Source organism: Neoarius graeffei, chromosome 9 (assembly GCF_027579695.1).
Source record: "Neoarius graeffei isolate fNeoGra1 chromosome 9, fNeoGra1.pri, whole genome shotgun sequence".
NCBI classification, from domain to species: Eukaryota; Metazoa; Chordata; class Actinopteri; order Siluriformes; family Ariidae; genus Neoarius; species Neoarius graeffei.
In genome coordinates, this window is record NC_083577.1 from 39,184,698 (window position 1) to 39,432,197 (window position 247,500).

General features: G+C 42.6%; 5 protein-coding genes across 9 annotated transcripts in view; all 5 read right to left on the minus strand.

The window, feature by feature from the left end:
- The window catches only part of LOC132891657 (MORC family CW-type zinc finger protein 3-like), a 92,885-nt gene extending 29,252 nt beyond the window's left edge, over positions 1-63,633 (minus strand). Inside the window, exons 1-9 of one of the 2 annotated variants that reach the window (XM_060929448.1) lie at positions 63,526-63,633; positions 51,625-51,697; positions 42,834-42,966; positions 42,489-42,712; positions 41,976-42,129; positions 35,276-35,423; positions 31,561-31,689; positions 31,296-31,415; positions 4,262-4,359 (exon numbers count right to left, since the gene is read on the minus strand). In XM_060929448.1, the coding sequence (XP_060785431.1) occupies positions 4,262-4,359; positions 31,296-31,415; positions 31,561-31,689; positions 35,276-35,423; positions 41,976-42,129; positions 42,489-42,712; positions 42,834-42,966; positions 51,625-51,697; positions 63,526-63,564 (1,118 nt within the window). In that variant the 5' untranslated portion in view covers positions 63,565-63,633. The remainder of the gene's footprint in view (positions 1-4,261; positions 4,360-31,295; positions 31,416-31,560; positions 31,690-35,275; positions 35,424-41,975; positions 42,130-42,488; positions 42,713-42,833; positions 42,967-51,624; positions 51,698-63,525) is intronic. The other variant, XM_060929449.1, reaches the window with a different exon arrangement.
- Positions 63,634-101,514: 37,881 nt separating this feature from the next.
- Positions 101,515-206,737, minus strand: LOC132891662 (uncharacterized). Of its 3 annotated transcripts, XM_060929460.1 has the most exons (23): positions 206,628-206,737; positions 182,618-182,690; positions 180,627-180,759; positions 180,243-180,466; positions 169,264-169,417; positions 168,856-169,003; positions 153,920-154,048; positions 153,677-153,796; positions 140,726-140,823; positions 140,435-140,521; positions 137,732-137,780; positions 136,882-136,946; positions 136,458-136,797; positions 136,028-136,281; positions 127,477-127,655; positions 116,723-116,781; positions 112,245-112,312; positions 111,887-112,104; positions 104,848-105,122; positions 104,517-104,627; positions 104,290-104,434; positions 104,135-104,173; positions 101,515-104,020 (listed from the first exon to the last, which is right to left on the minus strand). In XM_060929460.1, exons 1-23 carry the CDS (start codon positions 206,664-206,666, stop codon positions 103,749-103,751), a joined length of 3,279 nt encoding a protein of 1,092 aa, XP_060785443.1. In that variant the 5' UTR covers positions 206,667-206,737; the 3' UTR covers positions 101,515-103,748. The 3 variants fall into 3 exon arrangements, with proteins under 3 accessions (XP_060785443.1, XP_060785445.1, XP_060785444.1); XM_060929462.1 differs by lacking the exons at positions 168,856-169,003; positions 169,264-169,417; positions 180,243-180,466; ... (1 more) ...; positions 182,618-182,690; positions 206,628-206,737 and adding exons at positions 159,974-160,272; positions 160,438-160,962; XM_060929461.1 differs by lacking the exons at positions 168,856-169,003; positions 169,264-169,417; positions 180,243-180,466; ... (1 more) ...; positions 182,618-182,690; positions 206,628-206,737 and adding an exon at positions 159,974-160,962.
- On the minus strand, positions 160,976-168,848 carry LOC132891665 (uncharacterized). Its single transcript, XM_060929465.1, has 2 exons — positions 164,291-168,848; positions 160,976-161,487 (listed from the first exon to the last, which is right to left on the minus strand). Exons 1-2 carry the CDS (start codon positions 165,335-165,337, stop codon positions 161,104-161,106), a joined length of 1,431 nt encoding a protein of 476 aa, XP_060785448.1. The 5' UTR covers positions 165,338-168,848; the 3' UTR covers positions 160,976-161,103.
- Positions 192,624-202,631, minus strand: LOC132891667 (E3 SUMO-protein ligase ZBED1-like). 2 transcript variants are annotated; one of them, XM_060929469.1, is made up of 3 exons: positions 200,972-202,631; positions 194,254-195,632; positions 192,624-194,155 (listed from the first exon to the last, which is right to left on the minus strand). In XM_060929469.1, exons 1-2 carry the CDS (start codon positions 201,816-201,818, stop codon positions 195,421-195,423), a joined length of 1,059 nt encoding a protein of 352 aa, XP_060785452.1. In that variant the 5' UTR covers positions 201,819-202,631; the 3' UTR covers positions 192,624-194,155; positions 194,254-195,420. The 2 variants fall into 2 exon arrangements, with proteins under 2 accessions (XP_060785452.1, XP_060785451.1); XM_060929468.1 differs by having other exon boundaries at positions 192,624-194,158.
- Positions 206,738-237,961: 31,224 nt separating the features above from the next.
- The window catches only part of LOC132891663 (MORC family CW-type zinc finger protein 3-like), a 75,472-nt gene continuing 65,933 nt past the window's right edge, over positions 237,962-247,500 (minus strand). The window contains exons 12-19 of the mRNA XM_060929463.1: positions 246,948-247,022; positions 246,783-246,825; positions 245,914-246,027; positions 244,467-244,524; positions 244,299-244,365; positions 243,069-244,197; positions 242,590-242,858; positions 237,962-242,394 (exon numbers count right to left, since the gene is read on the minus strand). Of these exons, the coding sequence (XP_060785446.1) occupies positions 242,241-242,394; positions 242,590-242,858; positions 243,069-244,197; positions 244,299-244,365; positions 244,467-244,524; positions 245,914-246,027; positions 246,783-246,825; positions 246,948-247,022 (1,909 nt within the window). The 3' untranslated portion in view covers positions 237,962-242,240. The remainder of the gene's footprint in view (positions 242,395-242,589; positions 242,859-243,068; positions 244,198-244,298; positions 244,366-244,466; positions 244,525-245,913; positions 246,028-246,782; positions 246,826-246,947; positions 247,023-247,500) is intronic.

The window sequence follows — 247,500 nt, forward strand, 5'->3', positions numbered from 1 at the left end:
ACTCAGACCACTACCTATATGAATCACTTTAAAGGTCCCATGGCATGGTGGTTTGTTGATGCTTTAAACGGGCTCGTGGAGGCTTCCGGATGTTATATCTGCAGCCTTTCTCGAAATGAACCCTCGGCACGTAAATATAGCCTCCTGGGAGAAAGCCCCATTTCAGCGCTTTTCCCAGTGCGTCGTTTTGCTAATGAGAAGCAGGAGGCGGGGAAGGGTAGAGGGTGGGGGCAGGCAATGGGGGGAGGGGGAGGGGCTTGACCAAGCTGCGCACACACATACTCGCTGCTATCAGCACCTGTAGCCACGCTGCTAAGACAAAACTCCGTTCTCCCTCGGACTCCTTTCGTAAACTCAACGTGACACAGAGAACAGAGAGTGAGAGTGTTCGGAGTGGTAGTTTACGAACGTATAATACCCTAGGCTTGAACATGCACTCCATAACCAAAGAGGATAGAAGCAGCAACTACAGCAACATATCGCTTATCCAACAGAAGACATGCATTGCGGAGCAATAGTCAAACATAAGCTCATAAGTTACAGTCAATTTCCAGACTAAACTCAGTTTAACAGAGCATGCTGCATGCTCTTTAGTTTTGTAGCGCAGATTACCTGGCTAACTGCACAGCTAATGTAGCCATTGCTAGGCTAACGCACCGATTTTAAAACACGGCAAAACGACCAGTTATACACTTACTTGTTTGGTGTTTGTTGCTGATGCGGCAGGGATGCTTGGTACGGACCCAGGCTTCAGTGACAGTTGATGTGCAAAACCTGCCCTGTACTGTCCCAAGTTGTGGAAACATTCCTCAGGAAAATGCTTCCGACAAACATACACCGTCTTAGGTAGACTCGACGGCGTATTATTGAAGTAAATAAAATTAAGCCACTGCGTCTTCAGGGGCTCTCCCGTCGGCAGTAAAAACAGACTCTTTTCTGTGTTGTCACATCCATGTACAGCGCAATTTCCATGTTTCGCTCGCTTAGGTGATGCCATGTTGTTGTGTCCTCTATGGTCTCCTCACTACAACTGGGCGGGCAATCCATACAGTGGGTGGGAATCCAGAGGGGGGGCATGGGGATCATCTCCCTTGCTGACGTAGTAAAGGGAAGAGCTTATCAACGCGCCGTTTTGACGCGCCATTCTCAAATGTTGGGTATAGTTTGGTTTACACATTATGAAATTTCTAGCCACTGGGGTGACTTAAGAAGGTCAGAGGAACTCATTTTAACGTTAAAAAACCTCAGAAAGTGAAAATTTCATGCTATGGGACCTTTAATCATAAAAATTACTATATTAGATTTATTGTTAATGCTTAAAACTATTCCTGTGCCATTCTTGAGGTCTCAAGGCATTTATAAACGAAAGTGAGGCCATGGCTCTGCGTATCTGCTTTAACCTTCCTCTGGTGTTAGCTTTCTGTTACTATCTCTTATGTTAACGGGTCGGTTTTGACCCGTGTCTTAAATCAGCCATAAAATACCCTAAAAACAATTATTTATTATCCAATTTGTTTCTTACTTCTTGGTTACCTTGTTAGGCTCCCTTATCCATGAAAAGATTGGTTTTAATATTTTTGTTGTGGCCCCCTGGGCCTTTCTTTTAACAGAATACCCCTCGTTTTCAATATAAAAAAGTGGTCAAATGAACCTCAAGAGAATAATGTAAACAAATAAAAGGTTGTTCTGTTACCTGACTATTACTGATGGGTATTAGATCACATCTCTTAAATGTTCAAAAAAAAAAAGATTTTAATTTTAATATTATCAACTTTCGTAACATCTATGGTGTTTCGGGTCAATTTCAACCCATATATATTTACTTCAAGAAAAGGGCAAAAAACAAGTTTTTTTTTTTTTTCTGTTGACTATCAGTGGCCTCATTGCTGGATCTGTACACTCCAGTAAGGAGAAGAACACCTATGTAGGCATCCAGGCATGCCCAGATTTTTATGCCATATTTGCCTGGCTTACTGGGCATGTATTGCTGGAACAGGCATTTTCCACGGAAAGGGAGAAAACGTTCATCTATTGTCACCTCTGGCCCTGGGCTGAACATCAGTGGAAGGAGTTGCACCCATCTCTCCCAGACATCCCTGATGGGAGCAAGCTTGTCAGATTTTGCTCTGGTGTCTCTGTCAAATCTGAGGACTCTTGATATCATTCAAAAGGTCTGAAGTGACATTGTTGCCCAGAAAATATTCCTGCCTGTCGATGCGTTCCAGAGACTATCAGTGGCCTCATTGCTGGATCTGTACACTCCAGCAAGGAGAAGAACACCAATGTAGGCATCCAGGCATTCCTCATCAATGTCATTCCACATGTTGCCATGGACTTTTTTTCCTTCAAGGTTTGTCATAGCAATTATGACTTTTTTTAGTGACAATGGCATAAACAGATCAAAACATGACTTGATGTCACTTACTCTCGTCACAGCAAACCTTGTGATCCCCAGGGGTCATTTTGATGACATTTGCAGCAGCTGTCCTGCCATGTACGTCAGGAGGTACTGAGCTCCAACAGATGTTACCACTTTTGGATCTGAATGTTTCAGCAGGAGCAGCTTCAGCACCGGTGACCTCCTCATCAGACTGATCAGATGTGTCTGTGTCTTCCGGTTGAAACGCCACATCATCTTCCTCCTCAGAGACCTGCTCACCTCCATCGCTATACTGCTCTGTGTCCTCTGCCTCATTATCAGCAAAGATATGATCCAGAGCTTGGCTTACATTCAGTCCTCTTTTCATTGTTGCATGCTGTAAATTGGAGATGTGTACTCTGCAAGTCACCAACTCTAAACTCAATTGGCCTTACATGCCTGGACATGTCTGTCTTTGTTTGTTCTGTCAAACAGGCAAAGAGAAAAGCCCCTGACTCAAGTGGTTGGAGGAAGAGCTGGCTGTAGGCTGATTGTGTGTTTATGATTTCAGTTTTGGCATTTATTATTGTTTTATAATCTTATACTTTAACTGGGTCGAAATTGACCCTAACAACACAAAGGTCACAATTTTCACCAGAGCATTTTATAATTTAGCAAAATTATTTTTTTGGATTTTATTTTGTTTAAATAGAAGTTCTTGACAAAGTCAAAAAGTCCTGATGCAATAAACAAATTTATGTAGTACTTTTATGCATGCTAAACCTAAAAATGGGTCGGTGCCGACCCTAACACTAGAGGAAGGTTGTTAGATTAGATCTAGTCTAACACGTTAATGTTAACGTCAACAACTAGATTTTCTGTAGGTCTATCTTGAGAGTCCAGATCTATCGGTGCTAATTTCTGATTGAATTTGTTTAGTCCTCAACTTCTAGATCTACTTACATTCTGGCAGAGATGCTAGGTTCTGTGAGCCCCCTCCTGCTTTTACCAATTCTTTTTTCTTTTGCATGTTTGTACAGTAGGCATCACTGTTTTTCAAATGAACCTTGTTGCACTGACTCGTTATTGTAATAAGACAAAATAGTCAACAGAGCATGACTGTCACCCTGCACTAATAATGTGTTGTGATTGGTCAAGATGTATTACTTTCATTGCAAGTCAGCAACACTCGTTAGGGCACACTTTCAGTGATAGAATGTATGTGCCGGGTGCTTGGAAAGTTCTAGAAAATTATGAGTAGGGTGCATATAAATTTGGGCATGGTGCTGGTATTTGAAGGAAGGCTGCACATTCTGGAGGGAAGGATGTGGCACCTTGGTAAAATAAACTAGCTGGAACACTGCTGTACACATACATGTAAATAATTATATTATATAATACATAATGGATTTGGGCGGCACGGTGGTGTAGTGGTTAGCGCTGTCGCCTCACAGCAAGAAGGTCCTGGGTTCGAGCCCCGGGGCCGGCAAGGGCCTTTCTGTGTGGAGTTTGCATGTTCTCCCCGTGTCCGCGTGGGTTTCCTCCGGGTGCTCCGGTTTCCCCCACAGTCCAAAGACATGCAGGTTAGGTTAACTGGTGACTCTAAATTGACCGTAGGTGTGAATGTGAGTGTGAATGGTTGTCTGTGTCTATGTGTCAGCCCTGTGATGACCTGGCGACTTGTCCAGGGTGTACCCTGCCTTTCGCCCGTAGTCAGCTGGGATAGGCTCCAGCTTGCCTGCGACCCTGTAGAAGGATAAAGCGGCTAGAGATAATGAGAATGAGATAATGGATTTGTACTCCAGTATCTCTCTAGTCTTGAGATACTGTATTTACTGCACTATACTTTACTCAAACATGTTTAGGAGATGCATCATTTCTGAACTGGAATTATAAACACACCTGTATTCTTCTGTATTGTCAAAGTCCTGCTTGTTGTGAGTTGGTGTGAGGTAGTTACACTCTATGACCCCGATAACACCCACTCCTGTGCTGTTGGCCTGGTAGCAAAACACAAAAACACTGTAAACATCACACGATGATATAATCTGGACAAAAGAAGATGAAAGAGATGAAAAATATATTTTTTTTAGTCTTATATTACTTTTTATATGGTTTTTCACCATGTAAATGATACCTCAACATTGTTGCATAATTTACCATTCAAATATTTTACCTTATGTTAGTTTATGTCACATATTGGTTTGCATTGTTCTACTTTTTTGAAAATTTGAGTGAACCCAATACACCCAAATACCCACAAAATGAACCAATACACAATGAACACAATGAACCCAATACCCACAAAATTATTTTGTGTGAGTGCTGGAAAGAAGCGTGGCACGATGGCACAGTGGTTAGCACGGTCACCTCACGACAAGCAGGTTCAGATTTGAACCTGCCGGTCAAATGGGGCCTTTCTGGGCAGAGTTTGCATGTTTTCTTTCTGCCTATGTGGGTTTCCTCTGGGTGCTCCAGGTTCCTCCCACAGTCACAGTGAAGGTAAGTCTGAATGGCTTTCTGTCTCTGTGTTATCCCTGCTATAGACTGGCGACCTGTCTAGGGTGCACACAGTCTCTTACCCAAAGTCATCTAGGATTGGCTCCAGGTCACCCACAACCCATAATGGATATGAGGAAGAATGAATCAATGAATGCTGTAAAGAAAGAGATGAATGAAATGTAGTGTGGAGGAGAGATAGTTAAAATCAATGTCGAGATGAAACTGGAACCAAGTTATTTTTTTTCTTTAAAGTTGCATTATTGGAATTCTTAAAAAATCATACCAAGACAAATTCACAGAGTGTTCATAAGGAAGTATACACTTGCGTGATGTGAAAACTGAAGTCCATGTATTGAACTGGGCGGCATGGTGGTGTAATGGTTAGCACCAGTGCCTCACAGCAAGAAGGTTCTGGGTTCGATCCCAGTGGCCAACAGGGGCCTTTCTGTGTGGAGTTTGCACGTTCTCCCCGTGTCTGTGTGGGTTTCCTCCGGGTGCTCTGGTTTCCCCCACAGTACAAAGACATGCAGGTTAGGCTATTGGTGGCTCCAAATTGACCATAGGTGTGAATGAGAGTATGAATGGTTGTTTGTCTCTGTGTCAGCCCTGCAATGACCTGGCGACTTGTCCAGGGTGTACCCCGCCTCTGGCCCATAGTCAGCTGGGATAGGCTCCAGCTTGCCTGCGACCCTGCACAAGATAAGCAGTTACAGATAATGGATGGATGGATGAATGGATGTATTGAACTAAAGTACACTTCCTATGTTTCTACTTTCTATATGGTCTGTGGAAATGCTGGGGTCAAACTGAATCAGCAACGTGGTCAGCCATTGGTTAGTTAAAGGGCATTCTAAGAACGGAGCTAAGAAATTGGCCCAAAATTCAGCCTAAGGATGTTTGCTTTATTCGTTTTGCTGTTGTTTTAAATATTGCTCTATGAAACTACTCCTATTGAGAGCATGATAATTGACTCTGAAAAATAAAATAAAAAACCAAAACATTTCATCTGCTCTTGTGAGACTTCTTTTACTGACATACAAATTTAGCCTGCTCATCAGTGCAGTCAAATAATCTCAGCAGAAGTGCTATTTGTCACTAGATTATGTGATCACATCACACAATATGTAACTACATCTAATTTTCATACATCATGTACAGTGTTGCCAAAAATTTATTTGATTTTTGCTGTTGCTTGTGTGGCGGTCGGGGGTATTGCCGCCACCTTGTAGGGGTTACCAAATACTTAAGTCTGGGGTGGACTGAGCAGGACAGGATCCAAGTCCTCCTCGCTCAATGCCTTTAGCCTCAGTGTTCAAAAATATGAGCAGGTTGTCTCCTGTTCAGCAGCCTGGCCCTGGCACTGACTTACTTAGACAGGGTAAAGTGGGCTTCAGGATATGTAGAGTGTCCGGTGGCTGCCTGAAGTGTGTGTAGTGTGTAAAAGGTGAGTACTAAATCGACTCGGCACCACTCCCTACTTTCCCAATCCAGCTGAACAGGTGAGGCACCCCTACCCCCAGATAAGTAGCCCAAGACGCTAAAGTAATAAACAATAGTAACATTTATTACCGGGATGATTAAAGAAAATGATTACAGGATCTATAGCCCCTTTGTAGCAGAGCTTTGTTTTAGAAAGATAATAAAAAAAAATTTAAAAAAACAAAAATAAAGATCAATGTTTCTTTTAACAAAGGAGTACTTCCACTGTTGACTATATTACCGCCAACTGTCAGTAAACCAAACCTTTCTTTCATTTACTATACCATAACACATATAACACAGGTCATTTTTAACCATACACTTATGGGAGGTGGTACTTTAAACTAGTTTCAAAATAAACTTCACTGAATGAATTCTCTTCACATACAACATTCAACTCAAATGACATTCACTTATATCAATGAACCATATCAATGGAACAAAAGGCATCCCCTTGATGTCTCTCTCAAGACAAGGTAGTATTCAAAATAATCATCCAGTTTACAAAAAAAAACATTTGTTTTCTCAAAACAATATCAATTTCCAGACATTAGGCTATATCCTTCTTTTCACAAACATTCAAAAGGGCAATAAACAGTGTCAGTATGAGTGAGAATGTCCTGTGAGAGCTCTGTTGCAGTATGCTGAGGCGGGCACGGTTTGGGTCTGCGCGGAGAGTGCAGCTAAAGGTAGTCCCGGCTCTCTCCAAGCGCGAGTGGCATGTGTGCTTGTAGGTGTACGAGCGCAGCTTCAGTTCAGGCCGTGCAAGTACGCATGTATTAGTCAGTAGAAATGGGGACGTGCAATGTACCGATATTACCCTCAAACAGCAGAGATCACGTCGTGGATGTCTGGAGGATGGCAGGGAAAACCTTCTCGTAGCTATAACTGCAGGCTCACGAAACAAATGCAGACTCTACTTGCAGGAGAAAGGAAGCTGAGCTTGAAAATGGCGGCGCCTCGTGGTAGTACAGCAGGGTGGCGGGATTCCACTGTTAGCTCTCCTCTGGGTAGCACTCACTTAACCAAACGAAACTATGATGAAATAAAACTTTTCTATTACTTCAAGCGACCTGGACGATAAACAATTGCACTAGACTCACACCTTTACGCTCTTCCAGGCGTCTTCACCCGTGTAGCCTATCCGTGCATCTCCACGCCACTTTGTAAAGCTAATGGGAAAAGTTAACTTAAAGGCAGCCCACTTCGGTGCTCGCACTATCAAAGAAAACGCAAACATAAGAGTAACTGTGGTACCAACTTCAAACGTATGTACTCACTTATGCAGTTCTCTAAACTTTACTTTATTTAATCTTTAGCACAGTGTAGCTCTCGCCTAGCTACCGCGCAGACCAGAGCGCTCAATCCCACTTTTTTCTATCTCTCCCGCTGCTCGTGCACACCCAAGCGCGTTCATGAAACTCTCATCTCTTAAAGGCACAGTGCCTATTTGCACTCGGTACATTCCCCCCTGCGAAACCCTGCCATGACATCCAACATCCAACCGACGACGTGATCTCTGAAAGACAGCAAAGCACAATATGTCAACACATTAACAATGCAGTATCAGTCACACAATCACTTAACACTGTGGTACATGAGGATGCCCCAGAACACTGTTCAGTAGTCAAACTAGTAAAAATCATAACTCACTGCTTGCAAGAATACCCAAATACATGTATATGCATAAAGGCAAGTTTATAACACTTTCCATGGACACACATTACTTCAAAACATAATCCCTCATAAACCTACAGGGAAGTGCACCCTTGTTCTGTCTAGTAGACCGTCTAGGTTCATACACACTTTCACTTTCACTCTCTGCATCTGACCCACCCACAGTTCCCATCTCTTCAGGTATAGGCCCCTCGTCATCTAAAGCCTCACCCTGGCCCTGATCCCCATCGCCCGGTTGCTCCTGCACTAATTCTCTATTCCTCATGTCCATGTTTGTGTTGGGCATGTGCATGGTGACAGGGATGCAAATGATATCGGGACAGTCTGTGTCAGTGTCAGAGTCTTTCGTAGGCTGGCGAGCACTGGTGTGGTGTGGTGGTGGTGACTGGAAAGTACAATGTCTGAGTTGGTCACTGTGGACAACTTTGGAAGGGCCTCCTCCTTCAGGGCAGATAGTGTACACGGGAATGTCATTATGGTTCTGTTTCAGCACAATGTAAGGAAAAGGTTCCCACTTGTCTCCTATTTTATTTCTGCCCCGGTGTGAGTGGCTGCGTAAAAGAACATGGTCTTCAGCCCTCAGGAGAGCTCCCGCAGACCTGCGGTCATATGCTCTTTTCCTTTTCCTGGACGCATCCTGTGCTGCAGCGTTAGCTACTTCCACAGCCGTTTTGAACTTGTCATGATGAGCCCTAACCCAGTCATCAAGGTTATCCACTTCCTCGTCATACAGGTCCTTTCCCCCTAGGACGTCCATTGGCAGCCTAGGATCTCTTGCAAACATCAGGTAAAAAGGCGAGTAGCCCGTAGAAGAATGGATGCGACTGTTGTAGGCCATGACTAGTTCAGGCAGGTATTCATCCCACCTCCTCTTCTTTTCGACCGGCAGAGTTCTCAACATCTCGTGCATGGTTCAATTGAACCTTTCACATTGGGCATTGCCCTGTGGGTGATAAGGGCTGGTGCGGCTTTTCCCTATTCTGTAAATCTTACAAAGTTCTTTTCACACATTCGCCTCGAAGCACCGCCCTTGATCTGAATGCAGTCATGCTGGGCACCCATAATGGACAAACCAATTCTTCACAAGGTGCTTGGCGGTTGTGTAGGCAGTTTGGTTCTTGGTCGGGACAGCCACTGTAAACCGAGTGAACATGTCTGTAAGATCAAGCACGTTCTCATACCCCCCATTTGACCTCTCCAGTAGGGTATAATCCATTGCCACAACTTCGAGGGGTGCCGTGATGTTGGTGCAGGTCATGGGAGCTTTAATTTTTGGGAAGACATCTTTAGCCAAACTGCAACGCTTGCATTCTCTTATCCAGTTTTGCACATCCTTGGTCATCATTGGCCAATAATAGCACCGTCTCATTAGCCCCAAGGTGCTCTGTTCCGCAAAATGACCACCATGTTCGTGCTGGCTTTCATACACGACGCTGCAAGCTCTCTGGAACAACTAACTGTCTGATTTCTTCCCCATCTCTCGGGTTATAGATTGATCGGAAAAGGACTCCCCTTTGAAGAGTCAGCCGCTCAAACTGTTTGGCGAGCCGCTTCAGCTTAGGGTCCATGCATCTTAACTCGGCCAGGGTGGGCTTTTGTTTGTTCCACACAGCCGAGTGGACAGGCTGGACACTGGGATCTCGCTTTTGCTCTTGCTCAATCTCAGCCCAGCTGAAGCCACTCACGGTCCCTCTTACTGCATTCTGTGTGGCCCCTTCTGGATCGGGTGCACACGTTTTCTCCTCTGGCCCTGGCCAAAGACATGCACGCACTTCCTCCGTTCCTATACATACGAAGTCTTTGCCCATGTCGTCTTCATCTGGTTCTGTGGTCACTGGAATTCTTGATAAGACATCAGCATTAGTGTTCTGACACCCGGGTTTGTAGCAAACTTCGAAGTGATAGTCCGCAAGCTGAGCGACCCAGCGTTGCTCCACTGCTCCAAGGTTTGCGGAGGCCAGATAGCGTAACGGGTTGTGGTCGGATAAAACTGTGAACTTTGAGTACATAAGATACTCTTTAAACTTCTCTGTTATTGCCCATTTAAGAGCTAGCAGCTCTAATTTGAATGCACTGTAGTTCCTGTCGTTCTTTTCTGCACCACGTAGGCCCCGGCTAGCGAAGGCAATGACATGTTCAACTCCCCCCTGCTTTTGGCTCAATACAGCCCCCAAGCCCTGTCGACTCCCATCAGTGGTGAGTATGAAGGGTAGGCTGAAATCAGGGTAGGCTAGGACAGGCGGATGCATCAGACTGTGCTTTAGCTCCTCAAAAGCCAGCTGACACTCGTCACTCCATTTGAACGGTTCAGTAGGCCCCCCTTTACTGCCCTTGCCGACAAGAGCATGGAGGGGTCGAGCTAAATGGGCAAATCTGGGGACAAATTTTCTGTAATAACTCATGAACCCCAGGACTTGTCTCACTTCTCTCACCGACTTAGGAGGTGGCCATGTTTCCAAGACCCGGACCTTTTCGTGATCTACCTGGATACCCTGGGCAGAGATTATGTGACCAAGGAATTTCACTTCGTCTGTCAAGAGATGGCACTTGCTTGGTTTCAACTTTAAGCCGTGCTGTCTCAGTCGGTTGAAGACAAGCTCCAATCTCTCACAGTGTGTCTCAAAATCTTTAGAAAAGACTATATCATCCAAATAGACGAGCAGTATTTCAAATGTCAGATCACCCAGCACCACGCCCATTAACCGTTGAAAAGTGGCTGGGGCGTTGCATAGTCCAAAAGGCATTCGGGACCACTCAAACAGTCCAAATGGTGTGGTGACTGCTGTCTTTGCTCTATCTGCATCATCCATGGCTACCTGGAAATAGCCGGAGGTCAGATCAAGTGTTGAGAACAGCTGCGCTTTCCCTAATGCGTCCAGCGATTCATCCACACGCGGCAGTGGGTAGGCGTCTTTGCATGTCACTTGATTTAGCTTCCGGTAGTCACAGCAAAATCTAACACTGCCATCTTTTTTGAGAACTATTACAGCAGGCGAGGCCCAAGGGCTACAGCTCTCCTTGAGAACTCCCTGAGAGACCAGATCTTGAATACGTTTCTTAAACTGTTGGAAAACTTGAGGCGGTACCCACCGATGGCGCTGCTTAATCGGAGGGGCGTCTCCCGTCAGTACATTATGAGTAACTGCAGTGGTGTATCCAAAATCTGAGTCGTTCTTCGAGAAGACATCTTGGTGCCTAGCTAACAGGTCTCGGATTCTATCACGCTGGGCTGAGGTGAGCCCTTCCAGCTTGACTTGGACTGGAACTGGTAGCTGCTCTGTGTTGCTCTTGCCAGCAGGAATCGGGTCGTGTTCAATGACTTTCACATGCAGCGTGCCGTCTCTCTCTTCAAACTCCACAAGCTCTTTCGACAGCACCTCTTGCAGCCTATACACTACTGCAACTCGGGACCGTGGCTTCAGTCTCACAGGCTTCTGGCTGGAATTTAGCACTCGGACAGGCACACGACCTCCTGATGTCTTCGCAAGTACATTAGCGACAAGGAGACTCTTGGGCAGGCTTACTTCAGAGGTAGCCTCCAGTAACACCTGACGGCCTGTCTTCAAAGGCACACCACAACGGCCTTCAAGGATACGTTCACTGAGAGGAGGGATAGTTACAGCTTCTCATCCAGCCACCTTTACGTAACCTATTCGGTCGCTCTGTCCAAGGGCCCCTGCCTCTTTCTTGATATTTGCTAGCACTCTGTGAACTTTGGCCTTAGGCCCACGGTACTTGCTCATCTTCTTCACCCCATCTGCCACTACAAATAGATCTGTCAACTCACTCAGCACATTCATCCCCAGGATTCCAGGAAGGCCCTTCATGTCATCCACACCTGGACTCTTGTCCTTAAGCACAAAGACACCTTTTGCCAACATTCTTTCCCATACATTCTACTTCTGCCTCCAAGCACCCTAAGAGGGGAATCTCCAGGCCATTTGCTGCAGTGAGCTGGACCCAGTTAGCTGAAGATAAGGCCAACTCTCCAAAATGTTTCTTAAAATAGCACTCACGGATCGTGGTCACCTCTGACCCAGTGTCCAGGAGGCACTTTGTTGCAACGCCTGCGATTTTAACGTCCACTGCCATGCAGTCTCCAAAGGCACTTTCGTTTGAGCCGCCGGACACATCAGTGGACTGCCTCGCCAGGTGACTTGTGACTATGGAAATGCCTGGACTCTGCTGCCCTGTCCCCGCAACCCCTGATGGCTCGTCTGTGGTGGGTAGAGGAGGCGCTGGGCTAATGGGCACTCTTTTCTGGGGACAGCACCAACTCGTGTGCACAGGCTCGTTACACGTGTAGCAAATGAACTTGCCTTCCTCATCCTTCAGAGGTGGGCCTCTCACTGTGCTGTCTCTCCCTTGTGGCATGCCCCTGCTGTTTATCATCTGGAAGAGTTCATCTTGGCGTGTAGCTATCTTCTGTATCGCTTCATGCAACATTTCCATAGTAAGCTGCGATGTAGACTCTCCTGCTGCTGCCGTGACATTAACAACCCCTTTTGAACGGGAACCGCTTCTCATGCCATCCAAAGCCCTAGCCTCCTCTTCTTCAGACCATGAGATGGCATCTTGCATTAGCTCGGAGAAGGTAAGACCCTCACTTTCTTTAAGTCTTTTCTTTATCTCTCTCCTCAGGATGTTGTCCTGGAGCCCAAGTGCAAGTTGTTCTTTAAGCATTAGGTCTGCATCTGGAATGCGCTTTGAGTCTCTCCGCTGAATCCGCATAAGCTTCTCTTGGAGGTCATAGGCGTAAGAGCGGATAGTTTCTCCAGGCACCTGCCTTCGGTCATAGAATTCTTTAAGCCATGTTCCTAAGGGGACCTTGTCACCATGAGTCTCACGCAGTGCACCAAATATCTCCATCACACTCTGATCGGCATCTTTCACCATATACTTCACAGTAAGTTTAGCCTCATCTTTAAGGTGTTGCTTAACAAACTCTGCCTGATCTTCAGCAGGAATTTTCATAATCTGCAGAGCAGATTTCATTGACGAAATCCATTCCTCAACACTTGCTTCCCCTTGTTTACCGCTGAAGTCAGAGCACTTGCGGTCTCTTGGGATGTACACGGTAGCAGTGGGTGGCTTATCTTTCTGCTGGTCTATAACAGCTTTAGCTAAAGCCAGAGCCTCTCTTCGCTCAGTTCTGGCTTGTACCAAGGCATCAGCTTGGTCATTGAACTTTGCCTGTATCTCATCAAACTGTTTTCTGAGCTCTTCTAATTCAGCCATGTTGTATGTAATAGGCTATCTCAGGTAAAATTGCAGTATATTTGATCCTGTTTGTGACGCCACTTGTGGCGGTCGGGGGTATTGCCGCCGCCTTGTAGGGGTTACCAAATACTTAAGTCTGGGGTGGACTGAGCAGGACAGGATCCAAGTCCTCCTCGCTCAATGCCTTTAGCCTCAGTGTTCAAAAATATGAGCAGGTTGTCTCCTGTTCAGCAGCCTGGTCCTGGCACTGACTTACTTAGATAGGGTAAAGTGGGCTTCAGGATAGGTAGAGTGTCCGGTGGCTGCCTGAAGTGTGTGTAGTGTGTAAAAGGTGAGTACTAAATCGACTCGGCACCACTCCCTACTTTCCCAATCCAGCTGAACAGGTGAGGCACCCCTACCCCCAGATAAGTAGCCCAAGACGCTAAAGTAATAAACAATAGTAACATTTATTACCGGGATGATTAAAGAAAATGATTACAGGGTCTATAGCCCCTTTGTAGCAGAGCTTTGTTTTAGAAAGATAATAAAAAAAATTTAAAAAAACAAAAATAAAGATCAATGTTTCTTTTAACAAAGGAGTACTTCCACTGTTGACTATATTACCGCCAACTGTCAGTAAACCAAACCTTTCTTTCATTTACTATACCATAACACATATAACACAGGTCATTTTTAACCATACACTTATGGGAGGTGGTACTTTAAACTAGTTTCAAAATAAACTTCACTGAATGAATTCTCTTCACATACAACATTCAACTCAAATGACATTCACTTATATCAATGAACCATATCAATGGAACAAAAGGCATCCCCTTGATGTCTCTCTCAAGACAAGGTAGCATTCAAAATAATCATCCAGTTTACAAAAAAAAACATTTGTTTTCTCAAAACAATATCAATTTCCAGACATTAGGCTATATCCTTCTTTTCACAAACATTCAAAAGGGCAATAAACAGTGTCAGTATGAGTGAGAATGTCCTGTGTGAGCTCTGTTGCAGTATGCTGAGGCGGGCACGGTTTGAGTCTGCACGGAGAGTGCAGCTAAAGGTAGTCCCGGCTCTCTCCAAGCACGAGTGCCATGTGTGCTTGTAGGTGTACGAGCGCAGCTTCAGTTCAGGCCGCGCAAGTACGCATGTATTAGTCAGTAGAAATGGGGACGTGCAATGTACCGATATTACCCTCAAACAGCAGAGATCACATCGTGGATGTCTGGAGGATGGCAGGGAAAACCTTCTCGTAGCTATAACTGCAGGCTCACGAAACAAATGCAGGCTCTACTTGCAGGAGAAAGGAAGCTGAGCTTGAAAATGGCGGCGCCTCGTGGTCAGGGGTGTAGTGGGTGTGGTACGTGGGGGTACGCCGTCCACCCACTTCTCCCGAGGTGAGATTAAAAAAAAAAAACTGTCATTCAATGGCCTGAGTTTATACGCTCTTGACAGCCAACGTCAAATGTAAGTTATACGGATTTTATTTTTTCACTTTCGAGGCAGCATGATCTGTCGGTTTAATGCTTTATGATCTTTGAAATTCTAATGCGATTTTTGCTCAGTATAGGCCTATGATTTTGAATAGCCTAATAATAACAGTAGGGTCTCTCTCTCTCTCTCTCTCTCTCTCTCTCTCTGTGTGCGCGCGCGCGCGTGTGTGTGTGTGATTTCCGGGTGTTCATGGTAGCAGCACCGAGAGGGCAACAGAACTGATATAATCGCCTGCCTGGTCATCCTTACGCGGATAATTTCACCACATACTGTATTATATATATGATTTGAAATTCATAATCTTTGTGGCCTTCCTGTTGAGTGTTTTGTTGTACATCCAAAAATGTGAAATGACAATAAATTTAAAGAAATACTCAAGTCTTTAAGAAGGAGTGCATGGTAGGGCTTAACCCAATGGCTGCATGTCATGTATTTTGTATACGCAGGTGCCTCAATCGCGCCAGACTAAATGCTTGATTTATTCGATTGGTGCCTTTTATAATAAATTTCAGCCCATTGCTGGTTTGTATGCGATGTGAGTGATGTGACTTTTTTGAACTTCTGGACACATGCTGTAGCTGTTGCCACGGCAGTAAGTAGGCTAGTAAAAATATCGAATTCCGAATGCAGCTCGGCTCAAATGAACATGAATCGAACATGAACAAAGGTGTTTGTGTATAATTTCCAATATTTTGGCTTCACGCCTGATAGTCCATGTTAAACCTATGCAAGGTTTATGTTGAGTTCCAGCAGCAGAGTGGTGCTGTCTACGACGATGCATTCGGAAGGAGAAGGCGAATTTGTTCCTCTTTAGCCATTTCGGCATATTTATTGGAGACAAAATAAACCGCGGCTTTTCGCCATAACAGTTGGGCTGTACTGACAAACACGAATGAAAATTGCACACATAAAAACGTCTGAAAAAAAGTGTCTTCTTGTGCCCTCTTGTGTTGTTAAAAGAACGTAACATTTATACAAATCATTCATACCAAATATAGGTGACCAAACAAAGGCTACCGCTTCTGACATGATATCAAATCGATGACATCACGAATCGCGTACCCCCACTTTAAAAATCTCCACAACACTGCTCATGGTAGTACAGCAGGGTGGCGGGATTCCACTGTTAGCTCTCCTCTGGGTAGCACTCACTTAACCAAACGAAACTATGACAAAATAAAACTTTTCTATTACTTCAAGCGACCTGGATGATAAACAATTGCACTAGACTCACACCTTTACGCTCTTCCAGGCGTCTTCACCCGTGTAGCCTATCCGTGCATCTCCACGCCACTTTGTAAAGCTAATGGGAAAAGTTAACTTAAAGGCAGCCCACTTCGGTGCTCGCACTATCAAAGAAAATGCAAACATAAGAGTAACTGTGGTACCAACTTCAAACGTATGGACTCACTTATGCATCATCTTCTTCTTCTTTCCGATTTATTGGCGGTTGGCATCCACTATGGTGCATTACCGCCACCATCTGTATTATTGCGACATTGCAATGAGGTGTGGAAATTCAATGGAGGAGTGACAAAAAAAAAAGATAAATAGAATTAACTAAATCCTGTCAAAAATGCCAGTATTCTTCAGGAACATAAGAACAAATCTCCAAGCTGATGGTACTGAAAAGGCAAATAATCTCTCAAGAGTGAGACTGGTCTCCCCTAGTTCTCGAACCTCTTCTAGTAGAACGCTTCTCTGTCTACTGTATGCTTGGCATTCTAACAAAACATGTCTAACAGTCTCCATTTCGCTGCAGAGCAATTCCAGCGTTATGGACGTGACACTTGAACTCAAAATGGCAACAAATGACCCAGTGCATGTTTTATTGTCTCCCAGTATTTAAACAGGTGTTGCATATTTTAAAGCTGTACCATACTGGAGAAGTGATAGAACAAGAACAATTCCCATAGTACATCTAGGACATGCCAGAAAATGCCAATAAAAGATGCGTTATGGATGTGACAGAAAAAGTATCACTTTTCTTGGGTGACTGTACATTTTTATCAAACTCTGTGAAATTGTAAACCTAATGTCGAAATGGAGATATCCATTTGATAGAGGGGTCCAAGGTGAATATTAAAAAATTTGTTTAAAATATTTTGTATTTCATGCAGAGTTTCGGAAGGAAAAGTCAGCGTTATGGATGTGACGAAATTCCGTTATGGATGTGACGCGTCTGAAATAGACATGGCATATGTTTAGAAAATCAGCAATTTAACCACCATAACCCTTTGAAAAACTCTCTAAATATCAGCTAAAACTATCAAAGTTCTTAAATAATATTTAGGATGGCTATTGTTTTGCTGTTTTGTGGATTTTAGCATACATTTCTGTGGCTTGTGGCAATAATATAGAATTGTACATGATCAAAGTTGATTTTAGCTTGGGTTTTACATTATAAGAAAGAAAGACTGACATATTAAGGCGAAGGGAACAATTCTTGTGACAAATTGGTTCAACTTATTCACATCTGTAAAATACAGGCCTAGGCGATATCTCCCAGAGTGGTTTTGATGTATTACATGTTGCTTTATTTTTGCATGGTGAGGTTGACATTTACATGGAATTGCCCTGCAGTTAACACAGTGACCTGTGGCATGCTTGCCACTGATGTAGAGGTTATGATTTAGTCTAGTGTGTCCTATCCTAAGTCTTGTTATAACTTGCTCTTCTTTCCGACTCCAAGTATCCTGTCTTCTAGTGGGAACCTTTTTTTGTTCAGTGCGCAGAAAGCTGCCCTTACTCTCCCTGTCCCACTGCCCCTGCCATAGTCCTAGCATTTTAGTGACTATGATGGTCTTAACTTCTGCTTTACTCAGTGGGATATTAAACTGTGCCTCAAATTTTAAAGCATTTTTGGCAAGCTGGTCTGCAACCTCATTCCCTTCAATACCTGAGTGAGATGGAACCCATAAGAAATTAACCAGAATATCTTGCTGATGCAGTCTGAAGAGACTTTGAAGGACATCGTACAGTAGGTCAGGTCTACACACTGACTTGCCATGTAGAATACTGGTCAGTGCTGACATAGAGTCAGAACATATAACATTATATCTAGTTTTAACCTCTTCAATCCATTCCAGTGCAAGACAGATTGCAAATAATTCTACTGAGTAAACTGCTAAGTGGTCAGACACCCTTTTTGATATTTCTTTGTTATATTTTGGGATAAAGACTGCAGCCGCAGTCTTCCCTGTTTCAGGGTCTTTAGAGCCATCTGTAAAAATCTGAACCCCTTCAGGATATTTGTTTTGTATGTGCACATTAATCAAATAATTCACATCACTGTCCTCCCCAGCATCCTTACACGTTTTAACTAAGTCAAGATCCACCATAGGCATAATAAACAGCCAAGGTGGAATAACCGGTAGAGGTACCATAGAACTGTGGGTCAACTCAGTTAGGCCAAGTTCCTCAGCCTGACCATTCCCGACCCACCCAAAACTATTAAAATCTGCCTTACCATGTTCCCAACATTGATTTAAAATGTACTTGGTAGGATGAGCCTCTTTATGACCCTGTAAGTTGGTCCAGTACACCATAGCCAGCTGCTGACGTCTTAAGGACAAAGGCAATTCCCCTGCTTCTACCTGAAGAGCTGGAACTGATGAGGTCTTAAATGCCCCACTGCACACTCGTAATGCCTGTGCTTGAATTGCATCAAGCTTCAGTAAATGTGTCTTTGCTGCTGATCTATATGCTATACATACATAATCTAATGTAGACCTGATAAGTGCAATATATACCTGTTTAAGTGACATCATAGTGGCACCCCAATCACTTCCCACTAGACACCTAAGTATATTTACTACCTTTTTACACTTAATAACTATTCTCTGAATGTGATCCTTGAAAGTCAGTTTGCAATCCATCCAAACCCCTAAAAACCTTACTACCTCCACTTGTTTGAGTGGCTGCCTATAGACCCTTTTCAGTCACGTGACCTTCGTAAACGCGACCACCATTTTGGACATGTAGCGGACTTCGGCTCGAATTGGTTTGAATGCGAGGAAGGCGACAAACGGAGAACATACAAGAAAAAGGAGCGAGATGCAGAAAATACCTTCGCTATCCAGCGACGTAGGGCATTTACAGGGCGAGCAGAGGGAGAAATAACAACAGTAACGACACATTAGCAACGGCATACAGAAATAACGGTTTATGGCACAGACCCTTTCGGTTCTCGCTCATCTAGCTGCTACAATGACTGCTTAGACTGCAACGATAATACCTAACACACATTTAAGTATCTGTCGTAAAGCCGTGAAACTCGTCGAGTGATGAGTGTGTTCATTGATAAGCTAACACAATCTAAAAGTAGACATACCATCACACTGCCCTGGCGCTGTGTACAGTTTCCCTTCTATGGTTTGTGCACTCACTATTTGCCATTACTTTCTCCAACCGCTGTTAGAGATTACAGGGAACGGCCTGGATTTAAGAGACAAATACATGTTCCTCTTGTTTTGAACACTTAGCCCATGTTTACATTAGACCGTATCAGCGGATCATCAGATTAACGTTTTTAAAAGCGATTAGTGTGCACACAGCAACACCAATACGCGATTCGTCTGCACACAGCAACACCAATACACGGATACGCTCGGCTCCGCAGGCATCCTGCGCTCCAAATCACTCCGCCCTGAACAGCGAGTGCCCTCTGGAGGGTGCGCACTCCGGCCCTGCGCAGCTCACACAGCGCGCGAGTGAAGTGCACGAGCCACGATTCGGGACTGAGCCGCTGTGTGTGTGTGATCCCAGCGCAGATCACTTACCACTCGCAAGTGGAAGGATGGCAAGCCTAAAGACAATCGTTTTTTTTTTTTTGTTACATAGTCAAGAGAGGTGTCGGATCACTGGATCCAGTGTAAATAGCTGCCGGAGCCAACGCCCGAGGTTCCGGAGCGCGCTCCGGCTTGCTCCCCCTCAAATTAAGCGCTGTTTGTAGAACACTGCCTCTGATCTGTCCTACAGTCTACCAACAGCAAAGGAACACAACGCTAGCTAATGTCGTTAGCTAATAGCTACTACAGAAGAACAAAGAGGTTACAATGGGTTATTTTAGCCTATTTGGTTACACACTCGCCGCCACAGAATGTTAACAGCAATGTAATGCCTTTTCTGGCTAATTTTATTCGTCTTACCTCCAACAAAGTGGTCACTGCACAAGCGCTGGTATGCCGAGGGCTGCCAATCTGTTAATGGCCGCTATCCATCTTCTCCATCGGGATCCGATAAAATGATAACCCTTGCCTTGTTTGCTGATGGTTACTACATCCAGGTGCACAACAATATAGTGGCATGATGGAAGTCTTGCTGAAAATAAACACTTTCTTTGCTGCCGTTCCTCAATGCTGGCTGTGCTAAACTACTGGTAGTACATGTCCAAAATGGCGGCCGCGTTTGTCGTGACGTCACGTGAAAAGGGTCCATACAGGGTAATTTGTACAGGAGGAATGTTTCTTCTCTTGGTAAAGCATATAACCTGTGTCTTCTCTACTGAAAAACGAAAGCCCCATTTAGTGCCCCAATTCTCCACAAGACTGACTGCTGCCTGAATTCATGTACTAATGTATTCATGAACTAATGTAAGCTGAATTTCTGCCCTTGACCCACAGTGCTCCATCATCTGCATACAAAGATTTTCCAATATTAACGTCTATGTCTAAAAATATGTCATTAATCATTATACTAAACAACAGAGGGCTGCATACACTGCCCTGAGGAACTCCATTATCCACAGGATATGTGTTAGAATGTGACTGTCCGACTCACTTATGCAGTTCTCTAAACTTTACTTTATTTAATCTTTAGCACAGTGTAGCTCTCGCCTAGCTACCACGCAGACCAGAGCGCTCAATCCAGCTTTTTTTCTATCTCTCCCGCTGCTCTTGCACACCCAAGCGCGTTCATGAAACTCTCATCTCTTAAAGGCGCAGTGCCTATTTGCACTCGCTACACTTGCAAAGGTGAATAGAGGTTGCCAATGTTGTGAGAAGTCACAATATTTGTCGCTAGTCACTAGGGAAGGTCAAAAGGTCGCTAAATCTAGTGACAAAGTCATTAAACTGTAAACACTGCTGCTCAAGGGCGCAGATGGCACTGGGGACGGGGGGACATGTCCCCCCCAGATTTATAGTGACCCCTATCTGTCCCCCCCACCCACCCTCCCTACGTAAGGCGCCAAACATAGGTAGAAAAAGTGAGGATTAATGTTCCGTTAGTTAGACTAACTTACATTGCAGCACAAAGTTGAAATGGCAGCAGCAGTAGCCTCGTCAGTGATCAATCCACATTACACCGATTCAAGAAGGGGAAAGGCTGGAGCAGATCCTTGCAGAGTTGTGAAAGCAAGGTGTTCAGTTTTCCACGTAATTCTCGGTTAATAACACTGCACAGCTCATCCATTTGATCACAATGGTGTTTCTGCTATGACTAATGGTGCATTCAGTTGTACTCGTAAGTTCGAAGTTTGAAGTCGGAAAAGCATTGAAATCTAGCATCTACCAGCATAAACGTTGGGGTTTTCGTTTCATTTCATTAACTGTCCATTTTTTTCGAATTCCATGTTCCATGATGTCCCAGTTTTTAAACTGGGAAGCGGTGGATAGATGTTTTTGGGACCTATTGAGTCTGCTTCGAGACGGTAAATTTGTTTGGCTGAAGAGGGAAAAAATTTTTTTCGATCAGTTTTGTTTATTGGAAAAAATACTTTTTATTTTTATTTGTGTGAATCTGTTGTTCAAGTGTTTATACTTCTGTTTTCATACACATTTTATGTTTCTAATCATTTACATGAAGGCACGAGTGTGAATCATTTCAATTTGATTTTGTTATTAATTTTTGGACATTCCCTTTTTGTTGGAAGTTACAGTTAAAGTTTCTGTGATGAGATTCTTCATCCTGCTGAGATCAGCAAATGTTTAAATAAAACATGCAGAAGACATGAAGTTTTGTAGCGTGATTAACATACCAGACAAATAACAATTTGATCATGTATGGCTAGTGTTGACCAGGTAGGCCTTTGTCTACCAATGTTCATTCAGTTAGAAAACTCACAATTCTAATGTATATTGAAGCTTCAGTGTGTGGGTGTATATATGCATTTACACAAAATGGAATCATTTGCTGACAGCTCAGTCCCCCCCCCCCCCCAGTTCAAAAATCCTATCTGCGCCCCTGCTGCTGCTTGCAGGTGGATATCGGAGACCTGGACTGACCTGGAGAAAGGAGTGGATTTTGAACTGGCTGGATATGAATTTAATTATATAAACAGGAAAAATAAAGGTGGAGGAGGAGTGGCGGTGTATGTGGACTGTAATTTGAATGATAAGTTAATAGATGGTATGACAACGGTGATTGATAACTTATTAGAATGTTTAACTATCGAAATTAATATTGAAAAAAGTAGAAATATATAGAGCGCCAGAAACTAGTATAGAGGCGTTTAAGGACTGGGTAGAAAAGACATTTACAGTAGATAATAAAGTTATCTTCATTTGTGGGGATACTAATATTTATCTGTTGAACCCTAATAAGCACAGTATGACTGAGGAATTTATGAATACCATGTACAGTATGATTCTCCACCCAAAAATTACCAGACCCACCAAAATTACTGACCATAGTGCTACCTTAATAGATAATATATTTACCAATGATATAGATAATAACATTATAAGTGGAATATTAATCAATGATATTAGTGATCATCTACCAGTTTTTACAATATATGACTGTAATCATAAGAGAAATGTGACAGACCATAAACTTAAGTATAGAAGAGTTAGGACTGAGGAAGCCATGTTGGCATTAAATAATGATTTATTAATACAAGACTGGGAATCAGTTTATATAGAGAATAGCATTGATGGAGCATATGATAACTTTTTAAGTATATTCAAATTATTAAATGATAAAAATTGCCCACTGAAGTAATATAGTACTAAACAAAACTATAATGACCAACCTTGGATTACTAAGGGATTACAAAATGCCTGTAAGAAGAAAAACACTCTATATAGAGAATTTATTAAATTAAGAACCAAAGAGGCAGAAAATAAATATAAAAAAATATAAAAACAAGTTAATGAGTATCATAAGGAGATGTAGGAAGGATTATTATGGTAAATTAATATATAATAATAAAAATAATATTAAAGGAATATGGAATATATTAAATAGTATTATTAAAGATGGCTCTGGACAAATACATTACCCTAAATACTTTAATGACAATGGTATTGAAAATTATAACATGGATGTAGTTGCTAATTCATTCATTATCTCTAGCCGCTTTATCCTTCTACAGGGTCGCAGGCAAGCTGGAGCCTATCCCAGCTGACTACGGGCGAAAGGCGGGGTACACCCTGGACAAGTCACCAGGTCATCACAGGGCTGACACATAGACACAGACAACCATTCACACTCACATTCACACCTACGGTCAATTTAGAGTCACCAGTTAACCTAACCTGCATGTCTTTGGACTGTGGGGGAAACCGGAGCACCTGGAGGAAACCCACGCGGACACGGGGAGAACATGCAAACTCCACACAGAAAGGCCCTCGCCGGCCCCGGGGCTCAAACCCAGGACCTTCTTGCTGTGAGGCGACAGCGCTAACCACTACACCACCGTGCCGCCCTAGTTGCTAATAGTTTTAATAATTTTTTTGTTAAGGTTGGACCAAGATTAGCTCTAAATATCTCTGATCCAGTAACAAATTATGATTGTATAGATAATATTATAAAGAGGAATTCTTGTTCTATGTTTCTTACACCAGTCGATGAGAAAGAAATTATTGATATAGTTAATAAATGTAGTAATAAAATATCCACAGATTGTAATGATATTGATATGAAACTAGTGAAAACTATTATTGGGGGGATTTCTAAACCATTAACATACATCTGTAACTTGTCATTTCAAACCGGTACATTTCCAAGCAATATGAAAACAGCAAAAGTAATTCCATTGTATAAATCTGGGGACAAACACAACTTCACAAATTACAGACCTGTTTCCTTACTTCCTCAATTCTCCAAAATTCTTGAAAAACTATTCAATAACAGATTAGATAAATTAATTGAAAAATACAAACTACTCAGTGATAGTCAATATGGATTTAGAGCAAATAGATCAACAGAGCTGGCACTAATGGAATCAATTGAAGAAATCAGTAACTCTATAGATGATAAGAAATATGTCACTGGGATATTTATTGATCTTCAAAAAGCTTTTGATACTATTAATCATTATATATTAATTAATAAGATGGAACAATATGGGATAAGGGGAGTTGTATTAAATTGGATAAAAAGTTATTTGAGCAACAGGACACAATTTGTGAAGTTGGGTGACTCTGTCTCAACTCGTTTGAATATTGATTGTGGGGTCGCTCAGGGGTCAGTATTGGGTCCTAAACTGTTTATTCTTTATATAAATGATATGTGCAATGTATCAAAGATATTTAAGATGGTATTATTTGTAGATGACACAAATATGTTTTGTTCTGGAACAAATTTACATGAGTTAGAAAACATAATCTCTTCAGAATTGTGCAGGTTAAAAAGTTGGTTTGATTGAAATAAATTATCATTAAATCTGTCTAAAACAAAAATCATGTTATTTAATAATTATAAAATAAATAGGGCAATAAATGTACAGGTAGATGGTGTTGATATTGAAAGAGTTTCTAATAATACATTTCTTGGGGTAATAATAGATGATAGAATTAATTGGAAATCACATATAAAATACATACTAATGAAACTATCAAGAAGCATATCTGTGTTGAGTAAAGCTAAGCACGTCCTGGACTATAATTCACTCCGCATTCTTTACTTCAAAAAAGAGCTATAAGAATAATTCATAGTGCTGGTTACCGAAATCATACTAATTCACTATTCTTAAATTCAAAATGTTTAAAATTCAGGGATATTATAGAATATAAAACTGCCTTAGTAATGTACAAAGTAAGGAATTATAAAGTACCAAGGAATATCCAAATAATGTTCTTGGATAGAGAGGGGGGCTATAATTTTAGGGGGAAATTGAAATTTAAAATTCGCAGTGCTAGGACAACGTTAAAAATGTTCAGTATCTCTATTTGTGGAGTAAAGCTATGGAACAGTTTGAATGTGGAGCTCATGAAATGTACAACTATAAACCAGTTCAAAAAAAGGTATAAGGAACAGATCTTTATGAGGTATAGGGAGGAGGAATTACAATAACATGCTATTGATAAGTGTATATATGTGGGTATGGGTACATACTGATATATAAAAAGTGAGTATTTTTGTATATATGCATAATTGTATATAATATATAAGCATAATATGCATAATTATGATATGGGTGTCTGTGTACATATGGATGTGTATAGTTATAGGTATGTGTATATGTATGTACTGTATATATGTATTGTATGCATAACATAAGTATTTGTACATATGATTTGATTTGGTCGATATTATACCATGTTGGTATGTTTTTTGTTGTTGTTGTTGATTTTGCTTTCTTTTGTGTATATATAGTTTATTATGGTGGAAAGTGACATTTGATTAATGGTGGTATAGAGGGATAGGATTTGATAAGTTATTTACTTCTTCTTAATCCTTTACAAACATTATTATGTTATTGCCTTGTGGCTACACTATTCTGTTTGTTTATGACAATGTTTTGATGATTGCATTTTTATTTTTATTTTTTGTTGTTTTTTTGTTTGTTTTTATATCTTCTTTACTGTTCAGAATCAATCAATCAATCAATCAATCAAATGAATTTGCCTTGTTCAAATATGAAACTGTGCACATGCTGCTCATGTGGCAATTCTTTTTTATGTTTAAAAAGTGTATGTGCACTGAATTTAATCCTGCTTGCTCTCAAATTAATTTATTTCTCTCACTCTTATGCTCAGTGTTCTTCAGCTCGCACTCAGATTTTGAGTGTAATAACGCCATCAAAGTACTTAACCAATCAGAATTCGCTACGGACTTTGGCCAATGAAGCTGTCCCTACTTCCATGTTTTTTTTTTTCGTTTCCGTTTCCGGTTGAGAGTACGTCGTGCGTGTTCTGGCTGCCGCTTCTCACCGAAGCTTTTTTATTTTGTTTTATTTTATTTATTTTTCTATTTTTTTGTGTGTGTTTGTGTAGTTTGATGTTTGTTTGAGTGTTTTCTCCGCCAGTTGTGGTGTAGCTCCGGACCTAGTTCTGGGCGTTGGTTCCCTCCAGGCCTTGGTTCGCCGTGGGCGATGCCTGTGCTCCCAGCTGTGGACTGCAGTGAGCTCGCTGCTCATTTTACATCGTGGTTGTCCAGCGCTCTGCACTTTAACGCTTGGCGTGATGTTCTGAGCGATGTTGCTCGGTGGTGTGGCGGTGGCTGTGCAGGCGGTTTGGGACACACCAGCGCTCTGCGTGGCAGAGCTTCTCTGCTCGCTGTGCGGATCCACGGTGTGGTGTTCGAGCGATGTCGCTGCCGGCGGCGGTGCTGGAGATGTGGGACTTGTTTTCTTGTGCCTTTTGGTGGGACTGTGGCTGCTACACCACGGGAATTACATCCTGACCCCTACTTGGTGGACTTATTATTAGGGCCCGAGCCCTATGGGCGAAGGCCCTATTGTTCTTGTAAGAGTTCACTATTATTATTCTTCCGTCTTCTTCTTCTTCTTCTTCTTCCGGCTTCTTCTTCTTCTTCTTTATTTTTCTCCGCTGTTGGGCCATTTTCGGGGCGCTTGCCATGGGCGAAAACGCACGAAATTTGGCACCAGTTCCGAGAATTGCCACCGCTACTCAGAACCAGAAGCCCAAACTTGGCCGGGGCTCAGGGCCTCCATAGCGCCCCCTAAGTCGTTGTGATTTTGGCCTCCCGCATTAAGGTGCCTGGTTGCCATATAGTTTGTAGTAGTGGCATGCAATTTGGTACGCATATGTATCGCACTAAGCCGGACAAAAAGGTAATGCCAATGCATTAGCCACGCCCAACAGGAAGTGAGGTAATTTCACTTTTGTGCGAAATGCATGGCCACGAAGACGGCGCAACTCCTCCTAGACCGTTCATAGGAATGTCACCAAAATTGATACACATCATCTACAGACATGGCTGACAAAAGTTGCTAAATACGTTTCACGTAGGATTAACCGTTCAGAAGTTATACGTCAATCAATTTTCGATGCAAAATTTTACATGCTTAAAAATTCATAACAAATCTTCTGATTGCTCAAAACTGCTCATACTTCACAGGCAAATCACTCATTGGGCTCCTGACATGTTACCCAATTTCTGTGATATTTCGCCACTGGGGGCGCTATTTTTGGGCAAAAATTCCAATCTTTCCTCAATTTTGGTCAAACTTCACGGCCACCCTCTTACTACCTCCCATGTCATGTATACCACGTTTTGGAAATTTTCGTCCATGGGGGGCGCTGTTTGTGGCCGATGCAATTGCTCCAAAACGGGTTTTTGGTAAATAATTCCATAATGCTTTTCCTTCACACCACTTCCTTGTGATTGTACGTTGCTGTTGTAGACATTTATTTTTCCAACTCATAATCGCTCATGTACAGCATAGCGCCACCTACTGACATGGAAAAAACCAAAAAATTTATTCTTCAAAAATCTATATCTCATCTTCTATTTACTCAATTGTCATCAAACTTCATACGCAAACTCTTCATAGCTCACCTGACGTCTACGCCAAATTTTGTGCACTTTCGCCCCTGGGGGTGCTGGTTATGGCAAAAATGATATTGCAGCTTCTGATTTGTCAAACTTGCCAAGCAAACTCTTTACAAGACCCTTATTGGGGTGCTTGCCATGGTCGACAACGCACGAAATTTGGCTCCTTTTTCTTAGACTGCCACCGCTACTGAGAACCAGAAGCCCAGATCCAGGCGGGCCTCAGGGCCTCTATAGCGCCCCCTAACTCGTTGTGATTTTGGCCTCCCGCATTAAGGTGCCTGGTTGCCATGTAGTTTGTAGTAGTGGCATGCCATTTGGTACGCATATGTATCTCACTAAGCCGGACAAAAATGTAATGCCAATGCATTAGCCACGCCCAACAGGAAGTGAGGTAATTTCACTTTTGTGCGAAATGCATGGCCACGAGGACGGCGCAACTCCTCCTAGACCGTTCATAGGAATGTCACCAAAATTGATACACATCATCTACAGACATGGCTGACAAAAGTTATTAAATAGGTTTCACGTAGCATAAACCATTCAGAAGTTATACATCAATCAATTTTCAATGCAACATTTTACATGCTTAAAAATTCATAACAAATCTTCTACTTGCTCAAAACTGCTCATACTTCACACGCAGATCACACATTGGGCTTCTGACATGTTACCCCCTTTCTGTGATATTTCGCCACTGGGGGCGCTATTTTTGGGCAAAAATTCCAGTCTTTCCTCAAATTTGGTCAAACTTCACGGCCACCCTCTTCCTACCTCCCATGTCATGTACACCACATTTTGGGAATTTTCGTCCATGGGGGGCGCTGTTTTTGGCCGACGCAATTGCTCCAAAACGGGTTTTTGGTTAATAGTTCCATAATGCTTTTCCTTCACACCACTACCTTGTGATAGTGCGTTGCTGTTGTAGACACTTATTTTTCCAACTCATAATCGCTCATGTACAGCATAGCGCCACCTACTGACATGGGAAAAACCAAAAATTTTATTCTTCAAAAATCTATATCTCATCTTCTATTTACTCAATTGTCATCAAACTTCATACGCAAACTCTTCATAGCTCACCTGACATGTACGCCTAATTTTGTGCACTTTCGCCCCTGGGGGTGCTGGTTATGGCAAAAATGATATTGCAGCTTCTGATTTGTCAAACTTGGCAAGCAAACTCTTTACAAGACCCTTATTAGGGCGCTATTATTATTAGGGCCCGAGCACCGTACAGTGCGAGACCCTATCGTTGCCATGTGTCCAATTCTGTTCTTTGTCGCCATTGCGGGAGTAATGTCTCTTGCCGAAGAAGCTGTGGAAGGTTTTTCGCGGGGACGCATGCCCCCGCCCCCCTTGGCCGCTGGCGCGAGGGCCCGTCGAGGCCGCTTGCGGCTTTAATTATTTATTTATTATTTTTTATTTATTTTAGTTTTTTTTTGTCTATAATTGTAAAGCGTCCTTGGGTTTTTTGAAAGGCGCTATATAAATTTAACTTATTATTATTATTATTATTATTATTATTATTATTATTATTATTATTTTATTATTATGCATACTCATCGGTTGAGGAAAATCCACAATAGTCAAGCATTAAATGTTCATGGGTCCTTGGGCCAGTACTGTTTACAAAATTTTGCAACCCTTGACTCCTTGTGTTTATATTTTTTTGTGAAGTTGAATAAAGCTTAATACATGCACTGAAGCTCGTAGCTTCACAAGTCACAGGACGATCACCACAAAGGAGACACCCTGGTCTTCCATCTTGCTGAAAGGGTGTAGTTGTCAAAGTGGGAAATTTGTCTTTGCCTGCCTAGTCAAAGTCCCAGATTCACTGGTCCATTACAATTTTTTTAATTAACCCAGTAACCTATTGGTTACAGATGCCTAGTCAACTTAAAATCTCATTTTCTTTTGATGTCTTTCTGTTTAGACTAGTAGATCTTGGACTCTTGGTGAAGACAGCATGTCCTGACAATCCACCATCCCCCTTCACATTGTTAGGACACCTTATGGTGGTGGAGAGGCCACCTTTAATACTTGGTGGACTAGAGGGTGATACGGCCCAGAGGCTTGTTTTTATTTGTTATAGATCAAATAATCATATCTGCTGCATTTAGTTAGCATTTGGATGAAATGGAGTATGTTATTCATTAATTTATGAGCACAAAAATGCACAGTGTGCAAGGAGAGGAACTTCTCAGGCACCAAACCAAAACAGCAACTGGCCAACATATATTTACATAATGACTGCGTAACAATTTCCCCAGGAGTCAGATGCAAATGCAGACGTACTTTTATTTTAAGCTGAAAGACAAAACAAAGACAAAGCAAGGCAAAGCAAGGTGAGGCAAAGCAAGCTTAACAGAAACACACTATTCATGGAAACATAATCACAATGCTCAGCAACAAACAGGAAGAAGTGCAAAGATTATATAGGGTACTACTCAGGAGAAAACACATAACATGTGCAGCAAAACAGGAAGTAAGTCATAATGGAGAAGAAGAGATTTAAATACTGAATCAAGTTGTCCTTTGGTGGTCTGAAGGGAAATTGTCCATGGCAGGCATGAAAATATGAGACCTTTATGAGATTTACTGTGTAGCTGTACTGCTAAGTCATAATTTCAAGAAACTCTCACATTATTTTGACATCCTTCATCTTCATTTTAAGATTAAATTAAATTACTTTACATTTTTAACATTGCTGTGTGTCACATCAGCACTTGTGCAGGACACTGAAGCCCGGAGTTCGTGGCAGTCTTCAATTACGGCCGCTGCAAACTACAACCACCAACAATCACCGCACACTATTTAACAACAGTCCCTCAGTTTGCCCACTGCAGAGTATCACTCGGTGTGCCTTACCTGACCTCTGTGCTGACTCTCCTTGACTTTGACTTAGCTTGTCCATGTTTTCCAGACTCTGATTTCTGCCTTGCCTTTGACATTCTGATTGCTCCTCGCTTGACCCTTAACTGTATTTGTGGATCTTGATTTGGATTTGTTTGCCAGTTTGCTTCACGCACACTCTTCCTCGCAATTGCATCCATCAGCTGCCTGCAAAAACCTGACACTATGTTTTGGATTTTTTTTTCCGAAGTGGCAAAAAAAAAAAAAAGCTTCCACAAATGTGCCATTTGGCCATATTATTTTGCAAAAGGAGCCACCATTTTCAATTACTTTCAAGCTTAGTAAACCACACTGGGTGCCAAGTTAATATTTTTTGCATAGGCAGAAACACCCTCAAATTGCATAGTAACCCTAACTTCCAAGCCCCTTTACTAAGTCTAGAATTACATTTCCCTCATAACTACATTCACCTTTTATTCATATCATTGTAGTTATTCAGTAATAATAGAGTAACACTTCAGGCTACAGTGGGAACAGATTGACCAAACTGGTCAGATGAATATTTGAAGAAACTAACAAATTAAAAAAAAAAATCAGGTGATGTTTTTCCAATCTGCAGCTTCGAAGTTTAGATGAGCCTTTACCCACTGTAGCCTCAGATTTGTGTTCTTGTCTGACAAGTGTGGAGCTGTGGTCTTCTGTTGTTATAACACATCTAGCTCAAGATTTGATGTGCTGTGCATTCTGAGATGCTTTTCTGCCCTGTATGGTGGTAATGATTGCTTGTTTGAGATACTGTATCTGCATGATTTTATGCATTGTGCCACATGATTGGCTGACTGACTTACATGAATGAGCAGGTGGACAGGTGTCCCTAATAAAGGGGACAGTGAGTGTACAGATTTTCATTTATATCTCTCTGTGTTCATCCGCCTATTCTCTACCACCATTCCATTCCTATATGCAGCCAATTGATTATGTAGAAAAATCATCAGACACATTAAGGATTCAACAAACTGTTAAACAAACTCACCTTGCGCTGACAGGGGACACGCTCATAGGCTTTGATGAGGCGATTTTTGTGATACATCATGATGCCGTAGTGCTCCTTTGTCTTTGTGTTGTAGCCAAAGGTGACTGTTATTTTCTTTTTCTGAGGCAAAGAACTTAAGGATCATAGTATTCAAAATGTAATTATTTAAATTTATTAAATTATTTTAATTATTTCATATGTAGTACTTGTTTATCACTAGCTTTTTTCATGCTCTACTTCTCTAATATATTTATCACAAGGATACAAGACAGGCAGGTTTGTATGTGTCCTTTAAGACATTTGCTAGACGTTTAGTGACAAACTGAGTTTCCACCTTCTGCCCTCGAATGATGATCTGCATTCTTGGTTTCAGGTACAGGATACTGCAGTACGCCTGACACAAGAGTAAAATAAACATACGAACTTGTCTACATACTGACTCAGGGTCCTTTACAGAAAGAAAGGTTAAATGTTTGCAGGCTGCTTCGAGCTGGCACTCTCAACATTGTTACTGACAGCTGGCAGTAATCAAGACTGGGTGTGTCCACTCTAATTGAATAAAATTATCAATTAAATTTGGTTAATTGAGTAATTAATGGGAGCAATACATTTTTCACACAGAGATAGGTGGTGTTGGATAACTTTTTTTCTTTCAGTAAATAAAATTTGTAGGAATTCAACAAATTTCCTCTGTTCATATACCACTATTAAACTCGCATTGTGTCTTAAAGTGCTAACTTATGCACATTTTAAACTGTTCATTAGTACTACCAGAGTCTTGAGAACACTAACCGATTTTCCAATTACAGTTAAGATGGTCATTTTTTTCTTGTAAAACATGGTGTAAATGCAAACCTGGCAAAGTGTCTTTCTCAGAGGACTGAACCACTTACTTGAAAAGCAGGTAAATCTGAGATATGAGAGCAGATAAAATGGCTGTGGAGTTCAGCTACACTAAACAACTAGCTCTGCTTCTGGAGCAGCTCTTGTGTTGCGATTACCCAATCATATATACAGTGGTGCTTGAAAGTTTGTGAACCCTTTAGAATTTTCTATATTTCTGCATAAATATGACCTAAAACATCATCAGATTTTCACACAAGTCCTGAAGGTAGATAAAGAGAACCCAGTTAAACAAATGAGACAAAAATATAATACTTGGTCATTTATTTATTGAGGAAAATGATCCAATATTACATATCTGTGAGTGGCAAAAGTATGTGAACCTCTAGGATTAGCAGTTAATTTGAAGGTGAAATTAGAGTCAGGTGTTTTCAATCAATGGGATGACAATCAGGTGTGAGTGGGCACCCTGTTTTATTTCAAGAACAAGGATCTATCAAAGTCTGATCTTCACAACACATGTTTGTGGAAGTGTATCATGGCACGAACAAAGGAGATTTCTGAGGACCTCAGAAAAAGTGTTGCTGATGCTCATCAGGCTGGAAAACATTACAAAACCATCTCTAAAGAGTTTGGACTCCACCAATCCACAGACAGACAGACTGTGTACAAATGGAGGAAACTCAAGACCATTGTTACCATCCCCAGGAGTGGGCAACCAACAAAGATCACTCCAAGAGCAAGGCGTGTAATAGTCGGCGAGGTCACAAAGGACCCCAGGGTAACTTCTAAGCAACTGAAGGCCTCTCTCACATTGGCTAATGTTAATGTTCATGAGTCCACCATCAGGAAAACACTGAACAACAATGGTGTGCATGGCAGGGCTGCAAGGAGAAAGCCACTGCTCTCCAAAAAGAACATTTCTGCTTGTCTACAGTCTGTTAAAGATCATGTGGACAAGCCAGAAGGCTATTGGACAAATGTTTTGTGGACGGATGAGACCAAAATAGAATTTTTGATTTAAATGAGAAGCGTTATGTTTGGAGAAAGGAAAACACTGCATTCCAGCATAAGAACCTTATCCCATCTGTGAAACATGGTGGTGGTAGTATCATGGTTTGGGCCTGTTTTGCTGCATCTGGGCCAGGATAGCTTGCCATCATTGATGGAACAATGAATTCTGAATTATACCAGTGAATTCTAAAGGAAAATGTCAGGACATCTGTCCATGAACTGAATCTCAAGAGAAGGTGGGTCATGCAGCAAGACAACGGCCCTAAGCACACAAGTCGTTCTACCAAAGAATGGTTAAAGAAGAATAAAGTTAATGTTTTGGAATGGCCAAGTCAAAGTCCTGACTTTAATCCAATCAAAATGTTGTGGAAGGACCTGAAGCGAGCAGTTCATGTGAGGAAACCCACCAACATCCCAGAGTTGAAGCTGTTCTGTATGTTGGAATGGGCTAAAATTCCTCCAAGCCGGTGTGCAGGACTGATCAACAGTTACCGGAAACGTTTAGTTGCAGTTATCGCTGCACAAGGGGGTCACACCAGATACTGAAAGCAAAGGTTCACATACTTTTGCCACTCACAAATATGTAATATTGGATCATTTTCTTCAATAAATAAACAAGTAAGTATAATATTTCTGTCTCATTTGTTTAACTGGGTTCTCTTTCTCTACTTTTAGGACTTGTGTGAAAATCCGATGATGTTTTAGGTCATATTTATGCAGAAATATAGAAAATTCTAAAGGGTTCACAAACTTTCAAGCACCACTGTATGTGCAGTGAAATGCTAAATCTTACTACTGCGTGGGTTTCCTGCCTGGGTTTCCTCCGGGTGCTCCGGTTTCCCCCACAGTTCAAAGACATGCAGTTAGGTTAACATGGGGTGGCCTTGGGCTGAAATGCCCTTGAGCAAGGTACCTAACCCCTAATTGCTCCCCGGGCGCTGTAGTATGGCTGCCCACTGCTCTGGGTGTGTGTGCGCATGTGTTCACTGCTTCAGATGGGTTAAATCCAGAGGATGGATCTCACTGTGCTTGAAGTGTGCATGTGCCAAATAAAGGTTTCTTCTTCTTCCTCTTCTTCTTCTTCATGTAACACATTTCAATATTTAAATTATCATGGTGATTAAATTAATATGCAAATTAGTCTGAGATTTTATTTGGTGAATTTTAGTGACATTAAAATTGCATTAACTACGTTCCTGGGACAAGAGTTGGCAACACTGCAACGGACTCAGAATCTCGCTGCAGAGCTGGAGACTGAAAGGGGAGTGTGTGCTGATTTCCACAGATTTTTAAATTTTATTTATACTCCCTGTTTTTCAAGAAAAGTCAACCATGAAAACTCGATATCTAAAAGATGAATGGCCAGAGAAGTGTTTATTTATTCACCATGCTTCACATTCAGAACAGATATCTCATCTTTTCAGAGTCCATGCTGCTAGTTAAAAGAGTTAATGTGAAGCCCCCATTAAAAATAAAAAAAATAAACCTCCAGTATTTTTCTGACAGTATTTATAGTCAGAAATTAAGCCTTAATAGTTAAGCATTAAAAAGGTAACTACAGTTGTCCTTCATTCATGTTAGTTGCTTATCCAGAAATTTGTAAGCACACCATTTTATGTTACTGGACCTTGTAAAATTTAGATAAATAGCCCTGCTCTATTTTAATAAGACATGACATTTTGGAAACTAATCAATCATATGATTAGATTCACTGCTGCTGCACTCAAAAAAATAACTTGCTCAGTGAACGTAATAAAATTATGGAAAGTATTTCCACCCAAGTAAAATGTGTTAACTTAGCCAGAAACAATTTTGTTGAGTGACCTAAATGTCAACCGTTACATGTTAGACTTAGGTTCATGTAACAGACACCCATGTTGTTTTTTTTTAGTGTGGCATGCTTTAATTAACTCTACTTAATCTTGCATTCCAGAATAGTATCAGACCATACATTTGAATGAGAAATGAAAACAGATCTGAATTTCATCTTTAACCAAAAAATTATGAAAGGCAAGCTCTGGTTAATTCTGAAATCTCGCTTTTTGAAAAAGACACCTGTTATCTCAGCAAGTTTGTGAACTACAACAAACTCAATAATCAGTATTTGCTCATTAAATTCTCACCCGCAGTGAATATTCACTCTCAGGCACTTCCATGCAACCCTCCAGCTGTTGCTTGTTTGGCTCTCTGGTGCTCTTGTACACGTCAACAGGGATCCGGATGTCATAGCGGTCCTGTGTGAAGTCAAATTCTAATTCTTCTGAAGGGGTTCTGCAGCAGAATAATTGGAGGACACAAAGGACAAACTTATGGTGCCAAACCACATTATTGCTCTTTGCCCTCAAAACAAGATAGAAGTTTATCTCTGATTTTCACTTTCAATAATTGTTTCAATAATAGTAGGCTACCCTATTTAGAAATTTTTGTAAAAAATAAATAAATAAATAAATAAATAAATAAAATTGTGTTCACATCTATATATTTTTTTAGATCTCATTATCTATACTGTTAGAGCATATTATTATTATTATTATTATTATTATTATTATTATTATTATAGACAAGATTAGTCAAGACTGGAGCTCTAGCAAGTAAGTCAGTAAAGTTCAACAACACTGGAACATTTTTTTTACACTTTGAACTCAACTCCAAATATTCCCTCCTTTGTACACAAAACATGCTACCACATCTATGGTGGCCAGCAGAGTTCAATTAGAGTTAGCTTTTCTGAAGATAGTCATGGCATCACATTCAAGTGATGAGGTAGGCTGATTATTAAGGGCACTGCATTACTTTCTTATTTAGATATTGATGATGCAAGTACCTAATATTGGTTGTACCACATTAGGGGAAATACAATTACATCACAAGTTGTAATGCTTGAAACGAGACCCAACTAATTGACATAGCCTACATCTAATTAATGGAGATGACATCTGTGCTCCTCTCCTATAGCTAAAACGACAATTCTACAAGTTGTTAACAACAGTGAATCACATAGCTGGAGAATAGACCAGAATAAGCATGGCTGTGCTTAATTTCAGGAACCTAGGTAGAAGATAAACATCAACAGAGAGGTACAGTTCTGCACCCCATACTGTTCTGTCATACCAGTACATTTCCCTTATTTGTGGGTGGTAAAAGAGAGCAACTGGACTTGCTTGAAGATTCTTGAAGACATTTCACCTCTCATCCGAAAGGCTTCTTCAGTTCTGTCTGACTGGTAGGGAGTATCAGGTATTTATCCTCTCGTGGATGAAAAGCTCATCTAAGGTGTCGTTGAGTCATCCTGTTGGTGTGGGTCACTGGGGGCTGAATGTGAATGGCCTCGAGAGTCGTTAGGGTGATCAATGGATTGCCCGTTAAGGTGATCAATGGAATGCTGATTCTCTCTGTCCTCCTGTGAGTCACTGAAAACAGCTGGGTTTTGGTGTGCATTCAGTTGTCTGGGAAGTGTGCCAAGGACTGCATTGTAGGTGGCTGATAAATTATGTCTTATGCCGCTTTTCCACTACCAACACGGCTGAGTTGGGCTGAGCCATGCCGTGCTGAGTTGGGCTGAGTCGAGCTGAGCGGGGCTGTTGGAGTTGCATTTCGACTACAACCGCGCTGAACCGTGCTGGCTGGAAGTGGGTGGACACATTGGGTGGAGTTAGCGAAAGTGGGTGGACATCACGTGATGTCGTTAGGCAGCGCAAACAGTGACATCAGTGACCTTTTAAGCGGTAGTCTCACGACCCGGAGAGTAAACAATAAACATGGAGGACATGGAGTCGTTAGTGTTGCTGGTCTTGGTGCTGTGGCTTGTTGTCACCGACAACGCCAACAGATACTGGCAAGAGCGTATAGATGAGGCGAGGTGCATAAGGCTTCAGAAATTCTCGTAATTCATAATTCTTTTTCTTCCAGGTTTACGGTGTTTACAGATCCCAGCGTGCTCGCGGGGCGTGTGTGGGCATGTGAGGACACTCCTCCTCACCAATCAGTGCACGGGGAGTGTCTCCTCACGCCCCTAGCCCCACTCAGCTCGGTTTGGCTCGCTTCAGCCCCACTCCAAAACCGTGCGAGTTTTGGGTGCTGAGCAGGGCTGAAGCGAGCTGAGTCGTGCTGTTCTTAGATAGTCGAAACGCGAGCCGTGTCGGGCTGAAGTGAGCTGAAGCGAGCTGAAGTGAGCTGAAAAAGGGTAGTGGAAAAAGGCCATTAGACCCCCACCTCTGTTCAGTGATGGCCATTCCAGGTTGACAAAAATGGCTTCTTTAACTCCTCGCTCATACCAACGATCCTCTCTGGCTAAAATGCGTATGTTGCAATCCTGAAATGAGTGTCCTTTGTTGTTAAGATGAAGGTAGACAGCAGAGTCCTGGCCTGAGGAACTGGCTCTCCTGTGTTGAGCCATACGCCTGTGAAGCGGTTGTTTGGTTTCACCAATATACGAGTCCGTGCATTGCTCACTGCACTGAATTGCATACACCACGTTGTCCTGTTTGTGTCTGGGTATTCTGTCCTTAGGGTGGACCAATTTCTGCTTCAGGGTGTTACTGGGTCTGAAACGTACCGGAATGTTGTGTTTGTAGAAGATTCTCCTGAGTTTCTCAGATAGACCAGAAATGTAGGGAATGACAATGTTCTTGCGTTTGTTTCTGTTATCCTCCTTGTCCGTTATGTTCCTTTTTCTGCTCTTGAAGAAAGACCAGTTGGGATACCCACAGTTCTGAAGTGCTTTCCTGATGTGATTCTGCTCCTTCTCTTTTCCCTCTACCGTTGTAGGGATGTTCTGAGCCCTGTGTTGCAAGGTCCTAATGACCCCCAATTTGTGTTCTAGTGGGTGGTGAGAGTCGAAGAGTAGGTACTGGTCCGTATGTGTGGGTTTCCGGTAGACCTCGATGCTAAGGCTTCTGTCTTGTCTAATGTGTACATCACAATCCAAGAAGGCTAGATTATTCCCACTTATGTCCTCCCGAGTGAAATTGATGTTGATATCCACTGCATTGATGTGTTTAGAGAAGGCTTCCACTTCATGGGCTTTGATTTTAACCCAGGTGTCATCCACATATCTGAACCAGTGGCTGGGAGCAACTCCTGAAAAAGTGGTCAAAGCTTTATGTTCCACTTCTTCCATGTAAAGATTGGCCACAATCTTTATTTAGAGTTATCTGTCACTAACCTACCCCAACAAGAAATCTTGGATCAATAAAGCAGACACACTCAAAACACACCAATGCCGACAACACAAAGCTCAAAACAGGAGCTACAATCCAGTATTAAAAAGTGTACCATGGCCTGAGGAGAACAGTGAAATGGGTTAAAGAAGGCTCCAAGGCCAAACCAGAATCTTATTTCCTACAGAATGACACCAGAAGTATGTTCAAAGGACTGAGAATAATAGCAGGCTACAAAAAAAAAAAAAACAATCACACAGGGTGCATATTGATGTTGCTCTAGAAATAAACCTAAACTCCTTTAGCAATGTCACAAGCATTAACCACAAGCTAGTGCAATAGAAGAGGACCTGCTGGGGAAGTCCAACAGAGCCACACATGATGCCATAAGGTACAATCTCCATACTACTTTGTTACACCTAGGCATGAGGCAAGAAAACTATGAAAGTTTGTTATTCACTAAATTTAGCTCAGCTTTTAAAACAATAGACCCCTCCAAACTGTTCACTAAACTCAGAGACCTTGGTCTGAGCATCTTCCTGGGTAAATGGATCTTTGGCTTTCTAACAGGCAGATCGCAGGTGATGCAAAAGTATACCTCATCTTCTCAAATCCTCAAAACAGGACCACCCAAAGGATGCATCCTGAGCCCTATAGGACTATACAGAGTTTTTTCAAAGTTTTTCAGTGTTTTCAGAGTCCTTCTAAGTGTGCATGGTGATTGTGCTCTAATCCAGAACAAGTGCATGGTAATTAGTCCTTGCATTAGTCCTTGTGGCATGTGCTGCGCGTAATAGTCTTCAGCATGCACTGCACACTCAGAGCACAAATGTGTATGGACGTGACAGTGTTCAAGGTTAAAGTGTTCAAGTGGTATGGTATGAAAAAACTGTAGAAAATAGTGTTGAAAACATTTTTCTGCATTGTGTACTACACTATATACAAAAGATGATAAGATGGTCAAGGGGAGCTCAGCCAAATTTACTACCATTTTCAGGGCTATGTGGTCCTGTTTGGTATGCTACTAAACAATGATGGCACCTATCAGGACATACTGTACTGTGCTTTGCTAAAAGTGTGCATGGATACTGGGTGGCCTTCCCAAGCCTGATAGTCTGTTTTGTTACTCTGGTTCTTGACTGTTGTCCTTTTTCTCGACCCTGCTTTGCATTACCTCTGATATTCTGTTTGCACCTCGTATGACCCTTTCCTGTTTCATAACCCTGCCTTTGCCTGACGTTTTTGATCTGTTTGCCTGCCTGTTTGTAAATAAACTCTTCCTGTATTTACATCTGTCCATCTGCTTCAGTGCTCTTCACCCTTTCAGTGGATGTAGAGCAAGAAGGAGTAGGCATGCTGCGCAATGCCATGCCAGAGTCATGGTGCTTAAACCAGGATTGGTATGGTTCTGCCAGAGGTTAGGGCTACAATACCAGCACCATAAGACAGCATGGAGTATCCACCTAATAGATTTCTGCTGCAGTGTAGGCTCCTCTATGAGGACCTAGTGGAGCCCAAACCTGCAGAGAGTGTCTGGGTAGGCTGCATAATTCACTGGCTCACCCCTGCTCACTATAGAGCATGCATACCTCTAGGGCACCAAGGCCTTTGGCAGCATGCTAAAATCCCTGTACCAAATCCTATGGAAGGAGGATCCCTGAGAAATTTCTTTTGGGAGGACTGATACCCGTGAAACCAACACAGCAACAAAAAGGTTGGCCTCCATGCCAGAGCTCGGGCCAGAGGCCAACAGGGTAGCCTCCTCTCTAAAACTCGCTCCAGAGGCTGACAGGGCGACCTTCTTCCCAGAGCTCTCTCCAGAGGCTGACAGAGCAGGCTTCTTCTCAGAGCTCTCTCCAGAGGCTGACAGAGCAGGCTTCTTCCCAGAGCTCTCTCCAGAGGCTCACAGAGCAGCCTTCTTCCCAGAGCTCTCTCCAGAGGCTGATAGGGCAACCTTCTTCTCAGAGCTCACTCCAGAGGCCAACAGGGCGGTCCCTTCTCCAGAGCTCACACCAGAGAGTGACAGGGTGGTCTCCTCTCCAGAGCCCATACCCATGCCAAAGCCTATGCCTGAGCCCATGACCATGCCTGAATCCAAGTTCATGCCCATGCTAATGCCAGAGTCCATGCCAAGATCAGAGTCCAAGCCCATGTTCATGCCTGAGTCTATGTCAAGGCCAGAGCCTAAGCCAGAGTTCAAGCCCATATCCATGCCAAGGTCAGAGTCTAAGCCAGAGTACGAGCCCATACTCAAGCCCATGTCGACACCAGAATCCATACCCATGTTCAAGTCCATGCCCATGCTGATGCCAGGGTCCATGCCCATGCTCAAGCCCACATCCAGATCTGAGCCCATGTCTGAGTCTATGCCTAAGCCCATGTCTGTGCCCATGGTCAGGCCCATTTCTATGCCTGAGTCCACACCCATGTCTATGCCTGAGCCCATGACCATGCTCAAGCCAATGTCTATGTCCAAGTCCAAACCTGAACCAAAGCCTTCACCTGCATCCATACCCCCATTCAAAGCCTGACCGGAACCCAAATCTTCGACTAAGCACATTTTCTGATGCAAATGTCCTTCCTAAGCCAGAACGGCGCTCCAAAGGGACTTCATCCATCTCCAGGTCCTTATCTCGGGGCAGACCATGGATGATTTTAGCTTTTGGTGGTGGTGGTGTGTGTATGTGTGGGGGGGGGTGCATCCTGTCGTTTTCACACTCATTTGTGCTCTGACCGTGCAGCGTGTACCGAATACTACTATGCACAGCACATGCTGCAAGGACTAATTACCATGCACCTGTTCCAGATTAGAGCGCAATGACAACGTATGCTTACAAGGACTCTGAAAACACTTAGACCTTGCAAGTATATGTGCAGTACCTAGTGTCTCACATTACCAAGCCTGATAGTCTGTTTTGTTACTCTGGTTCTTGATTCTGTTTTCTCAACCCTGCTTTGCATCACGTCTGATATTCTATTTGCGCCTCGTATGACTGTTTCACGACCATGCCTTTGCCTGACATTTTTTATCTGTTTGCCCTCCGGTTTGCAAATATACTCTTCCTGCATTTACATCCATCCATCTGCTTCCTGACATGAAAACACCTGTTTTGTGAATCCTACTTTATGCCCATTACTTTCATTCATTTATGCACGACTATTGCATTGTGTTCTACTATGTCTATTTTGTAATATGCTGTACAGACAAGAAACCTGATAACAAAAAATTCAGCATGAAGAGATTTTATGCTGTATAACTTGAACTTATCATCTAATCATGATACCCATGTACTCCTCTTGTTATAGTGATATTTTTTGCAAAAGCAGGCACTAAACTCCTGTGTCTCCTGCATGCAGGGTAGCTGAGGTTTTCCCCCACAATGCCATTCAACTGCTCTATCGAGAAGTTATAACCCTATAAAAACATTAAATTTTCTCCTGATCTTTTTTCTTTTTAATGAACTCCTATTAGTTAATTTTATCATGTGCTACATATTTTCCAGGTAATTTGTTTAAAAAAATCCACCAGTGTACCATTAAGATTATTATTTTTGGGTTCCCTATCATGGTAAAATGTCATAAGCATTCCATCACATCCTTAATCTAAACAGAGCTCTCATATATATAACTATATTAGTGCAAATCAAATTCTCTGCATGTTCACCTGCGTAGGTTCCAGATGATGATGCGGGTTCCACTTGAGTTAGCGCACAACGTGTCAATAACACTGAACTCAGACAGCAGTTCTTCCTTGGTGTTAAAGAGAGAATGTTTCAGGATATCATGAAGACATTCTGCATGCTCCGGTGCAGCACTGAGTGAACAGTGAAGTTAAGGTCCAAACCACACAGAGGAACCTTTAAACCCTCAGGAAACATTTACCGTATTTACCTCTCTACCTTGATCCCATTGGCAGTTCCAGTATTTCCACCACATTCCTCACCCTCATCATTTCATATAATTCCTTTTCGTTTTACTGTTGTTACAAAATAATATGATTAAAGATTAATAAATGAGGAATAATATGGCAGTTTAAGTGGTTATGTACCTCTATGTAAGCTTGGTTAAACAGAGTGTTTGCTATTTTCTTCTTTCCTACTGCAATAAATGCTCCTTTAATACAAATTTCCAGTCCTGTTTATGTCAAATATAGCTTCTGTTTCTCGGTAAAGGATATGAGGCTGTCCCATGTTTGTGAACTTGACAATGGGCACTAAAACATCCTGTGCTCCTATCTCTTTCAGGTAAGTCTGTGACAGGAGACCCACACACATGATGTTGGCTTTCTTTGAGAACACGATGGCATCCTTCCCCAAGCGCATGGAACCTGACTTAAAACCGTTACCATAAAGACCCACTGGAACATGGCCTTTTACTGTCTGCTTCTCACTGAAGCCAAAACTGAGAGAGAGGAGAGAAAGAGAGAGTGAGTGAGTGAGTGAGTGAGTGAGTGAGTGAGTGAGATGATCTAATTCCCCTCTGAAGGATGATGCAGGCTCTGCATCAATCAACACACTCCTACCTGAGCATTTTGCGCATCTTATCATAATCTATGCCGTATCCATTATCCATGAAGATAAGGCAGTGCTGGTCTTTGATCTCTGTTTTATCAATCCAGAATTGTTTTGCATTGACATCTGGATCATAACCATTATCTGTGAATAGGAAAATACACGAAAAGATCTTATACTATCCAGTGTGAGGGACACTTTACATTTGCCTGTTTCATGGGCTCTCAGTGTTTACATTCTTAGTCAGCTCTGTAAAGCAAGCAAGTAAACTATTCATTCATTTGTCTTCACCACTTTATTTTGGTCAAAACAGATCTGGAGCCTGGTTGGCACAGTGTTGTAGTCGTTAGCACTGTCGCCTCACGGCAAGAAGGTTCTGGGTTCGAGCCCAGTGGCCAGCAGGGGCTTTTCTGTGTGGAGTTTGCATGTTCTCCCCATGTCTGCATGGGTTTCCTCCAGGTACTCTGGTTTCCCCCACAGTCCAAAGACATGCAGGTTAGGTTAATTGGTGGATCTAACTCGACTGTGAGTATGAATGGTTGTTTGTCTCTATGTATCAGCCCTGCAATGACTTGGATGGATGGAGATCTGCAGCCTATCCTGGAAATGCAGAGTGAGAATACACCCTGTATGGGACACCAGTGTATTGCAGGGTGTCATATTTGCACCTTGGACAATGGAGTTAATATAGATATTTAGGCACTGCCAAAAAGCGGTGCTCCCAATGAGTGTATGAGCAAAATATTTACAAGGGCACAAAATTAACCTGAATAGAATAATAATAACATATGAAACATCAAATTGTGTTGTGTAGTGTATTTTGCATCAGTAAATTGCTGCATTGTCTTGTGACAGGGATATCAGTAATGAGATACGCATCACAGTTATGAATACATATTTATTCCTTTCTTTGACACTGCATGCCATGTGTCAGTAACACCACCACGACATTTATTATGGTGTGACTCTGCTGGGTGCCTGGTGGACAACAGTGAACCAGCACTTTCACTTTACATCATTACTTCTGAATATCAAACTTGATATGTCAAACACTTGTTTGGTTACATCTTTCACATCCATGTGTGTTTGGGGCTCAGAGTTAGAGGAAAATTTCATTTTTAGACAATTCTTATGACTTTAGTGATCTTCAGAAAGGTAAGCTTCAGAGACACTGTGTAGGGGGAAAATATATTTTTTAGAGAATCTGTGCCTCTCAGATCCTTAGAAAAGAAGGTCATTCACTGTGTCTCATGTTTATATAAGATGAAGTTTTTGGGTTTTTTTGTGTCACACTGTTTGATTTTCTAGGTTACTGTAAACATGTATACGTGTCAAGATAGTGAGGTCGTGATAGAGAGGGTGCCAAGGCTGAACACCCTGAGATTAAGAAGATATTTGATATGCAAGTTATGTTATTGTTATTTTGGCAAGTACAAATATATAACAGTGGGTGTGAAAATAGAGAATGCTTCTCTGGGTGAAACACTGTGATTCTTTTCATTTGGAGAAGTCCTCTTGCAAGATGTATAAACTCATTTCTGTCTGCTTTCTTCCTGACAGCCTCAAGTCTTATTACAATTTTCCACCACAATTCCTGGTGACGAGGATGGGAGGTCACAAGTAGTGGGGACTTTTCCAGATCCAAGTTTGGGGAAATTATTGCCCAGCAAGTCTGATGAGCTCTCCGGAGACAGACTGATTCTTTAGAGGACGGGATCCCCCACTGCTGCTGATATCCAACGAACTTGTGGTGAGGAAAAGTCTTTTTTCTTCTATTCTCATAAATTGATAAATGATTGGGTGTTGCAGAGAGCTGTAGTAAGATGCGGTGTGTAGATGGGCGGCTCCATCAGTGCGTGTATTTTTGAGAGAGTGAATACGTACCAGGTTGAGAGAAAAACCCTTTCGGCTCTTTTCAAGTAAGGTTTTGGGTGGACTAGAAACCTACCTGTCTGCTGACAAATAGCAGTAAGTAATTGTGATCATGACACGTTTTGGGGTATACGTGAGAGTAAAATATGGTCTTTGTAGTTCCTCTGCAACATTCAATATGGGGCTGACAGAAACAAAGCGGGAAGAAATTGAAAGAACTCCTGAAACCCATCCCTCTTATCCAAAAGTAACATATAGTTGTGGTCAGAAGTTTACATACAGGTGACATGAATGTCATCTTGGATATGAATGTCATGGCAATATTTGGGCTTTCAGTAATTTCTTTGAACTGTTCTTATTCTGTGGCAGAATGTACAGCATACATCTTTAATTAAAAAAAAACACTAGAATTTGGTGCACAAGTTTTAATTTTCTTTGGGTTTTCTGAAATCAACACAGGGTCAAAAAGAATACATATTGGGTCAAAAACTTACATACAGCACACCTAATATTTGGGTAAAATGTCTCTTCGCAAGATTCACCTAGACTAAACATTTTTGTTTACCATGAACAAGCTTCTGGCAGAATTCTGGTTGGATATTTCACGACTCTTCATGGTAGAATTGGTAGCATTCAATTTTTTTTTTCTTGGCATGGACTCGACTTATAAGCACGGTCCAGATATTTTCAAAAGGGTTTAAGTCAAGACTTGTTTTAAGCTTAATGTTAGCCTGCTTGATCCTCCACAACCTGCTCTGATGCGTGTTTTGGTTCATTGTCCTGTTGCAACTCCCAAGTCCCAAGTCGCATTCAAGTTTCTGATGGTTTATGCTGAAGAATTCTGAGGTAGTCCTCCTTCTTCATTATTCCATCCATTTTGTGCAATGAACCAGTTCCACTGGCAGCAAAACAGCTCCAGAGCATCCCATCACCACCACAAGCTGGTACAATGTCCCTCTGTACTTGGTGGTCATTGTGGCCAAACAACTCAATCTTTGTCTCATCTGACATACAGCTATCCTCCAGAAGGCTTTTTTTTCTTTGTCTGTGTGGTCAGCTTCAAACTTTAGTTAAGCTTGAAGATGTCAATTTTGGAGCAAGGGGTTATTTCTTGGATAGCAGCCTCTTAGTCCATGGTGATCTGAATGGTAGACAGTGATCAATCAGCTTCCAGTTCATGGCAGGGCTGTGCCATGGTGGTTCCCAGGTTGTTCCTGACCATTCAAATCAATTTCCTTTCAGCTCAGGGTGACAGTTTGGGTTTTCTTGAAGCAAAGTGGCTTGGCAAAGTGACTACACCTCACAATAACTTGGATACAATTGTTTGAACTGATCTTGAAATTTGCAGTTGTTTAGAAATGGCTCCAAGAGATATTCCAGAGTTGTGTATATCTGCGATCCTCTTTCTCAGATCTGCACTGAGCTCCTTGGACTTTCCCATTTTACTGTGTGCTGGTCAAGCCAATGAGTGCTGTAAACAAGCCCTTTTTATGAAGGCACAGAGAAGCTACCAACTGTAGTCAATCATGATCAAAACAGGAAGTTAAGAGACCTCGGCCTTGGCAAGATAAAAGACATTTTGGAAGTTTCAGCACCTCTGAATTAATAATCTAAGTGAGTGTATGTAAATTTTTGACCCAGTATGTATAATTTTGACCCTGTGTTGATTTCAGAAAATCCAATGAAAATTAAAACTTGTGCACCAAATTCTAGTGCTTTTTTTAATTAAAGATGTATGCTGTACAATCATTCTGCTACAGAAAAAGAACAGTTCAAAGAAACTACTGAAAGCCCAAATATTGCCATGACATTCATATCCAATATGACATGTCACTGTATGTAAACTTCTGGCCACAACTGTATGTTAACTAAGTATGGACTGGACTCATGTAAGCAACTTGGGATGTGGATAGAACAATGCGGATTTCCAAAAGGAGGTAGTTTAAGCGTATGACAGATACTGAATCTTGAGGGCAGGTTGAAATGAGTAGAGAAAGATGGGAAAAGGAAGAAGAAAGATAGAATACAGGTTGATTGGGGTGCATTTAAAATGTGGCATGGAAGCTGTGGTAAGAGATAAATGGGCAAATTCACATACACATCAGGGTCAGGTAGAACGGCAGGGAACTAATCAGAATTCTAGTGCTTCTACAGCTTTAGCTTTGCTTTCTTATGCATCTGGAACTATGCAGAGGAGTGCTGGCATTCATCCAAAACTCAACCCAATGCAGGATTCATTTCCTCCCCCTCCGTCTTCTTCTTGGCCTCCAGAAACTGTGTCAATATCACCTTATGCTGGTCAACAAATGCAGGACCATAATCAACCCATAGAGAAACCTGAACAAGTTGAAATCTCCACACAGGTAATGACATCTACTCCAGTGTCATCACACACAAGGTCCCACACAATAAAGAAAGGAACTGAAGGCTCTCGAGTGTGTGCTGATAAAGATGGGAAGGTTTGCACAGTCATCCATACGCCAGTGGTCGCTGTAGCTGGCCCAGAAGGCCCAACTATGGTCTTTCGTGCTTGGAGCCCAGAGGAGATTATGCAGACTGCTGCTAAAATAAAGGACCATAGACAGCATGGGGGTCCAAAGTGTGCTGAGGAGCTGCTTCATTTCTGCAAGACTTATTTCCCCACTAGTCATGAAATGTGCCGAGTCTTTGCAAAGAAACTAGGTTTGGACTTCAGCAAGATCCAGAACAAGTTGCCTGAAGAAGAGGAGCATGCAAATCACCTAGATTGGATGCAAGCCAGTTATGGGGCCTTCCAGGAGTTCGTTACTGGATTGCAGGATGCTGTCAGAATGAGGTTTCCAGTCCAAATGGATGTCACACAAATAACAACCTATAAGCAGCTGCCTCCAAGGGTTCCCCATTTGTGCTTGCATTAACCCTAACTGTGTCTCAGAATCCTCTTTTCAGGTTTGCTACACTAGAACAGATTCAGTCACCAGCTACATCACAGGAGATAGCACGCTGAAAAAAATAAGCCAGTTGTGTCAAACGTAATGGAGAGTGGTATGGTCCTGATACTAGCCCAGGTTATGTGGGAATGCCCTGCCACCCTAGTTATTTCCCCATGTTTGCTAAGTTAATACATGGGTGGGACCAAGTATTAAAAAGGGGGATGATGAGCTATATGGCTAAGTATTGGTTCACAAAGGGGTTTTTAATTTTCTTTTCTTAATTTAAAAAAAAAAGTTTTGAAGAAAAATAAGACACCACTGTGCTTATCTATGGTGCAGTAGAATGAGAGAATGGAACAGTGAAGAACAAATTGGCCAAATACTGTGAAGATATGGGCCTGAATTGAGTAAAGGTCCTCCCTATTGTGCTGTTTTATCAGAATGCATGTGAGGAAAAAAAAGAACACAACCGCAGCCCCTTTGAAATTCTGGCTGGCACCCAATACTCCAATACTGGCATGGGCTTAGGGCCTAAAACCACAAACCCTGACTGTGTTGTGTGAAGATGAAATGTGTTATTGTATGGATCTCTTTTCTGCTCTTGCTATCACTCACAATCAGGTGAAGGACACACGTCCAGACCGCTTCATGATTTGAAGCCTGGTGATTGGATTGCAGTGAAGGACCTGAGGAGGAAGAGCTGGAGACAGCCATGGTGGTTGGGACCATATTAGGTGCTGCTGATGAAGCAAACAGCTGTTAAGGGTGGGGAAAGAACTAGATTCACTCCTCACACTGCAAGCACATACGATTGCCAGGGGGAACAGAGGAGGATGAAGAGGTATCATCAGAGATGAAGGAGAAAGAGAACAGTGAATAAGTGAGGCTAGCAGGGTGTCTCAGAGTTTTGGTGAGGTAGGAAGAGTGTGAAAGGGCATACGTGCACTCGGACCACCAAAATACATCAAGAGTAGTGAAGCGTCACCCCCTAACAGCACCTATCAGTGTTTTCCTATCTGATGCTGTGATATCAATCACCAGTCACCTGGCTGTAGAGACTGCAAAGAATTTATCAATTAGTGACTCATGCTGGATATGCCACTCATTGCATTCAAACTGGGCCAATGTGCCACTAGATAATGAGACGGCTGGAGAGCTCAACAAGGATAGAACTAAGTGCTGGGTGGGTGAAAGTATGCCATTAGTCTTCTTTATAGGACAACTACTTCGCACTACAAATATGTCTAAGGGTATACATCAAGCAGCAGATGGCCTAATCTCCAACTGTTCTAGACCCCCTGAATCTGTACAACACATGGTTTTGTGTCTAGTTCTATGTGCCCAAGGAGACACATGTGTATGTTCTGATGGCTCAACACTTCTTAGGATGTCCAAATGGAAAGCATATATGCAATGCTCCTAGAATGACACAAGGTGCCGCATCAGTTCTGCTAATTCCAGCGTCAGTATAAACAAGGCAAAGTTGAGCATGACTTCCTACCCACTGATTATGTGGGTTTGCGATTCACATACATATTCAAGAATTCCAACAGACTGGAACTGGAAGGGTGTTGTTACCCATCCATGGTGTTCCCTGGCCTCATGATTGCTCAAGATAATCCGTTTCAGAAGAAAGTTCACCATATGATGAGAAGATCAACATCCACTAGATATAATGGGTACGGTATGTCCTTGCTGACCCCTGGACATCATCCAGAGCAAATGTGGGGTGGTCGCTGTTGCTGGGAGGAGGAACAGCAGCAGCATTAAACAAGATCAATGGACTGGCATGGCAGCTGCTAAGACAATTATCAGAACATCTCCATCATTGCTCATTATGCGAGAAGCAGTGACAGCCCCACAGCCCACCAACGATTCCTGGTACTCATGGATTCTCCAATGGGGAAATAGATGGGGACATTGGTTATTGACCATACTCATGCCAGTAATGTGTGTACTGTTCCTGATATGTCTGATTGTACCATGTGTTCTACGATGCTTGAGAGATATGATGATGAAAATGGTGTATGCTATCATGAAAGGTTACCAGATGGTGAAGATGTATCCAGAGGAGCTCATCAACTGGCCTCCGAGGCCATATGAGAGTTATAGTCCCCTTTTCTTGAATGTGGATGATTATGAACTATACATTTTTTTTGTTTATTGCTGGCTGAAGAAATAACATGATAGTTATGTTTGATTTATATAATGTGAATCTGCATATTTTCTGATCTGTTCATTTGCCATTTGCGTAGAGATGCCTATGGCTCACAAAAACAGCAGTGTAATTGTTTCAATTTCCCTGTTAATGTAGCGTCTGTTGAAAGCCTGTATAGGAGGGACAGGAAACAGAAAAACTGTATTATGGAAAGTATTTTGCTTTATTCTAGTTATCAAATAATTGATAAAAGGGGGAATTCAATAAAATTGTTTCTGCACTTATCTCCATCTACTGCCCTTTTATACAAAACAGTCATGAATATTTTCTATAAAATGTGCTAGTAAATAATCCCACATTTTTTAAAAAGGGAGACTACAAATAAGTGCTAAATAAAACATCTATCTATCTTATGTAAATAAAGACACAAATTTTGTTGTCTGGTTGTCAAAAGTTTGAGATATCACCTTGCATTTATGATCGGGTTCCCTGTGGTGGTACAAGTTTGTCATACATACAGACGTCATACATTCAAGATATCAAAAATCAGGTAGATGCATTTATTTTAAGTATGGGGCTCTGCTCTGTGGGTGCTTTGCATGCACAAGGAGCTCTGCTATGAGAAAGCAGCTTTACCCACTGTGCCACAAAAGAAACAGTTCTGGTAATGATGAAAATGTATCCAACATCCTGGAAACAGACATTGAGTGAGTGATTCCCTGGTGATTCCCTGTTTGGTCAAACTTAAAGGGGTCAAAAAGTACTATAACAGCTATTACATTCCAAGCATTTAGCAGATGCTCTTATCCAGGGTGATGTACAACATACCCAGAGCAGCCTGGGGAGCAGTTGGTGGTTAGGTGCCTTGCTCAAGGGCACTTCAGCTATTCTTGCTGGTCCAGGGAATCAAATCGCTGACCTTTTGATCCCAAAGCTGCTTCTCAAACCTTTTGGCCATGGCTTCACACCATCCATCCATCCATCCATTATCTGTAGCCGCTTATCCTGCACAGGGTCACAGGCAAGCTGGAGCCCATCCCAGCTGACTATGGGTGAGAGGCGGGGTACACCCTGGACAAGTCGCCAGGTCATCACAGGGCTGACACATAGAGACAAACAACCATTCACACTCACATTCACACCTACGGTCAATTTAGAGTCTCCAATTAGCATAATCTGCATGTCTTTGGACTATGGGTGAAAACAGAGCATCCAGAGGAAACCCATGCAGAAAGGCCCTTGTGGACCTTCTTGCTGTGAGGCAACAGTGCTAACCACCACACCACTGTGCTGTCCGGCTTCACACCAACAATGAAAATTCATTTTAAAAGATTCCTTTTAAATTTCAAAATATAGTTGAGGGTCAGAAGCTACGCCATTATTATTTGCGATTTGTTCACCTTAGTGACTTACTCAAAAAAAAACAATCATTTGCTCATTTATATTGCTCATTATATATTTTTTATCTTCAAATATCCCTTACAAAGATTACTTTTATTGGATGCTCATTGTTTTAATTAACAGTTTGAGAGAAATTACCCTTGTGGTGATTTTGTTTTGGTGAACAACAATGAAAAGAAATTTGATATACTGTACAAGCGCGCGCGCACACACACACACACACACACACACACACACACACACACCTTTTGCATTCAGATGCATCAATATTTAATCATAGTTAACACATTGTACATTCTCTCTCAGCGTTCATCTTTAGAATTGGTCTTACTAAGCAGTTAGAACATTGTGGTTCAGAATGTGAAAGATAGGCATGGGATGTCAACTCTTTGCTGAAAATCATCCAGTTATCAGTTGGGAAAAGGAAAGTAATAAAGAAAAAAAGCAGTTTTGACTCACCAATTAATTCTGCTATAGCACTGAATGGCCACGTGTGGCTAGTGGAGTTTGTGTGCAGATACCGTGGACTAATCTTTAGGAGGAAAACATATTATAATCAAGTATCTTGACAAATAAATCTGCTATAAAGATGAATACATGTTGCAATATTTGCCAAGCATCCAGATTTACAATACCATGAAAGATTAATTAAGAAGAAGCCACCTTTATTTGTCACACAAAGTGTCTTGCAAATCATCCCCCTTTGTGTTTGTCCTTAAAGCAGATACGCAGAGCCATGGCTTCACTTTCGTTTATAAATGCCTTGAGACCTCAAGAATGGCACAAGAATAGTTTTAAGCGTGAACAATAAATCTAATATAGTAATTTTTACGATTAAAGTGATTCATATTAGTAGCGGTCTGAGTGAATGACCTTGACGTCCGCAATGTCACAGCAGGAAGTCTATCGGTCTCATCATTTCCGCTATACTAAAACACAGAACTAACTGCAACTCCAATCCTCAATTTTAAGGTAATTTATCGCCATGCCACATAGATGTGTTGTTGGTCGGTGCAGCAACATGACAGAAGGTGGATTTATGTTGCATTCATGGCCCAAGAATGTTCAAACTGCAAAGATTTGGACGCATTTGGCGAGAAATTCACAGGCACATTAAGCGTCTACGAAGTGGTCTCTCCTCTGCTCTGCACATTTTACTGAAGACTCATATCAGACCTCTGATCTGTTGAGTAGCGTTGGCTATAAACCCGTATTGAAAGAGGGTGCAGTACCGACAATTAAATAAAACTACAAGAAAAGGAAATTATTTATTTATTTATTTATTTATTTATTTATTTATTAAAAGGGAATTCAGTTCAATTGCACCAGTTCTCCTAAAGAATGAGCTGAGGGTTGTTGGTAAAACTTGGGACAGAACGGGACATGACATATCGCTCGGGCAGTGACCTCCCTGCGGTTGTTGCTAAAACCAATGACGTCCCGTTCCGTCCCGGGTTTTAGTAATTGCCTGAGCCAAGCAGTAATGGCGGAGTACCCAGTATGGAGAACATGGAGAATGAGTGGAGCAGCCATCTGATTTCTCCGCTGGATATTGCTGCCATCTCGCCCTTACATGGAAGAAGCGAATGAACGGAGAACTGAATGAACAACTGAAAGTCAGATTGTTTCAAAACAATCGGCCACAAGATTGGCCTTCAAGAAGCAAGAACACAGACAGGTAAGCTCAGACTCTCATTTGGATACAAAACACATTGTTTACCTGCATTTAGATTAATACATGTAACTTGGGGGGCGGCATGGTGGTGTAGTGGTTAGCGCTGTCACCTCACAGCAAGAAGGTCCTGGGTTCGAGCCCCGTGGCCGGCGAGGGCCTTTCTGTGCTGAGTTTGCATGTTCTCCCCGTGTCCGTGTGGGTTTCCTCCGGGTGCTCTGGTTTCCCCCACAGTCCAAAGACATGCAGGTTAGGTTAACTGGTGACTCTAAATTGACCGTAGGTGTGAATGTGAGTGTGAATGGTTGTCTGTGTCTATGTGTCAGCCCTGTGATGACCTGGCGACTTGTCCAGGGTGTACCCTGCCTTTCGCCTGTAGTCAGCTGGGATAGGCTCCAGCTTGCCTGCGACCCTGTAGAAGGATAAAGCGGCTAGAGATAATGAGATGAGACATGTAACTTGGATTGTGTGTTTAAGTTACCAGTATAAGATTATTTAATTTGCTTCAGGATGTGATGTTCTCAGTTCATCTGATTTTTTTTTTTTTTTGCAATCCAGTTTCCATCAAATTGTGCGCTCTGATTGGCTCACAAATGGTCCAGAATCCTACGGTCCGGACCTTTGGCGACTTGCTCGTTCACAACAAACATAGTAGCAATTTTGTGTCAACATTTTTGTCACCTGGATCAGGGAAGTGATCTAGATCAAGTCTTCTTTTCGGAAAATTCCAAGCTGACGTAGCTTGTCAAACAGGTTTTTGACGAGCTTGTAGCAGATTTGTTACCTCCGCCAAGGAGGTTATGTTTTCGGTAGCGTTGGTTTGTTTGTTTGTTGGTTGGTTTGTCTGTTAGCAACATTACGGAAAAAGTTATGAACGGATTGCTCTGAAATTTTTTCCAGAGGTGTGACTGGGCACAAGTAACAAGCCATTAAATTTTGGCGGTGATCCAGATCACCTTCTGGATCCTGGATTTTTTAAAAGGATTCTTGGCGGAGGTCTGCACTCTCCGAGTGCTTTTCTAGTTCTAAATATGGTTTCCCTTTGGGGCGCTCTCAGTATTTTCAAGACCTCCGTCACAGTATTTCACAATATGGACCTCCCAGCTGGTAAATAATATATATTTAATTAGCCTTTTATGTTTTATCAGTGAAAATGCATGCATGTATATGTATGTTGCATAAGTTATAACACCTATCCTGTTTTAATGAGAGTCAACCCACAATCAGTGAAGTCAAATCAGTCTTAGTTGAGCATGTCGGTAACGGTATTTCTTACTTTCACCATAAATTTTTATTTATACGACTTTGGTCTATAGCTGTCAAAGGCCTCAGCCTTAGAACCAGTTACCACTGTTATGTCACGCACTCAGGGCTGACTGGCTCAGCGGGGCAGCTCAAATGCCAACTTTGCAGTCGATTTTAACTCTCAAAAATATATATTTTTTTATTCCCATTTATGCAGCATACAAGAGTCAAGGGTGGAGATACTATCCACTCAAATTTATTTAAAAATAAAGGTTCTGCGTATCTACTTTAAATGGAAAGGCACACTCATGTTTTTGCATACATACTACTTCTAGACTTTAAAAGCTCACCACACAGCTACTGCTGGTTGTTCCTACCTGAACAACAATCACACTGCCTGAGTATAGTAATGAAGAAATAAAAATGAAAGTTATCTAACCAAACAAGGTAGAAAATTTCTGAGAAATGAAACCCAACAGGTATGCTTCAGTTGTAAAATTCAAAACAATTTTACTTCATAAAATTCATTTATTTATGATTAATTAGCTCAATTATTTATCTTGATAACAGAGTGCTGAAGTCCTCACATCTCATGCAAATACTGTGATTTTGTATATAAGCCTTTTCAAAAAAACAAACAAAAAAATGACAATGCCTGAGTACAGTAATGATGAAATTAAACTGAAAGCTTCCTTCCAAAAAAGAAGCAATGATTTTCAGAGAAATGAAACTGTCATTCAAGAGCTCTGCTTCAGCTTTTGTCCAATAGGACATTCCAAGCAATTTTATTTCATTGATTTATCATTAATTAACTCAATTATTTATCCTAATTAGGAGCAGTGATGCCACAGTGCTGAAGTTCTCACCACTTAAATTAAAATGTAGGAAGGAAAGCTTTAAACTTGCAGGAAAGAGGATTAAAAATGCAGCCTTTTTATGTTAGTCATTAAAAGAACACAATTGTGACTATAATTTCATATAAATTATTTCCAACATTTATTACTACAGTGTCCATGATCACATACCTGTACAAGTTTAATTAACAAGTTCTTAGTAGGGCACAAAATAACTTATTTCAAAAGGGCACAGGCAATACAATTTTCTTTCATATATGATCAAGGATTGTACATATATTCAATCCAGGTGTAATTTTACACACAAACTTATTACAAAATTGAGTTAACTGACACTAGTGGTCGTGGCATCTCTGTTTGGAAGAAGAAGGAGGAAAAAAAAAGCCAGGCAATGAATTCTACCCTCTGCAATCTGTTAAATTCAGACTCTATACTGGCAAAACTAGGTGCATATTAAATTATACATGTTGCAGATGGTGAAAAGTGAGAAAACAGAAGATGCAGTGAGGATCAGTGTACACACCTCCAGGTCAAATGCAAGGAAGCAGTTACATCCATGAAACTTATACTGGTTACATTGACATTTGTTATTGTAAAAGCACAACAAACATGTACAAAACATAATGAGTATTGGAAACTGCTTTACAACCAACATTAGGAGGTGATTTGGAAAATTTGCAGAGGCTCCAACTCTCCCGCTGTGGGCGGGAGATCTCCCGCTTTAGGGAACATTTAGAAAATCCTCCCGACCTCCCGCTGACAACATAAAAATCTCCCGCCCGCCCTGACTACTCATGATTAGTTAAAAAAATATATATAACTTGATCATGGCCGTAGCCAGCTCTGAGGCCCCCGCGGTCCAGACCTAGGTCATTTTTAAGAGCTGAAAATACATTTGTACGCTAAATATTCAACTGGATAAAAAAATAAAGAATAACATTAAAACATCTCCATAAAAAGTGCATTGTTAAACGTTGATTCTGTCTTCTGTGTCTGTTTCGTGCGCATGGCTCTGAGACCAAGAACACAAAACCAAATGACTCGGGGGAGGAATGCAGTGCAGGAGACACATTTTTTTCATGGTAACCATCAACGCACTTTCATGAAGCTGTTAAATTTACATTTTCGAAGCAGTGCAGTTTTGTCCTCATTGCTTGGGCCAGATCAAACCATTAAAACAAGCTTAAATTATTCTTACTCTTGCCACATACAGTGGTGCTTGAAAGTTTGTGAACCCTTTAGAATTTTCTATATTTATGCATAAATATGACCTAAAACATCATCAGATTTTCACACAAGTCCTAAAAGTACATAAAGAGAACCCAGTTAAAAAAATTAGACAAAAATATTATACTCTGTCATTTATTTATTGAGGAAAATGATCCAATATTACATATCTTACATTTTTATATTACAATATTATACATTTACATTATACATATTATAAATAATACATTTTATATCCAATATTACAATATTACATTTTATTTAAAGAACAGGGATCTATGAAATTCTGATCTTCACAACACATGTTTTTGGAAGTGTATCATGGCATGAACAAAGGAGATTTCTGAGGACCTCAGAAAAAGCGTTGTTGATGCTCATCGGGCTGGAAAAGGTTACAAAACCATCTATAAAGAGTTTGGACTCCACCAATCCACAGTCAGACAGATTGTGTACAAATGGAGGAAATTCAAGATCACTGTTACCCTCCCCAGGAGTGGTCAACCAACAAAGATCACTCCAAGATAGAGCTGTGCAATATATCGTATTTTTATCGCGATATCGATATTGGTGTCAAACGATATCAAAATTCATAATATCGATATGAAACGATTTTTTGTCATTTGTCGAAAGGGACGTGCACAATATTTCTACAATGGCAATAAAACAACAATAACATTGACGTGACAGTAAGGTAAAACGAACCCTTCTGTCCCCTAAGGCGCACCGTAGCCTTGCATACGTCATCCATTCTACTCCCGCGATATCTCCGCAACAGTAAAAAATCAGTTCTTCTGTTTTCATACGTGTCGGGTGATTTGATATATTGATTTGTTAATATGTTGTTTGATTTGCTTGCTAATAGTTATAATAATACAATTAACATATATTTACGTCATATTTTTGGATGTGGGACTGGGTAATGTAAAAATGGCATCTACGGAAGAAAACAAGCACAACAATATTAGCACATATCCAGCTTGCTAGCTGTGTTAGATGTGTTAAACCGTGTGGATTTAAGTGGAATAATTGCGAGTCGCCCTGTGGTCAAGGCAGCGTTTTAAGGTAAGGCAATTTGGTTATTAATGTTGCCCGCCGCGGCATGTTGGGTTCATTTGATTTTGACTTGTGCATCTGCAGCTAGCATCATGCTTTGAAGTAGGTTCTGCTAAGGACGGGTTTATTGCGCGATGTAGACGGACTCAGATGTAATTACATTGTTTTTAAAATTCCGTGCGCTTAAAACGGTGTCCCCCTGCTAATCATGTAGCCCTAATCATGTGTTGCTTTTACTTTTCGAGTGAAATATCTCTGCAAATGGTATTTCAATGCTGACATGCCAAAAAGATAGCGGAGTCCACATTTGGAAGATGAAGGAAGAGAAGCCTGATGCTTGAAAATAGATCGCTTAATCCACAACGCATATCTGTATTTGAGACATAACCTGCAACTAGTGGGGATGTTTTGGAATGACTGTGCATAGGGTGTTTTTGGCCACAGAACACTAACCCACAGTAGTAGGAGGACTACTGGGTTCGTGGATTTTGTCTGTTGACTGAGCGACGCATGGTGTTTGCCTTGTGCCATTTCACGTAGCATCTAGCCGCAGTGCCACCTACACTTTCAGGGAATGTTTACATGCCGCTGAGCTATTTTCATGCATGTTAATTCTTAAGGACTTGTCTCTATATTGTGCGTGTTCACACACGGACTGGCCATCGGGAGTAGCGGGAGTTTTCCCGGTGGTTCAGTGTGGGCCGGCGGAGAAAAAAACAAAACAGTTGCGCGCTGGCCTTTAATATGATAAGCAATGTTAACAGTTTCTTTAAGAAACTGTTAACATTGTTTATTACAGTTGCGCGCTGGCCTTTAATATGATAAGCAATGTTAACAGTTTCTTAAAGAAACTGTTAACATTGCTTATCATATTAAAGGCCAGCGCGCAACTTTTTTTTTTTTTTTTCTCCGCCGGCCCACAAACTCCCGCTACTCCCAATGGCCAGTCCGTGTGTGTGCGTGTTTAATGTTGGTGTCTTAACAACACACAAGCTTACGTTGTAGTGTGTGTGTGTGAGAGAGAGAGAGAGATTTTATCCTTGGCTGGCTACGAGCCGGTGTGGACGTTACGCAGTAATCACTGGTAATACCAGCGCTGGCTCCAAACTCTGTGATCGGAAATGTTGAGTGAGGAGAACCTTGTGCAGGTTATAGGACCTATGCAAAGTACGCGCTTGCACAGTAAATAGTTTAAGTAAAAGGCGTTTCAGGGTACAACGGGAAGGGTTGACAGGTAGCCTATGAGGCCTGTACTATAAAAATGTGGCCCGGTGCCTCAGGTGTTGATGATCAGGGCTTTAAAAAAAAGGTGTATAAATATCGTTTTAAAAATCGCGATATCGATATTTACTGAAAAAATCGTGATATTGATTTTTTCCAATATCGATCAGCCCTACTCCAAGAGCAAGGTGTGTAATAGTCAGTGAGGTCACAAAGGACCCCAGGGTAACTTCTAAGCAACTGAAGGCCTCTCTCACATTGGCTAATGTTAATATTTATGAGCCCACCATCAGGAGAACACCGAACAACAATGATGTGCATGGCAGGGTTGCAAGGAGAAAGCCACTGCTCTCCAAAAAGAACATTGCTGCTCATCTGCAGTTTGCTAAAGATCACGTGGACAAGCCAGAAGGCTATTGCAAAAAAGTTTTGTGAACGGATTAGACCAAAATCAAACTTTTTGGTTTAAATGAGAAGCATTATGTTTGGAGAAAGGAAAACACTGCATTCCAGCATAAGAACCTTATCCCATCTGTGAAACATGATGGTGGTAGTATCATGGTTTGGGCCTGTTTTGCTAAATCTGGGCCAGGACGGCTTGCCATCATTGATGGAACAATGAATTCTGAATTATACCAGCGAATTCTAAAGGAAAATGTCAGGACATCTGTCCATGAACTGAATCTCAAGAGAAGATGGGTCATGCAGCAAGACAACGACCCTAAGCACACAAGTCATTCTACCAAAGAATGGTTAAAGAAGAATAAAGTTAATGTTTTGGAATGGCCAAGTCAAAGTCCTGACCTTAATCCAATCAAAAAGTTGAAGAAGGACCTGAAGCGAGCAGCTCATGTGAGGAAACCCACCAACATCCCAGAGTTGACGCTGTTCTGTACGGAGGAATGGGCTAAAATTCCTCCAAGCCAGTTTGCAGGACTGAGCAACAGTTACCGGAAACGTTTAGTTGCAGTTATTGCTTCACAAGGGGGTCACACCAGATACTGAAAGCAAAGGTTCACATACTTTTGCCACTCACAGATATGTAATATTGGATCATTTTCCTCAATAAATAAATGACCAAGTATAATATTTTTGTCTCATTTGTTTAACTGGGTTCTCTTTATCTACTTTTAGGACTTGTGTGAAAATCTGATAATGTTTTAGGTCATATTTATGCAGAAATACAGAAAATTCTAAAGGGTTCACAAACTTTCAAGCACCACTGTACATGATTTTTTTCCCCAAAACTGATGATATTCAGTGGCGGCACAGTGGTGTAGTGGTTAGCGCTGTCGCCTCACAGCAAGAAGGTCCGGGTTCGAGCCCCGTGGCCGGCGAGGGCCTTTCTGTGCATAGTTTGCATGTTCTCTCCGTGTCCGCGTGGGTTTCCCCCACAGTCCAAAGACATGCAGGTTAGGTTAACTGGTGACTCTAAATTGACCGTAGGTGTGAATGTGAGTGTGAATGGTTGTCTGTGTCTATGTGTCAGCCCTGTGATGACCTGGTGACTTGTCCAGGGTGTACCCTGCCTTTCGCCCATAGTCAGCTGGGATAGGCTCCAGCTTGCCTGCGACCCTGTAGAACAGGATAAAGTGGCTAGAGATAATGAGATGAGATGGGAATTCGGTCCCCGCCGTGGGGTCACACTGAGCCACCCAATGTCTTAGCAGTTACCGATAAAGCCTACAGATGGCGCTATTAATGATACGCTCGAGAGAACGAGAAAACCCGCGACACTCAACCATTTTATATCTCATCTCATCTCATTATCTGTAGCCGCTTTATCCTGTCCTACAGGGTCGCAGGCAAGCTGGAGCCCATCCCAGCTGACTACGGGCGAAAGGCGGGGTACACCCTGGACAAGTCGCCAGGTCATCACAGGGCTGACACATAGACACAGACAACCATTCACACTCACATTCACACCTACGCTCAATTTAGAGTCACCAGTTAACCTAACCTGCATGTCTTTGGACTGTGGGGGAAACCGGAGCACCCGGAGGAAACCCACGTGGACACCATGCAAACTCCGCACAGAAAGGCCCTTGCCGGCCACGGGGCTCAAACCCGGACCTTCTTGCTGTGAGGCAACAGCGCTAACCACTACACCACCGTGCCGCCCACCATTTTATATATGTAGTGAAAATTCATTATGTCTGATTATTATAGCTATTCTTTAAGTTCGTTTCTTAAGACACGTATTTTTTAGTATGTTATCTCGTTTGTTGACAGTTTCGGCGAACACTTCCGCCTTCTTCAAAACAGTCACCAGATGTCGAGTGGTGACGTGCCTTATCAGCTGATGTACTCTATGGAGGCGTGAACGTCCCGCCCAATTTGACAGGTAGTCCACGCCTCCTGCTGTCAGGTTGCTGCCCCAGGATGGCGCTCCAGGTGTGTGACAGCGCGTATGCTCCCTCATCCCGGTTCATCGTCCTCTGCGCCCGCTTGTGTATCTCCACTGCCTCCAAAATCCAACGCTGGTATCTATTCTCTTCAGCGCGACATGGTATGTCGGTATGTGGAGGCAGTGGAGATACGCAAGCGGGCGCAGAGGACGATGAACCGGGATGAGGGAGCATACGCGCTGTCACACACCTGGAGCGCCGTCCTGGGGCAGCGACCTGACAGCAGGAGGCGTGGACTACCTGTCAAATTGGGCGGGATGTTCACGCCTCCATAGAGTACATCAGCTGATAAGGCACGTCACCACTCGACATCTGGTGACTGTTTTGAAGAAGGCGGAAGTGTTCTCCGAAACTGTCAACAAACGAGGTAACATACTAAAAAATACGTGTCTTAAGAAACGAACTTAAAGAATACTCAACCATTTTGTTTGTTTTTTTGCATCTGCATTTCTCGCCTGCTCGTCTTTAACTTTATGTTCTCTTGAATGAGATAATGAAACAAAGTTCCATTGGTGGAAATGGCGAAAGCCAAACTACGAAGTAAAAATATCAGAAAATCACTAAGATAAAGTTCGGATCACCCTTCGCGATGGTTGCCAGGGACGAATGGAGGACTATTTTGGATGGCAGCAAGATGACCCTATATTTGACAGGGTCAGATCACCAGACCAGACGTTAGATTCTAACCAACTCGTCTGACTTTTTTTGTCTGACTTTTACTAACTTAGACTTAGAAATACACTGTGTGCACAATTATTAGGCAAGTGAGTACTCTGACCCTACCATTATTTCTATGCATGTTTTCCAACCGCAAGCTAGATACACTTGAATGCTAATTGGATTTAAGCATTCTCAGGTTGTATTTATTTGTGTAATGAGGGAGGGTGTGACCTAAAGTCATTAATACCCTATATTAAGGTGTGCATAATTATTAGGCAGCTTCTTTATCTCAGGCAAAATGGGCCAAAAAAGAGATTTAACAGACACTGAAAAGACAAAAATTGTAAAATGCCTATCAGAGGGATGCAGCACTCTTGAAATAGCTAAGCTATAGAAATGTGAGCACAGAACAATCAAACGTTTTGTTGCAAATAGTCAACAGGGTCACAAAAAATGTGTGGAGAAGAAAAGACACAAATTAACCGCAAAAGACTTGAGAAGGATTAAACATGAAGCTACCAGGAACCCATTATCCTCCAGTGCCACAATATTCTAGAACTGCAACCGACCTGGAGTGTCCAGAAGGACAAGGTGTTCGGTGCTCAGAGACATGGCCAAGGTAAGGAAGGCTGAAACACGACCAGCACTAAACAAGACTCACAAGTTGAAATGTCAAGATTGGGCCAAGAAATATCTGAAGACAGATTTTCCAAAGGTTTTATGGACGGATGAAATGAGAGTGACTCTGGATAGACCAGATGGATGGGCCCATAGCTGGATAACTAATGGACACAGGGCACTTTGACTCAGACACCAGCAAGGTGGTGGAGGGGTAATGGCATGGGCTGCTATTATTAAGGATGAGCTAGTTTGACCATTTCAGGTTGAAGATGGACTTAACATCAACTTCCAAACCTACTGCCAGTTTCTAAAAGATACATTCTTCAAGCAGTGGTATGGGAAGAAGTCTGCATCATTCAAGAAGGCCATGATTGTTATGCAGAACAATGCACCATCACATGCACCCAAGTACTCCACTGCTTGGCGAGCCCACAAAGGCCTTAAAGATGACAAAGTAATGACATGGCCCTCTTCCTCACCTGACTTAAACCCTATTGAGTACTTGTGGCCCCTTCTTAAGCATGAGATTTACAGCGAGGGAAGACAATACACCACTCTGAATAGCATTTGGGAGGCCATGGCTGCTCCTGCACAAAAAGTTGATCGTCAACAAATCAAAAAACTAACAGACTGGATGGAAGGCTCATGGCAGTTATTGAAAAGAAGGGTGGCTATATTGGTCACTGAATATTTTTGAAATGCTAGAAGTGTTTATTTGTTAATTCTGAGTTGTTTATTTGTTACACTGAAAATTAATATAAACAAGTGAGATGGGAAACTTTAAGCTTTTCATTTAGTTGCATAATAATTCTGCACACTAAATGTTGCCTAATAATTCTGCACACTTATATATTCCCCTGAGAAGGCCTAAACTCCCCTTTCCTTTGTTAATCATTCTGGTTTTAGGTTTATTAACAATTTGGATTGACTGAGAGCACTGTATTTGTTCAACGATAAAATTAATCATCAGGAATACAACTTGCCTAATAATTGTGCACACAGTGTAGAATATTATTAGAAGAACATTATCATCAGAGGGTCTATCATTGGCAATTTATAATAGTCATTACTGACATTAACATTGACTTTAGGCATATTAAAGTTTGGTCTATAGTCACTGGATTTATCTAGATCTGTTACTATTAATAAGATTTAATTTACACGAAATGTGGTGAATCATTCATATATTTGTGTATATAATATTTTGCGCAAAGTTTAAGTTAATAGCAAACTCTCAATTTTTATTGACTTTGTCAATAAAACAATTTTATTTCAATTACTTATCATTAATTAACCTAATTATGTATCCTGGGTAGCTACAGTACACACAAACACAGGTGGTTAGAGTTAAGTCTAATCATAGTTATGTAATGTGTATATACCGTAGTTAAGTACTTACTGAGCTTAAAGGTATTCCTCTATTTGTTCGTGAGTCCATTTTTATTAAAACTGCTCTCTTTAGATTCAAAATTAGCTTCGTCTGAAGGAGCAGGAAATTCTTCTACAGGTTTGATGACGCAGTGACTTTTATACTGACTCCTCCTACACAAACTCCTCCCTTTGGGGATCGCCACAGAACAAGCATGCTAAAAGGGTATTCAGTGATTGGTTAGTTTTCATATTTTTGAATGCGTACAGATTTAGGCTCCAGTCTATGAAGTTTTCTGCACAGTAGATGGCAGCCTTCAGTCATATCTACACTTTCTGTGTTTCATTTCTGAAAATAGTTCCTAACTATTACTGTATAGAGACACTGCACACTTCACGTCCAGCCCTAATCCACTGCATCTGATGAAATTATTCTTTAAAACTTTAAACATCTGGATTGGGTAAATTCATTCAATCTTAAAATAACAGTTTTCAGGGAACAGAACCAGACAACACCACTCTCTTCCAAGGATGATGAAATCTAAAGTTGAAAAGAAACAAACCACATTCATGTGCCTCACTACATGAATTCGACCAGAGTGAAAAGAAGAGCAGAAGGAAAACTTGTTCTATGAGGTACTTTGATTGTTTATGCCTTTTGGGCCTCTTCAAGCATGTACATGCAGTAGTGAGCAAACATATACCAATTTACTTTCAAAATCTTACCAAGTATCCATCATCATGTCCAAAGTTTAAGTACATTTTCTTAGTAGGGCACAAAATAAATTATTTGCAAAAGGTACAGAGAAGGGTGGCACGGTGGTGTAGTGGTTAGCGCTGTCGCCTCACAGCAAGAAGGTCCTGGGTTCGAGCCCCGGGGCCGGCGAGGGCCTTTCTGTGTGGAGTTTGCATGTTCTCCCCGTGTCCGCGTGGGTTTCCTCCGGGTGCTCCGGTTTCCCCCACAGTCCAAAGACATGCAGGTTAGGTTAACTGGTGACTCTAAATTGACCGTAGGTGTGAATGTGAGTGTGAATGGTTGTCTGTGTCTATGTGTCAGCCCTGTGATGACCTGGCGACTTGTCCAGGGTGTACCCCGCCTTTCGCCCATAGTCAGCTGGGATAGGCTCCAGCTTGCCTGCAACCCTGTAGAAGGATAAAGCGGCTAGAGATAATGAGATGAGATGAGGTACAGAGAATAAAATATTCATATACAGGGTGTTTCAAAAAAATTTTGATATAATTTCACAATCTAATAACTTTGCCAATTCTCATTCAATTGATCTCGTATTTTAACAGCATGTGTGGAAACAGGTCAAAATTTTATGTTTAATGTTTTTTGTTTTTATCTTTTTAGGTATAAAAATGCCATTCACTGGAAAAGAAAAGGGGTTTTGTGTGTTAGAGTACGCTCAAACACAGTCGAACAACACTGTGCAGTGTGCATTTATGAGAGAATTCTCTAAAAATGCACTGTTACCACAAAAGACTGTTACCAAAGATATGCTGCAGCGTGGTTGGCAGGAGCTGGACTACCAACTTGACGTGTGCCATGTCTCAGGCGGCGTGCACATTGAAAATTTGTGAAATCGTTCACGTAATCCACAGACCTTTGAATTTCTCATTTAGATTTTGAGGAATAAATCTTATATTGCTCAACAACATGAAGCCTGTTCAGTTTCATTTGCTGAGACTATGTAGTTTCTGGGATATTTACATCTCAAATAATATCAATTTTTTTTTTTGAAACACCCTGTATTATCAGGGGTTGTGTATATATTCAATCCAGGCTTAATTTTACACACAAACACGCATCTGTTACAAAATTGAGTTAACTGACACACTAGTGGCAGTGGCATCTATGTTTGGGGGGAAAAAATGCCAGGCAATGAATTCTACCCTCTGCAATCTATTGAAAATTCAGACTCTACATGGGCAAAACTAGGTGCATATTAAATTATTCATGTTACCAACACCTTCACTTTCATCCTAACAGACAAGAAAAAAGATGCTGAAGATGAGAAAACACAAGATGCAGTAGGATCAGTATACACACCTCAAGGCTAAATACAAGGAAACTGTTACATCCATCAAACTTACACCAGTTACATTGACATTTGTTTTTGTAAAAGCATGACAATCATCAGTGGCGGCGGCAGGGGGAAACCCCCCCCCCCCCCCCCAAAGTTATGATGAGAGTCCTTTGACTATTTACAAGGAAGAAAAGGAGAGAGTAGTGTGAATAAACAGCCCGCTGCACGCCTTTGTTTTCCCTTATTAAATCCCACTGTGTCCCTTCATCCCGGCGGCATCCCTTTGTACTGTAGGTTGTGGTATCACCCATTCGCGCCAGAACCGATGCAAATTAGCCTGGCCCTGATGTCACTGATTGCCTCCGCTTTCTGGGATTTTCCTTATTTGACTTACGCAGAACTGCAAAACCCATCACTTTTAGTAGATAAGCTGATTTATGAATATTCTGTGGACTAATTAACCCGTTGCTGTGGCAACTGTCTAGACATGTCTGGTCTCCTTGGGTACTCACGATAAAGCGGGGACCCTGTGACAGCAAGGCTATGACAGTATCACTACATTTGTATCTGACTGATAACTCGTGTCCTGTCCAGATGGCTCGATAATGTTCACGAGGCATACAAGCAGTTTTGGGCACCCAAAAACTTGATGCTGCTCTAGATCTACATGAATTCACTTGCTGCCCTGACCACTCACTGAAAATCAGTATGAAGAGGAGTTTCAGACAAATATCCATTGCAAACTTTTTGGGCTCGACAAAGGCACCCAAGTTGCTTGATGATAATGAGGTAAGTTTTCAGTATACATTTTTTTTAACGTCCCAAGTCAAATTTCACAAAACAAGAAATGAATGACTGTTTACTCGCACTGAAGACTAAAGGAAAGACAGTTATTTGTGCTCTTGCTTTATACCATGTAGCTGAGCAGGTATATAAATCTATTAGCTCTTTAATTCAACAAGGAAATTGAGGTCAAATTTTCTTGCATTTTGTTTTTGTGTTTGTATGTGTGTGTGTGGGGGGGGGGAATCGATGAGAAAACTAAGGGAATGTAGTTTTTCCAATTTACCGATACAGCCCCATATGTCAGTCATACATGCTTCAATGCACCAATATCATGCAGTTTTGATTTGAAAAATATGCAACAATAGTAGGTTCTGTTTCATATAGAAAAAAACATACATGGATGAAATCTACTCTAATAGAGACATTAAATTTGGCTTTAATCCACCAAAATTTGCCTTTCAAAATGCGTGAAATAGCGTTTTAAAGGGTTAAAAATTCCAAACATTCATGCCCCTGGATCCCCCTAAATTTGGCATGCCTTTGGTGCACAACATGTCACCCCTCCATCCAAAACTTCCTGCTGCCACCTCTGAACATGGACACAACATAATAATAATAATAATAATAATAATAATAATAATAATAATAATAATAAAGCTGCTTTTGTTTCTTTTTTTTGTACGGAAGTATCGGATTGGAAACTGCTTTACAACAAATATTAGGAGGTGATTTGGAAAATTTCCCTTCATTTATCTCATAATTTGCACATAGTTGAATGAATTCACCAGCAAACTCTCAAGCCTTATTGACTTTATTGCTCACTGACATAGTAGATCATATGTTGCATATAATAAGACAAATCCAGACAAATCCTTGCAAAACAACCTTAGAAGTTTACATTTGTAGAACCCCAATTCCAAAAAAGTTGGGACATTGTGTTAAACATAAATAAAAACAGAATGCAATAATTTGCAAATCATGGAAACCCTATATGTCACTGAAAATAATACAAAGACAACATATCAGTTGAAATTGAGAAATTTTAGGGTTTAGCATCCATCGGGGAGAGCATCCATCCATTATCTGTAGCCGCTTATCCTTTTCTACAGGGTCGCAGGCAAGCTGGAGCCTATCCCAGCTGACTATGGGCGAGAGGCAGGGTACACCCTGGACAAGTCGCCAGGTCATTGCAGGGCTGACACAGACAACCATTCACACCTTGCCCACACAGTCTTTCATAGAGCGATGAACCCCTCCTCATCTTTAATTCTGACAGACTCAGCCTCTCTGGGATTGAATATGTACCGTATATATATATATATATATATATATATATATATATATATATATATATATATATATATATACACACACACACGGTACATATTCAATATGAATATACTGACGACATATTCAAAATTAGTATATATATGATAATTTTGAATATGTCGTCAGCAAAACGTTTCAGAAACGTTGGGACAAGACCAACAAAAGACTGAAAAAGTTGTGTAAAGCTAAAAAAAAAAAGAAAAACCTAATTTGGTTAATTGGCAACAGGTCAGTAACATGGTTGGGTAAAAAAAAAAGAGCATCCCAGAGAGGCTGAGTCTGTCAGAATTAAAGATGAGGAGGGGTTCATCGCTCTATGAAAGACTGTGTGGGCAAACAGTGCAACAATTTAAGTATAACATCCCTCAATGTAAAATTGTAAAGAATTTGGGGATCACATAATCTATGTTACAGAATATCATTAAAAGATTCAGAGGATCTGGGGAAATCTCTGTATGCAAGAGATAAGGCTGAAAACTGACACTGGATGCGTGTGATCTTCAGGCCCTCAGGTGACAATGCATTAAAAGCAGACATGTGTCTGGAGTGGAAATCACTGTATGGGCTCAGGAACACTTCAGAATACCATCATCTGTGAAAACAGTTAATTACTGCATCCACAAATGCAAGTTAAAACCAGATTTAAACAATATCCAGAAACACCGCCACCTTCTCTGGGCCTGAGCTCTTTTATGATGGAGTGAAGCAAAGTGGAAAATTGTCCCAAGGTCTGACGAATCAAAAGTAGAAATTCTTTTTAGAAATCATGGACACCATGTCATCCAGGCTAAAGAGGAGAGGGACCATCTGGCTTGTTATTAGTGCATAGTTCAAAAGCCAGCATCTGTGATGGTATGAGGTTTCATTCGTGCACATGATATGGGTAGCTTGTACATCTGGGAAGGCATCATTAATGCTGAATGATATATACACATTTCAAAGCAATATGCTGCCATCCAGACAAAATCTTTTTCAGGGAAGGCCTTCCTTCTTTCAAGCAAGACAATGCCAAACTGCTTTCTGCACATATTAAAACTGCATGGTTCCATAGTAAAAGAGTCTGAGTGCTAAACTGGCCTGCCTGCAGTCCAGACCTGTCTCCCATTTAAAACATTTCGTGCATTATGAAGCGCAAAATACAACAAAGGAAACCCTGAACTGTTGCGCAACTAAAATTGTATATGAGGCAAGAATGGGACAACATTTCTCTTTCAAAACTACAGCAGTTGGGCTCCTCAGTTCCCAAATGTTTATAGAGTGGTGTTAAAAGTAGAGGTGATGCCACACAGTAGTAAACATGCCCCATCCCAAATTTTCTGAAATGTGTTGCTGACATCAAATTCAAAATGAGCATATATTTTTCAAAAAACAATAAAATTTCTCATGTAAAAGATATGCACAAGAGAGTTATCCCTAATGTTATAGAATATACACATCAATGACATTTATAAATACAGTCCCTAACCTACGTTTTATGTATATATATAAAATCACACACCACCCATTTCCTTGGAAATATTTATAGATTGTAAATTAAAATATTACAGAGATGATCATCAACAAAATGCCTAAATTTGTATTTCATTTGGTTCTCTTGATTGTCTCAATATCTAGTACATGTACATATCAGTTAAGAGTTCATAAATGCACTCATATGTTTTGTTTTGTTTTTTTAAGTACAAAATACAAATCACCAAGTCAAGGGAAGGGTTTATAAAAATATTTGGATAGTTGATTTTGATATAACATAGGCTATGCCTTTGTCTAACTTCATTATCTAAAATATTGATTAAAAATATGCAAAGAAATATGTGCTTGTATTCTGCAGAATTCTATAAATGTTTATGCAGGAAATTAGTATGTGCTTGTACTAACCACTACTGGGATCTTAACTTTGATTCACATTTCAGTGTAAAAGTCTCCTTTGAGGATCATCGATGCATTATTTGATCTAAACTCCAGGTCATTAACTACAAAAGGCTGCTTTTCCTTTCGAACTTTGTAGAACTCTGCTTTCATTTACATTCCTCCTGAATTGAGAAATCTGTACAATTTCCTCATTTTCTCCTGTGGTGTTGGTGCCTTATTGATTTGATATCACTGAATATTTCATGACTGATGATTTTCTTTATTCATAAAGTATCTGCCATTTCCATCACTGATGAAACTCTCTATATGAGCATGTCTCTGTGTTAATCTACAAATTCAGCACCTAAAATAGATATAAACATGAAATTATAACAACATGTACTGCATGACTCTTTCAACAGAATTCATCAAAGGTTCATCATAAATACATTTAATTTGATGAATCAGAAGACTTTAAAATCTATATTTTTAATACAAATGCCAGTGAAACCTTAACTGGAAATTATTTATATTTTTCAAAATATTTTTTTTCAAAATATTTAAACATGTAATTAAAAATATACAATGCATAAGAAGGTTGCAGGGTCAGAACTTATTTCATGTTTTTCTTTTTAGTAAATAGTGGTCAATGAATAGAAAAATAAATTGAATGTTGCAATACACACTTTGCTCTATTGGGAAAGAGTTTATGAAGCTGAAAAATACATGATGCTAATTTCAGTCAGAAAGTCTTACCTTGATCTATTCTGACTGGAACTGCTTCTCCATCAGCTGAAGTAATACAGAAAACAAGATTCAGTGCTACAATACTATAATGTAACCTTAAATAATATGATATTAATGTCAACCTCGAACTATCAGAATACAAAATTGAAATCATAGCTACCTGTAAGAAAGACCTGATGAGGCTCCCACACCTTCTGGCCAATTTCATCCAAAATACTCAATGTGAGGTCTTCAGCTTCGGGATCAAGGATCACTTCAAATCTGGGGTGATAGTTGGGGCCAAAATCACAGCTAAATGTCTGCACCTAAGAAAACCAAAGATTGCTGAATACACTATTTCAATGTGTCAAAAAATCTTATTTCTTCACAAATAAATGTGGAGTTTACCTTTGGATGGGATTCATAAGGCTCACAGAGCGGTCTGTATTTTTCACCAGGGGTCAGTTGACATATGGAGCTGCACTTAATGAATGTGTCACCCTCATGTTGATTCTGCACCTTCATGGACAGAAAAAATATTTAATTGAATGGAATTTTTAAAATGAACGAAAATTTAAATTGAACCCATAAAAGCAAATATCACTGATAGTTTGGTGGAATTTATGTTCATCACAAAGACATTTTCTGAAAATCCAAAAATTATAAAATTTAAATGATAAATATACAAATTGAAGCAGAATACCTCTTTAAGTGGCACATTTCCTGGCAACAGGTAAATGTGTAGTTTTCTCCCAATTTCCATTTTTTGGTAGAAGAGAAGGACTTGGGCACTGATGGGAATTTCCTGGAAGATCCATTTTTTGAGCAGGCCAAAGAGGGACAGATTTTGGACTTCTATGATCACATGCATATTTGTCACTTTCAGGGGCTGAATGATCTCCACATTACCCTCACTGAAATGTGCCACAGCCAGTTCAGTCTGATTTTTATCTGGAACATATGCAGTGCTGCAAGGAGCTGAAAGGGAAAATCCAAAAGTACTGTAGGTAAACATAATCATACATCTTTATGTAAGTTAATTTTCCAATTATTATGAAACATAGTGTCATACAGCAATGAGCAACAACATTCTGACCACTGACAGACAAAATGAATCATGTTGATTAGCTCATAATAACTGCACAAGATCTGGGATATATGAGACAATAACCAAACTGTCTGTCCTCATGGTCGACATGTTGAATATGAGAGAAATGGTAAGGTGTAAAGACTTGAGCAACTTTGATAGTGGTCACATCATTATGGCCAGATCACTAGGTCAGACCCTCTCCAAAATGACAAGGTTTGTGGGGTACATCTAGTCAGCAAGTAAATATCTATTGACAGTGGTCTGAGTAGGAACAAGGCATGAACCAACAAAAGAAGGTCATCCCATTTTCTCTGACATCATGTGGATGGCATGGGAGTGTGTGAGCTGTTTCCTTGGGGAAGTGACGGCACGAGGATGCACTGTGTGTAAAAGACAAGCTGGTGTTGGTGTGATGCTCTGGGCAATGTTCTACCAGGAAAACCTGGGCCCAGGCATTCATGTGGATGTCAAGTTGAGAAATGCCACTTATGGCGTATTCACACCTACGTTGTTTGGTCCGGACCAAACGACCAAACGAACCAAATTTCCCTTGGTCCGGACCTTTTGGGTTGGTCTGAATACAAACCACCGAACTCTGGTCCGGACCAAACAAGCGGACCGAGACCGAGCTGCAAGGTCGGACTCGGTCCGGACCAAAGGAGCCCTGGTGCGGATCTTTTGGAGGTGTGAAAGCAGACCGGACCTAATCCGACAGTTTTGCTTTTTTGTACCTCGGGAGCTTCTGTCGTTTGTCGAGCATTATGGGAAACAGAGTCTTGACACTCCACCGCAAAGTGCAAACACTGTTTCAGTTGTCAAGGGAACCTTACAACAGTCGTTCAGTCATTCAGACCAGTGGGAGGCTAGACTATAGAGTACAAAAAATGAGTAGGGGGCAAACATGGGCCGAGGGAGAAACGCGTACCCTTGTGGATATATGGGCAGATGTCCACATATCTGAGCTTTTGGAGAGAACACACAAAAATGCCGACGTGTTTGCTGTATTCAGTGAGAAAATGAAGGAGAAGGGGTTCACGCGCTCCCCAGAACAATGTCGGCTAAAAGTGAAGAAACTCCATCAGACCTACATTAAAATCAGGGACATTCTTTCAAAAAGTGGCAGTACTAGCGACGCAAAAAAGAAATTAATCTATTGCGTGAAGAGCCAGAACTGTCACAACATGATGTGCGCTCATCAGCGCTATCCTCCGTAGCCGCCTTGCCCTTTGTCGTCGTCGTTGATAAATTACTTGTATAACAGCATAGTAATCTCACAATTGTGAAAACAGTAAAAACTGGAAAAAACATATAGCTTTGATGACATTAAAAAGAATAACAGCACGGAAAGCCTCCATGACTACTTTTGAACTTAACGCTTTGTGCGCGTGTCATCTCTGACGAATAGCTGAACGACCTCAGGGCGCGTGGCTTTGTTGACAGATTTTGGTCCGCTTACTAAAATGTACAGTGTGAAAGCGAACCGCACCAAAATGAAAAAATAAAAAAAACCATTTGGTTCAGACCAAAGCAAGTGAACTATCGAACTATCCTGGTCTGAATACACCCTTAACTAAACATTGTTCTGGAACAGGTAAAGTACAACACTTCGTGGCAATGGTATTTTGCGGATGACAGTGGCCTCTTTCGGCAGGATAACGCACATTGCACACATTGCTCAGGAATAGTTTGAGTACCATGCCAGAGAGTTCAAGGTGTTGCCCTGTCCATCAAATTCCCAAGACCTTGAGCCGATTCAGCATCAATGGGAAATGCTGGAATACCAAGTCTGATCTGCAGCAGCTCCAACATGCAGAGGACGAACAGCATATTAAGCATATTAGTGGTCATCATGTTTTGTTTCCTCTCTCTCATATATATACACACTCACTCTCAGTGGCCACTTTATTAGGGACACCCACACTGTGCAAAAGTCTTAGGTACCTGATTTTTTTTTTCATGCAAACTTTGTTATAAATTTCTATTTTAGGATTTCTACATTATCGAATCAGTACAAAAACATTTTAGAGTTCCAAACATTCATTTCCCAGCACAAATTTAAAAGTCACATAAAAAATTTTTGTACCTGAGCAGCATATTACACACGAGACCACTTTTCAGATGAAAAAAGAAAACACAATGAAGGCGATTGGGTTTTGCTGCCAAATGAAGAAGCGAGTGTGACAGTCAAAGTGTCCTAAAAAACCTCTGGTTGGTTCTGCAAGATGCTCAGTAAAACCTACAGCTCATTTCCTTATCAAACTGCACTCACTGTACTTGAGACTACTTTTTTTTAAAGCAAAGGGTCATCTCACACCATACTGACTTTGTTTAATTTATAATGGCTTACTACTGTTTATAGTAATTTTTAAATATCCAAACACCATGATAATACAGGGACAGACAAACAGACTAACATGATGAGACATGACAAGACCAAGTAGATAAACAGACTAAGAAACAGATGTCATAGGAAGACATGATGAGACATGAAGAGAATCAACCATACAGACTGATAAACATGACAGGATCAAGCATTGCTTATAATGGGTTGTAAGAAAGTTAAAGGAGATGTATATGTGTTGATGTAGGAGGTATGATAGAGAATAAAATGAAGAAAAGAAGGTTTTGGAGAGGGTTTATAATTTGTGTGTGTGTGTGAGAGAGAGAGAGAGAGAGAGAGAGAGAGTGAGGGATTAGTTAACAGGCAAGTCTAATGAGATGATAAAGATATCCCAAATGTTTGCAAAGTGTGAGGGTGCTGGAATGTAATGTCATTGTTTCATTGATATGTATTCTTTGAGGAGGTTTCACCATTGTGTGATGTATAATGTATTTCTAGTTTCGGAGCAGAGGTGGAAAGTAACGAATTACATTACTCACGTTACTGTACTTGAGTAGCTTTTTTGTGTACTTATACTTTTTCAAGTAATTTTTAAAGAGTGTACTTTTACTTTTACTTAAGTATGTTTTCTTTTAAGTAGTGTACTTCGGTACATTTTACCTCACAACCGTTACTGAGTAAAAAAATAAAATAAATAAAAAATAAAAAAAAGGCTAAAACGGAGAAGGGGAAATGCGTTCTGGAAATGAATCACGGGAAGGACAGTTGTCGCGCGCGATTCTCACACAGACGATGGCGGACATGCACCGGCACTTTAAGGGGGGGCTCAAGCCCCTGGGCCACAGCCAATCAGGGGCCTTGTAATATTAGTAAAATAATAAACTGTCGGAATCGTGGGCCTACATTAATGTACGGATAGAAATAAGGTTAGAAATAAATGAGCGCACAGTAGCCTGCTGTAAGAGACATGGTGGATGTGGTTCGCGAAACGAACACCCACAACTGGACCAGAATAAAATGGAACAAAATGTAACGTCACGCACGAAAGCGTGCCAAAGACTGCAGACTACAGAGATACAAATTTAGAGGCTTTGAAAGATGAAGCGTTCACATGTTAGCGGGGCGCATAAAAGGAAAAAAAGAGAGAGATGCAGGTAATGATAGAATCGTTGCCTAAAGTCACAGACTTTTTTAAGGTAAAGATCACCAATCTGTTCAGAATATCAGCTACTTATCAGTTATCAGCCTACCAGCAGCTAGGCTATGTGCAGCTAGGCTAGATATGCTACGATCTGTCCAACAGTAAAATAAATCAGTTGTGATTTGAATACGTGTCGTGTGATTTGAGTTATAATCCTGTTAGTATAATAGCATATTTCGATGGGGATAATAAAATGTCTAAAACGGCATCCACTGAAGAAATTGATGAAAAGATTGTAGCCTATAATTGTCACAGTTCGGGCAGCAGACAGAGTAAGCATACTGAGGGGAATAGCAATACAAAGCTAGCGCAGATCCACATTTCTCGCTAGCTGTGTTGGGTGTGTTGTTAACCCGTGTGGATTTAAGTGAAATACTTGAGAAGTTCTGTGGTCAAGACGTTTTAAGGTACCGGTAAGGACACTTGAGTATTAATGTTTGCCCGCCGTGGCTTGTTGTTGACGAAAGGCCCACATGATTTTGACTTATGCAGCTACTGCTAGCATCATGCTTTGAACTAGGTTAAGCTCATTTGCACTAAAGGATGGGTTTATTGAAGGACTTTGATGTAGCTAGTTTCTTTTTAAAAAATCGTATGCTCAAAACAGTATGCCCGTGTTCATCATGCTTAACTTTTTTCTTGATGGAGTGCGTGAAATATTGTTGCAAGTGGTATTTCATGTCAAAAAGGCAGTTGAATGCACGGTCTTATTCAAGGAGAAGGAAGACTTGCATGATGCTTGAACATAGATCGGTAAAATAGACCCTAGTAGGACTTGGTTTCGTGTATTTTGGTCTGTAGACTTAGGAGTTTGGCCGCTGTCCATGGTGTTTAGGTTTCATGTGGCCGCCGAGCCAAGTACCTTGACTTGCAGTGAATGTTTGTCTTCATGCCGCCGAGCTCATCTCATCTCATCTCATTATCTCTAGCCGCTTTATCCTTCTACAGGGTTGCAGGCAAGCTGGAGCCTATCCCAGCTGACTATGGGCGAAAGGCGGGGTACACCCTGGACAAGTCGCCAGGTCATCACAGGGCTGACACATAGACACAGACAACCATTCACACTCACATTCACACCCACGGTCAATCCAGAGTCACCAGTTAACCTAACCTGCATGTCTTTGGACTGTGGGGGAAACCGGAGCACCCGGAGGAAACCCACGCGGACACGGGGAGAACATGCAAACTCCACACAGAAAGGCCCTTGCCGGCCCCGAGGCTCGAACCCAGGACCTTCTTGCTGTGAGGCGACAGCGCTAACCACTACACCACCGTGCCGCCGCCGCCGAGCTATTTTTATGTATTTTATTTTTTAAAAGGACTTGTCTGTAGGTGTGTGTGTTTTATGTTTACAACACATAGGTCTACATTATAGCGCACGCGCGCTTGTGTGGTTATCTCTGGCCATGCCCCTGTGTGAAAGTTACGCAGTATCACTGTCCTGTCCGTGGTAATAATCACAACCGGCTCTGTAGTGATAATGCGCGCGTTCTTCTCTTCCTCTGTGGTCAGATGTGTTGAGCGATGTGAGCATGGGCCTTGCGCAGCTACGCTGAGCCAAACGTAACCTATCGTAGGCTTCTAGGCTAATTACGCGCTTACACTGTAAATGCTTGACACGTATTGCAAATAAAATAAGAGTGTTTTCCTGGCCAACGGTAAGGGTAGGGTTGACAGGTAGCCTATGAGGGGCCTAGCCCCTGGGCCACGGGTGTTGATAAAGCGCCCCTGCGGACATGGAGAAGACCGAGGAACCTGTGGTGGACGACCCTGCAGAAAACGCAATTGCTTCCAGTAATGAAGTGCACCCCTGGCCCTACATACGTGATCACTTCAGCTTCGTAGAGAAAAGGGGTGACAGTTTAATTATGCAATGCAGATTATGTGCGCCCAAGAAGACAACCATTGCGGCATACAAAAATTCGACGTCTAATCTGCGCAAGCATGTTGAGGTAAGTATTGTCATTGGCATCATAATCACGGGCGCAGATAGAGGGTGGGACGGGTGGGATTCGTCCCACCCAGATTTAAATTCACCTTGTTCGGTCCCCCCCACTTATAGGGAGGAAAAAACGTCTATGCTGTCTTTCTTTGCATAAGGCAAACCTCACGGAAAAATCAAAAGACTAATTACCACTAAATACCATAAATGCCACTTATGGCGTATTCACACCTACGTTGTTTGGTCCGGACCAAACGACCAAACGAACCAAATTTCCCTTGGTCCGGACCTTTTGGGTTGGTCTGAATACAAACCACCGAACTCTGGTCCGGACCAAACAAGCGGACCGAGACCGAGCTGCAAGGTCGTACTCGGTCCGGACCAAAGGAGCCCTGGTGCGGATCTTTTGGAGGTGTGAAAGCAGACCGGACCTAATCCGACAGTTTTGCTTTTTTGTACCTCGGGAGCTTCTGTCGTTTGTCGAGCATTATGGGAAACAGAGTCTTGACACTCCACCGCAAAGTGCAAACACTGTTTCAGTTGTCAAGGGAACCTTACAACAGTCGTTCAGTCATTCAGACCAGTGGTAGGCTAGACTATAGAGTACAAAAAATGAGTAGGAGCAAACATGGGCCGAGGGAGAAACGCGTACCCTTGTGGATATATGGGCAGATGTCCACATATCTGAGCTTTTGGAGAGAACACACAAAAATGCCGCCGTGTTTGCTGTATTCAGTGAGAAAATGAAGGAGAAGGGGTTCACGCGCTCCCCAAAACAATGTCGGCTAAAAGTGAAGAAACTCCGTCAGACCTACATTAAAATCAGGGACATTCTTTCAAAAAGTGGCAGTACTAGCGACGCAAAAAAGAAATTCATCTATTGCGTGAAGAGCCAGAACTGTCACAACATGATGTGCGCTCATCAGCGCTATCCTCCGTAGCCGCCTTGCCCTTTGTCGTCGTCGTTGATAAATTACTTGTATAACAGCATAGTAATCGCACAATTGTGAAAACAGTAAAAACTGGAAAAAACATATAGCTTTGATGACATTAAAAAGAATAACAGCACGGAAAGCCTCCATGACTACTTTTGAACTTAACGCTTTGTGCGCGTGTCGTCTCTGACGAATAGCTGAACGACCTCAGGGCACGTGGCTTTGTTGACAGATTTTGGTCCGCTTACTAAAATGTACAGTGTGAAAGCGAACCGCACCAAAATGAAAAAATAAAAAAAAACATTTGGTTCGGACCAAAGCAAGTGAACTATCGAACTATCCTGGTCTGAATACACCCTTAACTAAACATTGTTCTGGAACAGGTAAAGTACAACACTTCGTGGCAATGGTATTTTGCGGATGACAGTGGCCTCTTTCGGCAGGATAACGCACATTGCACACATTGCTCAGGAATAGTTTGAGTACCATGCCAGAGAGTTCAAGGTGTTGCCCTGTCCATCAAATTCCCAAGACCTTGAGCCGATTCAGCATCAATGGGAAATGCTGGAATACCAAGTCTGATCTGCAGCAGCTCCAACATGCAGAGGACGAACAGCATATTAAGCATATTAGTGGTCATCATGTTTTGTTTCCTCTCTCTCATATATATACACACTCACTCTCAGTGGCCACTTTATTAGGGACACCCACACTGTGCAAAAGTCTTAGGTACCTGATTTTTTTTTTTCATGCAAACTTTGTTATAAATTTCTATTTTAGGATTTCTACATTATCGAATCAGTACAAAAACATTTTAGAGTTCCAAACATTCATTTCCCAGCACAAATTTAAAAGTCACATAAAAAATGTTTGTACCTGAGCAGCATATTACACACGAGACCACTTTTCAGATGAAAAAAGAAAACACAATGAAGGCGATTGGGTTTTGCTGCCAAATGAAGAAGCGAGTGTGACAGTCAAAGTGTCCTAAAAAACCTCTGGTTGGTTCTGCAAGATGCTCAGTAAAACCTACAGCTCATTTCCTTATCAAACTGCACTCACTGTACTTGAGACTACTTTTTTTAAAGCAAAGGGTCATCTCACACCATACTGACTTTGTTTAATTTATAATGGCTTACTACTGTTTATAGTAATTTTTAAATATCCAAACACCATGATAATACAGGGACAGACAAACAGACTAACATGATGAGACATGACAAGACCAAGTAGATAAACAGACTAAGAAACAGATGACATAAGAAGACATGATGAGACATGAAGAGAATCAACCATACAGACTGATAAACATACATACAGACAGATCAACATGACAGGATCAAGCATTGCTTATAATGGGTTGTAAGAAAGTTAAAGGAGATGTATATGTGTTGATGTAGGAGGTATGATAGAGAATAAAATGAAGAAAAGAAGGTTTTGGAGAGGGTTTATAATTTGTGTGTGTGTGTGTGTGTGTGTGTGTGTGTGTGTGTGTGTGTGTGTGTGTGAGAGAGAGAGAGAGAGAGAGAGAGAGAGAGAGAGAGAGAGAGTGAGGGATTGGTTAACAGGCAAGTCTAATGAGATGATAAAGATATCCCAAATGTTTGCAAAGTGTGAGGGTGCTGGAATGTAATGTCATTGTTTCATTGATATGTATTCTTTGAGGAGGTTTCACCATTGTGTGATGTATAATGTATTTCTAGTTTCGGAGCAGAGGTGGAAAGTAACGAATTACATTACTCACGTTACTGTACTTGAGTAGCTTTTTTGTGTACTTATACTTTTTCAAGTAATTTTTAAAGAGTGTACTTTTACTTTTACTTAAGTATGTTTTCTTTTAAGTAGTGTACTTCGGTACATTTTACCTTACAACCGTTACTGAGTAAAAAAATAAAATAAATAAAAAATAAAAAAAGGCTAAAACGGAGAAGGGGAAATGCGTTCTGGAAATGAATCACGGGAAGGACAGTTGTCGCGCGCGATTCTCACACAGACGATGGCAGACATGCACCGGCGCTTTAAGGGGGGGGGTTGGGGCTCAAGCCCCAGGGCCACAGCCAATCAGGGGCCTTGTAATATTAATAAAATAATAAACTGTCGGAATCGTGGGCCTACATTAATGTACGGATAGAAATAAGGTTAGAAATAAATGAGCGCACAGTAGCCTGCTGTAAGAGACATGGTGGATGTGGTTCGCGAAACGAACACCCACAACTGGACCAGAATAAAATGGAACAAAATGTAACGTCACGCACGAAAGCGTGCCAAAGACTGCAGACTACAGAGATACAAATTTAGAGGCTTTGAAAGATGAAGCGTTCACATGTTAGCGGGGCGCATAAAAGGAAAAAAAGAGAGAGATGCAGGTAATGATAGAATCGTTGCCTAAAGTCACAGACTTTTTTAAGGTAAGGATCACCAATCTGTTCAGAATATCAGCTACTTATCAGTTATCAGCCGTACCAGCAGCTAGGCTATGTGCAGCTAGGCTAGATATGCTATGATCTGTCCAACAGTAAAATAAATCAGTTGTGATTTGAATACGTGTCGTGTGATTTGAGTTATAATCCTGTTAGTATAATAGCATATTTCGATGGGGATAATAAAATGTCTAAAACGGCATCCACTGAAGAAATTGATGAAAAGATTGTAGCCTATAATTGTCACAGTTCGGGCAGCAGACAGAGTAAGCATACTGAGGGGAATAGCAATACAAAGCTAGCGCAGATCCACATTTCTCGCTAGCTGTGTTGGGTGTGTTGTTAACCCGTGTGGATTTAAGTGAAATACTTGAGAAGTTCTGTGGTCAAGACGTTTTAAGGTACCGGTAAGGACACTTGAGTATTAATGTTTGCCCGCCGTGGCTTGTTGTTGACGAAAGGCCCACATGATTTTGACTTATGCAGCTACTGCTAGCATCATGCTTTGAACTAGGTTAAGCTCAGCTCATTTGCACTAAAGGATGGGTTTATTGAAGGACTTTGATGTAGCTAGTTTCTTTTTAAAAAATCGTATGCTCAAAACAGTATGCCCGTGTTCATCATGCTTAACTTTTTTCTTGATGGAGTGCGTGAAATATTGTTGCAAGTGGTATTTCATGTCAAAAAGGCAGTTGAATGCACGGTCTTATTCAAGGAGAAGGAAGACTTGCATGATGCTTGAACATAGATCGGTAAAATAGACCCTAGTAGGACTTGGTTTCGTGTATTTCGGTCTGTAGACTTAGAAGTTTGGCCGCTGTCCATGGTGTTTACGTTTCATGTGGCCGCCGAGCCAAGTACCTTGACTTGCAGTGAATGTTTGTCTTCATGCCGCCGAGCTCATCTCATCTCATTATCTCTAGCCGCTTTATCCTTCTACAGGGTTGCAGGCAAGCTGGAGCCTATCCCAGCTGACTATGGGCGAAAGGCGGGGTACACCCTGGACAAGTCGCCAGGTCATCACAGGGCTGACACATAGACACAGACAACCATTCACACTCACATTCACACCCACGGTCAATCCAGAGTCACCAGTTAACCTAACCTGCATGTCTTTGGACCGCGGGGGAAACCGGAGCACCCGGAGGAAACCCACGCGGACACGGGGAGAACATGCAAACTCCACACAGAAAGGCCCTTGCCGGCCCCGGGGCTCGAACCCAGGACCTTCTTGCTGTGAGGCGACAGCGCTAACCACTACACCACCGTGCCGCCGCCGCCGAGCTATTTTTATGTATTTTATTTTTTAAAAGGACTTGTCTGTAGGTGTGTGTGTTTTATGTTTACAACACATAGGTCTACATTATAGCGCACGCGCGCTTGTGTGGTTATCTCTGGCCATGCCCCTGTGTGAAAGTTACGCAGTATCACTGTCCTGTCCGTGGTAATAATCACAACCGGCTCTGTAGTGATAATGCGCGCGTTCTTCTCTTCCTCTGTGGTCAGATGTGTTGAGCGATGTGAGCATGGGCCTTGCGCAGCTACGCTGAGCCAAACGTAACCTATCGTAGGCTTCTAGGCTAATTACGCGCTTACACTGTAAATGCTTGACACGTATTGCAAATAAAATAAGAGTGTTTTCCTGGCCAACGGTAAGGGTAGGGTTGACAGGTAGCCTATGAGGGGCCTAGCCCCTGGGCCACGGGTGTTGATAAAGCACCCCTGCGGACATGGAGAAGACCAAGGAACCTGTGGTGGACGACCCTGCAGAAAACGCAATTGCTTCCAGTAATGAAGTGCACCCCTGGCCCTACATACGTGATCACTTCAGCTTCGTAGAGAAAAGGGGTGACAGTTTAATTATGCAATGCAGATTATGTGCGCCCAAGAAGACAACCATTGCGGCATACAAAAATTCGACGTCTAATCTGCGCAAGCATGTTGAGGTAAGTATTGTCATTGGCATCATAATCACGGGCGCAGATAGAGGGTGGGATGGGTGGGATTCGTCCCACCCAGATTTAAATTCACCTTGTTCGGTCCCCCCCACTTATAGGGAGGAAAAAACGTCTATACTGTCTTTCTTTGCATAAGGCAAACCTCACGGAAAAATCAAAAGACTAATTACCATTCGGTTTATTGAGGTGCACAGCAGTGTATACATAGTTGCAACAACTCACATAAAATAAAACAAAGACTGATATTCGGTTGGTTGAGCTGCGCAGACTGCACAGGTTGCGAGCTCGAGCTTGGTTGCTATGGTTACCCACAACAAGTTTGACAGGCATATCGGGGTTGGGGTTGGTTTGCTGGCAGCTTTGTCCCCCCCAGTTTTTTGTCCCCCACAGTTCAAAAAACGTATCTGCGCCCCTGATCATAATGTTTCCTTTCCATAGTAAAACCGACAATAGGCTGGTTATATTCCAAAAATAGTGGATGGCATTGCTAATGTTGAAGTAGCAACCTGTTGGTACTGTAACATAACGGTAACTAGTCTGTTATTTGGTTGGCTAATCATGCAAGCAAGTTAGCTCGCCAACCTGACGTGATCAGTCCTCCTACCATTCTACATCCAACAGGCCAGAAAGGAATACTAAGCAAAACAAATAATGTTTGAATTGAATTGTTCAATAACACACAGTGCACACAGGCAAGCTACGAGATTTCGGTGCAACATTTCAGTTTCATATTTCGTGTACAATGCTTTGTGTGTGGTCAGGGCGATGTAAACGACATGACTGTGTGTATTGACCTTTTTTTTTTGTCTCAGTTTTAATGCAGCATTATCCTAAGCATTCAATTTGATACACTTCCTTTAAATAAAACATCTGGGTTGAGATGTACATATATCCTTGTTTCCTCTTCTTAATTTTTGCACAACACAATGGAGGCAGAAAACACCCATTGTTAAAAGTAACGTTTTACTTTTACTCAAAGTACATTTTAAATGACCTACTTTTTACTTTTACTTGAGTAGATTTTTTGTCTGGTAACTTTACTTGTACTTAAGTAAAATTTCATCAGAGTAACAGTACTTGTACTTGAGTATAATATTTTAGTACTCTTTCCACCTCTGTTTCGGAGCATGGTTTTCTTGCTGATTGTTAAGGCGAGAAATATAGGTTTTGAATTTTGGATTGGTGGATTTTTTTTATGGTGAGATGTCCAAGAATATAGAGGGGTGAAGATATTGGAATGCTGCAGCTGATAATAAAGACATTCTGTTAATTACTTCTTGACAGAAATATTGAGTGGGTGGGCAGACCCAGGTGAAGTGGAGATAATTATCTGGGGTGTTTAATATACAGTGTGAGCATGTCTCAGAGTCTATGAGTCCCATCATACACATCTTGTGGTGGGTGATATGTGCTCTGTGGATTACCTTGTACTGTATGAGGTGAAGGATAGTATTGTTAGTCATTGTGATGGTGTTCCTGCAGATTTGAGTCCAGAATTCAGTATTGGGAGTAAATGATACGTCTTTTTCTTGAGCTTTGATTGGTATGGAAATTGTTGAGTCTACTGTGGATATTATTTTCTAAAATTTTTAAATAAATTTCTTTTGGAGGATGGGAAGGAGCAGTAGCCTAGCCTAACAATAAGCAATACCGGACAATGTGCAATATAATGTGCAATATAAAGTGCAATTATATTGCTCCTGCTGCCGCCCCCCTTCCCCCCCCTTCCCCATATGTTATTCTTTTTATATTTGTACATGTAAATAATTTATTTTAAGTTATCTAGAAGTTTTCTCTATTTATTTTCTCTGTTTATCTTTAATGATGCTACTGGAATCTTAATTTCCCTGAGGGAACCCGCCCAAAGGGATCAATAAAGTTTTATCTCTAATCTAATCTAATCTAATCTAATCTAATCTAATCTAATCCAGTCTAATCTAATCTAAAGTGATTGGTTAGTTTTCATATTTTGAATGTGATCAGATTTTCCTCAGTTTATGTGACTTGGATGACATTGTGGTGTTTGCTCCAAATGAAAGCACTGCACTAGCTCACTTAGAAATGGTGTTCAGTAGACTTTGTGAACATAACTTGAAATTGGCTCCCAAGAAATACTACTTTTTGAGGAAATTCATCAAATTCTTTGGCTACATTATTGATGAGTGTGGCATTTCTACACATCCAAGTCAAGTTGAGAACATCTCAAACTGACTTCATGAAGGCCTCTGGAGTTACCCCATCTGAAAAATGTGAGAGATCCTTTCTTGGAATGTTAAACTTCAAATAACACTTCGTCCCTGGGTATTCAGCTCTTGCAAAACGCACAATCATGTTGCATGCCCTTAATCTACTTTAATATTGTATTTTGATGAACTTTCTGATGTTTATCATCAAATTCACATTTGTAGAAGGTTTTACTGTTCAGATTACTCTTAAGGGATTTTCTTTGACCAAACTTGTCATGGCTTCTGAGGATGAATCGTACATGCAGAAGTATCATTTACATGTTTCCTGAGATTACTTTGCATATGACATCATTCACGTATTTATTTATTTTTCATAAATCAATACTTTAACAAACTGTGGGTGCAATTTGTCTACATGTTAATTAGTACATGACAGCCAGGATGAATCTACTGTCTGGTCTCGAAAGAAATCAGTCCCAGCCTTGTTTCTTCATACCATTCTGTGTAATATTCTTATGACTGCTGGTGGTGCTGTTGCATTTGGTCCCACAAAAGTCCAAAATAATCCACAGAAATATCTCATCATCTCTAGCCGCTTTATCCTGTTCTACAGGGTCGCAGGCAAGCTGGAGCCTATCCCAGCTGACTATGGGCAAAAGGCGGGGTACACCCCAGTCAAGTCGCCAGGTCATCACAGGGCTCCACGGAAATATATTACAAATAATTTGCAAACAAATAATTTCAGGTGGAGACCAAAGTTGAAACCTTTTTATGGATTTTTTTTAAATCTCTGAAAGACAGGATCAGCTTATGCCTATTCACCCAATTATACCCATCTTTTTTTCTCCTTTCTTTTTTGGTGTCTCATCAATTATTAACAATGTGTGTGGAAATTTTCACTTTCAGTTTCTTCTGGGAGTCTATTTTGAAATCCAAATCAGGCTATATGCAAATGCTTCATTTATGTTTCCTCACATTTTCACTTCTTCTTTGTAAAACAATATGTTCCCAAACTGTGGGTGCAATGTATCTACACACTGGTTAGTATTTGGGGTCTTAATTGTTCATCCTTATTTTCTTACATAAAGTTTACTGTGGACTTCTTTGTTATCTAGAGAGGGTGGGACAAGCCATCTGAAAACCCTGACTGTGATATCTCCTTTAAGTAATACTTATTGTTCACGAATGCATGTTTATAGCAAGGGCGGCTGGTGCATAAGGGCAATTGGGCGACGCACTGCCAAAACTAAAAAAAAAAGGGTTTTTTTTAAACATACTTTCACCAGTGCTGCTCTAGGCCGTTTTAATCTGTCTCTGGGTATCATTGTCCAATCAGGGTGGTCTTGCTTCTAGAGTACCGCCCCTTTTGGGGCGAGTTTAGTCACGCTGAGAATCGCCCAAGAGTTCACTGATAGAGTCCCATGTTAATATATTTTTTTTCTTCTGACTGACACTTCAATGCAATCTCTATGGGTTCCGGGGGGGCTTGCCCTAACGTGATTACGTCACTGCAAAGCGCGGCAAAGTTGCACTCGATCCGCTCAGTTTCTGAGGTGAGATGGATGCGGAAAGCAATTCAGTGCGGTCCTTAAAAGAAGTTCCATTTAGTCAGCGATCAAATCGAGCTAAATTGGCAACAAAACAAGCTGGACCCCCTCAACCAAATCTAAACATAAAACAAATTTCGACAAAGGGGGGGAATCATATACTCGAGGTTTTACTTCAACATGGTCCCAGCGCAAATCCTGGCGAGCTGGCTGCAAGGACGCCTCAGCGGTTTTCTGCTACCCCTGCTTACTTTCCACCCTGGAGGTGGCTCCACAGACAACACTGCTTGGACGGTCACTGGAGTTTCGGACATGCATCATTTGTCGGAGAAAATAAAAAAAACGAGTCATCAAAGATTCACATGGGCAGCTGCCTGAAATTTTCGGCATTTGGGAGAGTGAACATCGCTACACAGCTGGATGAGGGCTACAGGCTAGCAGTTCGCTGCCACAACGATGAGGTGAGCAAGAACAGGCACATATTAAACCGGCTCATCCAATGCGTGAAATTTTGTGGAGTGTTCGAGTTAGCTCTACGAGGCAAAGACGAAACTGAGGGCTCCAGTCACCGTGGTGTTTTTCTGGGTTTGGTTGACTTCGTGACACTCTCTCTCACACACACACACACACACACACAGTCATAGAATCAGTTCACTTTTGATGTTTTCAATGTGCATTTTTATATTTGCCACACTTTGCTCTGAGAGTTAGTACTTTGGTAATATCCTTGGTAAATGCCAGTAATTGCAAGATCTAAAGATCCACTCATCTATTTATTCAACTGCTATTGTTATGTTAGCCAACTATTTACAATGTTTTATTACAGTAAGTGCACTTTCCTGTTGTCCTTAAGTTGCACAGTCTGTAAAATTCTTGCTGATCATGGAGTTTGAAGTACAAAATCTATTTACAGAACATTCTGTAGAACAGTACTTTCAAGATTGGCAAATAAATATGTTTTTTTTTTTTTTTAAATATGGTTTCCTTTCTTATTTAGTTGTTGGACATATCTTTTATAAAGATATCATTCTTGGCTATTTCACATCATACAATATTGAAATAATGTGAATAGTGAATAGGGCGTAATTGGAATTGGTCATTCTTTGATTGTGAACAGTGTTTGCAACTTTACACCACAGCCTATAGCTTAGGTAGCTACAGGGAAAAGATTTCTGTAATGTGCTGCCATCTAGTGGACAGAAATGGCATGGAACTGTGATATGCAGAGAGAAAACAGAGTCAATAATGTCTGGCTACCTATAATGTACCTGTTGAATGAGTCACCTTGTGACATTATTGGATAAATTGCCCCTCCTGAGAAAATTTTCAGGACCCGCCACTGCTTGCTACCTAGGTCAATTTACTTCAGTCCTGTGGACATTTATGGTCCGTGTAGACATAACGGGGGAAAATTGCCCCCCCTGAAAAAAATTCAGGAGCCGCCACTGGTTTATAGCAACATATTTAGTGTTTCTACGGATCTGGCAACGTATGTCGTCAACTTAATGGAATACAGACACCTAAATAAATCCACACTTCCCTATGACTCTGTGGAAAAAAATAGTTATGATACTTTTCACCCAGAATGTGATTGTGAATAATAAGACTTTGATAATAAAAAAGTGAGGGGAGGGGGGACAAAGCAGCATGATCAAGCAGATGGGAACAGAAGATGTGCTTTGTATGCCTACTGCTTCTAGACTTTAAAAGCCCACCATACAGCTACTGCTGATTGTTGTTACATTTGCACCAGAGTCCGCTAAGGACTCCATTTCCCATGAATCCAAACAGCTTACAAACCTGGTTACACAGACTACAGGTCCCAACAACACACAAATTCACCTGAGTACTGATGATTCACATCTGTCTCTCATTTCAGCGAAACAAGCACACAGTATAGAATAGCCCCCAAACCAGGGCTCTCAAGTCTCACGTATTGAGCGTGAGACACACGCATTTCAAGCAGTTCACACGCCACACCTTGTAGAGTAGAGTGGGGGAAAAAGCCCCCCTTAAGGAAAATTCAGTTTTTCTCCAAGTTGAAATGAACTATGTGTTTAGTTTTAATCATAGTTTTTGACAACAGTGACATGAACAATAATGCCACCTAAAGTTTGCCTAAAGTTAATACTTTTTTTTTTTTTAACAAAAACAAACATTGTGCCAAGGGGGCCTTTTACCCCCCCAGTGGGGTAAAAGGCCCCCTGAGGTGGGGCAATAGGCCCACTCACTCAAAAAAAGCTGTTTGGATAGCAAAAGTGTTTACTTAAGCCTATAATGTGAAAGAAACAAGAAAATATCCCTGAATTAATGAATAGCTGCATTATTTTATTATATTTCGCATTTTAATTTCATTTTTTTTTTAAATTTCAATTATTTTTAATATTAAGTTCAAATTACTTGCTTTACTCAACCAGGTAAGCGAGATGTTATTAAAAACTATGTATCTGCTATTCAGAAATGTATGAAATACAGTAATTATGATAAAAGGAAACGATGCCCCCTGGGGGCCATTTACCCCGCCATTAAGGAGGCGTTTTACCCCACAGACTACACTTTTACAAAAAAGGGTCTTACTTTCAAAATGTCATTCAACTTTTTATACCTAATGTATTTTTTTAACGTACTGACTTGTCTACTCATACCACATACACAGCTGTGATATCTGATGAAATAGCAGCTATCTAAATACAGTTTTACTGATATCTGAAAATTATATCACTTACCATGAAATTTGATTTCTCCCCGCTGCATTGCTGATATGCGATCCACAGTGGATATTTGTATATCCCCGTTGTCAAGCCAGTCCATAGCAACAATAGAAATGTAACTTTGCGCCATCTGGTGGTTATTTTGGGTAAAACAGGCCGGGGGCGTATTACCCCACGGGGGCGTATTACCCCACTCTACTCTATCTCTCACGCACAGAAATTACTAAGACAACGCCCACCAAGGTGCACCGCTATTTTTTAACTGTGGACGAAGAGCAGGCATCAAGTGGTTTCCCGCAGAGTTCAGAAATAGCTTGCCACACACCGATCAATAAATTGAGAAATGTAGCTACCCAACAGCCAATCAAAAAATAGCATTGTTGTTGTCGCGGCGAGCGCCCTTTTTGTCAGCCGGTATGCACGTGCGTTAATTACTCACCTGCGTGCAATCAAGGAGAACAAAGCGACACGCTGATTTCCTGCTCGGGTGCGAGGACTGAACAGCAAAAAATAGGCTGCTGCAGCGAGAAATACAAACTTGATCACTTGCCGAGCATTTTGTGAAGCTGTGTAGAAGTTTTACCATTGTCAAGATCTGAACAGACAGCCGGTAAGCTCGCGGTTATTTTTATTTTGTTGTGAATGCGAGGAAATTGTTGCGCTGACGGGGCATTGAGATGCAGGGAAAATGTTTGTGTTTGTAGCGTCTTAAGGTTCAAATATTCACATGGTGTTTTGTGTAATTGTTGGCTGGTAAGGGTTATTGCAACTTGCTTTGTTTGGTCTGGTAAAAGGTGTGGCAACTTGCTTGGTCTCATGTTTGAAATGGCGCAATTTAGATGTGGTTTGATGCGTGGGCTTCATTGTGCTGAATCCTTGGGTGCCAATGAAGACATGGTTTAAAAGCATGTATCTTTTTCTGCTTGCATACAGTGCATGTCTAAAATGAACTGAAAGTATTTCATTGCTAAAATGTTCATGGTGGATATAGTTTGTAAATATGTAGGTTGGCTTGTTACTTGGTAACTCATTTATTGGGTTTAGTAACTTGCTTAATTCATTATGGTCCTTGTGGTTAAAATGTATTTTAATATTTTGATGCATTTACATTGAAACAATTCATTCAAAATCTGTCTTAAGTTAAAGTAAATTCTATCTATTTTTACATACATGTATTTAATGTTAAGCTTTTGATCATTTTTTGTGTAACTGCTTTTATAAAAAGAAGAAAAATCTGCAAATTGGTAAATGGATGGTGTTTGTCTTTTAAGGTTTTTCACCTGCAAAAGAAAAAAAATAAAAGGAAAAAGATGGAACAAAGGCCTGGTTTGAGTGAATTCCAGTTTTAATGTTCAGCACTGGTATTACCCTTCAAGTGTGGGATAAGCGCAGCAAAGGAGCAAAACACTTGACAGTTGTATCTGGGTAAAATTTACGTGAACTTTCCGAAGAAGCCAATGCGGTGAAGTGCAGACGGACACACATTGGAGGACGCGGGAGCGCCATAGTTGATGAGTAGCCTACAGTACAGTAAATCATCTCATATGATTTTGTATTTCCTGAACGAAATTAGTACTTGCATCACAAAAATTATGAAAGCTGATGTTGGGGAATATTGTCTCCAGCTAATAATGTTAACTATCAGTTTGCCCAGAGTCTGTGAGCTTGTCTAGCCACTTCAATCTTGAATCCTTGCTAATTTCAACAGCTATTTTTGACACCTGTTTTTAGTCCTAGTGTTGCATACTTGAATGAAAAACAGTGAGATTTTTTTTTTAACATCTCTTCCTTTACTGGGTACTTGCCAAACTGCAAAATACACAGATATAGTAGTACATTGTTACATGCTTCTGTTTACACGTTGCCCTTGACGGAACTCTCTTCTCAATCATGGCTGTTAAAATGGCAGGCCTGTGTGGGTGCAATCAGTTAATTATTGAAATTAAGTGATCAATCTCATTAAATCAGTCTCATTAAATTTGAAGGTTAATAATTAAAATGAATCAATCCCATTGAATCATTTACTTTGACTCACTTGAAGTGAATCATACCATAGAATCAGTCTCATTTGAAGTGAATCATTCAGTGAATCGTTCAATGAATCATTTAGTGAATCATTCAATGAATCGTTTAGTGAATCATTTAGTGAATCATTTAGTGAATCATACAATGAATCATTTAGTGAATCATACCATTAATCCTGGTGCTTAATAATAAATTATCAAACAGCTAAATTATGGTATATTTCCAAATTATTACAATCACCACATCACAACTTTTATATGCACCCTTTTGAATTCGAGGGAGATTGGGGACTTCATATATTGTTGTTCACACAAATAAACACAGTTTGTTTAATAAATGAATTTATTATACAAAGATAAAAATAATAAATCAATATATACAAGCAGTGAGGTGTGTGTGTGTGTGTGTGTGTGTGTGTGTGTGTGTGTGTGTGTGTGTGTGTGTGTGAAGGACTTGACCATGTGTTTAGCCTCGTGTAGCTAACTACACGTGGTGGAGGCCTAGCTTGTTGCTAGCTAAAACAAAAGAATGTTATCTCAATAGAACAAAGGATTAGCTCTGTTGCTAACGTGTGCTTGTGTGAAAGGTCCTATGGCCTAGCTAAAGTGTGTTTGTTAGGCCTTGTGAGGCCTACTGAGCACGTGTTGCTAAAGACAAAGGGAAGCTATCTAAAGTGTATCAGGCCTGGTCAGGCCTGTTGAGCACGTGTTTTCTCAGTAACAAAAAGATTCCACACTCATAACATTACCAAACTCACTGAAACCTTGATAAGGTCAAAATGTATGATAAGGAAATTGGTGTTAGTCAGAATAAGAGAGGGAGAAGGAGCATGCCAGCCTATCTATTAAACAATTGAGAGAACATAGAACCAAAATAAATCAACACGCTGCGTGTTTAACAGTGTAACAATAAACCTGGGTTTAAATTCACACTATTTCAATAAAAGCAAATTCCTAAGACTATCCTAATTATGCCCAAATGCCAAAATCTTACTTAATCCTGCCTTTAGCAAGATATGAAGAACTATTCGCCGGTGTAGTTTCAGGCCTCGCCGTGGGAGCACGTGAGCCGCTCGTGATGGAGGCGTAGAAAACTTTCGGGTCCAGCAGAGCACTTTGGTGGTTCCCATGGAAAGCAGAGGATTCTTGGTCCGAACCTCAGCGTTCGTGAGGAAAAGTCTCTGATCAGAATAAGATGCACAGCGCTTTTGAGTTAAAAAGGATTCAATCGCTTCTTAACTTTTAACTGCCTGGGCTGCAGTCGTGACGTCACTTCTAATACAAGTAAACCGGTTGTAACTCAGGTTGAGTTTAAAGATCGCGCGACTCTAGAGTTTACCTTTGCCAAGGGTAAGAAAGAAAATCGCGCTGAGTGATGGATCTTGCAAGAAAGAAGACGTCTTTTTGATGGAGAGCGCCTCTTTTGGTGCGTCTAGATTCATTGAAACCCAGACACGAGAGACAAAATGGAAGCGTTGTCCCATTGTTTTATGTGCACATGGCGGACTGACGTAGATGATCCCGCCCACGTGTGACGTAGGTCACACGGAAGTAGGCTGATGGGAAATGTAGTTTCTGACACAAGATGGCGGCATGATACCTACACCTGGAACCACTGTGTTTCAAGTGGGAGCCCCCTACCCCCGTATTGAAGGCCTCTAAATCTGCCACTAACACTTACAACACACAACACCAATCATAACCCCTCCTCCTCCATCCCCCTGTGCGCCGCCGCCGACACCCCTCACCAGCACCACCCCTGCCCTTCCCGACAAATCTCACTCTGAACTGACTTCAAAACTTGAGACCCCTGCCCCAAACATAACTGTTTGTTTATCGCAGTGCATTATGGGGGATAGCCAGGGTCGGTAGTTGTGCAATATAGCGGATGTTTGATTAATTTTACATGAGAGCGATGTGAGAGGAGTAATTTTGCCATGCTCTGTCATGGAAGACAATGAAATTGGTGATTTAAAGAAGTGGATAACATGTCAAGGGTTTACAGCAGGAAAATCTAAATCCAAATCAAGCTTGGTGAGAAGATAAGACATAAGTGACAAGAAGTCGTACAACCTAGAGATTGACGGAGTCTACCACACTGTACAACAACATCAAATCTCAATGTCTTATCAAAGCATTTATAAATGAGTGATTAGTTAAATAAAACTTGATATCAGGAAACATTGCAAAAAAAATATCTTTGGAAACCCGCTGATCTGCCATGTCATGTTCAGTATAAATGCATTTACTTCAATAAATGCCATTAATGAAGTACACTGAACATTATTTATACCCGAAAGAGAACACTTCGTGGTTTGGGAATTTTATCGGTCTGACAGCTCGTTCGGCTGCCAAGTGCTTCGACACGTTGAGAGGCAAAGGCCAAAGAATGCTTCTTCGCTTTACAGGCTTTGGAATATCGCTAGTTTCAAATGATGAACAGTGTTGATTGTTACAATCATCTATATCCGAAGGCCATTCCGCAGACCATGGAAATATTGCTGGGTCACAGTTTAAGTATGTCTTTTTCCCACCAGAGAAATGCAAGCTACAAACACTTGTCCATTTCGATTCAGTTCAAAGATTTTTGTTGCAGATTAAACTTATCCATTTCTTTCTTCTCAACTGGCAGCTGATAAAAGCTCAAATTAGGTGTTCTCTTTGTTGTGGAGACACAGTAAGGCACACAGCAATTCACTTTAGGCGTGGTTAAAACCAATTAGACAGAATAATGCAGTGTTTAACAAAGATAAAAGTAAACTAGATAGAACTTGACGCCAACGGCGTCGATGGGGATGCCTCTGCCTGGTAGACTACACGCCTTATTAAGTTGTGATTTGGGGATGCACATTTGACCTCACAGTAATCTTGACCTGGTGAAATTACTTGTATTAGCCTTGGAGATATTGTGTTCAGAAGGTTTTCGGACAGACATTTGACCTCACAGTGACCTTGACCTTAGACCTTTTGATCTCAAAATCTAATCAGTTTATCCCTGTCCCTAAATGCACAAATGGTGAAAGTTTGGTGATATTCCTTTCATTAGCCTTTGAGATCGCATTCACAAGGTTTCGGGACGGACGCACGCATGGACGCACCTCACAGTGAACTTGACCTTTTGATCTCAAAATCTAATCAGTTTACCCTTGCCCCCAAATGCACAAATGATGAAAGTTTGGTGAAATTCCTTTCATCTGCCTTGGAGATATTGTGTTCAGAAGGTTTTCGGACAGACATTTGACCTCACAGTGACCTTGACCTTAGACCTTTTGATCTCAAAATCTAATCAGTTCATGTTTGTCCCAAAGCACACAAATGGTGAAAGTTTGGTGACATTCCTTTCATCAGCCTTTGAGATATCGCGTTCAAAAGGTTTCGGGATGGATGCACGCACGGACGGACACACAGACGGACAACCCGAAAACATAATGCCTCCTGCACTTTATGGTGGTGGAGGCATAAAAATATATAGCGAAGCTAACCCTGGGTATCGCCCATAATGCATTGCAGTAAACAAGCAATGACGTAGCCAGGGGTTAGGGTTATTGTTCCTATCTGAACAAGAATCACACTGCCTGAGCCCAGTAATGAAGAAATCAAAATGAAAGTTATCCTTCCAAACACAAGGTAGTAAAGTTCCAAGAAATGGAAAGTGACAGGTATACTTCAATTGTTCAATTCAAATTATTTTACTTAATAAAATTAACTTATTGTCAGTAATTAACTCAATTATTTATCTTGATGCCATACTGCTGAAATTCACACATCTCAAATGAAATACGCAGGGCAGTGAATTAAAAATCCATAGCCATAAAAAAAAACCTCCACAAGCAACTGTAATTTTGTATGAATTATTTTTAATCATGATTGCTACACTGTACTGTATATAGAAAGACAGCTGTTCATCTTTTAGTTGAGTTATAGCCTGTAAGTACTTCCCAAGCATAAAGGAATTCCTCTATTTGTTAGTGCTGCCATCTTTATGCTTCTGAAGGAACAGGAGACTCTTCTACTATTACAAAATTCAGGAAAAATAGATCAACTTTTATGCTGACTTTGGAGAAACTCCTTCCCTTGTGTGGTGTATGTGCTGTAGTGGATTGTAATGGGTTGGGTGCTAAAGTGAACTGATTGGACTGCTGATCAGGATCATGCTTTTTCTGAGCTCAAAAAAAAAGTCCTCATTAATTCATCTGTCTTGGCTCACCCTGACTTTGGTCAATGCTTCTTGTCAAGCGATACTTCCTTGGATGGTCTTGGGGCTGTTTTGTTTCAAGTACAGGAGGGTGATACAGTATTTAGGCTGATAGCATTTGCTGACAAGTACTTAATTCGGTCACAGAAAAACTGTCCAGCCCATCGATTGGAGTTTTTTGCTCTGAAATGGGCAACTTGTGACAAATTTAGCAACTGGCTAAAAGGTCATGATTTTACTGTGTGGATAGGGAGTGTCCCATCAATCATTTCATTTTTTTAAATAAAATTAATTTTTCTTCTCTGTGAAATGAAGTATGAATATTTGTTGAAATAACAAACAGTGCTGGCAAATAACATGAGAGAATTGTCAGTCAAGATATAGGGTTTTTTTTTTTCATTTTTGGTGGTAACATCTTGTTAAATGGACAAACCTACAGATTTAAAAAAAAAGACACTTCAATCTTGTGGGATTATTTTTTGTTCGTTTTTACATTTGCAGAACTTGGTGTTGACGTGCAGTCACAGGATTTCATGGACTGTTTTTATTTGTGAATGCAGATACATAGTGGTAAAACTGATGTGAACTGACCATAACAGGAATAAATTATGTTAAATAAGCTACAAATTCCTCTCAGTATGAAAGAGTATCTGCTGTATGATCAGTGTACTATGATAACTCTGTATGCCATAAGTTTTCTTTCCCACATTAAGATTATTCTAGCTTTTCTTTCTTGTGCTGTTTGGTAATTGTACAGTGGTGCTTGAAAGTTTGTGAACCCTTTAGAATCTTCTATATTTCTGCATAAATATGACCGAAAACATCATCAGGTTTTCACACAAGTCCTAAAAGTAGATAAAGAGAACCCAGTTAAACAAATGAGACAAAAATATTATACTTGGTCATTTATTTATTGAGGAAAATGATCCAATATTACATATCTGTGAGTGGCAAAAGTATGTGAACCTCTAGGATTAGCGGTTAATTTGAAGATGAAATTAGTCAGGTGTTTTCAATCAATGGGATGACAATCAGGTGTGAGTGGGCACCCTGTTTTATTTAAAGAACAGGGATCTATCAAAGTCTGATCTTCACAACACATGTTTGTGGAAGTGTATCATGGTGCAAACAAAGATTTCTGAGGACCTCAGAAAAAGTGTTGTTGATGCTCATCAAGCTGGAAAAGGTTACAAAACAATCTCAAGAGTTTGGACTCCACCAGTCCACAGTCAGACAGACTGTGTACAAATGGAGGAAATTCAAGACCATTGTTACTGTGGCAGCGGGGGCGTGGTCAAGCGCCGGTCTGTGACAGGAGGGCGGAGTCAGGGAAGGTAAGTGGCAGAATCACTACACCTGACGGCAATTAACCTGCGTTTGTGTATGTCTTCCCAGTGACCGCGCCCTACTTAGGGAGGGAGAGCGAGAACAGAGGGTCTCATCCCCGAACTAGACGCTGGTTGTGTATGTGTGTGTCTGTTTGGTGTTCAAATTGTTCACTGAAAAGTGTGGCAATAAAGCCCTATTTTGAACCTGATCTCTGTCCTGCCGTCCTCTGTGCTCCACCCACGCATACTGAACTGCTACAGTGGTGCCAAAACCCGGGAAAAATTGGAGCGCAGCAGCCGATCAGCCCCATGGAGTCCTCCCCGTTCACCGACCTGGTCCACGCCCTCGCCACGGCCCAGCAAAGCCAGCACCAGGCGCTAGTCACCCTCCAAAAGGAACAAGAACAGTGCTTCGAGGCCCTGGTGCTGGCCCAGCAAGAAGATCGAGAGGCGTTCCGGCACCTCCTCGCATCAGCGGGGTCTACCAGCGCTCCCACCGCGGGCCCGTCCCCCCTCACCCTAACCAAGATGGGTCCGCAGGACGACCCCAAGGCATTTATCACGCTCTTCAAGCAAGTAGCAGAGGCTTCGGGGTGGCCGATGGAGCAGTGCGTGGTGCGCCTCCTCCCCCTGCTAACGGGAGAGGCGCAGCTGGCCGCGCTACAGCTCCCCGCTGACCGCCGGCTGGCCTACGCGGACCTCCGCCAGGCCGTCCTCCAGCGTGTGGGGCGCACCCCGGAGCAGCAGCGCCAGCGCTTCCGCGCTTTCCGCTTGAAGGAAGTCGGCCGGCCGTTCGCATTTGGCCAGTAACTCCGGGACGCCTGCTGGCGGTGGCTGAGGGCCGATAACTGCGACGCCGAGGGAATCGTCGACCAGGTGGTGCTGGAGCAGTTCATGACGCGCTTGCCAACAGGAACCGCGGAGTGGGTCCAGTGCCACCACCCAGCGTCGCTGGATCGGGCCATCGAGCTGGCGGACCATTTGGCGGCTGTTCCGGTGGCAGGACAGCAGACAGCCTCTTCTCTTCTCTCCTCTTCTCTCTCTCCCCCTCCTCCTGTGTCCCGTCCTCGCCCCATTCCCCCACCACGGAGGCGGGGGCCGGCACCACCCCAGCCGGCCCGCCGCACCCGCGGTGCCCTCCCGTTTCTCCCTTCTGTGTCTGTCTCTCCCCCCCTCAGGTGAGTGAGCCCCAGAACACCAGTGCAGAGAGGAAGCCCGGGCCGGTTTGCTGGCACTGCGGGGAACTGGGCCACCTCCAACAGTAGTGCATGGCAATGGAGGTGGGCGTGGTGGTTCGGATCCCCGATGTGCCAGAAACTGCCCTCGATCGGGCCGGAGCATATCGCATACCAGTGAGTATTCAAGGCAGGGGCGTGTTTAGCCTATTTTTGGGGGTGCTCAAGCACCCCCAAAAATGAGCTCAGCACCCCCTACAGTAGCTCAGCACCCTCAAACACTGCTTTTGGACGTAATTTTCAGAAATAAGTGCCTTTGCGCACTGCGCAATGAATGTGTGCGCGGGCGTGTGTGTGTGTTCTTGAATTCACCTGTTACGTGATCGTTCTATGACCAGTAAAATACCTCTCCTCCTTGCGTCCCCTCTGATTGGGTTGCCTGTCCGTGCGAGTGCTTGCTACGACATGGTGGTTTTTTTTAAGTGGATTCCACGCCGATGAGGAACTCGAAGTAGCACCCGAGTATTACTGGCATAGGTTCCCTGGTCTATGAACAGAATGATAAAAACGACATTTATCATCCATATCGAGATACTTTTGTGCAGAGCTGTACAAGTGCTAGGGTGCTAGACCACCGTGTGTTAGTCAATTTTATTTAATGTAACATAGCATTTACTAATGTAAACTAATGTAAAATCATAATACACACTATTATTACACAATACACAATAACACATTAATTAACAATTACCACTGTTCAAATTGAATAGCTCCAACATTACAAATGCAGTAGTAGGTCTTGTTTAGTTAAAAATATAACGTAAATATTTGTGTCAGTGGTTGTAAATGTGTAGATATCATAGTTTATTGGGTCAGCTTCTGTTAAAACATTGCATAAGTCTAGTCTTGTCTAGTCTAGTCTTCTTGTCTAGTTAAGTCTAGTCTAAATGCGGAATAAACGTGGAAACACTGTCGTTCAAGCCAGGTGCCTCTGTCAGCTCTGGGGTCTAAGCACCCCCAAAGATCAGATGCTAGAATCGCCCCTGATTCAAGGGGATACATATCAGGTGTTGGTGGATTCTGGTTGTAATCAGACCTCAATTCACCAAAGCCTGGTGCAAAACGAGGCATTGGGGGGAGCACAGGGGGTGAAGGTGTTGTGTGTGTGTGTGTGTGTGTGTGTGTGTGTGTGTGTGTGTGTGTGTGTGTGTGTGTGTGCGTGCGTGCACGGGGACGTTCACAGCTACCCTTTGGCGCTCTTCTGCATTATCTCCCGAGTTGGAATCCCGAAAGAGATTTTGACTGATCAAGGCACCACGTTTATATCACGGACACTGCGCGAACTGTATGGGTTATTGGGGATTAAGCCAATCCGCACCAGCATGTATCACCCACAAACGGACGGTTTAGTGGAACGATTCAATCGCACCCTCAAGAATATCATTAAAAAATTCCTAAGTGAGGACGCACGTAATTGGGATAAGTGGCTCGAGCCCTTGTTGTTTTCAGTGTGAGAGGTCCCCCAAGCCTCCACGGGGTTCTCCCCATTTGAATTATTATATGGGCGTAAGCTGCGCGGCATTCTAGACGTGCTGCGGGAAAATTGGGAGGAGGGACCTTCACAAAGTAAAAGCGAAATTCAATATGTTATGGACCTGCACGCAAAACTCCACACGCTCACCCACCTAACCCAGGAGAATTTGCGGCAGGCCCAAGAACGGCAAGCCCGCCTGTACAACAAGGGTACGCGCCTTAGGGACTTCACATCAGGGAGATAAGGTACTTGTACTGTTGCCCACATCGAGCTCCAAATTGATCGCCAAGTAGCAAGGACCCTTTGAGGTCACATGCCGAGTCGGGGACGTCGACTACGAGGTGAGGCGAACGGACAGGGGTGGGGCGCTACAGATTTACCACCTCAATCTGCTTAAACTCTGGAATGAGGAGGTCCCCGTGGTGTTGGTGATGGTGGTTCCGGAGAAGGCGGAGCTGGGGCCGGAGGTTCAAAAAGGGGCATTGGCATCACGTACCTCTCCGGTCCCCTGTGGAGACCACCTCTCCCCGACCCAACTCACGGAGGTCACCCAGTTGCAGACTGAGTTTTCGGACGTGTTCTCGCCCCTGCCCGGTCGCACCGACCTCATAGAGCACCACATTGAGATGCCCCCAGGGGTGGTAGTGCGTAGCCGCCCTTACAGGCTACCCGAACACAAAAAAAAAGTGGTTCGGGAAGAACTCGAGGCCATGCTCGAGATGGGCATTGTCGAGGAGTCCCACAGTGACTGGAGCAGCCCGGTGGTCTTGGTACCCAAGGCCAGAATCACTACACCTGACGGCAAGTAACCTGTGTTTGTGTGTCTTCCCAGTGACCGCACCCTACTTAAGGAGGGAGAGCGAGAGCAGAGGGTCTCATCCCCGAAATAGACGCCGGTTGTGTGTGTGTCTGTTTGGTGTTCAAATTGTTCACTGAAAAGTGTGGAATAAAGCCCTATTTTGAACCTGATCTCTGTCCTGCCATCCTCTGTGCTCCACCCACGCATACTGAACTGCTACAGTTACCCTCCCCAGGAGTGGTCGACCAACAAAGATCACTCCAAGAGTAATAGTGTGTAATAGTCAGCAAGGTCACAAAGGACCCCAGGGTAACTTCTAAGCAACTGAAGGCCTCTCTCACATTGGCTAGAGAACATTAGTTCATGAGAACACAGAAAAACAATGGTGTGCATGGCAGAGTTGCAAGGAGAAAGCCACTGCTCTCCAAAAAGAACACTGCTGCTCGTCTGCAGTTTGCTAAAGATCATGTGGACAAGCCAGAAGGCTATTGGAAAAATGTTTTGTGGACGGATGAGACCAAAATAGAACTTTTTGGTTTAAATGAGAAGCATTATGTCTGGAGAAAGGAAAACACTGCATTCCAGCATAAGAACCTTATCCCATCTGTGAAACATGGTGGTGGTAGTATCATGTTTGGGCCTGTTTTGCTGCATCTAGGCCAGGACGGCTTGCCATCATTGATGGAACAATGAATTCTGAATTATACCAGCGAATTCTAAAGGAAAATGTCAGGACATCTGTCCATGAACTGAATCTCAAGAGAAGGTGGGTCATGCAGCAAGACAATGACCCTAAGCACACAAGTCGTTCGACCAAAGAATAGTTAAAGAAGAATAATGTTTTGGAATGGCCAAGTCAAAGTCCTGACCTTAATCCAATCGAAATGTTGTGGAAGGACCTGAAGCGAGCAGTTCATGTGAGGAAACCCACCAACATCCCAGAGTTGAAGTTGTTCTGTATGGAGGAATGAGCTAAAATTCCTCCAAGCCAGTGTGCAGGGCTGACCAACAGTCACCAGAAACATTTAGTTGCAGTTATTGCTGCACAAGGGGGTCACACCAGATACTGAAAGCAAAGGATCATCTACTTTTGCCACTCACAAATATGTAATATTGGATCATTTTCCTCAATAAATAAATGACCAAGTATAATATTTTTGTCTCATTTGTTTAACTTGGTTCTCTTTATTATATTATTATGCTTTTAGAACTTGTGTGAAAATCTGTTGATGTTTTAGGTTATATTTATGCAGAAATATAGAACATTTTAAAGGGTTCACAAACTTTCAAGCACCACTGTATGTACCTCAGTCAGAACTTATGAATGCGGTTAAGGCAAATAAAATGACAGAGGAAGTCATGCAGTTAGGGTTTTTTTTTTTAAGTCACCACAACTGATGCTCAAAGAAGAGTGCTGTTCTAAATGGCAGCCTTCAATCAGATCTACACTTTGTGTTTCATTTCTGAGAATAGTTTCCTGTATAGAGAAACTGCAGAGTTAATATCAGACCATAATCCACCACATCTGATATTCATTAAAACTTTAAACATCTGGATTGGGTAAATTAAATTGTAAATAGAAAGTTAATCTTAAAATAAGTTTTCTAGGAACAGAAGCAGATAACAACGCTCTCTGTTCCTAAGATGAGATCTAAATTTGAAAAGAAGCAAACCACATTCATTTATAAGTATCTCACTCCATGAATTCGACCAGAGCGAAAAGAAGAGCAGAAGGAAAAACTTGTTTTATGACAGACTTTGACTGTTTATGCCTTTCAGGCCTCTTCAAGCATGTACATGCAGTAGTGGGCAAATGTGCCAGTTTGCTTTCAAAATCTTAGCAAGTATCTATTATCATGTCTAAAGTTTAAGTACATTTTCTTAGTAGGGCACAAAATAAATGATTTGCAAAGAGCACAGAGAATAAAATATTTTATTCATATATTATCAGGGGTTGTGTATATATTGTTACAAAACTGAGTTAACTGACACATTAGTGCCAGTGGCACCTATATTTGAAAAAAGCAAAAGCAAAAAAAAGCCAGGCAATGAATTCTACCCTCTGCAATCTGTTGAAAATTCAGATGCTACACTGGCAAAATGAGGTGCATATTAAATTATACATGTTACCACCTTCACCTTGATCCTATCAGAGAAGCAAAAAAGATGCTGAAGATGAGCAAACACAAGATGCAGTAGGATCAGTATACACACCTCCAGGCCAAATACAAGGAAACTGTTACATGCATCAAACTTACACTGGTTACATTTTTATTTATTATAAAAGCACAACAAACATGGACAAAACATAACAATAATAAAAAAGTTTTTTCTGTATATTTGTTTACTATTTACAGTTTGATCTCAAATGTATTCAGAAGGCAAGAAATTCCACTAATTAACTTTTGAGGAGGCACACTTGTGAACTGAAAAGCATTCCAGGTGACTACCTCATGAAGCTGGTTAAGATAATGCCAGTAGTGTGCAAAGCATCAAGGTAAACGGTGGCTACTTGGAAGAATCTAAAACACGAAACGTATTGGGACTTTTATTTATCACATAACTCCATATACGTTCCATGTTTTTTCATAGTTTTGTTCTACAATGTAGAAAAATTTCTGGATTGTGACTAAATTATTGTCACTCCGGCGCTCTTTGGCGCGCACACCTGAAGAACTCTCTGGCGCGTTCTGGAAAGCGCACGTGTCAAGTGACCTCTCGCACACGTTCTGTTAACGACACACACCTGCACATGATTGAGGAGCAATATGTGCTTAGACGCACACCTGGGGCAAAGTTTTACGTGACGTTAATAGGCATTATCGAGCCTTATTTCTTGGGTTTCCGGTTCCTTGTTCCTGTTTTCTCATGCATATGATATCCTGTTTGTGCCTCGCCCGACCTTTCGCTTGGTTTCATGTTTATGAGTCTGTCTGCCAAATTGGACTGTTTGCCTGTGTGTGTGTGTGTGTGTGTGTGTGTGTGTGTGTGTGTGTGTGTGTGTGTGTGCTTGCACAATCTGAATAAATATAATTCTGCACATCCGCCTCTCACCGCGTCCTGACACCTGTAAGGCTGCTGGGCCATAGAAGGTTCACGCTGCATGCTGCACGCTACACGTTCACGTGAAGAACCGGACCCTGGGCCATTAAACTTCATGCTTGGATGTTCACGTGTTGCGTCTGTTCTACTTTGACCGAGTAACCAACAATATGGACTCTTCGGATGACGACGATTGCCTCATTCTGCTTTTACTGAGACAGAGGAAGAGAAAAAGGAACAGAATTTGGAGCCGAGAACACTTCCTTCTGAGAGAAACCCGTGGTGAATTTCACCGAACATTCTATAATCTGCTTGACAATCCCGATGAAGAACTATTTTTCAATTATACCATTCAATTATATTTTTTCTGAAGTTTTCCCCTGAAAGCATAGAGTTATCTCCGTAGACCCGTTCTGATTGGCTGGCGCGGCGGTGACCGCATGCATTGACTGGAATTTCCATCTTCACGCCTAGAAAAAAAGTGTGCATGTTCATTTCTCGCTTCACGCGTGAAGTGTGCAGCGTGCAGCAAGTCATGCTACGTTTGTCCACTTTTCTTTACATGCGTGTAGCGTGCAGCATGCAGCGTGAACCTTCTATGGCCCAGCTGCCTAAATGAGTAGGTGTGTCCAAACATTTTACTGGTCCTGTCTCTTCTACATTTATCACCCATTTCACTGGAAATATTTATAGATTAAAATATAACGGAGATAATCAACAAAATTCTTAAACCTGTAATTAACTGTAGATATTTTATTTATTTAGGCTCTCTAGATTGTCTAGATATAGAGTAGCTGTACATATCAATTAAGAGTTCATAAATGCACCCAAATTTGTTTTTCAGAAAAAGTACAAAATATAAAGCACCAAGTCAAGGAAGGGGTTGGTAAAAATGTTTGGGTAGTTGATTTTGATGTAACATAGGCTATGCCTTTGTCTATCTTCATTATCTAAAAATATTGATTAAAAATATGCAAAGAAATATGTGCTTGTGTTCTGCAGAATTCTATGTTTATGCAGGAAATGAGTATGTGCTTGTACTAACCACTACTGGGATCTTAACTTTGATTCACATTTCAGAGTGTAAAAGTCTCCTTTGAGGATCATCTATGCATTATTTGATCTAGATTCCAGGTCATGAACTAGAAAAGGCTCCTTCTTCTTTACGAGTCTGTAGAACTCTGCTTTCGTTTCCATTCCTCCTGAGTCAAGACATCTGTACAATATCCTCATTTTTTCCTGTGATGTTGATGCATTAAAGATTTCACTGTAGTTTTCTTTCCTGATGATATTCTTGGTGAGTAAAGTATCTGCTATTTCCATTACTGATGAAACTTTCTGTATGAGTGTGTCTCTGTGTTTATCTACAAATTCAGCACCTAAAATAGAGTTTTATTAAATTATATAATGTACACTGCAGGAGTCTTTCAACAGAATTCATCAAAATAAATGATGAAAAATACATGATGCCAATTTCAGTCAGAAAGTCTTACCTTGATCTATTCTGACTGGAACTGCTTCTCGACTAGCAGCTGAGGTAATAATGACAGGAAACAAGATTCAGTGCTACAATACTATAATGTAACCTAAAATAATATTATAATGTTAACCCAGAACTATCAGAATGCAAAAATTAAATCTTGGCTACCTGGTAGAAAGACCCGACGAGGCTCCCACACCTCCTGGCCAATTTCATCTAAAATACTCAATGTGAGGTCTTTAACCTTGGGATCAAGGATCACTTCAAATATGGGGTGATAGTTGGGGCCAAAGTCACAGCTAAATGTCTGAACCTAAGAAAACCAAAGATAGCTGAATACACTATTTCAATGTGTCAAGAAATCTTATTTCTCCACGAATAAAAGTGGAGTTTACCTTTGGCTGAGATACATAAGGCTCACAGAGTGGTCTGTATTTTTCACCAGGGGTCAGTTGACATTTGGAGCTACACTTAATGTATGTGTCACCCTCATGTTGATTCTGCACCTTCATGGACAGAAAAATATTTCAGTGAAAAATTTTAGTTCATGTTAAAATTAATCTTGAACTCATTAAACCAAATAAGTATATCACTGATAGTTTGGTGGAATTTGTGTTCATTATAAACAAAGACTTTTTCTGAAAATCTAAAGATTTTAGCCCTTGTCTTGCCAACAACATCCGGTATAAAATTAAAATGATAAATATATAAATTAAAGCGTATTACCTCTTTAACTGGCACATTGTTTGGCAAGAGGTGAATGTGTAGTTTTTTCACTGCTTCCATTTTTTCGGAGAAGAGTAGAACTTGGGCACTGATGGGCATTTCCGGAAAGAACCATTTTTTAAGCAGGCCAAAGGGGGACAGATTTTGGACTTTGATGATCACATGTGTATTTGTCACTTCCAGAGGCTGAATGATCTCCACATTACCCTCGCTGAAATGTGCCACGGACAGTTCAATCTGATTTTCATCTGGAACATATGCAGTGCTGCAAGGAGCTGAGAAGAAAGATCCAAAAGCCAGCAGACATAAACAAATATCTCGATGTAAGTTACAGCACTCTCCATAATTATTGCCACCCCTTGCAAAGAGTAATACTAACCCCATTTCCAGAAAAGTTGGGATATTTTCCAAAAGTGCAACAAAAACAAAAATTTGTGATTTGTTAATTCATGCACATGAACCTTTATTTAACTGACAAATGTAATGAAGAAAATATTTTCAATTGTTTTAGTGAACAACTTAATTGTATTTTGTAAATATAAACCAAGTTAGAATTTGATGGCTGCAAAACACTCAGAAAAGTTGGGACAGAAGCAAAATAAGACAGAAAAGTTTATAGGATATTCAACACCATTTTAGAAGATTCCACAATAAGCAGGTTCATTGGGAACATGATTAAAGGAGTACGCCACCCCCAGGTGAAATTGAGTCAGTCCCTGCAGTCCCTAGAGTTGGATGAGTGAGCCAAAGCATTTTGTAGCCGACCCAGCCATTGCCCTGATCTAGAAACGCCCCGCTTAGCTTAGCTTAGCGTAGTCGCTGTAATCCGGCGTGTCCAGCTAGCATGTTGTTGCAAAAGTGAATCAAATAACTCAAGATTTTTTATAATTATTTCTCATGACCTGTACATTCACATCGAGTACACATATCAATGCAAATTAACACGAAGGGATTTACTTGACCAATTTATATATGGAACTATTTTCGGCCACAGCACAGGCAAAGCACCGCTGCAGGCGCAAAGACACCACGCAGCACCTGAAAACCCTCAACTTCCGTCAATACACCAGCGTGACTACTAAGTTTTCTGCTACTAGCAGTGTTGCCAGATACTGCTGACTTTTTCCAGCCCAAAATATGTTCAAAACCCACCAAAATGCACTTGAAACCGCCCAACTGGACGGGAAACCGCCCAATCTGGCAACCCTGACTACTAGGCTGACACTGACAGGTGCTGCGTGGTGTCTTTGCGCCTGCAGCGGTGCTTTGCCTGTGCTGTGGCCGAAAATAGTTCCAGATATAAATTGGTCTAGCAAATCCCTTCGTGTTAATTTGCATTGATATGTGTACTCGATGTGAATGTACAGGTCATGAGAAATAATTATAAAAAATCTTGAGTTATTTGATTCACTTTTGCAACGACAATGCCAGCTGGACACGCCGGATTACAGCGACTACGCTAAGCTAACCGGGGCGTTTCTAGATCAGGGCAATGGCTGGGTCGGCTACAAAACGCTTTGGCTCACTCATCCAACTCTAGGGACTGCAGGGACTGACTCAATTTCACCTGGGGGTGGCGTACTCCTTTAAGTATAAAAGGAGCATGAACCAAAGGCTCAGTCTTTGCAAGTGAGGATGGGTCGTGGCTCACTCATTTGTGTCAAAATTCCTGAAAGAATTGTTCGTCAATTCAAAAAGAACATTTCTCAATGCAAGAGTTTAGGTTTTCAAAATCTAGAGTACATAATATTATGAAAAGATTCTGGGAATTTGGAAACATCTCAGTGCATAAAGGGCAAGGTCAGACACCATTGTTAAATGTGCATGACCTTCGAGCCCTCAGGCAGCACTGCCTGAGAAACTGTCATGCTAATGTGATAAATATAGCCACATGGGCTCTGGAGTTCTTCGGAAAACCATCATCACTGAACACAGTCTGCCACTGCATCCAGAAATCAGTGGCGGCTGGTAGTCTTTCAAACAGGGGAGGCTGGTCGGTTACGATATTTCCAGATTTTAAAAGAAAAAACACATCAATTTTGCCCATACTCTTGCCTCTGATCTGGCTGATTGTTGGCAGGGTCACAAACTGTGAAATAACAGGTTCTTTTGGCCCATTAGCCTCATCTCATCTCATCTCATTATCTCTAGCCGCTTTATCCTTCTACAGGGTCGCAGGCAAGCTGGAGCCTATCCCAGCTGACTACGGGCGAAAGGCGGGGTACACCCTGGACAAGTCGCCAGGTCATCACAGGGCTGACACATAGACACAGACAACCATTCACACTCACACCTACGGTCAATTTAGAGTCACCAGTTAACCTAACCTGCATGTCTTTGGACTGTGGGGGAAACCGGAGCACCCGGAGGAAACCCACGCGGACACGGGGAGAACATGCAAACTCCACACAGAAAGGCCCTCGCCGGCCCCGGGGCTCGAACCCAGGACCTTCTTGCTGTGAGGCAACAGCGCTAACCACTAAACCACCGTGCCGCCCTTGTTTAAAAATGTTTTCCAAATTGTAGCGGTGTTTAATTCATATCCAGAAAAATATATATTCCAATATAATATACTCAGCATAAACATTTTAAATAGATTCTATATTTTTGGTCCATCCATGACATATTACTAAAGTAGCCTATTTACTGTTGTTGATGTGGGTCACTTGCTGTTAGCCAATTCACTTTCTCGTACCAGGAGAGCTGAAAGGAACAAGTACTATTCCCTACCTTTTTCACCAAGTCAATTTGAGGCGTTGGTCTACCCTGCTCTTTAATTTTAATTTTTTTCCTCGAAAGGAAGACTGGCAAATGGCTTTGCCAAAATTAAATCAGCAATGCTTGGCATCCGTGCGCAGCTTTCTTGCTAGCTGACTAGCCCCCTCAAGTTCAAGTTCAGTCACTCAAATAAACGAAATTTCTGGAACTAAGATAGCAAACTTGACAACACTATATTTACACTTTATTTACAATGAAAATATATACAAACTAAAAAAGCTGGTAGAAACCGTATGTAATGAATGAAATCGAAATGTAAGCTGATCTCTTACAATACACCACAGCACTTGCGAATCCGCATGGGACTGAACTGAAATTCACCGCTGCCTGTCTATATTTGAAACGAGCTGTCAATCAAAGAAAATATCCAGCCGCTTTCACCAATCACCAGTCTCCTCGCGGAAAGCTTTGCCATGTCCCTCCCACTGTGAGGCCGGGAGTCCGGTGGGCGGGCGTTTTCGCAGTATTTGTCCAATAACCGTCTTGCATTTTGATATTGAAAAGCGCATAGCTCCCAAATGCCATTGAAGTCCACTGAGGCTGGGAGTCCGTGGGAGTCCGGTGGGCGGGCGTTTTTGCAGTATTTGTCCAATAATCGTCTTGCATTTTGATATTGAAAAGCGCATAGCTCCCAAATGCCATTGAAGTCCACTGAGGCTGGGCTGCATCACGCTGTCACGAGGGGGAAAAACTCACGCACACATTAGGCGAACTGGGGAAAGTTATAACGGAATGATTTCACACTGTAGTTGGGTTGAGCACATACATTTCTATGATTCTGGAACTGAAATAGCAATGTTATAAGGTCGGCTATAACATAAGCCTAGCGCAATTCATCCTACACAGTGTTCGTCATTTTTAGAGGAGGCTGAGCCTCCCTCGTTGTCTTAGAGCAATCGCCCATGCCAGAAATGTAGCCTGAAACTGTATTATTCGAGTTTGTTGACTGTGTAGTGGCTGGCTGCTTTATGTCCCAGGGCTCCCTCATGCCTGTGTTACAGTACCTTCTGGCTCTCCCCTTTTAGTTATGCTGTCATAGTTAGTTGCCGGAGTCCCTGCTTGTACTCAGTGCAATATGTATACTGTTCTTACTAACCTGTGTTTTCTCCCCCCCCCCCCCAATCTGTCCCTCTGAGTTACATGTCGGTCCTGGGATCGAGATGCTGACCTCTTCTGTTCCTTGGACCTGCCTGATCCATCCTGGTGCCCTGTGTCTGATTGGAGTCTCATCACATCGTTCCTGTGGAGGATGGCCCCATGTGGACAGTTGAAAGTCGCACTTGGAGGACGCTCTGGACACATACAGTCATGCTTTTATGGCTGAGGACTACAGTTGACTTGCTAACTTTAGGACTGCAGTTGTCATGAACAGTTTTGCACTCAAGTTTCCATCAATGAAGAGTTTATAACATCAACGAAACTGACTTCATGTTAAAACTGTTAATGTTAGTCATGTTGTCTGTTGTTGCCCAAATGAGGATGGGTTCCCTTTTGAGTCTGGTTCCTCTCGAGGTTTCTTCCTCATGTTGTCTGAGGAAGTTTTTCCTTGCCACCATCGCCGCAGGCTTGCTCATTGGGGATAGATTAGGGATAAAATTAGCTCATGTTTTAAGTCGTTCAAATTCTGTAAAGCTGCTTTGCGATAATGTTTATTGTTAAAAACATTTTACAAATAAACTTGACTTGACTATTATGCAAGGAGGAAGCCATTCATCAGTTCTATGCAGAAACGCCACTGATTTCTCTGGGCCCAAACTCATCTCAGATAGACCCGAAAGACAGTGGAAGTGTGCGTTGTGGTCAGATGAGTCCACATTTCAGTTTGTTTTTGGGAAAACCAGACATGAAGTTCTCAGTGCCAAAGGTGAACACAACCATCCAGTTTGTTATCAGAGAAAGGTGCAAAAGCCAGCGTCTGTGGTGGTATAGGGTGCATCAGTGCCCATGGCATGGGTGAGTTGCATGTGTGTGAAGGTACCATTGATATATTGGGGCACATATTGGGATTTTAGAGAGACATATTCATCAAGGCAATGTCTCTTTCCTGGAAGTCCATGCCTATTTCAGCAGGACAATGCCAGGCCTCATTCTGCATAGGCTACAACAATGTGCCTTCACAGACACAGAGTGTGTGTGCTTGACTGGCCTGCTGCAAATCCAGATCTGTCTCCTATTAAGAATGAATGACATGTTATGAAAAGAAGATCAGATAACAGAAACCATGAACTGCTGAGCGCCTGAAGTCTTGTATCAAGCAAGAATGGACAAAAATTCCAATTGCAAAACTGCAACAATTAGTATCCTCAGATCCCATACAATTAAAAAGTGTTATTAAAAGGAAAGGTGATGTAATACAATGGTAATAATGCCTTCGTTCCAACTTTCTTTGAGTGTGTTGCAGGTATCAAATTCTAACCTTGTTTCTACACCGATCAGATATAACATTAAAACCACAAAAAGGTGAAGCGAATAACCTTGATTATCTCATTACAAAGGCACCTGTCAGGGGGTGGGATATGTAGGCAGCAAGAGAACAGTTACTTTTTAAAAGTTCATGAGTTGGAAGCAGGAAAAATGAGCAAGTGTAAGGATCTGAGCGACTTTGACAAGGGCCAAATTGTGATGGCTAGATGACTGGGTCTGAGCACCACCAAAATGGTACATCTTGTGGGGTGTTCCCAGTATGCAGTGGTTAGTACCTATCAAAATTGGTCGAAGGAAGGACAACTGGTGAACTGGCGACAGGGTCATGGGTGTCAAAAGCTCACTGATTCGCATGGGGCACGAAGGACCCTATATAGTCCAATCCCACAGAAAAGCTACTGTAGCACAAACTGCTGAAAATGTTAATGCTGACACCTTTCTGTTTTCGCCAGCATTAACTTTTTTTCAGCAGTCTGTGCTACAGTAGCTCTTCTGTAGGATTGGACCACATGGGCTAGTGTCCGTGCCCCATGTGAATTGATGAGCCTTCAACACCCATGGCCCTGTTGCTGGTTCATCGGTTGTCTTTCCTTGGACCACTTTTAGTAGGTACTAATTATTGCATACCGGGAACATCCCACAAGATGTACCGTTTTGGACATGCTCAGACCCAGTCATCTAGCATTCACAATTTGGCCCTTGTCAAAGTCACTCAGATCCTTATGCTTGCCCATTTTCCCTACTTCCAACACATTAACTTCAAGAACTGACTGTTCTCTTGCTGCCGAATATATCCCATCCCTTGACAGGTGCTATTGTAGTGAGATAATCAGTGTTATTCACTTCACCTGTCAGTGATCATAATGTTATAGCTGATTGGAATTTTTTCATTGTGACATGAAGCTATTTCACAAAAAGGTGGATTTTTTTCTAACCCTTTTGACTAATCTTTCTAATGGATGCCAATAATCATGGACACACACACACACACACACACACACACACACACACACATAGAGGCCTAAAAAGTTACAGACTAATATTTTATTGGACCAATGCCTTGATTATGGTGCACATTCGCTATGGCATAGTTTTGACAACCTTATGCAATATCACATTTATTTCTGTCTAGTATTGCATTGATTTTTCACTGAGATCTTGTACTGTCAGAGGGAGAGGCGAGAGTCGAACCAGTCTGTAAATTCTTCTCAAAGATTTCAATGGGGTTCAAGTTGTTTTGGCTGATTCATGTGTGAAAATGATTCCTCATGCTCCCTGAACCACTCATTCACAGCTTGAGCCTGATGAATCCTGGCATATGCCTGTGCCATCACCACTCTCCTTCCAGATTTTAATAATGCATTGGACAGTTCTTAACCCAGTTCCACTACTTTCTGCAATCCCCTTAATTGTTTTCTTTGCTTGATGCAGGCCAATAAATTGACCCTTCTGACATAAAGGAACATCTTTTCTAGGACCACAGGATAAGTCTTCGGACTTTTTTTTCTTCTTTTTTTTAAGAAATGAGACTCTATTAACTGCATCAGTTAGGGTTAAAGAATTGTTGCCAGCTGAAACATATTAATCACTACAATAATTATTCATTCAAAGGCTCTTAAGTATTTGCTTATTTAAATCCAAACGGTGACTTTTTTTTTTTTGGCCAGGCATGTGAATCAGTTAAAAAACAGTCTTCTAAATATAATGCATGGGCAAATTTTGTTTTAGTTAGATTACTCTAACTTTCCCATCTTATGTTATTTCTCACACGTAACTCTGCATTTCTCTTTTATGAGGTTGATTAGAATCATAATATTTTAATCCAAAATGATCTTACCAGTATGTATCTCGCAGTGTGGGAGATGCAGATGAAGAATTGAACCTTTAGAGCAGTCGATGTTGTACAGGGGTCCTGCAGGATGGAACTGATCCATGCCCTGCAGCAGACTGTTATCCCAGGGCACTATTTTGTACAGCACTTCACATTTACCTTTCATCTCAAATACAAGGTTGGTCAATTTACAGTGAAACTGACCAGCATGAGAACATAAAAATCTGCAGAGCAAAAGACATAAAGGACAGTGAAAACATAAAAAAGCGGAATTGTTTTAATTTTGAAACATGTTCTAAAACCATCCATGTCAGAATTTCAACACTGAACCTCATTTTTGTGAAGGACAGAATAAAATAGGTACCTGTATGCACCACTGTCAGCGCAGTGTTTAGCCAGTTCAGGAATGAATACATCTGTGACTGATGAGGGCTGTTGAACAGAAGAAACGTGCAAGAAAAATACATTGTAACATCTATGGGCAAGAATATTACCTGAACATACATAATGTATATGTTAATATTTATTGTATTGAGTCAGTAGACCTAAATACGTGAGGAGTCAATAATGGTACAGTTGAGGCCAAAAGTTACATACATGTCAAAAGACATTTGAAATTAATTTTCCACAACACCACACATTTCAATTATCATACATTTCCTGTGTTAAGTAAATTAGGATATCTATTATTTTGATGAGATCACTTTAAAATAATAACTAATCAGCAGAATTAGTTCAGTGTTTATTTACTATATCAGATTTTCAGGGAGTCAAAAGTTTACAAATATTTTTGTTAGTATTTGGTTGCACTTCCTTTTATTTGGTTGCACTTGAATCAAACGCTTTGGGTAAAATACCCAAAATACCCCCAAAACATGATGCTGCCAACCCCATGCTTCTCAGTAAGGATGGTATTTGTCAAGTATTCATTGGAATCCACCCAGAATTAATTTTCCTAGAGCGCATTGCAGCCTTCAAACATGGCTGCCATGGACGACAATTCCCAACACACACATGCACTTGCATGCTCACAGTCACCTTACAATTGAACTTGCACATCTGTTCACAATCACAGTCACAGACTATTTAAAGGAGATACGCAGAACCTTTAGTTTTAAATACATTTCTGAGTGGATAGTATCTCCATCCTTGACTCTTGTACACTGCATAATTGGGAAGAAAAAATATATATTTTTGAGAGTTAAAATCGACCGCAAAGTTGGCATTCAAGCTGCCCCACTGAGCCAGCCAGCCCTGAGTTAGTGACGTCACTGCAGTAACCGGTTTTAAGGCCTTTGACAGCTATAGACCAAACCCAGACTCGGCAGTCGAGAGTGGTTGCAATGGCCTCTTCACTTGGATTTATTGGAGATTCTGAAGATTCCTCAGATAATAATACATCTGACTGTGATAGTCCTAAAATTGGAATGTGTGTACACAGTGGTGCTTGAAAGTTTGTGAACCCTTTAGAATTTTCTATATTTCTGCATAAATATGACCGAAAACATCATCAGGTTTTCACACGTCCTAAAAGTAAAGAGAACCCAGTTAAACAAATGAGACAAAAATATTATACTTGCCCATTTATTTATTGAGGAAAATGATCCAATATTACATATCTGTGAGTGGCAAAAGTATGTGAACCTCTAGGATTAGCAGTTAATTTGAAGGTGAAATTAGAGTCAGGTGTTTTCTATCAGTGGGATGACAATCCAGTGTGAGTGGGCACCCTGTTTTATTTAAAGAACAAGGATCTATCAAAATCTGATCTTCACAACACATGTTTGTGGAATGGTATTATGGCACAAACAAAGGAGATTCCTGAGGACCTCAGAAAAAGCGTTGTTGATGCTCATCAGGCTGGAAACGGTTACAAAACCATCTCTAAAGAGTTTGGACTACACCAATCCACAGTCAGACAGATTGTGTACAAATGGAGGAAATTCAAGACCATTGTTACCTTCCCCAGGAGTGGTCGACCAACAAAGATCATTCCAAGAGCAAGGCGTGTAATAGTTGGTGAGGTCACAAAGGACCCCAAGGTAACTGCTAAGCAACTGAAGGCCTTTCTCACATTGGCTAATGTTAATGTTCATAAGTCCACCATCAGGAGAACACTGAACAAAAATGGTGTGCATGGCAGGGTTGCAAGGAGAAAGCCACTGCTCTCCAAAAAGAACACTGCTGCTCGTTTGCAGTTTGCTAAAGATCACATGGACAAGCCAGAAGGCTATTGGAAAAATGTTTTGTGGACGGATGAGACCAAAATAGAACTTTTTAGTTTAAATGAAAAGCAATATGTTTGGAGACATGAAAACACTGCATTCCAGCATAAAAATCTTATCCCATCTGTGAAACATGGTGGTGGTAGTATCATGGTTTAGGCCTGTTTTGCTGCATCTGGGCCAGGACGGCTTGCCATCATTGATGGAACAATGAATTCTGAATTATACCAGCGAATTCTAAAGGAAAATGTCAGGACATCTGTCCATGAACTGAATCTCAAGAGAAGGTGGGTCATGCAGCAAGACAACGACCCTAAGCACACAAGTCGTTCAACCAAAGAATGGTTAAAGAAGAATAAAGTTAATCTTTTAGAATGGCCAAGTCAAAGTCTTGGCCTTAATCCAATCGAAATGTTGTGGAAGGACCTGAAGTGAGCAGTTCATGTGAGGAAACCCACCAACATCCCAGAGTTGAAGCTGTTCTGTTTGGAGGAATGGGCTAAAATTCCTCCAAGCCGGTGTGCAGGACTGATCAACAGTTACCAGAAACGTTTAGTTGCAGTTATTGCTGCACAAGGGGGTCATACCAGATACTAAATAAATTCATTTAAATAAAATTAATTAAATGAATTTCTGAAACCTTCCAGACTTTTAACCCACTGTCATTCTGATACAGTGAAGTTGTACAGTGATTGGGGAAAAATGTATTAATTCATATGTTTAAAATCTATATTTTTATGTAAAGTTGCTTTGCAGCAATGTCTATTGTTAAATAGCCACAGTCAAATATCCTTTCATAATCATTAATACTTAGCCATACATATTAGGGAAGGGAGGATGGAAGCTGGAATCTCTTATCTCTGTTTGTTTATGTACTTCATTTATTAATTTTTCCCACCACTCCCTCCCTCCCTCTGCTACTGTCTTCCCTCCTCCACTTCATCTACTCTTGTTATACCTGGGCTTCTGGGATGGCGTGGTCGGCCCCATCCTGTCTGGCTGTCAGGTGGGACTGGCATTGGTCGGTGCCATTGGGAGGGTTGATGGGTCAGGGTTCCCCTCCGGGTCAGGGTCCCGAGGTTCTCTCGGTGCCCCGCCCACCCCACGCATGCACTCTGATACCTGCCTATTCTTGGTATTGCACAGCGCGCCTTATCCTCTTTTAAATGCTCTACACATTAGGAAGCACACACTATTTGTCCATCTTCAATAAGAACAACATTATAGACTAGGGCAGGGGAGGAGTGCATGTGGGAAACCTCTGCAGGTGCTTCGCTGCACTCCTCGCTTCTTTTAATGCAAATACATCTTAGAGGAGGCTTATATCTTTGATTACATAGGGTGTGGGGGGCGTGTAGGTGGAGATCTGGGCAGGTTTTCACCCTGCATGCCCTCTTCTTTTAATGCAGTACACTTTAGAGAAGGCACACATTCTTGTCATATACAGTCATATATAGGATAGGTAGGGCTTGTTGTGCGGAGGTTATGGGGGGCTGGTGTCGGTGTGTGGGGCGTCCGGGCCCGGAGCCCTGCCTCATGCAGTACCTCCCCCTCCCCTCTGTCGTCCCATCATGATTTAGCTTGGGCAAGGGCGGCTGGCACCATAGCCATGAACAGGTGCTCAGGTAGTCATCGTAATTAACTATTAAATAACTATTATTTTTAGAATTACTATCTATAAAAAATTTACTAACACAAATGATTAGCAAATAAAATAATACTCCCCCCCCCACCACTCTCCTTCATTATGATCCAGCTTCCTTCTCCCTGGCCCGACACTAGACCAGCACTGCTTATATACACTCACACACAAACACACATGTGCTCACTATCACAAATTCCGCTCCCCCCCAACATATACACACTGTCCCTCCACCCATAACTCAAGGCCCAAAACCCCTCCAAATCCCCCCCACCTACCCTCCTCCATCTCACGTGCACATTCATTACCCCTAACCAACCCCACCCAGCCACCCCTATACAGCAATATAGCTCTTGTTTGTCGAATTTGTCTCCATGTGTTCTGTTACATCTCTTTGTTAACATATTAGTAGTATTGTCCAGCCTTTGAAATTGTTGTTAATGTTACGTCAGTGCTTCTGTTGTATGTCATGTGTATGTATTGATTTGTTTCATTCTGTCCTTCTTACTTTGTATTTGTTTGTATTTGTTAGCAAATAAATAAAAAAAAAGAAATAAACACATGTTCATGCAGCAAAAGAAATCTATATTTTTATGTAAAGTTGCTTTGCAGCAATGTCTATTGTTAAAAGCACTATATAAATTGACTTTAATTAAGCCTAAAATAGATATTTCTCTGATCATTTTTTTTTAATTCATCTCTGATATGAAAAAAGCAGATACCCTAATTACATATTGTAATGGTAATAGTATGGTATGGTAACATGTAAAGTTGTGAAGTTGCAAAAATTGAAAATGAATATCTTTAGCCTAAGTGGATGTAAACTTTTGGCCTCAATTGTACATAAAAAATAGCAAGATCTCTAGGTTCTGAAACAAAATATGAAGCAATATTATTTAAAACCTTTATTCTGGTACTACTGAATCTAAGCCTGGGAAAGTTTGTGTTCTCAGTGTCATCACTAACAATTCTTACATGGCTGTTGTAAGGATGCTGTGGAGATATTGAGCAATTTTCTTCTTCTCTTCCTTCTTCTTCACATTCCATAAAATCCATATGCAAAGAAAAACAAAACACATAAACATATTTAATCATGAGTTTGGGTGACTCTCTGTGTTACTTTCACATGTCCTTCCTGTATATGTATGGATTTCCTCTGGGTTCTCTGATTACATCCAGTCTCCCAAAACTGTCACATTGGCTACTATAATAATAAATAATAATAAGTTAAATTTATATAGCGCCTTTCAAGAAACCCAAGGACGCTTTACAATTATAGACAAGGAAAAAAAATAAATAAATAAAAAATAAAAATAATAATTAAAAAAAGCAAAAAGTCCACCAAGTAGGGGTCAGGATGTAATTCCCGTGGTGTAGCAGCCACAGTCCCACCAAAGCGCACGAAAACGAGTCCCACATCTCCAGCACCGCCGCCGTGACGCCGTCAACAACATCGCTCAAACACCACGCCATGGATCCACAAAGCGAGCACAGAAGCTCCGCCACGCAGAGTGCTGGTATGTCCAAACCGCCTGCACAGCCACCGCGACACCACCGAGCAACATCACTCAGAACATCACGCCAAGCGTTAAAGCACAGGGCACTGGACAACCACGATGTAAAATGAGCAACGAGCTCAATGCAGTCCATAGCTGGGAGCGCAGGCATCACCCACAGCGAACCAAGGCCTGGAGGGAACCGACGCCCAGATTAAGTCCGGACTGTATGATGAACTTTTTCACTGGGCAAATTTGAGGTACATGTTGGTATTTCTGCCATTGTCAGAAAGACCCAGAGTCAGCATAAACCCTCTGACACTCCAACAGCAACAGCTCTAAAAAATGGAATGTGCCAGATATCTATGCAACACAAAAAAGCTCCTGAGTTATGCAACAGAAAATCGCTTGCCTTATTATTAAGAGATCACAAGTTCAAATCTACACAGTGCTTCAGCCATCCATGGTCAGGAGAGAAAGAAGCAAAGTTGGCCATGCTTTCTGGATGGGAGGGATGGTTTATTCACTCTCCCGGTCAGTCAGAGCAACATGAGCCAATTGTGGACATCCGTGGGCATATATATATATATATATATATATATATATATATATATATATATATATATATATATATATATATATATATAGAGAGAGAGAGAGAGAGAGAGAGAGAGAGAGAGAGAGAGAGACACACACACACAGAAGAGGAAACATAGCATTTTCCCCTAAAGATAGTACTTTAGTGTTACATTGCTCTACAGTGGAACATGAGCAGCAGTTCAAAATGGTGCTAGCTTCTATGGAGTCAAATTAGTTTCTTAATTCATCAGTGTATTTCATGATTCATATAAATGACTGTGGCAGCAGGGGCATGGTCAAGCGATGGTTTGTGAATGGAGAGCGAAGCTGGGGAAGGTGAGTGGCAAAATGATTGCACCTGTGTTTAATTAATCTTTTGTGTGTGTGTGTGTGTGTTCCCAGTAACAGGGAGAAAATAAAAGGGTGGAGAAGAGAGGAGAGAAGAGGGTTGTTAATTGTATGTGTGTGTGTGTGTGTGTGTGTGTGTGTGTGTGTGTGTGTGTGTGTGTGTGTGCATCCAGATCCATGAAAGGTGTTCTGACACCTGTTGAAAAGTGTTTTTTCCTTTGAGAAATAAAAGCGATGGATCCAAATCTGCAAACCTGCCCATGTATTCAGCATCCTCCCCAATCAGGGTTTTATTACACAGGTGCCAAAATCCAGGATGCTGAAGTGAACCACCAGCATGGAGTCCTCACCTTTCAAAGACCTTGTCCATGCCCACGCCACCGCCCAACAAAACCAACACCAAGCACAGCTCACCCTGCATAAAGAACAGGAGCAGCGCTTTGAAGGCTTGCTGCAGGCCCAGCAGGAGGATTGTCAGGCATTCCAGAACGTGCTCGCATCAGCAGGCACTCCAGCCATTGTGCCTGCAGGCTTCCCCATGTCACCCAGATGAAGTTGGGGCCTCATGATGACCCAGAGGCATTTCTAGCACTCTTTGAGCAAGCTGTGGAGGTGTGGGGGTAGCCAGTCCAGCAGCAAGTGGCTCGCCTACTGCTGCTCCTGACTGGAGAGGCCCAGCTCGCTGTTCAGCAACTCCCCACCAACAACAGGCTGGACTATGCTGACCTAAAGTAAGCTATCCCGCAATGCATTGACCACACCCCAGAGCAACACCAGCAGCACTTCCGTGCGATGACCCTGGAAGAGGTCAGCTGGCTGTTCACATTCGGCCAACAGCTCCAGGACACCTGCCGGGGGTGGCTGAGGGTGGAAGGCCACGACACCGAGGGAATCGTTGACATGGTGGTGCTGGAACAATTCATCACCCGGCTGTCCAGAGGGACATTACAGTGGGTCCAGTGCCACTGCCTGGCATCCCTGGACAGAGCGATCACACTGGCAGAGGACCATCTAGTGACAGTAGCAGTGGCAGTGGCAGTTGGACATCCTGCCCCTTTTCTCTCTCTCTCTCTCTCTCTCTCTCTCTCTATCCCCTCATCCCATCCCTGCACCATGGAGGCAGGGGTCAAACCCCCCCCCCACACACACACACACAGCCCGCTCATCAACCCCATGGTGTCCCCTCCCTCCCCTTATGTTTCTGTCTCTTTGAACACCCTTCCGAGGTGAGTGATCCCGAGCCACTGGTGCAGAGGTGAAGCCTGGGCTGGTGTGCTGGTGCTGCAGGGAGCCTGGGCACTTCCAGAATCAGTGCCATGTGATGGAAGTGGGGGCAGTGGTTCAGATCCCCGATGTGCCAGTGACTGCCCCCGATTAGGCCAGAGCATATCGCATACTGGTGAGTATAAAAGGGGATACCTATCATGCATGGGGGGATTCAGGTTGTAATCAAACCTCCATCCAACAAAGCTTGATTCAAGGTGAGGCACTGGGGACATCATGTTTGGTGAAGGTTCTCTGTGTGCACAGGGATGTTCACAAATATCCACTGGTGTTGGTCTGCATCTGATTTCTGGGAACAAAATATAGTATGGAGGCAGCAGTTAGCCTGCAACTCACCCATGTGCTAATTCTGGGAACAGCTTGGCCGGGGTTTAAGAGTTGAATGGAGCATGTCATGGTGGGTGGGTCCTGCAGTAGCACATCACAGAAGGATCCCAGAGTAGCGTTATCTGGGGAAGCCATCTCAGAGCCATCTACATTAGCCCCACATAATACCGACACAGGAGGTAAGCCCCTCCCCTCCGCTCTCTTTGGGGAATTCCCTTGAGGATTTCCCTTTCAAGCAAGTGTGAGATGAGACTCTGCATCATGCTTTTGATCAAGTGAGAGTAATCAATGGTCAAACCCTCCAGTTAAACATGGCACTCTCCTGCCCATACTTTACAGTAGTTAAGGATTGATTATATTGAGTGATGCAGGACACTCAGATTGGCAAAAAAAAAAACCTTAGTTCTTGGTCCCAAAGAGCCACAGGGAACGCATATTCCATGCAGCTCATTATAACCCTGTGGTTAGACACCTGTAGCAGGATAAAACACGAGCCCATTTCTATTGGCCACGAATTTGCGGGGATGTCCATAGGTGGTGTACGGCATGCCATAAATGCCAGCTGGTGCCATTCCGCCCTCTTCCCCTAATTGAGATGCCCTTCAAAAAAATTGGGATGGATTTTGTCGGGCCATCAGATAGGTCTGCATGAAAACATCACTTTATTTTAGTCCTGGTGGACTAGGCAACATGATACCTGGAAGCAGTACTACTGCATAACATTTCAGCACACAGCATCGCAGAGGTACTGTAATTATCTCCCAAGTTGGGATTCAGAAAGGAATCCTGACTGATCAAAGCACTATGTTCATGGCACACACCCTTCACAAACTCCTACGAGTTACTGGGGGTTAAATCCATCCACACAAGTGTTTATCACCCACAGATGGATGGCTTGGTCAAGCAGTTTACCCAAACCCTCTCATCTCATCTCATTATCTGTAGCCGCTTTATCCTTCTACAGGGTCACAGGCAAGCTGGAGCCTATCCCAGCTGACTATGGGCGAAAGGCGGGGTACACCCTGGACAAGTCGCCAGGTCATCACAGGGCTGACACATAGACACAGACAACCATTCACACTCACATTCACACCTACGGTCAATTTTAGAGTCACCGGTTAACCTAACCTGCATGTCTTTGGACTGTGGGGGAAACCGGAGCACCCAGAGGAAACCCACGCGGACACGGGGAGAACATGCAAACTCCGCACAGAAAGGCCCTCGCCGGCCCCGGGGCTCGAACCCAGGACCTTCTTGCTGTGAGGCGACAGTGCTAACCACTACACCACCGTGCCGCCCTACCCAAACCCTTAAAAACATAATTCATAAGTTTATGAGTGAAGACACAAATAATTGAGAAATGTATCGAGCCCCTGTTATTTGCAGTACAAGAGGTTCCACAAGCTGCCACAGGGTTATCCTTGTTTGAATTACTACATGGGCATAAGCTTCACAGTGTCCTAGACATAATGCATGAAAATTGGGAGGAGGCACGGTGGCAGCGGGGGCATAGCCTAGCATCAGTTTGTGAATAGAGGGCAGGGTTGGGGAAGGTGAGTGGCAAAGTCAATGCACCTGTGGTTAATTAATGTTGTGTCTGTGTCGCAGTGACGGAGGATAGAAAAGGAAGGAGAGAGCAGAAAGAGGGGAGCTCTCCCAACCAAAACACGTGTGGATGTGTGTTGCGTGTGTGACTGTGTGAGTGAGTGAAGCTGAAAAGCTAAGAATAAGTGAAATAAAGTGTGTGTGTGTGTGTGTGTGTGTGTGTGTGTGTGTGTGTGTGTGTCATCAACTCCCGCCTGCCGTGCTTCTGTACTTCACCCACATCAGGGACTTGTTACAGTGGTGCTGAAACCCGGGCGTACAGAAGGGAACCACCACATGGAGTCCTCCCCATTCAAAGAGCTCATCCATGCCCTCGCTACTGCCCAGCAGAACCAGCATCAAGCACTGACCACCCTCTGGAAGGAGCAAGAGCAATGCTTTGAAGCCTTGATTCTGGCCCAGCAGGAAGATCGCCAGGCGTTCCGGCATCTGCTCGCGTCAGCAGGGGCTTCGACTGTTATCACGGAGGACCCTCCTCACGTCACCCTCATGAAGATAGGCCCACAGGATGATCCGGAAGCTTTCCTCGCTCTCTTCAAGCAAGCAGCCGAAACGTGGGGGTGGCTGCTCAAGCAGCACGCGGCGTGCCTCCTCCCACTTCTGACTGGCAAGGCGCAGATCACAGTGCTGCAGCTTGCTGCTGACAGCCAGCTCATGTATGCTGACCTGAAGAAAGTCATCCTGCAGCGTGTCAGCCACTTCCCGGAACAACATCGCCAGTGCTTCCAGACACTGACGTTGGAGGAGGTCGGCTGGCCATTCGCATTTGGCCAGTAACTCTGGGATGCCTGCCGGCGGTGGCTGAGGGCAGAAGACTGCAACACCGATGGGATCATCAATCTGGTGGCACTAGAACAGTTCACCTCTCGACTTCTGGAAGGAACAGCAGAATGGGTCCACTGTCATCAGCCGGCATCACTAGAATGAGCCATCAAGTTGGCAGAGGACCATCTGGAGGCAGTTCTGATGGCGGGTGGACGAGGCGCCTCTCCTTATTTTCTTTCTCTCTCCTTTCCCCCTCCCTCTCTCTCTCTCTTCCCACCCTGTTCCCACACCGCGGAGGTGGCGACCGGCTCCTCCCCAGCCAGCCTGTTGCACCCGTGGTGTCCTCCCATCTCCCTCTTCCATGTCTGTCTCTTCTCCCCCTCAGGTGAGTGACACCCATAACGCTGGTGCACAGGGAAAGCCTAGGTTGGTGTGCTGGCACAGCGGGGAGATGGAGCATCTCCAGAGTCAGGGCTCCACAATGGAGGTGGGAGCTGTGGTCTGCGTCCCTGATGCACCAGAGCCTGCCCCCAATCGGGCCAGAATGTGTCACATACTGGTAAGCGTTCAAGGGGATACATATCACACATTGGTGGATTCCAGTTGTAATCAGACCTCAATTCATCAAAGTCTGATGCAAGGTGAGGCACTGGGGAGAGCACAAGCGGTGAAGGTGTTGTGTGTGCGCGGGGATGTTCACAATTATCTTCTAGTGTCTGTCCATATTCTATTCTGGGGCCAAAAGCATAGAGTTAAGGCAGTTGTTAATCCTCGTCTCACGCAATTGCTGATTTTGGTGACTGATTGGCCAGGGTTTCAAACTTTAATGGAATATGTAGTAGGGAGTGGGTCCTGCCGTAAAACATCACGGGGGGATCCCGGTATGACATTGACTGGAGAAGCTGTCACAGAGTCGTCCATGTCATCAATGCGTCAGGACGATATGAGGAGTGAGGAGCAGCCCTCCCCTCCTCCCACTCTTGGGGAGTCCCTCGAGGATTTCCCTTTAGAGCAGTCATGAGACAAGACTCTGCGGCATGCATTTGACCAAGTGAGAGTAATCAATGGTGAAACTCTCCAACCAAATGCGGCACCCGTCTTCCCGTACTTCACGATTATTAAAGATAGACTGTATTGAGTGATGCAGGACACACAAACCAGTGAACAAATAACCCAGTTGTTAATCCCTAAGAGCTGTAGGGAACTTGTATTCCATACAGCTCAGTGTATCATGAAAGATGCCAATGCACAAATCACCCATTGGTATCTAGCCCTACAGCCATTTAAATTTGAGGTGGTCCACAGGCCAGGGCTGCAAATGGTAGTGGCAGACTTCCTGTCCTGTCGGGGGGGAGTCCGCCGCAGGCCGGACGGCTCCCTGGCCTGAGTCGGGCAGTGGGGGTATGTGGCAGCGGGGGCGGGCCTAGCATCAGTTTGTGAATGGAGGGCAGGGCCAGGGAAGGTGAGTGGCAAAGTCAATGCACCTGTGGTTAATTAATGTTGTGTGTCTGTGTTGCAGTGACAGAGGATAGAAAAGGAGGGAGAGAGCAGAAAGAGGCGCGCTCTCCCGACCGGAATGGTGTGTGTGTGTGTGTGTGTTGCATGTGCGATTGTGTGAGTGAGTGAAGCTGAAAAGCTAAGAATAAGTGAAATAAAGTGTGTGTGTGTGTGTGTGTGTGTGTGTGTGTGTGTGTGTGTGTGTGTGTGTGTGTGTGAACATCAACTCCCGCCTGCCGTGCTTCTATACTCCACCCACTTCAGGGACTTGTTACAGGGACCTTCTCACAGTAAAAGTGAAATTCAATAGATTCTTGACCTGCATGCAAAACTCCACACACTTGGGCACCTAAACCAGGAGAATTTGCAGCAAGTGCAAGAACATCAGGCCCAGCTGTACAATAGGGGTGCGTGCCTGCAGGAGTTCACACCGGGGGATAACATGCTTATGTGTGTGTGTGAACATCAACTCCCACCTGCCGTGCTTCTGTACTCCACCCCCATCAGGGACTTGTTACAGGGACCTTCTCACAGTAAAAGTGAAATTCGATACATTCTTGACCTGCATGCAAAGCTCCACACACTTGGGCACCTAACCCAGGAGAATCTGCAGCAAGTGCAAGAACATCAGGCCCAGCTGTACAACAGGGGTGCGTGCCTGCAAGAGTTAACACCGGGGGATAACATGCTTATGTTATTACCCACACTGAACTCTAAATTACTCACTAAGTGGTAAGGGCCCTTTGAGGTCACACAGTGAATTGAGGACATTGACTATGAGGTGAATGGAGGGGCGGGGTGGAGCAGGTATACCACCTCAACTTGCTTAAACTATAGAATGAGGGGTCCCCATGGTGTTGGCATCAGTAGTTCCAGAAAGGGCGGGTCTGAGGCCAGAGGTGAAAATGCAAGTACTGTTCAACTCACCCCAGTCCCCTGTGGAAACCACCTCTCACCATCCCAACTCACAGAGGTTGTCAAGTTGCAAGCAGAGTTTTCTGACGAGTCCTCACCCCTTCCCAGCTGCATTCACCTCATAGAACACCACATCGAGATGCCCCAGGGGTGGTGGGATGGGGCGCCCCTACCATTTACTTGAACACACACAAAAAAAAATTGTGGTTCGGGACAAACTCAAGGCCATGCTCAAAATGGGAATAATCTAGGAGTCGCACAGCAACTGGAGCAGCCCGGTGAACTTGGTCCCCAAGACCAACGGGTCAGTCAAGCTCTGTGTAGAGTACAGAAAGGTCTACTGTGTGTCTAAATTCATTGTGTACCCAATGTCTTGCATTGACGAGTTGCTCGATCAGTTAGGCACCACTCATTTCTACTCAACACTGGATTTAACAATGGGATATTGGCAGATCCCCTTCAGTCCTCTATCCCCCTCAAAAATGGCTTTTTCCACCCTGGACAGCTTACACCATTTTGTCATGCTTCTATTCAGGTTATTCTAAGCTCTGACGATGTTCCAGAAGCTCATGGACAAAATCCTCTATCTACATGCCGCCTATGCTGCACCTTACCAAGATTATATTTTATATATAGCAATGATTGGCCACAGCAAATAAAAAAAACCTCAGGGCCATCCTGAAGTCGTTGAGACATTAGCTCATGGCTAACCCAAAAAAGTGTGCAATTGGACAGGTGAAAGTATGGTATTTGGGTTTCCACTTGGGTCATCAGCAGGTGCATCCCCAAATTGACAAGGCTGCAGCCATTGCGATCTGCCTGAGGCCCAAGACCAAAAAGTGGGTGAGACAGTTCCTGGGGCTGGCTGGCTACTATCATAGGTTTGTGCCTAATTATTCAGTCCTCACCAACCCACTGACTGATCTCACTGAAAAGGGGGCACCAGATCTGGTCCAGTGGATGGAGCAGTGCCAACAGGCTTTCACCAAGGTAAAGCCTGCATTGTGTAGGGGGGGCCACTGTTACACTCCCCTGATTTCTCCCTCCACTTTTGTTCCAGACTGATGCATTAGGTAGAGGGCTGGGGACTGTTTTGTCCCAGATAGTGGAGGAGAAGCACCCAGTGCTGTATATAAGCCACAAGATCTCAGTGCGAGAGACAAAGTACAGCATCACTGAAAAGGAGTGTCTGGGCATCAAGTGGGTAGTCCTCACCCTCCGGTACTACCTGTTTGGACACGCTTTCACCCTTTGCTCGGATCACGGCCCACACCAGTAACTCCACCACATGAAGAATGACAATGTGCGGCTCAGCTGTTGGTATCTAGCCCTCCAGCATTTCAAGTTCAAGGTGATCCACAGGCCGGGGGTGCAGTTGGTGATAGTGCCTGAGTCAGGCAGTGGGGTATGTGGCAGTGCAGGTGTGGTCAACCGTCAGTTTGTGAATTGAAAGTGAAGCTGGGGAAGGTGAGTGGAAAAATGATCGTGCCTGTGGTTAATTAATCTTGTGTGTGTGTGTGTGTGTATTTGTTTCCAGTGACAGGGGAGCTAATAAGGTGGAGAAGAGAGAATAGGTCTTAACCAGTGTTTTTTTTTTTTTTTTTGTGTGTGTGTGTGTGTGTGTGTGTGTGTGTGCGCGCGCGCGTGCGTGCATGCAGACCCTTGAAAGGAGTTCTGACACCTGCTGAAGAGCGGTTTTTCCTTTGAGCAAAAAAAGAGACTGATCCATACCCGCCTGCCCTTGTGTTCAGCATCCTCCCCAATCAGGGATTTATTACAATGACAAATCTATGTATTTAAAAACATTAGTCATTTTCATTCAAAAGAAATATTTTGACGCCATCATTTATTTTCAGACTGATGAACCTGCTTTTACAAACCACTTGACATTTGTGAACACCCCTGCATTTGTGTATGGAATTTTGAGATGTTCCTGATGCAGTTCAATTCACAAATGCACTTTTTTCAAAAGGGCATCCTCTATAGCCTATCAGATGTCTCTTCCAATTTCAGCCAATCACATGAACATGAATTTCAAAGTATAATTGAATGTTACCAACATTGCATTACATCTGCACAGTGGGCAGTTATGTACTACACCATACTGCACATCTGCATATAATCAATTAAACAAATTCGGGCTGCCCTAATATAATTTCCTCATCTGTATATAGGTTTTGATAAGGAAAAGAAATATCATAAATATATCATGTTTCTGGTGGCACAGTGGTGTAATGGTTAGCACTGTTGCCTCACAGTAAGAAGGCCCTGGGTTCAAGCCCAGCGGCCGGCGAGGGCCTTTCTGTGTGGAGTTTGCATGTTCTCCCTGTGTCTGTGTGGGTTTCCTCTGGGTGCTCCGGTTTCCCCCACAGTCCAAAGACATGCAGGTTAGGCTAATTGGTGTCTCTAAATTGACCGTAGGTGTGAATGTGAGTGTGAATGGTTGTTTGTCTCTATGTGTTAGCCCTGCGATGACCAGGTGACTTGTCCAGGGTGTACCCTGCCTCTTGCTCACAGTCAGCTGGGATAGGCTCCAGCTTGCCTGCGACCCTGTACAGGATAAGCGGCTACAGATAATAGATGGATGGATATCATGTTATATCTGATAGAAAATTGAATAAGCACTTTAAAAGGCAAAAAATGCTAATTTTGAAATTGTTATTTTGGGGAGTTTATGGTAATCACAAACATTATGGCAGAAAAGGTGACGCCAAGAAACCACAAGAAATACGAAACAAATATAAATATTTTAAATGAGTACCGGTACAATCACAAGGTGGCAAGAGCTGCCTAAACTGCACCCGAACATTTTTGTAGTTAAATGCATTTGAATAAACAACAATTTTCAATATTTTAAAACAGTACAATAGATTGGAAAATTAAGACCTTGTGCTTTTATTCAATTAAACCAACCGAATGATGAAGGAAGTTCTTGAAATTCTGCTCCTTTGGTCAACACTGCTGCCCCTCTAGGGGAGATCTCATCCATAACCTGTGTGAGAATCTCATCGATGACCCATTCAAGCTTTCGAGGTGGGATCATGGTGGCCAGGAGACATGTCACTCTTTGTCTGAGTTCTTTTAACCTGAGACTGAAAAGAAACTCGATATGAGTCACTCCATTTGAGTTATTGTGTTACAGTGCAGGTCAGAACTATGGTTTCTGTCTCACCTGCCAGATAATATACATTATACAACAGTTAGTTCTGTTTCACTAATCTGGCCTGAGTTTCCCAAAAGCATCACAACATAAAGATCATTATTAAATGGTAGAGCAAGCAGCACAATGAACGCTCTCTCTGAGTTAAGATGCTCTTAGCATTAAGAGGCTTTTGGGAAACCCACACCTGATTGGTTAAACGGCGTTCCAAGAATGCTGATATCTTTGCATCACTGCATTGGGATGCTTCACTGTGTGCATCACTCCTCTCGTCTGTGTCCTGCATGTAAAATTCCACTTCCTAGTATGAAATGGTTACTACAGTGGTATTAGCGACATCATCAGCAGACATGCCAAAAGATACTTTTTGGGAATAAAACTTTCGACTTAAAATATGAAAGCTTGTCAGATGATGAAAAAAAGAAAGGACACCAGACTTTACTGGAAGCACCTTTAACTGAAATGTACAAATCAATGTGACTTAGTTGCTGGTGTGCTATAACGCTGGTGTGGTTCGTCGGGATTTATTTCCTATCATGGAGAAAAAAAATAAATGGAACATTAGTCCAAAAAGTCACTTCCTTGATATTATTTTCTTGTTCATAGAACTGTTGTATATAGATAGTGTAATATGTTGTAATATCTCCTATTACACAATCTGAAGTTTATCTTTGAGTGGTGTGTGTGTGTGTATATAAAAATACATCACTCATTCACTTTGCTCACTCGTGAGTGTCTGTGTGTGTGTGTGTGTGTGTGTGTGTACAGACACACATACATACACTCACGAGTGGGCAAAGTAAACGAGTGATGTATATTTGTATATACACACACACACACACTGTATACACATACATACATACATACATACATACATACATACATACATACATACATACAGTGGTGCTTGAAAGTTTGTGAACCCTTTAGAATTTTCTATATTTCTGCATTAATATGACCTAAAACATCATCAGATTTTCACACAAGTCCTAAAGGTAGATAAAGAGAACCAAGTTAAGCAAATGAGACAAAAAATATTATATTTGGTCGTTTATTTATTGAGGAAAATGATCCAATATTACATATCTGTGAGTGGCAAAAGTATGTGAACCTCTAGGATTAGCAGTTAATTTGAAGGTGAAATTAGAGTCAGGTGTTTTGAATCAATGGGATGACAATCAGGTTTGAGTGGGCACCCTGTTTTATTTAAAGAACAGGGATCTATCAAAGTCTGATCTTCACAAGACATGTTTGGGGAAGTGTATTATGGCGCGAACAAAGGAGATTTCTGAGGACCTCAGAAAAAGCGTTGTTGATGCTCATCAGGCTGGAAAAGGTTACAAAACCATCTCTAAAGAGTTTGGACTACACCAATCCGCAGTCAGACAGATTGTGTACAAATGAAGGAAATTCAAGACCATTGTTACCCTCCCCAGGAGTGGTCAACCAACAAAGATCATTCCAAGAGCAAGGCGTGTAATAGTCGGCAAGGTCACAAAGGACCCCAGGGTAACTGCTAAGCAACTGAAGGCCTTTCTCACATTGGCTAATGTTAATGTTCATGAGTCCACCATCAGGAGAACACTGAACAATAATGGTGTGCATGGCAGGGTTGCAAGGAGAAAGCCACTGCTCTCCAAAAAGAACATTGCTGCTCATCTGCAGTTTGCTAAAGATCATGTGGACAAGCCAGAAGGCTATTGAAAAAATGTTTTGTGGACGGATGAGATCAAAATAGAACTTTTTGATTTAAATGAGAAGTGTTATGTTTGGAGAAAGGAAAACACTGCATTCCAGCAAAAGAACCTTATCCCATCTGTGAAACATGGTTTGGGCCTGTTTTGCTGCATCTGGGCCAGGACAGCTTGCCATCATTGATGGAACAATGAATTCTGAATTATACCAGCAAATTCTAACGGAAAATGTCAGTACATCTGTCCATGAACTGAATCTCAAGAGAAGGTGGGTCATGCAGCAAGACAACGACCCTAAGCACACAAGTCATTCTGCCAAAGAATGGTTAAAGAAGAATAAAGTTAATGTTTTGGAATGGCCAAGTCAAAGTCCTGACCTTAATCCAATCGAAATATTGTGGAAGGACCTGAAGCGAGCAGTCCATGTGAGGAAACCCACCAACATCCCAGAGTTGAAGCTGTTCTGTCTGGAAGAATGGACTAAAATTCCTCCAAGCCGGTGTGCAGGACTGATCAACAGTTACCGGAAATGTTTAGTTGCAGTTACTGCTGCACAAGGGGGTCACACCAGATACTGAAAGCAAAGGTTCACATACTTTTGCCACCCACAGATATGTAATATTGGATCATTTTCCTCAATAAATGACCAAGTATAATATTTTTGTCTCATTTGTTTAACTGGGTTCTCTTTATCTTCTTTTAGGACTTATATAAGAATCCACAAGCAGAACACAGACAGTAATCGAATTTCAAAAAAAAAAAAGGTGATTTAATCCAAGGAAAAAGGGCGTGGCAAAAAGATGAACAAACGGGACAAAAACAAATAGCAAAATAGTCCAGGTAAAAAGAGACAAAAACACAAGGCAGACAAGGACAAAAACGCTAGAGCAAAAAAACATAAGAAAAAAACCCTAAGTGCAAAAACAATAAACTAGAAAAATAGCTTGAGCAAAAACCATGAAATGCAATAAAGGCGCAGAAATGGCTAGAATAGCAAAACAAGACGTTCTGGCAAAGTCAGGGTCTGAGAACGGCCTTTATATAGGCAGGGGTGAAAACCAGGAAGTGAGTTGAAGGTGAGCTGGAATTCATGTCCCGGATCCGGATCAGTGCTGGCATGGGAGAGCCGTAATCTGCGGAGTGGCTGTCATGCTCCGCCTCGGACATCACCCCCTTTCAACGAGCGCCTCCAGGCACTTTAGGAAGAGTGTCGGGGTGTTGCCAGTGGAAGTCAGAGATGAGGGTTGGGTCCAAGATGAACCTGGCAGGGACCCAACTTCTCTCCTCGGGACCATAACCTTCCCAGTCCACCAGGTACTGGAGTCCTCTGCCTCGCTGCCACACCTTCAGCAGCTTTTTGACCGTGTAGGCTTTGCCACCATCAATGAGCCTGGGAGGAAGATGGGGTTTGGAGGGTGGGAGCAAAGAACTGGAAACCAGAGGTTTAAGCTGTGACAGTGGGGTGAATACGTCACATGGTGAGTGGTAATGCCAGTCTGATGGAACATGGATTGATTATCTTGCTGATGAGGAAAGGTCCTAGGTACCTGGGAGCCAGCTTGCGGGAGACGGTTCTGAGTGGCAGGTGGCGTGTGGAGAGCATGACTCGCTGCCCCACCCGGTAGGTGGGCACCTTAGAGCGGCGTTTGTCGGCCTGCCTCTTGGATGCTAAGGCAGAGCGAATTAGTCTTCTCCAGGCCATTGCCCACATCCTCCTGCAGCGGCGTATGAAGATCTGGGCTGAGGGTACGGCGACCACCTCCTCTTGGTTGGGGAAGAGTGGTGGTTGGTAACCTCGGGAGCACTGGAAGGGTGAAAGACCTGTGGCAGATGAAGGAAGAGTGTTATGAGCATACTCAACCCAAGGTAAGTACTTACTCCAAGAACCGGCATCCCTGGACGCTATGCACCTGAGCGCCACCTCCAAATCTTGATTTGCCCGTTCTGCCTGGCCATTGGTTTGAGGGTGGAACCCTGAGGAGAGACTACAGGAGGCCCCAATGAGTTTGCAGAAGGCTCTCCAGAACTGTGCAGTGAACTGAGGACCCTGGTCGGAAACGATGTCAGTGGGGAGTCCATGTAGGCGGAAAATGTGAAGGATGAGTAATTTGGCGGTTTCTTTAGCTGTGGGAAGCTTGGGCAGAGGGATGAAATGGACTGTCTTGGAGAAATGGTCGATAACTGTGAGGATGCATGTGTTGCCACCTGAGTTGGGGAGTCCTGTGACAAAGTCCAGTGCGATATGAGACCAGGGTCGATGAGGAATCGGGAGGGGTCTTAGCAAGCCGGCAGGGGGTCAATTGGCTGTCTTGTTCTGGGCACATGTGTCACAGGCTGCCACAAACTCCTGGACATCTTCCTTGATGGATGGCCACCAGAAGCGCTGTTGGATGAGCCCCAGGGTTCAAGCAGCTCCTGGGGACAAGCCAATTTGGAGCCATGACCCCACTGCAGCACCTGGGTTCGCACAGAACAGGGAACAAGCAGATGGTTAGGTGGTATGTTGCTTGAGTTACCTTCACTGGGGTCCTGCTCCAGGGCCTTCTGCACGAGCGTCTCAACCTCTAGAATGGCAGCTCCCACCAGGCAGCATGGAGGAAGGATGGTCTCGGGTGGCTTGGAGTCCTCTTGGTGGGAAGAGAACATCCTGGACAGGGCGTTGGGTTCGCCGTTCTTGGAGCCTGGGCGGTAGGATAGCGTGAAGTTGAACTGAGAGAAGAAAAGAGACCAATGGGCTTGACAGGAATTGAGAAGTTTGGCAGGCTTGAGGTACTCCAGGTTCTTATAGTCGGTCCAGACTAGGAAGGGGAGATCCAACCCTTCGAGCCAGTGCCTCCACTCCTCCAAGGCTAGCTTGATGGCCAACAACTCTCTGTCGCCAATGTCGTAATTACGTTCAGCAGGGAACAGCTGGCAAGAGAAGGAACAGGGGTGGATCTTGTTATTGCTGGCCCTCTGGGAGAGAATGGCTCCGATCCTGGACTCAGAAGTGTCGACCTCCACGATGAACTGTTTGGTCACATCGGGTATGGTGAGAATGGGTGCTGTGGTGAACTTGTGCTTGAGCATGGAGAAGGCTTTCTCTGCTTCCTCCCCCCACTTGAACTTGGTCTTAATCGAGGTCAAGGCAGTGAGAGGTCTGGCCACCGTGCTGAAGTCACGGAAGAAGCACCTGTAGAAATTAGCGAATCCCAGGAAATTCTGGAGCTCTCGTTGCGAGGATGGAGTAGGCCAGTCTGTGACTGCCTCAAGCTTGAGAGGGTCCATCTGGATCCTAGCTGGGGAGATGATGAACCCCAGAAATGAGACAGAGCTCTGGAGGAATTTGCTCTTTTCCACCTTGACAAACAACTTGTTTTCTAGCAGGCACTGGAGGACCTGCCGGACGTGGCCCTGATGTTCCTCCAGGGAGCGAGAGAAGATCAGGATGTCATCCAGGTACGTGAAAACGAAGATGTTAAGAAAGTCCCTTAGGACGTTGTTGACGAGTGCCTGGAAGACTGCGGGTGCATTGGTCAGGCTGAAAGGGACCACGAGGTACTCGTAGTGGCCAGTGGTGGTGTTAAAGGCCGTCTTCCACTCGTCCCCCTCCCTGATCCTGACGAGATGGTAGGCATTGCCTAAGTCCAACTTGGTGAATATCTTGGCTCCCTGGAGTAGTTCAAAGGCTGTAGACATGAGTGATAGGGGGTAACGGTTCTTGATGGTGATGGCGTTGAGACCTCGATAGTCAATGCAGGGGCGGAGTGACTTGTCCTTTTCCACAAAGAAAAATCCCGCCCCTGCTGGGGAGAAGGAAGGGTGGATGATCCCAGCTGCCAGAGACTCGGAGATGTACTTCTCCTTGGCTTGCCTTTCAATGGGAGAAAGAGAGTAGAGTTGCCCTTTGGGTGGTGCCTTCCCGGGTAGGAGGTCGATTCCACAGTCATAGGGTCTGTGAGGAGGGAGGGACACTGCTTGAGTCTTGTTGAAAACAAGTCTTAAGTCCAGGTATTCCAGAGGCATGTGAGAGAGGTCGGGAAACTCGTTGGCTGAAGGCTGCGGTGGTTTGGCGGGAGGCAGAGCGAAGTTCAGGCAGGAAGCTAGGCAGGAATGGCTCCAGCCTAGGATGGCATTATCGGCCCAGTTTAGGTGGGGGTTGTGCTGCATTAACCAGGGTAATCCTAGGATGATGGGTACGTGGGGGTTGTTCATGACGTGGAGTTGGATGGTTTCAGAGTGATTGCCGGAAATCCTCAGGATGAGCAGGGCAGTAAGGTGGGTGATGGTGGTCAAGCCGGTGCCATTGAGTGTCAGAACTGTGAGAGGGACGTCGAGGGGCAAGTAGTGGAATTCCCAGATGCTTGGCGGTGGCAGACCAGATCAGGTTCCTGTCTGCCCTTAAGTCAACGAGAGCCTGGAGATGGTGATGCTGGTTGTCATGGATGACGATGACAGGGAGTAACAGTCGATCAGCGGGGGGCTGCTTCCGAGTGTTGCCCACCAGGGCCCCTCGATTCACTGGTGTCTCGTTCCCTTTAGTGGGCAGGCTTGGCAGATGTGTCCTCACTGACTGCAATAGAAACAGGCCCCTGTGCTCCGCCGGTGCTGTCGTTCCTCCGCTGACACCCGACCCTGGTCTACCTGCATGGGTTTGACGGACGTAGCGGGGGGTGGAGAGGAGGTGAAGCTGGGGCGGTTCTTCTTTCTCCTCCATTGCTGGACCCGGGCATCAATGCGGTTGGTGAGGTCCATGAGGCTGGAGAGGTTCAACGGCAGTTCCCGCGATACCAATTCTTCCTTAATGGTGTCAGACAGGCCGTGCAGGAACACGTCGATCTGGGCACTCTCGTTCCAACCGCACAATGTCGCCAACGTCCGGAACTCAATGGCGTAGTCCGAGGTAGACTGGGACCCCTGCCACAGCTCCATGAGCCCTCTAGCCGCCTCCTGGCCGGACAGAGAGCAGTTGAAAGTTCGCCTCATCTCCTTAGAGAAATTCTTGAAACAGGAACAAAAGGGTGCATCGGCGTCCCAGACCACTGTTCCCCACTCTCTGGCCTTGCCGGTGAGGCGCGTGATTGTATATGCTACCCGGGAGCGTTCTGTGGGGAAGGCCAGAAGTTGCAGTTCTCGGCTCAAAGAGCATTGAGACAGAAACAATCTGCAAGTACCTGGTTCTCCATTGTAGGGCTGAGGCGCTGGAAGTCTCGCTTCGTGGAGAAGAGCAGTGGCAGGAGCTGAAGTAGGAGATGGCAGGGCAGGAGTAGGCACCGCTTGATAGCGCTGCATCTGTGTGGTAAGGAGGTTGAGTGAGTTGGACAGGGTGGCGAGGTTCTGGGTGATCTGCTGGAGGTCTTGTTGATGGGTCCTGAGGAGAGTCCCTTGCTGCTGGATGGCCGTTCTCAGATGGGTGAGTTCCGCTGGATCCATGATGGCCAGAAGGTACTGTTAGGGGAGATGGAGGTGTGGTGAGATAAGGATCCACAAGCAGAACACAGACAGTAATCCAATAAAAAAAGGTGATTTAATCCAGGGAAAAAGGGCATGGCAAAAAGATGAAGAAACGGGACAAAAACAAATAGCAAAATAGTCCAGGTAAAAAGAGACAAAAATTTGACGAAAACACAAGGCAGAAAAGGACAAAAACGCTAGAGCAAAAAAAACAAACAAGAAGAAAACCCTAATTGCAAAAACAATAAACTAGAAAAATAGCTTGAGCAAAAACCATGAAATGCAATAAAGGCACAGAAACAGCTGGAATAGCAAAACGAGAAGTTCTGGCAAAGTCAGGGTCTGAGAACGGCCTTTATATTGGCAGGGGTGAAAACCAGGAAGTGAGTTGAAGGTGAGCTGGAATTCCGGATCCGGATCGGCGCTGGCGTGGGAGATCCGTAATCTGCGGAGTGGATGTCCGGGGCGGAGCATGACAATGTCATATCTTTGCACCACCATGTAATATTCTTTTTATTATACAGACACATCCACAAAACAATACGCAAGTTAATCAAAAGAATTTTCATTTTGAACCGGTTTGACATTTTGACAACGTGTGTCCAGTCAGCGGAAAACACTGGGAATGATGTCATTGGAGTGAAACATCAGAAAATATGTCACTCAGATCTGCAATGTATTTTGTATGAAAAATGGAGGTTTTTCAACACGAGAAGATAAACTTTATATCTTCATGCCAACGTGTGATTTTTCTTTTTATTATATCGACACATTCACAAACAAAAAGTACCCAAATTTATCAAAACAATTCATCGATTTCCTCGGGAGTGACATATAGAGAATTATCTCACAGTTTTGGTACTCCATGTCCCAGATATAGCTTGTATGGAAAATACAAGTGGCATATTTCCCAGTAAAACACTTGTTTCCATCTAATATAAAGCAATATCACACTTGAGGTCATGCTTTAGTACTGAATATCAGCACAGCTGTGATTTGGCCGTGGGGAAACACAGGTCATGCTAATATTCAGTACAACAGCACTCCCTTTTACGTGATATGGCTTTATTATGTTATCTACAGTATATAAACTGCACAAACTGTATCATAAAATATTAAGCTGATCATGTCTGAATTTTGTGACTCTTAAACTGGATTTCAGTAACAGAGCTCTTACGGTGACGGCATGTTTTTATCATCGTGTCCTCTCTTGTTCCCTGATCTTTCCTGCGTCTCATCCTTCCATATCTGAAGCAGTGATTCTTTTCCTGTTCCTGGGTTGGAGGTTTCTATTGAAGGTGCTGCATAATCTTCCACACTGACCTCCACATTTTCTGTCTTCATTTCTTCTAAATCTTTCTGCAGGCTCTCACAGGAGTTCAACAATGTGCACTTCTCATATTCTAGACTGTTCATCTTGGGGTCCACTCCCTTTGTGCATGGAAAGAAGGACAACAAAAGAGTGGTAGTAATAGAACATAAAACATAATTGTTGCATCATTATAGTTGCATTTTATAGACTTATTTAACAAGTCTCTAATATTTATCAACTCCGAATATTTCTAAACCTTGACACAACACAAACTGCAGGCAGTTTAAACAGTCACCTCTTTCTTTAGCTCTTTTTTCAGCTCTCTCAGCTTGTCTTGGAGGTGCTTTATTGCCTCCATGACCTGCACATACAGCGCTTTGTAGTTCTGCTGGTCCTCAAAGCTGGTCTGTGTGATTTGTTTGCTCTCCTCCTTTTTCATCATGCTCTTGTCAATCACATCCTTGCTTTCATTCTTCGGTGCTGTTTTAATATCTTTGTGTTCTCCTTTATTCGCATCACAAGCATTCTTGAACATAGCAGATGTTGATATATCTGACATGTTTTTGTCAAAACCTTTTCCTCTAGCTTTCTTTTTCTCTGGGTTCTCTTGACTCAGGTCTAGGGATTTCTTCTTCCTGAAATAAAAGTGAAATCATTCAGGTCCTCATAATGCAATGTTATTGTGAAGCAGCATGAGACAGAGGGAGTAATTACAGTACCTTTTGGAAAAAGTAGAGAGAGAGTTGTCCTGAGCTGAAAAATTATTAGAAGGTGAATTACTGCTCTGTTGAGAGAGAAATAATAAGAAAAACGTGAATGAAGGATAAACAGATTGAAAACTATGAATATATGATTATATCCGTAAATATCCTTAACACATTATGCATGTTTATGTTAAGTATTTTTTGACTACATATATTTCTATCTTCCCTTTCTGCCACATGCCACATTCTAGATCTACAGCTTAACAGTTCTGTTTAATATTTAACTGTATTTACATAATTCACAGTCTAGCTAATCTGGCAATAATGCCCAACTTCAAAATGCACTTCCTGTTCTTTCCTCAACAAAACAACATGTTGTCCAGTCATAGCTTCAGTCCTCGGTGCATCAATACCAAGTTCATTACAAAGTCAATTAACTGAACAATGAGAGTTGACTTGATAAAGAAAAGAAATCCTGGGGCTCATATTATAAAAGCAATGCACAACAACCCACACAATTACTCCTATGACTTGCAAAATTTGGTGGATTGTAGGAATTAATTGTCTTCTCACATAAACATACCAACCTCATACATTTAAACAACTGCAACGGCTCAGCATGAAAACAGAAAAGGAGACATAGTTCCTCATTGTTTTGTTTGACATCATTTGCAAAGCTCTGGAATAGCAAATAGTATCTTTTTTCTTTTTTTGCTAAAGATACTTCATAGCAAAAACCTACCTAGCCTGTCTACAAAATGAATCTCTAGACTGCTGAGCAGTTTCTTTTGCTCAATCTGGACAGAGGGACTAGAAAATACAGTACACCATCCCAATAAAGCTTGTTAAAATGGCATAAGATCACCTGCATGACATGCCGTCTATTCTCCTGCTGCAGCTTCTGTTTTCGCTCGCTGTTTTAAAACACATCCACAAAATTATTTCCTGTCAGGTCCATAAATATTTGAACAGTGAGAAAGTTATTGGTATATTAGCTGTCTATCACAGCATATAGGATTTGAAATTAAAACTTAAGCTCAAAGTTCAGATTTTCATCTTTAATTTGAGAGTATCTACATCCAAATTCAGTGAACAGTAAAGGAATTACAGAATTGTTTGTATCCAAAAGTAACTGTTAGTTTGTACAATCATAAATTGTTATTTTCAATACTTGGGAGCAAATGCTGTGAAGTAACTGACTGCCTGAAGTCTAGAACCCAGATCTAGATCACCAGATGCTGGGTTTCTTCACTACTGATGCTCTGTCAGGTCTTTATTGCAGCTGTCTTCAGTTCCTGATTGTTCTTGGGGGCATTTTGTCTTCAGTTTTACCTTTAGCAAATGAAATGCATTCTCAGTTGGATTCAGGTCAGATGATTGGCTTCTGTGCCAAGTGCTTTGGGATTACTTTGCCTTCCCTTTGGATTATCTTTTGCTGACTTTTTTTTCTGCATCTGCAGTGCGAGCTCATTCTCCTGCTGCGGGGGTGTGCACTGGACTCTTGACTTTTATCTCTGCATCTGCACTCACCTAGGATCATTTTATTCTCCCTCTTTGGAACTGGCTCCTGTTTTCAATATCTCTGTTTCTGATTTTGCCTGGCTGCCACACCTCTCTTCCTGTGCTTCATGTCAAATTCATTAAAGACTCTTTTCTCTAGTCCTGCGCAGGTGAGTCTGCTTATTGGGTCTAGCGAGCACCTACGGCCATTAGGGCCATGACAGGTCCACTGTGATATCGCTATTGCTATGTCACAATAAAAAAAAATGTGCTCTGGCTAACAGGACATGAAAGTAAGGTCAAAAGTTCAATATGTGCTGCACCCACTGGATGAATCAGGTCACCTGGGTTGACTTTATGTTTTTTAGTCTAAAATAATCAGTTTGTTTTATTAATGTACTTTATTATTTTTCAAATTAGAAATTAGAGCATTCACACATTAAAAATTAAAAATTTTAAATTAACCACAGAAATTTCTTGGGGGTGCTAAGGATCAATGCCCATGACATAGATACGCCTACCTCCTGGGCAGTGTTCTTGATCTGGATACCTGTTGTGAAGGGATTTTTCTTCACCATGGAGAGAATTCTTCTGTCATCCACCAGTTGATTTCTCAGGTCTTCTGAGCCTTTTAATGTTCCTGAGCTCAACAATGCATTTCTTCATTTAAGAATGCATCAAAGTATCAGTTGATTTGACTGCACAATGTTTTATTATTGCTTTGATGGGTTTGTGTTGATTTTTCAGCCTAATGATCACTTGTTTCACTGGCAGTGACAGTTCTTTGGACTTCATATTGAGAATTAACAACAACAAATTCCAAATGCAATGCTACAATTGAAATCAGCTCTACGCCATTTCTCTGCATAGGTGTATGGCAAATAATGAGGGAATGACACACCTGGCCATGGAACAGCCAACTGTCCGATTACTTTTGGCTCCTTTAAAAAAGGTTGGGGGGCACAACATACAAAAATGCTGTAATTCCTTCAACATTTACCTGACAATTTAAGACTTTTTACAGTTAATATTGTTCCAGCAACTGTGTGACTCAAATGATGAATCAACGTACACAACCAAAAAGAAAATACCTGAGGCTTATAATTTGGCTGTGTGTGTGTGTGTGTGTGTGTGTGTGTGTGTGTGTGTGTGTGTGTGTGTGTGTGTGCGCGTGCATTTATGGTGCAGCATTTGAAAAAAAAAAAAGTTTAACCTTTTTATAGGTGTCAATTTTTCATAATTTAGCACAAGTTTCATACATGTAGCTATAAATTCATGCAAAAAAAACAGCATTCTGGGTCTGGTGACTCAAACATGTATGGCTATACAACTCAAATTAAGTTGCTAGCATTCATTTTGCAGGTCATAGTACTATTTAACAGTGAAGAGAGGCTGCACATTTCCCATGATTGGGCGTGGTTTCAGCACCTTCAGCAGACACACCCTCAGCATCTCAAAGCACATCTTTTTTTTTTCAGGATTTTGAAATCTAATTTTATATTCATGGATGTTTTTAAGCATTCTTTTTCTCCATGTGCCTGTGTGGGTTTTCTCTGGATGCTCTGGTTTCCTCCCACAGTCCAAAGACATGCAGATTAAGTCAACTGGCTACTCTAAATTGCCCATAAGTGTGAATGTGAGTATGAATGATTGTTCGTCTCTGTGTTAACCCTGTGTTAGTGACCTGCCCAGGATATACCCTGCCTCTCACCCAACATCAGCTGGGATTGGCTCCAGCATCCCTCATGACCCTGATGGATAAGCAGTATAGATAATGCATGGATATAAATACATTATTTGCAAATAATGAGTAATTTTCAAGTCATTTTACAAAGAAAAATAATGTGAGGAAATGGAAAATTGTTTTTGGCATGAATTTATCGCTACATGTATGAAAACTGTGCTAAATGATGAAAAGGTTACACCCATAAAAAGTTTAAACAATTTTACCAAACACCACCCCATGTGCAACTGTATACATACACGTGAGTGAGTGTGTGTGTGTGTGTGTGTGTGTGTGTGTGTGAGTGAGTGAGTGAGTGAGTGAGTGAGTGACTTTTAAACTTACACAGTATCCTTAACAGTTCCAGTCCAGTCATAACAATAGTCTTTCCAATAATCCTTTAGCTTTTTACTTACATTCGTCATGGTGTTCCTGCACAGACAAAAAAAAAAAAAATAGCATCCCTAACTGTATCAATGTTTAAAAAAAAAATCAATCTAAAATAACAGTGCTCTTAAAATACTTCAGATAATACTTTTACTGTATACTGTACTATAATCAACCTTTTATATAGAGATCATTAACTCCTGCACTCCTGAAAGTTATAGGTCATCTGAAGATATTACTTAAACACACCTGTACTCTTCAGTATCATCAAAGTCCTGCTTATTGTGAGTTGGTTTGAGGTAGTCACATTCTATCACCCCAATAACTCCCTCTCCTGTGTTGTTGGCCTGGTAACAGAACATAAACACTGTAAATATCATAAATAGTTAGTGATTTGGTGAAATGGAGAGCCACGTGGAACAGGTGGAGGGATGGGCAGCAGAGGCAACTGAGGCTCTCTGCACCTGCCTGGAGCAGCAGAGGGATCTGCAGCTGAAACAAACCAACTTAATTTCATGCTGACACGCTTTAAATTTGCCAACACACTATTTTTTTGCTCCGACACTTGCTGAAAACTGCCCTGTCAACTTTCACGACTTTGCCGTGAGACTCACGATTTTTTGCACTGAATCATGCAGTGAAAGGATGTTCATGATTGGTTGACTGCAGTTAGTCGACCAGTGAAATCGCATCTTACTTTGTCTTCATCATTTCCATGTTACCGGTGGGAAAGACACACCTGGCGAAAATGAGTGACAGTGATTCTGAATAAGAGGGCCCTCCATGTTCTAAAAAACAAAACATTTCGAAGTATTAGGGTGCAGCTAAGCATGATACGAAGTTTAATTCCAACTGGACCAAAATCTATCTATGAATTATCGCTGATTGCAGTGCACTGTTTGCAACAGGAGTATCAGTTGTAAACACCAAGACCTTCAAGATGTTGAACTTCACATGCAAAGAAAGTCTCACAAAGATCTTGAAAAAGTGAGATGGTCATCAGGATCACTCTTGACTGTGTTTGCAGCACAGACTTCTGTCAGTGAGAAGATATATTTTTATATTTTATCGTTTTCAAAAAAAGTTAAATGTGCTTTGTTTCAGTTAATCTAAGCTCAACTAGATCTATTTGCAAAGTTGCTATGTTAAAATAAAATAATAGCTTATTTTGAACTGTCCCACAGATATGTTATCATAAATGTATAGCCAAATGTTTTTTTTTTCAACAGGAACTTTGCATGCTGCGTTTGGTATGTTTATTATTGTTAGAGTAGTAGCCAAGCTAGTCTGTGTTGGTGATGGGAAATTAAAAATAAGCACATTAATGTATCAGTCTATAACTATCTATCATTGTCATCATGGTTTTGGGATTTTTGGTGATTGTATTACTTTGAGTAATTCACTAATTTTATATTCCTTTAATACGGTATTCTCTTTCTAACAATTTATTTAACATTATAAAATATAATAAATAAATATTCTATAAATGATATTTAATACATAGGACAGAATATTAAATTTACTCAGCTTGTAGTGTTATATTCAGATAATTTTTTGTAATGATATTTATAAACCTCAAACTATGCTGCAATAACTTGCAAACACATGTACTTTTAATGAGTTAAAACCTTGATTTAGAAATTACTTGGTGGCAACACAAATTGTGTTTCCTGTTTTCCTATGAAGTGATATGCATATGTAGTTTTGCGGTGAAAGCTTTTTGAAATGTGATCACTGCACATCTTTCATTTCATGATCATGTTGAGATGTGTTGTTTACCTGGCATTGTTTTGTTAATACATGTGGTGTCCTCATGCAGCCATTTTTTTTTTCATTAATAGTAACAAGAAAGTGAAAACTAAATATTCATCCTCAGGCCACAATCCCCTCTTAAAGTTGGCAAAATCGTTTTTCGTTGGGGGCTTCGCCCCCTAGACCCCCTACCAGGGTGTGGCAGCGGGGTCGTGGTCAAGCGTCGGTCTGTGAACGGAGGGCGGAGTCAGGGAAGGTAAGTGGCAGAATCACTACACCTGATGTTAGTTAACCTGTGTTTGTGTGTCTTCCCCAGTGATCACGCCCTATAAAAAGGAGAGAGCAGAGGAAGAGAGCTCTCCCCAACCAGAATGCTTGTGTGTGTGTGTGTGTGTGTGTGTGTGTGTGTGTGTGTGTGTGTGTGTGAGAATGGGAGAGTAATAAAATAACAGCTGAAAAGCTAAAATAAAGAGTTTGTTTGTTTTGAGCACTTTTCCACGTCATGTCCCGAGTCGGAATCCCCAAAGAGATTCTGACTGATCAGGGCACTACGTTTATGTCACGCACACTGGGCGAACTGTATGGGTTACTGGGAATCAAGCCGATCCGCACCAGCGTTTATCACCCACAAATGGACGGCTTAGTCGAACGGTTTAATTGCACCCTCAAAAACATAATTAAAAAATTTGTAAGCGAGGACGCACGTAACTGGGATAAATGGCTCGAGCCCCTGCTTTTCACAGTGCGAGAGGTCCCACAAGCCTCCACGGGGTTCTCCCCATACGAATTATTATATGGGCGTAAGCCGCATGGCATCCTAGATGTGCTGCGGGAAAATTGGGAGGAGGGACCTTCCCCGAGCAAAAATGAAATTCAATACATTATTGACCTGCGCGCAAAACTCCACACACTCACACACCTAACCCAGGAGAATTTGCGGCAGGCTCAAGAACGACAAATCCGCCTGTACAACAGGGGCACGTGCCTTAGGGAGTTTGCACTGGGAGATAAAGTGCTCGTGCTGTTGCCCACGTCAAGCTCCAAATTGATCGCCAAGTGGCAAGGACCCTTTGAGGTCACACGGCGAGTCGCGGACGTCAACTATGAGGTGCGGCGAACGGACGGGGTGGGGCGTTACAGATTTACCACCTCAATCCGTTAAAACTTTGGAACAAGGAGTAGGGCTGTGCGATGTCCCCTTAATTGGCATCGACGATGTTTACAGTGCAAACATCGTAATGGACGATCATATCGTGGGGGGGGGGAAATTTTAATACCACATTATAAAATATTTTCATTCATCTCATCTCATTATCTCTAGCCGCTTTATCCTTCTACAGGGTCGCAGGCAAGCTGGAGCCTATCCCAGCTGACTACATGCGAAAGGCGGGGTACACCCTGGACAAGTCGCCAGGTCATCACAGGGCTGACACATAGACACAGACAACCATTCACACCTACGGTCAATTTAGAGTCACCAGTTAACCTAACCTGCATGTCTTTGGACTGTGGGGGAAACCGGAGCACCCGGAGGAAACCCACGCGGACACGGGGAGAACATGCAAACTCCACACAGAAAGGCCCTCGCCGGCCCCGGGGCTCGAACCCAGGACCTTCTTGCTGTGAGGCGACAGCGATAACCACTACACCACCGTGCCGCCCTATAAAATATTTTATTATTATTATTATAAAAGTATTAGATACTCATCCGAGGCTTTGGCACGTAAAGAAAAAAAAATTCCATTGAGCTGAGAACTGTGATACTATATCCCATAGCCTACTATCTCTTTAAATTTAGGCTACCTAATTTTCTATGTTTGATCTTCACGCCACAAAATCTGAGTTGATGGAAGAGATGGTGACAGAGATCGTTCCGTCGCTGTCAGGTGCACCCGGTCCGTCACATGATGAAGGGGAGGAACCAGGTGACTGTGCCGCGGCAGTGCCTAAGAAAAAGAGAGGGTCTTTGGGCAGCCTTCCTGGGAAGAGAGCAGCAGCCAGAGCATCCACGCTTACTGATGAAGAAAAGTCTGAGGCAGAAATGACCATGTACCTGCAGGAAATTGTCAGTGATGGGAAGGAGGACCCACTGATGTGGTGGAAAAGGAACGAGAAAAGACTTCCATTAATGGCAAGATTAGCACGTAAATATTTGTGCATATGCGCCACCAGTACTCCATCAGAACGAGTGTTCAGCACCGCGGGTAGTATAGTTGCTAGCGAACATAACATGTGGTTACACAAATACAGTATGCTACTAATAATAAATTTTGACTTAATAAATAAATTTTAGCCTGCACTATACTTTTAATGTAAAATTTGTCATGTCGTTCAAACAAATAGCCATTATTAACAGTCAGGAAATATTTCACCTTATCAAACGGCAGTGAAGCGCAGACTTCGGCAGAAGTCAAATAACTTTAACCTGGTAAATAGGCCTACTTTCAGACACAAAATGGTCCACTCTAAGCCATAATGTCAAACCAGATGGAAGAATGAAGGTGATTCTGTGAACCAGTATTCATGAAAAGATACAGTAGGCTGAACAACAAATCAAGTCTAACAGGAACGCACAAGCATGCGCTTCGGTAGCCTACACAATTTAATTTAGGCATTAGGCATTAACCAGGCTTAGGCATTAACTTTTTATTGTAAAAATGCTACAAAATAAATAGTCATGAACATGACTTTGTAAACATATATTTATTTAAAGATGAACGATCAAGACGAAGAGAACCGGAACGTGCGTAGCACGAAATGCGCTCACAAAGTTTAACATAGCCGGGCATTAACTTTTTACAGTGAAATTAAAGCTACCAAATATTCATGAAGTCGACTCAGTTAGCAAAGAACAGCGATAAAAAAACGAGATAGCCTGCGTTAATACATCTCATCTCTCATCTCATCATCTCTAGCCGCTTTATCCTTCCACAGGGTCGCAGGCGAGCTGGAGCCTATCCCAGCTGACTATGGGCGAAAGGCAGGGTACACCCTGGACAAGTCGCCAGGTCATCACAGGGCTGACACATAGACACAGACAACCATTCACACTCACATTCACACCTACGGTCAATTTAGAGTCACCAGTTAACCTAACCTGCATGTCTTTGGACTGTGGGGGAAACCGGAGCACCCGGAGGAAACCCACGCGGACACGGGGAGAACATGCAAACTCCGCACAGAAAGGCCCTCGCCGGCCACGGGGATCGAACCCGGACCTTCTTGCTGTGAGGCGACAGTGCTAACCACTACACCACCGTGCCGCCCTGCATTAATACAAGAACAAGTAAATAAATAACAATGATAGTAATAATAAAAATCAAAATCAAGAAAACGCAGGCAGTCCGAAGCAATTTAACCTAATGGGTTAACAGTGCAGGCAATGGTCACCATGTTTAAATGTCGAGGTTTCTGGCCAAAAATACTAGTATGTTTACTTTGTCTGGTTTTAATGAGCTGCGGATTGGGCCCAAGCAGCAAAATGCCTGCGGCCCGGAAGCGGCTCGATTACGGCAAAAACAGTCGGCCAACACTCGGGAGTGAATCTAGGTCCGATTCCGTGCCGAGCACTCGGCTCGAATGCGGACCGAGTGCGGAAAGCCGCATGTTTAGAAATCGGCCCACTTCTGGCGCTGGTAACTGTAGGTATGCGAAATTACACTCGGGCCAATTTCGGAACGCCGAGTGGCCATCTAGCAGCTATGCTAGATGGTACGTCCCTGCACCATAGCCTATGTGAACAAGCGGTAATAGGATATTACTTTATAATGATTTATATAATTATGTATTTATATATAATTATGTTATATAATATATTTATATATTAAACAAAACTAACTAACTAAACTAACAAAAAACTAACTTTTTAGGTTAAATAGGCCCAGATGATATATGCATGTTCATGACAGGAGGGGGCGTGGTATCACGATGGTGGCTCTCCATCGTGATGGATGACCACCATCGTCGATGGACGATGGCATCGTCTATCGGCACAGCCCTAACGAGGAGGTCCTCGTGGTGTTGGTGTCGGTGGTTCCAGAGAAGGCAGAGCTGGGGCCGGAGGTTCAAAAAGTAAAATTGACATCGCCCACTGCTCCGGTCCCCTGTGAAGACCACCTCTCTCCAACCCAACTCACGGAGGTCGCCCAGTTGCAGACAGAATTTTCTGATGTATTCTCGCCCCTGCCCGGCTGCACCCACCTCATAGAACACCACATTGAGATGCCCCCGGGGGTGGTAGTGCGCAGCCACCCTTACAGACTGCCTGAACACAAAAAAAAAGGTGGCTCGGGAAGAACTCAAGGCCATGCTCGACATGGGCATCGTCGAGGAGTCACACAGTGACTGGAGCAGCCTGGTGGTCTTGGTTCCCAAGGCCGACGGGTCGGTCCGGTTCTGTGTGGACTACAGAAAAGTCAACGCGGTGTCTAAATTCGATGCGTACCCAATGCCTCGTATTGACGAGTTGCTTGATTGACTAGGCAGGGCTTGTTTTTATTCGACACTGGATTTGACAAAGGGATATTGGCAGATCCCCTTGACTCCATTATCCCGAGAGAAAACAGCCTTTTCCACACCGTTTGGCTTACACCAGTTTGTCACACTTCCTTTTGGGCTGTTTGGGGTGCCCACTACGTTCCAGCGGCTTATGGATAGTGTCCTCCGCCCCCATGCCACCTATGCGGCCGCACACCTCGACGACCTTATTATCTATAGTAATGACTGGCCGCGGCATGTACAACACCTGAGGGCTGTCCTTAGGTCGCTGAGGCGAGCGGGTCTCACAGCCAACCTGAAGAAGTGTGCGATTGGGTGGGTGGAAGTACGGTATCTGGGCTTCCACTTGGGCAATGGGCAGGTGCGTCCCCAAATTAATAAGACGGCAGCGATTGCGGCCTGCCCAAGGCCCAAGACCAAAAAGGGGGTGAGACAGCTCCTGGGGCTGGCTGGCTACTATCATAGGTTTATACCTAATTATTCAGACGTCACCAGCCCGCTGACTGATCTCACTAAAAAGGGGGCACCAGATCCGGTCCAGTGGACGGAGCAATGCCAGCGGGCTTTCTCTGAGGTAAAGGCTGCACTGTGTGGGGGGCCACTATTACACTCCCCTGACTTCACTCTCCCCTTTGTTTTGCAGACGGACGCATCGGACAGGGGGCTGTTCTGTCCCAGGAGGTGGAGGGGGACGACCGCCCAGTGCTGTACATCAGCAGGAAGCTGTCGGTGCGTGAGGGCCGCTACAGCACTATAGAGAAGGAGTGCCTTGCCATCAAGTGGGCGGTCCTCACCCTCCGCTACTACCTACTGAGACGCCCTTTTACCCTCTGTTCGGACCACGCGCCCCTCCAGTGCAGTGTTTCCCATAGACCAGGTAGCAATTTGTGGTGCTCCACTGTGCCGATGAGGGAATCGTGCGCGGTGGTGTCGTGGCGGTCGGTGGAGTCGGTCATTTGGGTGTATGCAGTGTTTACAGCGGGCGGTGTTCAAACACAGTATTTTTCTTCAGAGTCACCTGCTGGGACTATTTTAAAGCTACAAGAAGCATTTGAGATTATTCAGTTCAATCTAAATTCTTTTAAGTTCTTTAAGAGAAGACAGCTAAAACAATTTTTACCAGAACCCTGCCTGGTTTCATTCCTCGACCCAACTTTACATTACAGGGCAGGCAATTAGTTTGCTGGGCTTGATGTTGGTGGAAAACCTGTCTTTTAAATTTATGAAAATTACTCACCAAAATAGAAGTTAAAGTTTAGTTTTTACTAGAGATGCACCGATTGCAATTTTTTTGGGCCGATTCCGATTTTCCATGGAGTGTGACCTGCCGATACCGATTTTGGCCGATTCTGATTTCATTTTTTCAAACCACTTCACAGCACACACAAAGACTATTTTCTTTTTATCTTTTCTTTAAAGGAACAGTCCACCGTATTTCCATAATGAAATATGCTCTTATCTGAATTGAGACGAGCTGCTCCGTACCTATCCGAGCTTTGCGCGACCTCCCAGTCAGTCAGACGCAGTCAGACGCGCTGTCACTCCTGTTAGCAATGTAGCTAGGCTCAGTATGGCCAACGGTATTTTTGGGGGCTGTAGTTAGATGCGACCAAACTCTTCCGCGTTTTTACTGTTTACATAGGTTTATATGACCAGTGATATGAAACAAGTTCAGTTACACAAATTGAAACGTAGCGATTTTCTATGCTATGGAAAGTCCGCACTATAATGACAGGCGTACTAACACCTTCTGCGCACTTCGGCAGCGCATTGATATCTGAGCTCCGTATCAATGCGCTGCCGAAGCGCGCAGGTGTTAGTACGCCTGTCATTATAGTGCGGACTTTCCATAGCATAGAAAATCGCTACGTTTCAATTTGTGTAACTGAACTTGTTTCATATCACTGGTCATATAAACCTATGTAAACAGGAAAAACGCGGAAGAGTTTGGTCCCATCTAACTACAGACCCCAAAAATACCGTTGGCCATACTGAGCCTAGCTACATTGCTAACAGGAGTGACAGCGCGTCTGACTGACTGGGAGGTCGCGCAAAGCTCGGATAGGTACGGAGCAGCTCATCTCAATTCAGATAAGAGCATATTTCATTATGGAAATACGGTGGACTGTTCCTTTAATAGAACATTCTGCCAGATTTTCAGTAATAAATTTTCAACACCTCAAAGGTTGAAAACAAACAAAAAGACATTGTAAAATCTTTTTTCATGTTTGGTATCAACATATTAATTCCTGAAATAGGAAATTCACACAAACATTTTTTCTTTTCCCATCCAATATCTGGCACAAAAACAACTTCCCCCTCATACATTATTTGCCTACTGCTATGGAACACACTTTCATAAGCCTATTTAGATCTGAAAACTTATGCCTTATAGAACAACCCATTTCTTCATTCAGTATCAAAATACAAAAATAATTTCCAGTCACACTTATACCATAGCCATTCTATCATCTTTGTCAAATGTGTATTTGTAGAGTAATTTCCAATGGAATCAAGTGCAACCAAGGTCGTGAAACAAACAAAAAGACTTTTTTTTCTTTCTTTCTCTCTTTGTACAAATCTAACTAGATGTTTGGTAATAGGCTAACGTATTAATTCCTGTAATGGGAAATTCACACAACCACAAACATTTTCTTCTTTTCACATCCAATATCTGGCACAAAAAAAAAAAATCACTATATTTGGATATCCAAAGTGGTGGGTTTTTTTTTTTGTTAACGGCGCGCGCGCCGGAGCTCGTTAGGCGCGCAGGACTGACACTGTTCTGCGCAAGCGCAACACAATCGCACTAGAAAGCATGTTCAAGCTGCCAGTGTAGCTGCAGTCTTTTTAGTTGCGAATTACGATTATTTCCACTTTCATCTCTATGTGATACACAAGTTTTGATCGGCAGAAAATCGGCATATTTTAATTTTGACCGGCCGGTCGCCGGTCATGGCCGATCACGTGAAAATCGGCCGATTCTCATCAGCAGCCGCTCAATCGGTGCATCTCTGGTTTCTACCTTAGTTTTTTGCCTTTTTGGTGGCAATCTTTCAATCATTCAAGGAATAAATTGCAAAAAGACAAGCTGGAGGTTTTTATTTTAAATATTGAACTCAACACTTACCTCAACCAATACTAAAAGGAAATAAATAGTATAATGTAACAAAATAATAAAATAAAATATCATAATTAGATGTAAGAAACCACTTAAGGTAACACCAAGGCAACTAACAATAATGAAAAAGCATTACCCTAATTGGTGCAAAGCCTGCATGCCCTATCAGAACATTTAATTCTGCGTGGCTTCCTGAAAAAAAACTCCAGTGCCCTATCGTAAGGGAAGTCATTGCTGAAGCGGGATAAACGGGATAATGCAATAAGGCTGTCCTTGCGTCAAGCTGCTACTGTCTGCATCAAAATTGGTTTATAGCCTGACTCAGGGATGCCCGTTTCCTGTAAGCCAAGAAGGCTATGATAAAGCTCATCATGAGCACGACGTAGGCTACCTTTTAAAATAAGGGGTCGGAAGGCGAATCGGGAAGGCTGCGTTATTTTTAATTAGCCTAACAGGCCTACTTGCAGTCCGGGTATATGCGCAATGGCAGGCCTGTGTACACGCGCCTCTCTCTCTGTGTGGGTGTGTGCGCGCGCGCGTGAATGAGAAGAAAGAGCACTATGAATGAATGGAACGATACGCAACGGAATTTTTTTTTTTTTTCAAAATCGCGAGTCTGATTGTGTGGCGATAGGAATCCATTGTGTGGCGCTGCGCCACACAATGGTCTATGTATGGGAAACCCTGCAGTGGCTCCACCGCATGAAGGATGCCAACGCGCGGATCACCCGTTGGTATCTGGCACTCCAGCCGTTTAAGTTCAAGGTGATACACAGGCCGGGGGCGCAGATGGTCATGGCGGATTTCCTCTCCCATCAAGGGGGGAGGGGGGGAGTTGGCTGCAGGCCGGACGGCTCGCCGGCCTGAGTCGGGCGGTGGGGGTTTGTGGCAGCGGGGGCGTGGTCAAGCGTCGGCCTGTGAACGGAGGGCGGAGTCAGGGAAGGTAAATGGCAGAATCACTACACCTGATGTTAGTTAACCTGTGTTTGTGTCTTCCCCAGTAACCACGCCCTATAAAAAGGAGAGAGAGAGCAGAGGAAGAGAGCTCTCCCCAACCAGAACGCTAAAAAGCTAAAATAAAGAGTTTGAGAACTCAGTTCTGGCCTGCCGTGCTTCTGTGCTCCACCCACCTTAAACGATTGCAACACAGGGTTTTGCCTGCAGCCCCTGGACCCTGGCTTTCTCACTTCTTTTTTTCATTTTGGGGTTGACAGCTATGTTCAACCATATTAACAATAAAAAGTGACCGTACCACCATAAAATGCTCCTAAAAGTCACCAGATGCCACCAAATGAGCTCCTTTTTTTTCAAAATTTTCCAGGGGAAGCCCCCTGGAACCCCCCCAACGAGAGGGGAAAACCCCCCCTCTCACACTCTCCCCCCACGCACCTTTGACAGGGCGCATGGCCCAAAAGTTAGGGCTTTATTTTGATCCTGGGGAGAACACTGTACTCATGTTGAATATGGTCTTGAGATGAGTGGAAGTAACAGGGAAAAAGAAATGGGATTTTCCATTCAAAACGAGGTGTGGAAGTGAGAAAAGCATGAGGAGCAGGTGGAGCTGAGGGAGAGCTGAGGGGTGTGTGTGACCCAGGCAGCCTGCACTATTGCATAGCGGCCCACAGACCACACAGCACAGCCTGCTGAGAGAGGCAGAGAGAGGTCATGGAGAGATGCTTTACTAACTGACATATTTGTAACTTACAAAAATCTCTGTAACTTTGTGGGTTACATCTGAGACTGTGAATATGATATGGATAACTGTTTTGATCATATTTTACTTTTAGAAGTACAATAAATTCTTTAACTTGGTGCAATAATTCTTTGAACTATGCATGTTACCCAAACATTAATATAAGCATAGTAAGATATCAATTATCATGTAATGCTTCAAAGGTATGACAGATGGTTATGTGCTATTATAACCATGTCAGGTTTATTATTGGTGGCACGTGGTGTAGTGGTTAGCGCTGTCGCCTCACAGCAAGAAGGTCCGGGTTCGAGCCCCGTGGCCAGCGAGGGCCTTTCTGTGCGGAGTTTGCATGTTCTCCCCGTGTCCGCGTGGGTTTCCTCCGGGTGCTCCGGTTTCCCCCACAGTCCAAAGACATGCAGGTTAGGTTAACTGGTGACTCTAAATTGACCATAGGTGTGAATGTGAGTGTGAATGGTTGTCTGTGTCTATGTGTCAGCCCTGTGATGACCTGGCGACTTGTCCAGGGTGTACCCCGCCTTTCGCCCGTAGTCAGCTGGGATAGGCTCCAGCTTGCCTGCGACCCTGTAGAACAGGATAAAGCGGCTAGACATGATGAGATGAGGTTTATTATTAATAAACCTAGTTAGTAGTCAGACTAAAAGTCATTTACTTAGAGAATGTGGCTATCCTAATACTTCACTGCATTATGTTCTTTGTGGGCTTTCCATCTTAATACAGAAAGCAAGTGCTATAGGGGCTTTTCAGTATATTACTCATTATATTACTCATGCATAATATTACTCAATTCCAGATGACAGAAATGTCAAAAGGAGAATTATGTTAATGAGAATCTCAAATCATGTCAATAAGAAACAGAAATCATACACATTAGAAATATTTGAAAACAAATATTAAAGCATTTGTTGATTTAAATATTAAGTTTGTTGCCTAATTTGTTATGTATTTATTGATGTGTTAACATATGATATGATCTTTATATGACTATGCTTTCTGGTTTACTGCACATAAATATGGTTGATGGTAGTAGATTATACTATAAAGCCTTTAGCATTTTTGAAACTATATTTTGTGTCTGTATTTGGAGTAATGTTAAGATATTTTTGTTGATGAAAAGATTGAAAACTGACTTGGTATTACATGAACTACGCATCCTGAAATTTTGGGGTTGACAGATATATTCAACCATGTTAACAATAAAAAGTGACAGTACCACCATAAAATGCTCCTAAAAGTCCTATGTAGATTTACAGTTGGCAAAGTGTCCTTTTCATTAAATGCAAACCACCACCCCCCCAAACTTACCTTACATGATTGCGGCCAAAGCATTTATTTTTAAATTTACAGTAGAATGGTGCACCACCAGTCCTGTGACAGCTAAATTTTCCTGCAGGTCTTTTTTTTTCTTTCTAATTTTAAATTTCATCAAATATAAAATAATTGTGCACGAATAAATGCAGATTTTTAAAAAGTTTTCTACAGAGGTTGTATTTATTTCTTTTCACTTCATGAATCAACAAAAAATGTAATTATGCCGGGGTGCCCAGACTTTTGCATATAAATGTATTAGGTTCTTATTCTCATCTATTTAGATATACAAAAGTCTGACCACTTGTCAAAAAGTGTCTATTTTGCATTCTTTTCTAACTGAAAACAACAATTTTCATTACAAATTATATTATCAACAATAACTTAAATGAAAAGTAGAATATTTTAAATATTTAAATAAATTTCAGAATCTCTTAGTATTCGGCATGTCCCCTTTGTCCTTTAATGACAGTGTGCACTTGAGCTGGGATAGACTCCATAAGTTTGTGCAAAAGTTTAAGATCCTTGTGTAATGGATTTGATGAGTTGTAGTAATGAATGTTTACAAATGTACTTTTTCTTCTCTATTTTTATTGTTATATTCCCAGTAGATAAAAACACAAATGGAACATTGAAGCAATTAAAAATGCTTTTAAAAGTCAAAAGTCTCTCTCTCTCTCTCTCTCTCTCTCTCTCTCTGTGTGTGTTTGTCACACTAGACTTTTTTTCTTCTCCATGTTCTCTTCCTGCATGCAGATTATTGAAGAAATATAAAACAAATGAAGAATTACACAAACTGTGAGATCCTCACCTTGCGCTGACAGGGGACACGCTCATAAGCTTTGATGAGGCGGTTATTGTGGTACATCATCAATCCGTAATGTTCTTTGCTCTTTGTGTTGAAGCCAAATATGATTTTCGTTCCCTTTTTCTGTGACAAAGACTTAAGGATCATGGCATTTAAAATATTTGAATAATTTAATAAGTAGCTCATACATGTGTATCATTAAATATATTCTTACATTTTTTACTCTAATATTTGGCACAAGGATACATAACAAGCAGGTTTGTATGTGTCCATGTGAACCATTGCTAGAGTGTCTGGGAAATAAAGGGTTTCCACATCCAGGTCTTGAAGGATGATCTGCATTTTTGGCTTCAGGTACAGGATACTGCAGTATGTCTGAATCAAGAGAAAAATAAACAAGCAGACTTAACTAAATATTGACCAGTGGTTAAACGTAACTTTGATTTCTGAGTAAAACTGCACCTGCAGATATGAAAAGGAGCTGCTGCAAAACCTCAATTCAGTTCAGTTCAGACATTAGCACATTCTCACTCACCTGCATATCGAATAATGCATGTGTGTATTACTACTATATACAGTGGATATAATAAGTCTTCAGATGTCTGGTAAAATTGTAGAAGCCAAGATAAATGAAATAGGAATGTTTTGATTATGTGTGCATAACAGTGGTGGTTGGTGGGGTGGTTATTATAATGTGTGCGTGTGTGTGTGTGTGTGTACACACACACACACACACACACACACACACACACACATTATCAGTAGCCACTTATCCTGTACAGGGTCACAGGCAAGCTGGAGCCTATCCCAGGATAGGCTGACAGTGACAGGCTAACACAGTCCCAGCTGACTACGGGCAAGAGGCGGCGTACACCCTGGACAAGTCGCCAGGTCATCACAGGGCTAACACATACAGACAAACAACCATTCACCCCTATGGTCGATTTAGAGCCACCAATTAGCCTAACCTTCATGTATTTGGACTGTGGGGGAAACCAGAGCACCCAAAGGAAACCCACGCAGACACGGGGAGAACATGCAAACTCCACACAGAAAGGCCCTCGTCGACCACTGGGCTTGAACCCAGGACCCACACACACATGTGTAGGGGCTGTCAATCAATTAAAAATTTAACTAATTAATCACACATTTTGCATGAATTGATTATGATTTATCACAATTAAAAACTTGTTTTTCTTCTTAAGACTAAAGCTGGTTATAATGCATATTTAAATGTAAAAATCACCAAGTTGATGTAGAATAATGACAAAGGATGTATATTTCAGACACCACTGTTTAATAGCATCTTTAAACAAGTGTTGCCAGGCACTTATCAACCTATATGTTGATAATGGCGTTAACCCTGTGATGACCTGGCAACTTGTCCAGGGTGTACCCCACCTCTCGCCTATAATCAGTTGGGATAGGCTCCAGCTTGCCTGCGACCCTGTACAGGATAAGCAGCTACAGATAATGGATGGATGGATGGATGTTGATAATGGTAATATTTCTCAGTCATCAGCTGTCAGGTTAGAGTCCTACAAAAATCCATGACCTTGAGTTTGACAAAGTCAATCAAGGTCAAAGGTCATGGCAGCAACTGAAAGCCCATATGGGGCTTCTTATATGTTGATAATGGTAAACATCTGGCTATCATGAACCATTTTAAAGTTATAGCCCCTTGAAAACCCATGACCTTGAGTTTGACCTTTCAAGGTCACTCAAGGTCAAAGATCATGGTGCCAAATGAAAGCCCATATGGCACTTCCTATAAGTTGATAATGGTAAATATCTGTCTACCATCAACCGTTTTCAAGTTACAGCCCTCTGAAAACCTGTGACCTTGAGTTTGACCATTCAAGGTCAGTTAAGGTCAAATATCATGGTGCCAAATGAAAGGCCATATGGGAGTTTCTATATGCTCATAATAGTAAATATCTGTCTATCGGCAACCGTTTTTGAGTTATAATGGAAAATATGTTATTTTGACCAAAAGGTTGGCCTTTCCAGTGACCTTGACCTTCACCTTGACCCGATTACCACCAAAATTTAATCAGGTAATCTACAGACTATTGCCCACCTACCCTGAAAATTTGAAGTCAATTGGTGCAACCGTTTAGACACTACATTGTTAATAGACAGACACACAAACAGACAGACAAACAAACAGACAAACAAACTGCACTGATTACAATACCTCGCCCTGCTTAGTCTATCACGGGTGAGGTAACAAAGAACTACGAAGTTGCAGAAAGAAAACTCAGGCTTATAAACTGTCAGCTGATTTCAAGATCAAGGCCAGGTATCAACTTAGATAATCACATCTCATATGTACCAATATAAATGAACAACAAATAATATGTTCTGTGTTGAAGTGCCAGACAGAAAAAAAATGTCCATAGTTAGAAAGTTTCTAACTATGGACATTTTTTTTTCTCTTTGGCATTTTTTCTCTCTCTCTGGCATTTTTTGGGACACTCATTCATGAAATATGTTCACTACTTGAAGATAAACTTCATATTGTCAGTAACAGGTTGAGTGGAGCAGATATAAGTGCAGAAGAGAGTGTTTATTATAAAGATAATAATAGCGACCAGGCATACCATCCAAATCAGCAGTTGTGCAGCAGATCAGTGAAAGAATCATTGACATGGTGATACAAGTACCAAATTTGGGATGAACATCCCTCTGAAACTATTTTTTAAGAAAAATTTATTAGCCGCTTAAAAATTCAAGATGGTCACCATTTTTCAAGATGGCCACCAATGAGTTCATGAAAATACACATTTTGATGCACAATTTGATAAAGATGTCCTGTATGAATGATAATGGTGTTGATTCCTATATTTTTTTTACCTCAGTGAATCTAATAAGATACCTCTGATAAAGCTCAGAAGCATTATGAGGCCATTTCTTAGGGAAAAATGAAGACAAAAGTTGATTTCTCAGGAACACAGTGAAAAGTTTATCATCAATACAGCTGGACATGTACAGATTCAAACATCATGATGTCATATACAGTTATCAGTTACAGTTAACATCATGATGTCATATACAACATTTTTCTAATTTTGGTTCTGTACATTACCACAATGAATTTTGAACAAAACAATTCAGATGCAGTTGAAGTTCAGACTTTCAGCTTTCATTCAGTGGGTTGAACAAAATGACTGCATAAAAATGTGAGGAACTAAAGCATTTTTTAAACACAATCCCTTCATTTCAGGGGTTCAAAAGTAATTGGACAAATTGAATAATTGTAAATAAAATGTTCATTTCTAATACTTGGTTGAAAACCCTTTGTTGGCAATGACTGCCTGAAGTCTTGAACTCATGGACATCACCAGACGCTGTGTTTCCTCCTTTTTAATGCTCTGCCAGGCCTTTACTGCAGCGGTTTTCAGTTGCTGTTTGTTTGTGGGCCTTTCTGTCTGAAGTTTAGTCTTTAACAAGTGAAATGCATGCTCAATTGGGTTGAGATCAGGTGACTGACTTGGCCATTCAAGAATATTCCACTTCTTTTCTTTAATAAACTCCTGGGTTGCTTTGGCTTTATGTTCTGGGTCATTGTCCATCTGTATTATGAAACGCCGACCAATCAGTTTGGCTGGATTTGAGCACACAGTACAGTATGTCTCTGAATACCTCAGAATTCATCCAGCTGCTTCTGTCCTGTGTCACATCATCAATAAACACTAGTGACCCAGTGCCACTGGCAGCCATGCATGCCCAAGCCATCACACTGCCTCCACCGTGTTTTACAGATGATATGGTATGCTTTGGATCATGAGCTGTACCACGCCTTCGCCATACTTTTTTCTTTCCATCATTCTGGTAGAGGTTGATCTTGGTTTCATCTGTCCAAAGAATGTTCTTCCAGAACTGTGCTGGCTTGTTTAGATGTTTTTTAGCAAAGTCCAACCTAGCCTTTTTATTCTTGAGGCTTATGAGTGGCTTGCACCATGCAGTGAACCCTCTGTATTTACTTTCGTGCAGTCTTCTCTTTATGGTAGATTGATACGCCTACCTCCTGGAGAGTGTTGTTCACTTGGTTGGCTGTTGTGAAGGGGTTTCTCTTCACCATGGAAATTATTCTGCGATCATCCACCACTGTTGACTTCTGTTGGTGTCCAGGTCTTTTTGCATTGATGAGTTCACCAGTGCTTTCTTTCTTTCTCAGGATGTACCAAACTGTAGATTTTGCCACTCCTAATATTGTAGCAATTTCTCGGATGGTTTTTTTTTCTGTTTTCGCAGCTTAAGGATGGCTTGTTTCACCTGCATGGAGAGCTCCTTTGACCGCATGTTTTCTTCACAGCAAAATCTTCCAAATGCAAGGACCACACCTCAAATCAACTCCAGGCCTTTTATCTGCTTAATTGAGAATGACATAACGAAGGAATTGCCCACACCTGCCCATGAAATAGCCTTTGAGTCAACTGTCCAATTACTTTTGGTCCCTTTAAAAACAGGGTGGCACATGTTAAGGAGCTGAAACTCCTAAACCCTTCATCCAATTTTAATGTGGATACCCTCAAATGAAAGCTGAAAGTCTGGACTTTATGTCCATGTCCATTATATAACTATAACTTGAATATGTTTCAGTAAGCAGGTAAAAAAAAAAACAAAATTTGTGTCAGTGTCCAAATATATGTGGACCTAACTGTATATCCACTATATACTTGACCTCTCTCCATCACTCTGTGTGACATTTTGCCATCTCTGTGTGCATCTGAGCATTGTTTCCCTGCTGATTATCTCTGGTTTTGATTTCTGATTTCTCCTTTCATTTTGATAGACCTGCTTTTATCTGTTTGATGTTCATGCTCTGTCTGTTTGACCACCATTTGCTAATAAACAATATGCACTTAGATCCATGTTTCCAACCTGGAGACAAGTATTCCAAGCCAAATATAGACGATAAATGCTAGCAACTCTGAAACCCTGCTTTCTGAAATGACTCCTTTTACAAAGAAACCCAATTCCAAAAACATTGGGACGCTGTCTAAATTGTAAATAAATACAGAATACAATAATTGCAAATCATGGAAACCCTATATTTCATTGAAAATAGTAACACAACAAAAATAAGATCAAGGAGACACCAAACTGGTAAGCAAATGAAATTGTATATCAGGGCAAGAATGGGACAACATTTCTCTTCCAAAACTACAGCAATTATCAGTTTCCAAACATTTATAGACTGTTGTTAAAAGAAGATGTGATGCAACACAGTGGTAAACATGCCCCTGTCCCAACTTTTCTGAAATGTGTTGCTGACCTCAAATTCAAAATGAGCATATATTTTTTTTAAAAAAATTCTCAGTTTCAACATTTGATATGTTGGCTTTGTACTATTTTCAGTGAAATACAGGATTTCCAAATCTTCACATTCTGTTTTTACTGATGTTTTACATACTGTGTGTCAGTAATGGCGTTGAGTCGAAACTCTAACCGAACTACAAACATGGCTTCCCAAGACTACAACGCCCAAAGTTTACAGTACGCCCCTGTTTCCCTCTTATTAAGTTCAGCTGACTGTCGTTAACTGTTAATCAGCAGTGCTACTTAAGCCTCTCCCTCACACACCTTCAGTGCAAAGTATTGTTGTGTTTACCCAGTCATACCAAGTTTTCTTGTCTGCCTGCCTCTAGTTTCCTGAACCTTTGCTATGTTTACCCATTTAACTCTTTAGTCTGCTCTCTACTATTCTGTTTGCTGATCAACTGACTCCACATGCTTTCTGACTACGAGTTTGCTTACTGATTTGACTACACTTCCTGTTTGCATCCCCGCTCTCCCCTGCACTTACGTCCATGAGTGCCTGCATTCTGACAGGATACTTTGCCTCATTATGGATGTAGTGGAGGAGGCGAAGCAAACAGCTTTAAACACTCAGGGACGCCTCTTAACAGAACATCAGAAGATACATGCCAACCTCAACACCAGGATGGCACAATTAACTGCTGTGATGTCACAGGCCCTCCTAACATGCTCTGATGCCTCTTCAATTCCCGTGCAGCTTCTTCCAACTCCCGAGAAATATACCAGTGATGCCCTTATCTGTAGGGGATTTCTATTTCAGTGCTCCATGTACTTCGCTACCATGACAAACCTCTCTGACAAATGTAAGATTGCAAAGTTTCTCTCTTTTCTCACTGGTAAGGTGCTACAGTGGGCTAGCGCAATATGGAAGAGTGGAGAAGAACATACCACCTCATATGAGCATTTTCTAGAACTATTCGAATGAGTGTTCAATCACGAACCTGAAGGGATAGAAGTCAGTGAAAGTCTACTCACCATCATCCAAGGGGTTAGGGGAGTAGCCGAGTATGCACTGGATTTCCAAACTCTTGCAGCCGCTAGTGAATGGAATGAGCCAGCTCTGAAAGCAGTGTTTCGCCAAGGTCTTCGTCCCGAAATATTGAGTGACCTGGCTTGTAGAGATGAACATCTCACTTTGGACTCCCTCAGACACCTTGCCATTTGACTGGATCATCTACTTTCCAGCCGACCCTCTCTCAAGGAAGACACCAGACCAGTTCAGTCAGCGAATGCATCCGCACCCATGGAGGTTTCTCAAACTAGGCTGAAATGCTCTAAATGAGAAAGAAGTCATGATGAGGGGCTATGCTTCTATTGTGGGTGTTCCAACCATCATATAACACAGTGTCCAGTCCGCCCTACTTGCAACAACAACTCTGAGCCTGCTCCTGACGTGGTGAGTCTGGTGAGAAAATTTAACTCACAATCACTGAAAGTACCTGTGTTGTTGAAACTGCCAGCCTCGACCAATGTGTTATCTGCATTTGTTGACTTGGGGCGGAGGGGAACTTCATCGACAGTTTGATCATCCAGGAGTTCAACCTGTCCACAACCCCTCTGCAGAGTCCACTCAGCATCAGGACCATCAACAGAGGACCAATAGGAGATGGTTTCGTCACAACTAGAACCACTCCTGTTCACATCCAAGTAGGAGCTCTCCATTCTGAACTCATTTCACTTTTTGTGACTTCTACAGTTAACCACGATATCATCCTGGGTTACCATTGGTTACAGCTCCACGACCCTCTGATATCTTGGCAAAACAAGGAAATCCTCCAATGGTCCTGTAGTAGTTCAATACTGGTGGGTGGAGCACAGAGGACGGCAGGACAGAGATCAGGTCCAACTTAGCGTTTATTGTCACACTTTTCAGTCTAACAATTCAAACAGACACACACACATGACGAGTGTCTCGTTCAGGGTTGAGCTCCTCTGCTGTCTGCTCTCCCTCCTTATATAGGGCGCGGTCACTGGGAAGACACACAAACACAGGTTAATTGCTCTCAGGTGTAGTGATTCTGCCACTCACCTTCCCTGACACCGCCCTCCTGTCACAGACCGGAGCTTGACCACGCCCCCGCTGCCACATACCCCCACCACCCGACTCAGGTGCAGCCGTCCAGCCTGCAGCCGACTCCCCCCCCCCCTTGACGGGAGAGGAAGTCCGCCACGACCATCTGCGCCCCCGGCCTGTGGACCACCTTGAAATTGAAGGGCTGGAATGCCAGATACCAATGGGTGATCCGCGCGTTGGCATCCTTCATGCGGTGGAGCCACTGGAGGGGCGCGTGGTCCGAACAGAGGGTGAAAGGGCACCCCAGCAGGTAGTAACGGAGGGCGAGGACCGCCCACTTGATCGCTAGACACTCTTTTTCAATTGTGCTGTAGCGCCCGTCCCGCAGTGACAGCTTCCTGCTAATGTACAGGACGGGGCGGTCCTCCACCTCCTGGGACAAAACCGCCCCCAGCCCTCTGTCCGACGCGTCGGTCTGCAACACAAAAGGGAGAGAAAAGTCAGGGGAGTGTAATAGTGGCCCCCCACACAGTGCAGCCTTTACCTCAGAGAAAGCCCGCTGGCATTGCTCTGTCCACTGGACCGGATCTGGTGCCCCCTTTTTAGTGAGATCAGTCAGCGGGCTGGTGACGTCCGAATAATTAGGTATAAACCTATGATAATAGCCAGCCAGCCCCAGGAACTGTCTCACCCCCTTTTTGGTCTTGGGCCTCGGGCAAGCCGCAATCGCTGCTGTCTTATTAATTTGGGGATGCACCTGCCCGTTGCCCAAGTGGAAGCCCAGATACCGTACTTCCACCTGCCCAATCGCACACTTCTTTGGGTTGGCTGTGAGACCCGCTTGCCTCAGCGACCTAAGGACGGCCCTGAGGTGTTCCAGGTGCCTCGGCCAGTCATTACTATATATGATGATGTCATCAAGATAGGCGGCCGCATAGGTGGCGTGGGGGCGGAGGACCCGGTCCATCAGCCGCTGGAACGTAGCGGGCGCCCCAAACAGCCCAAACGGAAGTGTGATGAATTGATGTAAGCCAAACGGTGTGGAAAAGGCCGTTTTTTCTCGGGATAGTGGAGTCAAGAGGATCTGCCAATATCCCTTCGTCAAATCCATTGTCGAATAAAAGCGAGCCCTGCCTAGTCGATCGAGCAACTCATCAATATGAGGCATTGGGTACGCGTCGAATTTAGACACCGCGTTGACTTTTCTATAGCCCACACAGAACCGGACCGACCCGTCGGCCTTGGGTACCAAGACCACCGGGCTGCTCCAGTCACTGTGGGACTCCTCGACGATGCCCATTTCAAGCATGGTCTGAAGTTCTTCCCGAACCACCTTTTTTTTGTGTTCGGGTAGCCTGTAAGGGCGGCTACGCACTACCACCCCCGGGGGCGTCTCTATGTGGTGCTCTATGAGGTTAGTGCGACCGGGCAAGGGCGAGAACACGTCCGAAAACTTGGTCTGCCACTGGGCAACCTCCGCGAGTTGGGTCGGGGAGAGGTGGTCTCCACAGGGGACCGGAGAGGGACGTGATGCTAATGTTCCTTTTTGAACCTCCGGCCCCAGCTCCGCCTTCTCCGGAACCACCGACACCAACGCCACGGGGACCTCCTCATTCCAGAGTTTGAGTAGGTTGAGGTGGTAAATCTGTAGTGCCCCACCCCTGTCCGTTCGCTTCACCTCATAGTCGACGTCCCCGACTCGCCATGTGACCTCAAAGGGTCCTTGCCACTCGGCGACTAATTTAGAGCTCGATGTGGGCAACAGTACGAGTACTTTATCTCCCGGTGCGAACTCTCTAAGGCGCATACCCTTGTCGTACAGGCGGCTTTGCCGTTCTTGGGCCTGCCGCAAATTCTCCTGGGTTAGGTGTGTGAGTGTGTGGAGTGTTGCGCGCAGGTCAATAACGTATTGAATTTCATTTTTGCTTGGTGAAGGTCCCTCCTCCCAATTTTCTCGCAGCACATCTAAAATGCCGCGCGGCTTACGCCCATATAATAATTCAAATGGGGAGAACCCCGTGGAGGCTTGGGGGACCTCTCGCACTGCAAAGAGCAAGGGTTCGAGCCATTTATCCCAGTTACGCGCGTCCTCACTTACAAATTTTTTAATTATGTTTTTAAGGGTGCGATTAAACCGTTCCACTAAACCGTCCGTTTGTGGGTGATACACGCTGGTGCGGATCGGCTTAATACCTAATAACCCATACAGTTCGTTCAGTGTTCGTGACATAAATGAGGTGCCTTGATCAGTCAGAATCTCTTTCAGGATTCCAACTCGGGAGATGACGCGGAAGAGTGCCTCCGCAATACTGCGTGCTGAGATATTGCGAAGAGGCACTGCTTCCGGGTATCGCGTTGCATAGTCCACTAGAACTAATATAAAGCGGTACCCTCGTGTTGACCGATCTAATGGCCTGACGAGATCCATCCCAATTCTTTCGAACGGGGTCTCGATTAACGGTAGAGGGCGCAAAGGCGCTTTTGGAATGGCCGCTGGATTTACTAACTGGCATTCGCGGCATGCCGTACACCACCTACAGACATCGCCGTGAATCCCCGGCCAATAGAATCGGGCCATTATTCGGGCTAGTGTTTTATCCTGCCCTAAGTGTCCAGCCATGGGATTAAAGCAAGCCGCCTGGAATACCAATTCCTGGCGGCTCTTCGGAATTAAAAGCTGCGTGACTTGCTCTTTAGTTTGAATGTCCTGCGTCACTCGGTATAATCTATCCTTCATAATCGCGAAGTAGGGGAAGGACGGGGTGGCGTTCGGCTGGAGCGTTTGACCATTGATTACTCTCACTTGGTCAAACGCATGCCGCAGAGTCTCGTCTCACGACTGCTCTAATGTAAAATCCGTGAGGGATTCCCCAATAGAGAGAGGAGGAGCCGGCGGCTCCTCACTCAGATGCGGAGATGACGTAGACGGCTCTGCGACAGCTGCTCCCGCCAAAGCGACACCGGGACCTCCCCGTCAAATGGCAGGACCCACTCTTTACTAGGCATGTCATTAAACCCTGAAATCCCGGCCAATCAGTCCCCAAAATTAAAGAGTGGGTAAGGTGAGGATTAACTGCCGCCTTCACTATGAATTTTTCCCCTCTGAAAATAATGTGGACCGACACCAAAGGGTAGCGGTGAACATCCCCGTGCACACACAACACCTTCACCCCTTGTGCTCCACCCAATGCCTCGTTTTGAACCAGGCTTTGGCGAATTGAGGTCTGATTACAACCAGAATCCACCAATGCCTGATATGTAGCCCCTTGGATACTCACCGGTATGCGATACGCTCCGGCCCGATCGAGGGCGGCCTCTGGCGCGTCAGGGATCCGAACCACCGCGCCCACTTCCATTGCCGTGCACTGCTGAATGTGGCCCGGCTCCCCACAGCGCCAGCAAACCGGCCCGGGCTTTCCCTCTGCACCGGTGATCTGGGGCTTACTCACCTGAGGTGGGGGAGAGACAGACACAGAAGGGAGAAACGGGAGGGCACCGCGGGTGCGGCGGGCCGGCTGGGGTGGTGCCGGCCCCCGCCTCCACGGTGGGGGAATGGGGCGAGGACGGGACACAGGAGGAGGGCGAGAGAGAGAGAGAGAGAAGAGGAGAGAAGATGCCATCTGCTGTCCTGCTGCCGGGACAGCCGCCAGATGGTCCTCCGCCAGCTCAACTGCCTGATCTAGCAACACCGGGCGGTGGCACCGGACCCACTCCGCGGTTCCTGCTGGCAAGCGAGCGACGAACTGTTCCAGCGCCACCTGGTCGATGATTCCTTCGGCGTCACGGTTGTCAGCCCTCAACCACCGCCAGCAGGCGTCCCGGAGCTGCTGGCCAAACGCGAACGGCCGGCCGACTTCCTCCAAGCGCAGCGCGCGGAAGCGCTGGCGCTGCTGTTCTGGTGTGCGCCCCACGCGCTGGAGGACGGCCCGGCGGAGGTCCACGTAGGCCAGCCGGCGGTCAGTGGGGAGCTGTAGCGCGGCCAGCTGTGCTTCTCCCGTGAGCAGGGGGAGGAGGCGCGCCGCGCGCTGCTCCATCGGCCACCCCGAGGCTTCGGCGACTTGCTCAAAGAGCGTGATGAACGCCTCGGGGTGGTCCTGCGGGCCCATCTTGGTTACGGTGAGGGGAGACGGGCCCGCGGTAGGAGCGCTGGTGGACCCCGCCAACGCGAGGAGGTGCCGGAATGCCTGGCGATCTTCTTGCTGGGCCAACACCAGGGCCTCGAACCGCTGTTCCTGCTCCTTTTGGAGGGTGAGTAGCACCTGGTGCTGGCTTTGCTGGGGCATGGCGAGGGCGTGGACCAGTTCAGCGAACAGGGAGGACTCCATGGGGCTGTGAGGCTGCTGTGCTCCAGATCCCGGGTTTTGGCACCACTGTAGTAGTTCAATACTGATGGGTGGAGCACAGAGGACTGCAGGACAGAGATCAGGTCCAACTTAGCGTTTATTGTCACACTTTTCAGTCTAACAATTCAAACAGACACACACACATGACGAGTGTCTCGTTCAGGGTTGAGCTCCTCTGCTGTCTGCTCTCCCTCCTTATATAGGGCGCAGTCACTGGGAAGACACACAAACACAGGTTAATTGCTCTCAGGTGTAGTGATTCTGCCACTCACCTTCCCTGACTCCGCCCTCCTGTCACAGACCGGCGCTTGACCACGCCCCCGCTGCCACAGGTCCCCTACATGCTTTCAGAACTATTTGTTGTGCCCCCAGCTATACATTTCGTCTACTTCGATTGAAAGTTCTCAACTGGATTCATTGGACAATGTACAAGAATGTTATTCTGACCTGAAGGAGGTTTTTAGTAAGGGTAAGGCTTGTGGCCTACCACCACATCGTCCTTACGATTGTGCCATTGATCTCCTCCCAGGCACGTCACCTCCACGCAGCCGCATCTACCCACTTTCCCAGAAGGAACAGGCTGCAATGGAGGAGTACATTCAGGAAGCGCTCAAACAGGGTTACATTTGTCCCTCCAAGTCACCTGCCTCCTCAGGATTATTCTTTGTGGAGAAGAAAGGGGGAGGCCTTCGACCTTGTATAGACTTCAGAAGACTAAACCAAATATCTGTAAAACACCCATATCCACTTCCACTGGTTCCCTCTGCTTTAGAACAACTACATTCTGCTAAAATCTTCTCTAAGCTTGACCTGTGCAGTGCATGCAACCTCATCAGAATCTAAGAGGGTGACAAATGGAAGATGGCTTTTAGCACCACCGTTTTGAGTACCAGGTCATGCCTTATGGCCTTTCTTCAGCGCCCAGCGTTTTCCAATAAACGACATGCTCCAGGACATGCTGGGGAAGTTTGTAATCGCATACATCGATGACATTCTGATCTACTCCCCTGATGAAGCAAGTCACCTGGAACACATCAGGTCAGTTCTGAAGCATCTATTCAAAAATCACCTCTGTGTTAAAGCTGAGAAGTGTGAATTCCATTTACATCAGATTTCGTTTCTGGTTTACGTCATCAGCGCAGAAGGAGTCAGCATGGATTCCTCCAAGGTGTCTGCCATCATGTCTCAGCCAGTACCCATGTCTGTGAAGGAGTTTCAATGTTTTTTAGGTTTCACTAACTTCTACCAACGCTTTATCAGAGGTTTCAGCACCATTGCGGCTCCCTTAACCACCCTGCTAAAGAAAGGTCCCAAACGTCTTCTCTGGAACCCTGCAACTGAGGAGGCCTTCGGCTGACTCAAGACTGCGTTCACCTCAGCCCCCATCCTGCAGTATCCTGACCCAACCAAGCCTTTCACAGTCGAGGTGGATGCCTCAGAGACTGGAGTGGGAGGGGTGCTATCCCAGTGCTTTGGCAAGAAACCAAAGCTTCACCCTGTGGCTTTCTTTTCTAAGAAGCTGTCATCAGCTGGGGGAACTATGATGTCAGGAATCATGAACTACTAGCCATTAAGCTCACCCTCAAGGAATGGAGGCAATGGTTAGAGGGAGCTACATACCCCTTCATGATACTAACTGACCACAAAAAAGTATCTCAAGAAAGCAAAGAGATTGAGCCCATGTCAGGCCCGATGGGCTCTCTTCTTCACCAGGTTCGATTTCATGATCTCCTTCCATCCTGGGCATAAGAACACTAAGGCTGATGCTCTGTCCCGAACCTTCAGTCCAGCACCTTGTAACCCTGAACCTCATCCTGTTCTTGCATAAGAATCTTTGTTCAGTCAATCCCTTGGGAATTGGATAAGGAGATAAGAGCTTCCCAACCCCAAAGGTGTCCAGAGGACTGCCCACCTGACTTGCTATACATCCCCAAGCCACTTTAAAGTAAACTCATCACATGGGCACATGCACCTCCTGCCACAGGTCACCCTAGTAGTCAAAGAACTTACCAAATGCTAAGGAGTAAGTACTGGTAGGAGAAGATATGGACCGAAATGAACTATTTCATTGCTTCCTGCTCCAAATGCGCCCAAGCTAAGGTTCCACGAACCCCTCCCTCTGGTAAGCTGTGTCCCCTCCCTGTACCTCAGAGACCATGGTCCCACCTGGCCATTGACTTCATCACAGACCTACCACCATCTCAAGGTAACACAGCCATCATGGTTACCATGGACCGATTTTTGAAAGCTCTGAGACTTATTCCCTTACCAGGCATTCCTACTGTTTCACACAGCAGAATTGCTGTTTCAAAAGGTATTCAGTTACTTTGGTATCTCTGAGGATAATGTCAGTGATTGTGGACACCAGTTCATATCATGTCTGTAGTTCATGTCTGCCTGCTTCTAGTTTCCTGAACCTTTGCTACATTTACCCATTTAACTCTTTAGTCTGCTCTCTACTATTCTGTTTGCCGATCGACCGACCCCTGCATGCTTTCTGACTATGAGTTTGCTTACTGATTTGACTACGCTTCCTGTTTGCATCCCCACTCTCCCCTGCACTTACATCAGTGAGTGCTTGCATTCTGACATTGTGTCGAATTTGTTAGAATTCGGGTTGTACTTGCCAACCCCCAGAGAATAAAAAGCAGTAGATCAGATTGCACAACACATTTGCGCCCTTCTAGGGGGTCCGGTGGCATGTCTTCCTCCCCCCCCAAGAAATTTTTGAAAAAACAGTGTAAAATGGTGCATTCTCCTGCATTCTAAGTGCTATATTTGAAGAAAAGTGATCAAGAAATCAGAGCAAGATACTTCACAATATGCTGCTTCTCACCTGGCTTCAATGCTTTGATGCTGGATGATCTGATGAAAACAGAGAGTGCTGGAGAAGTGTGGTTACAACATCATTGATGCCCTAACGACCACCGGCCAAGGGATAGGTGAGGTGAGATCTGATGACCAAGTTGCCTTGAATATGTTGTCATAGCAAATCTTTTTTTATTTGGGGAATTCATTATTCATGATCACCTTAGGGTTTTTTGGGGGGTTGTTGTTTTATGTTTGTGTGTTTGTTTGTTTGTTTTTTATAAACACTGGCATGATTTTTTGTAGGATGTGACATCATTGCTGATTGGCTAGAACCATAACAAGAGCCAGTGGAATTGTATGATAGAGCAATACAATTTAGATTCAAAATCTTTATCACACTGTTCCATTGGTTCTCAGCTTCATTTTGTATGACTTTTTGTCACTTTGTCTCCTCTGTTCTAAAAACAGCTGAAGCGAGGTCAGAAGAGCAAATCCAACAGTGTTCGCTGATTATTTTGTCATGCAGTATTTTTTAGAACTAAAATCGGTAGGCAGTATTCACCTGTCAAAATCAGGAGATGACCATGGGAATCAGTAGGGATGGCAAGTATGCCATTTACCTCAGTGAACTCAGTCAGTGAACTCCAACAGCTCAATATTCATGTAATATTTGCTGGTTAAATTCTCACCCGCAGTGAATATTCACTCTCAGGCACTGAAACGCCACCTGCTGCCTCCCGCTTTGGTGTCTCCCTGTTTTTCGTGTACACATCAACAGGGATCTTGATGTCATAGGGGTCCTTCTTGAAGTCAAATTCTAATTCTCCTGAAGATCTTCTGCAGCAGAATAAATAGAAGTGGAAACAAAATAAGAAATTATGGTAGAATTTCTTACAATCCACAATATAGCTTCAGCCCTAAGCAGTTTAGCAAAATAAGGTATGCAACCATGTTTAAAAAAATATTTGCACCACATTACAAATTACTCAAAACTAGACAACAGTAAAATGCCATACCAGTATTCCATACATCTTTAATCTAAACGGAGCTCTCATATAAAACTATAGTCGAGCAAATCAAATTCTCTGCATGTTCACCTGCGTAGATTCCAGATGATGATACGGGTTCCACTTGAGTTGGTGCACAACCTGTCAATGACCCTGAACTCAGACAGCAGTTCTTCCTTGGTGTTAAAGAGAGAATGTTTCAGGATATCACGAAGACTCGCGGTATGCTCCGGTGCAGCACTGAGTGAACAGTGAGGTTAAAGACCAAACTGTACAGAGGTAATCTTTCAGGAAAAATGTATTTAGTTTTCTACTGTAGGTGCAATGGGCTTATCAAATCAGTCTCATCAAATCAGTCTCATAAATTCATTAATCATTAATTCAAGCATCTAATAGTTTATAGCTAAACTATTAAAATCAATCAAATCAGTCTCATGTACAAAGGAATCAGTCTCATAAATTCATTAACCATTAATTCAAGTGTCTAATAGCTTATAGCTAAACTATTAAAATCAGTGGAATAACTTGGTGGTGATGTTGCTATAGTTTAGTGAGTATTGTAGCTCTAATTTAATACATTTACTCTAGAGCTATAACATTCATATAACAACCGAATGGGTGAAGGCAATTAGAACACTTGTTTGGCAGAGGTTGGCACTTCAGTGAATATTGTAACAAGAAACAGGACACAGTTTATCCCAAAGATATGATTTATTGAAATAGCTGACATGAAATAGCAAACTAATACTGATCAGATATAGCAACAATAGCAGCCAAGGAATAATTCAATATAAATGATGATACAATATATACAAATAAGAATCAGTAGTGTGTATGATAATTAAGGCACTAATGGTGATCAGAAGTAATAAGCTATAGCCATTGTTACAGTGTAGGGGCGAGTGGATGTTAAAATGTGAGAGGGAAATCATGTGGTTATGTGTGTGTGTGTGTGTGTGTGTGTGTGTGTGTGTGTGTGTGTGTGTGTGTGTGTGTGAGTGAGTGAGTAAGAGTGTGGTGTGTGTGGTATGTGAATGGAATGCAGCCACACCCAAAAGGGGGATGGTCAACACAGCGCGCGAAAATGAACAAAGGAATCTGTGGTTTAAACTAGTCTCGGCTAGGCCTTAACCCCAAATTCTACTGAAATCCCAGTACAATGGAGGGAGTTAAAAAGAGAGAGAGAGCATGCACGATCTAACTAAATACAGATAGTAAACAAAGTAAATCAACAACACGCGGTCTAAGACCGACCTTCATGTGAATCAAAATGCATGCATTTAAATCATAAATTAATTCAAATCAACAACTCTCTTCACATTAACTAGCCACAAATAAAACTAACAATTTTGCCCAGATGCTAGCCTTACTCGGGGTGATCACGCTTGTTAGCGATTGAAAGCGTGCCTTCTCCAAAGATAGCGCGGAACACAGATCCAGGAAGAAGACGGTTTTGTTCCTTACAGCTCGTCAGCTGAAGATCCTCAGTGTCCCGTCAGTTGTCCAATGATCTAGAAGGAATCTTGTTTATAATTTGTTGACGTTGAGAAAGGGAAAAGGGATCCGGTCGCCTTTTCTCTTTGAAATACTGCGTGGGCTGCAGTAACTAACTGGTTTAGTTATTATTACAACTCAGCGAAGGTCAAATACATTGAACTTTGGCTAAAGTCCGGTATCAATAGCTCGTTCTTTGTTCTTGTTCTTCTGTAGTGCCAATGCATCGGCTTCTCTCTTTCACGTGTGGAATCCACCGCCAGAGAGACTTCTTCTGTCGATTTATTGGCGGTTAACAATCGATGTGTATTACCACCATCTACCGGGCTGAGGTGTGATCTCAAAGGATATTAATCGTTGCAAATGCCTGCATGAGGATAAATCAAAACTGAGCCTGTAGTCAGACCTTGAGCAGGTCACGTCTTAATTATATCACTGTTCTAATGAATGTTCAGATGTATGTGTGTGAGTGAAACCTTGGTGATGGTATACAATAATAAGATGTTCTTATGATATGATAACAATGTGCAGACAGATATCAAAAGCCATTCCTTAGGTCAGAGATAGCAAAGGGCAAGATGTTCCTGATAGAATGTTCAAAAAAGATATCAATATTATGTCTCGAGCAATGTGTCTTCACAACAGTACAGTACACAGTGAGACAGAAGGTCACAGAAGAATTCTAGCCTTCTAGCTGAAATAGTAAAATAGAATGGAGTAGAATATTAACAATATATTCTTATATGATCAGAATACAATATTATTTATCCTTACAAAGGTATAAATCCTAACAATCCCCTCTTTGATAATAGTATCACTAGGATCACACCCCGGTATTCTGATCATATATGTGATTACATCGAGAATTAGGATTAGATGTATGCTTGAGTTAATCCTTGCTCTTCTTGACGTGTATTGGCGCTCAGAGGGCGGGCATGCCCTATCAGCCCTCGTCCCACCTCACCAAAGCTTAGAGAAACTCCGGCCAAATTGTATTCATCCAATCCCGTGGGTTTTTCTCAGGGTCTGGGTACCTTAACACAATTTCCCCTCCCATTGGTGACACAAAAGGACAGTCTCGAGATTAATTATTCTGTGTTAACTCATACAGACGTGCGCGCACTAATTCTTCCCGTGGTATTCTCCACGAGGATAAACCAATTCTTCCCGTGACGACCAGTCACGAGGATAAACAAATCGTCCCATGAAACCATTCATGAGGATAAACAAATCTTCCTGTGAAACCCTTCACGAGGATAAACAAATCTTCCCATGAGGATAAACAAATCTTCCCATGAAACCATTCATGAGGATAAACAATTCTTCCCATGAGGATAAACAAATCTTCCCATGAAACCATTCATGAGGATAAACACATGTTCCCGTGAAACCCTTCACGAGGATAAACAAATAAACAAGTCATTGCAGACTGATTATCACAAAAAAACCTAAATTCTATTTGCTAGTTGAGTGTCCTTTAAATACTGTGTTAGAGCTGTTACTGCTGATTGTGTGAATGGCTGACTTAATAAGTTATCTATAGTTACAGATTTTCTTAATGTTCTCCCCATCTTCTCTCTTTCACTGGAATACTGTGTACAGTGTATAAGAACATGCTCAACTTTTTCTACTTCTCCACAGTATGCACAGGCCCCAGAATGATTCAGTTCACCACCCCTTCTAAACACCACCTCCTTTTGTAAATTATATAGATGCCTTCCTTTCTCCTCTGTATTCCATCTCTCCTGCCACATTTTGTTGATGTTGTCTTTAATTATTACTTTAATTTCTGCCTTGCTTAATGGGACTTCTAACTCAACCTCATTTGCCTTGATGGCCTCTTTGGCCATTTTATCCACTTTCTCATTACCCTCAACCCCCTTATGAGCTGGAACCCATGTGAACCGAATAAAAGTTTTATGTTGATTTATCTTATATACGAGATGGTTAATTTCATCTAAGAGATCTTGTCAGCATGTAGATTTTCCACTCTGGATACTATTTAAGGAAGACATAGAATCTGAGCAAATAACTGCTTTACTAGGCTTCACCTCCTCCACCCACTGCAGGGCCAATATAATAGCCATCATTTCTGCTGAAAAGATTGACAAGTGATCTGACGTCCTTTTCTCAATACTTATATTGTAGCTGGGGATGAATACTGCTGCTCCTGTCTTACCAGTTTTGTCTTTAGAAGCATCTGTATATATACCGGTATATATATATATATATATATATATATATATATATATATATATAGTATACCGGGAGCCAGGGCGCCGGACATAGCAGGTAATCTTAGGGTCCTAGGCAAGCACAGGTTCTCAAAGATAGTTATCCATGCAGGAGCTAATGATATACGCCTTCGTCAGTCTGAGGTTACTAAGAGTAACTTTGTAGAGGTGTTTAAATTAGCGAAGGCGATGTCCGATGCTGTAGTATGCTCTGGCCCCATCCCAATGCGGCGTGGCGATGTAGCTTACAGCAGGTTATGGTCGCTGAACTGCTGGCTGTCCAGGTGGTGCTCTGAAAACAGTGTGGGCTTTATAGATAATTGGGCTAATTTTGAGGGCACTGCTGGCCTGTTAGGGCGGGACGGTATCCATCCCACTCGGGAAGGTGCTGCTCTCATTTCCTGCAGCATAGGTCATAGTCTCAGAACAGGCCTAGTTAATTTCTGACAATCCAGAGCCAAGGCCAGGGAGCAGACGAACAGGCTAAACCGACTGTCTGCTAGCTGCACAGAGTCGTCACTCAGGGCCCACTACATCGAGACTGTGTCTGTTCCCCGAGCTCAACAAAAAGGTAGAAATTTTCAGAGAGTTTGTTTTAGTAACCTTATCAATATAAAATTAGATCAGACTGACTGTACAGCTGCTGCCAGCACCTTTGATCTAAAGGTGGGGCTATTAAATATTAGATCTCTTACATCTAAAGCGCTAATGGTTAATGAACTCATTACTGATCAGGAGTTTAATGTACTGTGTTTAACAGAAACATGGATTAAGCCAAATGAATATATAGCATTAAATGAAGCGAGTCCTCCTGGATACAGTTATATACACCAGCCTCGTCTAACTGGCAGAGGAGGAGGCGTCGCAGTTATTTATAACGATTATCTAGGTGTAACACACAAACCTGGTTATAAATTTAATACATTTGAAGTTCTTCATACTCATATAATGTATGTAGCCTCGAAAAATAAGTCTACCCAGTTAATTCCATTGCTTATTATTTACAGGCCCCCGGGGCCATATTCTGAGTTTCTTTCTGAATTTGCAGATTTTATCTCAGATTTGGTTATTTCCTTAGACAAAGCTTTAGTTGTCGGAGATTTTAATATTCACTTCGATAACCCAGAAGACCCTTTAAAAACAGCGTTTGTGTCCATCTTAGATTCAGTCGGGATTAAGCAGAATGTCATAGGACCGACCCATAATAGTGGTCACACCCTTGATCTAATACTAACATTCAGATTAAACGTAGACAATATAGTCATACTTCCACAGTCTGAAGTTATCTCAGATCATTGTCTCATCTCATTCAAAATATGTCTGAGTAATAATATATGCACCTCACCACGCTACTGTATTAAACGTACTTTCACGTCAACTACTGCACAGAGCTTTATAAATGATCTCCCAGAGCTGTCAACTTTGATTGGGTCACTGTCAGCCCCTGCAGAACTTGATCAGGCAACTGAATGCTTAGAGTCGACATTCCGCCATACTTTAGATAATGTAGCTCCTCTAAAAAGGAAAATGGTCAGAGACAAAAAATTAGCACCCTGGTATAATGATGACACTCGCACATTAAAACAGACCACTCGAAAATTGGAACGTAAATGGCGTCAAACAAAATTGGTAGTGTTCAAATTAGCTTGGAAGGAGAGCTTCCTGAAGTATAGAAAAGCTCTTAGTGCTGCGAGATCAACATATTTCTCCTCCCTAATAGAAGATAACAAAAATAATCCTAGATTCCTATTTAATACTGTAGCAAAATTAACCAGGAATAAGTCCACTATCAACACATGCACACCTGCAGTATGTAGTAGCAACGACTTCATGAATTTTTTTAATGACAAAATTGAGAATATCCGACAAAAAATTCAAACTACTAATTTAAGGTTAGACAATGAAAGTGACCTTGTAGTTAACAATATAACTGTATCAGATCATCAGTTAGAATGTTTTACTCCCCTAAAAGAAACTGAATTACTTTCATTAATCTCTACATCAAAAGCCTCAACTTGCGTACTAGATCCCTTACCGACACATCTATTCAAACAGATAATGCCTGGAGTAATTGAACCGCTTCTAAAAATAATAAATTCTTCTCTTATGATTGGCTATGTACCCAAATCCTTTAAACTAGCAGTTATCAAACCCCTGATTAAAAAACCTGACCTTGATCCCTGTCAGCTGTCCAATTATCGGCCAATATCAAACCTCCCCTTTATCTCCAAGATCCTTGAAAAAGCTGTGGCACAGCAGTTATGCTCATATTTACATAGGAATAACATCCATGAAATGTATCAGTCAGGATTTAGACCTCATCATAGCACAGAGACAACACTGGTTAAAGTAGTAAACGACCTACTGTTGGCGTCTGATCAGGGCTGTGTCTCGCTACTTGTGTTGCTTGACCTTAGTGCAGCATTTGATACCATTGATCATTCCATTCTTCTGGATAGACTAGAAAATGTTGTGGGAGTTAAGGGAATGGCCCTCTCCTGGCTCAGGTCTTATCTAACTGATCATTATCAGTATGTTGATATAAATGGTGATATTTCTAGACGTACCGAGGTAAAGTTTGGTGTTCCACAAGGTTCTGTCTTGGGTCCACTGCTTTTTTCTCTATATATGTTACCTCTGGGCGATATTATTCATAAACATTGTATTAGTTTCCACTGTTATGCTGATGACACACAGTTGTATGTCTCTGCAAAACCTGATGAGAGACACCAGCTTAATAAAATTGAGGAATGTGTTAAGGACATTAGACACTGGATGCTTATAAATTTCCTTCTGCTTAACTCTGACAAGACTGAAGTACTTGTGCTAGGACCACATACAGCTAGAAGTAAGTTTTCTGATTACACAGTAACTCTGGATGGCCTTTCTGTTTCTTCACGTGCAGCAGTAAAAGACCTCGGAGTGATTATTGACCCCAGTCTTTCATTCGAAACTCACATTGATAACATCACCCGGATAGCTTTCTTTCATCTCAGAAATATTGCAAAGATAAGAAATTTAATGTCATTGCATGATGCAGAAAAACTAGTCCATGCTTTCGTTACCTCCAGGTTGGATTATTGTAATGCCTTACTGTCTGGATGTTCCAATAAGTGCATAAACAAGCTCCAGTTAGTTCAAAATGCCGCAGCCAGAGTCCTTACTAGAACTAGAAAATATGACCACATCACGCCTGTCTTATCCACACTGCACTGGCTCCCAATCAAATTTCGTATTGATTATAAAATACTACTATTGACCTTTAAAGCACTAAATGGTCTCGCACCACAGTACCTGAGTGAACTTCTGCTCCTCTATGACCCGCCACGCCTACTTAGATCAAAAGGTGCAGGCTATCTGCTGGTACCTCGTATAGTGAAGGCTACATCAGGGGGCAGAGCCTTTTCTTATAAAGCCCCACTGTTATGGAACAGCCTTCCAAGTAATGTTCGGGAATCAGACACAGTCTCAGCATTTAAGTCTAGGCTGAAAACATATCTGTTTAGTCAAGCCTTTTGTTAATGGTGTTTATGAGGTAAAGGAGTAGATCTGGAGGGTCCTCAGACATAGAGTGTTTTGGTAAACTGGGATGTATGGATGCTGTCAGTCCCCACTCGCTTGCTCACTCAAGTTTGTTGACGGTGTAGTGGCTGGCTGCTTTATGTCCCGGGGCTCCCTCATGCCTGTGTTACCTTCTGGCTCTCTCCTTTTAGTTATGCTGTCATAGTTAGTTGCCGGAGTCCCTGCTTGTACTCGGTGCAATATGTATACTGTTCCTACTTATTCAGGTGACATTGGGCATACCTAACCACCTGTGTTTTCTTTCTCTCCCCCCCACCCCAAATCTGTCCCTCTGAGTTACATGGAGTCAACAGGAAATCTTTTGGTGGAGACGGTGGGGACCTCGACTGGCTATCGTAGCCTGCAGGGAATCGGCCGTCAGACATTCTGTCGCATGTCCCAGACCCGGTGAAATGTAACTGAATTGTCTTGGCCAGCCCTAAGGGTCCCATCTGCATCTCATCATTGCTGAGGAGTGTGCTCCCATCACCCAATCAAGCATCCAGCCAGAGCAGGTCATGATATATTTTTTACCATATTAACATGCCATTGTGTGTTGTGCCTGATGTAAAGACTCTCGTCTCTGCGAGCCTACCACACAGATTTAATACTTGTCATTTTTAGGGCATACCTAACAACGTGTTTTCTTTCTCTCTCTCTCTTCCCCCCCCATCTGTCCCTCTGAGTTACATGTTGATCCTGGGATTGAGATGCCCTCTTCTGCCCCTCGGACCTGCTTGATCCATCCTGGTGCCCTGTGTCTGGTCGGAGTTTTATCGCCCCATTCCTGTGAAGGACGGCCCCATGAGGACAGTTGAGGGTTATACCTGTTAAAACTGTTAATATTATAGTCAGGCTGTCTGTTGTTGCCCAAATGAGGATGGGTTCCCTTTTGAGTCTGGTTCCTCTCGAGGTTTCTTCCTCATGTCGTCTGAGGGAGTTTTTCCTTGCCACCGTCGCCACAAGCTTGCTCATTGGGGATAGATTAGGGATAAAATTAGCTCATGTTTTAAGTCGTTCAAATTCTGTAAAGCTGCTTTGCGACAATGTTTATTGTTAAAAGCGCTGTACAAATAAACTTGATTTGATTTGATATATCTGTGTCGTGTCATCATACATTACTTCTAAATACTGCTGTACATTCTGGCAAAAACCTCTGGATTTTGCAATCTCCTTAGTTTCCAAATTTACAATAGGGAAATAAAATAACCAAGGGGGAATGATTGACCTTGTAATTGTTTTGCAAAGAGGAATATCACTGATCCCCAATTGATCTGCCTGCTGATTACCATCCCACCCAAAGCTGCGTACGGGTCGACCATACTCCCAGCATTCCCTTAGTACCTGTTTGGTTGGGTGATTATTTTCATGACCCTGTAGGTTTAGCCAATATGATACTGATAATTTCAGTCGCCTGAGGTCCAGTGGCATCTCCCCTGCTTCCAGCTGAAGTGCTGGGACTGGAGAGGTCCTGAAGGCACCACAGCATATACGGAGGGCTTTGGCTTGTATCTTGTTTAGCTCTAACGAGGAAGTCTTGGCTGCTGAATTATATGCTATACATCCATAATCCAATACTGGTCAGATTAGGGCACTATAAATTCTTTTCAAGGATGTGCTTGATGCCCCCCAGTCATTCCCTGCTAAGCATTTCAGAATATTAATTCCCTTTTTACATTTGTCTATAACCTTTTGAATATGATTTTTAAAAGAAAGTTTGATATCGAACCATACACCAAGGTATCTTAAATTATCCGTTTGCTTGAGTGGCTGCCCATACAACCTGAGTTCCACTGTAGGGTTAACCCTTTTTTTTTGAGAAACATATAACTTGTGTCTTTTCAACAGATAAATGAAACCCCCACTCATGTGACCATCTTTCAACCTCGTTTATAGCTATTTGCATTCTGTTCCTTAGGTGGGGTTTACATTAGACCGTATCAGCGGATCATCAGATTAACGTTTTTAAAACGATTCGCGTGCACACAGCAATGCCAATACACGATTCGCGTGCACACAGCGACGCCAATACATGGATACGCTCGGCTCCGCAGGCATCCTGCGCTCCAAATCACTCCGCCCTGAACAGCGAGTGCCCTCTGGAGGGTGCGCACTCCGGCCCTGCGCAGCTCACAGAGCGCGCGAGTGAAGCGCACGAGCAGTGATTCGGGACTGAGCCGCTGTGTGTGTGATCCCAGTGCATATTGGGCATGCGCGTCACTTACGACTTGCAAGTGGAAGGATGGCAAGCCTAAAGACAATCATAACTACACAATGGGCAGTATTTGCATCAGTATTTGCAGTATTTTCATACTTTTATACTCTTTAATGAAAGGTGATACAAGGCGGAAGTCCGTGCCGTTTTTCAGCAGTCACGTCACATGACCAACGCCAGCGAATCAGGAAGGTGGATGTCACAGTGACGTTGTCCAATGACGACGCCAGCTAGAGCTCAGCACAGCGTATCCGCGTATTCTCAATGTTTACACAGCACCGGACCAGACACGATCTGGATTGAATACGTGGACCCTGGCGGATTCCCGTTTCCCGGCGTTTCCAGGTGTTTTAATGTAAACGGACAGTGCATCCGCGAAGAAAACGAGACAGATACGGTCTAATGTAAACTTGGCCTTAGACTATCAGAATTTCGGCCTCTCACCCACAGTGCTCCATCATCTGCATAAAGTGCTCTACTGATTCTGGAGTCAATATTGTTAAAGACATCATTAATCATTATATTAAATAGAATTGGGCTGCAGACGCTACCCTGTGGGGTACCATTTTCTATAGCGTAGATATTTGAATGGCTCACTCCAACTCTTACCTCTATGGTTCTATTCCTTAAAAATCTCTAATCCAATTGAACATTTTGCCTTCTATTCCCATTTTATTCAATTTAAGTAAAAGACCCTCTTTCCAGAGCATATCATATGATTTTTCAATATCAAAGAATGTTGCCAAGACTGACTCCTTATTTGCTTGAGCTTTCCTAATTTCATTTTCTAGGCAGATTATTGGATCCATAGTAGTACGGCCATTTCTAAAACCACTTTGATGTGGAGAGAAAAGACTTCTTTTTTCAATCTCGTATACAAACCTCTTAGTTATCATCCTTTCCATCAACTTACAAAGATTAGATGTTAGTGCTATAGGCCTATAGCTTTTGACCTCTGCTTTATCCTTACCTGGTTTAGCTATAGGTACCACTACTGAATGTTTCCAGCTAGAGGGCCGCCAGGGAGACAGAATTCCGCCGCTGGTTTAAAGCAGTCGTGACGTCACTGTACTTGGTAGCCGGTATCCTCCGTATCCAATACCATTACAGGGAGTCAGAGGAAGGGGCGGAGATAGAACATGGCATCGAGTACAGAGATTGGTGTGTTCAAACTGTACTGTGAAAGGGTTACCATGGTTACGGGCATGACAGCCATCCCTACACTACCTTTATGCCCTTAAACTCCCATCCCACTGGCAGGTCCAGTACATGCAGCACATTCCTCACCCTCATAACTACATATATTTCATATTACTTTTACTCATACAACTAATAATTTATAGTAATTACTGTGTAATATGCTAAAAATATAAAATCAATAAACTGAAGAACAATTTCACAGTTTAAGTGGTTAGGTGGTTGGCTATAACTGGTTTAATGTTTTTTTTTTTTTAACCATGTTACCTCTTGCAGTTATAAATGCTCCTGCAATGCAAATTTTATATTCAATATTTCTATCCAACATTCATATGAAATTGATCCATCTGTTTCTAGGTAAAGGATATTAGTCTGTTTTGTGCTGGTAAACATGACAATAGGCACCATAATATTCTGTGCTCCTATCTCCTCGAGGTACGTCTGTGACAGTAGACCCACACACATGGTGTCAGCATTCTTTGAGAACACGATGGCATCCTTCCCCAAGCGCATGGAGCCCGACTTAAAACCATTACCATAAAGGCCCACTGGGACATGGCTGCTTACTTTCTGCTTATCATTGAAGCCAAAACTGAGAGAGAGAGAGAGAGAGAGAGAGAGAGAGAGAGTCAGTAAAAAGAGAAACAGTATACTGTTTACAGTTAGTATCCAGTCTCCATAGTTAAAGTGAATTGCTGGATGATGTAATTGCAGTCTGAAGGCTAAGGCAGTCTTCATGAGCACACTCCTACCTGAGCATTTTGTGCATCTTGTCATAGTCCATGCCTTTTCCATTGTCCATGAAGGTGAGGCAGTCCAGACCTTTGACCTCTGTTTTATTAATCCAGATTTTTTTTGCACTGACATCTAGGTCATAAGCATTGTCTGTCAATGGGGGGGAAACACAGTTTGTGTTCTCAGGAGAGTTTATGTTCTTAGCCAGCTCTAAAAATCATAAACCTAAGTTAACCTTGAAAAAAAAATTAATTTCATCTTCAGTAATGTCTTTATTCTGGTCAGAATAGTGGGAGCTAGCCCTTCCTGGGAAAACGGAGTGAGAGCAGGAATATACCATGGAACAAACCACACACACACACACACACACACACACACAGAGAGAGAGAGAGAGAGAGAGAGAGAGAGACTGCTGTGAGGTGGCAAAACTACTTTAGGGAGGAAGCTAAGGTTGGGTTGTTTTGGGTAGGTGTGGAAAAAAAAAACAGGTATTTAAAACAAGAGCTACAGCTACTGGTCTGATAAATGTATTAAAAGCAAATGCACTGTCCACCCTGATTAGAGTTTACTGATTATATTACATTAATGGCATTTAGTAGACACTCTTATCCAGAGCAAAATACAACATACCCAGAGCAGCCTGGGGAGCAGTTACCTGCTCAAGAGCACTTCAGCTATTCCTGCTGGTCCAGGGAATCAAACTGGCAACCTTTTGATCCTAAAGCTGCATCTCTAACCATTAGGCTATGGCTTCTCCTGATTAGAGTTTCTTTAAAACATATGGGGTAATATAAGTATACTAACAGGGATACAGAGAGTGTGGGTGTTGTGCAAACACATCTAAGGTCTAATCCTAGGTGTTTTCCTGGTTGAGAACCTGAATGGCCTGTGGGAAGAAACTCCTCCTCATTCCCTCTGTGTTGGTCTTCACGGAGCAGAAGCACATCCCTGACCATAACAGAGAGAATAGTCCATTGTTCTGATGGCCTTTACTATCTTCCTAGCCATTTTCCAGCACCACTTGCTGTAGGTAGACTGCCGGACATTGTGGATGGAGTGCTCAGCTGATCACCCCATCCTCTGCAGAGTTCACCCATCCTGCTTGGTGCTGTTCCCAAACCAGGCTGTGATGCTTCCTGTTGGGATGCTCTCAATGGTGCAACTGTAGAAGTTCCTTAGTGCCTTTAAAGTCTCTTAAACATTGAATGTGGTAAAGACACTGATGGGCCTTCTTCACCAGGGTGTTAATATGACAGGACCAGGACAGATCTCGCATGACGTGAAGACTAGGTACTAGAAACTGTACACTCTCTCCACTGGAGTCCCATTGATCCTAAGGGGCTGGTAGCTCCTCTCCTGCTTCATGCTGAAGTCCACTATCAACTCCTTTGTCTTGCTGACATTCAAGGCAAGGTTGTTCTCCTGGCACCAATTCTCCAGGCATTTAATTTCTTCTAAGTCAGCTTCCTCATCATTATCAGAGATCAGGCCTACCACAATAGTGTCATCAGCAAACTTGACAATTTTGGTAGAGTTGGAAGTGGCCACACAGTCACAATTGAACAATGAGTACAGCAGGAGGCTCAGGACACAATCCTGGGGACTCCAGTGCTGAGGGTGAGGAAGGTTGAGACATGTTTACACACCCATTCTGCTTGTGGTTTCCATCAGGAACTTGGAGATCCACTTACACAGGGACAGGCTACAGTAAGTCCCAGGTCCTCCAAAATGGTGGTGAGTTTGGAGGAAATTATAGAGTTGAATGCAGAATTATAGTCAAAAAACAGCATTTTCACATAATTTCCCTTCCTAGTGTCCAGATGTCTCAGGGCTATGTGTAGGAGGTGTGTGATTCCTAAGGGTTAATCTCTAGTACTGCCCTTGTCAAGCAAACAGATTATTGCCTATAGTTCAGAATATAGAAGGTTTCAACTGTTTATGAAAAATGGTCCAATAACGAGTTGGATGAAGGAAAAAAGAAAATAATAAAGAAGCAGTTTTGACTCACCAATCAGTTCTGCTATGGCACTGAAGGGCCAGGTGTGGCTAGTAGAGTTTGCGTGCAGATACCGTGGATTAATCTTTACGGAGGAAAACACAATATTATAATTAAGTACTTTGACACATAATGCTGTTCTAAAAGATCTATAAATATTCCAATACTAGCTCAGTTTTCCAGATTTACACTGCCATTAAATGACATTTAATAGCACACAGCTATGGATATTATCACATTCTGAAGGAGGAATAATTTTTCAAGATTCATTTATAGTTAAATAAAACAGTATGTCTTTCGAGGGGCGGCACGGTGGTGTAGTGGTTAGCGCTGTCGCCTCACAGCAAGAAGGTCCGTGTTTGAGCCCCGTGGCCGGCAAGGGCCTTTCTGTGCGGAGTTTGCATGTTGTTCGCGTGGGTTTCCTCCGGGTGCTCCGGTTTCCCCCACAGTCCAAAGACATGCAGGTTAGGTTAACTGATGACTCTAAATTGACCATAGGTGTAAATGGTTGTCTATGTGTCAGCCCTGTGATGACCTGGTGACTTGTCCAGAGTGTAGCTCGCCTGTAGTCAGCTGGGATAGGCTCCAGCTTGCCTGCGACCCTGTAGAACAGGATAAAGTGGCTAGAGATAATGAGATGAGTATGTCTTTTGTAAAGCCTCACACTGTTTTGAGAAGAACATTATATATATTAAGGCACTTCCTAAAAGTGGAGCTCTTGATGAGGGTTTGAGCAAAATATATGCAAGGGCACAAAATCAGCCTGAATAGAATAATGTTATAGCATGAAACACTGAATTGTGTAGAGTCGTGTATTTTGCATGAATAAATTTCTGCATTGTCTTGTGACAGTGAGACCAATAATGGAGAAACGCATCGCAGTTATGAATACATATTTATTTCTTTTTTTTGGCACCGGATAAAAAGCTTCAGGAAAAAAACCTCCTGGAAAAAATACTCCTCGACTGAATGCAGTGTCTGAGCACCGAGGTTTAGAGCTGCAACCTTGATATTTCCAGCTTGATGTCAAACAATTGTCTGGTAACAACTGTCAATTATCCAACAAGCTAGTGGACTAATAAAACTGTTTTAACTAGTTTTATCTTAAAATGTCTTGAATATTTTCCATAAAACGTATTTGGAAATAATCCCACATTTTTTAAAAAGCAAATTAAAAATAAGCGCTGGATAAAAACCCATCTATCTTACGTAAAAAAAATAAATAAAAAAAGATACAAATTTCGTTGTCTGCTGGTCAAGTGTTTATGAAATACACTGCCTTGCACTTTCCAATTGGGTTCCCTGTGGTGCTACACAAACATTGTTTGTACGTACGTATGGATATCGTATGATCACAAAAGCCACCAAAAATCAGGTCGCTGTATTACCATATTCTCTGAAGTATGGAGTTTCGATCCACTATAGTTGCTTTAAAAAAAAAAAAGACTGAAATGCGAGCAAAAGCATGTTGAGACAACAAGGCGCACCTGTTTTCAATTAATGAACTAAGTGTTGAGCTATTTAAGCACTGTGCTAATGCAAGGACAATGCGAAGTATACGCCACATTCAGTGCGCATTACCGAGCCTTGTTTCCCATGTTTGTGGTTTTCCTGGTTTCTCGACTCTCGTTCCCGATTCTAGTTCTCGTCCTCGTTTTGCCTACGACATACTGTTTGCACCTCAATTGACCCTTCGCCTGTTTTCTCATGCACAGTGGCGTGCACAGATAGACACGAGGTGGTGCTCAAGCACCTGCCCCTCTGCCCTCTGTCCAAAAAAGTGCCCTTTTGAATTTTTTTTTTTTTTTTACAGTTTACTGAGGCCAATGTCGACATGATCTTTTAGAAAAGCCGCAGCATTAAAAGCGTGTGTGAAAATAATGTCCCGATGTGTGCCCCCTCCGCACACACACCAGACCTCTGTCTCTCTTGCTCGGTCACGTGAACAAGCGTGCAGTGCATTCAATGTGAGGTTGCAGCAGCATAGCGTCCTGGAAGCCACGGCCTTGTCGTAGCGCAGACAACACATCGGGCAGTCAGTCAGCTCTTCCCCTGCCCCACCAGCCAGGTAACACATGAATCGAGTGAAAATGTATTGTTTGCCCTCTAAGCCCAAGCTGTAATTATTTTGTCGTGAAGTAGCCCGTCGCATACAGAAACAACTGCACATGGCAGCCTTTGCCAACTTATTTGCTCCCTTTCCATATGGAGAAACAAACTGAACAACATTTTAAATGTAACCTAAACCATTGAGGCAACCCCACTCTCCATCAATTCCGACCTGTTTTTATAACACGATTAAGAATATCACGTTATGCTAGTATGCACGCCGTTATGCAAATAAAGGAGAGCTCCGTTGAGCCCATTGAGTGTGTATATTTCGTTACAAATTTTAAGATGATCTCACGGAAATCTGTGAATAAACACAGTCTTGAGACTCAAGTCAGTGATGGGAAGATCAGACTTTCAGACTTTATCAGACTTTTTAAAGATGGAACTACAGAAAAATACCCAAAACCTTGATATGATTATGAACACAAGAGGAGGGTTAAATCTCAGACTTATAATAAGGTGTTCCACATGCGCAAAAAAGTGCCCTTTTTTCCCCTCCAGAGCACTTGCCCCCCAAAATGTCTGTGCACACCACTGCTCATGCATGACCTTGCCTGCTGATTTGGACTGTTTGCTTTTGTGTGTGTTTCATGCACTTTATGTATAGATCGCACTTTGTTCAATAAAACACTTCTGCACATACATCCGCCTCCCTCACGCATTTGACAGAATACTTCTCCCAAAATGGATGTAGCGGAAGTGTTTCAATATGTGATCCCACGCCACTTCCAGGTTTCCCTGCCCCTGCCACTCACCTCATATTTTCGTCTGAAGACTGACTGGAGTCCCCCGGCAGTCTACTATGGGATATATCACCCAATGGGATTCAAGCTGCAGTGTGATCTCTTCTACGAGAACCTCCAAGAGCCCAAGCCACCCGAACCCATCTGGGTAAGCTTTGTACTGGCATTCATTGCTGGATGAGCATGTAGATGGGTGGACTATCAGATTCGGGTTAAACACCCATGCCTTCGAAACTCTCAGACTTTCTTTGCCATGCTAAAGCTTATTTTTGAATCCTTAGTAAGGGAGGAACCCCATGAAAATTTTTGGGGAGGGGCAATCATGCCAGAGGCTGACCCAGCTGAGGAGGTCGTTGCTCCAGAGTTCTCCCTAGTGACTGGAGTAGAGACAGCAGAGGAGGCTGTCTCTTTTGAGCTGGTTTCTCAGCCAGAGCCAGCACCTGTTCCTGTTCCCATGCCAGCACCTGTTCTTGTTCCTGTGCCAGCACCTGTTCCCGTGCCAGCACCTGCTCCCGAGCCAGAGGTGGAGCCAGAGTCAGCGCCTGCTCCCAAGCCAGAGGCGGAACCAGAGTCAGCGCCTGCTCCCAAGCCAGAGGTGGAGCCAGTGTCTGTTGTCATGCCAGAGCCCGCGGCAGAGTTAGCACCAGTGTCTGCTCCCAAGCCAGAGGCGGAGCCAGTGTCTGCTCCCGAGCCAGTGCTGGAGCCAGTGTCCATGTCTACACCGGAGCCAGCATCCGAGTCTACTCCAGTGCCGGAGCCAGCGTCCGAGTCTATTCCAGAGCCAGTGCAGGAGCCAGTGTCCGAGTCTACTCCAGAGCCAGCGCCTGTCCATAGTCTGAGCCAAGTCCACAGTCTGAGCCAAGTCCAGAGCTTGAGCCACCTTCAGAGCTCAAGCCCAGTCCAGTGTCACCTTTAGAGCTCGAGCCCAGTCCAGAGTCATTGTCAGTGCTTGAGTCCAGTCCAAAGTCATCTCCAGAGCCCGAGCCCAGTCCAGAGTCACCCTCAGAGCTCGAGCCCGGTCCAGAGTCACCTTCAGAGCTCTAACCCAGTCCAGAGTCATCCTCAGAGCCCGAGTCCAGTCCAGAGTCCACGTCAAGTCTCACAATCAAGCCTACTCTTAGCCAAGAACCCAAGTCATGTCCAGAGCCTGAGCCTGAACCCCCACCGGGGCCCCGTATGATGGATTTTCACTCCCAGAGGGAGCTCCTTGGGAGGGGGTTCTGTCAGTCCTGCACGCTGTGGCATGTGCACCAAAAGGCGCACACACGCCAAGTGAGCTCCAGCACGCACGCCGTGAACAAGGCGCACCTGTCCTCAATTAATAAACTAAGTGTTGGGCTATTTAAGGACTGCACTGATGCAAGGACGATGCAAAGTATACACCATGTTCATTGCGCATTACCGAGCCTTGTTTCTCGTGTTTGTAGTTTTCCTGGTTTCTCAACTCCTGTTCCCGATTCTAGGTCTCATCCTCATTTTGCCTACGACATACTGTTTGCACCTTGACTGACCCTTTGCCTGTTTTCTCATTCATGACCTTGCCTGCTGATTTGGACTGTTTGCTTTTGTGTGTGTTTCATGCACTTCATGTATAGATCGCACTTTGTTCAATAAAACACTTCTGCACATACATCCGCCTCCCTCGCACATTTGACAATAGGTGGATGGAAGACAGGCTGCAAGTGCCATTTAACATCTTGAAAACTTGGTTGCCTATGATTAGCTAGTGTCACTGTGATTGATTGGGGAGAGGCTTTTCCAGCCACAAATGACAGTAGCATCATCAGGATTCAAACTCATACTTTCCAACCAACAGAGAAACACTTTTCTGTTGTGCCACTTGGGATTGAACCCTGGAGTAATTTTTAACAGGTAAATTTCAAGAGCTAACATTTGAAAAGTTGTTAAAAGCAACTTCAGCTCAGAACAATCACCAAAATCAAACCATATCATTCTTCACATGAGCAAGAAAAAAATGTGAAAATATGGCGAGATCAGCCAGTCATCTGTTGCACATCTACAACTAGTTCAAAATTCTGCATCTGAGTTGCATTCAAGTGCAAAGAAGAGGAATCATATTACCCCAGTTTTGCTTTCCATTCATTACCTCCAGTTAATAGTAAGATTGACTAGACGGGTTTGTTTGTTGGTTTTTATAGCCTTAAATGGACTGGAACACTCTTAGAAAATATGCTTTGTACGGCTACTGCTTCTAGACTTTAAAAGCCCACTACACAGCTACTGCTGATTGTTGTTACATCTGCACCGGAGTCCGCTAAGGACTCCATTTCCCATGTATCCAAACAGCTTACAAACCTGGTTACACAGACTACAGATCCCAACAACACACAAATTCACCTGAGTACTGATGATTCACAGCTGTCTCTCATTTCACCGAATCAAGCACACGGTATAGAATAGCCCCCAAGCATAACTATGTCATCACTTGTTTATCACAATGCATTATGTGTTAAGGGTGCTGGAGATGTGGTGAAATTAGGATCCAGAATCAGAACTCAACACAGACAGTATCCAATAAATAAGGTGGGTTTAATCCAAGGAAAGGGCATGGCAAAAAGGTAAACAAACAGGATGAAAAAACAAATAGCAAAAATAGTCCAGGTAAAAAAGGAGACAAAAACTTGACAAAAACGAGGCAGGCAAGGACAAGAAAAACACTAATGTAAAAAACCATGAACAAGGAAAAAGCTAGTGCAAAAAACCATGAACAAAAAACAAAACGCTAGAGAGAAAAACCATGAAAAGCATTAGAGGCACAGAAACAGCTAGGGTAAACAAACAAGACATTCTGGCAAAGTCTGAGTCTGAGAACGGTATTTATATAAGCAGCGGTGAAGAACTGGAAGCCAGAGGTTTTAGCTGTGACACATGGAACGTGGGGTGAATGCATCGCATGGTGAGTGGTAATGCCAGTCTGACGGAACATAGGTTGATTACCTTGCTGATGAGGAAGAGTCCTAGGTATCTGGGAGCCAGCTTGTGGGAGACAGTTCTGAGTGGCAGGTGGCACGTGGAAAGCATGACTCACTGCCCCACCTGGTAGGTCAGCACCTTAGAGCAGTGTTTGTCGGCCTGCTTCTTGGATGCTAGGGCGGAGCGAATGAGTCTTCTCCGGGCCAATGCCCATGTCCTCCTGCAGCAGTGTATGAAGGTCTGGGCTGAGGGTACGGCAACCTCCTCCTCTTGGTTGGGGAAGAGTGGTGGTTGGTAACCTAGGGAGCACTGGAAGGGCGAGAGACCTGTGGCAGATGAAGGGAGAGTGTTGTGAGCATATTCGACCCAAGGTAAGTACTTACTCCAAGAACCGGCATCCCTGGACACCATGCACCTGAGTGCCACCTCCAAATCTTGATTCGCCCGTTCCGCCTGGCCGTTGGTTTGGGGATGGAAGCCTGAGGAGAGACTACAGAAGGCCCCAATGAGTTTGCAGAAGGCCCTCCAGAACTGTGCAGTGAACTGAGGACCCCGGTCGGAGACTATGTCAGTGGGAAGTCCATGTATGCGGAAAATGTGGAGGATGAGTAATTCGGCGGTTTCTTTAGCTGTGGGAAGCTTGGGCAGAGGGATGAAATGGACTGACTTGGAGAAACGGTCAATAACTGAGGATGCATGTGTTGCCACTTGAGCTGGGGAGTCCTGTGATGAAGTCCAGGACGATGTGAGACCAGGGTTGATGAGGAGTCGGGAGGGGTCTTAGCAAGCCGGCAGGGGGTCGATTGGCTGTCTTGTTCTGGGCACATGTGTCGCAGGCTGCCACGAACTCCTGGATGTCTTCCTTAATAGATGGCCACCAGAAGCACTGTTGGATAAGTGCCAGGGTTCGAGCAGCTCCCGGGTGACAAGCCAACTTGGAGCCATGACCCCACTGCAGCACCTGGGTTCGCACAGAACAGGGAACAAACAGATGGTTAAGTGGTATGTTGCTTGAGTTACCTTCTCCGGGGCCCTGCTCCAGGGCCTTCTGCACTAATGTCTCTACCTCAAGTAGGGCGGCCCCCACCAGACAGCATGGAGGGAGGATGGTTTCGGGCATTCTAGACTCCTCCTGGAGGGAAGAGAATATCCTGGACAGGGCATTGGGTTTGCCGTTCTTGGAGCCTGGGCGGTAGGAGAGCATGAAACGGAACCAGGAGAAGACCATCAGGCTTGCCGTGAATTGAGACGTTTGGCCGATTTGAGGTATTCTAAATTTTTGTGGTCGATCCAAACAAGGAAAGGGAGATCCAACCCCTCAAGCCAGTGCCTCCACTCCTCCAAGGCTAACTTGATGGCCAACAGTTCTCTGTCGCCAATGCTGTAGTTTTGTTCGGCAGGGGACAGCCGGCAAGAAAAAAGGAGCAGGGGTGGACCTTGTCATCACTGGCCCTCTGGGAGAGAATAGCTCCAACCCCTGGCTCAGAAGCGTCGACCTACACAATGAACTGTTTGGCCGGATCGGGTATGGTGAGACTGGGTGCTGTGGTGAACTTACGCTTGAGCATGGAGAAGGCTTTCTCTGCTTCCTCCCCCCACTTGAATGGGCTCCTGATTGAGGTCAACGCCGTGAGAGGTCCGGCCACTGTGCTGAAGTCACAGATGAAGCGCCTGTGGAAATTGGCGAACCCCAGGAAACACTGGAGCTCTCGTCGCGAGGATGGGGTGGGCCAATCAGCGACTGCCTCAAGCTTGAGGGGGTCCATCTGGATCCTCACCAGGGAGATGATGAATCCCAGAAACGAGACAGAGCTCCAGTGAAATTTGCTCTTTTCCATCTTGACAAACAGCTTATTCTCTAGCAGGCACTGGAGGACCTGCCGGACGTGACCCTGATGTTCCTCCAGGGAGTGGGAGAAGATCAGGATGTCATCCAGGTACACAGAAATGAAGATGTTAAGGAAGTCCCTTAAGACATCATTAACGAGTGCCTGGAATACTGCGGGCGCGTTGGTCAGGCCGAAAGGGATCACGAGGTACTCGTAGTGACCAGTGGTCATGTTAAAGGCTGTCTTCCACTCGTCCCCCTCCCTGATCCTGATGAGATGGTATGCATTGCGTAGATCTAGCTTGGTAAATACCTTGGCTCCCTGGAGTAGTTCAAAGGCCGTGGTCATGAGCAGTAGTGGGTAGCGGTTCTTGACCGTGATGGCATTGAAACCTCGATAGTCAATGCAGAGATGGAGCAACTTGTCCTTCTTTTCCATGAAGAAGAATCCCGCCCCTGCTGGGGAGGAGGAAGGGCGGATGATCCCAGCTGCCAAAGATTCGGAGATGTACTTTTCCATGGCTTGCCTTTCAATGGGAGAGAGTAAAGTCGTCCTTTGGGTGGCGCTGTCCCGGGTAGGAGGTTGATTCCACAGTCATAGGGTCTGTGAGGAGGGAGGGACACTGCTTGGGTCTTGCTGAAAACAAGTCTTAAGTCCAGGTATTCCAGAGGCACATGAGAGAGGTCGGGAAACTTGCTGGCTGAAGGCTGCGGTGGTTTAGTGGGATGCAGAGCAGCGTTCAGACAGGAAGCTAGGCAGGAATGGCTCCAGCCTAGGATGGTGTTGTCAGCCCAGTTTAGGTGGGGGTTGTGCTGCATTAACCATGGTAATCCTAGGACGATGGGTACATGGGGATCGTTCATGACGTGAAGCTGGATGGTTTCTGAGTGGTTACTGGAAATCCTCAGGGTGAGCAGGGCGGTAAGGGGGGTGATGGTGGTCAAGCCAGTGCCATTGAGTGTCAGGACAGTGAGAGGGATGTCGAGAGCGAGTAGCGGGATTCCCAGACACTTGGCAGTGGCGGAACAGATCGGGTTCCTGTCCACCCCTGAGTTGACGAGGGCCTGGAGGTGGTGATGCTGGTTGCCATGGATAATGATGACAGGGAGTAACGGTCAATTAGCAGGGGGCTGATTCCAAGCGTTGCCCACCAAGGCCCCTCGATTCACTGGTGGGCTCGTCCTTTTAGCGGGCAGACTCGGCAGACGTGTCCCAGCTGACCGCAGTAGAAGCAGGCCCCTGTGCTCTGCCAGCAATGTCATTCCTCCGCTGACACTCAAACCCGGTCTACCTGCATGGGTTCAACGGACGAGGCGGGAGGTGGAGAGGAGGTGAAGCTGGGGCGGTTCTTCTCTCTCCTCCATTGCTGGATCCAGGTGTCGATACAGTTGGTGAGATCCATGAGGCTGGAGAGGTCTGATGGCAGTTCCCGCAATACCAATTTGTCCTTCATGGCGTAGGACAAACCGTGCAGGAACGCGTCGACCTGGGCGCTCTCGTTCCAACCGCACGATGCCGCCAATGTCCGGAACTCGATGGCATAGTCCGAGGTAGACCGGGACCCCTGCCGCAGCTCCATGAGCTCTCTAGCTGCCTCCCGGACGGACAGAGAGCAGTCGAAAGTTTGCCTCATCTCCTCAGAGAAATCCTTGAAACTGGAACAAAAGGGTGCATCAGCGTCCCAGACCACTGTTCCCCACTCTCTGGCCTTGCCGGTGAGGAGCATGATGGTATATGCTACCCGGGAGCATTTTGTGTGGAAGGTCAGAGGTTGCAGCTCTAGGATCAGAGAGCATTGAGACAAAAACAATCTGCGAGTACCTGTTTCTCCATCGTAGGGCTGAGGTGCTGGAAGTCTCAGCTCGCGGAGAAAGGTGATGGCAGGAGCTGAAGTAGGAGACAGCTGGGCAGGGGTAGGCACCGCTTGATAGCGCTGCATCTGCGTGGTGAGGAGGTTGAGTGAATTGGACAGGGTGGTGAGGTTCTGGGTTATTTGTTGTAGGTCTTGTTGGTGGGTCCCGTGGAGAGTCCCTTGTTGCTAGACAGCCGTTCTCAGATGGGCAAGTTCCGCTGGATCCATGCTGGCCAGAACGTACTGTTTAGGGTGCTGGAGATGTGGTGAAATTAGGATCCAGAATCAGAACTCGACACAGACAGTAATCCAATAAATAAGGTGGGTTTAATCCAAGGAAAGCGCGTGGCAAAAAGGTAAACAAACAGGATGAAAAAACAAATAGCAAAAATAGTCCAGGTAAAAAAGGAGACAAAAACTTGACAAAAACGAGGCAGGCAAGGACAAGAAAAACGCTAGTGTAAAAAACCATGAACAAGGAAAATGCTAGTGCAAAAAACCATGAACAAGAAAAAGGCTAGTGCAAAAAAAACATGAACAAGAAACAAAACACTAGAGAGAAAACCATGAAAAGCATTAGAGGCACAGAAAGGGTAAACAAACGAGACATTCTGGTAAAGTCTGAGTCTGAGAACGACGTTTATATAGGCAGCAGTGAAAACCAGGAAGTGAATTCAGGTGAGCGCTCGCTGCACAGGGAAGCAGGCAGGATGGAATTCCCATCCCGGATCCGGATCAGCACTGACGTGGGAGATCCGTAAGCTCCGGAGTGGATGTCCGGGGCAGAGCATGACATTATGAGGGATAGCCGGGGTCGGTACTTGTGCAATATAGCGGATGTCAGATTAATTTTACATGAGAGCAATGTGAGAGGAGCATTTTTGCTGTGCTCTGTCATGGAATACAATGAAATTGGTGATTTAAAGAGGTGGATAACATGTCAAGGGTTTACAGCAGGAAAATCTGAATCCAAATCAAGCTTGGTGAGAAGGTAAGATATAAGTGACAAGAATTCATACAACCTAGAGATTGACCGAGTCTGCCACACTGTACAACAACATCAAATCTCAGAATGTCTTATCAAAACATTTATAAATGAGTGATTAGTTCAATAAAACTTGATATCAGGAAACATTACAAAAAAAATTTTTGGAAACCCGCTGATCTGCCATGTCATGTTCAGTATAAATGCATTTACTTCAATAAATGCTGCTAGTGAAATACACTGAACATTATTCATACCCAAAAGAGAACACTTTGTGGTTTGGGAGTTTTATCGGTCTGACAGGCTCATTCGGCTGCCGAGTGCTTCGGCACGTTGAAAGGCAAAGGCCGAAGTAGGGCTGCACGATTCTGGAAAAAATGTGAATCACGATTTTTTTGCTTAGAATTGAGATCACGATTCTTTGGCACAATTTTTTATACAAAATGTTTATTGCACTGTTTATTACACAAAACAAACAAAAAAAAACATTCAAATGGTCATTCAGGTAGAGTATCAAACGTTTGAACAATAGGCTTGTTAGCAGGAGCTGCAGGAACTTTGCTTTGGCAGAGGCACAGTAGTAGTAGCAAAAAAAATTGAGATATGTGGCTGATAACAACTTCCTCTTATCATCATATGCACATCAAACAATGAGAATTCCTTAGGACGTAGAGCATATGGTCCTGAACATGGCCCTGAACACAGCACTGCAGAATTGGCTTAAAGATTCTTTGCCAAAAACACAAGTCTGTCAACATGCTGAGGCTTCAGTGATGTAGGGTGACATGTCACAATGTTCCCCCCTGTACTGAACAGCCGTTCAGAAGGTGAGCTTGTAGCGGGAATGCACAGATATTTCCTCGCTAGAACAGACAGTCGTGGATATTGACCCTTATTTTGCCCCCACCAGATTAAGAGGTCATCTTCACTATCAATGTTGCTAGTCAAAAGATATGAAGCCAGCTCTGAGGACACTGCTTGTTTTTGGTTGGTGGAATCAGCCTCCTCACTGGCTTTTGCTGCTTTGAAGAAACTTCCAAGAGTCTTTCGGCCCTTCTTCATGGGGAGTGCAGGGGAGGCAGCCGATGGGAGGCTCTGCTGTAAAAAGAATTAAAAACATTAATATTAACCAATGTAACATCACAGCAGTTTAAGACTTAAGTAGACAATTACAGTTGTATATTATGACTTACCATAGCTTGAGATACACCAGTCATCTCATCTGTCAGTCTTACTTTAACTGTGGCTTTATTCTCCTCACTGATGTAATCCATTTTGAATCTCGGATCGAGAGTGGTGGCTATGTCGAGTAGATCCTGACTTTTCAAGTCTCTGTACTTCTCCTGCAGGTATCCCAGGATTTTTGCCTTGAGTGATTTTGTAAAATCTGTGTCATCTTCTTGCACAACCAAAACGGAGGTTTCAAAAAGGTGGAGAACCGGTTTCACAGAGGAGATGCTCACATATTGTTCTCCGGAGAGGGCATCAGTGAAGTCGGTCAGTGGGCAGAGGGCATTGTTGTTTGCTTCAAGGACTTCAATATCTTGCCATGTGGGGATCAAGTGTCTAGCCTTCTGATTAGGGGACAGTACATATGAAATGGCTGGAAGCTGTTGAAGTATCCTCTGGACCATCGCTTGCCTCGACTAGGGATGGCGAAAACTAAAAAAAATCTTGACCGACCACCGAGCCTCATTAGCCGGTTAAAGTCGGTTAACCTAGGAGTTTAAACAGGGATGCAAACGGCGCGCCTTTTTCACGGCTCGTGCAGATCCGATTTTTTTTAGGGGGGGCGTTGGAGTGTCTGAATAATTTCATCAGAGTAAATTCTGTATTAAAATTACTACATAAGCAAATGCCGTTACAGTCCATGAAAAAGCCGTGAAAAAGTCGGCATCTGCGCCTTTAGTTTGTGTGGAGAGATATGATCTGCAATAACATGCATTGTTGGCTACAGACCGAAACATACTTTCAGAATGCACTGGCCAAGGCAGGACTAAACTCGATGTGCCTTCTAATAATAATTTTTAAAAAAAACAGAATAGTAATTTGTAAGCTAAAAAGCCTGTGTCTACACTTTTTTCTTTTGCCGAGTGGCAGCTGTGTTCAACTGGGGCGGGACATGACTGAATGGGTGTTTCTGATTTGTCAGCTGTCTTTAACTGGGGCGGGAGGGCGGGACATGACTGAATGGGTGTTTTTGATTTGTCATCTGTCGTCCTTACACTGCATGGCATGCCCCAAGCGTTTACAACACAGAATTCCAGGTTCTCCGCTCTAAAATTGGCAGCTTCAAAACGATTGATTTTTTTTTTTCACCGACAACCAAAAAAAAAATTAACCAGTTGACACTGATTCGGTCAACCACCGGTCAAACGGTCATCGGTTAACATCCCTAGCCTCGACCCCCATTTTGTTGGGCACTCTGTTTTAAGTTTTTGCTCAGGTAGTTTGAGTTCCTTCTGGGCCTCACTAAGGTCTCTCCTCCGTTTCCAGCTGTGACTGAAGGAGCCCACAATCTTTTTGCAAAGACCTACAGCACGCTCAACTCGGGAATCTTTCATTGCATTCTCTACAGGGAAAATGTACAAAACAAAGACTGAGTACATCATCAACTATTATTACGAAACTAACAGTGTCCCGACGTCCCGGGGACCATAAAAAATGTCACCGGGACACAAAATTATCATATCTGGGACAATCACGGGACAATGGAAAAAAATAGATCTAGAAAAAAAGTTCTACATTAATATTATTTACAAAGCCGTAACACATACGTAGACATCTCATCTCATTATCGCTAGCCGCTTTATCCTTCTACAGGGTCGCAGGCAAGCTGCAGCCTATCCCAGCTAACTATGGGCGAAAGGCGGGGTACACCCTGGACAAGTCGCCAGGTCATCACAGGGCTGACACATAGACACAGACAACCATTCACACTCACACCTACGGTCAATTTAGAGTCACCAGTTAACCTAACCTACATGTCTTTGGACTGTGGGGGAAACCGGAGCACCCAGAGGAAACCCACACGGACACGGGGAGAACATGCAAACTCCACACAGAAAGGCCCTCGCCGGCCCCGGGGCTCGAACCCAGGACCTTCTTGCTGTGAGGCGACAGCGCTAACCACTACACCACTGTGCCGCCCAATGTGGTAAGTTATTTGTGATTATTAGGTTATGACTTATGATGCTATGGTTAGGTAAGAACTACTGTGGATAGGGCTGGTCTGCAGGCAATGCTAGCAACTGAATGAACTTAATGAACACTGTTAGACACATTATAAAATACAACAGGAATGATGTGGATGATATTGACGGAAGATACCGTTCAACAGAATAAGTGAGTTTTCTTGGTGTCTTTCTAGTTCAGAAAGTTTAGTCAGTCAGCAGCACAACTAGGCTAGGACCTGGCACTATGTTGATGTTGCTAACATTTGCACCCACGTTTCGGCAGCGAAAGTTCCTAGCCTAGAAGCTAGCAGACTAACCAAACTTAAAGAAAGACACTGCAGTGGAGATTCCACACATTTATGAACGGTACGTTCATCATTAGATGCTATCATACACACAGTCATTCGGAATATACCTGGTTGGATTGTATAACGTTTGTCAATGAGCTGTTGCTAGGGCAGTGTGAAAAGTTGTGAAATGTCAAGTCAGGTTGGGTACTCAAAGCGGCGAAGTTACAGTCTGCACAATGTTCATTTGTCAGGGAAAATTATATGTGAGAGGAAACGAGAGTCTAGCCGATAAAATATGATCTGACTTGTGTTGTCTGTCATATTCTGTCAAGAAACACTTGTCGCCAGCTTAGCTGCCAACATTCCCCTTTTTCTGGGTTTCTCCCGCGTTTCAGACCCATTAGCTGCCGCCCGTTCCCTGCAGTCTGTTCTTTCGTATTCTACATTGATCCCAAATCAGTATTCGTCCCGCCACCACCATAAAACTGTTTGAATTTACTACCCAAATCAAATGCTGACATGTATGCGCTTGATATGCAAATTGTTCTGCAGGAGAAAAGTAGCGTAACACCTCTCCAACCCCCCCCAAGTAGATTTTTCCAAAGCAACGTTACAAGTGAACGGGCAGGTCTAAATTTTGTGTTAGTGCTCCACCTAGAGGCACAAAAAGTTCAAACCATGCCTATGTTATGAATGACTGTAAATGTAAATGAAAGTATTGCCAATAAGTTATCTGATAATATTCAGGAGAGGGCATTGTGAGTCTAATGTAATGTATTTTTTTTTATGAGTAACTTGCAAAAAAAAAAAAGGACTTACTTGGGACATAATTCATTATTATTATTATTATTATTATTAATATTATTAATGAATCATACCTTTTTTGTACATATTGCAGGAGCTGCAAGTGTCACACTCCCAGGATGGCAGAGGCTATGAGTCTAAGAGGAAGAGGAAGTGGCTTCCACAGTGGAAGCAAATGTACCCTTTTGCACAATTCGATGTTGATGCCAACATGATGTACTGTTCAACGTGCAGATCATTTCCAGCCAAAGCAAGGGACAATGCGTTATTCCTGGGTGTCAGTGGCGACAAAGTACGTATCCGAACATTGCAAAACCATCTCCGCACAGCCGCACACATCGATTGCGAACAGGCTCTCCTAGCCCAGGCCCATCCTGACAAAGCACCTCTGACAAGCTGCCTCCACAGAATTGACAAGGACATAAAAGACAAGTTGATCAAACTGTTCAACATAGCTTACTATGTAGCAAAGGAAGAGGAACCCTTCACGAAATTTCCCAAATTGGTGGACCTGCATTTCAAGAATGGACTTAGCTTGGGAAACACCTACAAAAATGACCATTCCTGTCACACATTTATTGACAGCATTGCAAAAACGATGACCGAGTCTTTGGAGGAAAGGATAAGGAATGCAAGATTTTTCTCTGTTATGACTGATTCTTCCACTGACCGATCTGTGCAGGACCAGGAGATAATTTACGGTACCTTTGTTGAAAATGGACTTCCTGTAACCACCATGGTGACATTGGCCCATGCCAACAGCCAGGGCATTCTCGACGCCCTTCTCTGTGGTCTTCAAGAGGTTGGGGTATCAGAAGAGGATTTAAAAGAAAGGCTAATTGTGTTTGGATGTGACGGGGCCTCTGTCATGATAGGGCAAAGAAATGGAGTGGCAGCCAAGCTGAAAGAGAAGTTTCCTGCGCTTGTGACCGTCTGGTGTGTGGCTCACCGTCTTGAGCTGGCCGCACTAGACAGCATGAAAACATTTCCAGTCATCACAGAATTGAAGCAGATCATCAATGGAATATACAAACATTACCACACATTACCAAAAGCAAGTCGTGAACTGAATGCTGTGGCAGAAGCCCTGAATATACAGTTGGTTAAACCAGGGACCATCGATGGCACACGGTGGCTTCCACACACACTTCATGCAATGTCAGCCCTCATCAGAAACTACCCGGCCATCCTAGTTCATATGGAGAGTCATGCAAGTCACATGCATGACAGAGAAGCAAGTGACACCATGAAGGGACGGGCCAGCCACACCGTGAAGGCACTGAAATAATACAAAACCATCATTTTTGTTCACCTTCTACTTGACATACTGAGTGAGCTAAAAGACCTGAGCCTTCTCTTCCAAAAGGATGGACTGACATTACATATGGTGTCAGATGGATTGCAAAAGATGACCCTAGCTCTTGTAGCCATGCAGGTAAGAATACAAGGAGTTTTATTTGTCACATGCATACAATTACTAAAAGTACAACATGCGGTGAAATTAGAGTTGTCCGCCTGTACTGTCCATAGGGGTGTGTGTGTGTGTGTGTGGGGGGGGGGGGGGGGGGGTTAAAGTGCAGAAGTGCAAATTTTACTTAAATATATAATAGTTGATAAATAAACTCTGCAGAGAGGATTTTGTGTGCTACAATGTATTTGCATTAAATTTACTTTAAAATTAGTTTAACATGTTTTTTATATGTTTTTCTGTGTTCTCTATGTTTTTCAGACAGTCCCAGGCCAACATTTGCAGCAGTTCCTGGATGAAGTTGGACCTTTTCCGGGGCACATGCACTCTGGTGTACAACTCAACAGGAAACAGGAGGATGATGACGACTTCCATAAAGTGAAAAGACAGTTGATCCACAACTTTTGTGACTACAGTATGTCACCAAGCGGTTCGGATGCCTTGATGAAGGTGTCTTCAAAGCTGCTGCTACCATGTTTGATCCAAGCAACTGGCCAGAGGACATCACTGACTTGGCTACTTTTGGCCTGGCTGATCTCGAGACTGTAGTGAATCACTTTCAGGAAATTCTTGAAGGATGTGAAAACTTTACATCGATTACAGAAGCCAAACAGGAGTGGCTTGACCTGAAAGTACTTCTGCATCGTCATTTCAGACATCTTCAACCTCAACTGATGTGGCAGAGATTTCTGCAAGGTGCCATAGGAAGGCCTGACCAGTTTACCCACATGAAAGTGATTGCAGAGATGGTGCTTGTGTTCCCTATGTCAACTTCCTGCTGTGAGCGAGGCTTCTCTTGCATGAAAAGGATAAAGTCCGACTGGAGGGGTTCACTCTCTAATTCAACACTCAAGTCTCTCCTCCATATCTCGTTACATGGCCCAGAGGTAGTGGAGTATGATGCAGAGCCAGCAGTCCAAAAGTGGTGGCAGAGTGGCCTCAGGGCACAACGACCCATGTTCAGTGACTCTAATTAAAAACTGATGGGTTATATCTAGGTCAAAGAAAATGAAATTAAGCACTGTAAATAATGTAAATGATTTCTATGACAGGCGGCACGGTGGTGTAGTGGTTAGCGCTGTCGCCTCACAGCAAGAAGGTTCTGGGTTCGAGCCCTGTGGCCGGCGAGGGCCTTTCTGTGTGGAGTTTGCATGTTCTCCCCGTGTCCGCGTGGGTTTCCTCCGGGTGCTCCGGTTTCCCCCACAGTCCAAAGACATGCAGGTTAGGTTAACTGGTGGCTCTAAATTGACCGTAGGTGTGAATGTGAGTGTGAATGGTTGTCTGTGTCTATGTGTCAGCCCTGTGATGACCTGGCGACTTGTCCAGGGTGTACCCCGCCTTTCGCCTGTAGTCAGCTGGGATAGGCTCCAGCTTGCCTGGGACCCTGTAGAACAGGATAAAGCGGCTACAGATAATGGATGGATGGATGGATTACTATGACTAAAGGTTACAATAAAAAAACTTGCATTACATTGCTTTGTTTGCACTTATATGATATGACACTTTTATCCAAAGTGACTTTACAGTTTTTTACAGTGTTACAGTCCCTGTAGCAATGTTGGGGTAGGTGCCTTGCTCAAGGGCATTTCATCCATTGATGGTATGGCTGATGGCTTTCAAAACATCTCTGAATGGGGCAACAGGTATATTACATAAAAATGGATAACGGTAATGGTGAAAATGATAAGTTGGCCTTATATATGCCAACAGATATTCAAGGTATAAGTAGATGAAATGAACATAAAAGGGGTCTTATTTTCAACTAAAGTGTACTGCAGATGTAGTGAGTTGAAACATTTTCTGAATGAGCTAGATGGCCCCTTTAAATAAACGGGTATCTATTCATACAGTGAGATCGCCAAAGTTTAATAAATTGAAAATGCAGTAACTGTAATTTTGAAGTAGATGATGTATAGGACATGTGTCACTTGTGTTTTGTGACTTACTATAAAAATGATATAAAGGGTTCAAAATCGCTTAGTTACAAATATAATAGTAACTTCATATGATAATATTAACCACTGGTTATTTCAGAGAGGAAAAAAATGGGGACACTATTGCTTCCATTCGGGACAATACAACACAGAATTCGGGACCACTGGGGGACACAAAGAAAAAAAGTTAATTTCGAGCCCTGTTATTATTGTTATTGTGACTTTATAAAAGAACTCACCTATTGCCAGATGGAGTCGATGTCCAAAACACTGGAGCCTGGTCCAATCGTTGAGGGAGATGGCTTTTACTATGTTTTGACCATTGTCTGTTGTGATGCAGGTCAATTTATCCTTGTTCAGACTCCATGATGCGAGGACATCTTTTAATCCCTGTGCTAGGGCCTCGCCTGTATGGTCTTCGGGGAAAAAAGCTGTCTGTAAGCACCGGCTTTTGATAGTGAAATCAGGCGCTATAAAATGAACTGTCAGGCTCAAATACGGTTCCATGGTCCGAGTGGACCATAAATCAGACGTAGCAGAAAAATGAACGATTTCCCACAATTCTGCCTCGACCACTGCCCACTGTTTATTGTACATATCGGGGAGCGCAACATTTGAAAAGAAGTTGCGGGAGGGGATAGAGTACCATTTGTCGAGAGTGTTTATCATCTTCCGAAATCCCTCATGTTGTACAGTGTTTATCGGTGCCATATCTTTTGCCAGGTGATATGTGATAGCTGCTGTGATCTCCTTGTGTCTACTGGAGTTTGGTGGGTATGGCGTTGTATTGTACAAGGTCCTGGTTATTGTCGTCTGTGTTTGTGTTTGTTTCTTGCCTTGTACGGCTTCATCATACTCTACTTTGTGGTGATGTTTCAGGTGATTGTAGAGATTAATGGTGTTGCCTTGCGGTGCTTCAATGAGGGCAGAACACACTTTGCAATGCACCTCAGACTGTTTGTCATCATCTGGCTTAAACCCAAAATACTTCCACACCGCCGAATGCGAACCCTTTTTGGGCACGAGCTCGATTCGGGTCTTTGGGTGACTCTCACCACTACCACCTGGGGTTTCTTCGCAATCCATTTCTTCTGCTTCTCTCCCTCACTGTTTCCACACACTCAACTGCAGGCAGGCTTCCTCCAATGACTGAATAACGTGTTGTAAAGATGCTTTACCATAGGTCGAGGGAGGAGTCAGCGGCAGTGCTGCCTTTAGGGGCGCTTGAAAAAATCCAGGAAGAAATGAGAGCATTTGTTTGTGATGCTGTTCATGAAATAAAATGCTTAAGAATCGCTGTGTTTTGAAATGAGATCACGTGTATGTGTGAATCGAGATCACGATTTTTTTAACAATTTATCGTGCAGCCCTAGGCCAAAAAATACTTTTGTTTTACAGGCTTTGGAATATCACTAGTTTCAAATGATGAACAGTGTTGATTGTTATAATCATCTATATCCGAAGGCCATTCCGCAGACCATGGAAATATTGCTGGGTCAAAGTTTAAATACGTCTTTTTCCCACCAGAGAAATGTAAGCTACAAGCACTTGTCCATTTCGATTCAGTTCAAAGATTTTTGTTGCAAATTAAACTTATCCATTTCTTTCTTCTCAAATGGCAGCTGATAAAAGCTCAAATTAGGTGTTCTCTTTGTTGTGGAGACACAGAAAAGCACATAACAATTCACTTTAGGCGTGGTTAAAACCAGTTAGACAGAACAATGCAGTGTTTAACAAAGACAAAAGTAAAAAATATAGCGGCACTGACCCTGGTTATCACCCATCATGCATTGTGGTAAACAAGCAATGACGTAGCCAGGAGTTAGGGTTATTGCTCCTACCTGAACAAGAATCACACTGCCTGAGCCCAGTAATGAAAAAATTTAAATTAAAGTTATCCTTCCAAACACAAGGTAGTAAAGTTCAGAGGTGGAAAGAGTACTAAAATATTATACTCAAGTACAAGTACTGTTATTCTGATGAAATTTTACTTAAGTACAAGTAAAGTTACCAGACAAAAAATCTACTCAAGTAAAAGTAAAAAGTAGGTCATTTAAAATGTACTTTGAGTAAAAGTAAAACGTTACTTTTAACAATGGGTGTTTTCTGCCTCCATTGTGTTGTGCAAAAATGAAAAAGAAGAGGAAACAAGGATATATGTACATCTCAACCCAGATGTTTTATTTAAAGGAAGTGTATCAAATTGAATGCTTAGGATAATGCTGCATTAAAACTGAGACAAACAAAAAAGGTCAATACACACAGTCATGTCGTTTACATCGCCCTGACCACACACAAAGCATTGTACACGAAATATGAAAGTGAAATGTTGCACCAAAATCTCGTAGCTTGCCTGTGTGCACTGTGTGTTATTGAACAATTCAATTCAAATATTATTTGTTTTGCTTAGTATTCCTTTCTGGCCTGTTGGATGTAGAATGGTAGGAGGACTGATCACATCAGGTTGGCGAGCTAACTTGCTTGCATGATTAGCCAACCGAATAACAGACTAGTTACCGTTATGTTACAGTACCAATAGGTTGCTACTTCAACATTAGCAATGCCATCCACTATTTTTGGAATATAACCAGCCTATTGTCGGTTTTACTATGGAAAGGAAACATTATGATCAGGGGCGCAGATACGTTTTTTGAACTGTGGGGGACAAAAAACTGGGGGGGGACAAAGCTGCCAGCAAACCAACCCCAACCCCGATATGCCTGTCAAACTTGTTGTGGGTAACCATAGCAACCAAGCTCGAGCTCGCAACCTGTGCAGTCTGCGCAGCTCAACCAACCGAATATCAGTCTTTGTTTTGTTTTATGTGAGTTGTTGCAACTATGTATACACTGCTGTGCACCTCAATAAACCGAATGGTAATTAGTCTTTTGATTTTTCCGTGAGGTTTGCCTTATGCAAAGAAAGACAGTATAGACATTTTTTCCTCCCTATAAGTGGGGGGGACCGAACGAGGTGAATTTAAATCTGGGTGGGACGAATCCCACCCGTCCCACCCTCTATCTGCGCCCATGATTATGATGCCAATGACAATACTTACCTCAACATGCTTGCGCAGATTAGATGTCGAATTTTTGTATGCCGCAATGGTCGTCTTCTTGGGCACACATAATCTGCATTGCATAATGAAACTGTCACCCCTTTTCTCTACGAAGCTGAAGTGATCACGTATGTAGGGCCAGGGGTGCACTTCATTACTGGAAGAAATTGCGTTTTCTGCAGGGTCGTCCACCACAGGTTCCTCGGTCTCCTCCATGTCCGCAGGGGCGCTTTATCAACACCCGTGGCCCAGGGGCTAGGCCCCTCATAGGCTACCTGTCAACCCTACCCTTACCGTTGGCCAGGAAAACACTCTTATTTTATTTGCAATACGTGTCAAGCATTTACAGTGTAAGCGCGTAATTAGCCTAGAAGCCTACGATAGGTTACGTTTGGCTCAGCGTAGCTGCGCAAGGCCCACGCTCACATCGCTCAACACATCTGACCACAGAGGAAGAGAAGAACGCGCGCATTATCATTACAGAGCCGGTTGTGATTATTACCACGGACAGGACAGTGATACTGCGTAACTTTCACACAGGGGCATGGCCAGAGATAACCACACAAGCGCGCGTGCGCTATAATGTAGACCTATGTGTTGTAAACATAAAACACACACCTACAGACAAGTCCGTTTAAAAAATAAAATACATAAAAATAGCTCGGCGGCAGCGGCACGGTGGTGTAGTGGTTAGCGCTGTCGCCTCACAGCAAGAAGGTCCTGGGTTCAAGCCCCGGGGCCGGCGAGGGCCTTTCTGTGTGGAGTTTGCATGTTCTCCCCGTGTCCGCGTGGGTTTCCTCCGGGTGCTCTGGTTTCCCCCACGGTCCAAAGACATGCAGGTTAGGTTAACTGGTGACTCTGGATTGACCGTGGGTGTGAATGTGAGTGTGAATGGTTGTCTGTGTCTATGTGTCAGCCCTGTGATAACCTGGCGACTTGTCCAGGGTGTACCCTGCCTTTCGCCCATAGTCAGCTGGGATAGGCTCCAGCTTGCCTGCAACCCTGTAGAAGGATAAAGCGGCTAGAGATAATGAGATGAGATGAGATGAGCTCGGCGGCATGGAGACAAACATTCACTGCAAGTCAAGGTACTTGGCTCGGCGGCCACATGAAACGTAAACACCATGGACAGCGGCCAAACTCCTAAGTCTACAGACCGAAATACACGAAACCAAGTCCTACTAGGGTCTATTTTACCGATCTATGTTCAAGCATCATGCAAGTCTTCCTTCTCCTTGAATAAGACCGTGCATTCAACGGCCTTTTTGACATGAAATACCACTTGCAACAATATTTCACGCACTCCATCAAGAAAAAAGTTAAGCATGATGAACACGGGCATACTGTTTTGAGCATACGATTTTTTAAAAAGAAACTAGCTACATCAAAGTCCTTCAATAAACCCATCCTTTAGGACAAATGAGCTTAACCTAGTTCAAAGCATGACGCTAGCAGTAGCCGCATAAGGCAAAATCATGTGGGCCTTTCGTCAACAACAAGCCACGGCGGGCAAACATTAATACTCAAGTGTCCTTACCGGTACCTTAAAACGTCTTGACCACAGAACTTCTCAAGTATTTCACTTAAATCCACACGGGTTAACAACACACCCAACACAGCTAGCGAGAAATGTGGATCTGCGCTAGCTTTGTATTGCTATTCCCCTCAGTATGCTTACACTGTCTGCTGCCCGAACTGTGAACATTATAGCCTACAATCTTTTCATCAATTTCTTCAGTAGATGCCGTTTTAGACATTTTATTATCCCCATCGAAATATGCTATTATACTAACAGGATTATAACTCAAATCACACGACACGTATTCAAATCACAACTGATTTATTTTACTGTTGGACAGATCATAGCATATCTAGCCTAGCTGCACATAGCCTAGCTGCTGGTAGGCTGATAACCGATAAGTAGCTGATATTCTGAACAGATTGGTGATCCTTACCTTAAAAAAGTCTGTGACTTTAGGCAACGATTCTATCATTACCTGCATCTCTCTCTTTTTTTCCTTTTATGCGCCCCGCTAACATGTGAACGCTTCATCTTTCAAAGCCTCTAAATTTGTGTCTCAGTAGTCTGCAGTCTTTGGCGCGCTTTCGTGCGTGACGTTACATTTTGTTCCATTTTATTCTGGTCCAGTTGTGGGTGTTCGTTTCGCGAACCACATCCACCATGTCTCTTACAGCAGGCTACTGTGCGCTCATTTATTTCTAACCTTATTTCTATCCGTACATTAATGTAGGCCCACGATTCCGACAGTTTATTATTTTATTAATATTACAAGGCCCTTGATTGGCTGTGGCCCAGGGGCTTGAGCCCCCCCCCAGCCTTTTTTTATTTTTTATTTATTTTATTTTTTTACTCAGTAACGGTTGTGAGGTAAAATGTACCGAAGTACACTACTTAAAAGAAAACATACTTAAGTAAAAGTAAAAGTACACTCTTTAAAAATTACTTGAAATAGTATAAGTACACAAAAAAGCTACTCAAGTACAGTAACGTGAGTAATGTAATTCGTTACTTTCCACCTCTGGTAAAGTTCCAAGAAATGGAAAGTGACAGGTATACTTCAGTTCAAATTATTTTACTTAATAAAATTAACTTATTGTCAGTAATTAACTCAATTGTTTATCTTGATGCCATGCTGTTGAAATTCACGCATCTCAAATGAAATATGGAGGGCAGTGAATTAAAAATCCATAGCCATAAAAAAACCTCCACAAGTGACTGTAGTTTTGTATGACTTATTTTTAATCATGATTGCTACACTGTATATAGAAAGACAGCTGTTTATCTTTTAGTTGAGTTATAGCCTGTAAGTACTTACCGAGCATAAAGGAATTCCTCTATTTGTTAGTGCTGCCATCTTTATGCTTCTGAAGGAACAGGAGACTCTTCTACTATTGCAAAATTCAGGAAAGACAGATCGACTTTTATGCTGACTTTGGGGAAACTCCTTCCCTTGTGATTCACCACGGAGAGTGGATACTAATTCTACATTCAGTGATTGGTTCAAAGCATAGTGTTTGGTGCCAGTTTGTGTTAAAGGAACAGCAGCAGACAAGAAAACATTTGTGAGATCAGACGTTGAAAAGAAGCAAACTATATTCATTTATATGTGCATTTCTACTGTTTATCCATCAGGGTAAGCCAGTCTATCGCAGGGTTAACACACAGAGGCAGACAGCCATTTACACTCATGCAAGAAATAATAGATAATTAAAGTAGCTGAGAGCAGTAACTGGTAGAAAATATTTTAGTACAACACTGTACAGAACATCAACTGACATTATCATTCAAATTATTTTTTGCAGCATTTCTAATGGCTGAGTGAACTGGTCAGTGTTTCCTTTAACTGACCATCTACCAAGTTTTCTTTCAATTGACTCAATCAGCTAGCCTAGTAAACTAGACCCACCCGCCTAGCGGCCAAAAATAGTTTTGCCTAGCGAGTGGGTCTAGCCTCGCACCATATAAACAAAAACACCCCGGGCATCAAATCGTGCCCGCCAATCACAACGCAAGGTTTTTGTTTGGATTCTTTGGGCGGGCTTTTGCAGGAGTGACGATAAGGCTGCACGACGCTGGAGAAAGCACAGCAGGAAAGATGGCTACGGCTAGTGAACAGCGCTCGTTTGACTCCCCTTTGGAATCAGTTTTAGAAGAATTAGACTTGGAGTTTTCGTTGAAACATGAGCAGGAAGAGGCTCTCCGCTCATTCCTTTTCAAGAAGGACGTTTTCGCTGTTTTGCCGACCGGCTATGGCAAAAGTCTGATCTACCAGCTGGCTCCGCTCGTAGCCAAAAGGATGGGGCTAGTTTGTGCAGTACGAAGAATTAATAAACAGCTTTGAAACATTACTTTTTTATTGTTTCTTATTTTCCTGTTATTTTAAATTTAAGGGAAATTATTTCACCAAACACCACTAAATAACTCTCAAAAACAGTTTAAGCAAACCCTTGAAAAACACTTGAAAAAAAAATGAGTGTATGTGGTACAGACTCCAAACTTGTGGTCATTATCGCCAAACTTCTTAATATCTAGAGCCTGTTTATTAATTAATACGCATTTTGAAAAATTATTTATTTCAAGGCCTCCCCCACTGCTTTCTGTCGCTCTGACTATGTCACAGTCACTGTTGCGCTGATTGGTCAGAGCGTTGGCCTATACGCACAGAGACAGTTTGAAAGACAGCGGTTTGTTCCTCCCACCCCCTTCGGAAATGTCTACGGATCGAGGCCAGACTAAATATTCACATTTAGTCTGGCTTGCCAGGCTATCAATCAGCATCAAGTCTTGTGATAAGCAACAATATATGAGAGACTTTTCCAAGTTAGATAATAATGCTCTGATCTCTGACTTTCAAGATGTTGATTGGGGAAGCTTATTTGGTGGCACAAATGATATCAATGAGGTTTTTTCTATTTTCTTTGCAAAATCCAGTGAGATTATTAATACCCATGCCCCCTTGAAAACGTTGTCTAGAAAGGAAATTAAATTTAAATCTAAACCTTGGTAATCATTAGCAATTAGAAACTCAATGGGTTATAAGAATAAATTGCATAGAAAATTCATGAAAACTAGAAATCCGTGTCTTTTTGCTAAATACAGAGTCTATAGAAATAAGCTAAATCATTTAATTAATGTAAGTAAAAAACAATATTATAAGAATTATTTTACTTCTAATAAATCAAACATAAAAAATATTTGGAAAGGCATAAAAGAGCTAGTCACCCTTAATTCAAAAAATTATGTTATACCTTCAAAGATTATCATGTCATCTGACAAAACTTTATTAGATAAAATTGACATAGTTAATGAATTTAATAATTATTTTGCTAACCTAGGGAAAAATGTAAGTCATTCAATTCCAAAAGTGAATGCTTCATTTTCTGACTTCCTTTCTGCTTCACTTCACCACAGTTTTCTTTTGACTTATGTAGAAATTGGAGAAATTCAGGATATTATTTCTGGGCTTAAGTCTGGGAAGGCTTATGGCCCCTATAGCTTACCAGCCCCATTACTTAAGACCTTAAATACTGTGATTTCGAAACCTCTGCAAATCATCAAGTTTATTTGTATAGCGCTTTTAACAATAAACATTGTTGCAAAGCAGCTTTACAGAATTTGAACGACTTAAAACATGAGCTAATTTTATCCATAATCTATCCCCAATGAGCAAGCCTGTGGCGACGGTGGCAAGGAAAAACTCCCTCAGACGACATGAGGAAGAAACCTCGAGAGGAACCAGACTCAAAAGGGAACCCATCCTCATTTGGGCAACAACAGACAGCCTGACTATAATATTAACAGTTTTAACAGGTATAACCCTCAACTGTCCTCATGGGGCCGTCCTTCACAGGAGCGGTGCGATAAAACTCCGACCAGACACAGGGCACCAGGATGGATCAAGCAGGTCCGAGGGGCAGAAGAGGTCAGCATCTCAATCCCAGGATCAACATGTAACTCAGAGGGACAGATTGGGGGGAGGGGGGGGAAGAGAGAGAGAAAGAAAACACGTTGTTAGGTATGCCCTAAAAATGTCAAGTATTAAATCTGTGTGGTAGGCTCGCAGAGACGAGAGTCTTTACATCAGGCATAACACACAACAATGGCATGTTAATATGGTAAAATATATCATGACCTGCTCTGGCTGGATGCTTGATTGGGTGATGGGAGCACACTCCTCAGCAATGATGAGATGCAGATGGGACCCTTAGGGCTGGCCAAGACAATTCAGTTACATTTCACCGGGTCTGGGACATGCGACAGAATGTCTGACGGCCGATTCCCTGCAGGCTACGATAGCCAGTCGAGGTCTCCACCCTCTCCACCAAAAGATTTCCTGTTGACTCCATGTAACTCAGAGGGACAGATTTGGGGTGGGGGGGAGGGAAAGAAAACACAGGTGGTTAGGTATGCCCAATGTCACCTGAATAAGTAGGAACAGTATACATATTGCACCGAGTACAAGCAGGGACTCCGGCAACTAACTATGACAGCATAACTAAAAGGAGAGAGCCAGAAGGTAACACAGGCATGAGGGAGCCCCGGGACATAAAGCAGCCAGCCACTACACCGTCAATAAACTCGAGTGAGCAAGCGAGTGGGGACTGACAGCATCCATACATCCCAGTTTACCAAAACACTCTATGTCTGAGGACCCTCCAGATCTACTCCTTTACCTCATAAACACCATTAACAAAAGGCTTGACTAAACAGATATGTTTTCAGCCTAGACTTAAATGCTGAGACTGTGTCTGATTCCTGAACATTACTTGGAAGGCTGTTCCATAACAGTGGGGCTTTGTAAGAAAAGGCTCTGCCCCCTGATGTAGCCTTCACTATACGAGGTACCAGCAGATAGCCTGCACCTTTTTATCTAAGTAGGCGTGGCGGGTCATAGAGGAGCAGAAGTTCACTCAGGTACTGTGGTGCGAGACCATTTAGTGCTTTAAAGGTCAATAGTAGAATTTTATAATCAATACGAAATTTGATTGGGAGCCAATGCAGTGTGGATAAGACAGGTGTGATGTGGTCATATTTTCTAGTTCTAGTAAGGACTCTTGCTGCTGCATTTTGAACTAACTGGAGCTTGTTTATGCACTTATTGGAACATCCAGACAGTAAGGCATTACAATAATCCAGCCTGGAGGTAACGAAAGCATGGACTAGTTTTTCTGCATCATGCAATGACATTAAATTTCTTATCTTTGCAATATTTCTGAGATGAAAGAAAGCTATCCGGGTGATGTTATCAATGTGAGTTTCGAATGAAAGACTGGGGTCAATAATCACTCCGAGGTCTTTTACTGCTGCACGTGAAGAAACAGAAAGGCCATCCAGAGTTACTGTGTAATCAGAAAACTTACTTCTAGCTGTATGTGGTCCTAGCACAAGTACTTCAGTCTTGTCAGAGTTAAGCAAAAGGAAATTAATAAGCATCCAGTGTCTAATGTCCTTAACACATTCCTCAATTCTATTAAGCTGGTGTCTCTCATCAGGTTTTGCAGAGACATACAACTGTGTGTCATCAGCATAACAGTGGAAACTAATACAATGTTTACGAATAATATCGCCCAGAGGTAACATATATAGAGAAAAAAGCAGTGGACCCAAGACAGAACCTTGTGGAACACCAAACTTTACCTCGGTACGTCTAGAAATATCACCATTTATATCAACATACTGATAACGATCAGTTAGATAAGACCTGAGCCAGGAGAGGGCCATTCGCTTAACTCCCACAACATTTTCTAGTCTATCCAGAAGAATGGAATGATCAATGGTATCAAATGCTGCACTAAGGTCAAGCAACACAAGTAGCGAGACACAGCCCTGATCAGACACCAACAGTAGGTCGTTTACTACTTTAACCAGTGCTGTCTCTATGCTATGATGAGGTCTAAATCCTGACTGATACATTTCATGGATGTTACTCCTATGTAAATATGAGCATAACTGCTGTGCCACAGCTTTTTCAAGGATCTTGGAGATAAAGGGGAGGTTTGATATTGGCCGATAATTGGACAGCTGACAGGGATCAAGTCAAATATTATACAATCTTTCTTTTTCATCAGGTATTGTCCCAGATTCTTTTAAAATTGCTAGAGTAATACCTGTATATAAATCTGGGTTACATTTTTCTGTCTCTAACTTTAGACCTATTTCTTTATTATCCATTTTCAATCAAATATTAGAACGACTAATGTACAATAGACTTGTCAAATACTTGGATAAGTTTGATATTTTATATACTGGCCAGTTTGGTTTTCGAGCTGGCCACTCAACAGAGCATGCTCTCATTAATTACAGATAAAATACAAAGAGCAATTGAGAGAGGCCTTTACTCTTGTGGTATCTTTCTTGACCTTAGTAAGGCATTTGACACTGTCGATCATAAAATTCTGCTTGCCAAATTACATTCATATGGCATTCGTGGTATTGTATATAATTGGTTTGTTTCATATTTGTCTAACAGACAGCAATTTGTTTCATTTGGCCATCTTTCATCGGCATATCAATCAGTGTCATGTGGGGTCCCACAAGGCTCTGTTTTAGGCCCTCTTCTTTTTCTCTTATATATAAATGATTTTAGTAATTGCTCCAAGCTGTTTGACATACATTTGTTTGCAGATGATGCCAATTTACTTCTTACGGATTCTTCCTTGGACTCTCTACAACATGGGCGATTGCTCTAAGACAACGAGGGAGGCTCAGCCTCCTCTAAAAATGACGAACATCGTGTAGGATGAATTGCGCTAGGCTTATGTTATAGCCGACCTTATAACATTGCTATTTCAGATCCAGAATCATAGAAATATATGTGCTCAACCCAACTACAGTGCGAAATCATTCCGTTATAACTTTCCCCAGTTCGCCTAATGTATGCGTGAGTTTTTCCCCCTCGTGACAACGCGATGCAGCCCAGCCTCAGTGGACTTCAATGGCATTTGGGAGCTATGCGCTTTTCAATCTCAAAATGCAAGACGATTATTGGATAAATACTGCGAAAACGCCCGCCCATGGACTCCCACGGACTCCCAGCCTCACAGTGGACTTCAATGGCATTTGGGAGCTATGCGCTTTTCAATCTCAAAATGCAAGACGATTATTGGACAAATACTGTGAAAACGCCCGCCCACGGACTCCCAGCCTCACAGTGGGAGGGACATGGCAAAGCTTTCCGCGAGGAGACTGGTGATTGGTGAAAGCTGCCGGATATTTTCTTTGATTGACAGCTCGTTTCAAATATAGACAGGCAGCGGTGAATTTCAGTTCAGTCCCATGCGGATTCGCAAGTGCTGTGGTGTATTGTAAGAGATCAGCTTACATTTCGATTTCATTCATTACATACGGTTTCTACCAGCTTTTTTAGTTTGTATATATTTTCACTGTAAATAAAGTGTAAATATAGTGTTGTCAAGTTTGCTATCTTAGTTCCAGAAATTTTGTTTATTTGAGTGACTGAACTTGAACTTGAGGGGGCTAGTCAGCTAGCAAGAAAGTTGCGCACGGATGCCAAGCATTGCTGATTTAATTTTGGCGAAGCCATTTGCCAGTCTTCCTTTCGAGGAAAAAATTAAAATTAAAGAGCAGGGTAGACCAACGCCTCAAATTGACTTGGTGAAAAAGGTAGGGAATAATACTCGTTCCTTTCAGCTCTCCTGGTACGAGAAAGTGAATTGGCTAACAGCAAGTGACCCACATCAACAACAGTAAATAGGCTACTTTAGTAATATGTCATGGATGGACCAAAAATATAGACTCTATTTAAAATGTTTATGCTGAGTATATTATATTGGAATATATATTTCTCTGGATATGAATTAAATACAGCTACAATTTGGAAAACATTTTTAAACAAAAACACAGCCGAGAACATTTCACACTACAGACCTGGATTAAAAGTGAAGGGTTATCAAAATTGTCAATAAAACATTTCTCAGTCAAAATAAGTAAAATATAGGGAAAGTGTCATTGAATGAAATGTGTGGCACCCAGCTCTATGTTTGGCTCCCCAAGGTCAGTGCTTGTGCCTATTCCAGAACACTCTGCTGTTACTGCTGAGGTTCCTGACAAAGAGCTGCTTTCAATAATGATCAATTTTTAAACAACATGCCACATGCCACAATTTTAAAATATAAAATGTTAAAATATACCCCTCCCCCCCAACACCACCATCATGTATATTGGACAGTAGGCTAATGGGCCAAAAGAAACTGTTATTTCACAGTTTGTGACCCTGCCAACAATCAGCCAGATCAGAGGCAAGAGTATGGGCAAAATTGATGTGTTTTTTCTTTTTTCTTTTAAAATCTGGAAATATTGTAACCGACCAGCCTCCCCTGTTTGAAAGACTACCAGCCGCCACTGCTCTACAAGTCAAAATTAATTCAGAACTTGAGAGAGTCAATCTCTGGCTGTGTGCAAACAAATTATCCCTTAATAAATAAAATAAAACTAATTTTGTGATTTTTCCTCCATTTCAAAAGAAATTGTTAAGCCCTTTTATAATTACATTGAATCAGAAGCCAATTAAACAAAAATCTAGTATGAAATATCTTGGAGTAATAATAGATTCTCATCTTACTTGGAAAGAGCATATTAATCAGTTGTCAAAGAAAATATCTAGGGGTGTGGGAATCTTGTCTAAACTTTGCTATTATGTTCCTCAGAACATTCTTGTGCAGCTTTATTATTCTCTTATTTACCCATTTTTAATTTATGGTATTTTAGTATGGGGAAACACCTACCCATCAACTTTAAAGGAACAGTCCACCGTACTTCCATAATGAAATATGCTCTTATCTGAATTGAGACGAGCTGCTCCGTACCTCTCTGAGCTTTGCGCGACCTCCCAGTCAGTCAGACGCAGTCAGACGCGCTGTCACTCCTGTTAGCAATGTAGCTAGGCTCAGTATGGCCAATGGTATTTTTTGGGTCTGTAGTTAGATGCGACCAAACTCTTCCGCGTTTTTCCTGTTTACATAGGTTTATATGACCAGTGATATGAAACAAGTTCAGTTACACAAATTGAAACGTAGCGATTTTCTATGCTATGGAAAGTCCGCACTATGATGACAGGCGTACTAACACCTTCTGCGCGCTTCGGCAGCGCATTGATACGGAGCTCAGATATCAATGCGCTGCCGAAGTGCGCAGAAGGTGTTAGTACGCCTGTCATTATAGTGACGACTTTCCATAGCATAGAAAATCGCTACGTTTCAATTTGTGTAACTGAACTTGTTTCATATCACTGGTCATATAAACCTATGTAAACAGGAAAAACGCGGAAGAGTTTGGTCGCATCTAACTACAGACCCAAAAAATACCATTGGCCATACTGAGCCTAGCTACATTGCTAACAGGAGTGACAGCGCGTCTGACTGCGTCTGACTGACTGGGAGGTCACGCAAAGCTCGGATAGGTACAGAGCAGCTCGTCTCAATTCAGATAAGAGCATATTTCATTATGGAAGTACGGTGGACTGTTCCTTTAAAGCCCTTAGTAATATTACAAAAGAAAGCTGTAAGAATTATAACTTTTTCTTCATTTACTGGACACACTTCTCATATTTTTAAAAGGCTAAACATTCTCAAATTTTGTGATATAGTCTTATATTGTAATTCTATATTTATGTATAAATTCAACACAAATGTTTTGCCTTCTTTTTTTGATAATTTTTTCTTAAGTGTCAGAACAAGGCATAAATACAATACCAGGCTGGCCTCAAGGTCAAGTTATTCTCTGCCTCCAGCTCGTACTAATTTTGGTAAATTTAATATTCGATTTAAAGGAGCAGTTCAAGAAGGTCCGGGTTCGAGCCCCATGGCTGACGAGGGCCTTTCTGTGCGGAGTTTGCATGTTCTCCCCGTGTCCGCGTGGATTTCCTCCGGGTGCTCCGGTTTCCCCCACAGTCCAAAGACATGCAGGTTAGGTTAACTGGTGACTCTAAATTGACTGTAGGTGTGAATGTGAGTGTGAATGGTTGTCTGTGTCTATGTTTCAGCCCTGTGATGACCTGGCGACTTGTCCAGGGTGTACCCCGCCTTTCGCCCGTAGTCAGCTGGGATAGGCTCCAGCTTGCCTGTGACCCTGTAGAACAGGATAAAGCGGCTAGAGATGAGATGTATTTTTAGTTGTTTGTTTTCATTTATTTTTTCACATAATACTCTGCATGCAGGTCTTGTGATTTTTGTATATAAGCCTTTTTAAAAAATCAGACTGCCTGAGTAAAGTAAGGAAGAAATGTAACTTCGAGTTATCCTTCCAAAAACGAAGTAATGAGGTTCGGAGAAATTAAACTGTGATCTTAGATGACCTTTTGGCGTTTGATCTGAATGAAAGCACTGTACTATCTTGCTTAGAAATGGTCTTGAGTAGACTTTCTGACCATAACTTGAAATTGGCTCCAAAGAAACGCTACTTTTTGAGGTAGTCCATCAAATTCCTTAATTGGCCATATCATTGAGGATGGAGGTTCTGTAGACCCAAGTAAAGATGACAGCATATCAAGCTGACTTCAAGGAGGCAGATGGAGTAAACCCTCCGATAAACTTGCTAGATCCTTTCCTTGAATGTTAATTTTCTATCAACACTTAATCCCTGGGTATTCAGCCTTTGCAAAACCCTTGTTTTTACTACTGGCTGGTCACAAACAAAAGATCGACTGTGTAAATGTGTTGTAGTGGGTTGTAATGGGTTGGGTGCTAAAGTGAACTGATTGGACTGCTGATCATGATCATGCTTTTGCTGAGCTCAAAAAAACCCTTCATTAATTCATCTGTCTTGGCTCACCCAGACTTTGGTCAATGCTTCTTGTCAAGCGATGCTTCCTTGGATGGTCTTGGGGCTGTTTTGTTTCAAGTATAGGAGGGTGATACAGTAGCTATGCTGATAGCATTTGCTAACAAGTACTTAATTCAGTCACAGAAAAACTGTCCAGCCCACCGATTGGAGTTTTTTGCTCTTAAATGGGCAGCTTGTGACAAATTTAGCAACTGGCTAAAAGGTCATGATTTTACTGTGTGGATAGGGAGTGCTCCGTCAATTATTTCATATTTTTTTATAAAATAATTTGTTTCACTGTGAAATCAAGTATGAATATTAGTTGAAATAACAAACAGCATTGGCAAATAACCAGAGGTGGAAAGAGTACTAAAATATTATACTCAAGTACAAGTACTGTTACTCTGATGAAATTTTACTTAAGTACAAGTAAAGTTACCAGACAAAAAATCTACTCAAGTAAAAGTAAAAAGTAGATCATTTAAAATGTACTTTGAGTAAAAGTAAAACGTTACTTTTAACAATGGGTGTCTTCTGCCTCCATTGTGTTGTGCAAAAATGAAAAAGAAGAGGAAACAAGGATATATGTACATCTCAACCCAGATGTTTTATTTAAAGGAAGTGTATCAAATTGAATGCTTAGGATAATGCTGCATTAAAACTGAGACAAACAAAAAAGGTCAATACACACAGTCATGTCGTTTACATCGCCCTGACCACACACAAAGCATTGTACACGAAATATGAAAGTGAAATGTTGCACCGAAATCTCATAGCTTGCCTGTGTGCACTGTGTGTTATTGAACAATTCAATTCAAACATTATTTGTTTTCCTTAGTATTCCTTTCTGGCCTGTTGGATGTAGAATGGTAGGAGGACTGATCACGTCAGGTTGGCGAGCTAACTTGCTTGCATGATTAGCCAACCGAATAACAGACTAGTTACCGTTATGTTACAGTACCAACAGGTTGCTACTTCAACATTAGCAATGCCATCCACTATTTTTGGAATATAACCAGCCTATTGTCGGTTTTACTATGGAAAGGAAACATTATGATCAGGGGCGCAGATACGTTTTTTGAACTGGGGGGGACAAAAAACTGGGGGGGACAAAAAACTGGGGGGGACAAAAAACTGGGGGGGACAAAGCTGCCAGCAAACCAACCCCAACCCCGATATGCCTGTCAAACTTGTTGTGGGTAACCATAGCAACCAAGCTCGAGCTCGCAACCTGTGCAGTCTGCGCAGCTCAACCAACCGAATATCAGTCTTTGTTTTGTTTTATGTGAGTTGGTGCAACTATGTATACACTGCTGTGCACCTCAATAAACCGAATGGTAATTAGTCTTTTGATTTTTCCGTGAGGTTTGCCTTATGCAAAGAAAGACAGCATAGACGTTTTTTCCTCCCTATAAGTGGGGGGGACTGAACGAGGTGAATTTAAATCTGGGTGGGACACATCCCACCCGTCCCACCCTCTATCTGCGCCCGTGATTATGATGCTAATGACAATACTTACCTCAACATGCTTGCGCAGATTAGACGTCGAATTTTTGTATGCCGCAATGGTTGTCTTCTTGGGCACACATAATCTGCATTGCATAATGAAACTGTCACCCCTTTTCTCTACGAAGCTGAAGTGATCACGTATGTAGGGCCAGGGGTGCACTTCATTACTGGAAGCAATTGCGTTTTCAGCAGGGTCGTCCACCACAGGTTCCTCGGTCTCCTCCATGTCCGCAGGGGTGCTTTATCAACACCCGTGGCCCAGGGGCTAGGCCCCTCATAGGCTACCTGTCAACCCTACCCTTACCGTTGGCCAGGAAAACACTCTTATTTTATTTGCAATACGTGTCAAGCATTTACAGTGTAAGCGCGTAATTAGCCTAGAAGCCTACGATAGGTTACGTTTGGCTCAGCGTAGCTGCGCAAGGCCCACGCTCACATCACTCAACACATCTGACCACAGAGGAAGAGAAGAACGCACGCATTATCATTACAGAGCCGGTTGTGATTATTACCACGGACAGGACAGTGATACTGCGTAACTTTCACACAGGGGCATGGCCAGAGATAACCACACAAGCGCGCGTGCGCTATAATGTAGACCTATGTGTTGTAAACATAAAACACACACACCTACAGACAAGTCCTTTTAAAAAATAAAATACATAAAAATAGCTCGGCGGCATGAAGACAAACATTCACTGCAAGTCAAGGTACTTGGCTCGGCGGCCACATGAAACGTAAACACCATGGACAGCGGCCAAACTCCTAAGTCTACAGACCGAAATACACGAAACCAAGTCCTACTAGGGTCTATTTTACCGATCTATGTTCAAGCATCATGCAAGTCTTCCTTCTCCTTGAATAAGACCGTGCATTCAACGGCCTTTTTGACATGAAATACCACTTGCAACAATATTTCACGCACTCCATCAAGAAAAAAGTTAAACATGATGAACACGGGCATACTGTTTGGAGCATACGATTTTTTAAAAAGAAACTAGCTACATCAAAGTCCTTCAATAAACCCATCCTTTAGCGCAAATGAGCTTAACCTAGTTCAAAGCATGACGCTAGCAGTAGCTGCATAAGGCAAAATCATGTGGGCCTTTCGTCAACAACAAGCCACGGCGGGCAAACATTAATACTCAAGTGTCCTTACCTTAAAACGTTGTCTTGACCACAGAACTTCTCAAGTATTTCACTTAAATCCACACGGGTTAACAACACACCCAACACAGCTAGCGAGAAATGTGGATCTGCGCTAGCTTTGTATTGCTATTCCCCTCAGTATGCTTACTCTGTCTGCTGCCCGAACTGTGAACATTATAGCCTACAATCTTTTCATCAATTTCTTCAGTAGATGCTGTTTTAGACATTTTATTATCCCCATCGAAATATGCTATTATACTAACAGGATTATAACTCAAATCACACGACACGTATTCAAATCACAACTGATTTATTTTACTGTTGGACAGATCATAGCATATCTAGCCTAGCTGCACATAGCCTAGCTGCTGGTACGGCTGATAACTGATAAGTAGCTGATATTCTGAACAGATTGGTGATCCTTACCTTAAAAAAGTCTGTGACTTTAGGCAACGATTCTATCATTACCTGCATCTCTCTCTTTTTTTCCTTTTATGCGCCCCGCTAACATGTGAACGCTTCATCTTTCAAAGCCTCTAAATTTGTGTCTCTGTAGTCTGCAGTCTTTGGCGCGCTTTCGTGCGTGACGTTACATTTTGTTCCATTTTATTCTGGTACAGTTGTGGGTGTTCGTTTCACGAACCACATCCACCATGTCTCTTACAGCAGGCTACTGTGCGCTCATTTATTTCTAACCTTATTTCTATCCGTACATTAATGTAGGCCCACGATTCCGACAGTTTATTATTTTATTAATATTACAAGGCCCCTGATTGGCTGTGGCCCAGGGGCTTGAGCCCCCCCCCCTTAAAGCGCCGGTGCATGTCCGCCATCGTCTGTGTGAGAATCGCGCGCGCGACAACTGTCCTTCCCGTGATTCATTTCCAGAACGCATTTCCCCTTCTCCGTTTTAGCCTTTTTTTATTTTTTATTTATTTTATTTTTTTACTCAGTAACGGTTGTGATGTAAAATGTACCGAAGTACACTACTTAAAAGAAAACATACTTAAGTAACAGTAAAAGTACACTCTTTAAAAATTACTTGAAAAAGTATAAGTACACAAAAAAGCTACTCAAGTACAGTAACGTGAGTAATGTAATTCGTTACTTTCCACCTCTGCAAATAACATGATAGAATGATGTATTAGTCAAGATGTAGCTTTTCCCCCCTTTTTGGTGGTAACTGCATCATGTTAAATGGACAAGCCTACAGATTAAAGAAGACACTTAAATCTTGTGGGGTTTTTTTTTTTTTTTACATTTGTAGAACTTGGTGTTTGACGTGCAGTCACAGGATTTCATGGACCATGTTTTTATTTGTGAATGCAGATAGATAGTGGGTAAAACTGATGTGAATTGACCATAACAGGAATAAATTATGTTAAATAAACTACAAATTGCTCTCAGTGTGAAAGAGTATCTGCTGTATGATCAGTGTACTATGATCACTCTGTATGCCATGAGTTTTCTTTTGCACATTGTTTATTCTAGCTTTTCTTTCTTGTGCTGTTTGGTAATTGCATGTACCTCAGTCAGCACTTATGAATGTGGTTAAGGCAAATAAAATGACAGAAGTCGTCGTGCAGTTAGGGTTTTTTTTTTTAATCACCACAACTGATGCTCAGAGAAGAGGAGTGCTATTCTAAATGGCAGCCTTCAATCAGATCTACACTTTCTGTGTTTCATTTCTGAGAATAGTTTCCAACCGTTCCTGTATAGAGAAACTGCAGAGTTCATATCAAACCATAATCCACTACATGTGATATTCATTAAAACTTTAAACATCTAGATCGGGTAAATTAAATTGTAAGTAGAAAGTTAATCTTAAAATAAGTTTTCTAGGAACAGAAGCAGACAACAATGCTCTCTCTTCCTAAGATGAGATCTAAATTTGAAAAGAAGCAAACCACATTCATTTACAGTGGGGCAAAAAAGTATTTAGTCAGCCACCAATTGTGCAAGTTCTCCCACTTAAAAAGATGAGAGAGGCCTGTAATTTTCATCATAGGTACACTTCAACTATGAGAGACAGAATGGGGGGAAAGAATCCAGGAAATCACATTGTAGGATTTTTAATGAATTAATTGGTAAATTCATCGGTAAAATAAGTATTTGGTCACCTACAAACAAGCAAGATTTCTGGCTCTCACAGACCTGTAACTTCTTCTTTAAGAGGCTCCTCTGTCCTCCACTCTTTACCTGTATTAACGGCACCTGTTTGAACTCGTTATCAGTATAAAAGACACCTGTCCACAACCTCAGTCACACTCCAAACTCCACTATGGCCAAGACCAAAGAGCTGTCAAAGGACACCAGAAACAAAATTGTAGACCTGCACCAGGCTGGGAAGACTGAATCTGCAATAGGTAAGCAGCTTGGTGTGAAGAAATCAACTGTGGGAGCAATTATTAGAAAATGGAAGACATACAAGACCACTGATAATCTCCCTCGATCTGGGGCTCCACACAAGATCTCACCCCGTGGGGTCAAAATGATCACAAGAACGGTGAGCAAAAATCCCAGAACCACATGGGGGGACCTAGTGAATGACCTGCAGAGAGCTGGGACCAAAGTAACAAAGGCTACCATCAGTAACACACTACGCCGCCAGGGACTCAAATCCTGCAATGCCAGATGTGTCCCCCTGCTTAAGCCAGTACATGTCCAGGCCCATCTGAAGTTTGCTAGAGAGCATTTGGATGATCCAGAAGAGGATTGGGAGAATGTCATATGGACAGATGAAACCAAAATAGAACTTTTTGGTAAAAACTCAACTTGTCATGTTTGGAAGAGAAAGAATGCTGAGTTGCATCCAAAGAACACCATACCTACTGTGAAGCATGGGGGTGGAAACATCATGCTTTGGGGCTGTTTTTCTGCAGAGGGACCAGGATGACTGATCCATGTAAAGGAAAGAATGAATGGGGCCATGTATCGTGAGATTTTGAGTGAAAACCTCCTTCCATCAGCAAGGGCATTGAAGATGAAACGTGGCTGGGTCTTTCAGCATGACAATGATCCCAAACACAATGCCCAGGCAACGAAGGAGTGGCTTCGTAAGAAGCATTTCAAGGTGCTGGAGTGGCCTAGCCAGTCTCCAGATCTCAACCCCATAGAAAATCTTTGGAGGGAGTTGAAAGTCCGTGTTGCCCAGTGACAGCCCCAAAACATCACTGCTCTAGAGGAGATCTGCATGGAGGAATGGGCCAAAATACCAGCAACAGTATGTGAAAACCTTGTGAAGACTTACAGAAAACGTTTGACCTCTGTCACTACCAACAAAGGATATATAACAAAGTATTGAGATGAACTTTTGTTATTGACCGAATACTTATTTTCCACCATAATTTGCAAATAAATTCTTTAAAAATCAGACAATGTGATTTTCTGGATTTTTTTTCTCATTTTGTCTCTCATAGTTAAGGTATACCTATCAGAGGTGGAAAGAGTACTAAAATATTATACTCAAGTACAAGTACTGTTACTCTGATGAAATTTTACTTAAGTACAAGTAAAGTTACCAGACAAAAAAATCTACTCAAGTAAAAGTAAAAAGTAGATCATTTAAAATGTACTTTGAGTAAAAGTAAAACGTTACTTTTAACAATGGGTGTTTTCTGCCTCCATTGTGTTGTGCAAAAATGAAAAAGAAGAGGAAACAAGGATATATGTACATCTCAACCCAGATGTTTTATTTAAAGGAAGTGTATCAAATTGAATGCTTAGGATAATGCTGCATTAAAACTGAGACAAACAAAAAAGGTCAATACACACAGTCATGTCGTTTACATCGCCCTGACCACACACAAAGCATTGTACACGAAATATGAAAGTGAAATGTTGCACCGAAATCTCGTATCTTGCCTGTGTGCACTGTGTGTTATTGAACAATTCAGTTCAAACATTATTTGTTTTGCTTAGTATTCCTTTCTGGCCTGTTGGATGTAGAATGGTAGGAGGACTGATCACGTCAGGTTGGCGAGCTAACTTGCTTGCATGATTAGCCAACCGAATAACAGACTAGTTACCGTTATGTTACAGTACCAACAGGTTGCTACTTCAACATTAGCAATGCCATCCACTATTTTTGGAATATAACCAGCCTATTGTCGGTTTTACTATGGAAAGGAAACATTATGATCAGGGGCGCAGATACGTTTTTTGAACTGGGGGGGACAAAAAACTGGGGGGGGGGACAAAGCTGCCAGCAAACCAACCCCAACCCTGATATGCCTGTCAAACTTGTTGTGGGTAACCATAGCAACCAAGCTCAAGCTCGCAACCTGTGCAGTCTGCGTAGCTCAACCAACCGAATATCAGTCTTTGTTTTGTTTTATGTGAGTTGTTACAACTATGTATACACTGCTGTGCACCTCAATAAACCGAATGGTAATTAGTCTTTTGATTTTTCCGTGAGGTTTGCCTTATGCAAAGAAAGACAGCATAGACGTTTTTTCCTCCCTATAAGTGGGAGGGACCGAACGAGGTGAATTTAAATCTGGGTGGGACGAATCCCACCCGTCCCACCCTCTGTCTGCGCCCGTGATTATGATGCCAATGACAATACTTACCTCAACATGCTTGCGCAGATTAGACGTCGAATTTTTGTATGCCGCAATGGTTGTCTTCTTGGGCACACATAATCTGCATTGCATAATGAAACTGTCACCCCTTTTCTCTACGAAGCTGAAGTGATCACGTATGTAGGGCCAGGGGTGCACTTCATTACTGGAAGCAATTGCGTTTTCTGCAGGGTCGTCCACCACAGGTTCCTCGGTCTCCTCCATGTCCGCAGGGGCGCTTTATCAACACCCGTGGCCCAGGGGCTAGGCCCCTCATAGGCTACCTGTCAACCCTACCCTTACCGTTGGCCAGAAAAACACTCTTATTTTATTTGCAATACGTGTCAAGCATTTACAGTGTAAGCGCGTAATTAGCCTAGAAGCCTACGATAGGTTACATTTGGCTCAGCGTAGCTGCGCAAGGCCCACGCTCACATCGCTCAACACATCTGACCACAGAGGAAGAGAAGAACGCGCACATTATCATTACAGAGCCGGTTGTGATTATTACCATGGACAGGACAGTGATACTGCGTAACTTTCACACAGGGGCATGGCCAGAGATAACCACACAAGCGCGCGTGCGCTATAATGTAGACCTATGTGTTGTAAACATAAAACACACACCTACAGACAAGTCCTTTTAAAAAATAAAATACATAAAAATAGCTCGGCGGCATGAAGACATACATTCACTGCAAGTCAAGGTACTTGGCTCGGCGGCCACATGAAACGTAAACACCATGGACAGCGGCCAAACTCCTAAGTCTACAGACCGAAATACACGAAACCAAGTCCTACTAGGGTCTATTTTACCGATCTATGTTCAAGCATCATGCAAGTCTTCCTTCTCCTTGAATAAGACCGTGCATTCAACGGCCTTTTTGACATGAAATACCACTTGCAACAATATTTCACGCACTCCATCAAGAAAAAAGTTAAACATGATGAACACGGGCATACTGTTTGGAGCATACGATTTTTTAAAAAGAAACTAGCTACATCAAAGTCCTTCAATAAACCCATCCTTTAGCGCAAATGAGCTTAACCTAGTTCAAAGCATGACGCTAGCAGTAGCCGCATAAGGCAAAATCATGTGGGCCTTTCGTCAACAACAAGCCACGGCGGGCAAACATTAATACTCAAGTGTCCTTACCTTAAAACGTTGTATTGACCACAGAACTTCTCAAGTATTTCACTTAAATCCACATGGGTTAACAACACACCCAACACAGCTAGCGAGAAATGTGGATCTGCGCTAGCTTTGTATTGCTATTCCCCTCAGTATGCTTACTCTGTCTGCTGCCCGAACTGTGAACATTATAGCCTACAATCTTTTCATCAATTTCTTCAGTAGATGCCGTTTTAGACATTTTATTATCCCCATCGAAATATGCTATTATACTAACAGGATTATAACTCAAATCACACGACACGTATTCAAATCACAACTGATTTATTTTACTGTTGGACAGATCATAGCATATCTAGCCTAGCTGCACATAGCCTAGCTGCTGGTACGGCTGATAACCGATAAGTAGCTGATATTCTGAACAGATTGGTGATCCTTACCTTAAAAAAGTCTGTGACTTTAGGCAACGATTCTATCATTACCTGCATCTCTCTCTTTTTTTCCTTTTATGCGCCCCGCTAACATGTGAACGCTTCATCTTTCAAAGCCTCTAAATTTGTGTCTCTGTAGTCTGCAGTCTTTGGCGCGCTTTCGTGCGTGACGTTCCATTTTGTTCCATTTTATTCTGGTCCAGTTGTGGGTGTTCGTTTCGCGAACCACATCCACCATGTCTCTTACAGCAGGCTACTGTGCGCTCATTTATTTCTAACCTTATTTCTATCCGTACATTAATGTAGGCCCACAATTCTGACAGTTTATTCTTTTATTAATATTACAAGGCCCCTGATTGGCTGTGGCCCAGGGGCTTGAGCCCCCCCCCCCCCTTAAAGCGCCGGTGCATGTCCCCCATCGTCTGTGTGAGAATCGCGCGCGCGACAACTGTCCTTCCCGTGATTCATTTCCAGAACGCATTTCCCCTTCTCCGTTTTAGCCTTTTTTTATTTTTTATTTATTTTATTTTTTTACTCAGTAACGGTTGTGATGTAAAATGTACCGAAGTACACTACTTAAAAGAAAACATCTCATCTCATCTCATTATCTCTAGCCGCTTTATCCTTCTACAGGGTCGCAGGCAAGCTGGAGCCTATCCCAGCTGACTACGGGCGAAAGGCGGGGTACACCCTGGACAAGTCGCCAGGTCATCACAGGGCTGACACATAGACACAGACAACCATTCACACTCACATTCACACCTACGGTCAATTTAGAGTCACCAGTCAACCTAACCTGCATGTCTTTGGACTGTGGGGGAAACCGGAGCACCCGGAGGAAACCCACGCGGACACGGGGAGAACATGCAAACTCCACACAGAAAGGCCCTCGCCGGCCCCGGGGCTCGAACCCAGGACCTTCTTGCTGTGAGGCGACAGCGCTAACCACTACACCACCGTGCCGCCCTAAAAGAAAACATACTTAAGTAAAAGTAAAAGTACACTCTTTAAAAATTACTTGAAAAAGTATAAGTACACAAAAAAAGCTACTCAAGTAGAGTAACGTGAGTAATGTAATTCGTTACTTTCCACCTCTGATACCTATGATGAAAATTACAGGCCTCTCTCATCTTTTTAAGTGGGAGAACTTGCACAATTGGTGACTGACTAAATACTTTTTTGCCCCACTGTATATCTAATTGAGCAGAAGGACAACTTGTTCTATGATGTACTTTGACTGTTTATGCCCCTCGGGCCTCTTCAAGTATGTACATGCAGTAGAGAGCAAACACATGCCAATTTGCTTTCAAAATCTTAGCAAGTATCTATCATCATGTCTAAAGTTTAAGTACATTTTCTTAGTAGGGCACAAAATAAATGATTTGCAAAGGGCACAGAGAATAATATATTTTATTCATATATTATCAGGGGTCATGTATATTCAGTCCAGGCATAATTTTACACACAAACACACATTTGTTACAAAATTAAGTTCACTGACATATGTATCCCACGACATGAATTCGACCGGGGGGGGAGAAAAGAAAAAAAAGAGGAGAAGGACAACTTGTTCTAGGACGTACTTTGTTTATGCCTTTTGGTCTCTTCAAGTATGTACATGCAGTAGAGAGCAAACATGTGACAATTTACTTTCAAAATCTTAGGAAGTATCAATCATGATGTCTAAAGTTTAAGTATATTTTTTAGTAGGGCACAAAATAAATGATTTGCAAAGGGCACAGAGAATAAAATATTTTATTCATATACAGGGTTAGTCAAAATTAACACTAATGGATTATTTTTCTCCTGAATGTGTGGTGCGCCGTGACCGCTGCTGGCATAATTGGGCCCTACTTTTTTGACACCCTAACAGTAACCTCAGACGTCTACTTACAGATGGTGCAGGACTACGCCATTGATGAACTTCCACTACAGATCCAATTTGTTTCTACCATTTAAGTGTTAACATAATTTTGACTAACCCTGTATTATCAGGGGTTGTGTATATATTCAGTCCAGGCGTAATTTTACACACAAACATTTATTACAAAATTGAGTAAACTGACACATTAGTGGCAGTGGCATCTATGTTTGAAGAAAAAAAATGCCAGGCAATAAATTCTACCCTCTGCAATCTGTTGAAAATTCAGATACTACACTAGCAAAACTCGGTGCATATTAAATTATACATGTTACCACTTTCACCTTGATCCTATCAGAGAAGAAAAAAAGATGCTTTAGATGAGAAAACGCAAGCTGTAGTAGGATCAGTATACACACCTCCAGGCCAAATACAAGGAAACTGTTACATGCATCAAACTTACACCAGTTACATTGACATTTGTTGTTGTAAAAGCACAACAAACATGGACAAAACATATAATATGTGTAATTAAAAAAAGCTTTTTTCTGAAAATGCAGTTTGATCTCAAATGTATTCAGAAGGCAAGAAATTCTACCAATTAACTTTTGAGGAGGCACATTTGTTCACTGAAAAGCATTCCAGGTGACTACCTCATGAGGCTGGTTAAGATAATGCCAGTAACGTGCAACACGTCAAGGTAACACTGGGTACTTTGAAGAATCTAAAATACGAAACATCTCATCTCATTTCATTATCTCTAGCCGCTTTATCCTGTTCTACAGGGTCGCAGGCAAGCTGGAGCCTATCCCAGCTGACTACGGGCGAAAGGCGGGGTACACCCTGGACAAGTCGCCAGGTCATCACAGGGCTGACACATAGACACAGACAACCATTCACACTCACATTCACACCTACGGTCAATTTAGAGTCACCAGTTAACCTAACCTGCATGTCTTTGGACTGTGGGGGAAACCGGAGCACCCGGAGGAAACCCACGCGGACACGGAGAGAACATGCAAACTCCGCACAGAAAGGCCCTCGCCGGCCATGGGGCTCGAACCCGGACCTTCTTGCTGTGAGGCGACAGCGCTAACCACTACACCACCATGGCGCCTATGTTCCATATGTTCTTTCACAATTTTGCTCTACAGTGTAGAAAATTTTCTGTTTTGTGACTAACCTGTGAATGAGTAGGTGTGTCCAAACATTTTACTGGTCCTGTATCTACATTTATCACCCATTTCACTGGCAAAATTTATAGATTAAAATATCACTGAGATAATTAATAAAATTCCTAAATAACTGCAATATTTTATTTGATGAACACTGAGGAATTTGGTGCTCTTGATGTTCTCCATGAGTGAGCCATTGATGTACAGTGAAGAGTGGTCACACCGTGTTCTTCTGAAGTCAACAACTATATCTTTTGTTTTGTCCACGTTCAGAGGCAGGTTGTTGACTCTGCACCAGGCCACGTTCAGAGACAGGTTGTTTTGTGTATCATGTCATAGCCCATGCCTTTTCCATTACCTGTGAAGATAAAGCAGTGCTGGTCTTTGACCTCTGTTTTATCAATCCAGAATTGTTTTTGCACTGACATCATAAACATTGTCTCTCAATAGGGGGGGAAAAAACAAGAAAAACCTGATACTATCCAGTAGAGGTGGGGACTTGAGACTTGGGGACTTGGACTCGAGTCGACTTGAGTCACTGTTTTCATGACTTGTGACTTGACTTGACAAAACATGAAAATACTTGAGACTTGACTCGGACTTGGAAGTTTAAGACTCGGGACTTGACTTGACTCACGATGACTTGAGTGTTATTTCCATCGTGTTTTTATTGTGAAAAAGAAATGTAATATGCACATACTGAAGTAATTTTGATTGCACTGCCGTTGCGTTGTCACCGCCCTGTCCATCAGGCACGCTTTCTGCGTGGGCTATATACCGGCACGCCCCATGCCACGATGTGTTCACAGATTTCACATCATATCATCATGTCAGCCATCCCAAGAGTCATCACTTTCGGCTTCAAGGGCTACTGCCTAGAAGGTAAACGACGAACGGCGCAGTGCAAGATTTGCAACGTGACGATTTCTGACAGCCAGACCACGACCTCCAATTTCGTCCAGCATTTGAAGATCCATTCTGCCCAGTAAGTGTATTAATGTGTTATTTGGTGATAGCAGCTAAACTCCTCGTTAGCCAATGTTAGTCACGATAGTGAGCGGTAGGAGGATTTTAGCCGTTGCAGATGTAGCTAGGGATTCAGTTTATTATTGTGAAATTCTTATGTGAATGCTGGTAAGCAATGTAGTTACGTCAAGTTTAATGATATTGTATATCAGTAGTAGTAAGTTGATTGTGCACTTTGCAGTCGTGATGCTGAATAACATAAGCAGCTTCCTACCCTGTTGTTCTGTTTCAGGGTTAAGCTAATGGTCAGCTTGTGAACATGTACGTGTTCATGAGCAGCACAAATTCGTGTAAGTGTGTTCGTGTACATTAGCCAGACTGTCCATAGGGCATAGAGGCAGGGGAGTTTATCATAGCCGTTTGAAATAGCAGTGCAGCAACCTGCACATTTTTTTCGTCACACTACCCGATCAAAAAAGAAAAGAAAACTCCGTCCCACTGCCTATCATGCACTATTGAAAAAAGCGCCACGATTTGGATTCCCCGGCATGCCACTCGCTGTTTGAATACAGGCTAGCAGCAATACTAAACTCTGCAAAATAGGCTGACTGTGCGCGGGAGTCTCGGTTCCCGCTGTAACACAGTGTTACGAAAATAAATTGTGCAGTCATCCAAACCATGAATTTACATTTAGTATATCAGGCTACCAGGCCGCCAAAACAATGGTTTGAATGACTACAATTTAGAGAGCACAACTCTGTAACTGAACAGGTGCATTGGATATTTCCCAGTGAGGTAATTTAAAAAGTCTCTGGGTAATTGTTCAAGGAAAGATGAATCCCGCGCACTGTCCTTTCCGTATTGTTCCCGAAACATTGCACTTGTGGTAAGGAGGACAGTGCGTTAGCCACGACCGAAACGTTGTGAGCAAAGTTCCTGTGGAAAGGAACACGCGGGATGCATATTTCATTTAACATTTATTTTCGTAACAATCTATTATAGCGGGAACCAAGACTCCCGCGCCAAAGTGGTTCTATATGTCCCCGCTCCGCACAGGCTGAGGCAGCCTCAGAGAGCGAGAGAGAGAGCGCTTTTGCACACACCTCTGTAGCTTGTCATATGGGGTAAGATGGTGTCACTTTTGCACGGGCGAACAGGTCTTCTTTTTGAGACCTAAATTATGTCTGACACATTTCTCTATCCTTTGTTGTTGTTTTTTTTTACTGGCGCAAACATACATCGAAGTCACTTCAGGTTTCTCCACGTGTATCTTATTAATAATAATCATCTCATCTGACGTGATTAGAGACTGGAGGAGCTCATGCCCCTGTTAACCCAAGGTGTCGTCCTACCCTCTTTTAACTACACACATAACAGAATGCCAATTCTCTGTTTATTTTTCTTGTTGGCTGATGACAATGTGAGAAACTTAGTTGGCTTTCAATCTTGCAATCAATTTTGCCATCAATAAATAACTTTGTGACATTATTACTGTTTTGTTTTATTCCATGATGTATTTTACAGAACATGAGTATTTAAAATGCAAATATTTAACAGGTTGGGCACATGTGCCAGGGATGTTTACTGACATTTACTTATGTATTGCCTTTTCAATGTATTAAATTCATATTCTGCTGCTAAAATTACGCCAATACGCCTAAGGTGACTTGACTTGGACTTGACTTGACATAGCCTGTGACTTGACTTGACTTGCCCAAGACAAAAAAGACTTGGGACTTACTTGGGACTTGAAGGTTAAGACTTGAGACTTACTTGAGACTTGCACATGTGTGACTTGGTCCCATCTCTGCTATCCAGTATTTGGAACAATCTGTTTACCTGCTTCTTGTGTTCTCAGGAGAGTTTAGATTCTTAGTCAGCTCTAAAAAGTATGCAAGGAAACCTTGAAACAGCCCATGCATGTAACTCAGTAATCACTTTATCCTGGTCAGGAGCAAGATGGGAAAACACCCTGGATGGGTGTATACATGTTTTCACTCCAGATCATGGAGCTAGATGGTGGCAACATTTCATGGTTATGACTCATTGAAAAAGATTTGGACTTCTGCCAGAAGATTCAATCACAGATGAGGTGGAGTTTCTTAGATGTATTCCAAGCAACCAACAAATTTCAGGATTGGTATTGTATTATCTAGTTAAAAAATGTGTTTAATGATCATGTTGTGGTTTAAGCAGGAGTGTTAAAACAAGTTACAGCCTAATGCCGACAGCAAAATCAGACATCAGTCATCCAGCCAATCATGCACCTTACTTTAAGTTACCGTTACTGAATCAACTGTTTGTGTTGAACTTAGGTTTAAAAAAAACAGACTATGGAAAATAAACAGCTAGCAAAAATAAGAGCTCAGTGTAGCAGTCCGATAAGTGTATAAGCATCTGTACTGTGCACAGTCATTGGAGCTTATGATAAAATAGGTTTATTCTTTTACTGTCACATTGCTGTAGTTGATAAATTAGTTAATTAGTTACAAGCTTATCTTTTCAGAATACAGATCGGCAAGCAAAATTGTTGTCTGTGATAGGGCAGATCAGATAAAGATGGAAGTGTGTGTGTGTGTGTGTGTGTGTGTGAGAGAGAGAGAGAGAGAGAGAGAGAGAGAGAGAGAGAGCGCAAAAACAGGCTGGAGAGACCACACATACAAAAAGAGAAAAGTAAAAAAAAAAAAGCACAAAAAATTCCTTCCAAAAAAAGAGAAGTGAGAACAGAATAACGGAAATGAAAGAGGGAATTTGTAAGTAGTCTGAAAAGACCCAGCAGCTTACTATCTATAGTAAAACAACCTCACTGAACAGATATGAAAACACATTTGCCCCCTAATAATTGATTGCATATTGATATTGCGATGTATTTGCTTTTGGGATCAGTAATTGATTTTTAAACCAATTAACACTGCAGACTTCTTGATGGAAAGAGATGTGATATACTATACAACGTACACACACACACACGGCATATCATACATTCTGCTTAAGGGTTAACATCTAGATATATCCCTTGCCAAGTAGCCAAAATATTGCCTATGTTTCACAATGTGGAATTTGAACTGTTTACCGGAAATGGTCGAGCAATTAATTGGATGAAGAAAAGGACAAGAAGCAGTTTTGATTCTGTGAGGGTTAACCGACTGATAGATGGGATTCGGTCATTTAGCACAAAAGTCTTTTCGCACAAATCTAAAGTTCTATCCTGGACCCCCTACAGTATGCCTACAGGTCCACCTCAGACGCCAACACTGCTGCCCTCCATTATACCCTCTCCCACCTGGAAAACAAAGACTCTTACATCAGGATGCTCTTTGTTGACTACAGCTCTGCCTTCAACATGGTCATCCCCCACAAACTCACCCATAAACTGTCCACACTTGGTTTGCACCCCACCCTCTGTGACTGGCTCCTTGACTTCCTGACTGGCAGGCCCCAGACTGTCAGGATTGGTAATCGGACTTCAACCAGCATCATCACAAACATTGGCACCCCACAGGGATGCGTCCTCAGCCCCATCCTCTACACCCTGTTCACCCACAACAGTGTCGCCTCCCACAAGGACATCATCCTGAAGTTCACGGACGACACCGCAGTGATAGGATGCATCACTGGCAGAGATGAAACGGACTACAGGAGGGAGGTGGCCAGTCTGGTGTCATGGTGTGAGGACAACAACCTCACCCTCAACATGAACAAGATGAAGGAGATGATAGTGGACATGAGGAAGGAGAGGAGATCTCATTGGTCACTGTTCATCCAGGAGCTTGAGGTGGAGAGGGTGAGCAGCTTCAAATACCTGGGTGTTCACATCAGTGAGGACCTCACATGGACACCTAACACCACACAGCTGGTTAGGAAGGCTCAACAACGACTGTACTTTCTGAGGAGGCTGAGGAAGTTTGGTATGTCGCCCAAGATCCTCAGCAACTTCTACAGCTGCATGATTAAGAGCATCCTGACCAACTGCATCACTGTGTGGTACGGCAGCACTACAGCTATGGACCGCAAACGCCTGCAGAGGGTGGTGAAGACTGCTGAGAGGATCACCAAAACTCCACTGCCTTCTCTGCAGAGCATCTACCACCGCAGAGCCCACAGGAGAGCTGCCTCCATCCTCAAAGACCCCACCCACCCCCAGCATGGACTGTTCACACTTCTACCCTCAGGCCGTAGGTAAAGAAGTATGAAATGTAAGACTGTCAGACTAAAGAACCCTTTCTTTCCCACCGCCATCAGACTCCTGAACAACTGATAGGAGTCTATAACAATGGACTACCTCCCTGTAAACGGTCCTTGACTGTTTACATTTGTTTGCACATTACTGCCCTTTTTTACTGCTATGTCCGATCATTGCCTTATTTTTGAATTATACTGCCTATTTTGCACTACATTTACCTTTATTTTGTACTATACGAGGTTTGTTTTGTTTTTTAACTTTTATTTTGCACTACATTGCCTTTACTTTTTATTTCTTCCGCTTATTTATTTGTATTTGTAATTGGCATTCATGGTGGACAGCAAACTAAGAATTTAATTGTACAAGAGGACATGTCCTTACTGTGCATATGACGACACACACTTTGAACTTGAAAAGAATGGGATAGATGGCAAAGATTTTCACTTTTGCAATTCTGTTGTTCCATTTAATTGAGCATGTGCAAGAAACAAGTGTTGCTGCAACATCAAAGTTTCACATGCCAAAGTTAAAAGTTTTCATGTCCTGTCATGGCTACATCAACCATGGCAAATTTCACCTTCACTGAGCAATCTAAAATTGTTGTTCTAAGAACACATAGATGGCAAAGATTTTCATTTTCACAATCCTATTGTTCTCTTTTAATTGAGCACTCAGTTAAAAATTATCCATCCGATTACTATAAAAGCAGAGGTTCACACAACAGGTAATTTTATCACTAGATTATACACAGAGCGAGTTCAAAGTTCCATCTACAGTGTCTTGAAAAAGCATTCATCCTCCTTGGTGTTTGTCCCGTTTTGTCGCATTACAAGATGAAACTAAAATGAATTTTTGGAGGGTTAGCACCATTTGATTTAAACAACATGCCGACCACTTTAAAGGTGCAAAATGTTGTTTTATTGTGACACAAACAATAATTAAGATTAAAAAAAACCCAGAAATCTGGAGTGTCCATAGGTATTCACCCTCTTTCGTATGAAACCCTCTAAATAAGAGCTGGTCCAACCAATTCACTTCATAAGTCACATAATTAGTTGATTAAGATCCACCTGTGTGCAAAGTGTCACATGATCTGTCACATGACATCTGTATAAATCAACCTGTTCTGAAAGGACCCTGACTCTGCAACACATAAGCAAGCAACATGAAAACCAAGGAGCCTCCAAACAGGTCAGAGACAAAGATATGGAGAAGTATAGATCAGGGTTGGGTTTTAAAATATTATCCCAAACTTTGAATATACTACGGCGCACCATTAAATCCATTATAGCAACATAGAAAGAACATGGCACCACTACAAACCTGACAAGAGAAGGCCGCCCACCAAGGAAGGCATTAATCAGAGATGCAACAAAGACACCAAACACTGAAGGAACTGCAAAGATCCACAGCGAAGATGGGAGTATCTGCCCATAGGACCACTTTCAGCCATACACTCCACAGAGTGGGGCTTTATGGAAGAGTGACCAGAAAAAAGTGTCATTGCTTAAGAAAGCATGTTTGGAGTTTGCCCAACAGCATGTGGCAGATTCCCCAAACACATGGAAGATGATTCTCTGGTCAAATGAGCCTAAAAGTGAACTTTTTGGCCATCATGGGAAATGCCACGTGTGGCACAAACCCAACACCCTGAGAACACCATTCCTACAGTGAAGCATGGTGGTGGCAGCATCAGGCTGTGGGGATGTATTTCATCTGCAGGGACAGGAAAGCTGGTCAGGACTCAAGGAAAGATGGATGGCACAAAACACGGGGAAATTCTGGAGGAAAACCTGTTTGAGTCAGCCAGAGGTTTAAGACTGGACAAAGGTTCACATTCCAGCAAGACAATGATCAAAAACATACTGCTAAAGCTACACTGGAGTAGTTTAAAGGGAAATATTTAAATGTCTTGGAATGGCCTAATCAAAGCCCAGACCTCAATCCAATTGAGAATCTGTGGCATAACTTGAAGATTGCTGGACACCAGTGCAACCCATCTAACTTAAAGGAGTTGGAGCAGTTTTGCCTTGAGGAATGGGCAAAAATCCCAGTGGCTAGATGTGCTAAGCTAATAGAGACAAACCCCAAGAGACTTGCAGGTGTAATTGCAGCAAAAAGTGGCTCTACAAAGTATTGACTTTTTTTTTGGGGGGGGGGGGGTTATTATTGTTTGTGTCACAATTAAAAACTAGAAAAGCATTCGGAGAGCGCAAACCTCCGCCAAGCAGCTCATTTCACCACATATTGAGACTTACACCTAAAATGAGATACTAGAATCCTTTAAAAAAAAATCCTGGATCCAGAAGGTGATCCGGATCACCGCCAAAATTTAATGGATTGTTACTTGTGCCCAGTCACACACCTGGAAAAAATTTCAGAGCAATCCGTTCATAACTTTTTCCATAATGTTGCTAACAGACAAACCAACAAACAAATGCTACCGAAAACATAACCTCCTTGGCAGAGGTAAAAAACAATGTAAATCAAATGGTGCTAACCCCCCCCCCCAAAAAAAAATCCATTTTAATTCCAGCTTGTAATGCAACAAAACAGGACAAATACCAAGGGGGATGAATACTTTTTGCAAGACACCAAGTTTAACGTATCCATCTACCATTTGTCCTCCTTTTGAGAGCATCTCTATTTTATACTTTCTCTAATGGTATATATGAAATAAATAAATGGACGTGAACAAAAATAAATGAGTAATGGTATTACTGCATAGGTTTTGATAGATATATCTGTTTGGCACACTTGAAACTGGTACAGGCTGGTCTGATTGCTACTTGTTTTGGTTACTTAAATCCGTGAGATTCATCTTTGCTTGCACATTCTGCTCTTTGCTTAATGAAGGTTATTTTAACTTATGTATTTCTTCTTTCATAAGATTATGATCCTGATGGGTGATGTAACGGTACATAACATCTCTCTTCTTTCAAAAAGGAGTTTAAACCAGTGATGTAATGTATCATCACCCACTGACTTTACCCTGTCATACATAGATAATTTAGCTTTGTCAATCACATCATCCCATTACATAGCTACAACACACTCTTGGAATGCAAATATATACTCATGTTTGTCCTAAAATAAACTGAGAAACATCTCTGAGCAGCTGTGTCTGCATTAGTGACCGTTTGCTCCCAGATTGATCCGTGAGGCAGAATTTCCTGGGCGGCAGAGGTTGACATTCCTAGATAAGGCTTTGTCAACTCAATCTCCTTCAGTGCAGACAGAAATAAAACTGCTTCTCTAGCCATTAGGCCATGGCTTCTCCCTCTCTCATTCATTCTCTAAATCTCTAAGATTTAAATCTCTAAAAGATTCTCTGGATCTTTCATTCATTGAGCAAGGCACTTAAAGATTTGTCAGATCAAAAGTTTCATCAGTTTTTGTCAAATTATACACTCCATAAAGACTTTTGATCTGACAAATCTTTAGATGGTGTCAACAATTTTAAATTTCAACCAATAAGATTATTGATATTTTAGAACAGTATAAAATGAGAAATTGTCATTATTGATCAGATCATTCTGCAGCCTGACTCAGCTTTGGCTGTTCAATTCAATAAAAGTCTATTTTCTGCAACTCCTTGACCTTTGGCTCTTTTTGAGATGGGCAAGCTTCCACAACAAGGAAGACTCGGGAAGAAGTCCCATTCTCATTCTCTTCTTCTCCCTCATTCATTGTCTCTCACTCTCATTCATTCATTACATTACAGACACTTAACTGTTGCTCTTATCCAGGCAACATACCCAGAGCAGCCTGGGGAACAGCTGGGGGTTAAGTGCCTTGCTCAAGGGCACTTCAGCTATTACTGCTGGTTCAGGGAATCAAATCAGCAACCTTTTGGTCCTAAAACTGCTTCTCTAGCCATTAGGCCATGGCTTCTCCCTCTCTCATTCGTTCTCTAAATCTCTAAGATTTAAATCTCTAAAAGATTCTCTGAATCTTTCATTCATTCCTTCTCAGCACAGACAAATGAGTAACTAGTGGTAACAAAACACAGGAAAGAATAATCACGTGTAACCTGCTGTTTTGATATCAAACATGAGATGCTGAAAGAGAAGGCATATTTGCCCCAATTTTTTTTTCTTCTTCAAACATAAAACAAAGAAAACCTACTTTAAAAAAATATATATATTATATATTAATATGAATGGGTCTCATTTCTCTTGATGGAAAGGAGTTGATAATATTTTGCACAGTTAGATCAATTTATTTAACAAATAAAGTAAATTGTGAAAGAAAAGTATTTAAAATTGACCACAAACTCTAGAGCTTCCTTGACATTTGGACAAAAACAGGAAATATCCTGTGCTGTTGTGCGTGACAATGTAGACTTTTTTGATGGTGCACAAGCTTGTATCCTTTAAAGCTGTGTATCTGCAGTCGGGCGGCACGGTGGTGTAGTGGTTAGCGCTGTCGCCTCACAGCAAGAAGGTCAGGGTTCGAGCCCCGTGGCTGGCGAGGGCCTTTCCGTGTGGAGTTTGCATGTTCTCCCCGTGTCCGCGTGGGTTTCCTCCGGGTGCTCCGGTTTCCCCCACAGTCCAAAGACATGCAGGTTAGGTTAACTGGTGACTCTAAATTGACCGTAGGTGTGAATGTGAGTGTGAATGGTTGTCTGTGTCTATGTGTCAGCCCTGTGATGACCTGGTGACTTGTCCAGGGTGTACCCCGCCTTTCGCCCGTAGTCAGCTGGGATAGGCTCCAGCTTGCCTGCAACCCTGTAGAACAGGATAAAGCGGCTAGAGATAATGAGATGTGCAATCAGATTCATGATGTGCAACTGGTATTTTACAAGAAGGAAAACAGGAAAACAATCTTTCTGAAAGAAACCATAAATGGTTTCCTGTAAAAAAAAAAAAAAAAACCTATAAAACGAAAAAAAGAAACCACTCAGTTTGTTTTTGTTTATTTAAAACCATGAAATATGTACCAAGCCCTCATTTACAAATTTACACAATTGCAAAAAAAAAAAAAAAAAATGATGAGGGAACAGTGGGTGAGGAAAAAGGGGCATCTCACAAAAGAATCATTACAAAATATTCTAGAAAACACCGATAAGATAATTACTTTGTTTTGCTTGATTGTAATCTAGCATGTAGGAATAATGACAATCATACAGTTGAAGTCAGATGTTTATATACACTTAAGCTGAAGTCATTAAAACTTTTTAACCACCCCACAGATTTTATATTAGCAAACTATAGTTTTGGCAAGTCATTAAGAACATCTACTTTGTGCATGGCATAAGAAATTTTTTCCAACAATTGTCTACAGACCGATTATTTCACTTTTAATTGACTATCACAATAGACCCCTTCGCAGTAAACGTCATTCATACGCAAGAGGAAATTGCGCGCGCAGCCTGGACCCAAAAAAGACTCAGAAATGCCTAGTTGTTGTGTTTTTGGGTGTCAGAATCGTAGCAGTGATGGGGTTAAAATGTTCAGAATTCCAGCAGGATCTCACCCATTCCAAAAAAAATAAAAAATAATCGCCGACGTCTATGACTACAAGCCATCAAACGTGTAGACTGGGATGAAAGCACTATCAAAAATGCAGCGCCAACTTCATCACAGGTAAGATCAGGCTATTTATTGAATCTTTCTTTTTTTATTCTTTCTAGTCTTCGTTTATTGATGTAGCAAAATACTTTGGTAACGTTTGTCTGATTAGCTGGGTCATAGTTACACAATGTAATGAATATTGTTAGCATGTTAACTTAGCTTTGCATGCAATTTTGTTTGTAGGAGAGGTCTCGCTTGACTCAGTCCAGATTTTGTGCCATCATTATTTGTGTATGCTGAAAATCACAATTTTAAAGCAAGGATGGAAAGGTAAAATTGTGTGCCCTCACTCTACAAAACAAAACACAGCCGAGAACATTTCACACTACAGACCTGGATTAAAAGTGAAGGGTTATTAAAATTGTCAATAAAACATTTCTCAGTCAAAATAAGTAAAATATAGGGAAAGTGTCATTGAATGAAATGTGTGGCACCCAGCTCTACTGCTGAGGTTCCTGACAAAGAGCTGCTTTCAATAATGATCAATTTTTAAACAACATGCCACAATTTTAAAATATAAAATGTTAAAATATACCCCCCCCCCCAACACCACCATCATGTATATTGGACAGTAGGCTAATGGGCCAAAAGAACCTGTTATTTCACAGTTTGTGACGCTGCCAACAATCAGCCAGATCAGAGGCAAGAGTATGGGCAAAATTGATGTTTTTTCTTTTAAAATCTGGAAATATCATAACCGACCAGCCTCCCCTGTTTGAAAGACTACCAGCCGCCACTGGTCTAAAGACTTGTGGGCACGAAGTTTTTCGTGGGTGTACACTGAAGTCTTGTCAATAAGGTACGAGTATATATCTGGCCATTGTATACCAGGGAACTTACTAACATCTTCCGTCCACTCTTTAATTAAATGCGGATCCGGTAGGCGATGTCCACTTGTTAGAGTTAACTTATTTATGTAGCATTCTCGATCTTGTAATGACAATTGTTTGGCATAATCTGACAGCTCATAATGCCGGTCTATGGGCAGCGCCATTGTTTCTGAGTCCAGGCTGCGCACGCATCCTGGCAACGGTCAGTTTGTTTACAAACATGCGAAGGGGTCTATTCCAGCGAGTCAAAAGTTTACATATTTGACATAAGTTAACTGTGCCTTTCTACAGCTTAAATTCCAGAAAATGATGCCAGGCCTTTCGGCAATTAGTTTTAGATAGACTAACTGGAGTCAATTGGAGATGTACCTGTGATCATGGGAAAATCAAAATAAATCAGCCAAGACCTCAGAAGAAGAATTGTGAACCTCCACAAGTCTGGTTCCTGCTTGCGAGCAATTTCCCAATGCCTGAAGGTACCATGTTCATCTGTACAAGTAATAGTACACAAGTAAACATCATGCGACCACACAGCAGTCATACCGCTCAAGGAGGAAGCACATTCCCTCTCCTGGAGATGAACATACTTTGGCACAAATCAATTCCAGAGCAAAAAGGAAAAGACCCTGTAAAAAACTGTAAAAATGCTGGAGGAAACTACTCCAAAACCATCATAAAAAGTCAGACTGCAGTTTATAAGTGCACACAGGGACAAAGATCTTACTTTTTGGAGAAATGTCATCTGGCCTGATGAAACAAAAAATTAACTGTTTGGCCATAATGACCATTGTTATGTTTGGAGGAAAAAAGGTGAGGCACGCAAGCCGAAGAACAACCATCCAAACTATGAAGCATGAGTTGGCAGCATAATGTGTGTGGGGGGGGGGGGGGGGGGGTGCGCTTTACTGCAGGAGGGACTGGTGCACAAAATAGATGGCACCATGAGGAAGGAAAATTATGTGGATATATTGAAGCAACATCTCAAGGCATCAGCCAGGAAGTTAAAGCTTGGTCGTAAATAGATCTTCCAAATGGACAACAGCCGCAAACATACCTCTGCAGTTGTGGCAAAATGGCTTAAGGATGTCAAAAATCAAGGTAACCATCACAAAACCACGATCTCAATCCGATAGAAAATTTGTGGGCAGAACTGGAAAGCGTGTGCAAATCAGGATGCCTAAAAAAACTGGACTCGTTTACATGACTTCTGTCTGGAGGAATGCACCAAAATTCCAGGAACTTATTGTTACCCAAAACATTTGACCAAAGTTAAAAGGTAATGCTACCAAATATTAACAAAGTACATGTAAACTTCTGACCCACTGGAAAAGTGAAAGAAATAAAAGCTCAAATAAAAAAAAAATAATAAATCACACTACACTGGCATTTTACATTCTTAAAATAGTGATCCTAACTGACCTAAGATGGTCAATGTTTTCTAGGATGAAATATTAGGAGCTATGAAAAACAGAGTTTTTGGCTAAGTATTTAATTAATGCTAGTTTAATATTAATGATAAATTGTTAATTTTACATTAAATGTACGTAACATTTATTTAGCACTTCCCTTAAAGGAGGTATGTGACAAAAAACATTAACTTGATGTGTATCATAAATGGTACCTTTGAAAATGGCTCTGTTACATATGAACAAAAGTTGTGCCACTTTGAATGTTGAAAAATCTGGGTCATTTTGGTCAATTGTTCTACATTTAAAAAAGGAAATCATAAAAATAGTGTGGCCACTTTCCCAGAAAGAAACCCTTCTAAAATGTTAGAACTTCCAAATCTTTGGACATGGCTCAATAAAATAAAAAGGAGGTGGCAAATAATTTAAAGTCCATTAAAATGACACCAATTAATTAATATGAATTACCTAATTAAATACTCAGCACAAACCAAAAATGGCCATACCTTCCATAACACTTGGAATCTTTAAACAAAATTCACTGTTCAATCGACGATCCTTGTCAAAATCTTGAATCATCGTCTCATCATTTTTATAAATTTGACTGTAAATCAATCGCGAACAACAAACTACCACAAAAATATTATAAATTAATGATAAGAGTAAATAATGATTCACAGAGCTGTTTCAACGGCAAACTCCAGCCAGATTTTGGCAACTTTCACCCAGACAACTAATTTGTATGAAACTGAAAAATAGATGATGCTCCCAACTACTTGAAAATAACAAGGGATACAGACAAATCGCATTAACTAACAAAATGTGACACTATTTAACTTATCTTCATATAATGCATGAAGATGGACTTTAATGAACTAAAATTTCAGTAACTTCATTCACACACCTCTACATCCGTTTACAAAAAAATGAAAGACAAAGTGATGGCATCGTCCATGAAGCCCTCCATCAATACAAGCATACTCTGGGTAGTCCTAAAATACAGCTTTAATACTTGAGTCAAGTTAAGTCATTTCAACACGCATGATCCAAGCCTGACCAGCAGCAGTGAACCGGGTGCTCAGTGATTGGATAACCCGATTTTCACATGGCCATTTAACACGAGTGGGGGGGAATAAAAAATTAAATGGTAAACTTGGGTCCCAATCAACTTCCAACGTTCTTCAGGCAGTAGTCAAAGTGACAAGTCACTTCCAATATATTTATCCAAACACAATGCAAACAAAAACTTTCATATCTTATCAAGTAAAATTTAAAGATGTAAAAAGCTCTAGCGCTTGTAGTTTATGCATTAACCAACCAAATGATTAATGTGCTTTAAAAGATCGTGTTCTTCTGGTCGGCAATGTTTCTACGTAGAGGTTGCCTCTGTAGGGGAGATTTCATCAATAACCTGAGTGAGAATCTCATCGATGACTTCGCAATCGTAGTTCACCTGCTGAAGGTCCAGCGCAGGAACGAAGGTGACAAGGAGACGAGCTACTCTTTGTCGGAGTTCTCTTAATCTGAGGTTAAAAGAAGAGAAAGTCTATTTGAATTATGTTGTTACATGTCAGGGCTATGCTTCTGTCTCAAACACCAGAAAAGCTCCAGTTTTATATCATTCTGAATCGCACAAACCATCATCACACACAAATATAATACAGATTTGATCGATATTGTACTATACAATGTCTAGAAATTTCCAGGAGAGATCTTACTGGATGTTCTTGTTTTCTTGTCCGATCTCTGGTCGGTCCTGTGTCTCATGCTGCTGTGTACCAAAGTTTCTTCCTGTTCCTGAGTTGGAGGCTTCTGCTGAAGTTGCTGCCCTTTCTTCATGAGAGGAAATAGGAAAACCTGTCTGGAGCCCTTGATCTTCTGCACTTGCGTTGACCTTTTCGCTTTCTCCCTTTCTCTCTTCTAAATCTTTCTGCAGGTTCTCATAGCGGGTCAACAAACCGCACTTCTCATTTTCTAGACTGTCCACCTGTGTGCGTGAGGATTTTGTATGAAGATGAAAGGACAAAATAAAAACTGCTGTAAGAGGACTACACATCAAGTGTTACTTTTAATTATTGCCACTTAATTATTTATTTGAACATATTTAGTTTAATTATGTTGCCAACCACTGAGCCTAGAATTTATTTATTTATTTTTAAACTTCGATATGATTGGTAACTGATCATGCAACACCCACCTTATCCTTCAGCTCTTCTCGTTCCTTGTTTCTCTGATCCAGTTCCCTTAGCAGGTAGTCAATCTGACAAGCCAGCTCATCATCACTCTCTAATGAAGCTTCCTGGCCTTTTCTCTCCGTTTGTGCTATCCCCGTTCTCAGCTCACTGAGCTCATCTTGGAGCTGCTTTATCTCCTCTTTGCCCTGCAAGTACAACACTTTGTAGTCTTGTACCTCCTCTGGGTTGGTCTGTGTGCTCTGGTGGCTCTGCTCCTTCTTCAGCGTGTTTTGTCTGAGCTCCAGCAATTGGCTCCTCAGCTCTTCCACTTGTGAGCTGAGGAGAAGCAGCTGAGCGTGGCTCTCGTCTCGTTCCTTTGCCGCCACTTCCATGAGTTCCAGCAGTGCGTCCTGCTGCTGCTGGGCCTCCAACACATCAAGGACCGAGTTTTGCAGTTTTGCTGAAGTCTGACTACCTGGGCTTATTTCATCCCTATGGCTTAGCTCTTCTTCCAACTTTAATGCACTTTTAGCCTCGTTTCTTTCTTGGTTTTCTTCCTCAAGGCTTGGTACACTCGTCTGTTGGGCTCTTGTTTTCTCGTTGATGGACCTCAGTTGGTTGTTTGTATTCCTCTCCACTGGAGGGCCATCATATTCTGATTCAAAATGGTTGCTATTGCTTTCTCTATCTTTGCTCCATTCTTCTTTTTTCTTCTGTTCTGAATCCCCTTCTTCCCGTTTCACAGCTGGGCTTTGTAGAGTCTGAGTTGCGATGCTGACAGCCCTGGAGGACACAGGGGGTGAAGCTGCTGACACAACAGTATCACTATCTCCATGGTCCACTTTTTTTCCTAACTCCTCCTCACTCACCATTCGCTCTAACTTGACCTTAGTTCCTGCTGTTGGCCTAGGTGAGCTGATGACTTCAATGATCATAAGGTCATCATCCTCCTCCTTTGTTGCTGTTGCATTATTTTTCCATCTTGCACGATCATCACTACCACCATCAAGATTGATGATGGTTTGTGAGGAACAGAGCTCGGGTGAGGCTGTGGATGTTGATGGACTGCCTGGTGTGTTGCAGTCAAAACTGTCTCTTCTGGCTCTCTTTATCTGTCCGTTCTCTTGGCTTGGGCCCAGGGCTCTCTTCGTCCTGAAATAAAGGAGAAATTAAATCAATCATTCAAATGCTCGCAATGCCATCTTATTTTGAAGGAGAAGGTGACAGAGGGAGTGACAGAGACATGATATTACCTTGCTGTCACAGTAGAGAGAGAGGCAACATGGGTGATAATTGGAATGTTATCAGGAGATCTCGAGCCTGTAGAATTAAATGATAGATTCACACAGGTAATACTTGTATCCAATAAATTTTGTATATAAAACATTCTGTATACACACACAGGAAAAATAGGTCCTCACCTGCACATATAGGGGGATGGGAATTGAGAGAGGGGCTGGGCATTCCTTGGGAGGGGCTCTGTTCAAACATGGTGGGAGAATTATATAAGCAGTTCTTAATTGTTACGCACACAAGTTATTGCGTGTGAGGATGGCTCTGTAAAAGAACTTGAGCGCATCCAACTCACTGACTGATGTATATACAGTTGTGGTCAGAAGTTTACTTACACCCATCATGGACATGAACGTCATGGCGATATTGGGCTTTCAATTATTTCTTTGAACTGTTCTTTTCTGGATAAGAATACAACATATATCTTTAATGAAAAAAACAAGAATTTGGTGTACAACTTAATTTATTCGGGGTTTTCTGAAATCAACACAGGCTCAAAATTATACATACAGGGTCAAAAAGATATACACAGCACATCTAGTATGATGTGCATGGTGATGCCCCTTAGCAAGTTTCACCTTGACCAGATACATTTGACAGCAATCAACAAGCTTCTGGCAGAATTCTGGTTGGACATTTGACCACTTTTCTTGGCCAAATTAGTAGAGTTCATTTAAGTGTGTGGAGGTGTCAATTTTGGAGCAGGGGCTTCTTTCTTGGATGTCAGACTCTCAATCCATGGTGATGTAAATCTCAGTTCGACTGTAGACAGTATTCCAGTAGCTTTCAGTTAGTTGTTAATTGCAGGCCTATGCCTTGGTGGTTCCTGAACCAATTTCCTCTCAGCTTGGGGGGGGGGGGGGGGGTTCTTCCAGCAAAGTGGCTATACCTCCTAATAACTTGTACATACAAGTGTTTGAATTGTTTCAATCTACAGATATTTAGAAATGTGAGATCCTCTTTCTCAGACCTGCACTGAGCTCCTTGGACATTCCCATTATACTGTTTGTTAGTCAAGCTGTCAAACAAACCCTTATGTTGGCACAGAGGAACTACCAACTGTAGACAATGATGATCACTAACAGGAAGTTAAGAGGCCTTGGCAAGTTAAGACATTTTTGGGGCTTTCAGCACCATTGATCTACATAATTTTTTGACTCCATATGTATAATTTTGGCCCTGTGTTGGTTTGATAAAAACCCAAAATTAATTAAAACATGCACACCAAATATTTTTTTTCTATTAAAGATGTATGCTGTACAATCATTCTGCCACAGAAAAATAACAGTTCAAAGAAGTCAGTGAAAGCCCAATATTACCATAACATTCATACCCATGATGACCTCACATCTGTGTATGTGAACGTCTGACAGCAACTGTATGTGTCAATAAATACGGGGTGCCGTCAAAAAGTTCCAGGACTGTTCCTTTTGCAAACCAACAAAACATGGTATGGTCAGTATTTCTCTCGAGTCAGTATGCTGCATGACTTCGAACTGCATTACACGTGTTTTTGTGATGACATGCACGCATTACTGCATTAGTTCAGAAATAGTTTGAAAGAAAAGTTCTCACCCCAAGATTGATCTGGCGAAGAAGGTCCTTTTGTTTCTTTAAGAGATTAGCATTTTCTTTAGCCAGAGCCAAGATCATCCGCTCCTTCCCTGTATCATTCTTCTCCTGCACCATCTGAAACAAACATAACACCACTTTATTGTACAATCAATACCATAGAAAGTGTAATAATTGTTAATATTCATTTACTGCCAAACAGTATCAAATGATTATTACAGAAATTTTTCTAGTAGCCAGTGTAACAGTCACATGTTTCAGTTCTTCTTAATGCTGGTGGCTTCAGTCACCTGCTTTATCCTGGTCAGTGTTGCCATGGATCTGGAGCCTATCCCGGGAACAATGGGCGTGAGGCGGGAATACATCCTGGATGGGTTGCCAGTCCATCACAGGACACCATGCGCGCACACATTCACACTTGCAAGCAATTTATCTCAGCCAAGCCACATATTGGCATGTTTTTGTGAGGTAGGAGGAAACCAGAAAACCCAGGTGAAACTCACGCAGACATGGGGACGACATGTGGAACCAAGTACAAACATGGTCCTGAAAATTCATAAACTAATTCACACCAAGCTCCCATTTCATTGCACCAATTCTCCCATTCTACAGCTCCTATATTGAACACAACTTAGCAAAACATACCCTACCAGTTCCTGAAAACACCAATATGTTGCAACAACCACCTTTGATCAACTTTAATAATAAGATTGTTTTATAAAATCACCATTTGCTACAGTTGTTACATGGCTTAGATGGAACGCAAACGCCAGCTAAAACATGCAGTGTTTTCCTGGATCTATACAGGCAGAGAATGAAAATGATACTATCTTGACAAATCAAGTTAAAACTTAACCCAAAGTAGACATCACCTGTTGTCTGGTCTTCTCCATCTGCAACTTCTGATTTCTCTCACTGTTTCAAAACACGAATAAAATATTTTATTTTTTACACACACACACACACACACACACACACACACTAAGAACATATGTTAAAAGAAGTCTTTACGGTAAACAACAGAATTTATTACTCACTGCTGTTTGTAGGTTTTCTGGTATCTGGGTTGCTCCTCATCCGAATCCTCAGGCTCTTCTTCAACTGTACAATTCCTGAGAGAATTAAACCCTCACGAGTAAGCCGATATACACATTGTTCGATATGGTATATAGCATTTAAAAAACAATGAATTAATGCAGTCCAGTCTTTTCACATGGCTTATCATGACTTAAACCAAGCTTTTAATCAACAGCATATGGCCAAAAGTATATGGGCACCTAACCAATCACTCCAATATGTGCTTGTTGAACATCCCATTCCATATTCAACCCCTCTTTGCTGTTATAATAACCACCACTCTTCTGGGAAGTCTTTCCCCTATATTTTGGAGCGTTGCTGTGGGGATTTGTCCAGGCCAGGCACTGATATTAGGTGAGGAGTCCTGGCAAGCAGTCAGCATTCTAATTCATCCCAAACTTGTTCAGTAGGGTTGAGGTTGCTTTGTGCACAGGGGCACAGTCATGCTGGAACAGGTTAGGGCTCGACGTCTTCGTTCCAGTGAAGCAAACTCAATGCTACAGCATACAAAAA

What these genes read in the sequence shown, in the direction of transcription:
- LOC132891665 (XM_060929465.1), bottom strand. Translation starts at nt 165,337, where the DNA reads ATGGAGTCCTCCCTGTTCGCTGAACTGGTCCACGCCCTCGCCATGCCC. An exon ending in CCGGAGCGTATCGCATACCG is followed by an intron (nt 161,488 to 164,290) that starts GTGAGTATCCAA and finishes TTTGTGTTGCAG; the next exon opens with ACCGACGCGTCGGACAGAGG.
- LOC132891667 (XM_060929469.1), bottom strand. Translation starts at nt 201,818, where the DNA reads ATGGATTGCGAAGAAACCCCAGGTGGTAGTGGTGAGAGTCACCCAAAG. An exon ending in TCGACTCCATCTGGCAATAG is followed by an intron (nt 195,633 to 200,971) that starts GTGAGTTCTTTT and finishes TTTTCCCTGTAG; the next exon opens with AGAATGCAATGAAAGATTCC.
- LOC132891662 (XM_060929460.1), bottom strand. Translation starts at nt 206,666, where the DNA reads ATGGCAGCACTAACAAATAGAGGAATTCCTTTATGCTCG. An exon ending in TACCAGCACAAAACAGACTA is followed by an intron (nt 169,418 to 180,242) that starts ATATCCTTTACC and finishes CTCACTGTTCAC; the next exon opens with TCAGTGCTGCACCGGAGCAT. An exon ending in AAAAAGAGCTAAAGAAAGAG is followed by an intron (nt 136,282 to 136,457) that starts GTGACTGTTTAA and finishes CCATGCACAAAG; the next exon opens with GGAGTGGACCCCAAGATGAA.